Source organism: Pezoporus occidentalis, unplaced genomic scaffold (genome assembly GCF_034315485.1).
Source record: "Pezoporus occidentalis ecotype Australia unplaced genomic scaffold, CSIRO_AGI_Poc_V1 ctg5, whole genome shotgun sequence".
In the NCBI taxonomy this organism is placed as follows: Eukaryota; Metazoa; Chordata; class Aves; order Psittaciformes; family Psittacidae; genus Pezoporus; species Pezoporus occidentalis.
Window position 1 is genome coordinate 9,345,104 of NW_026915835.1, and position 288,358 is coordinate 9,633,461.

General features: G+C 37.0%; 1 protein-coding gene and 1 non-coding gene across 2 annotated transcripts; both read right to left on the bottom strand.

Annotated features, from left to right (window-relative positions):
• Window positions 1–30,308: 30,308 nt before the first annotated feature.
• Window positions 30,309–235,748, bottom strand: KLHL1 (kelch like family member 1). Its single transcript, XM_062636870.1, has 11 exons — window positions 235,186–235,748; window positions 165,306–165,488; window positions 156,657–156,793; window positions 140,577–140,773; window positions 100,904–101,116; window positions 74,133–74,319; window positions 58,737–58,961; window positions 49,381–49,543; window positions 36,462–36,674; window positions 32,800–32,971; window positions 30,309–31,093 (listed from the first exon to the last, which is right to left on the bottom strand). Exons 1-11 carry the CDS (start codon window positions 235,677–235,679, stop codon window positions 31,034–31,036), a joined length of 2,244 nt encoding a protein of 747 aa, XP_062492854.1. The 5' UTR covers window positions 235,680–235,748; the 3' UTR covers window positions 30,309–31,033.
• LOC134173184 (5S ribosomal RNA) lies at window positions 219,521–219,640 on the bottom strand. The gene has a single exon (XR_009968156.1). It is a non-coding gene; the product is annotated as a 5S ribosomal RNA (ribosomal RNA).
• Window positions 235,749–288,358: the final 52,610 nt, after the last annotated feature.

Sequence of the window (288,358 nt, forward strand, 5' to 3'; positions counted from 1 at the left end):
ATGAAGGGAGAATAGAAAGAGGATTGAGAGAGGCTCTTTTCAGCGGTACCCAGCGATGACTAGAGGCAATGAGCACAAACTGAAACACAGAAAGTGCTGCCTGAACATCAGAAATCACTTTTTCACTCTGACAACGACCAAACAATGGCACGTTGCCCAGACATGTTGTGGAGTCTCCCTCCTTCAACATATTTGTAAGCTGTCTGGACTTGGTCCTTAGTAACTGGCTCTAGGTGGCCCTGCTTAAGTGGAGGGTTGGACCAGATGACCTCCGGGGGTCCCGTCCAACCTCAACTGTTCTGTGATTTTGTGGTTCCATGACATCTTTATCATATATATTCCTTATTTAATTCAAATACTATTTTTTGTTTCAAGACTAAAGTTCCAGTGAAGCTGACAACATTCAAGTTATTTTCAGAAAAGCAAAGACATTCATATATATAGATATATATATACTTTTGCATTCAGCTAAGCCGAGAGTGTGACAAGATATAATGTGAGTGTGATTTTTAATTTTTCCAGGAACAAAGTAAATGTTAACATACACTTCCAAAGAGATTCAGCATGTTACTCAGGATGTTACAAGTAATATTTTTGACTCATCCATTGGTTTTGGAGAAGTTCTTCCCCAAATTGTGGAATACAATGAAGACTGAGGTTTAACTAATAACACGGGTATGGCAAGGTGTATTACAGCTCAATGGCAGCCTCAGACAGTGAAGAGAATATCAGTCTTCACTACAAAAAGAATTATGGAACATGGTTGTGAAATTTAGTCTCCATTAAGAGGCACTAAGGAGACTTACCAAAATGCAAAAAAGAAAAAAAAGTTGTTATGCAAGAGGCATTCCCCATGTGAATTATAGATAATATAATTTGTATGCCATTTTTAGCACAGTAAATGCAAAACAAGTGACTGATGAGCAAAGAATGTATAGATTAGCATGATGACATGACATGAAAATATTGATGACATTTTCAGAAATGGGGAATTTATTCAGGTCATTGTATCATTTTAATTAACCAAGTTTCAGGTGGATAACTACAAATGTGCATCAAATTTTAGAAATCCTATGTGAATGGAGAATTCCAATTACAAATAAAAAAACTTGGGATAATGTAGGGCTTTGAGCAGGGAGGGATACTAAAATTCAGGGCGTTGTGAGGTTTTTGCATTCTTTTTTGTCATTTGCTGCTGGCTGCTTGTGGTTTTGATGGGTATACTCCTCACAGGGTGTCAAACTGTCTGAATGACCAAGTCCAGAGTGGTGAACAGTTAAATCCAGGTGGTGGCCAGTCACACTTTATGCTCCTCAGGGCTCAGTAGTGGGGCCTGTTGTTTAATATCTTTAATGATCTGGACAAGAGAATCAGGTGCATCAAGCTGGGTAGGCATGCTGATCTGCTGTAGAACCTTCTAGAGGGATCTGGACAGGCCAGATTGATGGGCTGAGACCAACTGTGTGAGTTTCAAGAAGGATCACTGCCGGGTTCTGAGTTTGGGTCACAACAACTCCATAAAATGTTACTGGCCTGGGAAAGATCATCTGGAAAAGTTGTTCCAGAGGAGGTTTATATTAGATATTAGCAAAAAATTCTTCACTGAAAGGGTTGTCAAGCAATGGAACAAACTGCCCAGGGGAGCTGTTGAGTCCGCATCCCTGGAGGTATTTAAAGATATAGTGCTTAAGGACATGCTTTACTGACGGACTTTGCAGTGCTAGGCTAATGGTTGAACTCAAAAGTATTTTCCAACCCGAATGATTCTGTGATTCTATTTTCCTTTAGTATATGCAGTTTAAAAATAATACGGATGGTTTATCTTTAAGATTAACCTTTCTGTCTGAAAATAAGATAACTGTTTCTCTCCGTGGATATAGATTGAGAGATTTGGGGTTGTTCAGCCTGGAAAAGAGAAGGATCTGGGGGGAGTTTAGAGCAACCTTCCAATAGCCAAAGGGGGCCTACAAGAAAACTAGATGGGTGCTTTTTACAAGGACATGTAGGGATAAGACAAGAAAGAATGGCTTTAAACTGGAAGAAGGTAGATTTAGATTAGATATTAGGAAGAAATTCTTTACTGTGAGAGTGGTGAGACACTGGAACAGGTTGCCCAGAAAAGCTGTGGATGCCCTACCCTTGGAAGTGTTTAAGGCCAGACTGGATGCAACAATTCTTTTGTCACTTGTGGTTGTCTTTAAAAGAGTAGATAGGAATTTCAGTCTTCTTGACAGCTCAAAGAATGGAAAGTTCAAATGCATGTGACAGAGGTTAGAAGACTGTATGTCCAGTCTTCAGATTTTTCCCCAATTGAGACTTCGTATAGCATCTTTCTATTTCTGCAGGAGAAGAGAGATAGATACAAACTTTTTCATCTCAGACTGAGCTGTTATTGGAAGCATACTTCTTAGATGTCCCTGCTTATCTTGACTGCCTACAGTCTGCCTGCTTATGATCCTTTCTTTCCATGTTGTTCATACCACGACTTCATTTAACATGTATCAAAAAAATCTTTATATGACAGGTTTTTTGACTTGGTATCTTCACAATTCCTTTTGTAGCAGCAATTTCTGATCACTGCTGTAAGAAGAAATAATGATTTTCTCATCACCTTTTGCCTTACTGACATGTATGGTTTATCAGCTTCACCATAGGTCACTTGCATCATATGAAATGAACAATTATATACTGAAACAACATGGTTCAACTGGTGAATTAAAAATAATGGTATAGATTACACAGGATAGAATGCTATATTCTGTTTTAGTTTGAAGTACTAAGAAGAAAAGAGTATCTTTGCAAGATAATACCTTATGAAAAATGATATTTAAATCAATAGAATATAAAAAATACTGTGAAATGTGCATTACATTTAATTTCAATGTCTTACAGAATGTTTGCATAGAAATAGTAAGATTAAGTGATCTAAGAAATAAAAACCTAGCCTTCTGAGACTTGGATTGCAATATATCTTGTTCAGTTTTTTACTCACTACTTTTAAAGATAAATTTTGATGAGGAGATGAAAGAGAAAAACTTGCAGTCATGACAGTGAAACCTGCTGAACTTTTATGACCTTGACTTAGTGACTATGTAATTAAAAATTCTATCAATAAGTATATGAAGATGAAAAAAGTGAGATGAAGATGAAAATTAAAAGAAAAATTATCCAGAAAGACCAAGTGAACTGAAAACATGCAAAATTCTTCACTTCAGAATAATCTTACTTTTACAAATCCCTAGGAAAAAAAAACCATAGGCAATGCTGACCTTACAGAATTTAAACCAGACTGTGGCACACTTGTTTGTCTAAAGCGTTCACAAGCCTTTGAGAAGTGGTTTATAAACCCCTGAGAGTCCACAGTCCCAAGTTTGTAAGCCTCTGCCCTCTGCACAGATGTTTGAAATGAGATACCATATCCTTTTATACCACACTTTAATATGGGCTAGTATAGCAAATCTCTTCTATCCTCAGACTTTCTTGCTGCATGGCTGCATGCATCACTAGTTTTCCCTGAAAGACTGTTGATTTCCACACAAACAAAAGTATCATAGCTTTACAGTTTGCTGAGCATTTCTAAAAATGTGATACATATGTGATTTATGTGCACCTATGTCTTTATACACATATAGATAAGATATACCTCCAATTTCTGTTTACTCTTTACATTTTAAGAACAGTAATAACAGCATCTATTATTATTATTTCAAAAAAGTAAATACTCCATTATTAAACAAAGATAAAATCCAAACCAGAAGTATGTAGGCATGGAAATTAATTCTGAGTTCTGTGAGCTTGAACACTAAGTTTCTAAATCTAGGAAAAAAACTTGGAATTATTAATATATGTTTCCCTAAGTATTTTATAAAATTCAAAATATTTGAGAAAATAAAATCTTATTATCGTCTCAGAGACATCTCACATAGTGTAACTCCTCCTGCCATGGGCAGGGACACTTTTCACTAGACCAAGTCACTATAAATGCCGTCCAATCAGGTCCTCAACACTTCCAGGAATGGGGCATCCACAGGTTCACTCAGCAACTGGTTCCAGTGCCTCACCACTCTCATAGTAAAGAGTTCCTTCTTTATGTCAAATTTAAATCTATGCTTTTTTAGTTTAAAACCATTGCCCCTTGTCCTATCACTACATGCTAAAAGTAATGTCAGATTCCCATGGGCAACAACCACCTTTATTCTGTGAAGCCAACCATCAAGAAAAAAGCAAAACAACCAAAAAAAAAACCAAAACCCTCTCCCTGTACCCAAAAACACCAGTCCAGTTCACTGATGACTCAAGAAAAGCAGTACCATATATAAAATAGAACAGAACAGAACAGAATAGAACAGAATTATTTCATTTGGAAGGGACCCACAGCAATCATCTAGTCCAACTACCTCACCAATTCAGGGCTAACCAAGTTAAAGCCTGTTGTTAATGGTATTCTGGTTTTAGCTGAGATAGAGATTTTTTTTTTTTTTTTCCCTGATTCTCCCATCCCACTGGTGGGGAGTGAGTAAAGGTCTGTGTCATGTTTAGCTGACTGCTGGGTTAAACTACAATATAAGGGCAGTGTCAGAATGCCTCCTAAACATTGACAGTATTGGGACATTGGTCACCTCTCCAGGAAGCCTGTGTTTTACCACCCTCTTGGTAAACAAATGCTTCATATGCCCAGTCTAAACCTCCCCCAACACAGGTTTGAGCCTATGCAGTATGTATCCTATCACTGGTTGCCAGGGAGAATAAATCAGCACCTCCCTCTCCACTTCCCATCTCAGGAAGCTGTAGAAAACCTCATTTTCTCCAAATTAGACAAGGCCAAAATCCTTTGCTGCTTCTCATAGGATATTCCTTTCAGCCTTTTCAGCAGATTTGCTGCCCTCTTTTGGACACATTCAAGGACCTAACTTTCCAAAATTGTAGGGCCCAGAACTGCCCACAGTATTCAAGGTGAGGCTGGACCAATGCTGAATACATTGGGATAACCACCTCTTTTGACTGTCTGGTTATGCTATGTTTGATGCACCCCAGGATGAGGCTTTCCCTCTTGGCTGCCAGGGCACACTGCTGAAGCCTGCTGAGCCTGCTGTCAGGCAGTACCCCCAGATCCCTCTCTGCACGGATGATCTCCAGCCACTCTTTTCCCAGCTTATATTTCTGCCCAGTTTTACTCTGTTCTAGATGCAAAATATGGCATTCAGCTTGTTAATTTCATCCCTTTAATCATAGCCCAATGTTCCAATCTATCTATATCCTTCAGCAAGATCATTGTCCCTCAAGAAAGTCAACAGCACCTCCCAATTTAGTATCATTAGCAGACTTGCTAATAGTGCAGTAAAATCCTGCAGCCATATTTTGTATGGAGTCATGTGAAAAACATGAAAAAAAATCCCATTTTAAGGAGTTTTTAATTAATTGGAGAAAATATTTCTATATCAATATTGATATTCACCTAAGAATGTTATGATTTTTACAGGTCTGTGCACAGAAACGTTAACATTTTCATTTGTATTTCTGAATTTGTTTGGGTTTCACTGATCCAAGATCTAGGTTCATGCTTACAATAATAAAAGCAGGAAACTGGTGAAATATCTTCTGTGGCTCAGTGAATAATCTAACCTATGCATTATATAGGTGGGAGTCTCACTAAACTTTAGCCCTCTAAACATAAATCAAGACTGAACTAATCACCCAGTACTTTTTATCAGCAAAGGAAGGAGGCAAGTACTCTCAGAGAATGATGCAGCTGCCCTCCCACAGTTTGTAGAAAAAAAAAACATGTAACACCAAGCTCTGACTCAGCAGTATATTCTCACAACAAGCTCATAGAAAACCTAATAGTCCAGGACTGGAGTCTTGTTACTTTTTAAAGTTAAGTGCAGGGCTTATGGTTATGTTATATGGCCATACTGGTTTTAGTGGCTCATTGTCCGAAAAATGAGTCAAAATTTCTGAAATTACAACATATATTTTGTTAATTTTCCTTTTAATGAAATATGAAACAATTTTTTAACTATTGAACTCACTAGTCTGTGATTAACATATCTCTAAGTCACTATAACAGTATTAAAATTAAAACTTCGGTAACAGTTTAGACAAAAATAATTTGCCTCATTCCACTGCCAGTGGAGAACCTGGTATTAAACCCAAGTAAGGTCAGACCCATATGATTTTATTATAGGTTCACAGCAGTAAATCATCCAGACCTTTCAATAGATATTGATTTGTATCCTCAGCAGCAGAATATGATGAAAAATAAAGACATCCATGAAAGGACAAGATGTATTGATGCTGCACAAGTCATCAAATACCAGTAGTGGAAATCAAACCATGGATTACAAATTTAGTCAATTTTGCCCTCATAATGAATCAAGGAAAATGGAGATCATTTAACTGACACTCCATCATCCTTTCCAACCCCCTGACAGGACAGAACTGGCTACTTTGTTTGTAATTGTGTTGAGTACTGGAAGAAACTAGGATTTTCTATCCCAATTTTATTAATCTAAGTCAGTTCTCACTATTAAAGGGAGGAAAAAATAATGTCATAAGCCATATCTGACACAAACCTGAGGCATTAATGTAAATTAGGAGTCCACAGGAGTCCCTAATAGACTAGTAAGTACCCACAATGTACCTGTTTATCAAACCTGAAATGCTCAGTACCCATTAAAGCCTTATGTTGTGAGTTAATCACAATGGGCAGCTAGCCACCAAACAGCTACTTGCTCACTTCCCCCCCTTTCCTGGTGTGACAGGGGAAAAGAAAAGTAAGAAGAAAACCAAGAAATCTTGGGGATCAAGATAAAATAAACAAACAAAAAGTTATTATGTGAAGGATAAGTAGAAGGGGAGAGAAGAAAATAAAACAAGTGATGCAAAGGCAATTACTCACCATCTCCCATGGGTTTTCCAATGCTTACTTAGTAAGTTCCTGAGAAAAAGATGGCCAACCCTCCTAAAATCCCCTTTTTTCGCTTGTATTTCTGAGCATATTGTTACATAATATGGAATATGTCTTTGCTTAGTTCAGGTCATCTGTATCACTGTATGCCCTGGCAGCCTACTGCGTACACCCCCTTTTAGTTACTGAGGGGGCAGAGTGAGAAACAGAGAAGGACTTGATGCTGTCAAAATGCATTCAGCAAAAGCTAGCAAAAACTAAAGTGCAGCAATTTATAAGCTGCAAGCTTGGCCCAGCATGCCTTGCTACCAGTGCTCAATGTATGTTGGTTCATTTTTTCTCTGTTGGCAAATGGTGGGGATAATGGGGAAAGAAGAGGGAATTATGCCATCCTCAGAGAAATACAGAAGCAAGCAAGGCTGTATCAGCTATATTGTTCACTCAGGCCAAAGCATGTCTCTTTTTTGAACTGTTCAATCCCCCAAAAAGGGTACTGAGCAAGACGATATTCTTCTTTGCAGTGAAGTGAAAGTATGTCCATCAGTATCACAGAATAAATTTCAGTTCAAAGACTAAAGACATAAAGATACACATAAAACAGTATTAAGCTTACAAAAATGAGGTAATGGTGAATTAAAAAAAGGTATCCATATGTCAGTAGTATATTTGCTCTAAAAAAGGCAATGAGGTTAAAGAGTAGCACTGAAATAATGCAAAAAATAATAGCTTTAAGATTAGATAATTAACCTGACAGTGAGTCAGTACCCTCAGATTTTTGGAAACTTCTGGCAAGCTTTACCAAGGATTTATTATTTAGAACTACAGATACAAATTCAGTATTTTTTACTAGGAAGTATTAGGTAAATGTTGATGCTTTAAGAATAACCCCAACTTATAATAGTTTGAAAACCTACTGCTAAAAGCAGAAATTATTGAAGTTGCTGTTTAAATGTAATAGAGCATATACACGTAAAGGCAAAAATTGTATAATAAGGTGATCAGTAAACATTTTAAGGTGCTTTACTGGCAAATTTCTTCTTTGTAAAAGTTCATTTCTAGCAATTTTATGAGTGTATTACATTCTGTGGATAACGGCATTTTTTTTATTCTGGCACACTATTGAAGCTACAACAGTTTATGAAATACTGCATAGCTTCTCCAATGAGACATGACTGTATGGCTGTGTCCTGGGTTCAGCAGTAGCAGTCATGTTTCTCCTTCTTGGTAGCTGGTGCAGTGCAGTGTTTTGACTGTTGGCCTGGGAACAGACCTGATAACAATGATGTTTTGGTTTGGCCAAGGACTTTGTGAGCCTCATGCTCTGCCAGGGAGGAGGGGAAGCCAGGAGGAAGCAGAGACAGGACACTTGACCCAAACTGACCAAAGAGGTATTCCATACCACAGCACGTCATGCCCAGGATGCAACTGGGAGTTAGCCGGAAGGGCTGGGGGACTGCAGGAGGGTTGGAGGAGGTATCGGTCGGTGCTTGGTCGAGCTGAGGGGGGCAAGTTATCTGTCGGCTGGTGCTGAGGTGTTGTATTCTCTTCCCTTGTTATTTCCTTTATCATTATTATCACTGGTGGTAGCAGTAGTGATTTGTGTTATACCTTAGTTACTAAACTGTTCTTACCTCAACCCGTGGGAGTTGCATTCTTTTCGATTCCCTCTCTGTCCCTCCGGGAGTAGGGGGAGGGCAAGAAGGGGGAGAAGTGAGTGAACAAGTTGCCTGACTGGGTTTAAACCATGGCAGGCTGCACAAAAAATGCATGGGATTAGAGATGAATAGATAAAATAAACCTCAAATTCAGCCCAATTAAATCTTACTGCTATTCCTTTATGCACCTTTTTAGACAGACAAGCACTCTTGCAGTATCAGGAAGAGAATTTATTTCTTTATTTGCCCAAGGAGAGCAAATGTGTTCCTTTAAGAAAACAATATATTCAGGTGGACCTCTCTCCATGAAGGGAACCTGATGTGTTTCTGTAGCCATTTTAGGTTGCTTGGGGAAAATGTGTTTCCTGGGACAGTGAAAAAAGAAATGGGGAAATTTTAGCATAGAGCAAGAAATTTGCCCATCTTATGCAGTGTGAGACACCAATAAGGAAGAAGAAAGGAGAGAACTGGGTTTTGGAGAATAGCTCACAAAGAGAAAACAGTTTCAAGGGAACTAAGTGGGACTGTGTAAAGCTTGTTTCCATTGCAGAAGCCACTTAGAGACTAATCCTAATCCCAGACTAGTCTGGAAACAGAGATTTACCTTCTCATGATACAGTGAAAAGAAAATGGTTTTCAACTTTCTGTTTTGTTTGGGTTTTTTTTGTTTGGTTGGTTGAGGGTTTTGTTTACTTGTGGTTTTTGTTTGGTTATTTTGCATTGGATATTATTATTATTGTTATTATTATTATTACTATTATTATTCAATTTAAAAGCCTTTTTGGTAATTTGAGAGTACTCCTAGAAGAAAAAAATCTAGACAGATTTATTTCAAAGTTCCAGCTAAATAAGGGTCCCATTCAAATCAATCAAGGCAGTGTTGCTACTCTGGATAATATGAGTCTGGCCACCTGGAAAGGTTCATAAGAAAGATGATTATAATGCCCAGAAATACTTTGCTTAACCATAGATGGCCCACTATCAGGATTTCTGCAATAGAGCAGGAAAAATAGATAAGTTTCAGTTACACAGTATAAAAAGTAAGAATTGATGACCTGCTGTGTAAGGTCAGCTGAGATGATGAAATTCTGCTGAGCAGTGAAAAAGCCTGGATAACCTTTCATGAATTTACAGTATATTTTCCCTGGAATAGAAATAAACATTTGTTCAGAGGCACTCCATGTGTCATTTTTCTGCTAAAGAAAAAGAACACTCAGAATAAAAGTTCATGAAGATGTATTGTCAGATATAATAGTAAAATCATCTGCAGGAATATTAATACATCCCAGAAGTCATATGTCCTTGTCAAAGTACAATTATAATGTTTAATCCTTTTTTTGTCTTCTCAGTGAATGTCACTAGTGGGGAAAAGTATGTCCACCAATGTCAAAGTCACCACAGTAGTCTATGCAGGGAACATTTATCTTTTCAGATGTTCAGTGAACTACAGAAAAATTAAATCTACATTTATATGTAAGGCTATGTCCAGGATGATCAGGAGCTTACATAGACTGTATTCGTTTTTTACTCCTTATTAAAGGAGAATGTGCTTCTCTACAGAGATGAAGGGTCTAAAGGGCAAAGGTAATAAAATGTAAAGCTAAGGATATTTATGTGCCAGCAAATGAAGGAACATGAGGACAGAGCTCCAGGGAGATGAGGACAGAGCTGTAGGGAGCTCTTCCGCTGGTTTCACTATTTTCTTGCTACAATGGTTTCATTGTTTTTTCACTTTGAAAATATAGTTCGTTTGTGAGCTATTCTGCTACGGAGTGCAGCGAGTAAGTGAGCACTTGCTAAGCACAATACAGACGGGAGAGGGAAATCCACAAAATAAAACACATTGTAACTGAATATCAAATGTTCATGTTGAGAAATATATTGCTCTATCAGTTGCCTTATTTGATTCAATGCAACTTTTGAATTACCTGGACACTGCTCACAGCCAGGGTCGCACAGAATTGCAGTATGCCTATCTGACATTGCCAAGTCTTTTACTTTTCGTGTGTGCCCTTCCTGACTTCATTAGTCTTCAGATATTATGTGATGTACTAGAAACATCTCAGGCAGTTAGAGAAGAAAACCAACAACCCCCCAGACGTTTGCAAGTTTTATTCACCTTAATTCTGAGTTCAGAGGTTCTGGAATTTGCACAGCTGCTGTCAAGTTAATAAAACTAGTACATGTTCTGAATATGTGAACCTAGAAGACTTGATGAAATGCATGTATGAAATTTGTCTAAAGAAGGGGCACAGCACATCTATCTTTAAACCTTACAACTTGCTGAGGTAGATTTTATGAGGATGCCTATTAGCAGCTATGACAAATTAATCAGGACAGTTTTATGGCTGTACTCATCATGTAGTGTACGTTAGGGCATGGTATCCCTCAAAGGTCACACAAGAAGTCATTTGAGGCTACCTTGGAACTACATCTGCAGTTATTCAAGTTTCAGTCAGCTACTTGGAATAAGTGTCATCCATATTCTTATTTATGTATGTCCATAAAGAGTAGTTGTATACAAAACAAAAACACACCTGTAAGAAATGCATTTAAATAATTTGCAATTTTATACAATGAAAGTGGGATTCTTCTCACCAAAGTTTAACTAGGAAAAAGTATGTATGAAATTTGAAATACTTGACATTGATCAAAAAGTGTAGGTGAGTATAAACATGTTTCTTTCTCATATACTCATGCATTTGAATTCTGCAAATGCAAGCAAATTACATTATGTGTTTTGGAGTGTGTATGTTGGTTGTGGTGGTTTTTTTGTTGGGTTTTTGTGTGTGTTTGAGTGTTTTTGTGGGTTTTGTTGTTGTTGGGGGGGTGTCTGATTGGTTGCATTTTTTTTGTTTACTTGTTTTTTTCTTTTAATCATTTGATTGTTAGGCTGGATTTCAAAGAATATTAACAAACCCCAAATAATTCCAGACCAGTATTTTAATTAACACCATTTCTGACCTTTTAGGCTTTTCAGAGCATGTTCTTCTGACCAATAAATGAAGGTCTTATCAAAGGCATACAAAGGAGAGGTTTCTGTATTATGTTGCACAAGATTTTCAGGGTCCTGTTTTTGTGAGGCTCCATATTACAGCAGTGGGAAGAATGCCTGAGACTTACAGGAGCAGTACAGAAGTTACAAGTCTGCTTTTCAGACAGCTTCACATAACAAGTTTATAATCTCTCAATTATGGATGAGCAGCCGTGCTTTAAATCCTCCTCTGCTGGTTGTCATCTTAATTCTACAAGTGAAAATTTAATCTGTGGTAACCATAGTATAAACTGAAACTCCAAGAGGGCCAAAGTTTTTAAACTGAAAAGTGTTAATTTCCAAATACTGTCTCCTTTCTTGAATAAAATAATATTTTTCTGATTCTTCAGAACCTATGTGTTTATCGGTAATGATTTAAACCCAGCTGGCAACTAAGTACCATGCAGCCTCCCCCTCAACCCCCTCACTTTCCCAACTCCCAAGGTGGGGTGAGAAGGAGAATTGAGAGAATGCAAAACCTGTGGGTTGAGATAAGAACAGTTTAATGATTAAAATAAAGTCAAATATAGTGATAAGAGAAATAATACCAACGATAGCAATAACAGTAATAATAATATGAAACAACAACAAAAAGAAAAAGAAATGAAAATTCAGAAAGCACAAGTAATGCACAGTAAAATTGCTCACCACCCACTGACAGTGACTCAGCCCAAACCCAACTGGATGACTGCCCAGTTTATATACTGGGCATGATGTCCTATTCTATGGAATATCCCTCTGGCTAGTTTGGGTCAGATGTTGTCTCTCCTTCCTCCTGGCTTCTTGTGCCCCTCCTCCCTAGCAGAGCATGAAACTGAAAAGTCCTTGATCAGGGTAAGCGCTACTGAGCAACAACTAAACCATGGGTGTGTTATCAGCACTCTTCTGAGACTAAAGCCAAAACAGAGCACTGCACCAGCTACTAGGAAGAAAAATAACTCTGTTACAGCTGAAACCAGGACAGTCTTACACATCTTCATCTTCTAGGTTTTTATTTGTAAGTCCTAGACATCATAATTTCCTTGTTCTTTCTTCACAATGGGATTAATTTATGTTCCTTACATGACTGTCTCAACCAATGCAGAGTTTCTCCATAAAGAAGTCTCTTTCTCTTTCAATAAGAAAAAAGGACTGGTTTTAATCCTTTCTCTAACACAAATGTGCAACACAATAACCTTATTATGGAAATGTAATAATATTAATTTCTAGTTCTTTTTTTTAATGTATATGCCTGTTATTTTAAATACTCCATTTTCATGTAATAAACTTTATTTCTATGGCAAAATTTTTTATCAATAACTTTTGCCCTCCAGGTGGAGTAGCTGAGGCATTCATTACTCGGAAGCGGAACTAACATCAGAAACAGAACAACGCTGGGTACAACTCATAGCAACATGAGTTTACAAATTATTGCACAGAAATTTCCAGTCATCATTATCTTACAGTATGAACGTTTCTAGAGACTAATTTTATGACTGTCAGCTTTCATTACTGCAAATTACTCTGAAATCTGAAGCTGCTCTGAATCAAAACATGGCTATCAAATTTAACAGATTTAATTACTAAAGATAGCCACTATATTGTTTTTGAATTTGAATCTTAGAATAAATTTGACATTTCATGCAGTATTCATCTCAAGTTTAGTTGTCTACAGCACAGTTGTGTATACCTGAGCTATTTAATTAGGCTTCGTTTATGAACAGTAAAGAAGAAGGAAGAATTCTAGCATTATTCTTCTTTCCCTTATTTTCTAAGTGAATTCACCTAATGTAACAAATCACCATCAGGCAGGCTTCAGACATGCCTCGACCATACAAAATATTCTTATTACTTCTTCCTTTTCAGCCTAAAATAGTAGTTTGCTTTGAATGATATAGTTTCCCTTCATGTCTTAACATTAATGGACTAAAATATGACAGAAAAATTAAAGAGAAAGAAACAGAAAAAAGAGGGAGAACTATTGTGGAACACAGTGTGTCAGAGGAAAATATAAGCAGGAGAAATTTAAATATATGAACTTTAGTGGTAAAGAGGGAATGAAGGAATGGAAGGCTGAATACCTAAGGGAGTGAAAGACAGAAATAATGAACATGAGTTGAAAAAGGACTGTGAAAAGGGGTGGTCTGCTGATGGTTGGGTAGGGGGTGGAAAGAAAGACAGCAATTGAATAAAATAATTTTAATTAATTTGTTTGCATGCTGATTTTCCTTTTTGTTCTTCAGTAGGACTCTCATCATAGAATTTTGAAACTGGCAAGCACACATAGTAATGCAACTTTTCATTTACATTTTAAAATATTAATTATTAATTTATTATAGTAATTTCTTTTTTTTTTGTCTATAAAAATCAGAACTCCATGGCCAACATGTCTAAAAGGTCTAAAAAAAGGAATTAAGTTGTTTAATGTATAACTACTTAAAATATCCTTATTTTCTGATAGTCCACTGCAGTTCCTATAATGCCTCCTCTACTGTCTGTACTCAAGAGAATGTTTCTGGAAGACTCAGAAACCTTAAGAAAAAAACTGTGTAGAAAAAAAAAAAAAGTTTTTCTGAATTTAAAAGCCTTCAATTATTTTTTCTTACATTATGTCAGATTTTTAATAATTTCTGCTTAAGTGAAATGCAATACTTTCTTCTTTTTGATTAATTTTATAAAAACATTGTGAACATTGTACTGTCTTGTCTCTTGAAAATAATATGAACTTGGCCTTATACTGAAAACGCATTTTTCACTTTGAAATGATGCATGCTATTGCTAGCATTAATATTTAGCAGTTGTACATATGTTAAGTTGTAAATGTTTTACACATCTTTGAAAGTAAAACAAAGGTGTAAAAGACTATATGACTAAAGTATAAAAAGTGACATAATTGAAGCTATAGAAGATTTTCAACCCACTTGAAATAAATATTACCTTCTTAGTGCTTCTGGAGAATTTCACACAATAGCATAGGGCAGGAAAAGCAAAGTCAGGGACATAAATACCCTGTTATATGACTTCACAATTTACCTCATGCCAATGAAATCTTAGGAAATTAAAATACAAATCACCTTTTTATCTAATTTCTGTTGACATTTCATAATCATCTCATAGGTCGTATGAAGGAAAATGAACTAGTCTTGGCATTCACCACCCATTTGTGGCAGGATGAAAAAAAAATTACTTTCATAAATGACTTTTCAGTGACCTAATAACATATTATTAGTGAGAAACAACTATGTAACTGTGACCACTTTGAACCCAAAGTGAACATCCTTGGAAGGAAAAAAAATACCATGCTAAAAAAAAAAAAATAAAAAAAAATTAGTAAAGCTTAATGAAAGGAAATGCAATGGAGCAACCAAAAGGATAAAATATTGGCAAGTGAAACATATTGTGAGAGACACTACACTGGCATCTCAATGGAAACGTTTGCCATCATCAAAAAATCTTAACTACTGAAAGTAAAGAGTAAAGTGTATGTGTAAAATAAAAGAAATAGTCAGCTGGTACATAATAGGATAGAACAAAGGAAACAGAAAAGGCAATTAAATTTAAAGCATTAATGAAACTGTCCAAAAGAATTTTTGAGAAAGCCCTTGCTGAAAACTATTGAACTATTGTTAGAAACAAATTCAAACTTGTCAGAATCAGGAAGAAAACAACAAAAGGGTTAAAAGTCATTTACTGGGTGCCCGGGCAATCATGGTATAAAAGAAATCATACAAGAGTGTGAAAAGAAAAACAACAAACTTGTGGAACACAGAACTATTTTAGTGGTTTACATTTGCTGTGGTTGAGTTCTGAAGATTTGAAACATTTAATTATTTCTTTACTGGGAAGGATCTGTCGTTAAAGATAAGTGTCATCAGAATAGACCACGTGCTAAGCAGTAGGATAAAATACTCAGATTTCCAGAAGCAAGTCGTATTTACCAAAGAGTGCTAAACGAAGCCAGATACAAAATAAAATTGTTGAAATAATAAGAGTGGCTCTAATTGACCTTGGTGAATGATATGTGGAAAATAAACCATGAGTTAATACGAAGATTTGGAGGCATATGAGTATCTGCACATCATTAGACTGAGTTTTACATAACTGTGACTGTTAAAAATTGTGTTAAAGAATAAAATTCTTAGATAAAAATAACCAGGAAAAAATTCAACATAGTTTTTTCTTTTTTTTTTAAAGAAATCACAGCAGACAAATCAATTATAAAACTTTGAGAGCTTTATTTAATAAAGTGTACCTAGATTTCTAAAACTTTTTAAGGTTATCTCATAAAACTTACTAAAGAAACTAAGCCATCATGAGATAAAACCTAGATCATGACAGGGATAAACAGACAGAGGGTGAATGATGATTATGTTTGAAACTAATAAAAAAATTATTCTGGGCAGTAAAACCAAATCCTAACTATTGAGAGCTCTAATAAATTGATAAAATGACAGCTAAAATTAATCATAGGATCATAGAATAGTTAGGGTTGGAAAGGACCTTAAGATCATCAAGGCCAACCCCCCTGCCGTGGGCAGGGACACCTCACTCTAAACTGTGTCACCCAAGAATGGGTCAATACATATAATGATCAATAAATATAATGCCTGTAAAAAAAATAGTCTTAATTGTACAAAACCAAAAGATGTTTCAAAATTAGCTATTGTTAGGGAAGAGTTCTTGTAGTAATATTGTGATTATGTGCAGCCATATGCAAGAGGTAAATATGTTACAACTACAACTACTAAAATAAGCAAGAAAATAGTAAATATTCTAATGCCAGTGTGAACCTCCAGGGCATACTTAAATTTTGAAACCGAATACAGTTGATGAATTATGACATCTAGCATAACATAGTGAAACAACCTTAGAAAAAGTAGTAAGAATCTGACAAAGATAACCAAAGTTACAGAATAGCTACTGTACAATGCAAAGAAAATATATCTCTTTACCTAGGAAAAAGATACCAGGGATGAAAGATAGTGAATTAAAATAATGTAAAATAGTAAAGTAGTAAAATAGTGAGTGCTGTAAAATGAAAAAACGATTGAGAAAAAAAGGAAAGACCATTCATTACAACACAGGAATTCTTTCTTCATGACAACACAAGAATTTGGGTTCCCCACTGAAGTTGTCAGGCAGTTGTAGAAGTTATATAAACTTTTTTCTGAAGCTGCTGCTGGTGGCCACCAGTGAAAGGTAAATTTTGAAGGTCAATGGATTTTTCATCAGAACTCTTGCAGGAATTTCTATATTCTTACAGGTATCTTTTACTGCTCCTTTTTGAAACATTCAAAATCACTGAAGGACTGTGGTGGCATGAGTCCAACTAATTTCCAACATGTGAAAGCTATATTTTTCTCCTGAAACAACAGGAAACCTTCTACTTCATTCTTCCTTATACCCTGGAGTTACTGTAATTTGTTGTTCCTTTATTTGCCAATAATACAGATGTTGTATCACCAGTAGCTGAAGTTTACTGTGAAATGTTTATTTAAGACAGGCCTGTGCTACTTAATAAAGGTTTAGACACCTTCCTACCTTCATCCTGAGCAATTTGGCATACTATATCAATAACTGTTTTGTCAATGTTCTACAAGTATGGGATTCTTCAAACCCTTCAAAAGCAATTTCGGGCATCCTGAACTTTGACTGCTTTTGTAACTTATCCCACAAAGTTATTTTGGTACAATGGTTCCAGACATCAGCTGAAGGCATATGTCAAGCTCTGGAGCACTCATTTGCCTGTGGCAAACATGCCTTACTCTTTGATGAAGATCCTTGACAAACAACGAAACACACATACATACGCACAATAATCAGAAGAAACCCACACCAATTTTCTGTTATTTAATGCTCTGAATTAGAAGAACTGTGCATGCTTTAAAACCAACACCAATAACACCTTCATGAGAGAGGAATATAGATAGTTAGGTTACATAGAACACAACAAAAAATAAAAAAAAAACAATTCTACAGTCATTTAGCACTTTGACTCACCTAGGGTCATGCTTAATTTTTTGATGTCATTTGCTAAGAATAGACTTATGTAATATGTATTGGGTATACATTAACTTACTCTGACCAAGTAGAGGTCTGTAGGATTGTGTTAGGATGTCTTAGAACATCTATTAATAAATCTCCTGAAAGTTAAATATTTGGGTTTAGGTTCATCAATTTTCTTTAAATAATTTGTAGATAAGGTATAGAAAGAACATACCTGTCCGGATAAGTGCAAACATAACCTCATGCACCTGCAACTGTTCAGGATCAGGAATCTAAGCTACAAATGCAGTGTACAAAGCCAATCAGCATGCAAGTGAGAACTACCTAAATTAGCTATGAGAAAATGCTGAAAATTGAAAGATCCAGGACTTCATTTCATCGATGGCTATTTTACCTAATATAATTTTAATGTTAAAGGATCATAAACTACAAAATGTAATTTATAAAACATCTTATGCAGAGCCAAAACTGAGAAACCTTGTTATGACGAATGCCCACATTAATAGATTAAAAAGTCATATTCCTTCTCATACTTGTGCTCATGCTCTCTTTCTCCAGCTCAAAGAACCTTTAATTCTTTGCTGCCTAATGACATATTTGCAGCAATGTAGAGAATAACAGGGAACTTTGTGGAAATTACTAGAAAAGCTGCAATTATATTAATTTAAGTATCTTGATTTAATTTTACAATTCGCTAAGAATGACACCAACTTTAGGTACGTCCCATCATCATCTGTTACTTTTCAAAGTTGCAAGGTGATTAGTCTTTTCAGGACAACTGGGAGCCAGGCCAAAATGTAGTGAGGAATAGCTAAGTGGTATCAGGACTAAGGAGATCTGAGACAGGACTATGAACTCTGGGGTATATGAATCAATTTTTCAGTTAGATTCTGAGCATTCTTTTTGGAACGTAGTTCCATGTCTTTAGCCTTCCTCTACTTAAACATTGCATTTTAGTTTCTGTATGCAGTTTATATTTAACTATTCTCAATATATTTTACCTGCCTAGTATCATCCTGTAAATAATTATTTCTCTTTGTTATCAATTTTTCTTAATTTTCCTTTGCAGTCAGTGGTCACAATCTATCTCACTGTACTCAACAACAACCCCTTGTAGATTATGAATCCTCCTGTCCATTCCCTTGCGTCCTGGGTTCAGCAGTAGCAGTCATGTTTCTCCTCCTTGGTAGCTGGTGTAGTGCAGTGTTTTGACTTTCGGCTCGGGAACAGAGCTGATAACAAGGATGTTTTGGTTTGGCCAAGGACTTTGTGAGCCTCATGCTCTGCCAGGGAGGAGGGGAAGCCAGGAGGAAGCAGAGACAGGACACCTGACCCAAACTGACCAAAGAGGTATTCCATACCACAGCACGTCATGCCCAGGATGTAACTGAGAGTTAGCCGGAAGGGCGGGGAGACTGCAGGGTTGGAGGAGGTATGGGTTGGTGCTTGGTCGGGCTTGGGGGGTGAGTTATCGGTTGGCTGGTGGTGAGGTGTTGTATTCTCTTCCCTTGTTATTTCCTTTATCGTTATCACTGGTGGTAGCAGTAGTGATTTGTGTTATACCTTAGTTACTAAACTGTTCTTATCTCAACCTGTGGGAGTTGCATTCTTTTCGATTCTCCTCTCCCTCCCTCCGGGAGTAGGGGGAGGGCAAGAAGGGGGGGAAGCGAGTGAACAAGCTGTCTGACTGGTTTTAAACCACAACACCTTGCAACTGATCCAGCATGAAATAATACTTCTTTGAACACGAATGATCATAGGGAAATGCACAGAGACAGTAATAACTGATTGGCTTTCACATATTGTCGTGGTTGAAACCCAGTCAGCCACACAGTTTCAACTCCTCCCACCCCCCGGGCTTTCTTTCCTTCCCTCCCCCCCTCTCCCCACTCCTGGAGGAATGGACAGGAGAATTGAAAGAATATAACTCCCACAGGTTGATATAAGAACTGTCCAGTAACTAAGGTATAACACAAAACCACTACTGCTACCACCAATAATAATAATGTTAAGAGAAATAACAAGGGAAGGGAATATGATACAACCAGCTGAAACGAGCCCGGCCTAGAAGAGAATGCCCTTCCGGGTAACTCCCAATTACGTCCCTGGGCATGACGTGTTGTGGTATGGAATACCTCTTTGGCTAGCTTTGGTCAGGTGTTCTGTCCGTGCTTCCTCCTTAGCCTCCCCTCCTCACTGGCAGAGCATGAGACTCACAAAGTCCTTGGTCAGAGTAAACATTGGTATCATCAGTTCTGTTCCCAGGCTGAAAGTCAAAACACAGCGCTGAGCCAGCTACTAAGAAGAAGAAAAATTGACTGCTACTGCTAAACCCAGGACACATATATAAAATCTTTCAGACAGGGAAATGATGCAACGTGTTGTGCAGTAGGGGTTCTTGACCTCTGGAGAGCATAAGTTTAAAAACAACCTTTATGTTAGTATATTGAGCAATTATTTTCATATTTGGGGTGTCAAGACTAATAATAATTAATCCTTATCAAGATAAATACCATTTTTTAATGCTTATAATAGAACAAAAGGAAAGACTTTTAAATGACAGATAGCTGTAGCATAGCCATGTCGGATACAACATAAGCAGGACTTCTTGACGTAGTCTGTGTACACAGACAAGAGGAAGTCGAAAGAAAGGTGCTGAGAGGAAGAAGAAAATTATGAGCTTCTGCTAAATGTGACATAAAGGACACCTTTCAACCCACCATGAAAAGGAAACAGAAAATTTGGATTCATGCAGGATAGGTAAAATTGAACAGTAGGAAGAAAATTGGAAAAAAGATTAAAATAGAAACAAGTGTAACTTATTGGCAGGAAGAAAATGACCATATGAATACAACAGAAAACTGGAAGTGAGAGTAGGATGAAACAGATACAGAAAGGGGGGAAAAAGATGCATAAAATAGCAGGTAGTTAAGAGAGTATAAATGTACTCTCTTTCCAGGTGTTAAATTTCCATGGAAGGATTCAAACCTGAATATTAAACCATGAAGTATTACGTAGTCTAACATTTCAATTTAATAAATAAACCCCTCTTACTGCAACAGTGTGATTTTTACAGAGTGATTTTTTTATTCTAAGATGCTTGGTAAATGGTCATAGTTATAACCTGCAAGAGTGATCAGGGCTCAAAACCCAGCATATTACTTTTGGAAAGTTATGTTAGCATGCCAGACAGGTTTGACCATATAGTTTATTGTCAGATTTAAAACTGCATGAATTAACAGGACATAGAATGTAATTTATGGCCACTTTTTCAGTCTCCTTTGCATTAAGTTGAATTACAAACAATTACCCATTGCTTAACTGTATATTACTTAAAATAAAGTTGAGACCCTGAGAAAAGTGGTTTCTATGGCAAGAATTCATTGTGGCAAAAGTTAAACTGAGCTGACACAAACAGAATTTCCTGCATAAAAAATTTCTAATATCTCTTATAAAAATATTTTTGAAACTTCAGTTTTCATCCAAAATATGTTAAGATAAATGTCAGAGAAGTATGTTCTCAGCAAAGTTTCTGCATTTAAACTGCCCACCTTAGAAAGTCTAACAATGGTTATTCAAAATTCATGCTTACTGATGCAGTCATGTCTAAAGTATTTGGTTCTCCAATGAGTTTGAAATCACTTAATGCAAATTCCAGTATACGTGTTCTTTATGCTTCAAGACTCTATTCAAATTTTACTTCAGCAGAACTTTTAACCTGCCTGTCCTGCATCCCTCACATATCTTCATCAACATATTTTAGCATAGCTTCTCAGAAATCCTATTTATGTTAAGTATAGGGTATTATCCATGATTCTTCGGAGGATTTTCAGAACAAGGAATATGTGATTCTCCCAGGTTATACATGAAAACTGAGGAAACAAAGGGTTTCAAATCTAGGTCAGTCTGAACTGCCTAGCCATATGAACTGTCCACCCACACAGTAGAGAGCTCAGCTGGATCTCACTGTAGGATGAAGTCAGAATAAAACTAGAATGTACAGGTGTACCCAAGAAATATGAGGTACTCCTAGACCCTACAAAACAGATTTGCTTTTTTATCCCAGGTGAACATTTCAGATGCTAAATCATTCCAAATATGTTTGATTCAAGCCAACGCAGTTTTGCCTAAACAGGTTTATTTTTTGCTACTGAAAAAAATATTTTCTTATTGATCTTCTTATTAAGCAACATCCAGACTCACTTGCAGTTCACATCTCTTACTGTAATTAAATCCTGAACCACATAGTTGTGAATGTAGATTTTTTATTTTTTCATTTTTGAGAGAGAGGAGCTCTTTTGTTATGTTCCTAATAAAAGAGGAAAAAGTTGAAAGTCTGAATTGTTGATATTATGTCATTCCATAGTCTTGCTAGTCTGACTTAAGAAAAGGATAAATGACTTAAATATTAATATTTATCAGGATCTTAAGGTTTTTGCCCTTTGAATTTGCATAAGGAAAATTAGGTATGGCAAAGTTTAAAATACACAAGCTAAAACCTTAATTGTGTTACTGTAGTCACTTAAAGAATCGCCTCTGCAACACATAAAACCAGGCATATTTAATTTTTCACAGTGACATTTTCAGGATTCAAATTCCTTAAAAACAAGTTGTGTCAAACAAAGCCAGGTTACAAGTTTAACATTGTGCTCTATGTCTTCACTTGCATTTTATACACACATGTCCAAGATCTAATGAAATCACGGCAAAAGCATTACATTCAGTAAACTGCTCTGCAAATATTGCAAAATTTAGGACAGCTTAATTGAATGTATTTAGAATCATATCTGTATTTTTTCTTAGTGCATTTATTCTCTTACATTCCAAGCCATTGTACACTTATTTTGCTCTGTGGTCCCTTATCATACTAAATATACTCATACCGCAGCATCCCAAGATACTTTATAAATACTAGTTTTGTTTTCAACTAAAATTTCAAAACTTATAACTTGACCAGTTTGATGCAAAAGTCATATAATACATCTGTAAACATTTGCACTCTCATATGACAACACTGGAAAGTTCATATTTATGACATAGTGCTAAACACACCATGTTTGCTTCAATTATGTCCCACTAGCAGGGAAGACTCAGCCCTGAGTTTTCAGTCTGTTACAGCAGCCATAATTGGATACCAGCTCTTTCGGTATACAAGCTGAGGGCAGAAGCTTTTTTGTTATAGAACAAGTCATCCACTAGCATAAATCTGCTGTCAGTGTATGCTGATTTGATCATTCTAGAAAAATTATTACTAATTTTTTGTTGTAATTTTTTTCACCATAGTTAATGAAGTTCTCTGTTCTGTGAGTAACTCTTCTGTGATATCTTAGTTACAGCTTTTCTTCTAATTTTAATTTTGTGATTAATGATTATTTATGACAATATAAGTTTGTGAACATATGTTGGAATTAACGACATAGATCTTATCTGCTTATTGTCTGGAGGGGGTTTTGGTTGGATTTTTTTTTTTTTTTTAGGAGGGAAGAAGGGAAAGACTGAAGTCAAAGAAGTGAAGTTCATTGAAAACCTTGGTTTAATTTTTGTCATAACTTTTATTAATGACTGTAAGCCACTAATCAAAAATATCTTAGCTTTCTGACATAGAAAGATTATGTGTTCTTTAATATGATTTCAGCAGTATTCTTCCATGTATTTTTCTGCGAGGTTCTACACACATAAATATTGCTACATAAACAAATAAAATACAGCCATAACTGTGAAAAAAAAAAGCATCTGATGCCTCATTTTGATCTGATCAAAATGGTCTGTGATTTTAGGAAGTGCTAAATATTCACAATTTACAATTCAATTAACAATGAATCCATTGATTGTTCAGAACTGCACAAAGATCATGAACTCACATGAGAAGAAAAGAGCTTTTTACCTACAGTAGCTGCACAATGGATGCATTATTTGAAAGATTTCCTTTAAGCACAAAAAATATATTTCTTGAATTAAGTCTATATATACAGAGCTGGTAAAGAATATGTAGTATGTTATAAACTATTTCCAAAGTAAATTATAATTTGGATAAATCTATGAGAAAGTGTAATTTATGGGAACCTGGCTGGGAGTTGATTCCCTCTCATGACTGAGAACCATAACAAAGGATGTTGTTTGCCACAGTGTATTAGGCAGACTGTATTTGTTTGTGCTCACCGTGACTGTCTGAAAGAGACAGGAGAGCATAGGTGTGCAGCTGTTTTATGACCTTCATACTTGGCCGCACTGGGGCCCTGGCCAACACTCTCAGAGTGGACAACGGTGAGATCATGAGAAACTGCACAGTCCCACGAGTAAGCTATTGGAGATCTGGCATAAAGCCAGGTGTTTTAATAAGGGTATAAAAGCAGGACCCTTTAGTGGCCATTGGAGAAGCCTTACCTATGGATGGATATCCCGCATAGGAATTTTCCCTATTACTTGAGACTCCTGGCATTGGCTGCAACAGGGCTTCCCAGCTGGAAATGTGGGCCTGAATTGTGATACAATGGTAAATGGAAATGTATTTCTTCTTAATCTCTTTTCTCTCTATACAGTAATGATCTAATGCATTGTTAACTTTCTTTGGTACTTTACTCATATACCTATATTTCTGATTTGCTTTATTGTACTTATTTACTATACAGAGAGAGATATTTACCTGATTCACATTTAGTGTTCTTGCTTTTAGTGTGCTGATTGGCTTTAGCGTGCTTCTTTAATAAACTCTGCATAGTATACAGTTAGTGTGTGGTCACTTTGCGGCATACTGTGTCTGTCAGCAAAACAGAAAGTCAAGCAGATTCGCAGTTTTAGACAGCTCATACCCTTCGTATTTTTCTACACTTCATTGTTGGGATTTTTACTAATTTACATGCCTAAATCTGGGATAGTCATATTGGCACCTTTATAAATCAGAAGGAAACCATGCATCTCAAGTGGGTGACTATTTTGCATGCCTGTATTTAGATGAAATGAAACATCCAGTGAAAGCTGTTTTTCCCCAGTTTTTCTCTTCCTGCACAAGGGCCTAGCATAACTCTTACCCATTCATTACATCAGTCTAATGTATCCAGTGTTTAAATAATACTATTTTATGTTCTGAAGGCTTCTAAAGTTTACTTATATATACATGTTTTGCAGCTTATCCTATGACATTTGTCCCTTCTCCCTGAAATCTAGCTAGATATCTAAACGTTAGGTAACCAGGACCTGCAGGTAACATTTTCTCCTTTTAGGCTAATTAAGGGATATCTTTTACTTCTTTAATGTCATTTGGAAGCTCAAAATTACCATTTTCTGAAGATCATGAGCAGTGCTTGATTTCAGAACAAGGAAATTGGTTTTGTTCAGTGTGTAGTTGAATCTTACAGTAATGCTCTAAATGGAACACCTGTCATAGTTATTTGAATTAAATATTTGTGTGGCTGGCTCCTTCTAGACTTTTATCAGATTTTAGAGATTCATCTCACCCAACTTTAATATTTATCCTACGGAATATATGTGTCCACAGTGTGATTGTCTGCATCTGAGCTAGTCATTTTAGCACCAGGCACCTTTCGCAGTCAATGGAGAGAAACACCCTTTTGAAGTGCGATTTATTCCATCTTTAGAATGACATGATTCATGTCCTAGAAATAATGATTTTGCTATTCTAGCTCTAAGAAAAAAGCCTAGGATGTATAACTCTGATGTGGATATTTACACAGTAGACATCTATATTCAAGAACAATCTACATATTCTAGAACACTTTATATTAATGATATTAAGAATTTGGTATTTGTTCATTCAGTGTGCTATTGCAGTTCTTTCTTTTTTTCCTTTCATATGGGACAAATGATTTCTTTTAATTTAGTGATGTCCTGGAAAATATGCAAGTGTAGGAAAAAAACAAACCAAACCAAAAAAAAAACAAAACAACAACCCTTGATGCACTCCATTTCCATATTATGCCTACATGTGATATTTTTCCACTATGTGACTGAAATATGTATTCCAAATCTTTACAGAATTGCGCATGGAAACATTTCAGCATTAAATGAAAAGGCAGAACCAGGAACTCTACATTAGGCAACAGCAACTACTGTAAGTAATATTTGAATAACCCTTCTGAATAAGGGTGACTTAATCATGACTTGCTTACAGAAAAAAAATCTGGCTGAAGTGGTACAAAAAAGCTAATTTTCATGCTAAAAAAAGGCTCTCTATGAGTTAGCATTTAGCATATTTAAACATTTTATGTCAGTATTACTGAGTATTAATTGACTGTGCTCTCACACCTAAAATTAATATTTTCATGGTTAAGAGACCTAGCGTTGAATATTTTTAAATTCAGCCTTTCTTACAACCCAGGTGGGACTCAAGATGCTGCCTTCAAATGTCTAATGGCACTGGGTGCATATATATGGGATATAAGAGATCATGGATTTCCTTTGCCTACATATAGGCACCTTATGTCATCTGGAAACAGAGCTTCCCATCTGAACTTCTGTTGCTACTCTAAAACTTTATCTATGTCATACCTGCCCACACAGTGTGGATGTCTTAAATCTCAGATACTAGACACTTACATGTGGGCAACTAAAGTGAAAGCTCTTTTACTTAAACACCTCACTTTTGGAGCAATATTTCTTTTCCTGGACACCTTCAAATTCAGCCCTTCTATTGAGTATTTGTGGGGACAGTCTCTACATTATAAATAGTACACTAACGATGCCTGTCTTTATACACAACCTTTAGAGGGTGGTGGGTTTGGCAGCTACATTGATCCCTTCAGGAAGCTGTGGACAGCCAGCGAATATAGGCTGCATTATTCCCTGCCACTGTGCTTCTTACCTGTGGAAGTAATTTTTTTTTTTATAGCTGAATTTCCAACAGTTGCAGTTCTGCACAGGGAAATCAAAGCTTTGCTGATTTAAGTATTTTGAGCAGTCTCTCTGCCCCTGAGTGTACCTAATCCCCATGTACTATGAAGCAGGCCTATAATGAGGAAATTTACAGTGAAATGTAAGGTTATTCCAATTTGAGCAGCTTTATACTGGATTTAGAGTAAGGCTGAAGAATAATTATCCTGCCAAATATTTTGTACATTCTCATTTAAGTTAGAACAGATAGATTGCATGGATAATCTATTTTTAAGCAGAAATATTTCTGAAATTACTTTTACATATTGAGATTCTCTTTTGAGTTGGTAGTGAGCCTGTATTACCTAATATATGTATATAGATTTTGATACAAGAGACACAAAAATGTCCAAGAACTTGATATTTTCAGAATTTAAAATATGTAACTAGTTACTGACTTCTAAGGTATATCTATGCTACTGCTTTTCAATATTGAGATTTTAAGTATTAGTTTGGGATAAATAACAATTTTTCTTCTTTTAAAGTCAAGTCCTTATTTTACATGAAGCACTGTAAGAAATGCTGCTTTCAAATAGTATTTCAATTTATGAGCCAGTAGATTGGTTGCATAGTTATTTCCCTAAAATCAAATTGCTTGTGGTGGGAATAAAGTATATTGAAAGTAACAGAATTTTTTTCCCTAATATTCTTTTTATATTTTTGAGATGTGGTTATTCTACTGTATTATCCTTTGAACAAATATTCGCTACTCTGATACTTTTATAATTTTGAGTCAAACTTCTATGAAATTTAGCAGCATGCTCTGTGAGCAGTCTGGGGTCCTGATTTTCTAATTTGTGCAAACCACATGGAAGTTTCAAATGTAAGTTGTAAATATTAAATTTGGTATTCTTTACACTCAATGGGAGATGTCCATTGGATTAGAAAAAATCTGGAGATAATGAGACAATTTCACAGACACTAACATCTGCAAGAGATCTGGATGCCAGTACTGGGATCATCAAAAATATTGCATGACTAAACACAATTTTTTAAGGTTGAAGTAATCTGTGAATAGTTGGAAGCTCTCTATTAAAAATGTTTACATTTTTAGAAAGTTTAAATTTCTTTTTTCAATGTATAGATCTTTAAAAGATTGATGACACAGCAAAAAACTTTATTATGGCAAAGAAAAATAAACCTTGGGGTTTTTATGTGATGCGTATCCACTTTGTATATAGAGTTGTAAGAAATTGGCTACCAGTATGGTGTACCATTATACCTGCTGCTTTCATCAGAAATGATTCTGTAGCAAAATGTGCTTAATGGTAAAAAGCATCTGCAATATAAACAGAAGCTGGAAAACTGGGTATAGGGAGGGGAGAAAAGTGAGAAAGCAGTAATGAACAAAGAGCCTATGTACAGTTGGATTGTGAGCATATAAAACTAAACACAGGTGTATGTGTAGGTGTTGTGGTTTAAACCCTAGCCAGACAGCTTGTTCACTCACTCCCAGTGAGTAGTGCCGGGCTGAGAGCAATAGAGGCACCCCCCACCCGGGGCTCTCCCTTTCCCCGCTCCTGGAGGGATGGGGAGGAAGATCAAAAGAGTGCAACTCCCACAGGCTGAGACAAGAACAGTCCATCAACAAATGTATAACACAAATCACCACCGCTACTACCAATGACAACAATGATAAGAGAAAATAACAAGGGAAGAGAATACAATGCCAGCGGCCAAGAAACGAGTCCAACCCAGAAGCCCGTGTCCTTCCGGGTAACTCCCAGTTACCCCCCATCCTGGGCATGACGTGCCGTGGTATGGAATACCTCTTTGGCTAGCTTGGGTCAGGTGCCCCGTCTCTGCTTCCTCACGGCTTGCCCTCCTCCCTGGCAGAGCATGAGCCTCACAAAGTCCTTGGTCAGGGTAAACATCACTTAGCAACAACCAAAAACATCGGTATCACCAGCACTGTTCCCAGGCTGGAAGTCAAAACACAACACTGCACCAGCTACCACTAAGGAGAAAAATGACTGCTACTGCTGAGCCGAGGACATTATGTGATCCTAATGGAAAAAAAAGTGCACTGTGTCCTGTTCCAGATTGTGAATTTCATACAGGAAAAGAGTTTCACACAAAATTAAAGAATTTTGCATGTAATTTATTACTGCTATTTGATAATAGTTACAAGAGATTTTTTTTGGAGCCTTTGCAGAAAAGCCTTTTCTAATTATTCTTCATGAAAAAGCTAATGCAAAGTCATAGATAACATAGAAACATTTTATGTCCAGTTCATTTGGTGCACAGTAATAAAGAAACATTTCTAGAATGTGAATTACGCTGTGAAAAAACTGTATTTTTTTCGTGATCACAGTGCACAGTGTTTCTGGAATTTGCTCATGGATATCAGTGTCTGAGCCATTAAAACCTGTATAGCTTCAAATTCTTCTGTGAGTTATTTTTACTGAAGTAATTGAAAAGTGTTTAAGTAATTGAAATATATATTCAAGGGAATTAATTGGGGTTTCTAAACATATAAACCAATCTGAATAATAGATAGAGCTTTCTAGATATATTTTAACATAAATACTTTCCAAATATTGGTCAATTTATGGTAGTTTTCTGCACAAGAGAATGATACTCAAGGAAATAATCCTTTGTCTATGCCAAAATGGTTTCCTTAAATAAATTAACAGTAGCTTAACAGAGTAACATTATGAGGCAGGCATCCTTAAATTACTTTAATAATGTAACAAGTTTCATATGATTAAAAGTCTGTTCTATATACAAAAGGATTTTTTAAAATTTACTGTTGCTTTTAAGCAATATTAGTGTTTCTATTGCAAGAACACATATACAAATATGTATTGAACAATTATAATTAAAGCCAAAGTAATAATATTCTTACCTTCCGATCATTTTATTGCCTTATTTGTGGCTTTGATTTCAGTGGCTTCGATTTCAAAAAAAAGTCAGTGAAATTGGACCACAAAATGTCAATAATAAAGACCTCTACTCAATAATTACTTTAAATGATATTTTTCTATTAAGAGTTTTGTTAATAATGATTATATTTCTAGCATTCCTCACTGCCAATAATAAAAACTGTAAATGCAAAAAATAACTAAAAGGAGAGGTTCAAAATGGCAGGGTAATCAACAAGTCCATAAACAAAAGAGGATCACAAGCTTAATCTTTCTTTTTCAAAACTGATGTTTATGCTACTCTATTAGTAGAAATAAATTAAAAAAGGCAAATGGAAATGTGCAAATGTAAATTAAGATTAGAAAATGAAATTGAGTGTAATTTGAGGCTTAATATGATGAAGGCATAGAAAGCAAATCTGCCATGAATTGCAATTAACAGACATAATCCTTTTTTGAAGGCCAGTACATAGGTAATCATACCACTATTGTGCATGGATATACTGTAATCAAAAGGAAGTTCTGGGAACAGAATTAAAAATTTTACTTCTAAACTCATTAGGTATCTGTGCATGAGAACTGAATGCTAATGTCCAATTGCAGTTATAATTCTAAAATCTTTTTTTTGGTCTCAGCATCTTATCTTTACGTGGAAAGTCATAAATTGGCAGCTGTATTCAGGCAAAGTTGTGTATGGACAAGTGTCAGAAAGAAATAAGACATAGTATTTTTATCCCTCTTGAAATGTTAGAAGAGGCTGTATATAGGCTGTTCTGACCATGGTTCATCTGTTACAAGAAGCAGTGAAGGAACAGTATCTATTTTCCAGCATTTCATGAGCTTCCAACATGCAGAAGATGTATTAAGCAATGAGATCAGAGACCACATGCTTAAATTGAATACAAGATTAAGAAAGAATTGGGAAACTTCTCTTTTGACTCCCATATTTGCAGCAAAGCCCCAGCGCAGCCGAAGGATTGCTTTGTGTTTGATTAGACTAAACACACAGGCTTCCCTTTAATAGACTCATGAGATATGTTAACACTGGCAAGAACATACAATTCAAAGTTATAACAAGAAGTAGTCTTGGAGGTTTACTTTTAGTTTTGTTTTTCTTCCTACAGTAGAGTAACACTTCAGTCACTATGAAACTTGAATATCTAGACTTTTCTACCTCCTCACTTTAGTGAGAACCAAACCACTTGTTTAAATGAGAACACCATAATCCATCTGAAGACAAGACCTAGACAGATTTCTTTTTTAAGTTAATATCTACTTTCCTCTTTAAAAAGCACAGTTTAAAAGTGATTAAATGTACTTTAATGTTTCTGCAGTTAAAACTCTTGAAGCCAGGAAAACTGTTCTCATATTCCCTCATGCTCCTTGCTTAGAGCTGTCCCTTGGTTATCCAGTTCTCCAGGACACATTCATGAGAACAGTACCCAAACTTACTACCCCATGCTCACATATTCATGCCTACAACAGCCTGGGATTTTTTTTCTTGTTCACTGACTGTGAACAGCTTTTATGATTTTATAGGGCATAAATACTTAATCTTTCTTACTTCCAAACTTTTTCAAGTTTGTGATCAACAGAGTATCCACTGTGTGAATCCTTGTTCTCATGAAGTAGTAATTCTTGTTGTCTGATAGAAAAATAATCATTTCACAGTCTGTAAAGCCCTAAGCAGTGCTGATCGAAGTCATGGTTGTTTGATGACTACAACACAGGCGCCAGCTCTTCCAATATTTAAGGAAGCCATCTGCAGGAAAAAAGACACAAATTAACCGAAAAGGAACAAGCCATGCAAGGGTTTGCCAAAGTGCTGTGTCAGCATTATTCTTTAATAGTCAAAACTAATGGGCCTATAAACCACTGAAAAAAACCCAAACATACAACCCACAATATCCTAGTATTGTAGTTTTAAAGTTACTTACATCAGAAACCTTTCACTTGAAAAATGTGAGAACAGGAAAAAGAAGTGATTTTAGCGTTATCATTAGTTTTGTGAACTGTTGATATGCAAGGGCTTTCTATAATAGGTGACTGTAGAGCCTGAGACAAGGTCAAGACTACCAATATCAAAATTGTATGGTTCTAGTATTCTTAAACATGTTCAAGTGCTGGAATAAGTTTGGCAGATTTAGACACTATTCAAGACAACACAAGGATGAATACCTTTAGAGGACTGGATCTTGATGAAAGTAACACAGCAGAGTCAGCTTATATGGAATGTAATAGTAATAGTAAAGATAATACCCTATAATTAATGATATATGTTTCCTAACTATCTGTCCAAATGTGATTATTCATGGGCTGTTTTGGTTTTTTTTTATGTGGACTGGTGGATTTAGCAAAAGAATCTTTTGAAAGTTATTTCTTATCTGCTACAGAAAGTCATAAAAATGCTCTTATAATTTAATTAATATTAGATTAAAAAGATAGGCTTCTGCATTATTTTTAGACCATATAAGTCTACATTTAAGCTTGACAACAGAAGCAACCCTTTAGAATCATAAAAAACAAACAAGCATTTTGAATATAATACATCTAGCATATTTAAAATGCCTATATGAGGATAAGACCATGCTTTCAAAGTATGTACTTTTCACCAGCTTTAAAGGGAACTTAGGGTGACTAATTCAGATGTAAACATTTACACTGGTGGAGCAAATTACTTCAGGAAGTCTTAGAACTAGTAACAGAAAGTGTTGAAACAATGCTTTGTTTCTTTTTGTCTTTGCTATGGATCCAAGCACTACTGTGATGTAATAAAATAATTATGTCCTACAACCAATTTAGTATTATACCTATTAATTCTTATGTAGTTAAAATTTAGGACAATGCATGCAATTCAACATTTCAAAACTTCAAAACATTTAAAAAATGACAGTGCTCAAGGCCAGGTTGGACAGGGCCTTGAGCAACCTGGTCTAGTGAGAGGTGTCCCTGCCCATGGCAGGGAGGCTGGAACTGGATAATTTTACCTTCCTTTCCAACCCTAACCATTCTATGATTCTATGAAAATATCTATTGCACAGAAGAAAATGGAACTGAAGAATGAAATGGAAACTTGTGTCTCTACATAATATAAAAATTTTCCTGTGAAGGATATTCAGGACATGCTCAGTACCAGTGAAAAGTCTAAATCCATTTTGCTACTTTTTATAATGCTTCTTCTGCATGAAGAAAGTTGGAAAAGATTAATTTGCTATAGAAGTTAATCAGAAAAAGAATTTTGTCTAACAATGAAAAAAGAGTATTTATAATGACTGTTTATTCTGTCTTTGACGAATTTCTTAGGACCTAAGTATCCCCTCCTAACACAATGTTTGGTAAAATACTAAGACTAGTTTTACAGCAATGCAACCTCAGATACCATACTTCTATTTCAGAAATGTTTTTGCGTACAATGATCAAAATATGTTACAGATGAAAAAAAAAAAAAAATGAAGACTTTATGATTACCCGTGTCCATTCATTAGTTTGAGGGTCATAGGCTTCCATAGTGTTCAGGTATGTTTGACCATCGTAGCCACCTACTGCATATAATTTGTCACCAAGGAGACAGACACCAACAGCATCTCGAGGCATACTCAGTGGAGCCACCATTGTCCATGTATCAGTTTTTGGATCATACCTGAGGAAAGAGAAAGGATGTCCAGATAAGTGTCAGTTCATGCTGACTTTGACCTGAATATAGTCCTTTTTCTCTGGAAAATAAAAATAATTTAGCACCCTATACAAAAATAGGCATCAGACCACTTTCGCCTGCGCCTTTAAGAAACAGCATTAGATATAAGTTCATTTTTTTGGAAAGAACCAAGTTCTTTCAACACATTTTCTTGTAGTCTAAACTTTATTAACTAGAAGTTGATAATACTACAGAAAGTTGTATATGCTGTTGTGGTTTAAGCCCAGCTAGTAACTTGGAACCATGCATCCACTCACTCACTCACTCCTCCTCTTGTTCTCCCTAGCTCCCAGCGAGATGGGGAGAACTGAAAGAACGTAAATCCCATGGGTTGAGATAAGAGCAGTCCAGTAACAGAGGTGTAATACAAAACTACTACTACTACCACCACCAATAATAATAATTATGAGGGAGAAAATATAAAACTAAAAAAGAGGGGGAAAAAATGAATAATAAACACAAGTGATGCACAATACAATTGCTCAGTACCTGCCAACTGATACCCAGCCAGACCAGACCAGCAGACTGGGTCTTCCAGCTAATTCCCCCCAGTTTACATACTGGGCATGATGTGCTGTGCTATGGAATACTCCTTTGGCTAGTTTGGGTCAGGTGCCCTGTCTCGTTTCCTCCCAGCTTCTTGTGCTTCTCCTCACTGGCAGAGCACAAAAATCCTTGATCGCAGTAAGCACTGCTTAGCAACAACTAAAACATTGGAGTATTATCAGCACTGTTCTCAGACTAAAGGTAAAAACACAGCACTGCACCAGCTATTAAGAAGGAAAGAAATAACTGTTACAGCTGAATCCAGGACATATACATATGGTTTACAGAAAAAGGAAAACTCTAGGCTTTTGATAGACTCTTTAATACACTGCTCCAGAAAGACTGTGGTGAAGATGTGCTAAAGCAGGGAAACTAAATACAATTGGCATATTTGGGCTTCATGTTTTTCTGGCAAAGAGGTATGCAAGGCTAAACAGAATTCTTATAACTCAATTCTGTCAGCAAAATTGAACTGCACAAGAACTTGGTTTTTTTTATAATTGCCAGGGAAATGTCTGAGATTTCTTACATCCTTTATTCTGCTAAAAAACTGTACATTTCATCTCTATGATAGCTAGGTATGCCCTAAGTTCAGAAGGGTTATGATATTCTTGAAAGTGGAAAGAATAAATCTAAAATCAAGATGAGAAGAAGGGGAAGAACTTCCTTAAGGTTTTAATAGTTGTTTTGAGCAACATCTGGAAAAGAAAACTGTTTTATAAAATATTCCAAAATATCTCCAAAATTTTATAATTTTGAAAAAGGAACTAGTTATTTTACCTTTAAAAAAGCTATACAACATTGTAGTTTCCCAGTTTGTGAAGAGCAGACAAGCATTTTATTTTAGAGTGCTTGAATCTATAGGAAACCCTTTACAATTGCATCAATCTTAGAAGACATTAAATTAGGTATGCTAACTACTACTGAACAAGGTTCTGGCAGTAGCATTTAATGCTCACATATCTGGTCTCCTTAGATTTACATAATCTCAAAAATAAAACATTATGTCTGGTTTGACAATCTTCAAGGAGCAAAAGAATATTTGAATAAAGAACATCTTATCAGGTTGTATTAGAATGACAAAATGAGTGAAGCAGAAATTCATTTCTGAAGAAGAAAAGCAACTTAATAAAAAAAAAAAAATGCCCTAGATATTTACATAAAGTAAAACTTTCAGAGATATGTAAAATAGTTTACTGTGATAGACCTCAGTATCACTTGCTAGTGTTTGGTTTCCTAAATTATTCAGATTATTTTATTTTTTTAAGATGATGAAGTAATTTTGAATGTCAAAATGGACAAACTAAATCACATCCTATCCACCTTATAAATTTATCAGTCACTGGGAGGGACATGAGAGGGTTTTTCATGTTTTAGTGGAGTCCAATTAATTCACACCCACTCTATGCAAGATACTAGCCTTACAAGTTTTGATTTGTTAGTCCTAGATTTTAGTCAGGGCGCTAACTGTCCGTGAAGTACATTATCTACATTTTTTGCTATCAGTGCAAAAATACCTTACAAGGAAGAATATATAATGACATTCAGATATCAGTGCACGAAATAGTTTGAGTGGTATATTTCGTTGTTACAGTCTTCCCTGAGAAACACAAATGTGATTGTGGTTTGTCTTCAACACCAGGTTTTTCTGCTCAGAGACCAAAAAAAATGAAAGAAAAGCTCCCTTACAAGTACCAATAATCAAAAGTAGCTGGAAAGATTTCATACTTATTAATATTGTACCTAGTAGTTTTAATATAAATTTATTTCATTGAAAATTCTGGTCATTGTTCCTTGTAAATAGAAGCCCATGAGAACAGGCCCTGAAGTACAGGCACCTTAGGATTTTTCTGCTGAGTTTTATATCTGTTGGAGATGAGAAGTAAAGTACTTTTCAGTATGTGATCTTTGCGTACATAAAGAAGAGATGGGAATGAGTTTAAGACTGAGCAAAATCATACACGAATTTTGGATTACATACTGGGTAAATAGTAAAAGCCAAGCCAGACATTTAAAGATTAAACCCCTCGGAAAAGAAATATACAAATCTCTCCTAGCACCCGTTTTTACTTCTACATAAAGATAAACCAACTGCTCAAACATATCTACTTTAAATTTTCCAAACAGTATATATTTGGAGACTGTATTTTCCTTTTTCTATTTTAAAGCATACAGAAATAGAAAAGAGTCACAGTACCACAGTATGCTAGAGATTGGAAGGGGCCTCGAAAGATCATCTAGTCCAATCCCCCTGCCGGAGCAGGAACACCTAGATAATGTTACACAGGAATGTGTCCAGGCTGGTTTTGAATGTATAAACACTCCAACTGTGCCCTACTACCTTAACAGATATTCTTGAATTTGCAGAGTATCCACCTGCAAAATTCAGGATACTGTAAATGCAGTGTGTTAAGGCTTATATCAACACATCAGGAAGTGGTAGCATTGCTAAAGGGAGCGATGTCAGGTACCTTAAATATAAATCACTTAAGCAGTTCTGTATTCCTTTTTCAGTTATGTTTTTAGAGTTACAAAATACAACTGGACAAAATTTTGTGTTACAAAATTAATCCAGTGCTGATTTTGTTATCTCTGCAGTTTAGTTTATGGCTCTGCATCATGCTTTAAAAATAAAATTTCTTAAATGAGGTGTGAGAAGAGTGGATTTTTGTGTCCATGATAATATCTAATGCTACTGTGAAAAAAAGGAAAAAATAAATAACCTTCGAAGAAATTGTCTTCTACAAACATCTGTGGAATCTTTCAAATATATAATAATTTGGCATTTCTTGAGTAAAAACATCTGTTTAATTTAATCATCACTTAGCTAAGAGGGTGATGTTACTGGACATTATTTTGTATTTTAAAAAATACATGTATAGTTAGGTACCTTTCTACATAGTCCAGCAGTCGGGAACAATGGTTAGAAGCAGGAGCATCATGGCCTCCAACTGCATAAAGAAAGCCTTCACATGTTGCTACTCCTACACCTCCTCTTCTCTTACACATAGGAGCACACATATTCCATTTATTTGTGTGAGGGTCATAATATTCCATTGAACTCAAACACGAACTTCCATCCCGACCTCCAACTGAATATAGCCTAAGAAAGTCCACACAAACAAAAACGTTAATGAAACAAGATCTCAGAACTGTCGAAACAAAACCAAGAAGAATCTGGGGTTTTATCTGACATCAGCAAACAGGAAAAAAAAAATCTCTCAAAAATCATATGAATTTCATACGATCAGCAAGCATAGATGATTTTTAATATTATTCACACATTCATATACTACTTAGTCCTTTGCCCACATGACTAGAAAGGAAGATATATTCTTTCTGGTACTGGATATTTTCATTCTTTGATTACAGCATATACTGCCAAGAGTCCCATAAGGGATATATGTATTCATGTCTATAGATCATGTAAGCAGGGTTGCGTCCTAACTGCTCATCATCTGTGAAGAGGAAGTGTAAATGCTAATTTATAATGGGTAATCCAGACAAACAGGAAATATGCAATCCATTTATTATTGTTTCTCCATTTTTATCATGCATCAAAATAGTGGGAATTAGTCTGACAACTCACATTCACAGGCTCCAAATTGTCCCTTCTTAAAAAAAAAAAAAAAAAAAAAAGGGAAAAATAAAGAAACACTTCTTTGTATGCAATTTAGCTTTGTATGATAAAGTAAAACCCATATGGATAACTGTACTCAGTGTTTGATCTATTCCACATAGAAAGCTATGAATGGGACACTCGTGTCCAGTATTAATACTAACTTTAACATGCCTACTCAGAAAGCAAGAAAATGATACCCACCCCCCCACCCCCCCCACCCCCCAGGTACTTCATATATTATGAGTTCTGTAAGGAAGCCAAGAAAAACTTCCAAAACTATTTTGAATTCAAAATGGCTAAACTGCGGTGTAACAAAAAAACTGTTTTGTTTAATTATCTGAGGTAATAAATTTGTTTTCTTCCCTTATAATCGTTCCCAGGAGGAAATAGTTCTAACTGTTCTTTCCCACTATTACCATGCTACATTCATTTCCTAAATGAATCCTTTTGCAGTCTGATGCCTTTTCATCAGTGCCTGGAGATTAACTAAGAAAAGCACAGGCTATTTTAAAATCCAACCACTGAGCAATTTAGGATGCAAAAGCTGTCTGTGTGAAACAATTATTCATTTGAAAGCTTTTACTGTCCTTTTCACAGCTATTTAAGTGTGCATTTGCCATTAAGTTTCACTGGCATGGATGCTGATGAATAATGAAGTACTGTACTACCACTAAATATGTCACTGAAGCTGTAGAGCATTTTGATACTACCTGACTGACATACTAGTGCTCTGACTAAAGCAGCCAAGAGAACCCATACTCCCCCATGAGAGATGCTCAAGTAAATATGCTTTTTTTTGCAGCTATTTCTGTGGATACAGCCCTAAGGTATTTACCTTTCTGTATGATTATCAGATATCCACAGGTAGGATTCAATTTGAGATTACGAAACCTACATGTAAGTGTTAATATGCAGGTGTCTGCTGTGTCTAAATTGCTGTTATGCTCGGGATAGTCAGCTGAGTCTAAAGAACAACCATATCTTCTACTTCAGCAGAGAATTAGAACTGCAGAACAGTACCAAAAAAAAGTTAAACTAGTGATGCAAAAGTATTTACTTTAACATAAACATAAATATAAGCTTTTATATGTAGTTTTTTTTGAAGGATGCTATCCTTATTTTCAAAGATGGGACTTGGTTCAGCTGCCCACAGACAGTGATTAAAAGTTATTTGTGATGTCGAGAGTACAGTGGCATTCTCTGTAGGCTGGTATATTTCACAAAGACTACACAGGAGAAACATGCGTAATTACTGGAGGCTTCCCTGATGCAATTCAAATGTCAGTAGTCTATTACTTGTAGATAAATGATCCCTAAAAATGAATATCATGGTTAACAACCCTGAGAATTCCAGATAGAATTCAAGCGCGTAAACACTTAACACAATTTTTAAAAATGCAAAAAAAACCCCACACTGCTGAAGAGTTCAGTGTGAATAATCATAATCATGATGATACTGAGCTGGGGAAGTGGACACTTTGGAAAGCCATCCTGCAGGAAGACCTGGATAGGCTGGAAGAGTGGGCTAACAAGAAACAGGATATGCAACAAGCACAAGAGTTAGGTCTTGTGCATGGGTACACACAATCCTAGAGTGCAGCACAGGCTGGGACCTACCCGGCTGGGGAGCAGCTCTGTGGAAAGCGACCTGGGGGTCCTGGTGGACAATAAGCTCAGCATGAGTGAGAGCATACAGCTGCAGCAAAAAAATCCAACAGGTTTCTGTCTTACATCAACAAGGCTGTCACCAGCAGGGATAAAGAAACCATTATCCCACTCTACTCAGCACTTGTAAGGCCACATCTGGAGTACTGTGTTCAGTTTTGGTCCCTACCATACAGAAAAGATGTGGACAGGATGAAGAGTATCCAGAGAAGGGCTGCAAAGATAATGCAAGGACTGGGAAGCCTGCCTTATGTGCAAAGGCTGAGAGAACGGGGTTGGTTCAGCCTTGAGTGAAGAAAGCTTTGTGGAGACCTTATCATCATGTTCCAGTATTTAAAGGGAAGCTACAAAGAAGATGAAGATTTCCTTTTTGGAAGGAGTCACATGGGAAAGATGAGGGGTAATGGATTCAAATTACTACTGGGAGATGCTATTTGGACGCTAGAGGTAAATTTTCACAATGTTAACAATCAGCCATTGGATTAATCTCCTAGGGAAATGGTGGATCCCCCAGTGCTGGACACAAGGTTCAGCTGAACAGGGTGCTGAGACATCTAGTCTATGTAACGCTTTTCCTGGAAAAGTTGGACCAGATGCTCTTTGAGGTCCATTTCAACCTGGTATTCTATGTTTCTATGTGTTTTCCCTAGCCTAAACACCCACTATTTTATTTTTTCCTGGCATGAAAAGTTTTCATCTATTCCAGTGTCTTTCAACTGAAATAATTCTGTAAGATATTCCCACATTTAAAATGAAGCACACTTTTTCATTCCTCTATCTCAATTGAGACAGCTTGTAAATTATAGCTAAAGGCATTTGTGAGTTGCTGACAAAGAGACAGCAATTGCTGCTTAAAAATGATAAAAGTTCCAGTCAGCAATTGGGATCACCTAGTTTTTGTTAAAACAATCCATGTTATTGAAAGCAAACCAAAATTAATTCCCAATATCACATTTTGGAACTATCATTTTAGAGTTTATTTTGTATCTTTGCAAGGAATAGATCATAAGGCAAACACTAAAATTTAATTTCACAACGGTCTAATGCTGACAAAGAAAAGTTAGAAATTGAGTAATTGCTTTAAAGCTCTGTTGTGGATAAGCCTGAGGACCTCTGACAGGAATTGCTTCCCCTTTTCATTCAAATTTCCTAATTTCCTAATCCATAGACCCAAAGGTCCAAAATGCAGAACAACTCTACAACCACTACTGAATATTCAGACTACTGTTCAGCTAATCAAAACTTTAAGAATATTTAATATTTATAATTCTTACTTCCTCCTTAGTGCTCAGGGTCTTATTTTATTAGATAACTTCAAATAAATCATTTTTTGCAGCTTAGTCTTGGTAACAGTTTATAGTAAAATTTTCTATAGGGAGAAGTATTTCTCTAAGAAAAAGCCTGAAAACCGGTCATTACTGATTACAGATAGTCCACCAATTGCAAGGGCTACACTTATGCCTCTTAACTATGTTAAGTTCTATCACTTCAGTTACCAGATGCCACCTGTGCTCTGGATGATTTGTTGAAAATACTTGTAAGTAAGCTTTCATCCTAATGTGCTTTCAGAATTCAGAGATGAAGGATAATCCACTGAGTTTGAATTAAGCAAAATCAAGTCCCTCAAATTTTTCTTTGTTAGTTTCACATTTTTAATTTATAAGGCTATTTTAGTAATTTTACATTAGTAGTACTTCATTTAGCATCAAAACCAGCTCATTTTTTTTTCTATTTCTTCCAGATTATTGGTGTCTGTAGACTTCTTGTAATGTCTCTTAATAGTTTTTGAGTACCTACAGCAGTGTAAGATTTATTTTCAGCACTGCATGATTAAAAAGAAAGCTTGAGAAATAGTCACAATCATGATCATGTAGCAGTCATATTTTATTTCTGAGTTGGGAATATTAGTTTAACTGAACTGAACCTCATTGTGTATCCCACCAAAACTGTTGGGATTTCTATTATAATCATCATTCACTATTTAGAGCGGAAGATTGACAAGAAAGCATCCAGTACTGAGTACTTTTATCTCCACTGATCACAGTGAAAATTTGGCCTGTGGAGATATAGAATTCTATTCCCCAGTGGTCTATACTTCAGCTTATTCAGCCACTGAGTGCAGATGTGAATTTAGAAGAAGCTCAGTCTCCTCTGAGCTGGAAATCTGCAGGCTTTCATCACTTCTTTTTGTATTAAGATGATAAATATTAATAAACATTTATAAATATACATACAAATATATGCATAAAATGGCTAGAAAATGCAGTAGCAGTTACAAAGTAGGGGATGTTAGGAGAAATCTGATCCAAATGACCGGATGCAAAAGAAATTTTCTCAGTTCTATCACTACAAACCTTTGATAACTAATCAGAAAATCCATTTTTAAATTCAGTTTGACAAGTCAATCTCAAAAGACCAGGTTATCTTTGATGCGAGGTAGTATTGCTTGAATCATGCCTTTGCTGCATTTCTTAACAAGGTTTTACCTTTCAAAATTCTTTCAATGTGAATATCAAAGACTATACCCAGTCTTTTGCTTAGGATCCTTTGTGCCCTTTTCTGCCTTTTCAGTATGTGTGAAAGAGTGTAAGAATTACTCTAGCACAAAGAATATCTCCCTGGTAGAAGTGAGGGGAAGGCAATTTCATTAGTGCTGAACTTCTGTACTGCTCAATCAGTCCACTCCTGATCTAGGAATCAGATTATAGGACAGGAAAGATAGCAATCCATGTTCACTGCTAAAAGTTAAAGAATAATTTTCTGAATGGAAAGCATTAATGATATCCTGTTTCTGTGTATAAATTTTGAATGGTATTTCATGCATTTGGTTCAGTAGCTGACTAAGTTAGAAATACATATATTCTGAAAAAAATAAAAAAAGTAAAGATAAAACAAATTATAGAGTAAGAGTAAGTTCCTGCAATTAAAGAAAGAGTAACTACTGACAGAAAATGCCAGGGGACGGGGCGGGGGAGAAAGAAGAGTTAGAAATTATAGTTTCCTAATACAAAGAACCTGTTTCAAATCAAAATTATCTAATCTAATCAAAATCTAATCAAAATTATACAGGCTACATTACCTCTGCAAGACCAGTGACTGGATGCAGACTTCACCACTTAAAAATGTTCATGACTTTATCAGATTATAATTTCGTTAAGGCAAAATAGCCTTTGTAAGTTAATCGTTTACTACAGCATGAGTTTAAGGCCCTTTGTTTGCTTTCTGATTTATCAAAAAAGATACATTGACTGTCAGTAAATGAGAATTTATTGAATTCATAGAATCATAGAATAGTTAGGGTTGGAAAGGACCTTAAGGTCATCTAGTTCCACCCCCCCTGCCATGGGCAGGGACACCTCACACTAAGCCATGTCACCCAACAAAAGCACAAAATTACTTTGTGCTACACTGAGCAAATGTATTTACATATTCATCTTTTTTAAGCTTCATAATTTTAGACCATACAGATGTTCCATTTTGTTCTGTCTCAGTATCCATTTATTAAGGAACTGTGTCTAAAATGTTAAAAAAAGTGACACCTTTTCGAGTTTCTAAAGTTAAGGAAGAATATTCTCAACATTTGCCTCTTTTTTCCTATAGCAGGAGGCAGAATAATTGCCTCTGTAAGAAAAGAGCTTGATCAAAAGCAGCAATTAATAAACAGCACATGTATAAAACATCAGTGGTGTCAAAACTGTCCTAAAAGAACCTGAAATAGCTTCTACAGGATTTAAATTAAGCTGTAAGTTTATTTATAGGACAAATTACATATGGAGTAATATATAGTAAGAACAGAGACAAGATTTAAAGATTTTCTACAAAAACATTCTAAGGCTAATAACTTGTGAGCTAGTCTTTGAAATAAGTTTGTCATTCTTCCCACTGCCAAAGGGTTTTATAAAATTAGTTACAGTTATAAAACACATAATAAGTAATTAATATAATAATAAGTCAAATTTCATTTTACCCTCTAATTGGGTAGATAATGAAATATCTGTTATGGAAACAGTCATGTGAATTTTTATTACAAGGAAAAACACTGCTGTATTTCAGTATCAGACAAAATACCTGTATCATTCAGAAAATCATAGAACGGTTAGGGTTGGAAAGGATGATAAGATGGCCTAGTTCCAACCCCCCTGCCATGAGTCAAGCACGCCTCACACTAGACCATGCCACCCAAGGCTCTGTCCAACCTGGCCTTGAACACTGGCAGGGATGGAGCAGTTACTTCTCTGAGCAACCTGTACCAGTGCTTCACCACCCTCACAGTAAAGAATTTCTTCCTTATATCTAACCTAAATCTCCTGTTTAAGTTTGAACCCTTGTCCTATCACTACAGTCCCTGAGGAAGAGTCCCTCTCCCTTTCAGATACTGGAAGGCTGCTATGAGGTCTCCAAGCACCCTTCTCTTCTCCAGGTTTAACAGCCCCAATTTCCTCAGCCTGTCCTCCTATAGGAGTTGCTTTAGCCCCCTTATCAGACCAACACCAATTTATAAGTATTTGTTTGTAGTCAGTGAGAGGATTGTGGGCAGAAAACAAGAGGTATGAAAGATACTCTCTCTCTTTACAAGACTATGATTATGTATGCCAAGTATCATATTTTTCTTAGTTCAAACGGATTGGTAAAAGAATAATTGAATCATCAATAAGTCACAAAAACAAAGAAACCCTCAAGCGAAAAATGTCATAAAAAACTCCTGCTCTGATGGGAGATATTATTGTTTCAGGCATACTTTCTTATCTAGTTAGCCTGGCATGAAATTTTGTAGTGTTACTTCAGCTTTAAAAATCACAATTACAGCATATAAATACGTCATTTACCTAATAATACTGAGCCAGTTCCCTAGCTTTTACTCAAGTATGAAAATTATCAGTGCATTACAATTATATGGATGACTTGAAAAGAAGTCTTTGACCAGATCATTTAGTCTGTGACCTTCACAATGAACAAATCCTTCTCAATTCAATGATTTCAACCAGTAATGAAATATTCAGCTGAAGTTGGTCCACTGAGTCAAAAGACATTTCCTTTTACCTCAATATTAGTTATTAAGAAGGTAATCAAGTTTCAAATTAGGAAAATAGAAATATCAGTTAACAGTGAAAATGGCTTCCTTCAGGTCCCAGCATATAAATACTAAATACTCTTTGAGACATGCTGGGATTCTTATTTTTCATCTCACACTAAATATAGTAATTAAAACCCAGGCTTTCAGAATAATTCAGAATGTGGGGTGCTAATATCTTTTGCTGTTTTGACTGCAAAACATGAGAGATAAGACAGTGATACATGAATGCTTTTTAAAAGTCTCTGGTTAATTCAGGGAGCTGCATTATTTAAAAATTGGCTGAGAATCTTTCTAGCTGTTATCCACACTGCCTCCCACTGTCTAGATTGGTATATATGTTACATTTAAAAATTTAGGTTAGATGGAGTGACCCGATTGTCTTTGGCTGTCAGGTATTAGGACAGAGTAAGGTAATGAACTGTTTGCTTGGTCAGAAGTACCCTTACATGCCCACATTAATGCATACCATACCATGTTATGTTCATCACCTACATGGAATTTGTGGTTCATTACAAAAAATAGAAAAAAAAGAAATATGTAGTAGGGAGAAAATGTTTCTTATTATAAAAAGTGAATGGCAGACCTTACAGTAAATGCTATATATATATCAGTCAACAGTCAGCTAGTCCAACAGCCTTTTTGTGTGGGTGATGAATGAAGAAAAGAGCATGGCAGAGCTAACACACTAAAAGATGTAGATGTGCTGTAAACATGTGAAACAGAAATGTGGCCTAAGCATCTGGAAGTCTGACCATGGTGCATCAAGATAAAACAGGCTCAAGTTCTCACCCTGCAATGTAGCTATGTGTTTAGCATCTCCACATTTACTTTCACTTTGGTTCTAAAGAGCAATACATCCTAGCTGAATATGCTTTTGCCTTGGACTGTAGGAAAAATACTGCATTTACTGTAAAGTTTCATGATTTTTCATTGTTCTCTTAGAAAAGTCACATACGTTTACCTAACCTATACCTGTTCTAGCCATTTTTAAGTCTAGCCTAGACACATAAAATGAGCTAAAACTGTACAGAGACTCCTGTTTTACAGGCTGGATCTAAAATATCAAGTCTTGCTTGAAAGAAGGAATATTATATATATTGAATTGAACTGCACATTCACTCAGCTTCATGGGATCCCCAAATAGTAAATATGAATTTGTGTGCAAAAGCACAAAAGATCAGACAGGGCACTGAATTAGTAATAAGCTTTAATGATTCTGCTGAAAGAAAATGCCAGAGATAGTTTATTATATGATGTATGAAAGGCAAAGAAGCAGAACTCCTGGAGGAGGTTGTAATCAGCCACTCAATTGAGTTTTGTAAGTGGTTATATGAATGTAATACATTGCTAATTCTCTTGTGCCAAGCATTGAACTGCTTTAAGGACTTTGTGGAATTATTAATGTATGCCTCTCTGAGGTAGTACACAGCAAATATATTCCTGAGTGACTAACTACAAGATGATTCTGAGACCCTTTTGTGTGCATGCACAAATTTGGTTTGAATTTGCTGTTTTTCTGAAACAACCTAAACTTTCTGATGTTCACTTTTCAATAATCCATGACACTTGCAAGGGACATATTAAACTAAAGCAACCGCTATTTAACGCAGGCATATTGATCTAAATAACACAAGTTTAATTCCAGCTTAATCTCATTAAATGACCTGAAAACAAAACATTCCCCTGCACATATGTCAGCATCTTTATTGACCAGGTCTCTGTGTTTCCCATTCAAAAAGAAAAAGAAAATAGCTGCAAAATTACTGCTAAGACAGTAATCCAGTTTATGGAAATCTATTTCTAAATGAATGCAGCTATTGCAAAACTGATGGAACTGAATGAATATAACTGAACATAAACACATAAAAATACATTTTTTAATATAGATGTTATTAAAGTGTCTCCACCTAACAAATTAAATTCAAAATGAAACAAATGAGTTTGCATGGGTGTGAAGGGACAAAATACTAAATACCTATATACATATGTATCCAAAAAACAATCATTGGTACACTCTGTTTCTACGAATTCTTAAGCAGAATTGGTAGAATGTAGAAGCCATTCTAAATTCTATCTAGTCAAGTGACAGACAAAATCTGATACCAACTGACAATACATAATTTGTGTTGCTTTTCTTTGGTATGACAGGCATTTTTGACAGCCGTGTGACCCCTTATTCGAACTCTGAACTTCCAGTTAAACTTTCTTCAATATGCATGACCAGCATTAAACAGTGTTCATAAATATTTCCCCAATGAATAAAACTTTATTTATTCTTCAGTTGCATTTCCTTTTTTCACAGATTTCTTCTAGTGTTTTTGTCTGTATTAACAAGATACACATCCTTTTTTCCTCTCTTCTGCCACTTACTACCATGCATTTTCTTCTAAGAAAAGGAATATGAGTGAGCTTTAAAAACATGAGTAAGCATAGAAAGAAACAATACGTTAAGAACTAATGAGAAGTTACTTGCAAATTAATAAACTCAGAGCCAAAAGAGATCAGAATCTAAGTTTTTTTATTTCCACCATAAGGTTATAGAAAAAATACAATTTTCATCCAAATTTCTGCGAAAAGGTATCATTAGTTTTTTCTGCTTAAAATGGCTTTAACTGGAAAATCAAAGAAGAAGACTATAGAGGTATGGAAGATCACAAATGGAATAGTTTTTAGTGTTAAAAAAATAAAAGAAAGACTATATTATTTCAAGTATTAAAGAAGCTCACATTTGAGATATTTAGCATACAGCACCTGTTTTATGCGAAGTGCCCAAAGCATGTGGGAGATACACACAGATAATATTTTCTAACTCTCTCACTTCACATATAGTTCAACCCTGATGCAATTTATTTATTTAATTATTTAATTCAGTGGAGAAGAAAAGAAACATATGGAATAACCAGGAAAAAACTCCTCAGATCTTCCATACTAAAGTAGTTTCTCCATTACTTGTTTCTCTTTGAGACATCCATTTCTAATACCCTTAACATTTATTAAAAAAAAATCCATAATTTCTTGCCTATTTCAAAGCAAAAAGCTCAGATGAGAAATGCAGCACGTGTCTGCTCTGTGGAACAGCAGTGCAGTAAGTATAGCACCAGAGTTGAAAGTTTCACTCCTTACATATGTTTTCAAGTTTCAGTCCTTGGTATATGGGACATTTTAAAAATTTGGTTATTTGGATTAAAAAGAGTAAAAAACGGTAATATCTTTGCCATTTGCTTCATTGAAACCACTACTTTTCAGGTTTTAGCGGTGTTAGTTCTGCCTTTCTGAGAGCGTTAACATCTCCTTTCATTTAAAAGTGTTCATGTAAGTCATTCAAAATTCAATTGAACATCTATCAACCAAGAAGCATTGATAAATACATGATCAGCTGAGTAAAAGAAACATACCTGGAATGTATATACATAATCATATGCAGCTCCTCATAATTTTAGATCTATATTTGCAGGGTTATTTCTCTACATCTCGTCTCTGCTAGTTTGCTGCATGGCTCATGCACTATTGAAACAAGATTCTTTTAGAGTAACAGCATTATTAAAGCATCTTAGTCCATTTCATCTACTCTGGAACATTTCAATGGCACTGTGATTTAGTAAGAAAAAGCAGTGGCAATTAAGCTTCAGTGGTTTGCAGATGATTTCACAACATAAAATTAACTTCTAATGTCACAGATGAGAAGTAGATCATCTGAGTATATGATACCATGAATTAAACAATGCAATATTAATAATGAATGCATCCTATAAAGGTTATTTTAATCCCAAGCTACTCTGCAAATAAGACACAAGTATAATATGACAAAGTCGTAAAATTAGTTAGCACTTTTAAAGCCTGTAGTTTTAATTAATTTCAGATTCAATTTAAAAAAAAAAAGATATCAGTGTATTGTAACAATAGGATTATGGGCACTTTGTCAGGCCTCTTGCTGCTGCTACAGACAGATACACAATCTCCTACTACCTAGGTCTAGTAACAGCTGTTTGTGGACTACATTAAGCTCCTTGCTTGACTTTTATATTCAGTGATTCTTACAGTCAGTGGAAAGAATTTGACAATCCCAGAAATCAATTCTGCCTATTTATCTCAAGCCTGTATCTTAGGAGTGATAAGCACCATCTAATAGAGAGGATTTTTTCTTTTTTTTTTTTTTAACCAACTGTGTAATGAAAACTTGATGATCTGAAACTGGAAGAGATAGGGTGGGTAAAATTTAGTAGGTTGTTGAATTGCATAACATATTCTACCAGGAAACCCTATAGCCTTATTGAATCCTTTTTCCCCCCTATATATTTTTTTATCTTAAGTTTTATCAAATATTTTTTTTAATGTCTTCAACATTTAGTCTATCATTCCATCCCACATCTGCGGCTTTTTCTGATCCATTCCTTCTTGCTGTTCTACAGCAATACAGTATGAGGAAAATGTTATTCCAGAAATTTGCTAAGGGATTCTTCACTGACTGCCCTTTATTTATGTTCAGTTGTCCACAGTGGGATTCATATTCCCCTCTTAAACATCAAAACCACAGAAGCCAGAATCTGGGATAGAGTCCTTAGTTTTCCTATATAGTTAGGAGAGAAAAATGGGCACTTAGCACAATTCATGCTGTCCTAACATATATGTCTAAAATAATTAAGACAAATGCTTTCCAAAAGTAGATATTTCTTCCATTGACCATAAGGTGAGTTTAGGATGATTGGCTCAGCTATAGATGTCTATACAAAAATATTTGAAGTTAGATGTGATGAATTTCTCTCTATCTCTAAATTATTACAGTTCACAGTATATTTGTTTTAGCTACATTGCTAAAAGCAAGTACTTTAAAAGTGATAAGACACACATAATATCATGTTACTATGAATTTTAGTAAATGTCACAAAGTTTTTAAAAGTGAAAGTTATAAAATGGAAACTTAGAATCTGAACACAATTAGAATTACAGAATTGAGGCAGTTTTACTGTTTTGACATGAGTAAAATTTCTGTTTACTTGTTGTGTGAATGCAGTCGCCTTAAACAAAGAAGTTTTCATGGATCAGTGTTTGGCCGAACCAAGGTGCAAAATGCCTATAGAACTGGGTACATGACTATATTAGATGGACAAACTCAGCTGGTTAACTAGAACTAACATATAAAACATATAAAAGTCAGAGTAGTCAACTAACAATTTTTCCTGAACTGATTTATAGCATACACACTGAAATTTCAGGTCTACATCCTTAAGAATTTGATACTAATTTTTAAAAAAATAATACATAAAATATATATTACTTTTTTCAAGTAAATGTAAGAGCCAAGGTATAGGAGGGTATGCACAACTGCGCTACATTTATTTTAAACGACACTTTTTGTTGCAATACGCTAAAAGCTATTTACTACTACGTGTAACAGGTTTTCATCCCTCTATGAAATGTGTTTCAACCATGTAAGAACACCCTACTCACTTGCCATTTAATGCTGCTACTCCAACAGTGCTTCTGGCAATTGACATACTTGCCACAAATGTCCACTGCTGACTTTGAGGATCCCACCTCTCAACCGTATTCAAATAACTCCAACCATCATGTCCTCCTACTGCATATATAGGCCCTTCAAGCACTGTAACTCCTAAAATGGAGGAGAGAGAGGATAAAAGTATGCTTTCTTTATTAATAGTAAAAAAACAGTTTTCCAAAACACAGATAACAAAAGAACTTGCATATTCAAAGTGAAAATGGATGCACAAATTTGAGATTGATTAATTAAGGATTAACAAACATGAATAAAATTAATGCCACTCCACATGACTTTATGAAAAATAGGCCTTCTCAAAGAAATCTAATTCGATTCCTTAAAATGGTCGTTAGATTCATAGAATAACCTGCCAATGATGTGATAGTCTTAGATTTCTATATAGTGTTTAACTTACTACATCATGAATTATCTCTTTAGAATATCACTAAAGCACAAAATAAATAAATAATGGACTGGGTACCAAAATGATCTCAAATTTTTGCAATCTAATGGAATTGCTTCTACGAGAGTTCCATAGGGAAGAGAAAAAAGAGGAACCAAAACAATATATTCAAAGGCTTCAGCAAGTCACTTACAGTGAGAAACTTTATCTGCCTCATCAATTTACCTTTTCAAAAAAGGAAATAAAAAGAGACTGGGTACCTTCACAGGAAAGGAATGTTGGATATATAAGAATTCTTTTATCTAGTGAAGGAAATTATAAAAAAATGTAAAGTATGAAATTTGAAGTAGGAATAATTTAAATAAGAAATAAACTTTTAACTATGAGGGTTTTTGAGCACCCATTCAAAGGAACTGATGAATCCTCTATCACACAGTACCTTCAGTTAAGCTTAGAAGGCTCTGGAAAATTAAGTAATTGTTAAGCACAATTTGTTACAATACAGTGAGCTCAGTAATTCCATTCTATGAATCCATGATTCCAAATAAGTATTGTTCTGAAAAAAATCTCAGGCTAAATTGAATCTTATTCCTAAGTCAGTGTCAGTGTGTTGCTTTGATTTTTTTTACACTCCCTTTCACGATTTAAACTCATCAAAATCAAAAACCAGTCAAACGTTAAAGTTTCAGAGAATGGGTTTATTTATTTTTTTACAGAAAACTATCTTTGATGTAGAGCAATGTAAAGTTACCGCTAGAACTGTGTCTTGTTCCATTTCAGAAAAGGAATTCATTCAAGGCATAATTTGACTTTAAAACCATAATAATTGAGGACTTTGACCAGCTCTCATCTCGATGCTCACAGAAAGTATTCCTGAACTTCGTGTGTTGGTTTTGGTGGGTTTGTTTGTTTGTTTGTTTTTATTTATTTGGGAGGGTGTGGTAGTTTTTGGTTTTGTTGTTTTGTTTTGTTTTTTTTTTTAGGGGGCGGGTTATGCTAAAGAAAGAATTTAAAAATCCTGCTAATCTTTACTGAAAGTTTTCTTCCTATAAATTATGAGCTTTATCTTTCTCTATAGAACCTTCTGTGAATTCATTCTCCAATTGCTTCTGGTATGAAGTGTCTTGCTTGTAGTTGCTTTTTATTCAATCACATTTCAGCTATAATTTTTCCAGAATATTAAGGTGAGTATTAAATTGAACTCATAATCAATATCTTACCTCAGAATGCAATCAGTAGCAAACATGTGGGAAGACATGCTAGTATTCACATAAGGAATCAGGAGGTAATATGTTGTCATTATGTGGGTTTTTATTTTTGTCGTTTTATTTTTTTATTATGTTTTGCAGGAAGCATTTTTTGGTTGGTTGGTTTGGGTTTTTTTTTTTACTCTAATATCTAATAGGTATAAATGTTCTTAAATCCTGAACAAACAGTTTTACGTTGTCAAAAAAAAGTGTTTGCTATAGTTTGCTATAAAAACACCATGCTCTTTATCTTTTTATGTATGTAAAAGTTTCCCTTTAACTTAGTGCAAAGTTAAAGGGAAAATCAGATTCTTGCTGGGATAAAAGAAATAATCAAAGGAAAGTTTAGGTGTGTGAATATTTCTGTACACACAAATCTTTGTGTCCAGATAAACACACAAACCCTCTCTCACCACACATAAGCAGAGTTGTATTATTATGAATTTCACAGTGAAACACACCTCACTAGTTTTGAAATTCTGACCTTTTACTTCCTTGAATAGCTTATTTGCGCCTTCATTAGGAAATAAAACATTGTCCTCAATTTATGTTTTTTTAATTTCATTCACCATTTCATACTTTTTGTCATTTCATTTCATACTTGAGGTTCTTTGTCATTTTTTTTCCTGCTGTAGGTTATCACAGAATGATAGAATAGTTAGGGTTGGAAAGTACCTTCAGTTCATCTAGTTACAGCCCCCCTGCCATGGGTAGGGACGCCTCCCACTAAACCATGCCACCCAAGGCTCTATCCAACCTGGCCTTGAACACCTCCAGGGATGGACAACCTGCCAGGTTAAGACATCCCAATTATTTCAGTCACTTTTTGTAGAAAATCTGCTTTCCCCATTCTTCCCTCATTTTCATGGATTTTTAGTTTTGCCTTTTTTTTTTTAAATGACTAAAAAATAGTCAGGTCATTGCATTAATGCAATGGATTTTCTCTCTGCATTGCCTGTTTTACTCTTTGACTGGGCTTTATACAAAAAATAGTCTTCACTGACTTCTCTAAAATAAGCATTTGTTATTTATTATCATACAGAACTCACTACCTATTAAACTTTATTTACTGCAATAAAGATGCTTTTGGGCAATATGTATAGTCTTGATTAAAAAGTGTCCCAGCTACAGCTAAATGGTGTCAACACATTGCTGCTCATCAGTACAATCTGAAAATAAAACAATTTGTTGAAAACACTAAAAAAAATTTTCAGTCAAATTGAACAAACAGAGGAAAAAAAAGAAGAGGTAAAAAACACAGGATAGGAGGATAATAAGTTGCACTACCGTGATGTTACTGTATACTGGGAAGAACAATTTTTCCTACCTGAAAAATAATTCTTCTAAGCATTTAGGCTTAGGGATTTATGAAACCAAACTGTGTTATTTTTTAGATAAATGATCTAAAAGTGAATGTTGTCCAGTGTGCAATATCAAGCATTTTCCCTTTGATTGCCTTCCCAAAGCTATGTAGCAAAAACCCTATTATGTCTAATTAGGTGTTGAGATCTGTACAGTTTAAATTATTTATACTTGGAGATTGGAATGGGATTTTAAATTGCTTTTCTGTGATGTCACAAAGTAATGGAACACTGCCTATCATATTTCGAACTCTACCTTTTATCTGGGTGATAGACTTTCACACAGTAAAATTTTAAAAAGTGCCAGTTTTTACAAAATAACAGGAAATATAATTTCATACTGACACCTTTGGATATGAAATGGTAAAGTAAAAATGGACTAGCTTTACTGTAGTGTCTGCATTTTGGTATTTGCAGAGACAGAATTTTAACTGGGAAGGATAAACTTGTACGCAAAGACTAATTTTTTTAATAAGGAAATATTTTTTAAGAGAGCAGACATATGTTGTAGAATGACACTAAAGGTGAGGAGACAATATATCAGTGACTTTTTATCAAAGTATTAAACTTGATTAAGTAACAACCAGTCACCACTATTTTAAGCTTTGAACTTATTTAGTTTCCAGGTAGCTGTAAGTCTCTAACAATCTCCTTTCTCACCAACATCTACAGAAGGATGCCTAGATAATTCTGTATTAATTGCAACTAACATTGCTACTTTTCCTTTCTCTGTTCTTGCCTCTTTATGCTTTAAACCATTTTTTTTCCATATTACTGCTGTCAACATAAAGAAATGTAACGATAAAGCCCAATTTGTTTTGAACTATACATCAGTTAATTAAACCTGGTATTGAATTTCCACAACCATAATCTTAACTGGGTGTGAAATACAAGTATTGCCATAGGCCAAGCTGAGAATTTAGTGTATGAAAACTGAGAATTAGACCTTACCTACCTTCATTAGTGAATATTCAGAGATAAACTGTTGAAAATACCTCTTCCTATGTTTATTCACAGGCAGGTATCAAGGCTGATTAAAACAATTACAAAGTACCCCTGCCCTCTTGGGCAAGAAGATACTATATAGAAATGTTAATATAATGCAAACTTATAGAAGTAAGGATTGGCCTGCTGCCTTTTTATTTACATTTGGTTTTCTAGATGCAACACCAGATTCTCAAGTCTGCCACACTATTATCCTGAGAACATGACTCAAAAATTATTATAAGTGTTGCCATTATGATTTGCAGCTCTTTAGTGAATTGGGTCATGATCTACTACTTACAAAGGGTGCAAAGTACAATGATAAGGTACTTAATGATTCAGAAAAAAAATATTGCTGTAATATTCCCAATGAATAGGAGAAAAGTCCAAAGCAAAAATGTAACACATGCCAATCAATATTGGAGAGAAAATACTTTAAATACTTTAAAAGACTTAGGTCTTCTGTCAACAAACAGCAAAAGCAGTTAGAACGACATATTTCCCCTGAGAGTTCAACATTAAAAAATAACAGTAATTTAACTACATAGAATTACATGGTACTAGTCAAAACAGCACAAAAGAGTCTCTAATATACAAACTGTTGCTTCTGAAGGGGTAAACAATACATCTATGTAAGAGCATACTGTGCTCTGGTAAGCTGAAGAACTATTCACTATACTTAATGCTTAGATGATTATAGGTTTGGGGGTTAGTTTTTCATTTGTTTTTTTTTGTTGCTGTTTTTCGGGGTGGGGGGGAGGTTTTTTGGGGGAGGACTTGGGGGCATGCACAGAAATCACCACATAAAGAGGGGGAACACAGATATCCAGCACAGCACTGCTTTGTGAGATGCTGATATACCTGCAAAACTTACCATTCTAGAAAAGAAAGATATTTCCTACAGGATTTTGACACAAAGAATCTTTCTGGGACACAAAGAATCTTCCTGTTTTCCATTCCAGACATACTGTTAAATTAATGCTAGTGAATAATCTTTTGTACAAGAATGTAGAAGGAGAGGGAAAAGATTAATGGTGGGCATTGGCTTTGGTTGGGATAATTAATTTTCGTCATAGTAGCTGGTATGAGGCTATGTTCAGGATTTGTGAAGGCAACACTGCTGATAACACACAGTTGTTTTAGTTACTGCAAAGCAGTGCTTACAGAGAGTCAGAGCCTTTTCTGCTCCTCACCCCACCCCTCCAGAGAGTGGCTGGGGATGAATAAGTATTCGGAAGGGGACACAGCAGTGACAGCTGACACCAACTGACCAAAGGGAAATCCCATACCATATGACATCATGCTCAGTATATAAAGCTGTGGGGAAAAAGAAGGAAAAGGGGGACATTTGGAGTGATGGTGTTTATCTTTCCAAGTAACTGTTTAGGTGTAATGGAGGCCTGCTTTCCTGGAGATGGCAGAATGCCTGCCTGATGATGGGAAGAGTGAATTAATTTCCTCATTTGCTTTGCATGTGTGTGCGGCTTTTGCATTACCTATTAAACTGTCTTTACCTCAACCCACAACTATTCTTACTGTTAACCTTCTGAGCCTCTTCCCCTTTCCACCTGGGGCTGAACTGCTGGCTGGGGTTAAACTACAACAAGGTGGAAACTGTTTCTTCTTGTTACACAAATAACAAAGTAGTGGACATTTTTGTTTGTGCTCATGGAAGCACATAAGCAATATAGGACTATGTCTGTTATGACTGAAAGCATTGTTTATGATTGCCAATATGTCAAGGTCCAAAAGCATCTCAGATTTCCTGTATAAGCAGAATATACTGCAGATGTGACATGCACAGAATGAAGCAAATTCACAGCTCTGTTGTTTCAAGTTTGATTTGATAAATGTCACGGTCATTTGCTCGTAGTGTCTAAATATTCACCAGTTTAGCTGTCTACAAATGGAAATATGAAATGTCATGGCCTAATGCAGTAAAATTTGGTATTATACATGTGTGGTTGTATGAAGGGCTGTATTATTTTCAGTTGTCAGTATGCTCTAACAAAGTAGGATCTGGAAAATTTTCCTTTATCCAGTGTTCTAGCTTATGTCACTGTAGCAAATATTCTGCAAAAAAAAATATATCTTTCAAGAATTCTTTTTAAATAGTTACTGTGCTTACAGCTCTTTTTTGAAACAGTAATTAATCATAAATAATAACAGTTTTAACATACCAATAGCGTATAAGCTGCTATAAGATTGGTCTGTTGGTTTCAAAGCTAATACAATTGTCCTCATTTTACTGACAGTTCTTTCTTCTTGCCTTTCATCTCAAGCCTCCTGTCCATAAGGACACTGAAGGTTTCTATCTGCCTTGATGTCTGAAACAGAATCTCAGATTCTCACACGTCTGTTTATTCACTTCTGTTTTTTTTTTTCTCCACATAGTGGTTTATTTTACATACAAGTACATATATAAACTTTGGGAATATTTTGCTGTAAAACTTTAAAAAGAAAACCAAGCCACCAAGACAAAACAAATCCCCTATTTGTCTCTTAATAGAAGATGTGAATTTGTCATTTTTGCCTCCTCTGTAACCCATTAATGGTGATACAGAAAAAGAAAATGTTATCCTGTAAGTGAGCAGATAAAGAAGAAAAAGAATCCCCTTTATTATTCACATTGTTTATTGTTTCTTTTACGGTTACCATGGATGTAACTGTTATGGTTGTATTAAGCTTTTATTTATATTCCTAGTCTACATAATGTTTTCTACTATGCCTTAAATATTTTCTTGATAGATTGTAACTCTATAGACAAACATGTATTTATTGGGACTCAAACTCAATCTAAAATAACATCATTGTTTAACTGCCATGGCAACAGTTTTCAAAATAAAAGATGAAAATTAAACTCTCACTGACTTGAAAATTAACTTTCAATCTAGGTCTAAAGAGTGGCATCATTCATAAAAAAAAAAAGAGATTCAGGAAGCAGATTTCCAGTTTGCACTCAATAATCTTAGTTGTACCTTGAGAGGCAGGAACTGCTCCAAGCCACATATTATTTAATACTAAACTTTTTTTTTTTTTTTTAATGGAAATGGGACTGTCACCTCATCTGTTCTATTCCATTGTATATATGCCTACTTAGGGGGGGGGAATCCTACCCTAATCGTTAGGTCTCTAAAACTGTAGTCTGTAAATATGTCTTAAGCTATCACACATGCTAAAAAATATTTGTTAAACAATATTTTTTTTAAATATTAAAATTCTTTGGAAAGCATCTCATTAAAGACAAAATATTGAGACTATTTTTTATTACAAACTGAATTTACTGAAATAATAATTTTATGGGATTCCTGGGGGAAAAAAAAAAAACAAAACTAAAACAAAAACATCAATTAAATTCTATTAGGGAAATTTCTTCTCAGGAAATAACATATCACGACTTCTGCACATACAAATAAAGAACAAAAGCACATCTCTACTGCTTCCCAAACAATTGCATTTAACCATTTTCATATTCACCAATAAAATCCCAGTTCATAATTCTTTCCTTGTTTCACATTTTGCTTACAAAAAGCCCCAATTTCTGGAATATAAAACTCAGAAGTGTGTCCACACAAATAAAAAAAAACGCTCAAGTGGTCAAATGACTTATGTTCCATTTTTAGTCCTGTAGAAAGCATACAAGTTTTTCTTCAGTCCTAACTTTGTCATTCCTGAACAGCTTTTCTTGAACTATTAAGGTATTTTTTTAAGTTTACTAAAAAAAGTGTCTATAGAATTATTGATCTAAAATGATACATATTTTTGAACTGATCACAAAGGGGTTTTGATCATGGCTCTACAGAAACTAGGAAAAGTTTGGGGCTTTTTTTCTTTATCAAGCATTCCTTAATGATTTATTAATACTTTCCTGTGTTATAGCTGAAGTTGTTGCATTTTCACCACCACTAGGAACAGCAGGAACAGCATTGAAACTAAAAACAGATTCTGTAAAATTCTGGAACACTGGTAAAAGAGACATTATATGTATTTCTGCAGCATTGTTATTAAATTTAATCTTAGGAAACAAAACTGAGCTATTTAGTTCCACGATTCTAACGACATATATTCTCATCACTACTTTTTATTGTGAGAAAGACAAGTTTAATAGCAAAAATGCATTGTGCCAGCCACTGTACAAATGCATATTATAAGTTTAAAATGGTGGGGAAGGGGAAGAATCTTCATTTTGTGAGATATTGACACAATAGTACATTAAAGGACTTGCTGTTGTTTGTCATTCAGGGGAATGGACATCATAACCTAGCATGTTTTTTCCATTTCTATTTTTCATGATGTAATGATTCTGTCACACCCAAGTGACTTCAGCAGAACAGCTAGTGAGCACATTTCTACTGATTTCTGTACCTTATAGAAGTTATATTCTGGTGGGTATGTCCTATATATTCTAAAGTCCTTTCTTTAAGGAAAAAAAAAGAAGAAAAACTCATAATTTTATGTTTAAGAATAAAACAGAATATTTTGAAACATCACATAATTATTTATGTAGTCAAATTAACTGAAGCTTTTTTCTACCAGATATATATATATATGATATATGCAATAGAAAACCATATAAATGTTTTCTGCTTAATTTAAAAAATAATTTTAAAAACAACACTAAATGTATATTTGTTTGAGAACAAATATACAAACGTATATTTGTTTGAGGAGTACAGTGTGGCTTGATCAATGCTGACAGTGCTAGATAATATTGCTAAAAAACAAACCAACCGAAGACAACCCAAAAAATCCAAAACCAAAATAAAACAAAGAAAAACTCCAATTTATCTGAAAACAGGCTATGGGAAAATATGCCATCGGTCATGATAAAACTATTGTTACAAATACTTTGTAAAGTAAATAAATCCATCATTGGTACAGTGTTTATAGCCTTTATTTCCTAGCATACTACATTAATGAAAACATACGATTTGAATAAAAATAAATAATACCTTGATTGCTTGATAAATATGTCCATTTTTGAAATCAGTGCATATAAACTTGAATTTTCTTACCAGCCTAAACTACCTAAAATTTCACTGTTTTGTCAGTGGGTTGTTTTTTTTTTCCTTGTTCGTCTGCCTTTCATTTGTTGTGGCTTTTTTTTTTTCATTTTTCCCAATATTATTTTGGTAAATAATACAAACGTACTTTAACCTTATATATATTCTTAGCAATCAACAAGAAAAATTAACAATGCAATCACTTATTGCTACTGTTCAGAGTGCTGTAATAGCTTGAAAGTGCTGTTTTCCATTACAAATTACATAGCTGAAAAATCTGGCATCTTTTTTATATTTTTTTGTCCTTACCTAAGCCATGCCTATGTGTTGACATTGGTGGTAACACAGTCCAAGCCTTGGTCTTTGGATTGTAACATTCAACAGTGTTTAATGTCTTTAAACCATCACGGCCTCCAATGACAAACAGCTTGTCATCAATGACGGCAACACCAAACTGAAGCCTCCTGCCATTCATCACTCCAGCCTGAATCCAGATGTTTGTTCTGAGATCATACTTTTCAATAGTTGTAGCACCTGATGAGACATGATAGAATAATAGTATAATGTATACCAAATGCATACAAAATTGTCATTAGCTTATTTTTTTTCTTAAAAGTGTCAAAATTTTAATATTAATTTCTGAGTACTTCCAACGTCTTGAAAAATATTTGTTTCTTTATATAAAGTAGTCCCTGGAATGTGTGTGTATATATATGTGTGTGTGTGTGTGTGTGTGCATATATATATATAACTTTTTTTACAGTTCAGTGGCATACCTAAGATAACTAATCTTGTTACTTGATTCCAATCTTACATAAAGTGTAAAAAAAAATCCTGTAAGATTACATGATATTTTCATCAAGAATTAGAAGTTGTATTAGAAGTTGTCCGTAATTTATTTCTTATTTTAAGTACTCATATGTAGGTTTTTTTCAGACATGTTTCTGCTGGAAGTACAGAACGTATTTACAATCTCAAGCAAAATATATAAAGAATGTTTCCATACACAGTCAAAAACTTTTCCTTCTGAACTTAGTTATTTGAATTACTCCCACAGATGAACTCAAAAGCTATAAAGAGCATTACATATAAAGTAACTTACCAGTTAATCATGAAAAAGTCATTAAGAAGCCTCTGCTGTTAAAAAAAAACTTGTATGAAATATACAAAGATGAGATATAAAATGAAGAGTTTATTAACAAAAACAAGGGACAAAGGAAGCATAACTAACGTAACTAGATTTCAGAAAGTGAAAATGTAATGCATGCCATTAATTGTAATATGAGTGTAGGAAAATTTAAAGCAAAAGCACAAATATTTAAATGCAGATGAGTTTAAGTTAATCCTTAAAAGCAACACTTGATAGCTCATCTGAAATGTAACCAACATTTTATTTCTAGATAAACGTAAGAGTGCTTCATTTTCAAAGTTTAAATATCCCTAAAGAAAGAATCAACAAAATTATTAAACTTTAACAGCTAACTATTTGGATTATAATATAAGGTTAGAATTCCATGGGAAATAATTCTTTTAGGATTCATAGAAAATAGAAAAGCAATGAACCAAGTGCAAACAAACATCATGAAAGCAATATTTTTGTTAACTGTTAAAAAGAGCTTTAATTTAAATTCAATTTGTATATAAGCACAGCAGAGCAGCAATAATGTACAATTCCACTGGGTGCCTTAAATCCCCTGCTAGTTTCATGAAGCCATAAGATATATGAAGCAATTTTTGCATTCAATTAGGAGACATATTTATTTTTCTTTTTGCCCCTAATTTAAAATTGAGAACCATGTGAATGTATTAATCTTTTGGTTTGAAAGAACAAAATTACAGATTATCTGATACATTTGTTTGGTGGTGCTGCAGGACATATTATAATGATGTACATTAATAAAATTATGCTATCATGCTTGAATTTTTTTATATGTGGAATCTATTAATGTTAAAAAGTAGAACTTCAGCATATGAGTTCTGTAATGCTGTCTATTTCCATGGTAAAAAGTACAGTTCAAAAGCTTGGTCGTCATCAACACCCACCTCTACCTTTCAGGTAGTTGTAGAGAGCAATAAGGTCTCCCCTGAACCTCCTTTTCTCCAGACTAAACAACACCAGTTTTCTCAGCCACTCCTCATAAGACTTACTTTCTAGACACTTGTTATGGATAACCCCAACCAGCAACAAAGTACCATGCAGCTGTTTGCTCACTCCCTGCCCCTAACGGGATGGGGAGAAGAATCAGAGAAGAATAATAAAAAATACATGGGTTGAGATAAGAATAGTATAAGAATTGAAATAAAGTAAAATAATAATGATAATGGTGATGGTGATGGTGATGGTGATAATAACAATAATAATAATAATCATCATCATCATCTGGAGAGAGGAATAAGCCCCCCAAAAACCCAAGTGATGCACAATAAAATTGCTCACCATCAGCTGACTGATGCCCAGACCATACTCGAGCAGTGATCAGCGCCTTCTGGCAAATTCCCCCCAGCTTATATACTAAGCATGACACACTATAGTGTGGAATCCTTTTGGCTAGTTCAGATTACCTGTCCCAGCTGTGTTCCCTCCCAGATTCTTGTGCTCCTACTCACTGGCAGAGCATAAGATAACTGAAAAGTCCTTGAATTAGGGTAAGCACTACTTAGCAGCAACTAAAACATCAAGTGTGTTATCAAGATTATTCTCAGACTAAAGCCAAAACACAGCACTGCACCAGCTCCTGGGAAGAAAATTAACTCTCTTCCAGCTAAAAAAATAGAAAAACCCTTCACCAGGTTTGCTGCTCTTCTTTGGACACACTCCAGGAACTCCGTTTCTTCCCTGTAGCGAGGGGCCTGGAAGTGAATACAAGTATTCCAGGTGCAGCCTCACCAGTGCCAGGTACAGGTGAGGCTTCCCTATACTTCCCTAGTTCTGCTAATACAAGCTACCTGAGCACAAAGCTGGCTCATATTCAACAGCCTCTTGACCTTCAGACTGGGGATGAAAACTGGCCAAAATTTGTGCAAAAGTCTATTAATTCCATATCCTTCGTTGTGGTTGGCTGTTCCTTGACTGTAGCATACAGAGGATTAAGATTCCCATAACAGACAAACCTCTCCAAAGTTTATTTTTCTTTGGAGAGTGTGATTTTAGAAACAAAGCTTTCAGAAGACAAAGAGGCTGATGAGGTGTCAAAAATTACAGGGAATAGGAATTTTACAAGAAAACAGTCCTTTACTAGAGAAACCCAGATGAACTGAGTGGAAGTGAAAAAGTAAGTTAGCAAGCACTTTTTCACTTCACAATACACAGCACTCTTGCAGCCTTTTTGATCCTGATCTACATATCTTCTGTGCTTCAGTCTCAGCAATTTGGAACTGACACCACATGGTCCCCTGGAGGGTGCAAAATAAGGGGCATGATTTGTGGAGAGATGATTGGAGATTTATGCAGAGATCATTGTCCTCTCTTCAAAGTATACAGAGAAACATTCACAGCATTTTGATTCCTGTTACAGGCATGCTTGACTGCAGAGGATACCTTAAGACGCAAAAAAAATCTCCAGGAGCTCACATTCACCTCCTTAGCAGGTTACATATTAGGCTGCTTTGGTGAGAAAAAATTGTGTGCGTTCCTGTAATGCACAGTGACAGGCAGAGCTTTTCCAGAGGCTTGATCTTCAGAGACATCTTGAAAATCCTATTACAGGGGTTTTTGCCTTAGAGCGGCAGAAGGCCACATTTGGTTTTAGTATAGGATGTTTCTCATCTTAATCTTGTCCTCATACTAGCTGGACTCTTTCTTAACATTAACTTTGGGCAACTGCCAGACTTCAGCATTCATTTTCTGAATAAGCCTTGTAAATCTTCTTCCTGACACTGATCAACCAAACTGTTTCTTTAGTAATATCCATATCAATATTAGAGAAGAGATTCAGAGCAGCCCTGTGGAGAAAGACTTGGGGGTGTTGGTCAATGTGAAAATAAACATAAGCCAGCTTCAGTGTGCGCTCGCAGCCCAGAAAGCCAACTGTATCCTGGGCTGCATCAAAAGGAGTGTGACCAGCAGGTCGAAGGAGGTGATCCAGCCCCTCTACTCTGCTGTTGTGAGACCTCACCTGGAGTATTGTGTGCAGTTCTGGTGTCCTCAATATAAAAAGGTCATGGAACTGTTGGAACAAGTCCAGAGAAGGGCCACAAGGATGATCAGGGGACTGGAGCACCTCCCATATGGAGATAGGCTGAGAAAGTTGGGGCTGTTCAGCCTGGAGAGGAGAAGGCTGCGGGGAGACCTCATAGCAGCCTTCCAGTATCTGAAGGGGGTCTATAGGAATGCTGGGGAGGGACTCTTCACTAGGGACTGTAGTGATAGGACAAGAGGTAATGGATTAAAAATTAAATAGGGGAAGTTTAGATTGGATATAAGGAGGAAAATCTTTCCTGTTAGGGTGGTGAGGCACTGGAATGGGTTGCCCAGGGAAGTTGTGAATGCTCCATCCCTGGCAGTGTTCAAGGCCAGGCTGGACAAAACCTTGGGTGGCATGGTTTAGTGATGTGTCCCTGCCCATGGCAGGGGGGTTGGAACTAGATGATCTTAAGGTCCTTTCCAACCCTAACTATTCTATGATTCTATGATTCTACGATATATCTCTCATCTCTCTTCATGGTCCAGTCCCCTCCTTGGACTAGAATTGGATAAGCACCAGGGTTCTTCCTTATCCACAACCTTTTCCAGAAACCCTTCTTTCTAAAAGCGAGAAATTTAGGTTACAAACTGGAATAACATCATAAGATTGTCCAACTAAACCTCTAATACCAGCTCCCTCGGACTGTGGCCACAGCATGCACCAGCTGCTGTAAAGACAGTAAGCTTGTGCCCTGCAATAGTCCTGTCATACTGTCAGGAAACAATTTCAAAGAAATGAGAGCCACTTTGTGAACTGCAATGTGCACTCCACTGTAGTAGGACATCAGACATTTGTCAGGGTAGAGCCTGAAAGTAAGGAAGTGATGCTAAGGTGAAATGCAACATCAAAATAGAGGTATACCATATAAATCTGTCAGATAGCATCACTGGCTAGCATCACTACATTTTTTTATCAGGTGAGAACTTCAATGTAACCATGACTTTAGATTAATATTATATATATATATATATATACACACACATTTTTATATATATATAAAATGAATACATTTTATACAGAGGTACATGCATATATTTTTTAACATACATATCAATTTTTATCTGTAAACAGGGAAAGCAGAACAGATTATTTGTCTATTTTTAAGTCTCTATTCTAGAGATGATAATAACAGGGATTATAAGAGTTGCAATTTTTTTCTTCTAACATTGATAGTGGGTGTTGGTGTCTAGTCCCTGATATACTGGAGTGACTAGAGCAATCGAAACAAGATGAACAGTCAGAAAATGAGTGACTCATCAATCCAACTGACTTGTCAAAGTGCATCAGAAAATTGCAACAAAATCTCACTGCACAAAATTCTAGGAAAGTATACTAGTTATAAATACATCCTTAAACATGCAATAACATGCCAAGTTACAGCCTTTGCCATCATGAATGCAAGTGAAACTTGCTTTCCTAAAATCTTTGGATAATAACAAACTAATAATGGATGTTTATAAAAGAAGTTTTTCACTTAAAAGGGTAGTGGGGCGGTAACCACAGATCACGACTGTACTTATGTGAGTAAAACAATATAAGAATTTCAGATATATATGAAATATGGCAGGTATTTTCTGTAAGGGGCATTTTTTGATATATATACCTTCAATAGCGAACACCCACAGAATTTAGGTGGTCAGTGGTATTATAAGTATGCGATTATGTGGGTCAAAGTGATTATGATGGATATCTGCCTTCACAGAAAGTAATCAGCAAGCAATTAACAGTAAATTATGAGTCACGTTAAACTTAACCTTTGTATGTACTTCATTTTTTTACTGATGTTTCATCTTTCTACTTGTCAGTAGAAAGCTGATGCAATTTTAGTCCCTCATTCACCTTTAAATATGTTCTTTGCTTGGTTTTGGTTTTAGCAGAAATCATGTCCTTTTCTCAGTTGTCATATCAACTACCACACTTGATCTCTGCAAACTGATAGATATTTAAGTGATTGGAAAAAGAAGAAATGCAAGTCCCTTATTAAACTAGCATGGTATCAGAAAGAAAGCAGGAAACAGGAAACAACGGATAGAGAGAGGCCATACATGGTCCAACTTGTCTACAGGTCATGAAGGGTCTATAATTTCATAGGAGTCTTTTCATGGTACAGCTGCATAGCATGGGCACACATAACAGTGATAGCTCTATAGGAGGCCCCAATGTCTTAGATTAAGTCTCTGTTCCACAGATACAGGAAGTTATGATTTTCTCAGGTGCCACTGAAAACTGCCAGAAGTATAGGAAAAAAAATCTACCTTATGTTTACTGCGTTAGTATGCATAGAACTGCTCACAAATAGGTCCCATTTAGTTAGACAATGAAAAAAAAAAAGTAAAAATCAACTAAATATACTACAGACTGAAAACCAGACTTAGGCTGAAGAAGGCATACAAAAATAAACAATTTGATAACAGCAAATATTGGTTAGTTCTGTGGCCATGTGTTTATTTGCTGGATTTAACTAGAGAGAGGTAAACAGGGGGGAATAGGGAGGGTGAGGTGGGTGGGAGGACGAAAGAAAGGAAAATGATAAAGCAGATAGTAAAATGAAGGTGAGATGATCAGAAGAAGATGAAAGTCCTGAATGCTTATATTTCATACATATTTGTTCTTTACTGGATTCTAGTGGGAGCAGTAAAACAAAAATGGAAGAAACACCTGGTTGCAGCGATCACTTCAGGGTCCACTCCTCACTGCCATGTTGGGGGCCATCCTTCAGTTTCTTGTATCCCACAGTTACTTTGGAAAGGATTTTAGCAGGCTTTCTAAGCTCAAGCACCTCTGTACAATTCTAAGCATCTAAACTGTGATATGAAAACACTGTCTATGACATAGGCCTCATTATGTCATTAATTCTGAACAAGTTTGATTGTTCCGGCAAACTAGTTATCTAATTATCTAATATAATTAGATTGCAGGAACACAAGTCACTCTTTGCCACCAGGTCTGGAGGGACTCTAGAATATTCCTTGGACATATGCATCTAGCAGAAACAGGGAAGAAACCCTCTTACTGATTTTCACAAACTAGAGTCAAACGACTTATTTTAAACCACCACGGTGTGGCGCTGTGGAAAAACAGACAGCGAGATGCTGGTTGCAGTAACAAGCAAAAGGTGACAGCATCACATGCCAGCTGGGCTCAGGAAGCTTTCTTCTCTCTGCCATCACTTGTAGATGGCAGCCAGCAGAGCCAACTCCAAACTGAAGCAACTTCCAAACTGTACAAACTCGAAGAAATGACCAATGTTGGTTAATGCTTCCTACCCCAGCCTATACAGGCTGTGATAGGATGACTTACCAGTGTTAGAAATCTGTAGACAACTATTTTTTCTAGTCTCCATGGGCAAACTAAAGTAATTCTAATTAAATATTTCAGAAAAATGGAAAAAATCTAATTTCCCAAGAATAGGGGGATGGAAGGAACAGAAAAGATACCATGGTATATTTTCTTAGGGAAACAGGAGATACAGGTTTAATACAAAAATACAAATAAAAAAATAGCAAAAATACATTATTCATTTTTTGGGTGCATTGTATGTGTTAGTTGTGCAGAGATAGACATATTTACCTATAAAACAAAACAGACGGGATACCACAGTATAAGTAAAACACACTAAGCCCGAATTAAAATACTGCTAACTTAATTAAAAGATTACATTAAATTACATTAAAATGTATTGTATTATAATTTATTTCAGTCATGTATCACTCCAGTGTTTTTTAGTCATTTAATGATGAAAAAGAAGATCATGATTTATTAGATGCTTTTTAACATTTTGGATATGAATTTGAAAGATTAAACAAAAGCAAATACATAGAATATTGAGGATCTTATAATAAACATACTATGCACTCACCATTTCTCCTATTTACACATACATGCACAAGCCCCTATCTTTCAGATGGACAGATCTCTAGAAATGTCTGAGTTATTTCAATGAGTAGTACTGAAGACAGAGTGTATGGAAGAAAACATTGAGAGGTGAAACAGGATTCATTTAATAGCTATTTGCATGGTAAATTTAAAACCTATACTATGACTGTGGTAGTACAAATTATCTCCAATTAGAAGTGAAGGATTTTTCTTGATATTCTGGATACTTTTTTTTTTTCCCTAACTGAAATTCTACTTATTATTCAGTGGGGTACTGGATTAGATTAGTTCTGCATATTGTGTGCTCTATCATGGGCATTATAAGCCCTGATTAATCAAGGTTTATGTGATAATGAGAGACCTACAAAGAAAACTTTAGAATGATCAGGGTAGTTTTGCATGACAGTTTAAGTGCTGCTGACAACTCCAGTATGTATGGAACAGGGTGTCCATGTTTCTACCATCCAATATTTCTGATGAAACAGTAAAGTACTAGATCTACTAAGTTTACCTTCACCTACAAATCTGTACACCATTGCAAAATACAAATATCTATTTTTTGGTTTAGTTTTAACTTGAAAGCCTGTGAAATTGTGAAATTGTTTTGGTGAGACCTTTTCAAGTGATCTTTTAGTTATCTTTCTATTATACCTACTCTTTTTTTCTGAAGTTAAGCATATTACATTTCCTTGCTAATGATTTTTAAATCAATAATTTAGTATAAAACAGATTATCATTCACATTATTTTTCATAGTTGATTTAAGACTAAATATATGTATAGCAAGGTCATTATATATATATATATGTAATGAAAAAGAGTAAATGTATTAAAATACTGCTTGCAACTCAGTGTTTTAAGTCAAATGCAGAAATATGTAGAACCTGTCTTCCAAAGATGTTATCAAGTAGATGTAGGCCACATGAAGTCAGATAAACTTCACGAAGAATGTCTGAGACTATAAGAGCACTGTATTAATTTCAGTTAAGTATAACTGCAGGAACTCTGATATAAACGAAGTGAAAATTGCTTCAGAAACAGACACAAATGCCTTAACATCTCCCCTTGACCCAGAAACAACCTTTGTGTACACCTTTCAGTGTAGACATTTCAGCCATAAAGGAACTTTTTTTTAATGATTTTATGATTCAATACTTAAACCCATGAAGAAGGGGGGTAGTAAGTTCCACATTTATCATGACAAATTTTCTCCTTTTTTTTTTCCCTGTAAGACTTTCTGCTGATTTTGCTATACTAAAGTTGTTGCTGACTTGTACTCTGACCATTTTGTTTAAGATTTAGAGATGCTGCTGTGAGTAGGTGCAAAATGATGACCTTGATCTAGTGATCTGCAACATTACATTTTGAACTGAAAAGATGGCTACTCAAGTGGAACAAATGTGACCTAAACAGGTTACTGATGGATCTACTGAGGATAATCTCTTGGTAAAGAAAGAGCTATACAGAAAACAAGGGAACAGTTCACTATTCTTCACTTAGAATGTAAGAAATTCCTTTAAGCACTCCAAAAATTGTACATAAAAAAAAAAAAATTAGTAAAAAAAAACCAGCAACCAAAAACATTAGGATCTGCTATAAAGTGATATGAACAAATATCAGAAAATCTTTTGGAATTTAGTTATTAAGTGGGATCAGAATTCAGAATTCTCTAAAACTGCTGCAAGTTTTTCTAATAATATTTATGTTTTAAAGAGTATCAGAACTGCCAGATTTTTGACAGTGATTTTAGGTAATGATGTTAGTGTTAGGTGGTTTGTTTTACAATATAGTTTTATGTTTTACAACATAAAACATTCATGTTTTATTGAATGTTTTTATCTAGTCTAAAATTGACAGAAGTCCCTTTTATTAGTAGTATGTCATGCAGTATGCGAGTCTACCTTTGCTCATCAACAACACACATGCCTCTTCTTTAGAAGCAGTTCTGTACCCACTGGAAATTGTGTAAATAAGGTGTTAACAATAAAAAGCAGTTCTATGTGTGGACAACAGCAAATACTGGGGCAATTGCATCTACTGCAGGATGGGTGTACACCCAAGTGGAGTTCCATCACTGGAGGGGTGATGATGGTGACCTGCATGATCCTTGAAGGAATGGGTGCATGTATCTGGGTTGCGTGTGCATGTGTGTGACTAGAACTGTTTGGGAATTTGCTCAAGAAAGTTGTTCAGAAATTTGAAAAAGCTAATTCATATTAGCGTCCAGTATTGCGGTTTATCTATTGCATAACTGATATTATCCTAAACAGTTTGTCTGATTGTCAGCTAATTAGGTATCATAAGTAAATGAATAAGCTGCTTTCATCATGATTTGGTTTAAAAATGGGAACTGAGCAGTTTGGCTCTGCAACAGCACCAATTTCCCATTATTTATAAGCCTTTTATTGTTTATCATTATAGCTATACAGATGCTTATCCACACTGCTTACCTGTTGGCTCAGTTCCTGGGAGATTCTGTTTTGCTGCAATTACTGTCCTCTAACGTAAACCTGTTCTAAAGGGTGTTAACCAAAACTTCAATGGATAAGAGCCAGCTAATGCCTGGTATCCGCCGAGTTCCCTATATGGTGCCTTCTGTAGTCCAAAGTGATATGTGTGTTTGGTTTTTCAATTCAGACTGTTAAAATAAGGCAAGAGCTGAACTGAAGCTTACTTGGATCTTATGACTGAAACTACAGCCTTCTGGAGCATTTCCTAGAATTTGGCATGAAGATTTATTAGGTGGCTGAAAGTGCAAGACGGAGCTGGAGGACTGCACAGGGCAGGAGGTGCAAACATTTGAAGTCCTATCCACACTGACTATTGAGGGTGCTTCCAGCAGTAAACTGTCCCCAGAACATGCAGGATTTGTGCTGGAATAAACTATTTAGTTTACTTCAAAGCCAATCCCAGTAGTAACAATTATCAATAAAATTTGGACGATCAGAGAACATAAATTAGTGTACGGAAAAAGCTAAGACAATGTAGAGGTTCCATGCATGTGTCTTCTCTAGATCGTATACAAGGCTTCCTTTTTTTGTGCATGTATGTACTTTCATCAGTGATAAAATACCTTCACTGGAAATATCAGAAAATAGAATGAGCAGCAGGGAAGTAATGAGGAGGGACACACGGATGTTCTTGGGGGAATAATCCTCCCAATATTTCCATGAAGGCAGCAACCTCTTTCATTTCTGTTTGACTCCATAGGCTGTACCAAGAGCTGTGAATACAAGGACAATAGATCAGCAATGTGGGTAGTCTGTGGGATAATGAAATTTATCCTCTGTGTGATATCTTTGGCTTTTCCATTACATTAAGGCTGTGGAGGCTTCAAAATAGATCACTTCAGGATCTTCTCTTTATTTCAAACCATAAAGTGAATCAGCAATTTCACAAGTTAACTGCACTGAAAAAATGCCAGAGATAAAGTGAAGTAAAATAAGTACTGAAAAATTACCAGATGGCTTTACAATCTGGATTATTTTTTTTTTTTTTGTCTATTCAGAAATGCCCAGGTAAATTGAGGTACTGTAACTGCAAACTGGTCTATGAGGCTGTGTTCTGGAACATATTGAAATTCACAGGAACAAAAAGAAACAAATAATAATGTTAATAGCTACAAGGATTGGATAAGAGATTTTTGGTGCGATTTCTACATCTAATTATCTCATTAGTCATTAGCCAGTTTATTTCGTATTCCTCTGGTGAAGTAGCTAACCAAGCTCCACCTATGGTTATGCTATATGTTACAGACTCACAGAACAGCTGAGGTTGGAAAGGACTTCCTGATGTTATCTGGTCCAACCCCATGCTCAAACAGGGACATCTGAATGTTTAGTTGTCCAGAATCTTGTCTGACAGTTTTTTTTAATATCTCCAAAGTCAGAGTCTCCACAACCTCTCTGTGCAGGGTCACAGGCTCATCCACCCTCACAGTAAAAAATGTTTCCTGATGTTCGAAGGGAAAACGTTATCTTGCAGTTCGTTCTCCTTATCTCTCTTAGAACTGCACACATCACTCCAGGTGTAGCCTCATCAGTGCTGAGTAGAAAGGAAGGATCTGACAGTGAAGAGGGGTCCGGAGGGAACAGACACAGGACACCTGACCTGAACTAACCAAAGGGATATTCCATACCACAGAGTGTCATAATGTAAACTGGGAGATGTTTGGATTGATGGTGTTTGCCTTCCCAGGTAATTGTGATGGAGTTCTGCTTTCCTGGAGATTGCTAACATTTCCCTGCCAATGGGAAGTAGTGAATGAATTGCTTGTTTCACTTTGCTTGTGTGCGTGCAGCTTTAGCTTTATCAATTAAACTGGTTTATCTCAACTCATGAGTTTTCTCACTTCTGTTCTACCAATTCTCACCCCATTCCTATGGGGAGAGAGAACTGGAATATCTTTCCACCAAAATATCTAAATAGCAATGACAGAACTTTCAGTATTGCTTGATATAGACCAGTGAAGCACCTTGCCAATTTGCTATCAGAACAATTTTTGCGATAGGTTCTATGTCTAGTTACAAGGTTAATGAAAAACACACATTTAATATCAGTGTTTCTGTAAATCAACAGTTCCCCCTCTTTGTAATGATCTGTCACAATTTTATGGAAGAGATTCTTGCTCATGTAATTTTTCAATACTTTTTTAACTTGTATTTACTTGAAAACTGTGATTCAGTAAATGAACTAATCTTGGACATTGATGAACTAATCTAGGGCTATTCTAAAAGTAATATATACCAGTGGTTTTGGATCATGGTTACTCTGACACATTCATTTTCTTTTGCTTTCTTTTTCTGCAGATTCTCCTTGTCCCTTATTAGGTTATCTGCTAAGTAGTGAGGTCAGAACACTTCATGAGAGACCAGTCAGTATTCTGCCATCAATATAGCATTACTTAACTATTTATACCAATCATTTCTTTCTGTGAAAGTACATTTTACTCATAATTTTCCATATCACTATCTAACATAGACCATATACACCATATTCTATCACATGGCTTTTATTCTGCATTTGAGATTCCAAGATGGCCACAAGAAATCAGTGTTTTACCATTCTTAGAAACTGCTTATATTCATTACTTACATTTACTCACTTATTTCAGTCTAGGATCCTCCTCTGTATGTGCACTTAGTTAGCTTTTGCACAGTACCAGAGGATTAAATCCTGCTAATCCAAATTACAGAAGTCAGAGTGATGTTATGAATGGGTAAGGCGCATGGAACATTGTTAGAAGCATATACTTCTAATCTCACACATCTCATTCTATTAGTGTAAATATACAGAAAAAAAATGTTTCTTATGTATGCCTTTCAAATTAAATGAATAAATAAACAAAGGTGTGTGGAAACAGAGACTTAAAAGTGGGTTTGTACATTTAGGAAATTAAAATTACAAAATAATCTAACTTTATTCCTTTTAATTCTATCCAGTTAGTACTGTGCTGCATTAACTTTTCACATCAGGCATAATTCCAGTCACTGGCTGGTGGAGTTTAATTATTACTTATTTTTTTTATGGGAAAGGAGTTAACTATAGAACAGATTTCAAAATAAGCTTGATTTAGCATGCTAGGATACTTTTTACATGATGGGCCACATAACCTTAAAATACTTTCATAATACTAGCATTTACCCCCTGTTTTGTATGCTAGCTAATAAAGTGCTAACTTGCTTAGCTCATATAGTTCTATATGCAAATGCTTCATATTTGGTAGCAAACACCAGGAGGTAATCATTGTGAATCACAATCAAAATACATCATTGTGAATTGCAATCATTCAGGTCAGCATTTCAGTGGAAAAAGTTGTGAGGAAAAAAAAAATAAATTATTGAGGAGAGATAATACAGTGTCAGCATCATCTCACAGATCAAATATTGAGGAGTGCTTTATGAACTCAGCATGTCTTCAAAACATGTGACTAGCACTCAGGTCTCCTGCATTGACATGTGGAAGCAAGACTCACTGAACACAGATGATAGTCAAGGACGCAGCAGCATCACAAGAGGTATGAGATGAGCAGATGCAAGTTGAGTCTGCATGATCCTCAGCTGAGGCAGATCCTCAGTTATTAGAAATACACATTACATTGGCTGTAATATAAGCTCCTACTGTGTACATACTGCTGTGCCATGCCAGGCCCTATCTCAAAACAGTTTTTATCTGCTGTAAATGTTTATAAGCCGTGATTCTTTTCTTTTCAGTCTCATCCACAGAGAGCTGAACCTCTGTCACATGCTGTTCTCTCCTGCAGCTACAGAAAAGCTGCTTCTCCCTGACCTGAATCTGCAAAACAGACTGCGTGGTGTTGCTGCAACAGTGCTACACTCTGCACTGTCTTCCTACATATTTCTATTTTTATTTTCCTGTATGAACAAGGAACAGATCTGTATAGTAAACTAGAACAAATGCAGCTGCACCTAAATTGGGTTAATGGTCATGTCCACTGCCTGAATACTTAGTGTTTGTTGTCATTTTTCCTAAGTAAGAGGAAATTTGTACTTCTAGTATCTTATGATCTAAAAACTATCCTTTGCAAATTCATACCTAACATTTAGCTACACAAACATTTAGAAATGCTTAAAGGACAAATATAATCCGCATCTACAATAAGATATGCATATTGGTTCTTTCTCCAGCATTTTCCTATTCTTTCAACATTTCATTTTCAAGCAGCACAGATGTCATACATGTTTGTCATTGCTGTACCTTTATTTGAAAAACATGCAATGTCTTTTTTCAGATGATGCTGCCTGCCACCGCTGTTTAGTGAAAGAACTGCAATAACTACACCTAGAAACAGAATTCTCAAATACTGATCTAATTTTATTTTGTTTTAAAGTATAGTTTAGTTTATATTTTAATTGATGGTTCTAAAGGCATATTCTTCAGTATAAATATGAACATCAAAATGTAAGGTACTGTGGAACTTCTAGTGAATGTTAAGAAAAAGAAAAAAGTAAAGCCTCTCTGAGTATACAGGCTTATAACACAGCTAGCTTTTAATTCAAGTATTTTACTTCATTCCACCCAAGGAATCAGTGGATTAGACTTCTTACATCAATAAAAGCACATCATCATAATACCACAAGTAACCACAAAATACTTTTATAACATTTCCACTTCTTCCTACTTTTCTTCACAGTAAGATAGGGATAATTTTACTTTCCTTTACCTGCTGACTAAGTAGCAACCTAGTTTAAGCTAGTTCTCTAGGTTTTTTCTCTAAAAGATTAACAAATTTATGCATTAAAAACTATACTATTTCAGACAGATACTTAAGGATGTAATACACTGCATACCAAACTTTTTAATTGATTAGAAAAGGTGCGTACATATTTGGTTAAGTTATAAATGAAACATAATTTCTAGAAAGCTAAAAATATTTTAAACAAAAGTAACTAGATATTTTGTTAAAATTATTTCTTGAGACTATAATAATTTTGAACAAAGAATGAACAATATTATACTTTTCCTTAAATATTAGTAGCTCTTCATTGGACCAAAAGTCCTGGCAGCATTTCTTGACTGATTTAGATACCCCCACCCCAGCCTTGAAATAGAAAGTTATTTTACTATTTTCTACTGAAGAAAATGCAAAATATAACTTTTATAAAGTAACAGATATCCTCTAATACCTTTGTTGTTATCCATTCCTCCAACAGCATAAAGTGTCCCAACTGTAGATTTTCTAGGTTTAGTTCTTGGACTTTGCATGAGAGTTCTTCTCTCTGGTAAAAGGTGGTATTTCATGGCTTCCAGAATAAGCTTCTGGCATTCTAGGTCATCCTTAAAAAGCGCATGGTTTTCTAGGTCAGCCAATATCTGTAAATGACACGATCATGAATCAAAAATGCTAGAAATTCCTAGAAAAGTAATACCATGCAATGAGAGAAGATCACAAAATGGATATCATATCACTTGACTGTAGAATACAGAGGTTTGCATTGCTCTTGGAAGATCAGGAAAGTAAGTATTTAGTTGATTTTTAAAAGACTTAAGGCAACTTTTAGATCACTGTTTCACCATCCCTTAAGACTGCAATCTTACTTTCTTTTACTGAAGACACTGAAAAAAATTAAGTATTCTCTTGTAGGCTACAGCTTGACTTACTTCAGTGTTTTCCATTGCAACTCTGAGACGATCCAGAAGGCATCTCTTTGCAAGCATCTTGAATGTGCGGTCATGTAATGTAACAACAGTCCACAGTATTTTATGTAATACTTCCAGGTATACCCCTTATTTCTAAACTCAAACTAAACTAAACAACCACCACCAGCAAAACAAACCCAGAAGCCCTAATAACAGGAAAAGCCCAAAATAAATGATGACGATGACAATCATGATGATAATAATAATAATAATAATAATAATCATGGCACAAAAAACCCACAACAACAACAACAAAAAAACAAACAAAACAAAATGTCGGTGACGGATAGAAATAGTTAATGAAATGGTGTCAAATGACTGCTACTGCTGAACCCAGGACAAATGGATCCAGGCATTATTGCCCTGGCCCAGCTTGAGCCTTGGGAACAGTAAAGAAAATACCAGGTGCTGTTGCCCTGGATGGGCTCAAGCCTTGGGAACCATGAAGAAAACACCAGGTGTTAATGCCCTGCTCAGGCCTAAGCCTTGGGAACTATAAAGAGAAATATAAAGGGTAAAGATGGGTTAGCAAAACAAAGCAGGCGGTCTGCAAGATAAAGCAGGATGTGCATCTCAAAGACAGACCAAACAGTGTGAATATTTGTAACCCTTAGTAGTGTTGCTAAATCGGGATAAGGGAGTAAAAGAGTGGAAAGTTACTGCTTAGCACTTAGTACGCTATAAAAGGGATGTGAGGTGACCAATCAAAGAATGCTTGATCACGTGTAAAGGAAGTAGAATTATATAAATATGGGCTTGTCACACAATAAAGCGTCTTATGCTGGGTTCACAATGGATCGGGCATAGTCCATTTCTTCCCTCAACAAAACAAAAAGCAAACAAAAAAACAACCAACCAACCAAACAAAAAAAAAACTGAAAGAACTTGCTTGTGCAAGTTTTGGATCTGTTTTCTGCATTGCTGGCAAATTTAAAGATTAATAATCTAGATAATGACAATTGGCATAAAACCTTATAACCAATAATTATCAGAACGGATGCTCAGTGCATACAGCAGAAAGAATATTCTATAATGTTTCCAAGGAAGAAGGCTTTAAGTTTAAATTTTGAGTATTTGATTCATTTGTCTGTAGACATTTCTACTGGCTATTGAGATGCTGTATAAGATCTCACTGGACTAAGCAACTTGGTCTAACCTCATAGCTGACCCAACTGTCAGTAGGACGTTGGACTACAGACCTGTGGTATACTCCCACCTAAATGATTCTGTGACCTCAGTGATATCAGATCACAAGAGTGCAATGCTTATGGAGATTTTGTGCCATATCTGCCAGACCCATATGGATATCTTGGATACCCTAAGGAATCAGAACTTTGTCAGACTCTCAATGTTTATGTTTAGGCAATTGAGTATTACCTCTAGATGCTTGATCCCTATATTCTGCTTACTATGAAATTAGAGTGGGTTTTAATTGGATATGGCAGCATATATGTACAGTCTGGTAGATTTGTAGATCTCATAGGAAATCTATCGGGGAGACAAAATCATTTTCAGAGAAGCAGATGAAAGCCAGGAAGCAGGAAAATTTAGTTTCCAGAGTCTATGGGGTGGTATCTTCCTGAGAGACACATATATACAAATGTATGAAAATTGCTTTGCAGTTACCTAAACACAGGCAGCCAGATTCTTTTAAAGGACTGTCAGCTATTTCATCTGAACTTCAGCGGCTGTGGAAGAATGAATAACAGTCCTTTGTCAATCTGTCAGCCTTTGCAGGTAACATGCTCTGTGACATCTAAAATATTATTAGATGTAGACAGTAGACTCCTGCTTCTGATTTTAAGTGTCAGTCACAGAATTAATCTATTCAGGTCCAAAGAAAGGCATTACACACTGCAATACCTTGACTGGTGATCCAGAACTCTTATTTTACATGGCTGATGACCTAACAGACAATAGACCTGCTTATTAAAAGAAATGAGTAGGGAGGTTCATGTAGCCTACAGAAAATGTGTCTCTAGCTGTGGCCGTAAGTCAATGTGTAGGGAGCAAACCATAGGACTATTGTAAAGTATACAGTAATTTCCCTTAATATTCCCCTAATATCTAACTTTCAGATCAGGCACATTCTGAGTTGGATGTCTTTTCCGTGCGTTTTGTAATTTTCAGGGGCCTTATCTTCCATGAAATAGTTCAACCTTTGTCTGAATTTATGTAAATTTGTTGCCTCCATGGTGTTTTCACAAGTTCAACCTATCACTCACTGCATATGAAGGTTTCAAACTCGGCTCCTGTTGCATCATTTGCTTTCAATCTGTTTCATACATTTCTCCTACCAGTGCCTCTTTGATTCTTCCATTGAAAGAGAAAACAAATGACAACCCTACCATATTGGGTTCTTTATAATATTCTAGGCTTTAGTCACCTTCTATATTAGTGTCCTGGGTTTAGCAGTAGCAGCCAATTTTTCTCCTTCGTGGTAGCTGGTGCAGCGTTGTGTTTTGACTTTCAGCCTGGGAACAGTGCTGATAATACTGATGTTTTCAGTTGCTGCTAAGTAATGTTTACCCAGACTAAGGACTTTGTGAGGCTCATGCTCTGCCAGGGAGGAGGGGAAGCCAGGAGGAAGCAGAGACAGGACACCTGACCCAAGCTAGCCAAAGAGGTATTCCATACCACAACACGTCATGCCCGGGGAGGTAACTAGGAGTTAACCAGAAAGACACGGGGTCTTCTGGGTCGGACTCATTTTTCGGTGGGTGGTATCGTATTCTCTTCCCTTGTTATTTTCTCTTATCATTGTTGTCATTGGTGGTAGCAGTGGTGATTTGTGTTGTACATTGGTTGCTGAACTGTTCTTGTCTCAACCCATGGCAGTTGCATTCTTTCAATTCTCCTCCCCATCCCTCCAGGAGCAGGGAAGGGGAGAGCCCCTGGGGGAGAGGGTGGACGACACGGGCCTCGATTGCTTCCAGCCCGGCACCACTTGCTGGGAATGAGTGAACAAGCTGTCTGGCTAGATTTAAAACATGACAATTAGTTGACTGAGGAACCTCAGCTTAGTTGATCATTGCCTACATGAAAGAAGATTCATGTCTTTTTTTACCCTTGTTGGTTTTTCTGAACTTTTCAGTTTTGTTAGATTTTTTTTGTGAACAGAGCAGAACTGCACACACTATTAAAGATATTGTCAAAACATAAATTTTTGTGGTTGCATAATGATGTGCTCTGCTTTATTTTTCTTTTCTAATAATTTGTAACTTTTGAATTTCTTTTTGACTGTTACAGATCTAGAAGTTGACTTCTCCAGAAATTTGTATTTTGGAACCCAAAATTTCACTCCTGAATGGAAGTGGCTAAGCCAAAACCTATGATTTTAAATTTTTAATTAAGGATTGTTTGTTTTTTTAATTATGATGATTTTCTTCTTTATTTATTATTATTCTTTGTTGATCAGGCACATTATATTTCATTTATCTGCACTAAAATTGTAGAAATGAAGTTGTTAAGGATTCTGAGTGGGTTAAATGCTACTCACATCTTGCAAATTAGAATATCACTTTTAATATCACCTTCACTATGAGGGTGCTGAGACACTGGAGCAGGTTTCCTAGAGTAATGGTCAATGCCCTGTGACTGTCAGTGTTAAAGAGGCATTTGAACAATACCGTTAATAATATGCTTAAACTTTCTGTCTGCCCTGAAGTGGTCAGGTGGTTGGACTAGTTGATCACTATAGGCCCCTCCCAGCGGAAATTAATCTATTCTATTCTGTTCTGTTATCTTCTCTTCTTGATCTTGCAGGGGGAACAGGTAACACAAAGAAAAGCATGGGATTTATTAGTTTGCCCAATGACTGCATAAATAATACATTTACAGTATCTTAAATGAAGTAATCTTCATATCCATATGTCCTCCTTAGGATGTAAAAGTGTCTTGGGGTCAGCTGTATCAGTTATTTTTCTCCTTACTAGTAGCTTTACTTACAGTGCTTTGTTTCAGCTTTAGTTTGAGAATAATGCTGGTTGCACACCAATGTTTTAGTTGTTGCTAAGTAATGCTTATCCTGATCAAGAACTTTTCAGCCTCTCCTGCTCTGCCAATGAGGAGTGGCACAAGGAGCTGAGAAGGAGCAAAGACAGGACACCTGACCCAAAACAGCCAAAGGGGTATTTCATAGCACACCATGTTATGCCCCATATATAAACTGGGGGGAGTCACCCAGAAGGCCCAGATTGCAGCTCAGGTTGGGCTGGGTATCAGTCTGCGGGTGATGAGCAGTTGTACTGTGCATCACTTGTCTTTATTGTTCTTTTTTTTTTCTTCCCTTTTTGAGTTTTATATTCTCTCCCCTCGTTATTTCCCTTATCATTATTAGTATTGGTGGTAGTAGTAGTAGTTTTGTATTATACTTTAGTTATTGAACTGTTCTTATCTCAGCCTGTGGGGTTTACATTCTTTTGATTCTTCTCCCCATCCTGCTGGAAGGAGGGCAGGGTGGGGGCAAGAAAAGAGGAGGAGAGAGCAACCTGCTGCATGGTTCTGACTTACCAGCTGGGCTTAAATCATGACAGAAAGTAAATGCTATAATGAATATATGCTATATCACAAATGTATGACTAAGAAGGCTAAACCAAATAACAGTGTTTTTCTTTTTTATCACTAAACCTATGGACTGAACACAAAGGTGTTATCACTTAAAATACAAGAAAGTTAAAAGAATGAAAATGTGAAAGCAAAAAGATGGCTAAATTCTTTGATGATAATGTTTTCAGAGAATGTCACTAAACATGGTCCAGATAAATAGTTTTATGTAAATGTTTTCATATACATTATGCATCAATAACAAATGACCCCACAATCATGAAAGCAAAAATAAATAAATGAAAGGAAAAGTCAGACAGGATACAAATAAACTGAGAATGTATGTATCAATATATTTTGAGGACTACAAGTATCTTTCAGGATCTCTGAATAAATTGCTGTCATTGTGACAAACCTGGATTAATAACAAATGAAGGGATGAGGCCTTAAGTTTCCCCTCCTCAGCCCCCCAGTCAATAATGAATACGCTTTCTTTCATTTAGGAAGATCAGGTTTTTGAAAATTGTCATATGAACTCTATTTCTGGTGGGACAAGCACTTTTCTCATCTTACATGGAAAATGAAGTATAGAAGTCCCTCCATATATTTGTTTTCCAAAAGTGTATTTGATATTATTTTCTAATCAAACAACAGTACCTAGCATAGCAGTTCTTGTAAATGTGCATGATTATTGCATTAAGAAACCACTAAAACATCTTAGAAACAGCAACAGCAGAATAATCATAGAATGAGTTGAGTTGGAAGGAATCTTCAAAGGTCACCTAGTCCAACCCCTCTGCAATTAGTAGGGACATCTTCAACTAGACCAGATTGCATAATAAATAAGTGATTGGAAAACCAAGAAAAATATTGAGATTGGATAATATGAATTAAGCCTAAGAGAAATGTTACAGAAAAGATTAAAAATTAAATCTGCCACTCTTTTAAATTGGTCACAGACTCCCATTGTGGAATCTCCCTAGCATGTAAGTATGTTTCAAACTAATTAGTTTCTGCTGATCTATGAGGCCATATTCCTTTGGCCACACAAATTCAGTAGAAGAAAGCTAATATCGTATACATAATTATCTTATATTGAAGGATTACTCCTCAGAAATACACTTGCCTGTGTCTAGATTTCAGATAATTTTAACAAGAAAAAGCCTATTTTGGAAAAATACATTCAGTAGACAGCCATTAAGACTATGGCCAGATTACAATTTGTACTTACATTTGTAAGAGCTTTCTTGGCTAAAGCCTCAAGATGCTGGGTTGTCACAAGTCTTATTAAAATGATATGGTGCACAGGCAGAACTGACACGTGCAAAAAACAGCAGTGTTCTTTGATAGCAGTATTTTTAAAGGGGTCACTATACATGGTTGAGGTTAATAGCTCAATATAAATGTAAATAAATTTCATGTGAAAAAAATTAGACTTGAAAATATCCTTAAAATTTGATATTGACTTTTTTTTTTAACATTAAAATGGACAGCTCTCAAAGTCTGCTGTTTTCAATCAAAATGGAAGCCCCTTAAAATTTTATCAGGAAGTGCATTAAAATGCATATCACTCTAACACATTTGTCAAACCATATTATGACCTAACATATGCTACCTTCATGTCTTATGTCATGAACTTAAATATCAATATTCCACTCTTTTACCTCATAGCTGGTGAATGCTTTCACAAAGACTGTAAAGGTATTACCTAAGATACATTTCTGCTTGTTTTTACATTTAATATTAATGAGATCAGTTCAGTAAAAGAATAGTCGAACAATCACTGCGTTTTTTACTGTATTTCTTAAACTAAGTTGAGCACCAAGAAAACTGAGTCTGTGGTTAAAGTCCAATTTATTTTCAAATTTATTTACCTTCCCTAGTGTGCGGAGAAAATACAATTCTCAGGAAAGGATATTAGCTATTATTTTTAATAACTTTCCAAAGGGTTTATCCTTATAATCTTGACACCCACAATATCAGTGGAAAGGCTCAGAAACTACAGAGTACCAAGAAATTAAAAGCAAGCATTTTATAAGGTAGATGTGATAAGGATTAAATATTAAAGTGTGCTAATAAGCAGCAGTATTAAGTATACATCATAATGCCATGCTAATTTATATTTCATCATATCAAGATTTTTTTAATATATTGCTTTGTGATTTTTTTCTTCCCAATTGAAGTGCTCAACACACTACTCAGTAGATCAAAAATCAAAGATCTGAAGACAAATCACGTTCAGATTTTAAGCAGGATAATCTCTTCTCTTGTAAAATGATTTAATATACATCTGGGACTACTAACCCAGTGTACTCTGATAAGAATTAATTTAACAGAATACAGGCACAAGAAAACTGATAAATTAAATTATCAGTTTCCCCTTCACAAATTTGAGGCAATATATTATGTATGTTTTCTAATGCTTAATGGAATTAGTGGAATTGATGACAATTTTTTTTTGCAGCAAGATTATTATATCAGTAAGAATTCACGTCTAATGATCATGTTTGGTGACTTCCTACCAGACAGCTACTTCTTTATTCTGATGTTCCAATATCTACCTAGGATCTTAAGGCAAATATTTATAAGACCTTCTGACTGAGTTGCCAGGTGTTTCAAATAAAGACATAACAATCAGTGAACACTGTTCTGTCCCAAAATTCTCAGATTTCTCAGATTTCATGCACCAAAAGGGCGAAGTCTTTCCAATTATAAATACGTTTTAGGAATGAAAACAAAACAAAACAAGCCCAAAACCAAAAAAACAAATCCCCAGACTTTAAAAACAGACAGAAACCTGCATTCATTTCCTTAAAAAAAAAAAGAAAAAAGAAAAAAACTAAATATGTTTTTTTTTGTGCAAACAAACAAAACCTATAAACTATAAAAATCTATAACTAACTATATAAACTGTATAAAAAATTATATACTAACTGTAAAAGTAACAGACATATGGAGTAAAACATACTATTCCATATCAAGGCCATTTCCTAAATGTGAAGATATGGAAAAAGGAATTTTGAGAAAAATATTCATTCCTTACTTCCACCCACTTACGTTACCCATGTGAGCTGACTTGTGATAAATGATGTATTTCTGAATCTCCTAATGTCTAAATCCTACGATTTTATGATTCTATTAGTAAGAGAAAAAAAAAGTTGAAATTAAAGCTATAGTTTTTAAATCAAAAGTCCTATAAAGCTGTTTCCTGTTGTCTAAATTTCAATAATTTGCTTTCATGTCTTTCTACTCTATAGTTATCTTTCCTTATTACATCAAAATAATCAATATAATTTTATTAAATCAGGATGCACTTAATCAGGAAATTCAGTAAACAAGGATTTTTCCTTGGAAACCGTATTATGCTCAGCTTGCTCTTTCATGGCTATGACATATAACATTAAAGACAGAATTGCATATAACACTGAAGGAATATTTCTGGGTTTTGTAACACTTGGAAACTCACAGGGCTGTCACTTTTCAGAACCCTTATTGCAGTGCCACTTCAGCATAGCTACTTCTAGCATTGATAGAAGCTCTCAGACTAGGGATATCCTGAGATTTTTTAGTAACGTTGTGTCATCATGCTTCTCATTTTTTCCTAGTTAAAACACCCACCAATTCCTTTCTCAACAGTACTTCTAAATTACTTTCCACTTGATGATCTTAAATGTCTTTTCCAAACTAGTTGTTTCTATGCTTCTGTACATTCAGTACAATTCTGCAGAGAGCAGGCATTCTTCAACTCAATGAAGTACACTCACTTTGATTTCTGGAGTGAAAGGTATTTAAGTACTGACAAAAGAAAAGTCAAGCTTAACAAGCACAAAAGGAGGAGGTTGGTTCTTGCACAGTGACACAGCAATACCAGACTGTGCCCTTTTTGCCGCCTGCCTTGCCGTCACCCTTGGTTCTCACCTTCCTTCCTTGGTGAGCATCTCCCCTGCTGCTCCCTGACAGATCTTCTCCAGCACCTCTTTTAGCCTTTTGATTTTGCAAGTGCAAGCCAGGTGAGAGTACTAGTAATTTGATTAATCGATTGGAATGATATTAACGTAAATCTAACATTTTCTACATAAATGATCATCTGATAGATGGGGTAAATTCCACTTACCCCTTTGAAAATGTGGCACCTAGGATGAAATTCAGCCACTATTAGGCAAAAAGATGATGCCAGCTGTCCTGGGAAGGAAGCAGTTACCCTCTCTTCTCCTGCAACCCACTCTTGGAAGAGACTACAAGAAAATACAAGTGCCAGAGAACTGCTTTGTCAAAACTTTTATAGTATCCTCATCCTTTTGAAGAGGCACAAAACATGCCCTCATTATTTAAGTAAAGCTTCCTCTACCTTGTGAAAAGGATGAAATGTGACAACATTTGCTTAGTCAGGGAGAACTCAAATTTCACCACCTTGATATGTTCTTCAGACACAATAATTACCCAGAAAGGGAGATGAGGAAATACCACAGGATACCTACCATTAAAAAGAAAAAAAAAAAAAATTGATATTTTGTCCAGAACAGGAGTTGGGTCTATAACACTGAACAAAGTAGAAGCTGTTCCCTGGATGCCAAAGTAAGATATTAAGCACATACAAAATTTTTTATCTTCTTTTTTCCACATGATAGCTGCTGCTAAAAGGGGCACAGTATTATTCATATGCTTTATGTGGTCTCTATCTGCTCATGTCTATTTATTTTGGTCAGAATTTTGAACAGTCCTTAACAACACATAATTAGAATCATAGAATCATAGAATAGTTAGGGATGGAAAGAACCTTAAGATCATCCAGTTCCAACCTGCCTGACATGGACAGGGACACCTCGCACTAAACCATCTCACCCAAGGCTTCGTCCAACATGGACTTGAACACTGTCAGGGATGCAGCAGTCACAGCTTCCCTGGGCAACCCATTCCAGTGCTCACCACCCTCACAGGAAAGAATTTCTTCCTTATATCCAATCTAAACTTCTCCTGTTGAAGTTTTAACCCGTTACCACTTGTCCTCTCACTACAGTCGTTAATGAAGAGTCCCTCTCCAGCATCCCTACAGTCCCCGCTTCAGATACTGGAAGGCTGCTATGAGCTCTCCACACAGCCTTCTCTTCTCCAGGATGAACATCCCAAACTTCCTCAGCTTATCTTATATGGGAGGTGCTCCTGTCCCCCGATCATCCTCGTGGATATTCCATGTCCTATTTTTTTGTTGAGGACACCAGAACTGCACACAATACTCCATGAGAGGTCTCACGGGAGCAGAGTAGAGGGGCAGGATCACCTCCTTCGACCTGCTGGTCATGCTCCTTTTGATGTAGCCCAGGATACGGTTGGCTTTCTGGGCTGAGAGCACACACTGAAGCTGGCTTATGTTAATTTTCTCATCAACCAACACCCCCAAGTCCTTCTCCATAGGGCTGCTCTGAATCTCTTCTCTGCCCAACCTGTAGCTGTGCCTGGGATTGCTTCGACCCAGGTGTAGGACCTTGCACTTGGCATGGTTAAACTTCATACAGTTCACATCAGCCTACCTCACAAGCGTGCCAAGGTCCCTCTGGGTGGCATTCCTTCCCTCCAGCATATCAACCGAACCACACAGCTTGGTGTCATCGGCAAACTTTCTGAGGGTGTACTCCATTCCACTGTCCATGTTGCCAAGAAAGATGTTGAACAGGATTGGTCCCAACACCAACCCCTGAGGGACACCACTTGTTACTTGTCTCCAGCTGAGCATTGAGTCATTGACCATAACTGTGTGAGGCCATCCAGCAAGTTCTTTATCCACCGAATAGTCCATCTGTCAAATCTTTACTTCTATACTCTGAACAGTATTAAAATTTATACCCAATGTTATGTTAATGGTTTTATAGATAGAAAGTAACTTCCAGTTCTCTAAATATTATCTCAGTGTTTAGATGCATTCTCCCTATAAAAGAACCCTGAAGTGCCTTCAGAAACTTATATGTCAATGATATATGGAACACAGGATTAGCCTTATTTTGCTGGTATTAACCATAACAGACAAACAAAAAAACTTTAAGTTAACTGAATAAATGAAATGCAGATTTTCATGGCACATTTTTTTTTTAACAAAGCCCTTGAGTATCCTTGATCCAAAATATACCTGATGTCACTTGACAGCCTTGAGTCAGAGAAACACATTACCATATGAAACAAAAAAATCTGAAGAAGAAATGACCTAATGTTTGAACATTGAATAGTTTTCAAGAGAGATGTTTGACTAATCATCATTTTCTTTTTATGAGTCTTCTTCCATGCACAAATTTGTTGTGGCTGGTGCTTGTTGATTATCATAGCAATGCAGCTACCAGGAAAGAGTAGAGGCTTTTGAAATGTAAGGTCATGATTATTCTTTGTACAGATTAAAATGAAAAGTAAAAAAAAAAGATTTTGTCTGAATTCCTTGAAAGTATAAATATACTGTTTTAAAACATTCTTTAAGAGAAGTTCTCAGTCCACTTTCGAATTCTTACCATGCTTACATTGCTCTAGCCTTTAGGAAACACTGTTGTCCTCGGTTCAGCAGCAGCAGTCATGTTTCTCCTTCATGGTAGCTGGTGCAGTGCTGTGTTTTGACTTCCAGCCTGGGAACAGTGCTGGTGATACCTATATTTTCAGTTGATTCTAAGTGATGTTTACCCTGACCAAGGACTTTGTGAGGCTCATGCTCTGCCAGGGAGGAGGGGAAGCCGTGAGGAAGCAGAGATGGGACGCCTGACCCAGGCTAGCCAAAGAGGTATTCCATACCACAGCACGTCATGCCCGGGGTGGGGGGTAACTGGGAGTTACACGGAAGGACACGGGCTTCCGGGTGGGACTCGTTTCTTGGCCGGTGGTATTGTATTCTCTTTCCTTGTTATTTTCTCTTATCATTGCTGTCATTGGTAGTAGCAGTGGTGATTTGTGTTGTACATTGGTTGCTGGACTGTTCTTGTCTCAACCTGTGGGAGTTGCACTCTTTCAATCCTCCTCCCTGTTCCTCCGGGAGCGGGGAAGGGGAGAGCCCCGGGTGGGAGGTGCCACTATTGCTGTCAGCCCGGCACCACTCGCTGGGAGTGAGTGAGTAAGCTGTCTGGCTAGGGTTTAAACCACGACAACTATTCATCTTTGGGCAAAATTCCAATTAGAAGAATTTTTTATCTGCATAAAGCTGGTAGAAGAAGTCCTTGTTCCTACATAATTTTATTGGTATATAAATGGAAGTATTTCAGTTGCCTAATGTGGTGGAAGGAATAAATTGACACTTTGCATTTTCTATCTATAAGATAACCACAAGAATGCCTGTAAGTACTATTGTAACTGCAGGTTTCAACTGATTCATTGTTACTTAGATTAAAACTGTATTTACCTACAAGGATGCTGGAGAGGGACTCTTCACTAGGGACTGTAGTGATAGGACAAGGGTTAATGGGTTAAAACTTAAACAGGGGAAGTTTAGATTGGATATAAGGAAGTTCTTTACTGTGAGGGTGGTGAGGCACTAGAATGGGTTGCTTAGTGAGGTTGTGAATGCTCCATCTCTTGCCATGTTCAAGGCCAGGCTGTACAGAGCCTTGGGTGATATGGTTTAGTGTGAGGTGTCCCTGCCCATGGCAGGGAGGTTGGAGCTAGATGATCTTAAAGTCGTTTCCAACCCTAACTATTCTATGATTCTACACACCTAATTATACTGATGCAGCGATCTACACTTACACTTATTGTGATAGGCTTGCTCTCCAGTAAATGAAGAAAAAAAAATCTTGCTTTTAAGACAAATACCTGTTTAAGTAAATATCTCATACATTTCATATTTACTTTCTAGATTTCTAAAGTTAGGTGAGATTAATCTCTGAGTACATTGTATTTTTTCTTCTCTAATCCTTCAGGAAAAAAATAAGATAATTCTGAGACCCATGCATATGTTACAATTGTGTTAAAGTAGTACATGTGAAATAATAAAACTTCTAGATGTCAAATTGCATTCATAAGGAGGACAAATTTTTAAAAAAAAATCACATTAAAAAAGAAATATAATAAAAAATTACCCCAATTCTAGAAGCAACAATATGGTTGGGCTGTGATAAAATGCTCTTATCACCTGGTCTCACTTGGTTTAAAGACAGATTGTGTTATTTGAAGCTCTTCTGAATCAAATTCTTACTTTTTCTTGTGTAAGTGATAAGTTTAATAGAAGATTAGGTAAAAACATGACAGATGCCAATGAACAGAACACAAATGTTATTCAGTCAATAGCAAGTCATAGCCTACATTTGAATATCACTGGGTTATTTTTCCCTTTTTTTAACTGTAGTCATCTGTTGACTGTGGTTAACTATATAATATTTATATCATTTTCATAAAATCCCTATAGGAGAATAAGTACATAGAAATGGAATATCAAAGAAGCATCTTTTCCCTAAATAATGTTCTTCTGTTTCACATAGAATCCTCAAGTCTTAGAAAGAGGCAAAAAGGGTGGATAAGAAAACCTCACATAGAAGGGAAATGTCAATATAAACACCTTTTTGATATAGTATACTTCAAGGATAAATGTTACAAATGTCTAATAAAAAAAATTATTCTAGTACATACATAATCTCTAAAATGTTGATGACATCAAGAGTAAGATAGGTTTCTATTTGTAAAACTACTTGTTACAACTGTTGAGAGTAGTGATTTGTTGCAGAATGGCTCTAAGAGCAAGGCCATGGATCCTTAGAGGCCTTGTGCGAGCAAAGCAAGGTGTAGGCCTCACAGGTAACCGGATACCGGATGTGGGAGGAGAATGTGAAGGAAGCTGTGTAGAACTAACCAATACTGTTCTGACGAGTAGGCGTGGCTAAACACCACGTGGATATAAGCGAAGTGCGCCGCAAATAAAGTAGAAGTTTGCTTATCACCCATATTGGGTTGGCGTGTCTTGCTTCTCCTCGCTGCTTACAAATGGCGCCCGAACAGGGACCATGGACTACAGGGCCCCGGCCACCAGGGAGCCGGATTACAGGGCCCTGGTTAACGGGGACCCGGAACACAGGGTCCCGATTAGCGGGGACCCGGAATACAGGGCCCCGGTTAGCGGGGACCCGGAATACAGGGCCCCGGTTAGCGGGGACCCGGATTACAGGGCCCCGGTTAACGGGGACCCGGAACACAGGGTCCCGATTAGCGGGGACCCGGAATACAGGGCCCCGGTTAGCGGGGACCCGGAATACAGGGCCCCGGTTAGCGGGGACCTGGATTACAGGGCCCCGGTTAACGGTGACCTGGAACACAGCGTCCCGATTAGCAGGGCCCGGAATACAGGGCCCCGGTTAGCGGGGACCCGGAATACAGTGTCCTGATTAGCGGGGACCCGGAATACAGGGCCCCGGTTAGCGGGGACCTGGAATACAGGGCCCCGGTTAGCGGGGACCCGGAATACAGGGCCCCGGTTGATGGGGACCCGGAATACAGGGCCCCGGTTATGGGGACCCGGAATACAGGGCCCCGGTTGATGGGGACCTGGACTACAGGGCCCCGGTTGACGGGGACCCGGAATACAGGGCCCCGGTTAACGGGGACCCGGAATACAGGGCCCTGAGTATGAGGGACCCGGAACGGCGAATGAGCGGTGTTGGCGGCAGCGGCTGGGAAGCGAGGGCAATGCTGCTGCGGTGGCGTGATGGACCTGGGTGCCTGTACTGACCAAAAGGAGTCCGCCGCTGGGGCGAACCAGACACTGCTGCGTCGGGAGGCCGATCCGGAGACTGAGGTTACAGGATGATCCAGAAGAAGACGATCTGGAAAAGGCTGGCCATGAAAATGGACTGAGAGGTAGCCCTGGACTTATTACAGTGCTTTTTATAAAAGCGGAAAATTGAGCCCTGAACTTATTACAGTGCTTTTTATAAAAGTGGGGAATTGAGCCCTGAACTTATTACAGTGCTTTTTATAAAAGTGGGGAATTGAGCCCTGGACTTATTACAGTGCTTTTTATAAAAGCGGGGAATTGAGCCTGAGACTCTAAAGCAGCTAGCAGGTCTAGTGGCTGTAGGGAAGGCTAAGGGATTTTTTGTAGATCCTAATACAGTTTTTGAGGAGAGTGAGTGGCGAAAGTTTGGTGATGAACTATTTGACTCAATGCTTAATGATGATAAAACGGCAAAGAAACTGGGTAAACCATGGAGAGAAGTAATAAACTGTATAAAAAGATACAAGGCGGAAAAGAAAACTGCCGTGGTAGCAATGGAGAAACTAGGAACAGACATCCCCGGTCGGTTGAAGCCGGGGGAAGATTACAACTCGTTTCCCCCAACTCGCAGGAGCACAGGGTTCCCCCCCCCCCTCCTTTTCTCCCCCTCCTTCATCAGAAGGTGCCGCGGAGGAGGTGTAACCCCCTGCTCCCCCACCACCCCAGTTCCGAAAGTAGGGACTTTGAAAAGGACAGAGAAAGTATATTAGAAGGGATACGCATGATGAATGTCGAGGAAGCTGAAAGGAAGAGGGTGGTGCCTCGGTGCCGGATTGACTGGGGCACCATTTTGAAGCACGCAGTAGAAAATAGAGATCATGCGCTAGTGGGAGATTTAAAGGAACTGCGAGCCTTTCCAACCCATTATGCCCTAGAGTGGAAATTTTTAACTCAGTTACGGAGGAGCCAGGTCTGCAGATGGCTACATATCGAACGAGAGACATCTGACAAGACATAGCTGTGAGCAATGGAGACCCTGAGTTCGGCGCAGGATCAGCCCCCGAATCCCCTGAATCCGAGCCAGATTTATATCCTCTGCTTCCAGACTCTGACTGTTCATCTCCCAGGTCGGTCTGCTCAGACTCACTGGCCCTGGAGACGCTCAGCTGTAACAATGGTTAACCAAAGATGTGATCATTACTGGTGAATTTTCTGCAATGGGCATCTCTGCATATCCTGTGTTTACTACACAGCAGGGGGCTAAAGAGTGGGAAGCTCTTGATCTCAAAATAGTTAAGGAGGCCTGACAAGCAGTGACCACGTATGGGTTAAAATCCTCTCATACTCAAGCTGTATATGTTACGATTTTTTCTTGCAATTGACGGGGGAGCCCATACAGTTTCTCTGTGATACTCATGTACTAGAAGTTGGTAAATATAAGTATGTCCAGGTTTCTATCAACCCTTGGAGACCTTTGTAGATACTGCTGGCCACTTCTTCCAGCACAGGCTGGCCACCTGTGTCGGAATGAGTGTGCATTTTGGTCAGTATAAAAGCCCAAGCCTCATACGATGTGGGGGAGGCAGAGCCTCTGCGGGGTCGCCCACTAAGGTTGAGCCTGCCACCTCGCACTGCAATGATGCTTCTCGGAGCTGGTTTCCCGTTAGTCTCCACAGGGTCCTTGTGCCACGTTCTGTACATGGAACTGTAGTGGGAGTAATGATTGTCTGGATTTTGTGCTTCAAATATTGTAATTGTGTGGCGTGTGCTTGTGGGATCCCATATGTGTGCGTGTGTGTGTGCTGAGGGCAGACGGTGTTCTGTGTATTTTTCTTGTTGTTGGGTTCATGTAAAAGCTTTCAACGGGTAGCTGTTTAATATTTCGGGCATGAAAGGGTTAATGTAAAGGTGAGGTTGCTGGCGGGTATTTATGGTTGCTGCTGAAGCAGGCAGGCTGCTCTAGCTGCTGCCCAGCAGGCTGGCTTTTGCAGGGATTAAAAAAAAAAAATGGGGGGGGGGGAGAAAGAGAGTAATGATGCTGCATTTAACCTGTCTAACCTGTCTAGTTCTCAAGAACTGATAACCTGGGGGAGGGGGTATATTTGTGTCCTCCTGCCTACAGGTGCATGGTGACTGCCTGCAAAGTTTGTCAAGCCTTGCCATGAGCTGGACAGACGAATGGAAAAACCTGATGCCTCAGCTGCAGGAGCTGACCGTGAATACCCCAACCAGAATGAGATAGAGGAAGAGAAAGAACAAATAACAGCAAAACATCCCTTGGGGGCAACTGAAAAGTAATAACCTGAATATGTGTGCTTGCAAAGTAGCTATTATTAGAGCCTGTGATTTTGTGGATAAAACCACCTGTATTTACTAGCTAGTTGCTAGTAAGAAACTATACCTTGTATTGTATAGATTTGTCACTTGTAAAAGAGATGTTAAAGTATGGAAATTTGCAGTAGCTGCTAGAAAAAATGCTAAGGCAAAAGCTAAAAAGATTTTAATACAATGGTAGTGTTATAAAGCAGGTGATGGAACAAATTAAGAAGGGGGGAGAATTCCACTGGTAAGAAATTTCTTTGGCTAGTCCTTCACTGCCATCAGCATCTTCAACATGCTGCTGCACCCTGTAATAGTTACTCTGCTAATGTAAATGTGTGTGTGCCTTGCTGTAGTAGCGACTTGTTACTGGATAAAACAAAAGGGGGGAGATGTGGAGACAGTGTTCTCACAGGAGAATGCATAATTGGTACATAAACTTTGAATAGTCCTGAAAGATACAGCAAGGCCATGAGAGGCCTGAAGAAGCTTAAGCAAGCAAGATAAGAGGCTGGAATTCACCAAGTCAATGAGAACTGTGGACTGTTGGCAAGCTTTCGAGGTCGAGTTCTTACACCTGTGTTTAACCAAGTATATGTTAGTCACTAAGGGTCTTCAAGACATGTATCCAATCATAATATGCCAAATCACTGTAAGTTCTTCAGCCAGGGCCTTGGCTCAACTAAGTAGACTGAGTTGCTGGTCGCTAAGCAGACAAATACTACATTGAAGGCAATTTCTGATTTGTTCTTTAATGTTGACTCTGTAGGACATGCAATACTGCAGAACCTTTTGTTGTCGGAACAGGGACATGAATGTGAAGAGTTTGATTGAATGTATTGTATGAATCTTTCTGATCATTCTAATTCGATACATGCACAGCAGAAAACCCTGGCTCAGCTTACCCAGCAATTGCAAGTGAGCAATGACCTAGGGATAACTAAATGGTTGTCCTCATGGGGCATTACAGGTTGGCTTAAAACACTGCTATTTGAAGGACTGCGCTTATGTATCATTGCTATTTTAATCACTGTAGTTGTTAGACTTGCTTATAGTTTCGTGATGAAAACAAGTGAACAGAACGACCCACAATGTTCTGCTCGCACAAAAGAAAAAGGGGGGAATTGTTGCAGAATGGCTTTAAGAGCAGGGCCATGGATCCTTAGAGGCCTTGTGCGAGCAAAGCAAGGTGTAGGCCTCACAGGTAACCGGATACCGGATGTGGGAGGAGAATGTGAAGGAAGCTGTGTAGAACTAACCAATACTGTTCTGATAAGTAGGTGTGGCTAAACACCACGTGGATATAAGCGAAATGCGACACAAATAAAGTAGAAGCTTGCTTATCACCCATATTGGGTTGGCGTGTCTTGCTTCTCCTCGCCGCTTACTGTGATTGGTCTTTCCCTTCACAGCTTTCAATGAGTTATGTTTACATGATCTCTGGAAGCATGATTTATGGAGCACTAACAACTAGCAGCAAAACTTGCCATAAAGAAGGATAATTTAATCTTTGCTAGGGTCAACTCTTACCCTGTTATGATCCTGATGAGCTAATTATGCTAAAACTAGCTTAGATACCTCCACACTAAATTCCAAAAATCAGTATGGATCTGGATAACAGGGCGGAATGTACCCTCAGCAACTTTGCTGGTGACACCAAACTGGAAGGAGTGGATGACAGTGCCTGGGAAGGGTCGTGATGCCACCCAGAGGAACCTCAACAGGCTGCAGAAATAGGCTGACAGGAACCTTGTGAAGTTCAATGAAGACACGTGCACCTCCATCTAGGGTGGAGCTATTTTGAAGATCAAGGAAAGGTATCTTCTTGTTTCTATGACCAGAGCTTATAATTGATTTAGATAATATAATCTAATGCATCAATAAATACATGTTTTCATATGGTCACACTCTCTGCATTTAATGGGGACCTTTAAGAGAATAAATATTTGCCATAGGATAAACAACAGAAGTAGAATATTTTTATCAAAACATTGTTCCGAACCACTGGCAATACAGAATTAGTACAAAGAGAGGCAAGTTTTGTATTTTCTATTCATCATTGTCATCCCCCAATAATTTTATGACCACTTGTAAAAGGGATTTGCTTAGTGAAGATCCACTCTTCCACTAAATAAATTTACCCCGACATATTTAGTAGCAAATGATATTCTCAGAATATCATGAGACACTGACTAAAAAGTCAAGTAAATTGTCTGTATGCAGGATAAAGAAACAGCATTATGCTGCCACAGCTTTTTATTTGAGCAGCATCTCATTACAGCTACAAAGCATTTACTGATACTTTACTACACTTTACTGATAGAAAACTATATTTGGAAATGTATGTTATATATACCTGCATTTAATGGTTATCATTTTCACTATTTACAAATTTTCAGTCACTTAACCTACACAAGAAATGCCAGCCATTGACAGAACTTTTGAACAACTTTGAACTATTATGTCTTTCCTCAGATAAAATACCAGCCCACAAGATACCTCCATAGCCATAGAAGTTGTTATAAAAAAGTTAGCTTTACTGCATGACCTACATAAGAAAAGTAGAGAAATACAATATTTTGTCTGTACTGACTATAATAAATTAATTGCCATTTCACAGGGAAATGAAATTTCAGACCCAAATTTCTCACACATTGATAAACTAATAGAAGAATATAGAGATCATTCTAGAAGCTCCTTTTCTTTATGGGCTGAGAATATATTAATTCTTAACATCATGTATTTGGTTTTATTTACTTGAAGTTAACATAAATATTATTTTAAATACTGTCAAACTTCCTCACATTCCTCAGTTTTATATTATCCTGATACAGACTGATGTTCAAATCAAGTGATTACATAATTCACTTACATAAATTATAAGCATTTAGCACCATTTCAAATGCTGCATGGTGCCTAAGAACCCACATAAGGCCAGTAAATATGGCACTGGATTTATGCTTCTAGAATATCTTTTGGGAGCCAGGCAGCATGATAATCCATGGAACCTCTCAAAGCAGTACATCGGTTTGTTCTTGTGCTGGGAACTGCAATAGATCTTCATCGTCTACATTGTGAGGCCAGGAACCTAGCTGATGTGGAGAAGCCTACACACATAGGTCTGTAGAAACTTGATCATGCCTTCAATCCTTTCAGATGCAAGTTATAATCTCCTGGCAGCCATTAAATTTAGAAATGATTGAAAGAAATGACAAAATTTTATCGAGGATGTCTCAGCATACTCGAGACCAGCAGGTGGGAACCACTCTAAAATCCCTAGAACTCCAGTCAGGTTTGAATTTATATAAGCTGCACATCTTTAGTGATCCTAGAGAACTTTAACACCATTTTAGGATCACTTTAACATCACTTTAGTGATGCTAGAGAATGGAAAAAGGTTATCACTTCATACTACCAATCATTGCTTTGAAGAAAAAAGAGACTGACCAACATAGAGTCTCTATTTTTGCTATGCAAAGGATCATTCAGTTGTTTTATCTAGCCCAATATATATTGAAAAGGTTGATGAACGTTGATTGAACTGCCTGGTTAATTGGTATTTTAGCAGTATGGAGAAATAACTCTTTGCTAAATGCCAGCTGAGCTGTGACAGGAAGTTAAAAGTATGCCTCACAAAACCAGTTATCCAAGCTAGGATTTAAAGGGTTTCTACTCTATTTTTATATGCAAATTCACATACACTATTAAAATCATGTACAGCCAGATGTAATGTGGGCATTCTGAGGGGATTTAGAGGCTTAGCATTTCCTACAGGTTCCCTACAATATCTCTGTATAAATAAGAACAGAACCCAGGTGGATCAGTTCATTTTTTCTCCTGTGCCTTACAGGGTATTTAAGTACTTTACTTTCTGAGGGCTGGATTGTTTCTGCCCCTAGGCAAGAAACCTAATTTAGATGCCTATATTAATTTCCCTGGATCAGAACCACATTGTATTTAATAATCAAAGACTATGCGCTATCCTACTGATGTGATTTGCAAGCCTTTGAAAGTGGTATTATTAAGTGTTGCAGAGAGAAAGCCAGCAATATCTATTATTTATCCTATGCTATTTTTTCTTGCTTTCATAGTTGGCCAATGAGCTACCATTACAAGCAGCTGCAAAAAGCATTTTTTATAAACACAGTACACCGGCGGAGTATAGTTATCTTTAATTTAACCATCTCTGCAAGTAAATATTTTTGCTCTTTTTATCATGGACATCTTTGCTAAGAAACATTAAAGCATAAGTACAATATCCTCATTCTTTACTAGTTATGCTACTGTAGGCACTCAGTATTGGGTTAACTCCTAACTTTTGCTTGTGAATTCCTTCAGCAGCCCAGCTGTCATTAGTAACTTCTCACACCATAAAAGTCCAGTATGTTACACATTCTTGGCTTATGCTGCAGCCTCAGCATTAACAATTACATTACGCTGTGTACAGAGAATCAGCAAAATCAAGCTTTACATATTAGTAAATGCAATTACATCACTAGTAAACTAAATAAGGCTAGTCAGGGGTTCAGACGTGCTGATGAATCATACTGGATGTTTCCAGGTAAACTCTGAGTCAGGAAACAGGAAATAAAAGCACAGAAGAAACCATTGTGTTTTGAGAAAGGAGGAGAAAAGATAAGGAGAATTTGATAATGCAGGTATAAACTCATCTATAATGTTTGCCTTCAGGGACTGAAGTTAATGTTCTAGCTTCAACCACAGATGACATGTATATCTGCCTACACAGAACTAGTAAGGATTCAGAAGAACCATTTTGCTCCCTGCTGTGGGGGTGATAATCACTATACCATGTGTCATGGGGAAGGCAATCATAAGATGATGCGTCATCAGGGAACAAGGTGAGAACATCTTTAGCTATCCTAGCCAGACCTTAATGGATGTATCTTTCCACAGTTATAGCTTTCCACCTTTAACTAAAAGGCTCACAAGAACATTCTAGTATAAAAGAATTAAATAAATATGCACGTGTACTTGCATGCATACATATATCCATGCACCAACAGATGCTGTGGGCCACCCAGCTGGAATGCAGCTTGGCAGAACAGGAGCCAGATGTGTGCCCTTGCTGCAAAGAAGGCTAAAAATGTTCTGGGCTGCATTAGACAAAGCATTGTCAGCAGGTCAAGGAAGATGATCCTTCCCCGCTACTCAGCTCTGGTGAGGCATAAACCTGGAATGCGGTGTTCAGTTCTAGATTCCTCAGTGCAAGAGATACACAGACATACTGCAGAAAATTCAGTGAAAGATCACAAAGATGATAAAGGGATTGGAGGATCTCTCCTATGAATAAAGGACAAGAGAACTGGATTAGTTCAGCCTGGAGAAGAAAAGGTTCAGGGGTCTCACCAGTGTATAGAAATACCTGAAGGGATGGTGCATAGATGTCTGAGCCAGGCTCTCTTCAGGGGAGCCCAGTGGGAAGTCCAGAGGCAAGGGGCACAAACTCAAACACAGGAGGTTTTGTCTGAACATTACGAAACACACTGTGAGGGTGACTCGACCCTGGCACAGTCCTTGGAGTTAAAGGCATTTGGGCATAGTTCAGGGCAACTGGCTTTTGGTGCCCCTGCTTAAAAAGAGGTGCTTGATAAGATGACCCCCAGAGGTCCCTTCCAACCTCAACTGTTCTGTGATTTTGTGATTATGTATATGTTTATCATACCACGTTAAAAAAGACATATCCACAAACTGTCTTTAGTGTTTTTTCTTCATTCTACATGTACTAATTATGTTTGATTTCTTTTTTTTTTTAAATTCCATTCAAAAATACTGCTGAAAATTGAGGGCAACTGTGATGACTTTTAGAGACTAAAATAGCTTCTTACTTGTTGAAGAACTGAAAACTTAAACGCTTAAAAATATTTCTTGATTGCTTCTTACCTGGTTTGTCATCTTAGTGAAGAATGTTATCAAAAATCACAGGAAAAAATATTTATTATATGCTTGGAAGTTAACATTTCAAGTAAATAATCTAAAATACTTCTTCATTAATAAGGTTTAAGGCTCCCACCAATTTTTACTCTCTCTGAATCCTTTAAGAGTAAAAAAGAATGTAAATTAAATTTTTTGGGGAAAGGAGGAAGCTCTTCTGTACAGAGCAATACAAAACATTTGGAAGACCTACTGAAAGACAGTATGTATATATTACTTATTATAACATGAAACATTTTGTTTTATATTGATCAAGCCGCTAATCTTTCTAGTTTGACTTGAGTGAATAAATATGAAATATTTTAGTTTAGCAGATGGTTTCAGGCAAATCAAGGGAGAAAAACCTGCAACTTTGCAGGTTCTGTTATTTCATTTTCAGCTTCATGATTGGCTTCCCTAAGTTCTTCTACTGAATTTTGAATTACATTGTTTGATATCCTATTACTCAAGGCTGACTTCATTGCCAATATAATTACTGCACCTTGAAAGTGAAATGAGGTGCCATCAAAACTCAGGCTATAAATTTAAGCCCTCATTTTAGGAGGACCTCAGTACAATGTTCGCAATCTGTTAATCTTTGCAGTCTATGACTTCATCTTTTGTAGTGAATTTAAAAGTAAGGAGCAATTCTTTTTTTCTCGAAGATCTAATGATTAGCTTTTAATTTTGACTTCAGAGCTCTTCAGTTAATTTTCAGTGCAATGGAAATGATAGTGTTCTACTAGATTTATACTTAAGTATACCCTATAGTAGGGAAAATTTCACCTTTTGCTAATAAAAGTAAATTTTCACTCAATAATTTTCTGTTGAAACTGTTATATCTTAATTTTAACTTGTAAACAATTTTAAATACATTTTAGCATTACAACAAACATTTATATGATGCAGTGGTCAAGCACCAGTGCATAAGAGTTAACTTTCAGATTAAATTCAACAGACAATACAGAGAACTGACAGAAGTATATAACTCTAAAATAATTCTTTTATAAATGCCTTACAAACAGTTCTGAAATTGTTATTATATTTTTTTTTTATTATATCCTACCCTCTGGTCACTTCCCTCCTGGCTGTTCAGAAAGAAACATGTTCTCTCTAAAAGTTGGACTTGAATCTGAAGAAAGTTTTATGAGAAAATTTTTTTTTAAGATACACAGTGTTACTAAGCTTGAGGTAAACACAACTGTTTTATAGTTTACAGGTAGGTGTCAGTGATGTGAAAGAATAATACGCTTACATTTGTTATACTTATTTATGATAGGCAGTGGAAATCTAGTATTTAATTTAGGTGTTAAACATGGGAGATAGTGATACTTAAGATAACTTAAGGTGTCTAGGATGTTCTCTTGAGAATGAGAATATATATAACAAAGTGGACCAAATTCAGTTACATAAAGGAGGGACTTCAGTACTGTTGGCAGTGTCCCAGGGTGTCCTTATGTGTTATGGACACAGAGACACCAGAGGAAACACAGAGAGGTAGAGTCCCTATTGACTGAAGGAATGTAGTAAAAATTATGAGCCATACATTTAGAATTTGTAGTGGGATTTGAAGCTTCTGAACATAAAAGTAGTTTGAAATCTCACCTCTAAATTATTTCAGCTGATACTTTATATATCATAGAATTATAGAACAAACCAGGTAGGAGGCAACTTTGAAAGATCTTCTGGTCCAGCCTTTCATGGGGAAGGGAATATAGATGAGAATAAGACCATTACATACCTTACACACATACATACATATGCATAACCTGCTATTTTCCACTTTTCACCATTTTCAGCAAATAAAATAGTTGCATTCATTTTGTCCGGTTTATGTAGATAGCCTCATTTAACTCTGTAGTGGTAGATCTTGCAGATATTAATTATAATGAAAATTATTACTAAGAACTAGGGCAGGGACCATTAATCAACAAAGCCTGCATGATCTCATTTTTACACAATAAGAGGTAGAGGTGAGGCTGGTGTGTGAACAGTTTTAAGTTACCTTTTGTAAGTGCTTGGCAGATTAAAACCAACACTTTAAAGATCGCAATAAGGCACAGTATTGTGTTCTAGATTCTCGGTGTAGATGTTGAAAAATAAAGAGCTCATATTTCTGACAAACAAACCTTTAGCTTTGTCATTTTTGACAGTTTCCTTTGTAGCATATTTTATATTGGAAAGTAAATTAGAAAACCCACACAACTCCCTGAGATCTCAGTGTGACACAAAGTGATTGTAAATCTTAGTATCATGCTTCATGATAGTTCTTGTTTTAGTCATCTCCTTCCTAGCATTCTTTTCTTGATCCCTTTCAGAGTGGGTATTTTTTTTGTACATCATAGACATTATAATTTCATTATTTGGTCATATAGTGAGCTCCAGTCTTAGCCTATCTTGATCTTTCAGTGACTCCGTTGCTTGTTCATTGAACTGTCAGCTCAGGATTTGATCTCTAAGGAACAGTAATTGTGCTCAAATGAACATGAAGAACACTGTCATGATGTCATACAGTATGGAATATCCTGTTAGCTATTTGGGATCTCAGCTGTGTCTCTTCCCAGCTTCCCGCCCACTGATGACATACTGGCTTTTGGAGGGGTAATGGAGTAGGGAAGAAAGGAAGCTCTGGTACTGTGTAAGCACTGTTCAGCAATTGCCAAAACATTGGTGTGTTACCCGGCACTGTTTTAGCCACAACTGCAAAGCACAGCACCATACAGACTGCCATGAAGAAAGCAAACCCAGTACACTAGCTGAAAGGTGAATGATGATCTGGAGTACCAGACAGAAGAAAATTGCTATTTACTTCTGTGAAAGGAAAGAAAAAAAAATAAAAGGAAACCAATGCCTGAATAACAGACTCATATAAGCATTCATAGAAAGGGGGCTCCAAAGGACTTTCAGCAATAAACTAGTTAAAGCTCTCACTTAAACGAGGGCTAACAGAAAAACCGGATTTGGTGATCATCTGGTCTAGCTAATTTAGGAAAATCTTCAATGAAGAAGATTGGTTAGCCTCTGAAAAACTTTGCTGTAATAGTTCACTTCTTTCCAAGCAATTCTCTGTCCCACCCAATTTCCAACCTGAACGGTCCACACTACAATTTGGGGAGTTAGCCTCTTCTTCTATTTTGTGGTGCTCCTAAGAAGAATTTGATTCCACAACCATCTCTTCAAGAAGTCTTAAGTTGCTACTACATCACCACTTAGCCTCCCCTTCACCAGGTTAAACAAGCCCACTTCCTCAGCCTTTCCTTTCATAGCTGACATGGAATATTGGTAGCCCATCAGTGGACCTTCTCCAGCTTCTACATATGCCTTTCAAACTGTGGATTGAAAAATTGGAAACAGTATTCCAGCTGCAGCATTTGTATCACCAGGTATTATGGGAATAAATTCATATAGCCTGCTGAGAAAATTTTTCCTGATGTAGACCAACATGCAGTTTTCCTCATTCATACTGTTGGCTCATATTCAGCTCAATACATGTCATAACCTCCAGGACCTTTTTTTCTGAGAATATTTACTATTCTACCTGTCTTTCGTAGCATGCTATCATATCTGTGGTTATTCCTCTTCAGTGATACAAGTCTGCACTTCTTGGCTATCTATTGGCCCAGTCTTTAAATTCATTGAGGTCACTCTGGATGAAGGGCTGCCATTCATTTTTGTAATTCTAAACAGTTTTGCTTTTAAACAGAGTATTCAGCAATTGCAGATTATAAATTGATGATAATTTTCTAAGTAACGGTGATATTATTATTAGTTATAAAATAATAATTTAAAAAATACCTGAGGTGGAAGCAGTGGTAATCTGATATAACCAAGTAGCATACTTAGGTCATTGCATCGCCTCTGCATATCATATTTCACCCACATCATTAAGGCATGGAAAATGGTCTCTTCATCAGGAACGTTCACATCATCACTAGCAAGAAGTTTATGGAGTTCTTCAGCTGGTAAAAGCAAAAATTCTTGATTTCTTGTAACTTCCATTATATTCTCCTGAGAAAAAGAAAGTATATCAGATTAAATAATACTGGAAGAAAATAAAAAAAGACACCAAAGCTAATAAACCCATAAGATTAATCAATCCCTACCACACCCAGCCCTCTTACAGCTCATGAGGAATAAAACCTCATTATGATCAGAATTAAAAAGCTGTAGTTGTAATTCATATACAAATATATTCAGAAAATAATATAAAGATTTTATTGTAATACTTAATTAAAAATTGCTAGAATTACTAAAGGCTAGGGCAGATCTGCACACTGTTTGGAATTTTTCTAAACTCATATGTAATTGACCTCATGCAATATATTGTCAATCTTGACATGCTCATACAATATTTTCCTGTATTTTTTCACTATCTGATCTTTTTCTTAAGTAACTGTCAGTCATATACAGTTATATTATCAATATCCAGACGATGGCTATATATACATATGACAAGGCTAAGAGGAAGATCAACACCATGAAATTAGCATTATTTCTTAACCTTATTTGGATATGATTATTTACATCCTGCTAGCATGCAAACTGTGTACAGCAGTTAAAATCTCACAGCATGGACATTTATAACATGTATATGAATAACTATAAAAATGTTAAAAATATATAAACTATATAAAACATATTGATATCAGCTAAAGAGAATTGCTTCATTTAATTGACTGAATCCTAAGGACTTAATTAAGCGCCCTCTGAACTACCTAATCTACATTAACTTGACAAACCAGAACCACAGTTCTGCAGGGTATCTTTCTCCAAGAGTGCTTGATCTCTGTGGAGGAACTGCACATGTGTTGTTATATTCTCGATTCATAGATAACTGTAAGAAGAAAGTGAAGTAGGTATATACTGGAGTCATAAACCTGGAAAAAAAAAAGTTTATAAACCAAATATGTAAAAAATGTTGGAGGAAGAAATTACAATATCTGATATTTAAAAGATAATTGTGACTTTCATAATTTTTTGAAAATCAACACAGAATCATAGACCAGCTTGGACAGGGCCTCAAAGGTCATCTAGTCCAACCTCTCTTGGCAAAACCCTAGTCTAACCCTAGTCTAAACAAGATGGCCCATTACACTGGCCAGCTGAGTCTTAAAAATATCCAGCACCGGGGAATCCACCATTTCCCTAGGGAAATTATTCCAACGCTGATTGTCTCATTATGAAAAACTTTCCTCAAGTGTCCAACCAGAATCTTCCCAGGAGTAACCCGCACCCATTACCCCTTGTCTTTTCCATGTGACTTGTAAAAAGTGACTTGTAAAAAGGAAGGTTCTGTCTTCTTTGTAGCCACCCTTTAAATACTGGAACACAGTGACAAGGTTCTTTTCTCAAGCTTGAACAAATACAGTTATCGCAGTCTTTCCTCATATGGCAAGCTTTCCAGGCTATTTTGGATAGAATAAGATGAGAAGCAGGGATGGAATGACAAAACATCAGTTAATGACTTAGCTGCAAAGACATCAAAATTGAGGGAAGTGGATAATTACACTTCTACACTCAGTTCAGTTCTTAGCATATCAAAATTCAAATTAATGCTTCTTATAATCGTTTCCTTGGGTCTGGGCCTGGGGAAAGACTGACTGGTCATTAGGAACTGAAGTAGAAGTAACATAGTATTACTGACATGTAATAAAGAAAAAAAAGAAAAAAAAGAAATGGTGAAAGACTTGACTTAAAACATCTGAATTAAACTCTGACCCTCATAAGTCACATGCTGCCCTCTGTCAACTCCATGCAATATAAAGAAACTATTATTTTAATTCTTCAACATCCTAGTTCTTGAAAGTTACTGCTTAAAAGAATCTATTAAAAATTAACTTCGCATTATTTCTTGTGAGGTAGCAGAGACAATGTGTGATGAACCCCCTGCAATCCCTGCAGGCTACTAAATACCACACAACCGCTCGCTCGCTCCTAGCACCCCTGGGTAGGATGTGAAGAGAATCTGAAGAATGTAAACTCCACGGGTTGAGATAAAAACAGTTTAATAATTTAAATGAAGTAAAATATAATAATTATATAAATAATGACAATGACAGTAATAGTAATAATAGCATTAGTAATAATGATAATAATCAGGTAACAAGAGAGAAGGATGCTGCTCCCTCCCAGCATCTTGTGCCTCAGCTCTTTGGAATAGCAGGAAAGACGGAAAAGTCCGGGATAAGGGTAAGTGCTACTCAGGAACAACTGAAACATCAGTGTGTTATCAGCATGATTCTCAGACTAAAGCCAAAACACTGCACTGTAGCAGCTACTAGGAGGAAAATTAACTCTATTGCAGCAAAACCCAAGACATTTACATAACTGATAATGAAATTAAAAAATGACTCAGGTTTGGTTGTTTGTTTTTTTTTTTAATTGCTTGATTTAATGTCAACGGGTACCTCAAAACCTAGATTTTTATGCTCTAAGGTTTTAATCTGTTGACTCCTACTAAAGTTTAAACTGTGCGACTACAGCTTTGTAGTGGAACTAGCTTTCAGGCACTTAACCGCAAGTTGGCTTAATTAATTTTAATTAAAAAGCCATAAAACTCAGAAAATTTCATTGTGCTTCTCAAAAAAATAATTTATAAGCCAAAGTTTAATTAAGACTGGTTAAACTGACATTAAATCCCATTATGACAAAAAGATAACCCTACTTCTTAATAGAAGTCAACATCAAACTTTGCAATAGCATATTAATCCAAAGACCTAATATTATTGAAAAGTATTGTGATGGTAGAATACATTTTACGAACTCACAAAACTGAATTAATTTTTAATAACATTCAAAGATGGGAGTCTAAATTAATAATTTTAGGTTTGATTAAGATTTTGTATCATTTTAATTTTCATTTGGATATATGTTTAAAGACAACTTATTTCAGCCTTTTTATTGATTTACCATTGACTGAAAATAGAACACAACAAAGTTTTCAGACAAAATATATGAGCTCAAATCTGTGCTTCTAAACATCTGGATTTACCCTAGTTTCATGTTACCCAGGGCTGAGTATTGCAGAAAATGCTATTTAATAAAAATTCTTTATATAGGCTTGTAATTTACATATAAACACACATATATATAGCATATATATATATACCAGGAATAAAATCCAGGTTCTTGAGCTTCAGAGATAAAACCCTCTCCTTCATTATTCAGCATTTCATAGACTATTTAAGGTTTAGAACTTCCTAGGTCACATTTTGTTTTTCTTGAGACTAGTTTCATTTGGAGCAGCAAAGCATATTTCATTGGCTTGCTGTTTTATTGTAACAGAAATAATTTATTAAATGATTATTATGGAAAAATACCTACCTTTCTTTTAAAATATTATTGGTCTTTGTTTTGCACCTCAGAGAACAGGATACAAAAGATGTGTGTCATCTACTGGTTAAATTGTTTACGATAAATGAAGCTAATTTTAAATTATTCTGAAATTAAGGTACAAGATAAGAATCAAGCTACTCAGTCCTGTTCTAGTGAAGTTCTTTCAGAGATGCTTAAGTCTTCAAGGGCTGACTAACTTAATTTTCAGAATAAAGGTACTCAGCATTTAAGCATATTCAGGATTATGTTACAGAGGTCTATGAGTTTTAACGAGCTGTAACTTTTGATTCTGATGCTTAAGAAGCTTTGTAGATCTGGTCTTCATTGTCTCATAAGTCTCATAAGATCAACTGGACTGTACCTAATGCTTCTCCTGCATGGGTCATTCACTTAGCCCTTCCCTTCAGCAAGAATTGTAATGTTCTAATTAAGTGGATTAGTGAGTTTTGCTTTGAAATCAGAAAAGGTAACTTAGAATAGAAAGTCTCTGAGCCCTCTTGAACAAAGTTATGTCTCATTTGGTTGCCCTTTCAATTTCTCAAAATGATCATGCAATAACCATTGCTGTGGGGTCAAGCATTTCCATGACGGAGCTGTTTCACATTTAAACCTTTTCAGCAGCACAGAGTTAGAATTAAGTATAGTTCATGCAAACAAAATATATCTGTATTTAAAGGTAGATAAGCAAGGAACTAAGTATCTGAGTAAAACAGATTGTGCATTATAAGAAAATAGATGCTTTAATGAAACTAAACTATTGCCAAATAGAACTTGATAAAAAGAAATCCTAGTACATATATCTTTACAATGATGCTATCAATACCAATTAATTTAATTTAAAAAAAAAAAAAACAAACAAGGCTGTAATGATAATTATTTCACAGGGAATCAAATTATCTTGCAAAAAGTATGGATGTTTATGTCACTGATTTCACTAATCAGTATGTATCCTCTATATGGAAGAAACTGAGAGTAATTTCTTTGGTATTATTAAAAATATGAAATATTTTTTGACTTCAAAAACTAATGTCATGTTCCAAGACTGCTGTTTAGAATCTGTTACAACAGAGTTGCCATGGCAGCAAAATGTTTAGAAGGATTTTTTGTTTGTTTATTTGGATGTAGGGATCTTATTTAAGAAGTTTAACATTTTAATAATTTTGATGTTGTGACCTTTCTGATGCAAAAATGAGAAATACATAAAATAATGCTGAAAAAATAGCATCTGTACATTAGCCTTTCACATAAATAGTATATGACTAATTTTGTATTTTAAGTCTATGCTGCTTTTTAGTTTAGAACCTAAGTTTTCATGAGAACATTTAAATAAATTAATAAATATTGCATCTGATTTCTATATTAAATCATACAGTATACTTTCTGAAATGCAAAAGACCTGAAAACCAATTTTGATCAAGCCCTGAACTATTCTGGTCTGGAAATATTCCCGCTGAGCTACACTGAATTCAACCCCTCTTGTTTCATAGACCAAGTTTTCCCTGTCAGCTGGGTATAAGACTACATCCCATTTTTAAAAATTGTCCTATCATGTATCTTCTTTCCTAAGGACAATGGGCTTTTCAACTTCCTGAACTCCCATTAGACAAAGGGCCAATACTTATTAATATGCTTATGCTCTGGTTCTTCAGCCAAACCTTAGATTTTATTTGAGAGTGAGTTCCACTCGTCTTATGCAATATAAAGAGCTACATGTTGCTTTCAGTACCAGATGCCAACCTGATGTCATTCTTATGGAAGGGATATAAAGGCTGGGACGTTCAGTGGAGAGGCAGTGAGTGGAAAGAGATCGTGTCAGTGTAAGGTACTCTGAACTTTGTCAGTGGGAGATCAGCAGCTGCTGCTTTCTGGGGAGAACAGTCAGCAAGTTGAAGATAGAAGAGGCTGTGACTATGGATACCATCTCACACAGCACACTGAAATAGTAAGAGACCTCTAGATTTCAAAGTTAGACTGCCACAGTCTAAACATTTTTCTTTTTTATTTACAATGGTTTTTTTCCCAAAAAAAATTTGGGGGTTCTAAATGACTGCAGAATTAGCCAGATTATAGCCTAATCAATATCATGCAACATTCTGGGATTTGACAATTTAAATGTAGTTCACAACCAGCCAGTCATACATGCATGCTGATATACCAGTTCATCACAATAAACTGGTTAAAACTTTCAAGCTGGAGGGCTTCACCTTGCATGTTTCATTAACTGTGTCAGAATGGTTAATGTTTGTTTCCTGTATTGCTGAAGGATCTTGTCTCACACATCCTGCATAGAATCATAGAATAGTTAGGGTGGAAAGGACCTTAAGATCATCCAGTTCCTACCCCCTGCCATGGGCAGGGACACCTCACACTAAACCATGTCACCCAAGGCTCTGTCCAACTTGGACTTGAACACCAACAGGGATGGAGCAATCACAACGTCCCTGGGCAACCCATTCTAGGGCCTCACCACCCTAACAAGAAAGAATTTCTTCCTTATATCCATTCTAAACTTCCCCTATTTAAGTTTTAACCCGTTACCACTTGTCCTATCACTACAGTCCCTAATGAATGGCCCATCCCCAGCATCCCTATAGTCCCCTTCAGATACCGGAAGGCTGCTATGAGGTCTCCATGCAGTCTTCTCTTTTCCAGGCTGAACAGCCCAAACTTTCTCAGCCTATCTTCATATGGGAGGTGCTCCAGTCCCCTGATCATCCTCGTGGCCCTCCTCTGGACTTGTTCCAACAGCTCCATGTCCTTTTTATGTTGAGGACACCAGAACTCCAGGTGAGGTCTCACAAGAGCAGAGTTGAGGGACAGGATCACCTCCTTCGACCTGCTGGTCATGCTTTTTTTGATGTAGCGCAGGATACAGTTGGCTTTCTGGGCTGCGAGCACAATGCATTCTTCTTCACGTCTAGGAACATCCAAAAAGCTAAAACCTGTATACAAAACCGACACAATTTGCTAAAGGGATGAGTATATCTACACATCTTGCTTCCCCCAACTGAAACGGCCTTTAAACACTGTTCTGGAAGGTTCTATATCCCATAAACCTTGGAAATTCTGGGTGCTAAGCCCTAGTGCATGCATAACATGATCTTCCTAGCATGGTATCCAGGAAAAACAGAACTCTAGTAGCCTGTAAATGAGTCCTCTTGCTATTACTCCACTTTCCTTTTTTTTTTTTTTAATTTTGTTTTTCCCTCCCTTTTTTTAGGTCTCTCTTAATGTTAGTTTACCCTTCCGTAATAAAGTAAATAGGCCTCAGGAGAACAACTTGGGGACCTAAAATCTGGAATGTTTGTGCTCCACAACCTGAATTTACCCAGATTGATGAATTTGGCATTGGAAGTATTCTCAGCAGAGTTTCAAGAATACAGCAAGAGATGAGCTCTGTTAATCCTCTAGAGGTGGTGTTTTGGACTGAAAAGGCTGTAAGTGACAAAAATAGACTCAAAGTGCAAACTGTCACAATGGTGCAGTACTGTAAAGTGCAGATACACACTTGTACTGACTGGTGACTGCCTTGTTTTGCTTTTAGTTGCATAAGATATACCCGTAGCACTTCCCAAAACCAGCAAATATGAGCTGTGCTAGCTTTTTTAATTGTGCTGTTTGCACAGCAAGAATACAACACTTCTCACATAGGTAACAGAATGACAATTTTATGGATTTACATTAAAGCTCTCCAGGGAAGTAGTCATTATGGCAGTCATGTGCTTACTCCCTTAGCACAACTTTTCTTTCTTTCCTACCCTGTTCTTGTAATAATACTTTGGCACAAGTTTGCTACCCCAGTCCAGCACTATCATCCAATTTATGGTCTAGCCACAGTGGCTTCCCCAACCTGTAGCTCACAGAATCATTTAGATTAGAGAGGAGCACTTTAGATCACCTAGTCCAGTGCCCTTGTTCAAGCAGGATCAGATACAACAGGTTGTCCAAGACTGTCTAGTTGGGTTTTGAGTATCTCCACAGAAGGTCACTCCACAATCTCTCTTCACAGTGAATTCCAGTGTTTGACAGCGCTCACAACAAAGAAGTGTTTTCTCATGTTCTGATTCAATTTTATGATTTTTAATGTGTCCATTCCCTTTTATCCCGTCACTGGGTGCTACTGAGAAGAGTCTGCCTCTCATCCTCAGTCCCTTTAATCAGGAATTTGTACAAATTGAAAAGATTTGCACTGAGCTTTCTCTTCTCCAGGGAAAGTCACAAACGTCTCAACCTCTCCCAATATGAAAAATGCTCAAGCAGCCTTGGAGCAACCACTGGAGATAAACCACTCCTTAACTTCCCCATGGAGTTCTGTTCCATGAAGAACAGAACCATTCTGTAGGATAGGACATAAGGACCATCATTTACAATGTCACATAGTGCAGGGTGAAATCATGACCAAAGGAAAGAGGATAATTTCTGCTGAGAGCGCCATCAACATTCCCCATAGCTTGTGGCCATTGCTGGAATACTCTATCCATTATAGATTAAAATTCCCTGAGGATGGGATCATGCACCCACATATTCTGTAGCAAGTTGTGCTGGTTTTGGCTGGGATACAGTTAATTGTCTTCACAGTAGCTGGTGTGGGACTTTATTTGGGACTTTTGCAGGAAACAATGTTGATAACACAGATGTTTTCCTTAGTGCTGAGCAGTGCTTACATAGAGTCAAGGCCTTTTCTGCTACCAGCAAGTAGGCTGAGGGTGCACAATAAGATGGGAGGGGACACAGCAGTGACAGCTGATCCCAACTAACCAAAAGGATATCCCATACCATATGACATCATATTCAGCATATAAAGCTGTGGGAAGAAAAAGGAAGGGGAGGACGCTCAGAGTGATGGCATTTGTCTTCCCAAGGAATCATTACTCATGATGGAGCCCTGCTTTCCTGAAGATGGCTGAACACCTGCCTGCTGATGTGAAGTGGTGAATGAATTCTTTGGTTTGCTTTGATTGCATGTGAAGCTTTTGCTTTACCTATTAGACTGTTTTTATCTCAACTCACAACTTTTCTCAGTGCTACCCTTCCAATTTTCTCTCCCACTCCACCAGGCGGGATGAATGGTGTTTCGTTGCTGGATGGGGTTAAACCATAACACAGGTATAGGAAGTCTTAATCAAATCAGCCCTGGTAGCACACCATATCGGATAATTCGTGACTGCGGCCAAGAGTTAGAATTGTGGTTTATGGCACATTAAGCAGGATGAGAAAAGACAAAATTAGTTTTAAATAAAGTCTCAGAAGCAGCACTGTTAGGCATCCAGTTATTCAGCAAAGGTTACAAGTGTGTCTCAAGATTTAATGTAGCTTACTGTGCCACATTTTACTTCACTCATAATGTAGAATCCATAATTAGGGAGGATGTTGATAGTCTGTTACAGAGGCACGTGGCAATCTGTGTAAGCTGGCCTTTGAACCATATCACAAACTGAGTTTGGATGCAGAAAAGCACAATGCAACCTTTCAAAATTTATGTCAAGGTAAGTACATATTTTTATGTCCTAATGGAGGTCCTGTCTTGTTTATTATGATTACAGGCTTAGAAAATTAATACAAGGAAAATGGAGGGTAAAAACCTAACAGGAACCTAACCCAAATCAAATATGATTAAAAGAAAGCTGGAAACAAGAAAAAAAAGTATTTCTTGCTGTTAAAGCATCAAGCTCTAGAACATATTGCCAGTGAATGAGCAGGGAAAAGGTCTGTTAGGAGCAGTGTAATAATTTAGGATGCAGTTTACAAAAGGGATTACATGAGGTGGTTTTCCCTGACAGCAGTGAACTGTTTTGGAATTCATTTCAGTTTTTCTTTAACCCAGTTACCCTTCTATTAAACCTAATAACATTGGATCCACTGAAGACTGCTTTCTATAAAGGCATCATCTTAAAGACATCTGGAGATGGATAATTTGTCACTTTGCAGTAGCTTTCAGAAGTAATCATCCTCAACATTAAAATGTGTGCCTAATTTCCCATTCAAACTCATCTATCTTCCACTCATACATACTGGATACTGCTTCTTATTATGAATTTCTCACCCTGATTAAAGAGCCCATTAGCACCAAAACTTAAAAACCTCTAAATAATCTCTTGGGTCTTCAATAACTCAAAGGAGTTGAGTGGTTATGACCTTTCTTTTACAAATCATTCACAGTACTATGTCCTGTAACACCATGTTCTAATATTCAGGAGTGAAAACAAGATACTTACTCATTAACACTTTTTCTTGTGGTAGAACCTTCAGATTCACTGATATTCTCATAATCACTCATTGGTCTAACCTGACCCTACTTAGCCTGTGAAATGTGATGGAATACAGCACAAAGCAAAGGCTAAAGGCATATGTGAGTTCATGTCAAAGCTTCTGCTTTCATAAATGATTAATAAATGCTGTGATTAAGATAATATTAAAAAAAAAGCAGTTGAAACCTCAGTGAGTGCATCAGTGTTAAATCTTTTCCAATATTTCTGTACTCCAAACTTTATTTAAAAATAAGTAGCCATTAAAATGAAAATGCATCTAACTATCCATGGGAAATTGAATGATCATGGAGGAAAAATGCCTTGCTCTATTACTCTCCATTCCACACACTAAATATTTGCTACTATATCATTTCTTCTGTCTTTATTAGCTATCTCAAAGCATATGTGTTCTGCATCACATGATATAAGCTGTTGATGAAGAAAATTTTAGTTACAGTTTTGTTTGAGGAGTGAAACGTTTTAAAATGGTAGTTTATGTTAATATTTCAGAGTTAGTAGTCGTTTTAACTGAAACCAAACTTTTAAAAGGTCACAGCAGAGACATATGAAGACTTCAGCATATAGTAATCAGTATATTGAAGAAGTATATGCCTTCCAAAAGCATTTAAAAAAAAAAAATAGCGCCTCATACAGAAAATACAAAGTTCAGGAAATGCCCAAATCATGTGACTAAATCATTCTCTCACACACTGTTATTGTCAGACTCTGATCTACCCTTCAACTAACATCTATCATACTTTGAAGCATTCCTGAGTCTTAGTTAATATGAAAGAGGAGAATACATTACCAATTAGAAAAACATTGGAACACAAAGAGGATTCTGAGAAAGAACCACCTCTGTATCTGAAATGGACTTCCAAGGGCTTCTACTCTGTAAGCAGGTTTGAAGAAAGTCATACGGTAATTACTTTCTAACACCACTTATAGCCTTCAAGCACATTATTAAATTCAGATTAATACATAAGACACAGCATTTTGGTACAAAATTCATTAAAATAACCACACATACCTCTCCGCTAGATATGGGGAAATACCCAAGGGGATATCATATCCTGAGCTGCAACAAAAGGAATGTGACCAGCAGGTCGAGGGAAGTGATTCTCCCCTCTTCTGCTCTTTTGAGACCCCACCTGCAGTACTATGCTCAGCTGTGGGTCCCCCAGCAGAAGAGGGAAATGGACCTGCTTGAGCAAGTCCAAAAGAGAGCCACAAAGATGATCAGAGGGCTGGAGCACCCCTCCTACGGAGACAGGCAGAGAAAGTTGGGTTTGCTCACCCTGAAGAAGAGAAAGATCCAGGGAGACCTTAGAGCAGCATTCCAATAGCTAAAGGGGGCCTACAAGAAAGCTGGAGAGGGACTTTTTGCAAGGACATACAGTGATAGGACAAGTGGGAATGTTTTCAAACTGAAAGAAGGCAGATTTAGATTAAACGTTAGGAAGTAATTCTTTATTATGAGGGTGGTGAGACACTGGAATGGATTGCATTGACGAATTGTGAATACCCCATCCCTGGAAGTGTTCAAAGCCAGGTTGGATGGGACTTTGAGCAACCTTGTCTGGTGGAAGATGGGAATATATTAACCTACTGTGTGAATCCCAAAAGGGAAATTTCAGATTGAAGTGAAATTGTACAACATTTGTCACCCTGCACATAATATTGATGAAACTGACAGTTACTCTTGTTTTATTGGTGCTTGGGAAATTACAAATTTGGAAGGAATAGACATTATGTTTCACTCTCCCTAAGACTGCATGTTACCATCTGTCCTGGGTTCAGCAGTAGCAGTCGTGTTTCTCCTTTGTGGTAGCTGGTGCAGTGCTGTGTTTTGACTTCTAGCCTGGGAACAATATTGGTGATACTGATGTTTTCGGTTGTTGCTAAGTGATGTTTACCCTGACCAAGGACTTTGTGGGGCTCATGCTCTGCCGGGGAGGAGGGGAAGCTGTGAGGAAGCAGAGACGGGGCGCCTGACCCAGGCTAGCCAGGAAGGTATTCCATACCACAGCACGTCATGCCCAGGGTGGGGGGTAACTGGGAGTTAGTTACCCGGAAGGACACAGGCTTCTGGGTGGGACTCGTTTCTTGGCCGGTGGTATCGTATTCTCTTCCCTTGTTATTTTCCCTTATCGTTGTAGTTGGTAGTAGCGGTGGTGATTTGTGTTGTACATTGGTTGCTGGACTGTTCTTGTCTCAACCTGTGGGAGTTGCACTCTTTCGATCCTCCTCCCCGTTCCTCCGGGAGCGGGGAAGGGGAGAGCCCCGGTGGGGGTGGGGGGGAGGGAATCCCTCGATTGTTGTTGTTGTTGTTGTTGTTTAAACCACAACACCATCAAATAATCTCATGCTGCCAACTAACTATAATATGCAATAATTTCTTGGTGTCAGTTTTTTATTAGGAAGGGGGAGGAGGTGAAAAGCACTTTATAGCTGTGTCTTGCTGTTGGTTGGTTGGCTGAGGTTTTTTTCATTAGCTTGTGCTCAAGTCATCACATAATTGTCATTCTAAGCTTTTTGAAGCACAGTGCTTCAAAAATAATCTGTACTTTAAAAAAAAAATCATCTGGGTAAATTTCACCCAAATTCAACTTCTTCAGCAATTTACTACAAAGCCAGGGTTTCCTTACATAATCAAACCTTTCCTAAAAAACACAAAAAACAGATTTTGAGATGCTTTATCACATGTGCAAAATAATCTAACTTCTTTCTTGTCACAACATATATCAACACAAACATATAACTTCTTCTGAAAAATAAACAGAACACTACTAGATGAAATTGTACCTGAAATTATGCTGCCTGACACATCTGACTTTAAAGCAGAATGGGTTTTTTTTAAGATAAAAAATTTAAAACAACCTGGGGATTTGCTAGATTTTTAGAAGTACCTCTCCAGATACAAAAAGGTATTTATTGGGATAAGTTTCTTGACAGCTGACACAGTCTTTGCACAGAATTCAGGTACCTAGATGTTAATTGCTATTTAAGTGCTCATAGAACATAAGAAGAGCTGTATGTGTTTAGAGTACAATAGAATGCTTTATGTACAATAAAGAGGATGCTATTTTGAACCTGCCAAAATGAAACAATGCATCTAATGACATTTTTTTTAAATTCCATCTTCTTTCTGCAGTGAAGATACACAGATTATTGAGTACAAATCCTCTCTGGAAGGCAAGCCACAAGATCTTTACAAAATACGTGGTACCAGTAATACGATGTCTGTGTTTCAAGCAGTTCAACAATTCAAGAATCTATCCAAGAAACTTTAGGGAACAAGTCAACCCTCACTCTGAATGAATCCATTTCATCAGCTCTCAAGATAATATCTTTAGTATTCATGAACAAGACATCATTCAGTGCCCTCCCACAAAAGCTGATTTTGAACATGGTTCTGTGCATCAGCATTTTTGTTATAGATCTTTTACTGACTATTCAATCAAGACAATTAATGGGATATTAAAATTTCCTAATTTTAAATTGTTCATTTTCATTGGATTTAGAACCCTATCTAATGCTAGTTCTTTGGGATACAATTTCTTAGGGGGAGTAGATAATACTAAAAAACTGATCCTCAGAATGCTATTATTTTGTGAATATTATATTTTTCCTTGATTAGAAAATGAAATGTAGTAAATTTAGACTTAATGCATCAAATTTTCTAATGAAACAGAATCATAAAATAATTCAGGTATAACAAAACCTCTGGAGGTCATGTAGTCCAACCCTTGTTCAAATCAAGGCTAATTTCAAACATAGGTCAGATTGTTCACAGCCTTTTTAAGTCTAGCTTGGAATATTTCAAAGCACAGAGATTCCACAGCCTCTCTGGGAAAACTGCTAAAATGACTACTACTATCATTGTAAAGAAATATTTTCACTTTGAATTTTCAACTGGGGACTGTTACCCCATGTCCTCTCATTGGTCACCTTCAGGAAGAGAATGATCTTATCTTTTCTATAAGCCCTGATCACTGAAAATATTGAGTCCCCCTTAGCTTTCTTTTCTCCATGAATATCCCCTTAGGTTCTTTTCATATATTATGTGCTTCCTGCTTCATCCTCATAGCTGGTTTAACTTACTCTTGAATTGAAATGTCATCAACTGGAAAATGCAGTCTTGGGTACAAGGGAATAATTTCTGTCAACGGGCTGGCTAATTCAGCTGAGTACACAGCTAGTCTTAATAGCGATGCAACACAGAATTTCATCAGAAGAAAAAATCTGAATACTTTCAATTCATTTATTTAATCCATATTTGTTACAGTAAAATTATACTAATATAATTAGTATAATTATAATTACTAAATTACCTTTTGGCATTTTGTTGTGGTTTAAACCCAGTCAGGCAACTCGTTCACTGCTGCTGAACCCAAGACACATTTCTACTATTGTCATAAAAAAAAAAATAATCTTTAAAACAAAACATAAAATGGTAAATTCCAGATAAAGGAGCAAAAAACTGTAAGAAAAAAAATCTTGCGTCTTTTTCCCACATATTTGATTTTTTTTTTTTTTTTTTTTTTAGTAACATCTTCACTCTTCACACATTCATGTAAGGAAACAAATACCAAAAACTTTAAAACAATAACCTGAACACTTTTTTGTGTGTGTGTGTCAATAAAATTTTCAATAGAAATCTCTGAAGGTAAAACCACCAAAACTATTACTACTGCAAAACAGTATGACAAAATAATTGACCTGCATGGTTGCAAAATGGATATGAGCCAAATGAGTTCATTATGGCAAGCATCATATAGAAAGAACTTCTCTACTGATGTTTTTATTCCAAGTGGAGCAGTTCATGTCTAAAATCACAGAAACATAGAAGGTTAGATATAACGAGGAAGTTCTTTCCTGTGAGGGTGGTAAGGCACTGGAATGGGTTGCCCAGGAAAGTTATGAATGCTCCATCCCTGGCAGTGTTCAAAGCCAGGGTGGACAAAGCTTTGGGTGGCACGGTGTAGGGGAGGTGTACCTGCCCATGGTAGGGGGGCTGGAACTGGATGATCTTACGGTCCATTCCAGCCCTAACTATTCTATGATTCTATGAATCATAGGATTGTTGCAAAGGAACTTTAAATAGAACTTGTCAGTCTTTTCTTTCCTCTAACCTTCTCTTAAAATGAGTTAAAGAAACTGTGCCTGGAAGGTCTCAGATGCCAGATTAACATCAGGCCATTAGACTAATCTCAGATCTCATTCATAGTGCTGCTTAAATGATAGTCTTGCCATTGATAACACCCATGTAATTTTCTTTCATTTTCTTTTCCAATATTTTCTTATTCCTTTTAAGGAAGTTCTAATGTGTTCAGTGAAGGCAACTTATCCTGATAAGTTAACATATTTTCCAACCACTTTCTACTATTTCTACTATTTCAGTGGACTTAGAATACTTTCAGAAAATTATGTTTGTAGAAAGATCCATATCAGCAACTAATACACAGCTCTTTTGTGAACGTTATATACAACATGGGGAGCAGTCCCCAACCTTTCATGTACAGAAACTAATCTAGTTTAAATATGTATCTGTATTACCTGGATCCTAGATTACTGCTATTTTAAAAAAGAAAGAAATACGGTTATGCAAACAATAGAATGTGGCCTACTGCAATGGATTATGCTGTTTTGAACTTTTAACTGAAAATCTTAAAAACTTAATTCTTGGTAGGATGCAGAAGAAGGGGGTTGGACTATACTACCTGTAAGGTATTCTTTAATTGAAGTGCAACTGAAACTATTAATTCTCTTTAACCTTTGTATTTTGGGGAAATTTCCTTACCCAAAATGGTTGTGATAGCAGAATCATAATGCTTTGCTCTACTTTGTTTAATCCTACTGAAAACAGCAGCTACACTGACTAGACATAACTCCACTGAAAAAGGTTGAAGGGTGGGATTTTTTATTTTTTATTTTATGCTAGCAGTGCACAACACCACACTTTCTGAACAATTATATTGCTGTCAAGCACAAACCACTGTTCTTACAACAATAAAAATACCTAACAGGTATAGACCTACTGAAGACTTTACACTAGGCTACAGTAATCCATCGGAGCCACTGATACAATTCCTTTTTGCAAAAGTGCAAAATTAAACATTCATTCTGTTAATTTACATCACTTCAATTTATTTTTCTTTATATATTTTTGAAGTTAACTAACGTAAAGAGAAATCACACCTAAACTCTGTAATTGCAATAGGAAGTGATATATAAAAAGGGCCAGATGTACCTTAGTTTCACACTTTATACCTCAGATGTAAGAAAATAAAATACAAGAAACATTGATTGAAACATACTACTCAGAGAAAGTACAGAAAGGTTATTTGAGTTTGATACAAGTTTTCATTATTAACTTTGAACTGAAACAAAAAAAATTAAATTGAGACCTCAAAAAAAGTACTTGTCAAAAATAATAATTTAATGAAGATATATTCACAGAATAAGGTGGTAGAGTCCTTTTTCCCTATTTACCCTAATGATAATGAAAATATTCTAGTGGACACAAAAGCTTGCACCAGTGCTCCAGACTGGATCCACAGTAAGTGCAATTAATTAAATGAAAAAATGTAAACAGAATTCTGCTATTTAAAAAATAAAATCCTTAATCTTGGTCAGAAACAAATCTGCTTAAATTAAAATTCTGTTTGGTTTTAGTTCAGAAATGATAATTAAATAAACACTGGACAATGTAAAAGTAAAATATTTTGATAGTGCAATCGCATTGAAGCAGCACCACCTTGCACAGATCACAGTCTAAAAGATAAGAAAGAAAGTCATCACAATGACCAACTAGAAAATAAGATCTTGTTTATCTATTAACACTACATTAACATGAACAAATGCAGAATGTTTGCAATCTTGCATTCATTATTTAAATAAACCCATAAGCCTCCTTCCTAAAGCTTTCTCATTCTAGGCATCTCTGATCTTAGGATGCTAGAAACCTATTAGACAAAATTTGCATAATTATAAAGCATACAGTACTGAAAAACTAAGATTGTTATTAAGAAGAAACAAAATTGTTTTATGCTTTCCAGGTTTACTGTATTCTAGGTATTGGCTAACATTTGTGTTTGTTTAGAGTATGTAGTATAGAGATATATAATGTAATTGAAAAGGCTATTTTTTGTTCTAAGCTGAATCCAGGTACAGCGTTTACACACAGCCCTTGACAAGTGAAAATGTAGGTATAATATATATATAATATATATAAATGCATTTATATCTCACTTTTCTTAAATCAATCCACAACAGATTTTCTATTATAAAAGAAATGAATAAGTGGAATTATAACCTGCTTCTTTAAATGCACTGAATAAATACTAAATCACAAAAGCAAATAAGAAATCGCTGCTAACTCAACTAATCAAAGGTGGAGAAACTATGTTTGTTTATGTAGAACTATATGCACCACTAGAATTTAATGTCCTTGTTTCAAAGACGACCTTTTCCACTGAAATCTGAAACCACTGAAAAGAATTTAAATACTTTGGCAGCTTCTTAAATATCTGGGCCCTGGACCATAATCCAGAAGGCTGTGTTTGGTGCTTAGGATTTCTATGTATACAAAGTAATCTAAACAGGGAAACCCAAACAGTTATAGTGATGGGGTTACATTGGCTAGCGACTGATCACCAGTGATGTTCCTCAGGGCTCAAACCTAGGACCAGTTCTGTTCAATAATTTTACCAATAATCTGAGTGCAGGTGTTGAATGAACTGTTTACCAAGAGTATCACTCTTTGAAAGGAACAACAAGTGTTTACTCTCCATTGTCCTGGGTTCAGCAGTAGCAGTCATTTTTCTCCTTCTTAGTAGCTGGTGCAATTCTGTGGTTTTGGTTTTCAGCCTGAAAACAACACTGATAATACTGATGTTCTTAGTTGTTGCTAAGTAATGTTTACTCTGACCAAGGGCTTTCTGAGTCTCATGCTCTGCCAGAGAGGAGGGGAAGCTGGGAGGAAGCAGAGACAGGACACCTGACCCAAACTAGCCAAAGAGGTATTCCATACAACAGCACATTATGCCCACTATATAGACTTGGAGCAGTTACCTGGAAGGGCTAGATCACTGCTTGGGTCGGGCTGGGTATCGGTCAGCGGGTGGTGAGCGGTTGTATTCTCTTCCCTTGTTATTTCCCTTATCATCATTATTATTGGTGGGAGCAGTAGTGGGTTTGTGTTACATTGGACTGTTCTTATCTCAACCTGTGGGAATTATTCTTTCAATTCTCATCCCCATTCCTCGGGGAGGGGGGTAGGAAGGGAGGGCAGTGAGCAAGCGGCTGCATGGTTCTGGCTTGCCAGCTGAGCTTAAACCACAACATCCATAGATGTGGATATGGATGGCACTTTTTGATATAATCATTAGCTTATTTATTGATGATCTCAGAGACTCGTTTTAATTGTGCTTTTCACATCTACCAAATTTTAGGATTACACCCAAGCCAGCTCAAGAAAACTAGAAAAACTCCAAATATAGTTGATGAGGTTTGGCATTTGAAGATTTTGCCTAAACGGTTAAATTATGCAAAATAAATTACAAAATATTACATTTTGCTTAAGTACTTAAAAGAATTGGATTACTCAGTTTTTTTACACTTGATGTGTATGCTCATTTTCTGGTATTATGGCTATGTATTGCTATTACATTCCATAAAAATGGAGCTGGTTTGCCGATGAAGGGGAAGAGCATTTTGGTAGGAGGCTTGCCAGACTGGTCAAGGAGGCTTTAAACTAGATGTGTTGGGGGAGAGGGGCATCATTCTATCCCAATACACCCAGTCAGTTGCCAGCACCTATAATAAATGCTTGGAGCTATGTAGAGATATCCCAGCTGCTCCAGCCAATGAGCCGGCTTCATTTGGAGCCCAGCTAAGATGCCTCTGTACAAAAGCCCATAGCATGGGGAACAAACAAGAGGAATTAGAGATGTGTGTACGTCTACGGGGGTATGATATAATAGGCATTACAGAAACATGGTGGGATGGCTCCTATGGCTGGAGTGTTGGAATGGAAGGTTACAGGCTCTTTAGAAAAGACAGGCCTGGCAGGGGGGGAGGGGGAGTTGCCCTTTATGTTAGGGATAGGCTGGAGAGTATGGAACTCTGTCTGGGGACAGGTGAGCAGTCCACAGAGAGTTAGTGGGTCAGGGTTAAAGGGAGAACAGCAGTGGGAGACATTATTGTGGGGATCTGTTACAGACTGCCTGATCAAGAGGAATCTGTGGATGAAGGAAGACAGGAACAGCCTCCAGCTCACAGGCCCTTGTTCTCATGGGTGACCTCAACTATCCTGATATCTGTTGGAGGGACGATACGGCCCAGCACCAGCAATCCAGGAGGTTCCTCAATTGTGTGGAAGACAACTTCCTTCTGCAAGTAATAGAGGAGCCGACAAGGAGAGGTGCCATGCTTGACCTCGTGCTCACCAGCATGTCTGGTCTTGTTCAACATCTTTGTCGGTGACATGCACAGTGGGATTGGGTGCGCCCTCAGCATGTTTGCCTATGACACCAAGCTGTGTGGTTCGGCTGACACACTGGAGGGAAGGAATGTCATCCAGGGGGACCTTGACCCACTTGTGAGGTGTGCTGATGCCAACCTTATGAAGTTTATCTATGCCAAGTGCAAGGTCCTACACCGGGGTCTGAGCAATCCGAGGCACAGCTACAGGCTGGGCAAAGAAGAGATTCAGAGCAGCCCTGTGGAGAAGGACTTGGGGGTGTTGGTTGATGAGAAAATGAACATGAGTACAGTTCTGGTGTCCTCAACAAAAAAAAATAGGACATGGAACTGTTGGAACAAGTCCAGAGGAGGGCCACGAGGATGATAAGGGGTTCAACCACCTCCCGTATGAAGACAGGCTGAGAAAGTTGGGGCTATTCAGCCTGGAGAAGAGAAGGCTTCATGAAGACCTCATAGCAGCCTTCCAGTATCTGAAGGGGGCCTACAAAGATGCTGGAGAGGGACTCTTCATTAGGAACTGTAGTGGTAGGAAAAGGGGAAATGGATTTAAACTTAATCAGGGGAAGTTTAGGTTAGATATAAAAAAGAAGCTCTTTACTGTGAGGGTGATGAGGCACTGGAATGGTTTGCCAAGGAAGTGGCACATTCTCCATCCCTGTCAGTGTTCAAGTCCAGCTTGGAAAGAGCCTTGGGTGACATGGTCTAGTGTAAGGCGTTCCTGCCCGTGGGGCAGGGGTTGGAACTGGATGATCTTAAGGTCCTTTCCAACCCTAACTATGCTATGATGCTATGATCCTGCTCCTCTACTCTGCTCTCGTGAGACCTCACCTGGAGTATCTTGGGCAGTTCTGGTGTCCTCAATACAAAAAGGATGTGGAACTGTTGGAACAAGTCCAGAGGAGGGCCACGAGGATGATCAGGGGAGTGGAGCACCTCCCATATGAAGACAGGCTGAGAAAGTTTGGGCTGTTCAGCCTGGAGAAGAGAAAAATGCATGGAGACCTCATAGCAGCCTTCCAGTATCTGAAGGGGGCTATAGGGATGCTGGGGATGGGCCATTCATTAGGGACTGTAGTGATAGGACAAGTGGTAACGGGTTAAAACTTAAATAGGGGAAGTTTAGAATGGATATAAGGAAGAAATTCTTTACTGTTAGGGTGGTGAGGCACTAGAATGGGCTGCCCAGGAACGTTGTGACTGCTCCTTCCCTGTTGGTGTTCAAGTCCAAGTTGGACAGAGCCTTGGGTGACATGGCTTAGTGTGAGGTATCCCTGCCCATGGCAGGGGGGGTTGGAACTGGATGATCTTAAGGTCCTTTCCAACCCTAACTACTCTGTGATTCTATGATTCTATATTAAATTATTCTTTAAACTAAGTAAGATATTTCGCTTATTTAATGCTATGTAAAGTATGTGTGGGTCATACCGTCAGTGTACTGAAAGCTGGACAATCAGGGCTTCAAAAGAATGGTCAGATGCTAAGAAAGGCTACAGAATCAACAGAGCACTGAGTTAAATTCCTTGCATCTTTCCTTTAACACCAAAACAAATTATCCTCCCATTGACTGAAGTGCAACATACTCCTGTGCTACAACAAATTCAATGTTTTTTAAGAATAAAGTCCATCCATTGCTTCTAAGTTTCAGGTGACTGTTTCCTAATCGGCTAAGGATTTTTTTCCTCTCTGATACTGTGGATTCCTTGTTTAGCTAAATCTCTCCACTGACATCCTGAACTCCCAAAATATTCCCACTTCTGAGCTTCCTGTTAAGGAGAATTTATCCTTCTTTTCACACAGTTCCACTTTACTCAGTTTCCAGTATTTGTGACTAACAAAAAAGCAGCCTGGTTTTGCGGCTCTTTTTAACAGGACATAAGCTATACCAAGTACTAACAAGGAAAAAATATTATCATATCACAAATATTTAGAATTAAAGCCAAGACTGGTTATTTCATTAATATAATTTATTGTCTAGTAAATATGTTCTCCACATACATTTCACCAGTTACCCTGGGACTAAGAATGATTTCTGCTTTGCATGGATTTTATTCAAATGCATTCAATCTTGAGAGGACAAAATCGAGAGGTGAAAAATTCAGCTCTTTTCTCTGCAGCTACGCCAGTTTATTCCCGTTTTTAAGCATTCTTCCTGATGGAAAAGTACCTTATTTCCAGTCTGTCTAAACTGACTTGGCCTTTGTTAAGATTTCTCAACTAGATTAAAGAGCTCTTTATTTCACAGTAGTTTCTCCCCGTGGAGATACACTATAATCAAGTGCATTGTATTCTCTTCTTTTTAATAAGCTGAAATAGCCGGATCATTCTCAGATATATATTGCAAGACATTTTATCTTGTCCTGTAATCTTGTCTCTTTTCTTCACACCCTCCAAATATCAAGCACTATTTAAAAATGGTGACATGAGAACTACACAAACTATTCCAAAATCCACTGTTGCAAATATATTAGCTCCATTCTTTTTCCTTTTTCTGAGAAATTTCAATCCTCTTATTAAAGAAGTAAGTTGGATAAGTCTGACATGATCTCACTTTAGTAAATCCCATGTGTTTGTGCTTGTAATTTGTATATGCATGTAGATATATTTTACACAGGTATAAACACATACACACACATCAATAACTGTATATGGTATGTGTGTGTATATATATTTACAAAGACATATACATACATATTGTCGTGGTTTAAACCCAGTCAGGTAACTCGTTCACTCACTTCCCCCCCTTTCTTGCCCTCCCCCTGCTCTCGGAGGGACGGAGAGGAGAATCGAAAAGAATGCAACTCCCACGGGTTGAGATAAGAACAGTTTAGTAACTAAGGTATAACACAAATCACTACTGCTACCACCAATGATAATAATGATAAAGGAAATAACAAGGGAAGGGAATACAACACCTCACCACCAGCCGACCGATAACTTGCCCCCCCAGCCCGACCAAGCACCGACCGATACCTCCTCCAACCCTGCAGTCTCCCAGCCCTTCCAGCTAACTCCCAGTTACACCCTGGGCATGACGTGCTGTGGTATGGAATACCTCTTTGGTCAGTTTGGGTCAGGTGTCCTGTCTCTGCTTCCTCCTGGCTTCCCCTCCTCCCTGGCAGAGCATGAGGCTCACAAAGTCCTTGGCCAAACCAAAACATCGCTATCAGTTCTGTTCCCAGGCCGAAAGTCAAAACACTGCACTGCACCAGCTACCAAGAAGGAGAAACATGCCTGCTACTGCTGAACCCAGGACACATATGTATAACTAACATATTTTGAACTCTGAATTTTACCTTCATTTTCATTGTGATAACTTTCCTTATGATAAGTTTCCTTTCAAGAACTTCAGCTTTCATAGAAGCACATCACATCTTTGACCATATGTTCAAAATCAGGGTAATTATTAGAAGCAAGTTCAAGCTTTTGTTAGGTTTCATGGTATTTATTAAAAGTATTGCTGAACTCCCTCAATATCCCACTTCAAATAACATTGATATTTTCTTAATTTAGCAAGTAGAATATTTTTTTTTTTCCTATGAATTAAAGAGAAATAATTTAAATCTGCTTTTGGTGCTTCCCAGATTATGTCTCTATTTAGTGATTTTTACTTTTTCTGCACTGATTTTTAATCATATTACTTGTATTTTCTCAACTTATTTCTAAGTTGGTTTTGTGAGTTTGTTTTTGAGGCAATTATTTATTTGGTTAGAACCCTCTCTACAAGCTATTCTTCCTCATTCTGGGAATAAAATATCCATGTAGTTTTACATTTAAGTTTATTTTATATCTTTGGTTTAAATATTTAACTCTCATGATCTTAGTCCATAATTTGCTGGGTCTGGTTGACTAGTTTATTATTCATTTATTATAATAACTTTTTGTAAAAAAAACTGTTGCAGTCAAGAATGTTAAGTGCCACCCATCCTTTCATTGTCCATCATTTTAAGTAAAGTTTGCCCATCATCACATGAACCAACAGTCTGTGTTTAAACGTTACTCTTGCATCACAAGTTTATGAATTTACTTTGGCTTGGTAACTATTTGGTAAAGAAACCTTGCAGATACTACATCAAAAAAATTACTGGCCCCTACTTTTATTAGCAAGATTTATTTCCTACATTTTGACATTACTGAAGTATAAATTTTCCATGATGATAATCCCTAGTAATATCTCTTACTTTTATAACTTAACAGACAATGGCATCCATTGCAAATCTAGTTCTGCTAATCTCTAATAGAAACGTTTTTCTATTTTGATATTCTTCCCTTTTCAGCTTATCAGAACATGCTTTTTATGTGTTGTCCTTTATTATTTCCACACCTGTCACTCTATCACTTTTATGTCTCACTTCCTTTCTTTGATGAAAAAGCCAAATCTTCTCATGTGTGTAATATGCACACAATAATCAAGTTGTCAGTACCTGTGTAAGATCTAGTTTCACACATGAACTAAGAAAACTTTTCCTAATTAGGTGTTCTGTCTTAACATTAGTACATAAATAATTACATGGCACTACAATTTGAGTTTCTTGTAAATTACAATTCCCTGTGTTCCAGCTGCCTTGTCTTGGTCTGCCTCACCTACTGTTTCATTTCACATTTAGACCCTTCATCCTTCATCTTTCTGCTCTAAGGTAAATAACTAAATCACTTGTAAGCATATTAAAGAATAACAAGTTAATGTTAAGTGATCAGTCCATGCAGTTCTCCATGGTTGCTGTTTCTCACAATAATTTATTGCCTGCCAATCTTGTACCATCCATTAACTTTAGACTATTAAATTTATTAGAACTGTCTTGTTTGCTTTTGGTGTTTGTTTTGTTGTTTTTTTTTTTTAATAACCTCTCCTTTGCATGGTAAAAGATATCAATATTATGCATATGCAAGAAAGAGAAAACTCTGAGAATTACTCTCAAGATAAATAATATATATATAAAATGCTAACTGAAAACTTCTTAGTACTTAAAGTCATATAATTAGTCTCTAGCATCATATTCTTAGGATATTTTTTTTGCTGTTGTTAAAAAATGACCCAAGTATGCTCATGTTTTAAATAATCCACCAGAGGGAGTTCTATGAATAAAATAGAAATATTGACAACAAACATAAACCCTTGGAAAAACAGTTTAAATACACAACTGCCATAACTTTTTCTTTGTATTAGGCACTAAAACTTCTTATCAAGCGTATGTCAAGAAAATGAGACTTTAGTAACTATGGTCTCATCTTGAAATTGAAATTTCCAGTGTTCCAAAACACTCATATAGGCAAGAATGCAATGCAGCTATTTGATAGTGACTCTAATCTTTGGTGGCATAAGTATTTTTTAATAATTACAGAAGTAAACTAAATTTAAACAAGAGTCAGTTGCCAGTCCTTTATCATGGGCACTTCAGTGGTACAGAATGCCCTCACAAGTTTTAGTGCCATAAGTGTTAAATGACAGATTTCCCAAACATTTTCATCCCACAGAAAAACCCCAAGAAATAGCCACATAATTGTCTACATCTTGCTCTTTGTGATATTTTCCTTATGAAAGACACTCAGATTATACCAATATATTCAACATTGTAAAACACTAGCTAAATAAGCTAACACTTAATATGATGTTAGGGCACAATGTTGAATGACTTATTAGAATACTTACAGAATCATAGAATAGTTAGGGTTTGAAAGGACCTTAAGATCATCTAGTTCCAACCCCCCTGCCATGGGCAAGGACACCTCACAATAAACCGTATCACCCAAGGCTTTGTCCAATCTGGACCTGAACACTGCCAGGGATGGAGCATTCACAACCTCCTTAGGCAACCCATTCCAGAGTCTCATCACCCTCACAGGAAAGAACTTCCTCCTTATAACCAATCAAAACTTCCCCTGTTTAACACATTACCCCTTGTCCTGTCACTACAGTCCCTAATGAAGAGTCCCTCTCCAGCATCCCTATAGGCCCCCTTCAGACAATGGAAGGCTGCTATGAGGTTTCCACGCAGCCTTCTCTTTTCCAGGCTGAACAGTGGAACTCTGAACTTCCTCAGCCTGTCTTCATACAGGAGGTGCTCTAGTCCCCTGATCATTCTCGTGGCCCTCCTCTGGACTTGTTCCAACAGTTCCATGTTCTTTTTATGTTGAGTACACCAGAACTGTACACAACACTCCAGGTGAGGTCTCACAAGAGCAGAGTAGAGAGGCAGGATCACCTCCTTCGACCTGCTGGTCATGTTCCTTTTGATGCAGCCCAGGATACGGTTGGCTTTCTGGGCTGCAAGCCCACACTGCCAGCTCATGCTCAACTTTTATTCTAAAGGTTACAAATTAGGATATAAAATATTAAGAGTTATGAAGGAATACACAGATAAGATGATAAAGTCTTAACAGAGTGATTCTAGAAGCATATGTGTTTGCCAGCTGGCATAAACCAGCATACCTCTAATGACTTTAATGAATTTATGTCAGTTTAAATTAGATTATACTTTGCTTCTTTAGTTACTTTTTTAGTAGTCAATGTCATAATAATCTCAAAATAAAGTAAGGATGTTTCCTTCAAAGAAGCAACTGATTCTTTTTTCTGAAGCTTGTTTTAATTTCTGAAGTAATTTAGAAGCAGTCATCTTCAAACAGACTTTTGGAAATGCAGTTCTGAAAGATTAGAAATTATTTCAAGGTATGAAATAAAAAGATTTTTTTCCTTCTTTCCATTTTTTTTTTTTTTTTGACTTACTCTTCTTACGCTATAGAATGGTTGCTCTCTGATGCCCAGCTGCAAGTCCACTGAGTGTTACAGAAGTTACAGAAGTGGGGTCACATACCATACCAGGTTTGAGTGACAAAGGTTTTGGTAGTAGGGGGTGACTACAAGGGTGGATTCAGTGACAAGCTTTCTCTGTATCTGATAAAGTCAATGCCAGACAGATCCAAAACTGCGCCACTGCTGGCTAAGTCTGAGCCCACAAATGGTGGTGCTACTGCCTCTTGGATAACATATTTAAGAAAGAGGAAAAACTGCAGTGCAACAGTAGCAAGAGAACGGAGTGTGAATATGTGAGAAAAATAACTCTGCGGACACCAGTGTCAGTGAAAAAGAAGGGGAGAAGGATCTTCAGAGAGATTCCACTGCAACCCATGGTGCAGCCCATGGTGAGGCAGGCTGTCCTCCTCCTACCCTCTGGAGGAACCCCACACAGGAGCATGGGGATGTCCAAAGGAGGCTGTGACCCCTCTTGCTGGAGCAGGCTCCTGGCAGGACCTGTGGCCCCATGGAGAGAGGAGCCCACACTGAAGCAGGTTTGCTACAGGAGTTATGACCCCATAGGGGTCCTACACTGCAGCAGTCTATTCCTGAAGGACTGCACTCCATGGAAGGGACCCATACTGAAGAAGTTTGTGGAGGATGGTGTCCCATGGGAGAGATCCTACGATGGAGGAGGGGAAGAGTCTGAGAAGCCCTTTCCTGAGGAGAAAGGGATGGCAGAGACAGCATGTGATGAGCAGACAGCAATCCCCACTCCCCATCCCTCTGTGCTGCTGATCTGGGGAGGAGGTAGAGAAATCGAGAGTAAAGTTGAGCCTTGGGAAGAAGGGAGGGGTGGGGGGGAGGTGTTCTTAAATTTGGTCACATTTTCAGAAAATGTGAAAAACATTTTTAAGTGCATTTTAAGCAAAGAGGTTAATCAGTTTCTGACATATATTTAGAAACTAACACACTTTTTGGTTGTCCTGGTTGTGGTGGGGATAGAGTTAATTTTCTTCATAGTACCTAGTGTGGGGCTGTTTTGGATTTGTGCTGAAAACACCGCTGATAACACAGGGATGTTTTAATTACTGCTGAGCAGCGCTTACATGGTCAAGGCCTTTTCTGCTCCCCACCCCACCACACCAGCGAATAGGCTGGGGGTATGGTGTAAGGAGCAGAAGAAGTTGGGAGGGGACAGCAGAGACAGCTCATCCAAGGGATATCCTATGCCATATGAAATCGTGCTCAGCATATAAAGCTTGGGGAAGGAGAAGGAAGGGAAGAACATTTGGAGGGATGGTGCTTGTTTTCCCAGGTAACCACTAGCGTGATGGAGCCCTGCTTTCCCGGACATGGCTGAACACCAGCCCGCTAATGGGAAGTGGTGAATGAATCCCTGGCTTTGCTTTGCTTGTGTGCACCGCTTTTGCTTTATCGATTAAACTGTCTTTATCTCAACCCATGAGTTTTCTCACTGTTACCCTTCCAATTCTCTCCCCTATCCCCCTGGTGAAGGGTAAACAAGTGGCTTTGTGGGGCTGAGCTGCCTACCTGAGCTAAATGACAATAGGTGAATATAATCACAGTAGAATTAGAGGATTTTCATAAAAAACAAACATGTATCTGTTAAAATGTGTGGGACCTCAATAAAAAGATTTTAATTTCATACTATCTGATCAGATTAGGTCAAGTAATTTTAATTACTTATACCTTGGTTTTATATTCACTAAGTTGGAGATAAAATATCCATTTGTATTTAGATGAACTCATTGGGATTTTCACTAAGTACTCTTAAGGGTAAGGTAATAGAGTTCAGTTATGCAGGGAGATGCAGTATTTTAACACCTGCTCATAATACAATTTATATTTAAGTATACAAATTGCAAACCATGATGAAGATCAATAGTTGCCCAGAAAAATCTCCAAATAATCCATCACTGCTTTGAGCAATACTTGAAAAATCCCACTCCTGAAGTCCCCATGCAATTGATGGTGGCAATAAAAATAATACCTTGGAAAGCAAAAAAAAAGAAAAGGAGGGAAAAAATTAACACCATATCCAAACAGTGAAGCTAACATATGTTGTCATTTCCAGTAATCCTGATTGATTCTTCTGTATTTTATGTTTTACAGCTATTTTTTTAAGGTTTCAGCTACATATTCTCATTGTAACACACAGTTACTACACACAACTATTAAAGTGTGTAACTACTTTAGATGAGCAAGAGGTTAAACATCCATATAGGATATACATAAAGCCAGTAAAAAAGGGGAAATAAAAATGCAGACGAGGGAGAGTGAGACAGGCAGAAAAAAAGAAAAAAAGATCTGGCAAGGAAGACTTCCAGTCAGCATTAAACGACATGGTATTTCTTAGTGCCAAGACAAAAAGCATGATGAACAGTTGTCAAGGAAGAGAGGACAGGGAGAAAGAGCACCAGACAGTGCGATGCTGCAAAGTTCAATTTAATAGCAGAACCAAAGCAGCAGACAAGCTGTGTCAGGAAAAAAATTCACACTCCACAAGTTCAACCCACACACAGTTCTAGTCACTGAAGCTGCCCCTAAATTGTGAGTTGGCACAGTGGAGCCTGAGGAAACACAACACCTTCTCTAACTCAGTGTTGTATGCCTGCACAACAATATTCCCCTTTCCCTGCCCTTCTGGTATACCAATCTCTGTTGCTGGGGAGGTATCACACAGACCACCCACAAAACCACTTTGTGAGTGTATTATGTATCTTCCTGGCACTTCCATGTTTTATTCTCTTCTGCTTGCTGGCCCACATCCTGTACCAAGGCTTCTCACGCTTTGTTTGCATTGTATTGTCAACCCTGGTTCATTATATTCAGTCACCCAATTCCTTATTAATGCAAGGTTATGATGTATCCAGGGCAAAAAACTTTCTAGAAGCTTTCAGTACTACAAGAAATGTTCTAAATGTGAATAATGTATTTCATGAACTAGCATTCACCACAATTTTAAGGCTCAGGATGGAGTAACAAGCCAATGAGATGGAAAGACCCAAGTCTTGTCTATTAATAATAATTGTTAGGGAGGTTTTTAATATAGATGAACTAAGTGAAAACGTGTACCTTTCTGTTTCCCTGGCTCCCATTAGGAAAAAATATTTGCAGATGATGTTTGTGTTTTGTTTTTTTTTTTTCCAGTATCTCTGTATTATTACTGTCTAACAACTGTCATTATTGCATTGAAGGGCACCTGTACATTGACAGGACATTGTAAAGCCTCACTTTCTGATATTGCTTCAGGGAAGAGCAGGGCTAACCTTTATTCCAAACCACTCTCTTTTCTTTTTTTTTTTTCCCAATACTGAAAGCATGAAGAGATCTCACTCTTTGAGATTTTGTCTTTATTTTTGCATGACCACAAATTGTTCCTGACTTAGTCAACAGAGAAATAAGCTGCCTGCCCTGCATTACACTGACAATATTATTGTTGGACAATAATTTCAAATCTTTGCTATTATCACCAAATATTAAGCATCTGGTATGTCTTAACCCTTAAAAAGAAGGAGCATCATCTCTGAATCAGTAACTCAATATGTGTTCTTGCTTTTGAAAGAAATCCGTCTCTTCTTGACTGCAGCTAATAATCCTTAGAATACCACCCGGTGCTCTCATAAATGGTTGTATGTGTCGTGTATCAAAGCTTAACGAAAAAAAATCAAAACTAAGTTTTAAGCTCTAAGGATGCACCATTTTAAGAACGTGAGCCACTGATAACTGCAGAAAGAAAAGCAATGACTAGAGGCAAGAATCTTGGTAATGGAGTTTCTACAGAGTAATATGTGTACTGGTCATATACTCTTCTGTTTACTTTCTCAATCATAGCCTGATGCCTAAGATTCACTTTTATATCTTGTCCCATTCCTGTATCTTCCCTTTCTCTCTTTTTCCTTCCAGAGCTCCCCATGTTATATTTCAGTTCAATCATTCTGTCCAGTGTTAATTCTTTGTCCCCACCACCACCACCTATGAATTCCAATTAGGCTATTTCTTCTCTATTTTCCAAGAAGCCCACAGAAAGTACTAGTGGGTCTTCTTCCTACCCTGAAGGATCTCTTTTTCCTACCCTAAAGGATCTCTTCTCAATCCTAAAGTGGAGGGAATTGAAGACATAAAATGCCATAAAACATGACAGGTTGTGTCATGTTTTATTGATACCCCTGAATTGGCACTTCAAGACATACTACATTTCATAGAATTTAGCCCCCAACTTCTATTTTTCCAGTACACACACAATCTAAGTATTCCTGAGGGCTTTTGTATTTAGCCATCCTTGAATACCCTTTTGTGAAAACAAAGAATGTTTATCCCAGTACTGGGACATATACTTCAATCTTGCCAAAGACGTACAAATATCAAGTATTCGGTTTCACACTAGTTTGCAAATTCAAAGGCTTTGTATTTACAGCTATAAAGTCAGCTGTTGATTCTCATCTTCACTGTTTTGCATAAATGCCAAGAAAATCCTATAAAATTCACTGTCTTTGGAGTGCTTTTTTTAGTGTGATATTTGCAGTTCTGTATGTGCTGACACAGATTCATGCTAACTGATTTTGGGCATCCACCAATGCTTTTTAGGTTAAGAGTCTGCTTTCCCTGAACTATGTCTATGGACAGTAGTTTATCTATGCCTACAGTTCAGTGTCATGAAGCAGGATTTAGAAATTGATATATTTTTCACTCGATATTGAGATGTAGATCTGCTGACCTGACAAACCATCACCAGACCCACTGAAGAAAGAAGAGACACATCAGGGTACCCTTAATATGAAATTGTATTTCTGCTACCACTTTGATGCATAGAAAGTATTAGTTCAATGGGATGCTAACCATACTGCTGAATATTCAGTTTTCTGGAAATAAAATAAAATTCAAAAACAAATTAAAAACATAGGAACTGTTAAGTAGTACAAATAATGCAAAAAAAAAAATAGTTCAGATGAGAGTGCTACTTTTCATACCAGCACTCTCTAGGAATAATACAGCATTTTGCCACACTAACCTTTTTCAGTGTAGCATTTAGGCAATAAAACTTAAGTTCCTGATGATAAAGAAGCCATCAACTTGTGATTAGTGCACTATGGACTATTTGCTTAACTATTTTCCTGTAGATTTCACAGCATTTTACTACCAGCAGTTGTCTTTTCTGTTCCTATTAATTATCTTGTTGTCCATATGCTAGTTCTTGAAATACTCTTACTTTCCTCTTCTCCTACTGTGTCTTGATGGAGTGGTACTGTAATGCGCCATGTCACAGCTGTAATAAGGAGAACACTGTCAAGTGCTGATTATTACTTTCAAACAAGCACCTTAAGAAAACATGAAAGTGTGAAAGGTTATCTAAGAAGTAGATAACTTTTTTCTTCTTAAAGAAGAGAAAAAAGAAAAAGAAATTGGAAGCAAGAGTCATAATAATAGTCATAATAATACTTTGAGGTCACAATTAAAAACAAAACAATGCTACTGTAATATTTTTGGAAAGTCATACTATCAGGAGAAATAAACTAGTCTAAGATTAGTTCTGTATGTAAAAAACAAAGTTTGTGTTTTGGTTGCAAGTCACAAGCATTTTGAGATGTGTATTTGCACTGTTTCTTTTTCACTTTTGCATATTGCTAGTGTGGCTTTAAAGTTTTAAAACTGAGAAAATTCTAAATCTCAAAAGGTATACTTCCAGGTTAGGCATAAGTAATAGAGTGAGCTCCAAACTGTTGTTTTTCATCTCTGCATCTCTAATTTTATTATTTATTTCAATTCACCTGGTTTCTTTGGAATTTTTTCATCTTAATTTACTAGTCTAAAGGATGCTAAAGAGAGAAAGGATCTTTGAAACAAAACCCAAACAGTTGGAATGTCAAAATAACAACTTTAACAATTGAATTCAACTAGATAAGTGAAGGGATATGATATCTTTAATTATCATTCTGTGTAGACCTAAGAAGCATTTTAGGTAGAGACATAATTAATTTTTTTACTCCCAAGCTAATGTATTTAAAAATTAACTCATCTGAACAGACAACATATTAACAATTTCAACGTAACAAGCCATACTTTTCCATGTCCATATGTACCAAAATGTATAAGATGCATAATATTTTTTTCCAGTGACAAGCTGCCATGTGTAAGAAAAGAATTACTGACTTGGAAAGAGTCGCATGGACTCAATGATCAGTGATATTTCAGCAAGGCTTCGACACAGCATCTTCTGACTTCTGTTGTTAGTATTGCAGAAATAAATAGTAAATTCTATATGTGTACAACTATGCGAGGTTTAAATAGTAAGTATAAACTTTCACAGTGCATGATTTTCTTTACAATGAGTATTCCAAATTTATTATTAGAATCTACAAGGTAAAAAGTATAAACCAAAGCAGTTACAATTTTCTATAGTCTGGTTCCAATCCTCTCTCCCTTTGAAAAATGTATTTCATAGATTCATATGTCCGTTTTAGTCATAGGTATATAGAGTTAGTTTATGTTCCAGTTAAATAACACTGATTTTATTTTTCCCCATCATGTTCCAAGAAAATTTCTCGCAGAGTTCTTACCACACAAATTCATTTTAAAATGGGTATACTATGTACACTGAGCCCAATGTTCTCATTGCACTGCAGTAGCTGCAAAATTTGTTGCATAAACCATAAGTTGTTCAATGTTAAAAACAAATACATGTTACTATGAGATGGAAATATCCTATTTCAAAAGGTTTTTTCTTAAAATATTTCCTTCAAAACTATTCTTTTTTCCAAGTGTTAAGAACATAATATATTCCAATTTTTTTGACAAATAAATATTCACCAATTTGAGTAACAATGTCACCTTCCAGTGTGTGACACAGTCTCTTTCCATAGTTGCTATAGTACTGTAATTTATCGTAACATCATCTATGAACACTGTCCTAAGAAAACAAATGTTTTAGATTATCCATTAAGTGTAGGATGTCATAAAGTCTGAACACAGCTTGCACAACCTACATCGGTCTTCTTGTAGATTTATATTTGCTATACAGTGCAAGTAGGACATGTACAATAAAATATTTTGGAAATGTATACATCAGAGCACAAGAAACAGAAAATCGCAAAATGCCTGTTTTTACAATATATCAATAGCTTGATGCTAATAAAAGTCAATTAAATGTTATCTCTGGTAATCCCATCTGTTGCACATTTCCTAAAAAAATAAAAGAAAATTAAAAAAAAAAAAAAATCTGACTTTTTTTTCTCCAGGTTGTCCCTGAATACACAGCTTATATCTAAAACCATTGAAAATGTACAGGAGATACATTTGACAACCTCATAGAATACTTTTGGTTCAAAGTGACCTTTGGAGTTCATCTAGTCAAATTCCCTCAGTGCACATTTAATGAGGTTAGGTTATTCAGCAACATTTTCAGTGAAGCCTTTAGTACCTTCAAGAACAGTTAAAAAAAATATTCTCTGGTTATTGTTTTCCCAGTATTTGACTATCCCCGTGGTTTAAAAATAAAGACATAAATAACTTAATATTTTAATCAGGATTTCCTATGTTCCAATTTACGTCTCTTGGCTGTCACCCTGCATTTCCAACACCCTGGCACAATCTTCTCACGTTCATCCTATCAGGTAGATGCAGACAGCAGTAAGGTTTCACTTAGCCCTCTCTTACTCGGGTTCAACAGACCCAGTTCCCCCAGACTTTACTCATATGAAGTATCCTGCAGCAACCAAACCGCTTGGGCTCACTTAAGTGTATATATATGTATATATCTTGCACTTAGGAACACCAAAGTAGACACATCATTTTCATGCTTTCATGGGTGCTAAACAGCTAAACAGGGAAGCACCACTTTCTTCAAGTTGCTCACTGTCACTAATACATCCCAAGATGTTGGCCTTCTGGCTGTGAGGGTAATTTGCTGGCTAACATTCAGCTTGGTATCCTTCATGACCAGGTCCTTTCCTGCAGAGCTGCTTCCTAGACAGTTTCTCTCCAGCCTGTACTGAGACATGGGGTTATTCGTTCCCAGACTGCAGGAGCTTGCACTTCCCTTTGCTGAACTTTGTGGTGTTCTTGTCAGCCAATTGGTTCAGCCTGCCCTCTAAACAGCAGCCTTGTCCTGATATCTCCCCTTGCTAGTTTGATGGCATCTGAATATTTGCTGAGGGAGATGTCCATCCTATCATCTAGATCATGAATAACATTGTTAAACAGTACTGAACCGAGAAGTGATCCATGAGGGACATCTCTATTTACTGATCACCTTTTTACTACAGATCAAAATTCTCTGAGCCTGTCTGTCCAGTCAGCTTTCCACCCATCTCATTGTCTATTTATCCATGTGTCACCAATGTGGTGAGTATTGTTACAATATCTCAATATGCTTCAGGATGAGCTGGATGAATTGTATAGGAAAGGTTTAACATATTCATTAATTCCCCACTCCACCAAGTCTTAAATGGAAAAGACTGTGGCTTACATAATAAACATAACCAATTACATGATCACTGAAGCTCTTCAACATAAAAGATCATTAAAAAATTTGCATAAGGTACTTCACATAAATGAAATGGTTGCTCCATCTGCAGTCTAATCGGAATTCTCAGTAAGTTAAAAGGTCTATATAGCGTAAGTAAATGTCACTGAGATTACTTATGTGCTTATAATTAGTTTTGAATAATGTTTTGCTGTGGTGGGACTAATGACCCTTGCAGTATGAAGCAAAGAACTACATCTACAAGAAACCTTCTACCACTCCATTCAAAGGCACTTGAAAACATGCTGCATTTTCCAGGCTTGGAACTGTAACATATGTTAGGGTCCTTTATATTGCTAACATTCTGGGTTACAAGCACATCAACCACTTTATTTATACACATTCTTCTGGTTTTGGAAATTTTACTTATGGCCATCCTCCTACTCAGATCCTCAAGGTAATTTGAAGATATTTTCCAAGTTTATGTTTAGCTATTCATCTTGATGAAACAAAATGTGGAACAAGCTCTAATATCTCAATAGTCAAACCACAGTTTCTAGATTCAAAATAATCACTGAAGTTTAAGTGCAATTTCTTGAAAGGTAAGCACTGAAGGATTAAATATTTTTGAGGTATTTCAATTTTCAATTTGAAACAATTGGGTTTCCATCAAATTGCATGACATTTAGATGAAGAAACTGACAACATAACTTCAAGTGCCACACTAAATTTCTAAACGTTATCTATATGACAAGCAGAACCATGTTGTTCACCGAGAAAGAAAAAAAAACTGCGGTTGTGTTCAAAATTTTATCAAATATGAATAAATTTTAAAAGAATTTCCCATGGTCTAAAACCAAACTGCAATTACCTTAATGAAAAATATTACATACTTTTTCTCTATATATATTTACTAATGTAGAAAAGTATCTATTATGAGAAGGGCTAAAGGTACATCAAGGCCACAGAGTTCATTAAACTATCATGGTCTATTATGGAAAAACCTTCTCTGGTTATTATAAATATAGAATGGTTCAAAAATAAAGTATATTGTAAAAAAGTCATATATTGCAAAATGAGTTGCATTCCAACAAAGTTGCCACCACAATTCTGAATTAGACTACTCTGTTTCATAAAGAGACAGATAAGACCAAACACTGTGACTCTGATTTCTAAATATGACAAGCTGATGAATTGGTGACTTAAAAAGTTATTTTCCCCACTGTCCTGGGTTCAGCAGTAGCAGCCATTTTTCTCCTCCTTGGTAGCTGGTGTAGTGCAGTGTTTTGACTTTCAGCTCAGGAACAGAGCTGATAACAAGGATGTTTTGGTTTGGCCAAGGACTTTGTGAGCCTCATGCTCTGCCAGGGAGGAGGGGAAGCCAGGAGGAAGCAGAGACAGGACACCTGACCCAAACTGACCAAAGAGGTATTCCATACCACAGCACGTCATGCCCAGGATGCAACTGGGAGTTAGCCGGAAGGGCTGGGAGACTGCGGGGTTGGAGGAGGTATCGGTCAGAGCTTGGTCGGGCTGGGGGGGCGAGTTATCGGTCAGCTGGTGGTGAGATGATGTATTCTCTTCCCTTGTTATTTCCTTTATCATTATTATCATTGGTGGTAGCAGTAGTGATTTGTGTTATACCTTAGTTACTAAACTGTTCTTATCTCAACCTGTGAGAGTTGCATTCTTTTCGATTCTCCTCTCCGTCCCTCCGAGAGCAGGGGGAGGGCAAGAAAGGGGGGGAAGTGAGCAAACGAATTACCTGACTGGGTTTAAACCACGACACCCACATATGAAACCCTTGGCAACTAGAAGAATAAAGAACCGTCATTAAAAATGCTTGTTAGAAGAATGCATTTGCTTTAGCTTATTGGTATGTTCCATTTTTCTGCTTTCATTTTGTAAAAAAATATCACATATGCAGTTTACTTTCATATAACTGACAATAAATTAAGAATTTAAAGTTATTACACATACAGCTTATCAGATTGAAAATTTTCAGAAATTGGCAGTCTAGTAAAACCCCAGATTGCAATTAAGAAGTACAGCAGTCTTAAGAGAGATGTAAATACTTGCGCTGCCATTTAAATTAGCAGATTCATTCAAAAACAAAAAACAAAAAAACAAAAAAAAACCAACAAACAAACAAACAAAACAAACAAAAACCCCACACTCCCCCCACCCCTAAACAATCAAAAAACAACAAAAATCACACCATAAAACACTGGCAGGAAAATTTCACACCTCAGAAATAAAACAACCCACATTGATTCTGATGTGCCGAAGAAAAAGAAACCAATGAAACTTTTAATTTTTTGCTCTTATTTTTAACTTTCTGATTCTAATGCTGTCAAATGTTACTATCCAGGTTCCATTTATAAAAAATACAGGGAATGCAAACATAGACATCTCTAGTGTTCATTGTTCACTAACTTTTATGAAGTCTACCTTCCTCTCTTGCTTCACCAACCCCATAACTCGCTATTTGGCAAATGTGTTTCCAAAAGATTTTTCAAATGTTTTTTGGCTTTCCTTCACTTCTTTTCTTATATTCCTCACTGCCTCCCCTTCTCCATGTACACATCTTACTTTCCTCATTTAGATTTTGCATTTCAAAAGAGCAATATGGTAGTTGACACTGAAGACAAAATATCTCTCTAAATACTGAGGATATTATATACTTCTGCTCAGGGAAAGGGATATATAACTGTACAGTTAATGAATTTTACTTCCATTAGAAGCTTTTTCCACGCTCATCAATGCTTCTGCATTTTGAAATAAGTTTGTCACACTTGAATTAAGTCTGTTCATACCTGTGTCAACTATGCAAATGAAAATTTGTATTCATGGCTTCACAGATTTCATGGTTGTAGGAAATTGAAGTTATTTAATGTGACAGAAAATGCATTGGAAATGAACTATCTCCTGAAGTCAACAGGATGCTAAAGGGTCTGCCCTTTATCAGCTATTTCTTCTTCAATATAACTAAATTGCCAAGCTCAAATGTCTTCCCCTCATAACAGGTTATGTGAGTTCACAAAGCAAACTGATTTTGTATATGTATTTTTATGTATAATATTTATTTATTTTTAATGAACTTTACAACTTGTAAAATATCAAGTCTGACACTAGGCAAGGAAAATGCTTTTAGAAAATTAAGATTAAAACATTCATGCAGGTCCAGTGAAGCAAACCGTTTTCATAAAAATATATTGACTGTCATTAAAATGCTGTTGGGAAGACATAAAAATAATTGGTGGAGGGAAGCTGTAAGACATTTCCTAGGTAGAATCAGAGACTTATCCTATGGTTGCTGTACCTCAGCTGAAAATTAGCCTTTCTTTTTAGGAATCAATTAATATTTAATTTCATCTATGTAATTAACTAAGAAGCAAAATTATTCCAAGATGACACTTAACTTGAGCCACATCTCAGAATTATTGCACACTCTGTAGCATTTAACATATCTATAAATTTATTTTTGCAAAATTATTTGAAAAACTGTCTTGCTCCCCATTCCCACTAGTGCAGAATTACTGTTGCTTTGAGACGTTTTATATCAAAAAATTTTTATGGTACAGCACCATTATTTCTGGTCAAGCCTTGCTGTATTTCTCTATAGCATTATGGTTATAACAATAATAACAACAATAATAAAAAATATAATATTATCATAATCATTATTACTATTGTTTTTGACAATACTTGCCTACAGTATTTAAGAGACATAAAATGGGGCCAAAAAGTATTTCTTGTGTTTAATGCAGAGTAGATACTTTTGAAGATGCAAAGAACAAGATGAAAGGTATATAATTTCAGTCACTACCCTCAGTTTTTCTTTTCTATGGGGACATGTGTATCTATTCCATTTAGCCTGCTTATTTATATTCCAGTAAAAAAATGTATTATGATGATTAGCATCCTAGAACTCACTATTCAGATAGTCAGCCATAATTCCCTCTTCACTGAACTATATTGAAATATTCTGCCAATGTAGTACTAAATATCCAGAAATAAGTGTTTCTCAAGATTTGAAAAAGTGTAGAAAGAAATCATAATACTGTTTTACCCTTCAAAAGCCATTAGTTTTCTCAAATGCTGTCAAAAATTCCCTCCACTCCCAAATTTTCTCCCAGTAAATGCCACATAATATGTCAGACTTAAGGGAGCAACATAATTACCTTATCACAACAAACAACCTTTTGCAGTGATACCTTGGAAGAGGATTCACACAGCCAAAATTCGAGATATGTCACTTGCAACTCTTAAAGAAAGCACCCTGAAAAGCTTTAAAGCAAGGGCCTTGAAGTGCTCTTGAAAGCACGAGAACTTTTAAAAGCAAGGATTTCCCCATTCTTTTTTTAAACAGGACTTACCTTCAAATCCTTTGCATAAGACAGGTGGAGTTTGTTAACAAATTCCCCCTTGCCTTGCTTTACATTTGCTGTTGTCACAGTGCATACAATTTCCCTGAATGAAAAAAACATTCTGCTCATCTCAGAGACTATGCATCTGTTCTTTGCTCTGCTCAATACTTCCCTACCCTTTCTTCATATTACAAGGTCTCTGCTTGTGAGTCTTCTGACACTTCAGAATATCTTCCTTGCACTGCAGAAGCTTTTATTGGTTATTCATGCATGTAGAAGAAATCATCACTTTTCTCTTACGTAGATTCCTTCTGATTGAGAGTGTTGCAGTCAAGAAGGGCAATGAGGCATCCCTCCCCCACTCACAACTGGTCATCCACACCCTTTAACACAAACAGTAAATCAAATAGATGTGAAGTGCTTCACACCTAAATGCAATGCCTATGCCTAAATATCACCCACTACAAAGCTTTAATTTTTGGGATTATGTTGTCACTGGGTTGGAAGTTTAACCGTGTACAAAAAAGAATACTGTAATGGCATAACTGAATAGATGTGACTGTTTTTATTACTAGCAAGGAGAAAGCATGAATATTGTGCCTGCCTGCAAATGTAACTGTAGTTACATCAGTGCTTATTAATTACAACTCTTCATAATTTCACTGACATTAAAAGGAATCCTCACTACTATGGTTTCAAAAGTGCCACTTCTGAAATAAAGTTCCATACAATACAGAATGATTTCAAGCCAAAAACTAACAATGTATTTTTACTTACAGAAGACACAGCGGATTCACGATCACTGCCTTACCATGGTGTAGTTGTGAGCCACCTTCATAAGCTCTGTACATCCTTGCGCATCAGCAAATGCTCGTATTCCCAAACAGTTGGATGGGTGCAAAAGCTTCATTAGAAAATGGCAGCAAACCTCTACTACTTGTGGGAGCTGGAGGAGGCAGGCAGCTGCTAGAAGATTTTCAATGGTATCTTCTTTCAGTTCCAGGCAGCCTGAAAAAAAATAGGATACAAACTTATTTACTTGGTATTTACAAAATGAAAAGATCTTTTATAAATAATCTGAGTTATATTTAAAAAACTCTACAGAAAAAGTGAAAAGAAGGAGGATTAGTCTCTCTGACTGGACACTTCAGGAACCTGAACATTACAGTATTAGAAACATTTCTTTTTAAACTACTATTAATTCAACTGTATAAGGATACAAAAATAGACTGTAAAGTGTGGAAAGGAAAAGAAGACTTAGGAATACTGTATTTTCTAACTCAGACTAACATCTAAGTAAGTATCAATCAGGCTGTGATTTCCCCTCCACACACACACTGAAACTGGTGATAAAACTGGCATTCTCTTCGGCGGTAGAGCAAAATCCACAACCATCTCTCTGCAAAGAACTAAATAACTGCCTATCTTAGTATGACTAAAACCATAAAAATATCTTCAAAATAGGGCTTACAAATCTTCAAATTTTGTGTTTGTTATTTGTAACTTGATTTTGGGATTAATTTTATCTGAGCAACATATGGTAGGCTTCTCACAGTATATAGGTCTTCTAAAAGACTTTATATTAGATAAAAGAATATATATGGATGCATAATATTTATCTTACTTTAATACTTATATTTAACTTAATTTTACAATTTCACAAGACATGCTTTTTATCTTTCAGACTGATATACATTTCAATGAATAAAAGATAAAATAGATCAAATTAAAAAATATTTCTTTTAGTGAGAAATAAGTGTCATTTTGCCATCATGCTCCCCCCCTCAATGATTATTTTTAAGTGTGGGGTTTTACATTAGTATCTCTTATAACTTTCTTATGTTAATAATTTAAGGAACTAAATTAGAGATCACAAAGTCATCTTGGAGAACTGGAAAAAAATAGGAAATTAAAATGTGGAAACATAATATAAACTGTAAGAAACTAACATGATTTTATTTTGCTGCACTTGGAAAAAAATCATTTCCATCTACAGGAGGATTAGGTGTATATTGATCTTTCTGTTCAAAGTAATATAGTTCAACAGTTAGATAAAGTCACTCTTTTCCCCACTCGTTGGTTTTTTTTTATTTCTTGTCACATAAAGAGAAATCTACAAATCTTAATAGCTCTATTACATGGCACTGAGGAGTTCTGAAATCCTCAACATTACAATAGAATGACATTGAAAGGAAAAGTTGCTTAATACTGCAATACCAGCCCAAAATACAATAACCATAACACTTAAGATCTGACCTTTTCTCCTTCTTTCACTGTATCTGGGGCTTTTAATATAACATAGAAACTGGGAATTTATACTTTACTGGATTTAGTTATAAAACATCTGTTTGCAAAGGTGAGATTATCAATCTGATCAAGTACACAGCATAATTTCAGTGGCTGTCCTCTGCTTATTTTTATGTTTGTATTAATGTCACGTTTCTTTTCACATTATCTGACTTTTTCTCTTAATTTCTATCCATCACATGTTTATGTAATATGGTCAGAAGGCACACTCAGCAGCTGATTCTTGGCTGACCCATATATTTATTAATGATGTTCCCACGTGTGCTACATGCTTGCAGGTAACAACTTCTCATTATCTAGAATACAGATCCACTGTGTCATGTGGAAGCTACCAAAAGATATTTTCAGGCTAAAACTGATCATCCCAGTACCAGAAGGAAGAAAACTGAAAAATGTGCAGAACAGCTATGAAAAGTAGATGGACTGAGAAATGTGTTGATAAAGAAATTAGATGAAGTTTAAAATCTCCTTTTCTTATATGCTTATATTCTTATTACCTTTGCATTCTCATTTTTCAACAAGGTGAAAGAAGCCTCTGGACCTACAACCTGATACAGATAACATTTGCATAATGACATGAACACTGAAAGAATCACCACCCTTTATGAGGAAAGGTAACAGTGTCACAGTTTGGCTTTTTATTGCTAAATGTAGCCTTTCAGGAAAAACCCAAAGGAAACAGTTGAAGCCACATCAATCTATTTATTTTCAATTTGAAGATATTTCCTGTTAACTTTAAGGAAAACTACTACTAGAAGGGTACTAGTTGGGAACTAGGAGGATTAAAATAACGTTAAATCAATAAAAATTATTACCTGTTTTATAAATTATGTATTTCTTTACGTAACCAACATGACCATTTTGAAGGAGATCCTTCACATTTTTAGGGAAGAGTGTGAACAAGTTTGCACCTTACATATTAATTGAGTAAACATACAATGGTTTCTGGGATATCTGGGGTATAAATACATTGTAACTTGACATTTTTAACTAAATTCAGAAGCACTAATTTACTACTTATTATATCTAATATAAGAGCTAGAAAATTACACTTAGCTTGAGTTAAAGTGTACTGTGCTTCTTTCTTTTAGTACTGTCTTATCTTACTTTTTTTGTTGTGTTGCTTCATGTTTCTTTGGTTGGTTGGTGGGTTGTTTTTTTTTCTCCCTTTTTTTTTTGTATAAGCATAAGAAGATATCACTTTCAAGGATCCTGTTTTTGCAAAGCATTAGCTTCAATGATAGGTAAGTATCTAATCCATCCAAATGGTTTGCAGGTCTTACTTATCTTCATTTTTAAACGTCAAGACACCTTAATAAATTTCTTCACAAGGTCTGTATTTGTTTTTTCAATAGAGTGGTATGACATTTTAATGTAAATTCCTCAGGGATACCCAGTGTTTATCAGGGTAAAAGTTAAAAATAAATAAATAAATATGTTAAGAGGCTCAGTATTTACAGTGTCAATTCTTCAGACAGTTTCATATTGACAATTAGAATGTCCAAGCATCTACTTAAAAATGTTGAATAGAATATCCAAGGAGACATTGATACTACTGCTTTTTCAATTAACCTCCCCCTCACATTTTTATGCAATAAGAAACTTACACAAGTACTTCAGTCTGAGCAAAACAAATTAACCAAAGCTTAAAATCTCATTTTTTATTACATTAATTGAGATGAAAAAAAAACAAACAAAAAAACACAACCACAATGAAAAGAACTTTAATGGATTCTAATTATTATTCTAAATTATAGTTCTATTTGTGACAAATTTTATGTGCATTGCTTATGCAGAAACTAAAATGCCTGTCTTTAGGATACATCCTTATAAAGAAAAAATAAATTTTATTGCCACATTACAAAATCTGAAACAGATACATTATATAAAAATTCTCTGATATCTTTACTTTTCTGGTAAATATTTTTCCAAGTCAAGGGACAATTTGGGCATTATTTTTATTTATTTATTTTTAAACTTAATTTTATTCTTTCTTATACTCCTTAGGCTACACTGTTACAACTAATTTTGTCTGCAGGGAGTCACTGCATCTCTGGCCACCTTTGCATGATGTTATTAAGATCAGTGTGCATCACAGCAATCAGCCTTCCACAGCTATTGACCAATAGGTATCATTACAAATATGGTGGGACCACTCACTTGCTCTGTGCATAAGCAACAATTTTTAACGCAGATCCATAAGATATGGTAATATCATTTTACCTTATGTGAACAGTATTTTTTTTCTGTCTTGTAAATACACATTTACTAACTTATAGCAAGATTCTTTAACATTCTTAAGACAGTTGTGAGTAAGGGTGCATCAGTGACATCTTCAGAATTGTCAAGGAATTATAATCAAAAGTCAGAATTCATTTTGATCAGATATTTATGTTTTTAACCTTTCTATTTCATGTGTCTCAATCATGACACATGATCTTGTGTTGCAGTTCTGAAGAGTTTCTGAATGGAGTTATTTCCATAGGGTAACTGGTTGTAAGAACACAGCTTCTCAATTAGTTTTTTTTTCTTTTTTTTTTTTTTTTAATAAAAGCAGTAAGTAGTATCAGGATAATATTTATTCAAATTTGCACAGTGGATTAGTTGCTTGCAATTAAGTTTACAAGAATAAACTGCAACAAATTCCAGTGAAGACTAGAAAAAGCTTATAAAAAAGGTGCTATGCTTCACATTGCTGTAATAGACCTTCTTCACATTGCTTATTAGCATCTTGTCAGGTAGTATCTGCCAGGTAGCCATCTGAGCTAATGATCTGATTTACAGTTAATGGAGAACAATATGAGGTGTTGGAGCAGTTTATATCTGCCTTGTATCTATTTTAGAATGAGATCACTCACTCCTTAAGAGCTATTTCTTGCTTTTAACCATAAATGGAGCACCTTCATTTGACCGACTGAGACACTGTCAATATTTATATTTTTGATAAGAATTCAGTCCATCTGCTCCCAAACACACAGAACTGGAATTATCGGAATCACCAGGTGTCAGGTAAGGAAATCACTGGAAAAGCTTCACATCCTTAAAATACTCTTTGGGTCCAATTCTGATGATAATTCTCTCTGATACTGTCAACTCCAGATAATGCCAGGATATTCAAATAAACAAAAAAAATACTACCCCTAAAAAGGAGTATTCTCTTACACAAACAGATAATGCAACTTAAATTCAGGGAGAAACTTAAGATCAGCCCATTCCCTATTACCAGACTACTCTTACATACTACATCTTACATACTACATCTTACATACTAGCAGCCAAAACCTAAACCAGGTTCTAACACCAAAACAAACTAACCCCAAAAGTATGTATGACCGAGAGACGTGTTTACTTGAGGGTGTTGATGAATCACTTGATTTTTTGGCAGCCATTTTGGTATCAGCCACCAGAAATAAAAGACAAGTTAAACCATATGACATAACTAGGAAAGCTTTTTACCCCAGTGGAATGTTTTTTCCCCAGCTTCAATCCCCCTCAACTCTAAACCATGTCATCTGGTTGGAACAGACTGATTTTCTGTTCATTCAGCATCTTTTTTTTAATCCCCTTTTTAATCAATTAAAAACGGACAACTTATTTTAACTCCTTTTCACACAGGGGACTTAAAATGAACCGTCTCAAGGACAAAGGAGCTCAGCTTTCAGGTCTGAAGAAGAAGTATTTTATTCTTGTTGTGGTTTAAACCCAGTCAGGTAATTCGTTCGCTCACTTCCCCCCCTTTTCTTGCCCTCCCCCTGCTCCCGGAGGGACAGAGAGGAGAATCGAAAAGAATGCAACTCCCACAGGTTGAGATAAGAACAGTTTAGTAACTAAGGTATAACACAAATCACTACTGCTACCACCAATGATAATAATGATAAAGGAAATAACAAGGGAAGAGAATACATCATCTCACCACCAGCCGACCGATAACTTGCCCCCCCCAGCCCGACCAAGCACCGACCGATACCTCCTCCAACCCTGCAGTCTCCCAGCCCTTCCGGCTAACTCCCAGTTACATCCTGGGCATGACGTGCTGTGGTATGGAATACCTCTTTGGTCAGTTTGGGTCAGGTGTCCTGTCTCTACTTCCTCCTGGCTTCCCCTCCTCCCTGGCAGAGCATGAGGCTCACAAAGTCCTTGGCCAAACCTAAACATCCTTGTTATCAGCTCTGTTCCCAAGCTGAAAGTCAAAACACTGCACTGCACCAGCTACCAAGGAGGAGAAAAATGACTGCTACTGCTGAACCCAGGACATTATCCACCCCTTATTCCATACCATTCACGTCATGCTCAGATCCCACATTTTCAATATACCATCACTCTTATCTCGGTGCACTCTTATCTTAGTGCATGGACCAGTCCCTATAAAGCTGCTGAGTCCATCTGGTCCATGATGTCAGGCTCCATCTCTTGTAACAGTCTTCCAGAGCAGGAGAGACTGTGTGCAGTGTTCACACTCGTGAATAACCTAGGCAATAGTGTCCATTGCTAAGTCCACCCCTCGATCATGAGGCCATCTCTGTGTTGCATCTCTGCTCTGATGGCCTGAAGTGCCATGGGCCCACCAGGCTCAAAATAATTCACTGTCCCCTTAAGCAGTTTCTGCAGCTTGTTGCTGGGGACTCCATACAGCTGCCTTCCATCTCCGATGCTTCCAAAGCACTGGAGGGGCCCAGTGGACTAGATACTTGCCCATAGTGTCCCACACACCCTGCCACTCATCACTGTCCAGCCTTGGGGAAAATCTCTTGGTCCCCCATATTGTCGTCTAACCCCAGACAAGACCCAAACCTGACTCTGCTTAACTTTTGAGATCAGACAAAATGGTGGTGGGTAGAACACAGCCTGTGTGTGTGCCAACATGCTGATCCCCATCACAATCAGCAGGCAGGTCCCAAGGACGCCCAAAGGCCATTCAAAACCTTCAGAACTCTCAGTTGATGCTGCTGTACTTGTCACTGGGGCTGGTGTAGCCGCTGTGCTTGCCGGCTCTCCCACCGCCAGCTTCTCTTTTCCTGAGTCCAGCTCTTCCTCCTCTGCCTTGCTGGGAAATGCTGCGTGGTCTCCTGCATCCTCCTGGGGCTCGGCGGGCGGCTTCCGGGGAATGCTCTCGGCCGTCGCGGGGCTGGGCTCGGCCGCGGGGCTCGGCTCGGCCGCGGGGCTCGGCTCCTCCGCCGCCTTCTCCCGCTGCTCGGCAGCCGCTTCCTTCCTCTCCTCGACCGCTCCGGCCTCCCCCACCGGCCGCTGTCCCCTCGCGGCCTCCGGCCCCGCTCCCGCCGCCGCTTGGTCGCCGGGGCCGCTCTCCCGGGCCGGTTCGGCTGCCGCCGGCTCCCGGGGCTGCTCCCCCTCGGCTCCCCGCAGCCTCACGAAGATGGAGAGTAGGGTGAGGGCCAGGACGGTGAAGAGCAGCCGGACGGCCAGGTACAAGTCCACGGCCACGTCCGTCCCCCCCTGCTGCTGGAGCCCACCCGTATTACAAGCCATTGCCATAAAGCACAGTGAGACAAGAACCTTAGCCCAGGCCCCATACTTGATAAACACTATCACAGCAAATACCGGCTCTACGTAAGTTACAACATTCTGAAGCTGTGAGATCAAGCAAAACAACTCTGAGACCCAATAAATCAGCATTGTGATGAGTGACTATTAATCCAGTCAAATCTGTCGTTATCTCAACCCTTCGTGCCCCACGTTGGGCGCCAAAAAAAAGAACTGTCGTGGTTTAAACCCAGTCAGGTAATTCGTTCGCTCACTTCCCCCCCTTTTCTTGCCCTCCCCCTGCTCCCGGAGGGACAGAGAGGAGAATCGAAAAGAATGCAACTCCCACGGGTTGAGATAAGAACAGTTTAGTAACTAAGGTATAACACAAATCACTACTGCTACCACCAATGATAATAATGATAAAGGAAATAACAAGGGAAGAGAATACATCATCTCACCACCAGCCGACCGATAACTTGCCCCCCCCAGCCCGACCAAGCACCGACCGATACCTCCTCCAACCCTGCAGTCTCCCAGCCCTTCCGGCTAACTCCCAGTTACATCCTGGGCATGACGTGCTGTGGTATGGAATACCTCTTTGGTCAGTTTGGGTCAGGTGTCCTGTCTCTACTTCCTCCTGGCTTCCCCTCCTCCCTGGCAGAGCATGAGGCTCACAAAGTCCTTGGCCAAACCTAAACATCCTTGTTATCAGCTCTGTTCCCAAGCTGAAAGTCAAAACACTGCACTGCACCAGCTACCAAGGAGGAGAAAAATGACTGCTACTGCTGAACCCAGGACAATTCTCCACATCTGAAGCTAGCTTAGAAGCAGGAATACTCACCTCTGACAGAACAAGCTTCTCAGTTTCTCAGGTAATAATTTGGCAGCTTGTACTAGGGTATCACTGAGAAGTTCTTGTTCACGCTTAAAGAACAAAAGGTTGCAAAGAGATGTTGATCGCTCACGAACGATTTTTGCTTATGATTCCACCTTACAGCCTAATGAAATCTGCTTTCCTTTGGGCTGGATTGCACTCCTGCTGGAAGTGAATACTACAGTCACATCCTGTTCAGTGGGTACATTTCATTTCAGTCGCCGTGCCATGGTCACAGAACAGAAAGGGAAGGAAGGTATATTTTACAATGCAAGAACAAGAGCAGAGCAATGTGTGAAAGGTGAGGACTCCTTTCACAAACTGCCATGGTGATTCTCCTGAATTTTTTGCTTTCTTTTGGAATTGTGGATACACAGCTAATCAGCTGCCTGCTCAGCAGAGTGGATATGGGTACATGTCTCCACTGAAGGAACTCCAGAAAAAAAAGCACATTAAAGAGGGAGATGCTAGCTATGTTCCAATAACAGTCTAGATCATTCTGAATACTCAGAATCTATGGATATCCAGTTCAGACCTCTTTTCCAAGCAATTCCCATATAGTGCACCAAAAGAATGAGAACACAGCTGGATCCTAATACATAATTGCAAATTCTGTCTCTTAATAGAGTATCCTGGGTAGAAGTAGGAGCAGTAACAGTTTGTTTTCTTGCATAACTCGAGAAACGAACAAGGACTCATAATTTCAGTAACAGGAATGGAAAACACCTACTCCAGCTAGACCCAAGCTCCTTGGAGCAGGGACTGCTCAAAAAAAGAGAGACAGGCAGTCTTTGCAGTTTGTTAAGCTAAATGAGTCTATAAAGATGTTTCACACAGACCTGAATTACATAAAATCCCATAGCTTGTTGTAGGATCAGAAAGACATTTGGTGTAGGAAGGTATCTGATTCCAAGCAGGCTGATATCCACAGATGGAGGATGACAGTCTAGTCCTACAGTTAAAGTGAGGAAATTTGGAAGATTCTTACATTGTACACATGGACAGTATATCTGATAATTTAATCCAGGAATAATCCTTGGTGTTGCACTAAGGCTTAGCTGGTACATAAATAAAAACTTGATGAGGAATACAATATGAATCTTGTCAATTGCTCCAGCACTAGTAACAAATGTAACCTGAGCGAAGGTACATATGACCTTGGAAGTGTAGTCAATGCAGAACATCTGTGGACAGGTCATGAGATCACTACCACCTTCCCACTTGCTAAACTGGAGCAAACCTGATTAAAAATAAAAGCTCCTCTGGATATCTGCAACTGTATTGACTCCTAAAGGGGAGTTTATGACAAGTATCTGCTTCTGGTTGAGAACTTCACAGAGGATCTTCCATATCTGGAAGTTAAGTTATTCAAAGTCTACATTGATATGGTATGACTTATGACCATTTTTCTGTATTCTCCGTTACACAATGGTTAACAAAGTCTTCCAGGTCAATTAAATTACCTTAATTTGTCCTTTTATCAGTCATCTCAAAGTTCCTGGAACAACTGTTCTCCCATTTGAAGTGAATGGCAGTTCACAAGCACTTATTCTGTGAAATTGCAAAGTCAGCCATCAAGTACATGGGACAGCAGCAGGCAATAGTCTCCTGCAAAAAATGCTAGACAGAGATGTTCACAGGGGTTTCTAACATGATACCACAGAACAAACAACTCCTGAACTTACTCAACTTATCACGAGGTGGAGGTAAAGACCTTCACAATATGCAGAGTGTCAGGGCTCACTCCAGTTCTCAATGTGATCAGTATCTCCTAGAGGGGAGGGAGTAGCCTGAAACACTCTAAATTGGCTACAATCACCTAAGAGCCTGGGACTGACTCTTTGAGCTGATGCCTTCAATAATGTGCCTAAAGACTTTTATCTATAAAGTTAAGCTTGCCTGGGACTTCCCTCTAACATGGAGACTAACTGCACTGAAATTTCCTGATAGACACTAAACTCTGTCATCCTCCAAACCACAGTAGTCACATTCAAACTGCACACTGAAGAATGATCCTGTGGCTGCGATAAACCCTGGACTGTATGAACACTATGGATTTCCACAGGCTAAAACTATGCTTAGAATCATTCTCACTGTTTATTCATATAGGCAACCAAGTTTCCACAATGAAAAAAGAAACAAACCAAAAAAAACCCAAAACTTAAAAACAAACCTCCCTGGGATCGTTCATTAATAAAGTTTCTGTTCTGAAGGACCCTAAATGTCCTTGTGCTTAAAGGCATTTCCTTCCTTGCTACATGCCTGCTGTCTGCCCTGTGTGTGGTATCAGATATAACACTGACAGAGAAGGTACTTGACAGTACTGTAATTAAAGAATCTCCCAAATAAAATCTAATTAAAAGCTATACAGAGGGCTTGAAAATCTTCCATGTATGATCCACATTTTTTTTCCTGTTTTTTATCCCAGATGTGCATAAATAAATCAAGGACTCTGTTTTCTATTAGCTAACTGACTTTTGCTTTTTCAGTTTCATTAACAGCGTGAAAGCACAAGGCTATTCTTCTGATCACTGTTGGGAATGCATACTAATTAGATAGCCTAATGCAGTATGAGAAAAACTGTAGTAACTTCACAGCTCTTTTGTAACTTCAAAGGAATGCTCCCAGAGTCACCAATGGCAGGAAAGGCCAGAAACATAATCTCTAGTTCCAGTTCTATCTAAAACATTAAAGCATAATTGAAAATCACGAAAACCCAAGTTTTAGGATCAAGAAAGAAGCATTACCTAAGAAAATTAGGTTATCTTGAACTCTGCAAAGATCAAAGAATAAATATCCATGTATCCCAGGGCACTGGAATCTCAATCCTACATTTTCTGCTATCACTCATCTTGCTGCTTGAAAAATGAAACATACTTTGTGCATAGACTTTGTATGTAAGTTTTGGCTTCAGAGTTCCTCAGCTGGTTCACATGAAACATTTAAGAGAAATACAAAAGAGGAAGCTTTGTTTCCTCTTAAATTATAGTTCAACCAAAGATGAAACATACATTGTTTATTTGAATAAACCAATCAAATGAAGCAAAGTGTGAACAGATTAAAGCTGTACCTTGTATTGAAGTGGCACATTTTTTATCAAATATATCCTTCACAAAAACCTTTGGGCTTACCCTGTGAATGTATGCAAAGTATAAAACAGCACATAATTTTGATGTAGCATTTTAGCAATAAACTTACAGCACACTTATATATATATAGCTATAATTTGAATTATACAACTTGTAATTACTTTACAGTTTAGTTTATTTAATTAGAAAACTTTAGCTTATTTCAGATAAAACAAGATGCAGCCACTACCTTTTCAATTTTATTTACAAAATTAAGTTCTTCAGTCATAATCCTTACACATATAGTTAAATTTAAAAAAAAAAATCCCAAGGCCCATCTAACATAGAGTTTATAGTGCATATTTTAACACATCTCATTTTTTTCAGCTTTAAACAAATTGTGTTTTAAAAGTACATCCATCACATTAACTTTACAATTAGTCACATTGAACCTTCCCAGAAACTTTAACACCTTTTGCTACCTTTAAATCAGTGGGATTTGTCAGTCTAATTTTCTGTCTTCCTGTTACTACTCTTAAATGGACAGCTGCCTTCACTTAGGGGCAGCTCTTACCAAGTCTGCACAGGGCTTGACGTTCTGACAGACAAATCATGACCATTCGTATCATTCTATCAAATATTTACTATCATATATTACTGGCAAGTCTCTGAGTGAATGCATTTATGATCTGGTCTGATATAAGAGGCTCACCTACTCACAGTCCCAGAATGTGTTTAGAAAAGGGCAAGAGGAAGAACATTTACTAACGATCTTAAAAAGTAGGCAATGTAATTTTGTTGTTTTGAACAAACCAGACTTATATATTTCAGTGATTTAGAGGTAATGGCTCTAAACAGCACCTTCAGAAATTCTGTCCAGAAAAATCATGTCCTTTCAGAAGTGCATGGATGTTTCCAGAAGAAGAAGTAAGGACTATTTTAATTAACAGGAGTTAAAAGAAAAAATTGAAGATACACAAAGCAGTGTGCAACTAATTACAAAACTTATATTATTCCCTATTTTTGTACTGATGGATATAGCAGAAGTTAACAACTCTCCTTTCAGATAAAAGATACTTATCTTTCTTCAGGTCTTTGTGATATACAAAACATCACCTTTGCTGAACTTTCATTCTGATTATTTTGCAGCAATATTTTATTTTATTGCTGGAACTGAAAGGTCTGGTATTGGTGCAGGATGCTTTCATCTCTAGTAAGACGTTTCATAGATATTTTGCACTTCTTTAACTGCTATTTCATTTTTTTCTTTGGCTCATACACATGAAATAATTTCACTAGATTAAATATATATATATATATATATATATATAAACCTGACTGAATTACAGTTATTATAATGAGAAAATAGTTCCCTTTTTTATATCACACCTAAGAAGTTTTCCCCAGGGAAAAACTCCTAACAGCAGCAACTATACGTGAAATTAACTTACTTTTTTCTATCTCCTTGAGTTAAGAAGGTAGTGACAAAAAAAAAAATAAAATTAAATAGAAGAAGAGTGAATAACTTTCTGTCTGTCAAAATGGTTTGCTATTCCGGGGATAAAAGAACAAAGAGCTAAACTGGTCACACACACGAGTTGCTGAAACCTTTTCACATACTGTGCAGTCAGTAATTGTAAAGCAGCAGCTGAATTCTCCAGATATTCTGTCCAGACTATGTAGGCTCCAGACTACAGATTAAAAGGCTGAATGGGAATTTCTGTTAGCTGCTACACTGCAGGGTATCAGAACAGTGGATATTTCCTTCACTTTTCAGTGTTCCCCTTGCCCACATCAATATATCACAAAGAAGAAAGTGAACTGACTCGAAAGAAAAGGGGACATTAACTAGTCTGGTGGTAAATAAGGAATCAGAGGGCAAGAAAAGAGATAAGAAACTATGAAGACAGATAAATCATGAGGGGTGGTGGAAAGAGAATGAAAAAAATGTTTCAGGGGATAGGTTTTGATCCAGCAAAGAACATGGGAAAACAATTATTAACTCATGAACAACAACTTTTAATTTCAATAAACTGAAGAAGTTTGGGACCATGTTCTAGGAATTCCCTTATCACCTGTGAGTTATCACTGAATTGTTTGCAGCACTTCTGAATGCTCTTGCCTTCTGTACAAGGATGGCTACATTCATGATGAGCCCGTGCATCCAGGCTATACCCAAGGTTTGTTAGAGAGATTGTTAGTCAGATTTGGCTAAAACTCCCAGGATTAATACAGATAATTGTGTTCCAATGCCTGCAAATATTCCCTAGCCCTGTTTAATTTACTAGCATAACCGTAGCTAGGAAATTTAGGAGTCTGATAAAAAAATAGAGGAATAGAGAAAGAAATAGTCTAACAGAAAAAGAAATAATCTAACATTAATTTCCAAAGATAAGGACACAAGCTGAGAATAAATCAGGATAAATCGGAATAAGTCTGGACAAAGAACCAGATGGAGCAGAATTGCAGGACAGAGTATAAACACCAGAATGACCCATGGCACCCAATACATGTTGTCTTTTAGCATGCAAAATGGACTCATGCTTCCTGAATTATCACTCTTCTCTTGTTAGCAAGTATTTGTGAAATTTCAAGCGCAAACTTAAGAAACTTTTTGAATCTTATTTGGTCTCCAAAGTGGGTCAGAAATAAAAGGATAACAGTGTATTGACACTCCAAGTGACAGAAATTAGAAGACCTTTGTTAGCATTTTAGGTTCTAATTCTTCAGGATGCCACTATGATAGCACATAAATGTGGCCATTTTTAAGGTTTGGACTTTATGTGACAGATTAATTGAAGGAACATGTGCAAATGCACAAGGTAAATTCGAAACACTGGAATTATATGATCTGTGTGGTTTCTTTTACCCCAGTCATGAAGGCTGGATCTTATTTAGCTAACACCAAGAAGGAGCCTCCAAGAATTCCTCCTCATATAATAAACAGAGTACATTACAGGATATAGTCAAATATTAAGGAGCATAAAGCACCTGAAAATCTTAATCTTTTGCAGAAAAGGAGGAAGTTTGCTTTTTCTAGATTTTCATTACCTCATCCAGTCTCCAAAGTTCTCAAATAACCAGTAAAATTCTGAGACAGCTTCATTCATTTTGAAAATAGTTAAGTATTTTTTGTTTCCTTCTGTGTCTCCTTCATTTCTTAATCTACACTTACATGCTAGCTTTTGTTGTCAATATTAACTGTGCTATGTGTTTGCATGTGATCTTTTAGAGAAAACTGAAGCAAAAGAACCAGACAGTACTTATGTATTTCCACAGATCTGTCCCAACACTGCCCCTCATCTTCCTCATGCCTCCTCTACCTTTTGCCTTCCTCTTACAGAATGATTTAACGTTAGCAGTAAGGTCTTCTGCTATTCTGTGCCAAGGTATTTGTGATTTCTGCCCTGGTATTCCTGTGCTATTGTCCTGGGTTTTCCTTTGTGTTAACTGGTGCAGTGCAGTGTTTTGACTTTCAGCTCGGGAACAGAGCTGATAACAAGGATATTTTGGTTTGGCCAAGGACTTTGTGAGGCTCATGCTCTGCCAGGGAGGAGGGGAGGCTGTGAGGAAGCAGAGACGGGGCGCCTGACCCGGGCTAGCCGGGGAGGTATTCCATACCACAGCACGTCATGCCCGGGGTGAGGGGTAACTGGGAGTTACCCGGAAGGACACGGGCTTCCGGGTGGAACTCGTTTTCTTGGCCGGTGGTATCGTATTCTCTTCCCTTGTTATTTTCCCTTATCATTGATTTAGCTGATAGTAGCGGTGGTGATTTGTTGCTGGACTGTTTTTGTCTCAACCCGTAGGAGTTGCACTCTCTCGATCCTCCTCCCCGTTCCTCCGGGAGCGGGGAAGGGGAGAGGCCCGGTGCGGGGAGGCGGGGGGGGGAGACGGACACGGACCTCGATTGTTGTCAGCTCGTCACCACTCACTGGGAGTGAGTGAACAAGCTACCTGACTGGGTTTAAATCACGACAGCTATTCATTTTATACTCGCACCTGGCAAAGATATTGTATCTTTCTCATGCTAGATTAAAAAAAAATAACATGTTCTTCAAATCATGGATACCTAATTTGAAACCCTCTGGATGATGTACATTCTCAAATAGCAAAACCACAGCTGAAGGGAGTAGACACTACCCTTTGACATGTAGGAAACTATATAAATGAAGATGGTCTGACACTTCTGGAAACTGAATTTCTCAGACATGATTCTCAAAATGAGCTTTTTTTAACTTAAACTATGTTTATTTGCAGTTTAAAATGGTAAAGTTATCAATGTCATAAAATAAACAGCACATAGCCCAATTAAATATTTCTAAGCAGACTCAATTTATGATTAAATTAGTTTATGTGTATTTAGAGAGGATTAAAACTTCAGGATATGGGGAAGCAATTTAAAATTGAAGCTGAAATCAAATATTCAATAAATGTATAATTTTTTGTTAATTTACATAATTTGTGGATGTATTTTAGGAAAAAATAAGAAACAGCATATATTTTATACTTATGTGATTTATAAGCCTACAAATCTTATCGCTGATGTATTCTCTTCTTTAATGACTTTATTTTGTAATTTTAATATCCTTTCATTTTAATGCACTTCAGACACATAGTATACAACAGATTGTTTAAGAAGGATAAAAACAAAATCTATTTTTCATTAAAATGTAATAACTGTTCAGAAGGAAGTTATGAGTTATTAACTCTGAGTTATGAGTTATTCATAAGTTTACATTACACAACAGAGTATCAGACTGCAACAGGAAATTAAAGTGACAACATCCAACTCATAATAAAACATTTTTAAATGTCTCATTATTTTAAAATATTTATGTAATTATTTAAACTGAAAAAAAGTACTGAAATAGTAATATAGGGGTATTCTTCAAAAAATACCACTGTACTCTGTTCTAAGTATTTGAAAACAAAGAAAAATTGATCATTCTCTAGACTGTCTTCTTATACTTACCAAACCTGACATATTTAACAGTTTGCAGGTGAAAGATAAAAAATTTAAATTCTACCCTAGAAATGGTAAGTGTTCTGATTAATCGAGATTTAAAATAAAAAAATATTTAGAACATAAATATAATTCAGTATATAATTCAAATAAACAACTTTCTCTATAGGAAGTATAATATATGCAGCGCAATACCTGTATATGCAAACTGGACAAGATCCCACAGTGCATTGGGATCTATGCCTTCCATTTTGATCTCTTCCTGCTTGGCTTCACAAACATCACTTGTAAACATGGCAGCAAAGTAGTCAGAGACAGAACTAAGGACAAGTCTGCAAAAATGTTAGAAACCGGTTGTCATTTACATCGACATGTGTATTAAAAATCTCATATATTAAAAAAAGCCCTTAACTTCAAAAAAACCCCACATATTTTCATAGTAATTACAAATTTCCAAGAGCAATATATTGTTAATGCATGTAGGCAGCAAAATACAGCATGACATTTAATTCTAATTTGTTTTTGCTTCCTGTGATATGAACCAAGTAGCATATTAGCATATGATTATAAAACAGACACAGAAATTAGTGTTCAGTCTTTCTGATAATTTTCCAATCATGCAAATGTGCCAATTGTTAACAAGATAATCTCTCAGTTACAGAGACCTATTGCTGAAAAACATTTTGTACTCAGCACTGTTCTTAAAGGCTGTTTATAAAAAAAGTTAGCAGTACATGACTTTGCTCAAGTCTTTAGCCTTCATTAAAACTGTTTCGTAATTTAACGTTACCCATTAAAACATAAAAACAGACAAAATCCTCAGCATTGTGTAATGCAACGTTTTTGTTAAGAAACTTTTCCAAAGAAAAATAATATCACAATACTTAAAAATGTGATGACTCGTTCGGGGATCTGATTTAAATAAATCAAAACCACAGCAAGTACCAAGTAGGATTGTCACTACTGGGACCTTAAGCTAAGAATTCTTCTAAATACCATCTATAGTAATGTTATGGTTTTGTTAGGAGTGAATATTCACAGATGATCTTCAGCTAGATATGTGGTACAAGTTACCACCTATCAGCCAGCGTGGTGATTGTTTTTGCTGTCTTAGCTCATCCAATAGCGAAGTAAATATGACAGTTAGAATTGGCTGCACAATTTTACAGTGCTTTAAGCTACTATATTTTACCTGCAAGCAGAGCAGCTTGAAAGTGTATGTATGATCTTTACTCTGGCGCAAATGATGGATGATGGCAAATTAGCCACTTCATCAACAGAATATAGCCAAAAAGTTAACTCATTTCAAGTCAAACTTTTCCCTTAGGAAGTGCTTCATAGGCTGAATTGAAGGGAAAGAAACTTGCTAATTACACTTAATTCTGAAAGGTGACACCTTTTGTAAATCTTAATTGTGTTCCAGTGTTAAGATAGGAAGTGAAAAGTGAGAAATCAAAGCAATCATTTAATTTGCAATGATCTTCTTTTTTCGTAGCTAAGAAGGCTCAGAAAACCTCTAAATCTTGGTTTAAAGGCATGTTGACCTATTCATCAAGAAAGGTCAGGTGTTTCAGGATGTCACCTTTCTTAACTGCTGAGAATACATAATAAACTCTTTCAACCTTGAGAATCATAGCATGTAACTCCTGGCTTAAAATGAGTTTGTGGTCTCAGAAAGATTTTTCTCCAGTTTAAGGGACTTCTTAATCTTTAATAAAGCTAAATTCAGCCTGATGCTTTTCTGATTTCTTTTATAATACAGAATATAAGTGATTCCTGTTGTGATTTTTTTTATCCTATGATACCTTTATGTTTTGTTTTGTTTTGTTACAGTACATCTCCTTGCATTTTTCACAACTTTTTTCTCTGTCTCTCCCCGCTCCCAGAGGGATGGGGAGGAAGGTGGGGGGGAGTGAGAGAGCAGCTGGGTGGTTCTGGCTTGCCGGCTGGGCTTAAACCACAACATTCTCATGCACCTTTGATACAGAACTCTCTTAACATTGTTGGTGTATTTATTAATTAAAGGAAGCAAACGAAAGAAGCAAATCTTGATCACTTCTTCAAGCAAGCTCTTAACAACCTTTTACCACCTAGTAGAATCTCGCGATACTTGGATTGAAAACTCATAGGCATAACGCAACTTTATTCCAAAGATATTATGCCAGCTCATATAGAAGCTGAACATTCATTATTTTTAAATGCAATTTGTTGTTCTGTAGAGGACACCAGCTGACACTGGGCCACTAATAGTGGTGCTCTACAGATCTTCTCACAGGAGGCAAGCATTTACTGTATATAGAAGTCATGACATCCTATTAGCAAAACATATACTAAGGTATAGCTATGCATGGACTTGAAAAAAGAAATAAGAAAAAAAGGAAGTAGACACTGGTTGCCACTTCCAGAACAATTTTGGCAGTACAAACAAAACTGGCACCTTTCCTGAGTAAAATACATCAAAGAAGCAAGCTGTAAAACAGAACAACTGTGATTATACCACATAGTGATTACCTTTCCTGATGACTGTGGTACTCATCCCTCACCAGTTTATTCAATGCAGAAAAATCTATAACAGCCTTGCAAAAATATATGGTGAATTTAATCCAGTACATAGACTATTACATGCTCAGTATCAAAGACCCTTAGAAAAAAAATTTTTCTAGACGCCAATAAATTTTTTTGAAACAAACTATTGCCCACAAACTTTAAATTGTCATATCTCCTATCTCAGAATTTTGATCGGTATCTTATTGAGATCACTTACTTTTATGCTGTCCATAATTTGGAATCAGATGTCTTTTTTTTATTTAATTCAGTCTTTCTTACACACACTATTACAATTAGCTTTAATACACACAAAGTAGAAAATGGTATAATTTTAGCACAAATGGCACCACAATGTCATTTGTACTAAACGACAGCACAAACCCAAATCTTCCTGTTCCGTACTTACTAACAGACTGTGTAAAACTAAGTAAAGTGTGTTGCTGTAAAGTTATTGGTACCTTGGGAAATTTTGCTTGTTGAGATCTCCACTCAGTTTTTTATCCATGGCAATGTATTTGTTTTGCAACATTTTTGTTTTATTTTTCATAATCTGTTAATTCTGTTCTTTAGGGTCATTTCAGTTTAATTAGGATCGAGCTGAATGTGTAACATCCATTCCCTACTGAAGAATTTGCCACTATAGGTACATTCTACTTCCACCTGTCATCTAGTCAGCATTTCAAATATAGAATTCTTTGCCATCTACCTTTCTTCTTTTGCAGTCACGACACTGAAAAGTTAATTTGGGCTTGTTACTGTTATAACTGCCTTCATCTTCTGAATTTATAAGTATGTAAAGAAAGCCATGAAATATATCATGAATTATTCTTGTCCATTCTTGTCAGTGAGTATATAACAGTTGATGAGAATTGTCTTATACTTTCCATCTGTAACTCTCAATATTGATGGTCTGTCCTGTGTGCATATCTCATCTTGGCTGGAGAAAAACTGAACAGAATTACACAATAAAGTTTTGTTTTTTTTTTCTCTGACCATCTGAGCAGTTCTCTATTTGTAAAGGAAAGCTGGTTTAAAGCAACCACATAATAACAACAGCAACATCAACAATAAAGAATCACCAAATGAGAAACCAACAACCCTCCCCCCCAAGACCATGGACAAGCAGATGGAATTTTCAAGAGCTGATTAAGCCTGAAACAAGCAAGTTTCCTTAGTGTCTTAACTTAAACATAATTTTCTTCCATTTTAATCTATTATATAATGCATAGCTGAGAGTATGTGATACTATCAATCTTCACTAAGTGATGTTCCCTCTTTGCCCTGAAGACCATGCCTTTTGTGTTTACATTCTCTTCCTCCATTTTTTTTCTTTTTTTTTTATCTTCTTTTAATTCTTAAACTGTCTCCCAGACATTTAAGAGTAGATAGAGTAAGTGGCTCTTTATCGTTTCAACAGTACAAAATGAAACGCAAACGTACATGTCATTACATTGAGCTATGAGGAGAAATGTCAGAAACACAGGGATTAGATTTGATGAAAGTAGAGATCTGTGAAGTCATTAGAATAAGTGACTGCTTAAGTATGTAGATCTTTTCATACAAAATGATACAATAAAGCAGAATTCTTAGTTTATCTTCACAACTTACTCCTCCATAGAGCTCAGTTTGGTGAAATCCTTGTGTGTTATCTTTAACCCCTTTTTTTTAATGGCAGCCGAACAGGTCTTCATGATCCAAGTTATTCTTGGATGACCTCCTTTGTTATTCCGTCATCTACCTGGTTTTGTTTGGTTTATGTTTATATTCTATATCACTTGTCTCCTTCTCCCTTCTTAAAAGAAAAAAAAAAAATCACCATCTTAGTCACCCTCCTCTGCACACGCTCCAATAGTTAGATGTCCTCATATTAAGGCACCCAAAACTGCACACAGTACTCAAAGTGAGGTTGCACCAGTGCAGTATAGGGTGGAAAAATCACTTCCCTCGACTGTCTAAGCTATGCTATGACCAGGGGAAGAGTGTGAGGAGGAAGAAGTGGCAGAGACAACATGTGATGAAATTACCATAACCCCTATTCCCCACCCCTCTGCACTGCTAATGAAGAGGAGGTAGATGAGTTGGAATGGAAGATAAGCCTGAGAAGAAGGGAGGGATGTTTATAATTTCTGACTATCCTACTTTGCTGTTAACTGTCATTACATTAAATTAATTTCCCCCACGTCTGCTTTGCACTTGACAGTAACTGGCAAGCCATCTCCCTGTCCTTATCTCAACCAATGAGCTTTTCCATCTTATTACCATCCCCTTCTGCTGAGGTGGCTGAGTGATGGAGTGGCTTGAAAAACACCTGGCAACTAGCCAAGGTCAACACATCACAGTCAGATGTAGGTGTTCAGGTAACTTAAGCTGTAGATCTCAACTGATTACAATGAGGTCAGACACATGGCCATATCAAAACCAAAACTTACTTGGATAACCAACTTTAAAATCTCAGAAATTATCAAAACTCAAGGCCCATTTCTGCATGAGCAAAATCTTGAACTGGTACATACTGAATGATGTAACTTAAGATCTGTTATGTCTGAAAAAGGTACAAATAAAGCCAGAAGAGTTCCTTGTGGAGACCACAGAAATTCCTCTGAAAATATTAGTGGCATTTTCAGTATCAGGAAATATTCTTTATCAACTACTCTTTCTTCTTAAAAAAAAGGTAAAAACAGAAGTTATCAATCAAGGTTAATATTAAAAGCTTATCTAAATTGCATCTCTGCTTTCCCTCTGATAGCAGGAATTTCTGTTGTTCTTGCCATTCTGTCCCAACCATATTACTTGAACAATTTTGTTTTAAACTCATGGATGGTAGGTTGTGGTAAAGATCACAGTTTAGATGCAATGTTTGAAACGGGAAATTCCTCAAACCTTAATTACAGATATCTGGGAGTGATACATAGGGGAGCTGTATTGCTTCTACTGTGTGCTTTCCATGTGAATCCGTTACTGATTAATGCAAGAAAACAAGCTTAGGACTACACACTGTACATTTTACCTCTTTTACCCAGTGCCTTTAAACTGTCTTTCCTTCTCTACCTGGTTCTTAATCCTTTCATCTCTCCTTTCAACTTAACTTCCTACATTCATTTTTTCCACTTTATTAATACTGGGTTTCTTTCTTAAACATCTTCTCTCTATAGTAGTGCTCAAAATACAGTGAAAAAAGATGGCCCTTCCCCCTACAGAACTAAAAAGGAGACCATAAATTAGTTTGTGGAAAGAGTTTTATTAAATTTATCTGAATTATATTAAATAAAAGCTGTACTATTTTAGAGCTGAGCATCCAAAAAAGGCATCAGCTGAATTTGTGATGAAAAATTTAAATTTCATGTTGAAAGACAGTTTTTCACTTTTCATACAAACATTTGTAGAAAGATTAGCCATTCTAACACATTTCTTTGTTATGTATGTAAATGATAATTTTCTTATCAATCTGTGCTACTTTTTCCATCACACTAAGAATCCCCTCTGATCCCTAGGTATCAGAAAGAACACAAATGTCTATGTACCTTTGACAGTAAGATAAATCAGAAAATGAAGGAACTCTCATTTCTCATTATAAACTCAACTATACTTGACGATATTGAAACACCAACAACAGTAGGTTTCTTGGCTACTTTTCATTCACAATCTTGAGTTCTCACTAAGTGCAATGAAAATCAGAATCACAAGCTGAGGATGCAACTCTTCACTTATATTTTTTGCATTTTGTGTTTTTATTGAATTTTCTGTTTTATTGAAATTCCATCTCTGTTATATGGGAGTGTTTTGCTTTGTTTTAATTGAATAGGGATAAGTAAATTCTATGCTTATATCGCTGCTTTTTTTTTTTTTTTTTTTTTTCTCCTACATCACTGAGTTCCTGTATTGCTTTATGCACCATTCCTAGCCAAAGACTTAAGGCTTAAACCTTAGTCTGAGTTTAGCGTTGCCTATAATATTCACTTCTTGGCTGAAAGTTTTAATGAACTCTCTAGTGTAAATCAAAAAAAGTCTATCACTTGTATTGACTTTGGCTGGTTTTGGCATTTTTGATGTTTATTCAGCAGCTGTAGAATATAGTATTTCAAATGCAGTATTTAAAAAACAATGTAATACAAGCTAGTTTCCTTCAAGCAAAATAATCAAATTATTTGTGGCAAATATGTATTTTTAATTTCATGTTGACCTATGGATTATTGCTTGATTAAGATTTTTTTTTTTTTTACCTTGAAAATAAGTACTGCCCTGATCATGTCACTATAGTTCTGAATAACATTTACTTCCCAGTGGTTTTCTATTTCAGATGACATGTACTAGCTGCAGTCTAGTTAGATTTCTAGGTACAACTGCATTTGGGTGATTGTATCTTGCATAAAAGAAGGAAGTGTCAATTACAGTGGGTGGGCTCTACTAATTTGCTTGTTTTGTAACAGCAATGCCTGAGTTCCTTCTATTCCAGGTACTTAAAGTTGCAATGTCTGAAAGAGGTTATAGTCTAAATGAGAGGTACAGAAAATGAGAAAAATATATATAGCATGCATCTCAAAAGTGAGTGGAGAAACTACAAATGCCATGTTCATAATATTTTAAAATTAGATTTATGGCACAGCAGTAACTTCTCCTCTAGAGAATAAGTTATTTAAACAGATCACCAAAGGACATAATCAAGATATGTGATTAGAGAAGAGGGAAATAAAGGAGCTAATGCTACCAGCAATGAAATTTTATATTTTTTTGTTTTTAATTTTTTTAAATTTTTTTAGCATGGTTTGCCTTCAGGTCTTTTAGGTCCCTGTGCCCAGCGGCAGGACCTATGGGGTGTCACTCATAATAGAAGATGTACTTAGGCTGCAGCTAAGTGAACTGGACATACACAGGTCCTTGGGACCAGAGAGGATACGTTGAAGGAGCAATGGCTTAGGGAGCTCAGCAATGCTATTGAAAGACCACTCTCTCTTTAACAGATCATGATAATTACAGAAGATTTCTGAAGACTGGAAAGATCAATTTCTGTGTCATTCTCAAGAAGGAATATATGCGTAACTACAGACTGGTTGTATATTATAATTTTTTTACAGAAAGAATGAGAATATTGTTGTTGCTTCTTGACATTTACTTGGCCTATTTTTGCTTCTCACATTTTTCAACACAGTTAAAAAAAAGAATAAAATTTCAATGTCTGAGTCTACGTTCTTAAACTACATTCAGAAAAAAAATACTTCTTAGATACACAGAAATATTCCACAATTGATATAATTTTCCCTTTTAATGTGAATGATATAAACTGGCAGTAATATACTGGCATGTAAAATTAGACACCAATTACAAAACCTTAGGTTATTATCTCTCCAGTTTTCTTTTTGATGGGAGGCGCTTTAAGGCATATCTTGCAGCTCTGGAACACTGAAAATGCAGATGGACAGAAGGACTGTAGCTTAATATTATTCCCTCTGTACTTGTTACACACATAAAGAAAAGATGTTGATTTAGATAAAAACAGCATCAGACCACAATTATCAGGGGTGCATAAAGTGCCAGATGTATGATACATTTAACAGCAGAAAAAGTCTTGAACACAGGAATTCTGTCAGTTGCCAAGTCAGTGGGAAGAAGCTATAGGGACTTAGCTGGCATCTAAGTATAATTATCATCTGAGTATGTGAATGCAAGGAAGAAACAGGAATGGCAGCTCTTAGAAAACAAGGGAATAGAAACAAAGTCTTAAAAATAAAAAATGCTGAAAGAAGAGGACAAGGACTTCTACATTTATTACAGCTATTAATCTGAAACCACGCTGTTTGATGTGTGGTGAAAACTACCTAGATCAATCCATTATTGCTTGTAAAGTGGGATTATTTTATCATTTATTATAATCACTGGGGCAATTTAAATATTTTAATTAAGGTTTCTGTCTGGTTTTACTTTATAGTATTTGAACAACAGCTTTGGATTTGCAGTCTTGCATATTGCATCTTTTTAATTATTATTATGGGAGTTGGAATATAAAATAGTCAACTTTTCTGTAAAACAGAAAAAGAACAGTCACTGCAGGGAAAATGCTTGGCACACTCATGGTAAGTTTGATAGTTGAGGGCTTCTTGAATTTTTGAAATCCGTACAAAAAAAAAGAACCAACTTTAGAGGCCCAACCTTCAAATACTACTTTGTGCAGCCACTTAAAATTGTGGTGTTTAAAGCAAGAAGAAAGCAGGCATAAGAGGCCACAGAAAACACCATTCTAGGACATAAGCAAACCCAAAACATTTACTTTCATAGTTGCAATATCTTATGCATATGCCCTACCTATGTGCAGGTATTTTGCGATTCCCAGCAATGAGGATAACGTCACAGAGTTGCTGCTGCTTCAGATAGCTCTCCATCTTTCTGAAGGTTTGCTCTGCATGGTGAACAGCTTGGTAGAATTCCTCAGAGCTACATGAATCCATGTCACAATGGGGTGGCAAGGGGTGGCTGGATCCTGACAGTCTGTAAACCACAAGAGAAACTACACGTTAATAAGACGTGACCAGACTTCATCACAGGCTTCCAGAATCTGATATATGTAAACAATGCATCCTTCCCACTTTTCACCACTAGAAGTACAAAATAGAAAAATCTTACTGCATTAGGAGGGACAACTGAAGTTGTAAGTCTGTTAACGGAAATGTTGGTGCTTTTTTAGCATAGACATGGAAGTAATCAATTTATTTATTCTTTGATAAAGTTATTCAAAAAATCAATATGAGCAACCTAATCTAGTGGAAGGTGTCCCTGTCTATGGCTTAGTGGTTGGAACTAGACAGTCTTTAAGGTTGCTTCCAACCTGTGATAAACACATAAATATATTGGCTTTCACGAATCATAGGTGTGGTTATGTGGATATAACTGTACGAATTTACAATAACAGAAACAAAGCTTGTTAAAGACACAAGATTAGACAAGAAGTCAAAAAGGGCCAGAACTCTTGAGCAAAATGGAGTCACATAGCAAAAGAATTTGTAAAGGTAAAAGAAAGGGGGGGGGGTGTGGGGGCTTGATATAAGAAAAGCTAGTGCCTGAAAAACATGAGTTAAAGTACTTTTTAGCTTAACTAGGTTGTAGAAAGAGAACAATGTTTATGTTGTAAGTCTGTGGAATTTAGTGGCCCCATTAAACACGAGTTAATTGTTTCACACTAGTCTTCTAAAGTATCTTTAGTTTTAAAGAACAATGCTTATGTTGTGTGTGGTAAGGTAACAGGATTTAGTGGCCCCACTAAACATGAAGGAGTTATTTCACCCCATCCTTCTACTTATCAGTTAGTTTAGAGATAGAGCCTCCCAAACATCTGCTAGCTTGGGATACTCCTTGTCTGCCCATCCTGCAATAAATTTTGCAGGAAGATCACACTGTTTTAAATCATTGCTAGTTATCAGAAGAATTACAGATATGGCTGGTTTCAGCTAGTTGTGTGATTACTGGGGCATCCAACTGTGCCAGAGGTGAAAAGTACACTGTGAAGAAGACTGCTTACTTCATCCTGAAGACCCCTGCCCACAACCACTGGACAGCAGTGAGCAGACGCCAAGAGGAGGGGACTTATGAGAATAAGTTCCAGGAGTTAGTTATAATATTCCCCGCCTATATGCGGGAATTATGAATATGTGTGTAACTAATGTAATAGTGAAAGAACATAAACCTGTAACAAATGCTAATCACTCGCGCCTCTGTCTACGGTCATGCGCCCAGCACTGTTGCCTTTGCTTTATTGACTTTGTCCCTCAATAAAACACAGTCATCTCATTTAGAGGAGTGAGTCCGTATTTCACAAACCTGTTGTGGTTTACCCAGCCAGCAACCCAGAACCATGCATCCGCTCACTCCCTCCCTCCTCCCTTCATGACCCCGCTCCCAAAAGGACGGGGAGGAGAACTGAAAGAATGTAACTCCCATGGGTTGAGATAAGAACAGTCCAGTAACTAAGGTATAACACAAAACCACTACTGCTACCACCAATAATAATGATGATAAGGGATATAACAAGGGAAGAGAACACAACCGCTCACCACCTGCCGACCGATACCCAGCCCGACCCAACCAGTGATCTAGCCCTTCCAGGTAACTGCCCCCAGTTTATATCCTGGGAATGACATGCTGTGGTATGGAATACCTCTTTGGTTAGTTTGGGTCAGGTGTCCTGTCTCTGCTTCCTCCCGGCTTCCCCTCCTCCCTGGCAGAGAATGAGACTCTGAAACTCCTTGGTCAGAGTAAACATTATTGAGCAACAACTAAAAACATCGGTGTTATCAGTGCTGTTCCCAGGCTGAAAGTCAAAACCACAGCATTGCAGCAGCTACTAAGAGGGAGAAAAATGACTGCTACTGCTGAAACCAGGACACAACCAAAACTATTCCATGATTCCATGGTTTTATGAAATAGAGAAAGCAATTGTATCTTCCCACTGATTCTAAGAGTGCCTAGTGTAGTTCACTTCTTCAAATTCACATTCATTTTACAACACCCAAGAAAGAAAAATAAAACTCTAACTGACTTAATTTGCAATCAATTGGGAATATATTCTTAATGATAAATTACATACTTTTAACCAAAAGATGCGTTAGTACAAAGTGAATTTAGCCTACAAACAGAATGTCTTCAATTAAAAAAAAAAGGAAAAAATAGAAACACAAGAAAAAAATAATTATTTCCTCATCATATATGTTCTTAGTTAAAATTTACTTAATTCAGTGTTTCAAGTTCAGACTTTTACTGAAAATAAGAAAACGTGTCAGCAAGTACTAGCCCTTGAGGAAACTAATGCTACTATTTCCAAATAATTCACAACACAGATAATAGCCTCTTCTTTACAAATATGTCATGAGATTATTTCAAATGAAAGCCATAAGGTTTTATCTATCTTGTAGTGCTAAAAAATTAAGAATTTCATATATGAAACTGATTTTTTTTTAGCTTCAACTAGATATATATGAAACAGCTTACATAATGAAAGAGCAAAGGAGTCCAGCATATGAAACAATATTATCAATTAATTCAAACCAGTGTGATTGTTTTATATATTCTATCAAAATAGAAGGAGCACATAAGGAATGTTCATACTTTATGGCAATAATATAACAGTTTCATTGCATGAGGTTAATTACATTCAGTAGATACTATATTATAAGAATGATATCAGTAGACCTATAGTAGATCCAATCTGCACTCCTGGTGGTAGAAAAACTATAAAGTGCATTAATATAATAAATGATTAAAATAATTAATTAGATAATAATAATTTTGAATATTAGTTATTAAAAATAAAAAATTGCATTGTATTGACTCTTGGTAGATTATAGTACAGTTCAGAAAACAGTATTTCTTTCTGATATATGCTAGGGGTTTACTTTTGAATTAGTTTTTGTCCAGAAAGTATTCCACATGGTCTCCTAAGTCATTGTACAAAGGTCTACAGGTTTAAGAAGGAAAGGCTGGCCCATCTTTCTGTCACAGTAATTACTAGGCTTCACAGAATTCCTTTAAAGTAGCTGTAAGCCTGCATAATGAAATATGGCCTGCAGATAATTTTACAGGGAACAAACAGAGTTACCTTTGTATCTCACCCCATCATCTATTCTGTGCCACATGCTGGCACTAATTATTTAAGAGAATGAGTTACCTATTAGAATTATTACCCACAGTAAATTCACTTGCATAACATTAAATTGGATTCTGAGATATCATCAGCTGGCTTATATTGATCAGTATTGCCATTTGTATGATGGTAATATAATACTGTGAAACTCTCTGTAGGAAATTAAACTGGCAAAACTTTATTAACCATGATTCCTCAACACAAACCGTTATGTATTACTGATTTAGAAAAGGACATTTCTCTAATCCTGTTATACTCGATCTTGTTACATAATTATGTTATGCTAGGTGTCTCTTGCAAACTTCTCCTAAAGGATAAAACAAACATAATCTGCTTATGTGTTCCTATCCAGTCTGGAGTACGAACCATGTTGATCAGAAATCCAATTTTATTTCCATATCTTTGGATGATCAACAAATGCTTTCACAAAAAAAAAACTGTAATGATGGAGCTAAGCTCATTAGTATGGGTAGTGGATAGATATTTCAGGCTTTTTCTTTCATTTTTTTTCCTCACTTTGATGAAAGCCCTATGCAGACTTTTTTAGTTTTATTGCTGAAGAATTAGAATGACAAGTAATTTACAAGAAATAAATCAGTGCCTAATAAATGAGGTTTCTAGGGTCAAACAGACTCATTTCTTCCCTTCCTCCAGGGAGTTTAGAAGTGACAACAGCAGCAATTCTGAAAACCAAAAATAACAGGAATGAGCAGATCTGAATGAATTGTTTGTTAATTCAGAATTTAGGCCTAAGTCAGTTTACATTTGAACAGATAGGGTACTAATCCTGCCTCTTCTTGGCTATTCAAAACATGCTGCCCTTTTCAGGTCAGAAAAAAAGAGAAGTACCCTGACTGAATTTCTGTCAGTTCCATTATGTTAGATTGGGTTGCAATGAGCTTAGTCTATTTTGCTCTTGAGTCATTAGGCAGTTGTTTGCCACAAATTTTGCCCTCTTTCCTGTTCGCCATTTATAAACAACACTTTCCACCCTCAAACTCAGAAGTATATCTGTAACTTACCAAGTCATTAAATAACTACTCAAAAGCAAGCCCCAAAGGCCCAGCACATTTAAATTATTACCCTGAAAACTAACAAGCAATAAGCTTAGTAGAAGACAATAAGTTAATCTTTTATTTCTTTTCTAAGAAAGCACAGATAGAAAGCCTGCTACTTATCCTGTTCAGGAGGTACCTTTTTTTCACTATAAATGCTGTCTGCATAATCAATGCTTTAAATTCAGTCAGCAGCACGTTAAAGTAGGAATTAGTTAAAGAGAATCAGCCAGCAAATGCCACTTACTTTCTAACAGTTCATGAAACCCATGTATAGGTACTTATGGCCAATTAGTGATATAAAAATAAACCTTTCTCTTTGCATATATTGTTGATTGTATTCTGCAGGAACTCCAGCACAAATTCACCTGAAGATTCCCTGATTCTTTCAAAACCCTTTTTAGAACTCGTGTACCTCAAAATCCTGTAATCATTGTACAGGACAGATTCAAGATGTTTTTTTTCCATAATCTTTCTCAGTTGGTATGTGCAAAAAAACTGATTAGTGTGGGAATTTGAAACATTTAGGAGCTGTTCAGAGTAGGCTATTTTTTACCTTTAAATGACTCAATCAATATACAGAAATAAGGAAACACAGGATTACAATAATGACATTGAAGGGTGATACTACAAAATAAGAAAACTAAAAGGCTCACAGAAATTATCAGCATTGAAAATAACCAATATTCTCAAGTGTTTCTTTATTAAATGGCAAACCTGGCTGCATAGCGCATTAAAAAAAAAAAAAAAGGTAAAGAGGAAAGAAATTCCCTTCAGCAACATTGTGCAGAGTAACATCGTGCAGACCAATTTTCAGTATTAAGAACTCAAAAGAGAAATACAAGAGTCCAAAGGCATTGATGAGAAAATTCAGACTTTGAGCCTTTATGGATCATAAACCAGTGTAAACAGAAATAAAAGCTTAGCTCTTAGGATCTACAGCATCTGATTCCATGGTGCTTCTCCTTTCCTAGAAAAAGCACCTTGATTTGAACAAGGGTGCTGTTCTCTAATCACCCTTTACTTGCTCCAAACTTCTTTGAAAAAAAGAAAAGGTAAAACAGCAGTAAAATCCCAGTAAAGTGTTCTGATTCTTCCCATAATTTAACAACCCTTTAAGTACTTATATTAGGTCACTGTAAGTAATGGCAGCTGTACGCAGAAAATTGAAAAGGCAATTCAACCAATGGTCTCCTAGGGACACCTTAAAGACCTTCAAACTTTTCGTCCAAGATAAGATTTGTTTAGGTATGAATGGGGTTTTTGTGGCAAGACAAACACAGATTAATCCTCAGAATGTATTCTGGACAGACTAGTTAGTGCCCTACAATTATGTAGGTACCTGTTTTGCCATGCCCTGTACCTCATACAGTTGGTCATAAAGACCATACTACTCAGACTTGATTTTTGCTCATTGACTTTAGACACTAATAAGCTTTAACATAAAGTGCAAAGAAATGAAATGCCTTAGTTTACAGTAATGCTGTTGGACAGTTAAAGAGAAAATGCCAGGAAAAAAGGGACCTCGCATACAGGTTTAGCCACCTGTATATCTTTTCTTAGGAAATGAGAAAGTAATTAGTAAAACTGCCATTCTTGAGCTGCAAAGGTTCAAAAACAGCAATAGCAAATAACAGTACATAAAACTATATCTTAAATAAGTTTCAAAAGGAAACAAAACTTACTTTGAAATAGAGTTAAGAGAATGTATATGACTTGAAACTATACTGCATTTCTCTGAGTAAACAGAGGCTTAGCTTTAGAAATTTATCCATTCTGGAAAAGGTATTCATAGAGATGCAGAAAATAGCAGAATTGTATCACTGTAGAAAGCAGAGTACTTTATAAACTACTTAAGTATTTTACATACTCAATTGAAACACTTTTCTCCTACATTCCACTGAAGCCCCAGCCCCAAATAAATAACACTTTAATCAGAAAATGTCATATCATGTCACTGTTACTCAAATAGTAAATCCTGTTGTGTTCAACTTTTTTCACTTTTCACTTATCCAAGATTAATTATGCAAAATAATCCAAAACCCATTCAATGTAATTTAGTGCATATTACTGGCTATATATCTACAGCATATAGTCAAGAAACAAAACATGACCACTTTGTCAGTGAAAAAAACTAGTGTTTTGCTATTTATAACTCATAAAAGCATATAAAAAATATTCCATATGTAAAAATGGAAAAAGTCTTCACACAATTGTTTATTGAATGCTTAGAAATCAATAACCTGTGAAATTGCACTTACCAAATTAAGATGGACTGGGAAAAGTGATGGCTTTCATTAGCAGCCACATGCAAAAATGCAAGAAAGAGAGTTTTATAAAGACTTTAAATTTTTCTTATAGTGAGAGTAGGCATGAAGTTCTGTTTGTGATCAAAAGGTGTGCTTTTCGCTCTGCTACCAGCAATTATATCTGCAACTAAAGGCTCTGCCCAAAGTTTCAGCAGGTTTTCATAAATTTCTTTTTATGTAGAAGTGCCAGATACAAAAATAATCACAATATTAAACAATATTTTTAGTGACACCAGTTCATCTCAGAGACGCATTATTTCTGTCACAGAGATTCCTCTTCTATGTACAAGAAAAAAATAAAAACCAAAAAAATTACACTGAGTCCAGTGCACATTATAAACCCATTGTTCTTGTTCTATAGATAAATTTGCATAATGTATAATTTACAATGGTGTTCCATCTTAAATATGATTTGTTTATCAAACTATTTGTAACATAAGTCATTCTTTGGACACCATGAGGCAAAACTCAGTCACTAGAACACCTGTGTGCCTAGCAAAAATAGGCATTATTCCTCTGCTGTTCCATGTATCTGTGCATATTAGGAGTATTAGCAGCCTCAAGAAAGAAAATATTAGCTACTAGTTAATCGCATGATCTCAGGCATATTGTTTGATCAAGCCTTCAGAAAAACACAAAGGACAGTAAGAAGTACTTCTGTAGACAAGAAATATTTTTCTTGTTCAGTAGATGGCAGAAAAAAAAAAGAGACAGTTTGCTCGAATTATGTTTTTTGTCAGTTACCAATAAAATATACAAAGTAAGGCTTTTGTTTGGCTCAGTTCAAAATACTCTCAGTTGGAATTTTTATCTTGAACCCTTCATCTGATAATTATCTAACCTAAGTTACAAGCATAGACCTCTATACTGCCAGTAGTAAGAAACCAACATACATAAAGATTCCACAGCCTCCTGAAATACTTTTTGGGTTTTAGACCGTTATAATTTATTTATTTTTTTTTAAATAAAAGTTTAAATAAAACTAATTCAATTAATGAGCAATTACTGAAAAATCTCATAATTTTGCAAGAAACTTACTGAATTCAATTAAATTAATAAGTGCTTTATCTTCCCTTTAGTCTTCTATGATTTTTTCCAGAATTCATTATTGTTATTAATGACATGAGTTTCACCTATGTCCTATGCCCTAAGAACCACTTAAACTCTTGGGAAGTTTTGGTTGCTTTTTTTTTGTATAATTATTATTATTTTTATTAAGTATTGTGTTCAATTGTTCCTTTAACTTTTTTCACTTTTTCACCTTTTATCCTCTACAATCTTCTAAACAATTACTTCAGACTTTTCCTATTTCTTCACCTTTTTCTCCACAGTGCAATGTCCAGTCTTAAAAAATTACCTAAGTTTTTGTTTATCCCTCACTAGTATTTCCAGTAGTTGCCTACCAATATTGCGTCTCACCTTCTGTCAATTTTGGGGAAGGGGGCTTCCCCTATAAAGACAAAAATGCATCATTGTAATGCTGTTGTTTGACATACCTAAAATCAGTCTCATCATGATTCTCAAAGCCAATTTCAAAATAAATATATTCCTCTTGCAAACTGTATTTCCAATTCCCATCATTTCTTTAAATCTAGAAAAAACTTTTGAAAGAGATCTGATTTTTCAAGTTTCATCATCCTAGTCACACCAGGCTCCTGACAGCTTTACTATTAATTGTACCACTACAACTCACTGTCACAAGTTAAGTCTTCATACTTACTTAACAAATTACACTTCTTTTCTCTGTCTTTGTCCTACTCTGCCTCTAAACAGTTTTGTTATGCAACAGAGAAAAGATGCTGGCTGGACTGCCCTCTCCCACCCATAGTTAATAGTGCATCCACCACTTTTTCAGCTTTGCATGTCCACATAGAAGGAACAGTTTGTTCCAGTTGTTCTCGGAAAAGCAAATTATTAACTTACAAGAAAATATAGTTTCTCTAGCTATGTGTAGACATATTTTAATGACTTGGAAACTGATATATTTTCCACAGTCATGTTGCTAACAGAACTTTTTGTCACACTGAATCTTGCTCTCCGTATGTTTTTGTATCTTGGAGGATATAGGAAACAGACAGCTTATAAGTACAAAGCCCTTCAAGCAGATACTAGGTGCATGTATACCTACACTATGAAACAGCCTCCTGGAAGGAGGCAAGACATTCTTCTTTAAAACAGATAGTGGGAAAGATGTCACAGGAGGTCTCAATTTTTAAATACATATGCCACTGGAGAACAACCAAGAAACACAACCACTTTTCCTTCAGTTACTGTCAGTAGTTCTTTCCTATTTCTATCTCTAGACTCAAGGGAACCTCCTTCATTAAAGTATAAGTGAGCTGTATTGCTTTCCTTCCCTCTTCCTGTTACTATCAGAGAAGTAGACAAAATTCCTACCACAAGGAATCAGCTTAACCTCAGACCAGGTGTAATGTTATATCTTCTTCTGATAGGCATTCTTTCCTCTCCCTTCCCAACCTGACCAAAATCATGGCCCTCACTCCCCATGCATTTTCAGTTAAAGATTTTGACTGCATGTAGGAATAATAAATAACTAAAACTGTGCCACTGCGCAAATTAAATCTCTTATATTTGGGAGGTTGCTTCCTTCCCAATGTAAAAAAAAAAAAAAAAAAAGTTGTTTTACAGTCTCCGAAACCTTTATGGCAGATGTATACATAAAAGGAAGACGGCCTGCATTCTTCACAGGAATCAAGCATTTGTAATGCATTCACAGTGCATTCATACTTTAATTACCTGTGGCAATGCAATGGGGAAACACCCTCTCCATTACGAAGACAGATTGTTATCATAAAACTGTGTTAATACTCTGGCTAAATATTTTCTAGCATATAATGAGTTCACATTTCTACCAACCAAAAATTGAAAAAAGATTATTATGACTCAGAAATTAAAAACTGCAGTTTTAATGTAACCTCTGCTTCCCCACAAAAGTTGAAGTCCTCCCATTTCTAAAATGTAACAGCAAAACTATGTCCATTTTTTTGTGATACGCACACAATTTTCTGTAGGTTTTGTTTTTTTTTTTTTGTTTCATAATTATTTACATGAATTCCTCTAAAATAGATTCACCACTTTCTTTGGTCCTACCCTTTAATGAATGTAGGCAAATAACAAATGTTCATGAGGTAGCTGTTCATGGCAGACAAAGCCACTAGTGAGGTTTAAGTTGAGATGAGAAAGAACTTTGTGTCTGTTGTGTCATTTGCAGTGGGAGTTATTAGCTGGCAAGTCTGAGACAAAGGGTAGAGACCATTGTAAAGGAGGCTAATGTTACTGGCCTGAGGAATTAAATGTGACAGGTTGGAGATGTATTTTCCTATCTTTTTGCAGATGTGAAGTGCTCATGACGACTACTCATTCCTCTGGATAAGAAGTAGTAATAAGCAGACAGGTATAGGAAGATAACCAAAAGCAAGTACCATAGTGAAAATGAGAGAGAGGTGATTCCTTTTCCTTTCTTAATAGCTCAAGATATACATGACAATGTATTGTGTACCACTGTGCACTAACAGCTAAGCAGCACCACCAAAGACACAGAATCCACACTCCCACAAAGCACAGGGTTTCACTGTTTCCTTAATGTCCAGTTGTTAAAATGCCTTATTCTAGATGATGATCTGCACTGAGCCCTTTTGAATTACTTAAGTGGTCAAACATAAGATATCAGAATAGTTCTCCTACATAATTCCCTTACCCCTGGTGCTGCCTTTTACCAGGTGGCAAATGACAAGTGTGTGGGCACATTATAACTCAGCTAAAAAAAACGGACTGAGTTTGAGCATGCAGATTAAGTGTGAACAGATATTTTTAAGCACAGTCTGTCTTGGTACCCTTTGTAGAGGCGGGGGGGAAATGTGAACAGCTGGAAAGACTATCCTTAGTATCTTCTAATAAGAGCCTCACATCATACGCCTGGTACCAGATGTGCTTCTCACAAATAGAAACAAACTTATGGTGAGGCTATTAACAACTGAAAGTATGTGGTTTTAGAAACTGATATTTTGATGGATGATAAAAACTATTTCTCAGAGAAAAACTAGCAGTATTACAATTAATGGGGATAGGCTAACTTTGGCTCATTTAATAAATGAGAAATTCTGCTGAGCATTTTAGAATAATTCTAATAACCTTTATTCACTGATTTTATTCTTTTATTTTTCAAATATTATTCAAAATTATTGCCTATAGGTAAGATTTAGAGTTTCACTAAGTGACTAAGTAAGTGAATAGAGAAAATACAAAGTGAAATACAGTGAAAGACTAAAAATTAAAATACACTGGGTTTTGATAATAGGGCCTTAATAATATTTACTGGACATACAAAATAACATTTACTGACAGTTTTAGTATTATAATATTTTCACAATTTGAAATAAATTAAACCATATTGTATTCACATAATTTTCTGATTTCTATCATTAAAATAGCAAATATTAAACAGACTACTACCCTATACTATACAGATATACAATAAAAACACAGAACAGCACAATTCTGAGCTCACTTTATCTTAGGCAAAGCAATTAAAGAGGATGGTTTCAGACTTAAGTATAACAAGGCCCTGACATCAGATAGTACTTGAATTCAGAAACAATACACATAAAATAACTTGTGGTTTTATCACCTTTCAACCTTTATGCATATACTGCAACACAAAATGAGATTTTTACAAATATCAGCACTGAAGACTGTGCAGAAGCAAACACTGTGCAGGAGGCCCCTTTAATATACTATGGAGGGAAAGCTCTCATATCTTTATGGTGGCTCTGCCTGTAAATCTGTTTTCAGCTACTGTCAGTATTGTGTAATTCTCCAACAACTGGTGTTGTTGCACTCTACCCAGAGGTAGAGTGCAAGCTGGATCGTTTATTGAAAAGATTACACGATATTTATATGCTTCCAAGCAATTAGCAAAGCACATCTGTGTTTGCCTTGTGGTTACATGAGGTGAAAGGTCTATCTGATTTTCTGATTGACATCCTCTTTCCAGTTCCGACGTCCTTGTTCCTTGCCAGTTCCAACATCTTTCAAGTACCAGTCAGGGACAGGTCACTCTTAATTGCCTACTATAGTTCCTCCTTCCCATGGTCACTCTTAATTGCCAGCTTTGATACATTCCAACCCCCATAAACTTCGTAAGACCAGTGCCACTGTCACTGACATAGCAGCCCTCTTCCATGTTAGTCCCATAACTATGCTGAGAATAATGCAAGTTCAGGTTACAAAAGACAGTGCTGAAAAGGAAAAAAAAAAAAAAAAGAGAGAAAGGAGGTGCAGAAGGTGCAGGGCATGTTCCTATTTTGGGACAGGAGAAAGACTTTTCCACTCCAGCCCCAGCTGATCCCTTTACTGCTGCTTTCACTTCCTTCCTTACAATGGTGCTGTATTTTCTGAATAGATGACTTGCATTATGCCTAAGAGAGATGCTAGTGTCATGTGTTAACTATATTGTCATGACAAATGGCCATACCTATACAGATAAACTAAGTAAATTAGCTGTCACGGTTACTCGTTTATAGTGTGTGCACAAATATATACAAGGGTGCAGATCTCTCCTTTATTAAAAGACATTTTCTTCCAGATTTAATTTATGATCTAGGCACTTTATGAAAACAGAAATCATATATGTGACTGATGGTAATGGCATACAAAAAAGGGCAAGCATTTTATTACCACTGCATTTAGCGTATATGTCAATAAAGTTTCAGTGTTACTATGCTGTGCACTGATATTCCAACTAGCATGTCAGAGCTTAACCTATGACTGACTGCAGTAGAAATAATGTCATATACTATGGGAAGTTGAATATTTAAAGATCCCAACTTAAAATTTTGGTTCAGCTACTTACTGTACTTGGTGAGGTGGGAGATTCAGCATGCATGCATGCACACCCATCCCACCACGTGCCCATTCAGTAGACTGTCTGAATAATGCTTTTATCCATGTCCTGTTGCAAAATAAGCTTTGTGGGAGTTTACACAGCATTCAGTACAAAACAGCACACACTCTCTTCCTGCTATTTGTTACAGACTTATTGAGCATCACATATGTTTCAGCAATACTTACAGATTTCATTGCCCTGACATGCCTGCCTGCACCTGCAAACTGTAGGAAAGACACTTCTGAAATAAAGGAATAAATCATAGGTGATTTTGCCACACTGTTTTGAAACATCAGTACATTGCTAATCTCAAAACCAGCAATTAAAACTGACAATTTGTGAATCCTGTTTAAGGTGAATTTACCAGATTCATTTTCGACACTACAACCCTGGGATCGCTACAACCCTGGAAACTTAACTTGCAAGCAATTAAAGTCTGTATATTCCATAACAGCTACCACTCATTAACCCTGCACATACCCAAGCTATGTTCTTCATAGCAAGTCCAATATGAAAAAAGTCTACTGAATTTTTTATACACATGCATGGTAGTGCAAAAATCTAGCCATTGTTTTGGTCTAACACACTATTTGTAAAATTATTATCTATAGAAGCTGAAATCAGGCAATAATAATGATATGAATTAAAAAGGTAGGTACACACACATCCAAATTAAATACTCCCCTTAATTTGCAAATTTGTAAGAATGGGATCTCCAGCCAAAGCCACAATATTATGTACAGAGAGCTGCAGGGTAGCCTATGGCATAATTAGTGTTTACTTTACAGAACATTAAAAAAAAAAAAAAAAAAAAAGAATTTCTCAGTGTTACTGCTTGTGATTTAAAGATTTTTTTACATATTTTATCCAAAGTGTGATACAAACTTAAAAGCAAAACTCAGAATTCTTTTTTTTTTTTTCTATTAAAGGAGTTAATTTTTTGCACTCCTCTGCCTATGCCTTTTTCTTTCTTTAAACATGAAGTAGCTTATACACTTTCACTCTCTTTCTAGTCCACAGATTGTTCTGTAGACCGCAAAGCCGGTAAGACCTTCCCCTCCACAGGCAGAGAAAGAATCAAGTTCAGAGCATGAGTGCTCTGACCACAGAGCTAACTGCGAAAAGCATGGAGAAGCCAGGCCTTTGTATTGAGGCATTTTGCACAGGGCATATGGAAAAGTAATACAACAGACATGAAAGTTTAACTTCTTCAAAGGACACAGGGATGAGACACTCTTGCCTGTGACTCCCACACAGATGAAGGTACTTGCAGGAATATATATGAAGAAAAGCAAAATTTTAACTTGCCCAACATTGTCTAGTTTATAAGGACTCTCACTCTGTATGATGGCTTTTAGGGATCTTCATTTTGTGGTACTTAGCCTTTTGCATTAAACAATTAAGGAAACTTGGTATGTTTTTTAACTTCTTTAGTTGTACAAGTTATTGAAAGAAAAAGATATGAAAATGTACAGTAATCTCATACAATTTTTAGTCATTAATGTTCTTATCACAATACTAGATATTAATACATATTACATTAATTATCTTATATTCTAATAATGGCATAAAAGATAACAACGCATTCAAATATTTTACCTTGGTCATTCTTGATCAATCTAACATTCATTGGAAAGGTGAAGACTAATGTAAAAATAGAGAATAAAAATGTACTACCAAATTACAAAAAAATTTTTATCAATTTCTTTGCCTTTTTTTTTGTATAAAATGCAGATACAACTGCAAACACCTGAGTCCATTTAAAAAAAAAAAAGGTAAATGCGATTTAACTTATCTTATAAACTAAAAAATAATGTAAACATCTGAGTTAAAAGGAAAATGACATTTTAAAGCCTTGTTAGTTGGAAATAATCTTACATGAAGTTCTGTAACTATATATTATTTGTACTTCACATAATTAGAAAGTACGGAAAACCTTGCCTACTGCAAAAAACATGTCTTCTACACCTCAGGCTTTCTTGAAGAAGCTACTCACAACTTCCTTTTGCGCTGAAATAGCCAAAAAATCATGAAGAATACAAACAAGTAGATACTACTGTGTTTTCTAATAAAACTTCTAAGCTATCGAAGTGGTGATGAAGTCCAGTTCTATACATACAAGATACAAAGAACTACACAAAAAAATTGCTTTTTCAACAAATGAAACCTGGTAATCTGAGGCTCAACTAAGATTCTTCTTCGATCAATTTAAACCTAGTCAAGCCACAGACATAATAGTACTATAAAACTGCATTAACTGCAATGTGTGAACAACAAAACCAGTCATAATTTCATGCCTGGCCTCACCACGTTTTATAAAGAGTGTGTTAGCATAGCGTATGTCTGAGAAATCTTTTAATCTGTACGGTCATTGGGACTGTTTACTTCTGGACTTCAATTTGAATGGCTCTAGTGCAATCTGGTCTCAGCAAACCTGAAATTGTGTGTTTAGCTGCTCAGGGTTTATTGCTGTATGGCACAGTTTTTACCACCAGAGTATTCCTCCACAGCAGAAGTTTGGGTTGGAAGGTGGGGTGGATAAAGAAGAAAGTTCTGCACTAGTTAAAAATTAAAAAAAATAAATGGGGGAGGGGGGGTTGGAATGAAAGAAAAAAACACAGCCCAAACTATACGTAACTGCTCCATTCTGAACTAGTTTAAATAGCTCTACCAGTGGGATAGATGGCTTTCTAGACCTGTGCTTTGCTTTGGTAGGTTTATTGTTTATTCAATTCAACAGCTAATATTCATTATCCATGGTAAGCATTATCTGCTGTCATGTATTTATTTGGTTGAGATTATTCTGCTGAAAAGCCATTTCCGGTCATGACTTAATTTTTCCATATTTTTTGCATCTATCAGACAAAGAGAAGGCATAAATGCCATAATTACTAGCCTATCTCTAAGAATGCTATAGATGTGAGAGTTTTTCACTAGTGAAATTGATGCCTGAGATGAGTAGTTTACACACTGTGTAGTTACAGAGACCATAATTGTGGAATTAATTTAATTTAGTTGCCACTTAAAAATCCAACTTGTATAAAAAGGTTTTATAACAGGAATATATCAAACTATCCTACACATGCTTCAGGGCAGAATGTGAAAATTAGCCAATGTTATAGCGTAGTCTCTTGGCCAAAGATACCTGTAGGCTAAAAGAGTTTTATTGTCAGCATTTTTCCTACACCTGAGCAACTTACATAGACAAGATTAGCAGATAAATAGATACGTATGAGCATGCTTTGGGTTTCAGTAGGACTGCTGTAAAACAAACAAGAGTTTCCTCCAATCGTATTCCAAAAATAAATTGTTTACCACTTCACACCATGAAGTATTTTTTCCAACAAGAAGCCATGTTAACAATTACTTGAGAATACTTTTTTCATGACCTCTGACAATTCCATGAAGAATCAAGAACCTTTACCCCACATCATTAAATTCCAAACTAGACCCTTTTTTTCTTCATTGATGTAGACCATTAACTCCTTGCTAATGAAAGATTGAGGCAGCACACCTGTACTTTTTTGATTTATGTCAAAGTGGAGTACTATGCCTCTATTTCCACATTCTTGTGACAATCCTAATATTAATTAACACTACATTTTAGCAGCCAGAAACTAAATCAAAAGCTACTAGTAAACAGGGCAATGAACCTGAATATCTTCTCTGTAGACTCTGTGTGACCATAATAAAGCCTCTAGTAGCAAATAATTCTTGGATAATCACAATTGTTACATATCATGAAATTACGTTCAGTTATGTACGAGACTGACTCATATTAATGAACTACACCTGTTAACAATTTTCATTTCTGCCAAGCCTTTGCTGTGATGGAGTAATCAATTAAAAATGTTAGCATGTGCATGCACACAAATTACTCGGTTTCTCTGCTGTTGTATTTGGACATCTGTCAAGTATGCATTATGCTATTGACTGGCCATAGATTTCCAAGAAATCATATTTCATTGAATCTTTTCCATGCTTGACATAATAATTTTTCTCACTGTCAAAAAGAAGAATTAATTTATCATATATTTATATGAAATCTCTGAATCATAACATGCAGTTGTAAAAGATTGCAAAATACTATGCATACTCTTTGGACACGCCTTTCCTATTTGGACCACCACCATTGACAAGACATCAACAAAGATTATCTCAAAGGTACATGTAATGCTGGGAAAAAAAAAACAAACAAAAAACAAACAACAACCAAATGAAAAACCTAGTCCAGTCTGTGACTCTGAGCTCCTTGCAAAATTGTGCTTATTCAAGCTTATTCTACTTGTGCTTGTCTGGAAAAATCTCACCCCTAAAAAGACCATCAGAGCACGTAAACTCTAAAAAAAAAGTCCAACTTACAATAGTTATGTTTACCATTATATACAGTCACTGTGTCAGATTTAATTTTCTTAAAATGACTTTCCATTAGCACTTTTCTTTACTTTTAAAATAATTTGGTGACCTTGTGTCACTGCTGAACCCAGGACACCTTGTTTAAGTGATTAGTGTTTTCTTTACCATTATGCGTTTCAATGAATGCAAATGTATTATTATGTTATACATGTGTGTGGATATGCACAAGTACATAACCAAAATAACTGCATGTGCAACATTATTCACAGTAAAAAGGACTAAAAGGTGACTTTTGGGGTACTTGCTCATTTCATCTCTGAGAATACCTTTCTGATGATTTAGAAAACTGCTGCAACAGAAAATTGGGAAAATCAATTTAGTGAACAATTTCACAAGCATTTCAGCCTTTAAAAATATTCAGGAAATCATTTAATCCACATATTTAGCATGAACTCACCTTCATATATGAGAGAATTCTTAATTCTGTGGTAAGCCTACTGCATTGCTGCTGAAAAGCAGAGCAGTTTAAACTAAACAATGAACTCAAAAGTGTAACTAGTCCATGTTCTTATATTACAAATCACACATTGCAAATTTACTTGATCCTTAAATGCTTTCAATGAACTGCTTGTCAATTATGCTGTGTTGTTACATTTAGGATACAACTGCAGTATCTGAACTTACTTTGGTTCTAATACTAAAACATGTTTTAAATTCTACACTGGAATTAAAAAAAAAAAAAAAAATCCTACTACACAGAATACAAAAACAGAAAGCAAGAGGGCATATGTTTATTTGAAGGATGGGGAAAACATATTTAGTTAACCATACTATTCATGTGGGATATTACACAGGAGACTAGAGAGTTATTTCATTACTTTAACTGTGAAACTTGAGAAATTACCAAGTTGTAAACAAACAAACATCCTTGGGAAAAAAAACAATGTTTAGAAAGATTTGAATGAAAAAAAAATAGCTTTCAAAGCAACAAAAACTTGACAGCAATTAAAATCAGCAAAATGTTATTTTTCCACAAAAGGCAGCTAATTAATAATAAGGGTAATGCCATTCAAAACTCTTTGGAAGAACAGACTGCTGCTCAGAAATTTCAAAAATTGTTTTGATTAAATCATTTTTATTAAGTTGTAATGCAGTCTTGGTAGAGCAGGATTTGTCTGAACTGTCATGTTGCGTATTCTTGAAAGCCCATGTGTTCAGGCATACTGGCAGATTATGCTGAGTTACAGACAAACTAGCTTCAAAGCCTACAAGCAAACTTTTAACAGCTTAAGTACCTTAAGCCAAGGAGCTAATTTAAAAGACAATAATACAAACAATGTATGAAAAATAAAAATTAAAAAGCCAGAGCATTTAAATTACATTGAAAGACTTATGTTCATTTATTTACTTTGTCCTAGGTAAAAACAGCCTGATAGACTGTTCATGCTACTTTACAGGCTGATGGTTATTCTTCACCAAGGGATCCTCTCCCAAGAAGAAAAGGGACAAAGTGAGAGGCTACAGTTTTTAGCAAGGGGAAAGAAACGGCTCACATCTTCTCAGAGCAAGGTTTTCCTTTACAATCCAATATGCACTTTTTACAGACAGCCCATCCTCATTAGCACAGGTATAATTTACATGTAGATTCCTGAAATAATTTTAAAAAGGCAGATTCAGAATAGATTTTTGCATAACTATTACCAATGCACAAACAGAATTGCAATGTGTCAGCATTGCAAATCCAGCAAGATAATTTGTGGGGTATGTAGACTTTTGTACTGTGAAGTACATTCTACATTTAAAGGTACTTCACTTTGTATCTTTGGAAAAGGACTTGACTTAATTTTAAAAGGATTTTAGATGTATTTAATCTATTTAAATGGTCTGGCATGAAAAAAATTATGCACATAACATTTCTACTCTCAGAACAGGAGTGCATTCAAATGCTGATGGCTTTCATAATTAAAAAAAAAAGAAAATAATGCTTGGAAATATTAGCTATTGTTTTTAGGAAAAAACAAAACAAAACAAAAACAACCAACCAAACAAAAAGCACACACACACAAAAGAAAGAAAAAAAAAAGGAACAGGAAAAAAAAAAAAATAAACAAAACCCTTGACCAAAAGGAAATCCTTGTCTTTTCCAAGTAAAGAAACCAACCCAAAACTGCCTACTATAAAAAGGTGTTTATGCCCTAACAATGTTTTTAATACATACAAACATTAATCATGACATAGTACTTATGTTTACACGCTAAGCCATCAGCTACTGTGCTGCTGTAACCAAATGCAACAGAAGAGCACATTTAGGTTACATTTTAAGATTAACTTTGCACCTTAACTCAATTCCAGCTCACACTGATAAATTCCTAACCCCACATTATACCGCTCTCTAGGTTTGAGCTTTAAACCCCTTAAACCCTAGAAACACAGAAAGAAAACCAATATAGCTTTCTCGTCAACCTCTATTATGCTATCCAAATAGACAGTAATTCACAGATGACATCTGTTCTGGGTTCAGAAGTAGCAGTCATTTTTCTCCTTCTTAGTAGCTGGTGCAGTGCTGCGGTTTTGACTTTCAGCCTGGGAACAGAGCTGGTAACAGCAATGGTTTTAGTTGCTGCTCAGTAATATTTACTCTGACCAAGGACTTCCAGAGTCTCATGCTCTGCCAGGGAGTGCGGGAAGCCGGGAGGAAGCAGAGACAGGACACATGACCCAAACTAGCCAAAGAGGTATTCCATACAACAGCATGTCATGCCCACTATATAAACTGGGGGCAGTTACCTGGAAGGGCTAGATCACTGCTCGGGTCGGGCTGGGTATCGGTCGGCAGGTGGTGAGCGGTTGTATTCTTTTCCCTTGTTATTTCCCTTACCATTATTATTATTGCTGGCAGCAGTAGTGATTTGTGTTATACCTTAGTTACTGGACTGTTCTTATCACAACTTGTGGGAGTTACATTCTTTCAATTCTCCTCCCCATCCCTCCGGGGGGGAGGGGAGGAAAGGGGGGGAGCAGTTTCTGGGTTGCTGGCTGGGCTTAAACCACAACAACGTGGTACATGAAATGACCCCTAATGATCTTAACATCTGTTTGTTGCCATGCCTTGGTAACTGCCAAAAGAAACATAAATTTACCCTTTTTGACCCCTGGAAATATTGTCACAGGAGTGACTTACCTCTTATTTAAATTTTGCAAATACACGCAACAAGGCCAGCTGGGAAGAAAATAATGCCAGGTAAAATCTGCCTGAGGGTGAACAAAATCCAAGGGATATAAGCCTAAGTTAGAGTTCATTATAGTCATAGGTATTATGAGATGCCTAACAGGATGCCTATTAATTCCAGATATTATATAAATAGTGCTTGTAATTTTCCTCTACAGGTTGGACCAGATGATCATTGAGGTCCCTTCCAACCTCGTATTCTATAATTCTATGGAGCGGTAAAAGGCAAAATAACTTGTTTGATTCAGAACAGCTAAGGTACCAGAAGCTGGGACACCTAATCAAGCCAGCAGGGAATGCCAGCGAAAGGACTGAGACTGGATTTCTTTATGACTGGAAAAGCTTCCCTCACAACTGCAGACTAGCACAGATACAAAACAGAGATGAAGACATCCATTCTGGAGTTATTAATCTACCTGCCTTTGGGAAGATCAGCAGTCCTTAATGGCTCAGGGTAAGACAAATCTGTTCAAAGTGTGGAAGATCTGGGTCCCATACCCAGAACCCTGGGTTCTGTACCACTCTGGCCCAGGAAAGCTTTTAATTCATTTGATTATATACTACTATGATCTGGAAGCCCTCTCTAAACATCATTAACTGCCCTATCATGTAATCTAAATGTACCATTTATGGATTTAGAGAGGATCAGGTAGGAGAAAAGAATTTCAGTTAGTGGTTTGGTACTTTCTTAAGCTTGAAATTTAGCGTTATGCACAAGTGTTTTATCTATCTGAATAAAACCACAATAGCATCTGTTCATGGAATGATCTTATACTGCTGTCCATTCATAATTCTCCTCTTTATAAATGGACAAAAAGCATAAAGCCTATTTCAGTGTACTTCACACATTTCCTCACTATACATTTCCAAACTGTCTTAAGTCAACATAAATTCTCCTTCCTAAACATATTGTTGAAGTTTTCTAAATGAAACTATTAGTACAGTGCATTTTCACCAACTCTGCCTTTACGTTTAGTCTTTATATTTTAATGTACATAATGCCAAGCTTACTAGTGGCAGAGAAAAAAAAAAAAACACACAAAAAAGAAGAAAGTAACATCAATAACATGTTTTTAGGGATGTTTCATTTCAAGACCTGAAACAGTGTGCCCTCCCCTCCCACACTACTTTTATGCTTTGTAGAAATAAAGACTCAGCCATCAGATGACTGCGTTAATTTTCCCCAAGCTTTTTATGTTTTTAACAGATGTTTGTTTTGCACAGTCATTTTATATATAGTGATGAGCTGTATAGTCTAAAGGATTCAAGCTTGTATTCACAATCTCTGAAACCTCTTCAAAGCTGTTCCATACCATCCTGTCAACAGCAAACATATCTTTGGCAGAAACAATTAATGCAATTTCTTTAATGAATACTGGAAAGAGACATTTATTGTTTAATACACTGCACATATTTAAATGTATTTTAATCCCTTTAACCATAGACATGTTTTCCCCATTTTTTTCTTCAAAGCTATTTGTCCTTCAGCAGATATTGCTTTAGAATTTACTTTTTAGCACAGGTGAAACACCTTTCTTTTTTCTTTTTTTTTTTTTTTTTAAAGGATGTCTCCTTCACAGGTTGAGCACCTGAGAAGGAGAAAATAGATGTGTAATTGCTAAGCACTTCTATTATATACCTCCCAAAGTATAAAGGTGGTGACCACACTGGGAACATAAGCCAGATCAGTTTCATGATCAATGATTCTATTGTATTACAAGTCATTACCATAAAGTACAATGAGACAAAAACCTTAGCCCAAGCCCCACACTTGAAAAACACTAATACAGCAAATACCGGATGGAACTAAGGTACGATATACTGAAACTGTGAGATCGAGAGGAACAACCTTGAGAGCCATTAAAGAATCAGCATTGTGACGAGTGACTATTAATCCGGACAGATCTGTCGTTATCTCAACCCCTTGTGCCCCACGTTGGGTGCCAAAAAGAATTGTCATGGTTTAAACCCAGTCAGGCAACTTGTTCACTCACTCCAAGTGAGTGGTGCCGGGCTGACAACAATCGAGGGCCGCCCCCCCCCACCGGGGCTCTCTGCTTCCCCGCTCCCAGAGGAACGGGGAGGAGGATCGAAAGAGTGCAACTCTTACGGGTTGAGACAAGAACAGTCCAGCAACCAATGTACAACACAAATCACCACCGCTACTATCAACTACAACAATGATAAGGGAAAATAACAAGGGAAGAGAATACGATACCACCGGCCAAGAAACGAGTCCCACCTGGAAGCCCCTGTCCTTCCGCGTAACTCCCAGTTACCCCCCACCCTGGGCATGACGTGCTCTGGCATGGGATACCTCTTTGGCTAGCCTGGGTCAGGCGCCCCGTCTCTGCTTCCTCCCAGCTTCCCCTCCTCCCTGGCAGAGCATGAGCTTCACAAAGTCCTTGGTCAGGGTAAACATCACTTAGCAACAACCGAAAACATCGGTTTCACCAACAATGTTCCCAGACTGGAAGTCAAAACACAGCACTGCACCAGCTACCATGAAAGAGATACATGACTGCTACTGCTGAACCCAGGACACTACCTCAAATTATTTGCTTACTACTGTAGAATTAACTATTTTGAAATCCTAAATTTCCTTGACAGAACACAAATAATTAAAAGTTCTGGTTTAATACATGAGGGGAGAAAAAAACTAGAAAAAAATAGACAATTATGTTTTGGCTTTAATGTTGATTGACATGGTTTAGCATAAAAGCTGTATCACTCTTCTTCATGATCTCTTTGGATACACCCCTCAGGGTGTCTGACTTCTTACCTTTATGAAGGGCTGTTCTCCAGATTGATTTAGACACTGCTCTTTGGAGGAGGTGAGGTTTCAGTAAGCATCTCTCTCAATACAAGCAGATTATTCCTCAGTAATTCCTCCCTGCCCCCTTCCCCAGCATCATTCCAGTATCTTTTGGTGAGTCTTGAATTGATTTGTCTTATATGTCCAATGTGAGAAAGGCAGCAGTTTATGTTGCACCAGTTTTACCATTTTCTTGTTTGTTTTATTTTGGGACAAACATTAATCTGACAAATTCTTACAATGCACAGCCAAAAAGCAGGTCACTGTGCAGTACTTAAAAACTACAGCAGAGTATCTTTCAGTTATGCACTGACTTCAGTTTCACTGGTACCAGACATATCTTTCTCATATTTGATAATTACTATATTTTGCTTTATTTGTTTATATGTTATATATAAAAGACAAATTCAAATATATAAAAAACAAACAAATGCAATTTAAACTGATAACTTTAAGGTGAAAAATTGGTTTTGCCTGCATAATTATCTTTCTCATTGTTTAGTCTTTTATCAGAATAATTAACACTTTCACCAGTACTTCACAATCATGGTGACACCATCCAAAGGACTCAAGGTCTTCCTCTTACATTACAGATCACATGGAAGCTTTGAGGTTAAGTGACTTGTCCACAAAATGACACTGAGTTAAAGCCAAAAACTGAACTTAAATCTCCTGTGTATTAATCCAGTGTTTCAGTGACAGAACCATCCTTTCTTCACCTAGATCTTCTATTTTAGAAAGCTAACTATAACTAAGAATAAATAAACAGCTAAATATTTTTCTAGAGTTACTGAAGCAAAACCCTTTCAAGTACAGTGGCCTGAGACCCATGTTTTTCATTAGAATTATAGTCTCCCAGTAAATGAATAGCAAGAATCAGAGATAAGTATAAATTGTCCTCTCTATTTTTTCTTTCCTCCCTTTCAATATTTCTTTGTTTGTCTGGAGACAAGGCGGAATCAGACACTATTAATACACATCACAGCTCATGCCATTACCAGTCCTGGATGTTGGGGATGTCATCAGTACCAGTTACCAGCCCTGGGGTTTGCCTGCTGTGCTCAGATACTCTAGGGCTGTACCACCTCTTTGGGGGCACTTTCCATGCTGTGTTCACCCTTGGCTTCCTGTTCATCTTCCCATGGGGAGCAGTCTCTGATCTCCCTTCTCCCAAAAATATGAGATACACCTTCAAAGTAAGATCCTTTGTGAAAACCCATTCTTGAAGTTACATAAGGTGAGAATTTTAACATAACCCACTGGTCATTTTCTGTTTGAGTTTAAGACTGCTCTATAAAAATGTTCTGTAAAGGTTATTTTCATTTCCTTTACCCTGTTCTCTGTTGCTATTTCAGTGGAAACTTCATACACTTACATTAAGTTTTGACCATGAGAAATTACTCTGGATGCAATGGCAACTCAGAGCTGGAGCTTGTTCTCTGGAGTTTGTTCTCCAGAGCTTGTTCTGATTATGGCCTGTGAGCTTATTCTCATTACTTCTTCTACAGGAAAATATCACCAGTGGTGGTTTGGAAGGGAACAGATATGAGGAGGTCCTTTTGTGATAATTTGGCATTTTTCTGGTTAGGGCGAGGGATGAAAGGCTTTCCAGGTAATGAGTTTGATGAGGACAAGCAGTAGCATAAGTTACTTATGTCTATCTACATTTTTTAATATGATCTAGTTATAAAATGATAACCTATTTTAAAACAAAACTGCATTTATGCTGCATGAAACTGCATTTCTGGTTGAGATCTGCTTTCTTAAATGCGACCAACATTCAGCATATATCTAACAACAGCAGCAACAGCAAAAATACAGGGGCTGCTCAACTGCAATTGGTGCTTCCAAAAAAAGATTTTAAGCTTCTGTAAAATTCATTTCTGGCTACATATATACATATGGACTTTTTCTTTTTGATAGATTTGGCCACAGTTAAGCATTAGTTGCAATGGCCTACTTACCAGTGGCCAAAATAACAATACATAGAACGACTTTGAAGTAATGGTTCATTAACTACAGTTCTGTCAGGAATCATGATGATTCCTGAGAAAATATGCTGAGCCAAGAAAACAGCCCATCCACAGGCTGACTGTTTACTTAGCTATCTAACTGTATCTTATAAAGGAGAACTATCTATGCATATTAAAGGTTGCTTCTTGCAAAGATTTGAAATGTGAATTAATACCAAACCAAAACAAAACAAATATAACATTGATGTTAATACAGCTGAAAAAAATCAATAAATAAGAAAAGTGAACCTCAAAAAAACAGGTTACTCTTGATTAATGGGTTCTATCATCACTCATTTTATATAATGAAAGAATAGAGGAGCAGAGGAATTAATTTACCCTCAAAATTGCAGCAGAAGTTTTTAACTTTATGGTAAATAGGTTATATAGTCAGAGTTCTCTGAATTTCTGTAATAAAATAAAAAAAAATCTAATTTCAGGTGTTTTTCTCCTTCTTTAGAAATAATCCATAACGAACAGATTTCATCCAGATGTAGATAGCAATTTTTGCCAAGATGGTCTGCACTGCACTTGCACTGAGATGTCATCTCTGTACAGAACTGCACATAAAATTGGAAGAGATGGTAGTATATTAAGGATGATCTTAGGACTGTACAAGTTTTGAAGGAAAATGTGATTTTCTTTCATGAGCTTCTAGAAGTATCTTATTTGACAATAACAATACGACATATTTTTCTATCACTTCTTTCTATCCCATATGGTTCCAATGCCTGCTCAGTAAAATGAGCTCTTCCTCCTTTTCATGCAGTCAATGGCAAGTACACATAGATACACAATGTTACTGAAGAGGACAGCTGAGCATCAGCCTGCTATTCTGTAAGGCAGGAAGCAAGGTGAGCCTGCAGGACAGACGCTTATTTGTCAGAAGGCAAGGTGGATAACAGAAATAATGACAGCTGTGAGTCTGACATCTGTGGATAAGTTGTGAAATGTTCACAGTACCAACTGAACTGTCATGCAATGCAAGTTGGGAGGTGGAGATAAGACATGGAGTAGAGAGAGGCTGCTACTGTGGTTTCAAAACAAGCTACAGTAAGATACTAATTTCTTCTGCCACTCCTCTTTCCTTATTTGCTCAAACATGGTAATTCTGCAGCCCATTTCTCTGTTTAATGATACTGTTAGTAAACAGAACAATTTTAAATTGACCTAAGATTACAAAGGAGACACATATGCACATTAGATATGCACCAGGAGGTACTATTTTACTACCACTCACAATGCCCTTGGCCAGCAGGTCGTGAAGGCTACTGGAAGGCAAGGGTAGAGGAAACACATCATAGCAGGTTTCTCAGGTGATCTCACATCTTCTTGCAGGAGGGAGCTGAAGACTTGATATCTTTCAAATAACATTGATATCAAGACAATATTTGTACACAGATGTCATTTGTGAACATGGCAGACTAGTTTAACTGCACACTAAATAGTCTGGCAAATTCAGAACAGAGGTGAAAAGGGTGACACTCCTGTTCTGGTGTTCCTGGTGCATTCTGTGACTGTGAACTACATGAGAGCGAGAGACAGCATTCCTCAGGGATGGTTCAGGGGGGCTCTGGTGAACAGTGCTAGTGCTCATCATCAGATGCATTTGGCCAAGCAAGGGGCATGAGATATGACAAACACTGATAAGTTGTTTCTATAATGTGAATTTAGCTGGTTTGTTTCAGAAGGAGCTAGCCATCAACAGCACTGGCAAGCCTATGCTGATGATACACCTGAAGGGATGGTGCAAAGAGGGTGGAGTTATGCCCAGTGTCAGGAACAGAAGGCAGGAGGTAGAAACTGAAATGCAGGAGCACTAAGACACACTGTTTCACTGTGAGAGTGATTGAGCCATGGCACAGATTGCCCAGGTATGCTGTGCAGTCTCCATCCCCGAAGATATTCAAAAGCTATCTGGATGTGGCCCTAGGTAGTGCACTCAAAGTGTCCCTGGGACCTCCAGAGGTCCCTTCCAACCTCAACCATTCTGTGAAGCCTGTATACAGTTGTTCCAGAAACAAAGATTGTTCAGTGGGAAAAAGCACATGAGAACCTGTATAGCTACAGCTGTAGGTGATCTGCTTGAAGACACAAAGGAAAATCTCTGAATACTAAGGGAGACACTCCAGCTCTCTAGGTCTTTTTGTGCTTCCTTTTCCTCTGGAACGTCACAAGGGAAATTCAAGAGAACTGGAAGAACAGCTAACCAGAGAATGATGTAAATATTAAAATGGAACAAATCTTGGAAAATTATTTAACCATCTGCCTAGTTGGAATTAAATGTGCCTAAAGATCACTGGAAAATGTCTGCTTAATTCTCAGAACTTAAAATATTTCAGGAAGTGAGATTCACAGATGTTTATGGTAATCTTTTTCAGTGTTTTAACTATGTCTACAGCTAAACATGTTCCCAAAAGGCAGTACACATCAGGTGGTCAAAGTAACTATTTAGCCACAGACACAACAAATCTGAAATAACTTATATTTTGTTGTAAGAGGAATAAGTTAATTCAAATTATCTTCATTTGCTGTGGGATATATATATCTGTGATTATTAAAGCAGTACCCATGGGTAATTTACTTGTGAGTCTGAGCCTTGTGTTTCAACATCTAGTTTTTTTTTCTTTTTTTTTTTTCCTTTTTTCTCCCAAATGAGAAATCAACATGAGCTCAGGCTGTTTTGGAAGAATCTTGCCTTTCACCTGCAGATTGGATACCTATGTTTTTATTATGTTATTCAAGCAATTAAACTATTGAATGAAACTGACTTCAGGACATAACTGTATTAAATGTGCTTCCAGCTTAACAAGCAGCCTTTAATAACTATTCTATGAATGATATTTTTAAGCAATTGAGCATTCACCAGAGGCTGATTATGTCCCTATCATATGCCATTATTTTATTTAGAAGTGTGCTTTAGTACCAAAATCTTTCCTAGGTTTAATTCACTGGGACAGTCAACCTAAGAAAGAGATTGATTAGACATGATTCATTCTTCACCTAGTGATGACAGGTTTTATCTCTTGATCCCAGTATTATAAGGTTGGTGTTTATTTATTGAGCATAGGAGTACCTCCTTGAAATTATGTGTATGTGCTCTATGTGACTTAAGTCAATGTAATGGTCCCTTCTGGACTTGTCATAAATCCATCATTTCTTCACTGCTTTCAAACTCCCAGTGTAGGAGACAGCACTCCTTTCAAGCAGCAGATACAATAAACGTCACATTATAAAAGCCTTCATAGTTCAGTGTCTCTTAAAAGTGAAAGGATCATACCAAAACTGTTTTTCTTACAGTTGGAATCTCAAGGCATCTTAAGTGAATATATAGCGCATCTTAAGTGAATATATAGCGTGAATTATGGGCAATACAATTTCCCTCACATAATTGAAAGCAATTTCTTTCATTTTTGTTAGAATGATCAATTTAAGATTAAGAACTTAGAACATTTAAAGAAACAAGTATCAAATATAATTAAGGTCTTCGCTCTCTGGTCACAGAACTTAAAAAAAAAAAATCTAGAATACAGGCAAGAACATAAGAAAGAGAAATAGGCATGATATTTGAATCGGAAATATTTTCAGGATTTTTTTTTTTCTTTTTTTCTCTCCATCACCAACAATCTTTCTCTTTGAAACATTGTACCAAATTTTGGTAGTTAGGATGGATTTTCATGCTATAGTTGTGCTATGTGGCCATAAATCAGAATATAATGTGGTCTGTAACATGGTTGTTTTGGTTTTTTTTTCCAAAAAGAAATTACAATAGTCAAAACCAAATTACAGTACACTCCATCTTCTCTTTGATATGCCTCTTTTTTTTTTTGTGATTAGAAACAGAGGCTGCTGTATGTGTATATTAACTAAGGAATGACAATTTTGTATCAAAGGCAATTACGTTACCCTATTATGATGCTATTTTAAAACAGAGACATTAGTAAAACAAGTATGTTACACTGATGATTATGAAATCATCTTTTCTACAGTACACTTGTTCACTAAGTAAACACAAGATACATCTGTACATTTAAAATTATCCTCACTGATGACAGTCTTTATGCCTTGAACATAAATATGTCACTTCATGGCATTCTTTATGCCATAAGATAGCAGTTCAGCATGGTCATCTTGAAGCAATTTAATATGCTCTTATGTATCTTTGAATTGCTGAGGTGAGTAGCTCGAGAGAGGACACCTTCAACACCGGAGCGGGGGGGAGATCAGCGTCCAGGAGCCTCAACTCAGAGCGACAAGAGCCGCCGAGGGAGCCTCAAGTCCTCGACAGGACCTGCCCAGACGAGAGCGAGCAGCTGACTCACACGGGGCGGAGCCTGAAGCAGCGGCACCAGCCCTGACTGGTTAAAAACCTTCCCCAAGGAACGCGAGCGGACAGGAGCGCGGGGGACTGAGCAGGTTGAGGCAGTTCGCACAGGCAGGCGAGGGGGATGGTGAGCACTCGTCGTATGATCAGGGCCCGGTCTGGGAGCTCTGCTCTGGCTGCCCCGGCAGTGGCCAGCGTAGGCACCCAGACAGACCCGATGAGAGGGGAGGCTGCAGCGCAGAGCTCGGGGTGTAGAGAGTGCCTGCACGGGTCTCGTGAGGGGAGGGTGCACAATGGGCAGGGCTGCACTCGGTGCTCCCTGGTGGAGGTCCTCCTGCAGCAGGGGCTGAGCTGCGGGATGCTGTTAATAGACTGCGAGGTCCCAGGGAAGCTGAGAGGAAGCAGGAATGCTTGCTCCTGGCCCAAACTGTGCAGGGGCCTTGAGCTTCACCTGTATCTCATGAAGGAAAGAAGGAGGCCGTAAACCTGGGAAGCTGGGAATTAGTGACAAAAAAAACAGCAAAAAAAAAAAGAAGGAAAAGGACAACCAAAAGCAAAGGGCTTCCCCCTAAATCCCATGTCCCCACGCAGAACCGCTTTGCTGTCCTGCAGGGGACAAATGAGGAAACGCATTCGAGCCAGAAACAGCCGGCTGATGCACTGCTAAAGAAGATCTCTACTGGTGCTGCTAGGAAAATTGGCGGGTCGTAGTAGTAGGGGACTCTACACTGAAAGGGACAGAAGCACTCGTCTGCTGTCCAGACCCCGTCTCAAGGGAGCTGTGTTGCCTACCGGGGCCACGGATAAGGGATGTGGCAGAGAGGCTGCCTGCTCTAGTAAGTCCCACGAACTATTACCCACTCCTGGTGATACATGTGGGTGCAAGGGATATAGATAGTAGTAGCCTGGGGAACATAAAGAAGGACTACAGAGCCCTGGGGGAGGTGATTAGGGGCTCTGGAGCTCAGGTGGTCTTTTCATCGATTCTCCAGGATACAGGGGAGGACCTAAAAATAGCTAAGAGGATTAGCCAGGTTAATAAATGATTAAAAGTGTGGTGTCATAGTCAGGTGTTTGGGAGTCTTGAACACGGGACCCAAGTTTCTAGGCCAGGTCTCCCAAAGTCCTTGGTCAGGGTAATCACTTAGCAACAACCAAAAACATCGGTTTCACCAGCACTGTTCCCAGGCTGGAAGTCAAAACACAACACTGCACCAGCTACCACGAAGGAGAAACATGACTGCTACTGCTGAACCCAGGACGTTATCCACCCCTTATTCCATACCATTCACGTCATGTGGAGACAGGGTTCTCACAGGAGAATGGATAATTGGTACATAAACTCTGAATAATCCTGAAAGATACAGCAAGGCCATGAGAGGCCTGAAGGAAGCTTAAGCAAGTAAGATAAGAAGAAGCTGGAATTTACTGAGGTAATGAGAACTGTGGACTGTTGGCAAGCTTTCGAGGTCAAGTTCTCACACCTGTGCTTAACCAATTATATGTTAGTCACTAAGGGTCTTCAAGACATGTATCCAATCATAATATGCCAAATCACTGTAACTGCATGTAAGAAATACTATATAAGGAATTAAGGCTTTGTAATAAATCTGGCAATCGCTTGATCACATTGATCGTCTCTGCGTTGTCCGTGACTCCCGCATCAACAACGTCATGCTCAGATCCCACATTTTCAATACACCATCGCTCTCCCACATATATACATTCATATACACACAGACCAAGAGAAAAAAATCATTTTCTTAGTGCATGGACCAATCCCTATAATGCTGCTGAGTCCATTCGGTCCATGATGTCAGGTTCCATCTCTTGTAACAATCTTTCAGGGCAGGAAAGGCTGTGTGCAGTATTGGATCGTTGCCTGCTGACGCTGGTCATTCCTTTACTACGGAACACATCTGGTTCATCAAAGTTCATTCTCTGTTGGGATGATGGCTGGAGGGAAGTCAGGGCTAGTTGCTGATGACCTGGAGATATCTAGTTGATGGGCTATAAAGGTATAACACAGCAGGCAACAGCATACACTTAAGTTCATTGGCTGTTTTCCCCTAAAATCAAATCCCCTTGAGGTATACATCAGACTTCCCCATCTTCCCACATTACCCACCAAGTATATCCAGGTCCCTGAGTAAAATCAATCCCACGAGTGGGTTTGCCTTTACCTGAAACAGGAATAACCTAGTCTGTCTTCCCCAGCAAATTCTTCATATGCACCACGGGAACTTTGTCCCCCTCTACAATATGTAAAAGTTCTGACTGAGCTGGGCCGGCCCTGTTGGCAGATCCTCTGGTGTTGACCAACCAGGTGGCCTTTGGTGTGTATCCCAATGCTTGAAAGTCCCACCACCCATTGCTCTCAGTGTAGTTTTTAACAGCCCATTGTACCGTTCGATTTTCCCAGAGGCTGGTGCATGGTAGGGGATGTGATATACCAACTCAGTGCCATGCTCTTTGGCCCAAATATCTATAAGGTTATTCCAGAAATGAGTCTCATTGTCTGACTCAATTGTCTCTGGGGTGCCGTGTCTCCACAAAATCTGTTTCTCAAGGCCCAGGGTAGGGTTCTGGGCAGTGGCATGGGGCACAGCGTATGTTTCCAGCCACCCGGTGGTTGCTTCCACCATGGTAAGCACATGGTGCTTGCCTTGGCAGGTTGTCGGCAGCGTGATATAGTCAGTCTGCCAGGCCTCCCCATATTTATACTTCAACCATTGTCCTCCATACCAAAGAGGCTTTAACAGTTTGGCTTGTTTAATTGCAGCCCATGTTTCACACTCATGAATAACCTGGGCAATAGTGTCCATTGTTAAGTCCACCCCTCAATCACGGGCCCATCTGTATGTTGCATCTCTGCCCTGATGGCCTGAAGTGTCGTGGGCCCACCAGGCCAAAAATAATTCACTTTTATGTTGCCAGTCTAAGTCCATCTGAGCCACTTCAATCTTAGCCGCTTTATCCACTTGTTGGTTGTTCTGGTGTTCCTCAGTGGCCCGACACCTGCCAGCCAGGAAGGGTGGTGGGGTTGCTCTTTATGTGCGGGAGCAACTACAATGCACCGAGTTCTGTCCAGGGACAGATGACAAGCGAGTTGAGAGTCTGTGGGTGAGAATTAAGGGGCAGGCTGGCAGGGGGGATACTGTTGTAGGTGTCTGTTACAGACCACCAGATCAGGGTGAGGAAGTTGACGAGGCCTTCTGCAGGCAGCTGAGAGCGGCCTCACAGTCACAGGCTGTGGTCGTTGTGAGGGATTTTAACTTCCCTGATGTTTGCTGGAAGGACCACTTGGCAACCCAGCCGCAGTCCAGGAGGTTCCTCCAGTGTATGGATGATAACTTCCTCCTGCAAATGGTGGATGAGCCGACCAGGAGAGGAGCGCTGCTGGATCTCATCCTCACTAACAAGGAGAATCTGGTTGAAGCAGTAAGGGTTGAGGGCTGCCTTGGTTGCAGCGACCACAAGATGGTGGAGTTCAGGATCTTGTGTGGTAGGACTAGTAGAATACCAAGTAGAATTGCAACCCTGGACTTTAGCAGGGCAAACTTTGGCCTTTTCAAGCAATTGCTAGGGGAAATCCCATGGGCAAGGCTGCTTGAAGGTAAAGGGGCCCAAGATAGTTGGTTGACATTCAAGGATTGCTTTTTCCGTGCTCAAGATCGGAGCATCCCGACACGTAGGAAGTGAAGGAAGAGGGCCAAGAGATCTGCGTGGCTAAATAGGGAATTGCTGGGTATGCTCAAGTGGAAGAGGAGAGTTTACAGGTCATGGAAGGAGGGGCTGGCCACTTGGGAGGAATATAAGGCTGCTGCTAGAGGATGTAGGAAGACAGCTAGGAGGACTAAGGCATCCTTAGAATTAAACCTGTCAAGAAGGGTCAAGGACAGCAAAAAGAGCTTTTTCAAATACATGGCAGACAAAAGTAACACCAGAGGCAATGTAGGCCCACTGATGAATGGGATGGGTGCCCTGGTGACAGAAGATACAGAGATGGCAGAGTTACTGAATGCCTTCTTTGTCTCTGTCTACTCTGCTGCAGGCAGTCCTGAAGAGCCCTGTACCCCTGAGACCTTAGATGAAGTCAGGTCAACGGAGCGACTTGCCTTAGTTGATGAGGTATGGGTTAGAGATCAGTTGAGCAATCTGGACATCCATAAATCCACGGGTCCAGATGGGATGCACCGGCGGGTGCTGAGGGAACTGGCGGAAGTCATTGCTAGACACTCTCCATCATCTTTACCAAATCTTGGGAAATGGGAGAGGTGCCTGAGGACTGGAGAAAAGCAAATGTCACTCCAGTCTTCAAAAAGGGCAAGAAGGAGGAACCGGGTAACTATAGACAAGTCAGCCTCACCTCCATCCCTGGGAAAGTGATGGAACACCTTATCCTTGGTGCCATCTTAAGGAATATCAAGGATAAGAGGGTTATGAGGGGCAGTCAACATGGCTTCACCAAGGGGAAATCATGTTTGACCAATCTCTTAGCCTTTTATGAGGAAATAACACGGTGGATGGATGATGGCAGAGCGGTGGATGTGGTCTACCTTGACTTCAGCAAAGCATTTGACACAGTCTCCCACAGCATCCTCACAGCTAAATTGAGGAAGTGTGGACTGGATGATCAGGTAGTGAGGTGGACTGCGAACTGGCTGAAGGAGAGAAGCCAGAGAGTTGTAGTCTATGGGGCGGAGTCTAGTTGGAGGCCTGTAACTAGTGGAGTGCCTCAAGGGTCAGTACTGGGACCGGTATTATTTAATATATTCATCAACGATTTAGATGAGGGAATTGAGTGTACTATGAGCAAGTTTGCTGATGACACTGAGCTGGGAGGAGTGGCTGACACGCCAGAAGGCTGTGCTGCCATCCAGCAAGACCTGGACAGGCTGGAGAGTTGGGCAGGGAATAACTGGATGAAATATAACAAGGGAAAGTGTAGAGTCCTGCATCTGGGCAGGAACAACCCCAGGTTCCAGTATAGGTTGGGAAACGACCTGTTAGAGAGCAGTGTAGGGGAGAGGGACCTGGGGGTCCTAGTGGACGACAGGATGACCATGAGCCAACACTGTGACCTTGTGGCCAAGAAGGCCAATGGCATCCTGGGGTGTATTAGAAGGGCGGTGGTTAGTAGGTTGAGAGAGGTCCTCCTTCCCCTCTACTCTGCCCTGGTGAGACCCCATCTGGAATATTCTGTCCAGTTCTGGGCCCCTCAGTTCAAGAAGGACAGGGAGCTGCTGGAGAGAGTCCAGCGCAGGGCAACCAAGATGATTAAGGGAGTGGAGCATCTCCCTTATGAGGAAAGACTGAGGGAGCTGGGTCTCTATAGTTTGGAGAAGAGGAGACTGAGGGGTGACCTTATAAGTGTCTATAAATATATAAAGGGGGAGTGTCACGAGGATGGAGACAGGCTCTACTCAGTGGCAAACAATGATAGGACAAGGGGTAATGGGTACAAACTGGAACACAAGAAGTTCCACTTAAACTTGAGAAGAAACTTCTTCTCAGTGAGGGTGACGGAACACTGGAACAGGCTGCCCAGGGAGGTTGTGGAGTCTCCTTCCCTGGAGACATTCAAAACCTGCCTGGCCACATTCCTGTGTAACATTATCTAGGTGTTCCTGCTCCAGCAGGGGGATTGGGCTAGATGATCTTTCGAGGTCCCTTCCAATCTCTAGCATACTGTGATACTGTGATACTGTGTGACTCTTGGGTACATGGCCATCTACATGACGTACCTTCACCACCAGGTTCTGCACCCTGGCAGCAATTGCTGCGTTTGCAGCAGCCCAGATGGGTTTACCTCTGCATTGCCAGTTGCTCTGTTTCCATTCCTTCAACCACCCCCACCGGGCATTTGCCACCATCCATGAGTCAGTACAGAGGTAAAGTACTGGCCACTTTTCTCGTTCAGCAATGTCCAGGGCCAGCTGGATGGCTTTCACCTCGGCAAACTGACTCGATTCACCCTCTCCTTCAGCAGTTTCTGCAACTTGTCATCCAGGACTCCATACAGCTGCCTTCCATCTCCAATGCTTTCCCACAATACGGCAGGACCCATCAGTAAACATGGCATACTGCTTTTCACTTTCTGACAGTTTATTATACGGTGGGGCCTCTTCAGCACGCATCACCTCCTCCTCTGGTGAAATTCCGAAATCTTTTCCCTCTGGCCAGTCCATGATGACTTCTAGAATGCCTGGACAACTGAGATTTCCTATTCAAGTTCGTTGTGTGATTAGTGCAGCCCATTTACTCTATGTAGCATCAGTTGCATGATGTGGAGAGGAGACTCTCCCTTTGAACATCCAGCCCAGCATGGGCAACCGGGGTGCCAGGAGGAGCTGTGCTTCAGTGCCAATCACTTCTGAAGCAGCTCGAACCCCTTCATAGGCTGCCAGAATCTCTTTCTCAGTTGGGGTACAGCTGGCCTCAGATCCTTTGTATCCCCAACTCCAAAAGCCGAGGGGTCGACCTCGAGTCTCCCCTGGAGCTTTCTGCCAGAGGCTCCAGGTAGGACCGTTCTCCCCAGCTGCAGTGTACAGTACATTTTTTACACCTGGCCTGGTCCGGACTGGTCCAAGGGCTACTGCATGAACTATCTCGCGTTTAATTTGCTCAAAGGCTTGTTGTTGCTCAGGGCCCCATTTAAAATCATTCTTCTTCCGGGTCACATGATAGAGAGGGCTTACAATTGAACTGTAATTTGGGATGTGCATTCTCCAGAACCCCACAGCACCCAAGAAAGCTTGTCTTTCTTTCTTATTAGTGGGTGGAGACATTGCTGTTATCTTGTTGATCACATCTGTGGGGATCTGGTGACGTCCACCTTGCCATTTTATTCCCAAAAATTGAATCTCCTGTGCAGGTCCCTTGACCTTACTCTGTTTTATGGCAAAACCGGCTTTCAGCAGGATTTGGATTATTTTCCTCCCTTTCTCAAAGACTTCTTCCTCTGTATTGCCCCACACAATAATGTCATCAATGTATTGCAGGTGTTCTGGAGCTTGCCCCTGTTCCAGTGCAGTCTGGATCAGTCTGTGGCAAATGGTAGGGCTGTGTTTCCACCCCTGGGGCAGTCGGTTCCAAGTGAACTGGACACCCCTCCAAGTAAAAGCAAACTGTGGCCTGCACTCTGCTGCCAAAGGGATTGAGAAAAATGCATTGGCAATATCAGTCGTGGCATACCACTTGGCTGCCTTTGAGTCTAGTTCATACTGAAGTGCTAGCATGTCTGGTACGGCAGCACTCAATAGTGGTGTGACTTCATTCAGGCCATGATAGTCTACTGTTAGTCTCCATTCTCCATTAGACTTTCACACCGGCCATATGGGGCTATTAAAGGGCGAGCGGGTCCTCCTGATCGCTCCCTGACTCTCCAGTCTACGGATCAGCTGATGGATGGGAATCAGGGAGTCTCGGTTGGTGCGATATTGCCGCCGGTGCACTGTTGTGGTCACAGTTGGCACTTGTTCTTCTTCGACTTTCAGCAACCCCACAGGAGAGGGATCCTCTGAGAGACCAGGCAAGGTGGACAGCTGCTCAATTTCCTCAGTCTCCAAAGCAGCAATACCAAAAGCCCATCGGTACCCTTTTGGGTCTTTGAAGTACCCCCTCTTGAAGTAGTCTATGCCGAGGATGCATGGAGCCTCTGGACCAGTCACAATAGGGTACTTTTGCCATTCCCTCCCAGTCAGGCTGATTTCAGCCTCCAGCACAGTCAACTCTTGGGATCCTCCTGTCACTCCAGAAATATAGATGGCTTCCACCCCTTGACAGCTTGATGGCATCAGGGTACACTGTGCACCGGTATCTACTAGAGCCTTTTACTTCTGTGGGACTGATGTGCCAGGCCATCTGATCCACACAGTCCAGTAAATCCGACCTCTAATGGTCGTCAGGGGTTGGACACTTAAGTCATGGTGAAAGGGATTATTCTTCGTTATCATAGGAGCTGGAGTAAAATCAGCTCTTCCATTCCATCTGGGAAACTGCTCACCAGAGACTGAAGCCGTAGCTCTCATGGGACGATCAGTCTTTGCCCTTGCTCCCCTCTTCAGTTCACTCACCCGTTCCTCCAAAGCTGAAGTAGGTTTTCCATCCCACTTTGTCATGTCTTCTCTGTGATCCAGCAGGTAAAACCATAGGGTACCCCGTGGCGTATACCTCCTGTATCTCCTCTCTTGAACAATAGGACGCCTTTTGTTAATAGCTGAGACGTGTGTCGGTACATGTGAGGAGCTGGATAAATCAGATAGATCGTCCCTCAATTGTTCGAGGTCCTGGGACAGTTTTTCCACAGCTGAGATGATGGAAGGGGTGAGATTGTGTTCGAACTCTCGGAGTTTATGAACCATTTCATCCACTGTTAGTGGTACTATGTCATTCCAGGTTACTGTTGCCAATGAATGGGCATATGAAGACAGTGCATTCCATGTAAGTTTTCGCCACATGGGTCGTGTACATTCAACTTCATCTGGATCTATAGGTGTATCCCCGTTATTCGGCTTGATGTGATAGATCATCTCTACGATGGCTGATACCCTCAGAGGCTGGATGCCTTTGTCTATAGTAGTCCACTTGGCCGAACGACTCGTAACATCGTCCTTGTACGGAAACCTTTCTTTCACAGCTGCCAAGAGCCGCCTCCAAAGGCTGAGGGACTTTTTCGCTCTTGCAATTGCTTTGTTAATTCCCCCTTCTCTAGCAAGTGATCCCAGCTGCTTGGCTTCTGTACCTTCTAGTTCGTGACCATCGGCCCCATTGTCCCAGCATCGGAGTAACCAGGTGATGATGTGCTCCCCTGGTTGACGGGTAAAATCTTTTCGCATATTCCGCAGCTCGGTTGAGGTCCGAGGTCAAGAAGTTACCTCTTCTTCTTCTTCTTCGTCATGTGATGATGACTCCTGATCAGATTCTGGAACGGGTGGTGAATTCATTGGTTCTTCATCTCGCTTCACCCTTTTTGCCTCCTTTTTGCTTGCTCTCTTGCGTACAGGGGCAACTGATATTGGTACAAAGTGGTCCTCTGGTTTGGCTGCAGTGATTATCACTGTGGTTTGAGTAGCAACTGTACTTGTTGCTGCGGGTGGTATAGCTGCTTTGCTTGGAGCTGGGGTAGCCGCGCTGTCTGTTGCAGTCGAAGTTTGAGCAGCTGCTGTACTTGCCACTGGGGTGGCTGCGCTGTTCATTGAGGCCAAAGTTTGAGTAGCGACTGTACTTGTCGCTGGGGGTGGTGAAGCTGCTGTGCTTGGAGCTGGGGTAACCGCGCTGTCTGTTGCGGTTGAAGTTTGAGCAGCTGCTGTACTTGCTGCTGGGGTAGCTGTGCTGTTCATTGCATCCAAAGTTTGAGTAGCGACTGTTGCTTTGCCCTCAGATCCGCCGACATTCTTTTCCTGTTGAAGGTGCTGGATAGTGTTGAACAAGGCCCTGTAAGCATAGGCCAAGCCCCAGCACGTTGCCATGATTTGTCCGTCTCTGGTATGGCCAGAATGGCCACACACCTCATTTAAGTGTTTTACTATTTCTTCTGGATTTTGCAGTTGTTCGGTGGTGAAATTCCAAAGTACTGGAGGGGCCCACTGACCTAGATACTTGCCCATACTATCCCACACACCCTGCCACTCATGGCTGTCCAGCCTCAGGGAAAATCTCTTGGTCCTTACATTGTTGTTTGACCCCAGACAATACCCAAACCTGACTCTGCTTAACCCTTGAAATCAGTAGTGGGCAAAACACACTCTGTATGCGTGTTAGCATGGTGATTCCCATCACCATCAGCAAACAAGTCTCAACAGCATTAAAAGGCCATTCAAAAAATTCAAAACTCTCAAATGTAAATGGTGTGGGGGGACGACTGGGAGGGTAAAAGGATGTCTCCTTCACAGGTTGAGCACCTGAGAAGGAGAAAAAAGATGTGTAATTGCTAAGCACCTCCATCATATACCTCCCAAAGTATAAAGGCGGTGACCACACTGGGAACATAAGCCAGATCAGTTTCATGATCAATGATTCTATTGTATTACAAGTCATTACCATAAAGTACAAAGGGACAAAAACCTTAGCCCAAGCCCCACACTTGAAAAACACTAATACAGCAAATACCGGATGGATGTAAGATACTATATACTGAAACTGTGAGATCAAGAGGAACAACCTTGAGAGCCAATAAATCAGCATTGCGACGAGTGACTATCAATCCAGTCAGATCTGTTCTTATCTCAACCCCTCGTGCCCCACGTTGGGCGCCAAAAAGAACTGTTGTGGTTTAAACCCAGTCAGGTAACTTGTTCACTCACTCCCAGTGAGTGGTGCCGAGCTGACAACAATTGAGGTCCGTGTCTGCCCCCCACCGGGGCTCTCCGCTTCCCCGCTCCCAGAGGAACGGGGAGGAGGATCGAAAGAGTACAACTCCTACAGGTTGAGACAAGAACAGTCCAGCAACCAATGTACACAAATCACCACTGCTACTATCAACTACAACAATGACAAGGGAAAATAACAAGGGAAAAGAATACGATACCACCAGCCAAGAAACGAGTCCCACCCGGAAGCCCGTGTCCTTCCGGGTAACTCCCAGTTACCCCCCCACCCCAGGCATGACGTGCTGTGGTATGGAATACCTCCCTGGCTAGCCCGGGTCAGGCGCCCCATCTCTGCTTCCTCACAGCTTCCCCTCCTCCCTGGCAGAGCATGAGCCTCACAAAGTCCTTGGTCAGGGTAAACATCACTTAGCAACAACTGAAAATATCGACTTCACCAACACTGTTCTCAGGCTGGAAGTCAAAACACAGCACTGCACCAGCTAACACAAAGGAAAAACATGACTGCTACTGCTGAACCCAGGACAATAAACCTGTTCTCTGGTTTAAAAACACTTTTTTTTTTCTTCCAGGCCGTGTTTATACAAGAAATAGCCATTGCAACATTTCAGTATGTCTCCAAAGAGTGCCTTTTTGGAGTTTCACTCTGTGGAACGCTTTACGTATACTCATGTGTGAGGACATCAGTTTGTTTTTATATACAGTTTCTTTTGATGTCAGGCACACTCACTCAGTTTATTCTATTATCATGCTAAGAATAAACATCATAAGGGATGACAGCTTTGCAGCACTGAACACATATTCATGCAGAACACTCAGTTAAATGTGGCTGACACACCAGATTTATTCAGTTGAATTAGTAAAAAGTACATGATAATTTCTGAATTTGTAAAATTTCACACATTTTTCAAAAAAGGTACTTGAAATCCTAAGACTAGCAGTCTCACTGAAGGTAAGCAGATTTGTGCTTCTAAATTAGAAGGAAAAAAATCTATACTTATTTCGTTTTTTTTGTCCATAATAAAAATAAAGCTGTTCCCAAATGCTATTTAATCTGCCTGATGCTGAATTTTTCTTGCACTTTCCTTTAATGTTCATGTTTCTTCATCTTCCTTTATTGTTCATGGAGGTAGGACAGAGGGGAGTGAAGCCTACAAAAAACTTATTACCACAGCAGACCAAATTTTCTGGAATAATCTTGAACTCACAAAAGTACACAAGTGTACTTCCTTCAAGTAGTATTCCACATGGTGCCCCATGTCATCACTTAATAGTGACCTGAGAGAAATGGCTTAGACATGAATAGACTTGGAAGTGTCTGCTGGGAGTGATTTCTCAGTCTTCCCAAATCTCCATGAATGGAGGCTGACTGTGTACCTTTAACATGTGTACTACTACATGTTCCCCTATTTTTCTCTTGACTCCTTTTGAAGAAGTCAGAATGCTGGTGGTGCTCATGGGGAAAGGCTCAATTCATCACACTGAATTAGCTGTGTGTAATGGACCTAAAATAAGCTAGATTACTTGGAAATACTTTCCTCTTCCTACTCCCATTAAGGGAAGTTCTCATGTTCCTCATCTTTAGACCTGAGGTAGATGCCTAAAGCTAGGAGTGCTTAGTCAAGGCTAAGAGCCACATATAGACTCCTTTGCAGACATAGTGAGGAGGCACGTAGGCAGGAAACATCATTTGCCCACACTTCCTTATTTAGCAGAAGGAGGAATGCCAACACTAATTTGGCCCCCAAACTCATACACACGTTTTATCTTACTTATTGACAACACATAAAACTACCGGTAACTTTTAACAGCTCCTAGACTTCAAGCTGTATATTTACTAGCAATCTCTCTGGTAAAGCCTTATTTTGTTTTTTTTTTCTACAGAGCATTCTGAACATTAATATATATTTAAAAAGTTAAGCTATTTATTATTTGTTCACTCTTTTAACACTACAGCTTCAGGAGCTTTCTTGAAGCAAGAGAACTGGCTTTTTCAATTCTGTTTGATACAGTGATCAGAAGTTGCAATAAAATTTTACTTGTCACTTGCAGCAAAAATAAAAACATTACTGCTGTTTTGTAAAGATCTTGCTTAGGAAGAGTAACAGATAGATAGGTGATTTTTTTCCTGTGTATTGGTGAAGAGCAACTGAAACTAAGATTATTAACGTAAACTCTTATTAAAGAAAGCAAATAGATTCTTATGTAAATTGGTGGGACTCAAACATTAAGTTTTCAGGATCGTATTATTTCCTGAATGAAGCCTCAGACTTCAGAAAGAGGGCAAACAGCACTTTTCTGTTTTCTGATTTATTTTCAGTGATGAATTTGAAAGGTACGTATGGTCATTAGGTCAATATTAATACAAAGCAAATATTCTTTGGGAGAGAAAAGAAAAGTGGGCTTTACATACTGGAATTCACAGCTTCTGAGTCTGTCCAAAACACAAGAGCAGCTATAGACTATAGACAACTATAAAAATTACTTCCCTTTTTTTAAAAACAATTTGCAGTTAAGAAACAAAATCAGGTTATATTCACTTCAGCAATACAAAGTATACTTGTTTATCCAGTGAACAACTTCTTTTTTTTTTTTTCCGAATTGTTTTTAATCTGGGCTGTTATATTTATGAAGACCTTTACAACCCTCTAGTCAGCACTAATAATATATAAACAAAAAAACAAAACAAAACAAAAAAAAACAACAAACTATAAAGAACAAATGTAAACTTTCCCAAATAACTCTGAGACAACCTCAAACTTTCCTAAAATAAGAAGTTAAATTCAAATGTAAGGGCTTGCTTCTGTTATTTAAGATTTTCTTTTAAGTTCCATTTGGCTAAAATTAATACAGAAAAAAATTAGTCACAGAATTCATTAGCAGCTTAATTCACCATCACATTACAAATTCTTGTAATTCTGCAATTGCTTATTGGTTACTGCATTATACAAACATGACATCAAAATATTAATAACCAAAGAAACTGAATTGATCTGTTCAAAAGGGAGAATCTCCCATACTATTTCCCTCATTTGTAAGAAAAATTAGAAGCTTCCAGAAGACTCCAGAGCCAATACTGAGAAACAGTTGTATCTATCAGAATTCTGGCATTAAAGATTTTTTTTCTGTTAAGTAATTTAGAAGTTAAATAAATATAACAAACAAAAATTCCCCAAAAAAAGAGAGTTCAGACACCCAACCTAGTCAGTAACAGACTATCTGATTGCATATCTTCTGATGGCATCAATCTTAGGAGACAGTATACTGCAATAGATCTTTCATGTGGAGAATAACTAAATGCCGAGAACATCTCAATGGTATCTAAATTACTCCTGTCTTCCTCCCTTCTTTTCTTCCTTTCCAAAAGATGCTTTGTTATGTGTATGAGAAATGCAAAATCATGAAGAAGCTAATCTTTTCCGTTTGTGAATAAACCACTTTTGTAAAACTTAATTAGTTCAAATGAGCTTCACTGAGCATCAAATGATCTATGTGAGAGATGTCACATCTCCTTGTACTAACAAAGGCCGAAGGCTGTGAGCTTTTAACAATCACTATTAAACATCTGATAACAGAAATTAAATAAAATTAATTTCATAAATTTGCATTTCTGATAAAGAAAAAAAATTTTGTATTTACTTACTAAAAGTCAAGTCTGCTTTTTAGCATATCTCTTTGCTTTGAATACTATGAAAGAAAAAGACTAAAAAAAAAAAATCAACTATTTTCCATTTTACGATGCGTTTTTTGATGCATTTAAAAAAGCTTGATAGAATGAAGGCAAGAAGGGAACAACTTTTTAGTTTTCTGTGCCTGAATGTCTGTTACTTTTTCTTTTTTTGAGATTTATTTGAAATAAACACAATACCTATAGGAAAGAACAAGAAATTGATAGCAAAAATATTATAATACCGCACACTGAAAGAATGAATCACATCTGAATAGAAGCTGTGTAAAAAATCAAGAGTTTAAACTGCATTTATCAAGGTTTAAAAAAAACATATAAAACCCCATGCTTCACTCAGTTTTGGGGTTTTCGATTTTTTTTTTTCATGTATCCTATCTCATTTTCTATTTACAGAAGAGTTCAGAGGAACACATGTAAGTTCTATGACCAGATGTCTTCTTTTTACTGGAAACAAAACCCGACAAGTAGTCACAAAATGAAATCGCTGAAAGAAAGGGTCTGGTATAAATTTATGAAATTCAAAATAATAAATTGGATAACTTTTTATTCATCGACTAGTTTTCTGTGAAATACCTATCAAACTGCTAAAGTCTTAGTTCTGTAGTATAAGCTATTACTTAAATCAGCTTTGTGTGACACCAACTTTAAAAAGAGATCTAGCCATTGTCTGAATTTTACTACAAGGAACATCATTCTTTACACACTTGAATTTATGTTATATTCTGAAGTCTCAAACTGTCTTTCATGGAAAAAATCCTGCCCTGACAAGTTTTAGTTGAGTCATGTGAAGGAATCCACAAGTATGTGAGTAAGATATAAGTAGTATGTATTCTGTTTTTCCAATAAAACTTTTCTTAAGTTCTCCCATCTAAATCTCTGAAATAACCTATCATGTTTTAAAGAAAGAGGAAGACCTTTAATGATTTAATAACTAGCTAAAAGACAGAAAAAGGATTGGAATGAATGGCCATTTTGCATAATTAAGAGACCACTATAAAGGCATCCTTGAACAATCTTTGTTGCTGGGTTTGTTGTTAATTATTTACCCAAGAAAAATGAATATGTAAAATCTTTTATTTAAATTATTAATTATAATCAAATCTAACCTAATCACAATGGTATAAGAAAGACCTCACATTTCTGAATGACTAAGCAATATATGTGAATGTTAACAAAATTGGATTAAATTTGGTGTTGAAAACTGCAGACTCAAGGAGACTGGAAAATTATTCTGACACAAGAAACAACAGACTAAATCAGCTATTACCACTTAGAACAAAACTCTGGATTCATAGTGGATAATATTTTTTTTCTTAAGAAGTCCAGTAAAGTATTTGATATTCTTTTCTTATGTATGTCAGCAGCTACTTCCTAAATCAGATGCTGGGATCTTTCATCTGGCAGCAGGTTTTTGTCTTTAACTTCTCAGAAAAGGCAATGTGATAGTGATTTAATTTTAATCCTATTTATTTTTGCGTTCACATTTTACTTTCTTAATAAAGATCATTCTTTTCTTAAAAACTTAAACTACAGGCAGTTTTTTTTTTCTGAGAGTTTTTCAGTATCCTTACTTTGAGAGAATGAAAACATAATCTCTTTGTGCATGTGTCTATGTGTGTTTTATATGCACAACATACCACCACACAGATTATATTTGAAAAAAAGTATTTCTTACAATCATCTTCTGAATCACATGCCTTTGATTTAAGATGATCCTGAGCAGATGCCTTTGCAAGCATCCTATCCCTCATTCTGTCTTTCCTGCACTTTGCATTCCTTTAGTAAGCCAGTTACTAGTGATATCTTTCAACTCCTCTCCTTCTAGACATAAAACGAAAAGCAAATTTGATTTTTAATTGAATCAAACCTTCCTGAAGTCCCCATGAAAATTTGTATTGAGAGAAATTAGAGCCAGACCATTTCTAATAATAAGAGAAAAACTGGTACACAGGAGCTGTGCAGGGTTCCAGCACTCTGGGCAACTTTTGCCTCCACAGAAAACTCGTCATAGAGACTTTATGAATACTCTTAAAGAGGAAAGCAATTCATGGCTGTTTGATTTACTTGTAGGAAAAATTGGTAGTATAGTACCTGCAGAAGCTATGCTCTTTTGTTTTTTCAGTACAGCACAGTATGTACTACAGCCATTACATGGACATAATAGGGAACACTGACTTAATTCATTTGTCATGATGAGCAATTTTATTACATTTGCAGTTTATAAAGCAGTATTTTCTTGAAGCAATGACAACAATACAGCTCAATGCTGTGGCATGAGAAAAAAAAATCGAAAGGAAGAAAGAAGGAAAGATAATTTGGGAAGCTGTTTCCTTTATTCTGCATACAACCCTCCTTAACATTAATGCATGCCGAAACTTGTGTATCACAGTATGCTAGAGATTGGAAGGAACCTCGAAGGATCATCTAGTCCAATCCCCCTGCTGGAGCAGGAACACCTAGATAATGTTACACAGGAATGTGGCCAGGCAGGTTTTGAATGTCTCCAGGGAAGGAGACTCCACAACCTCCCTGGGCAGCCTGTTCCAGTGTTCCGTCACCCTCATTGAGAAGAAGTTTCTTCTCAAGTTTAAGTGGAACTTCTTGTGTTCCAGTTTGTACCCATCACCCCTTGTCCTATCAGTGTTTGCCACTGAGTAGAGCCTGGCTCCATCCTCGTGACACTCCCCCTTTATATATTTATAGACACTTATAAGGTCACCCCTCAGTCTCCTCTTCTCCAAACTATAGAGACCCAGCTCCCTCAGTCTTTCCTCATAAGGGAGATGCTCCACTCCCTTAATCATCTTAGTTGCCCTGCGCTGGACTCTCTCCAGCAGCTCCCTGTCCTTCTTGAACTGAGGGGCCCAGAACTGGACAGAATATTCCAGATGGGGTCTCACCAGGGCAGAGTAGAGGGGAAGGAGGACCTCTCTCGACCTACTAACCACCGCCCTTCTAATACACCCCAGGATGCCATTGGCCTTCTTAGCCACAAGGGCACAGTGTTGGCTCATGGTCATCCTGTCGTCCACTAGGACCCCCAGGTCCCTCTCCCCTACACTGCTCTCTAACAGGTCGTTTCCCAACCTATACTGGAACCTGGGGTTGTTCCTGCCCAGATGCAGGACTCTACACTTTCCCTTGTTATATTTCATCCAGTTATTCCCTGCCCAACTCTCCAGCCTGTCCAGGTCTCGCTGGATGGCAGCACAGCCTTCTGGCGTGTCAGCCACTCCTCCCAGCTCAGTGTCATCAGCAAACTTGCTGATAGCACACTCGATTCCCTCATCTAAATCGTTGATGAATATATTAAATAATACCGGTCCCAGTACTGACCCTTGAGGCACTCCACTAGTTACAGGCCTCCAACTAGACTCCGCCCCATAGACTACAACTCTCTGGCTTCTCTCCTTCAGCCAGTTCGCAGTCCACCTCACTACCTGGTCATCCAGTCCACACTTCCTCAATTTAGCTGTGAGGATGCTGTGGGAGACTGTGTCAAATGCTTTGCTGAAGTCAAGGTAGACCACATCCACCACTCTGCCATCATCCATCCACCGTGTTATTTCCTCATAAAAGGCTAAGAGATTGGTCAAACATGATTTCCCCTTGGTGAAGCCATGTTGACTGCCCCTCATAACCCTCTTATCCTTGATATGCCTTAAGATGGCACCAAGGACAAGGTGTTCCATCACTTTCCCAGGGATGGAGGTGAGGCTGACCGGTCTATAGTTACCCGGGTCCTCCTTCTTGCCCTTTTTGAAGACTGGAGTGACATTTGCCTTCCTCCAGTCCTCAGGCACCTCTCCCGTCTCCCAAGACTTGGTAAAGATGATGGAGAGTGGTCTAGCAATGACTTCCGCCAGTTCCCTCAGCACCCGCCGGTGCATCCCATCTGGACCCATGGATTTATGGATGTCCAGATTGTTCAACTGATCTCTAACCCATTCCTCATCGACTAAGGCAAACCGCTCCGTCGACCTGACTTCATCTAAGGTCTCAGGGGTACAGGGCTCTTCAGGACTGCCTCTGGCAGAGTAGACAGAGACAAAGAAGGCATTCAGTAACTGTGCCATCTCTGTATCTTCTGTCACCAGGGCACCCATCCCATTCATCAGTGGGCCTACATTGCCTCTGGTGTTACTTTTGTCTGCCATGTATTTGAAAAAGCTCTTTTTGCTGTCCTTGACCCTTCTTGACAGGTTTAATTCTAAGGATGCCTTAGTCCTCTTAGCTGTCTTCCTACATCCTCTAGCAGCAGCCTTATATTCCTCCCAAGTGGCCAGCCCCTCCTTCCATGACCTGTAAACTCTAAGTAGTCAGTGGAAAAGTGATCTGTATTTCATACTGCTGTAAACTACAGAGCAACTGGGGCATGGAGAAGAAGCAAAGATAAAACAGATTGAAGCAAGATGTCCCTCATTTCTATTTGTAAGTTGAGGATTCAACACAAAACCATTGGATAGCCAGCAATCATACTACTTTGGCAAGATTTTATCAATATACGACCACCAAACATAGATTGAAGTGGCCTATTTGCAATAACCTGATCCAGCTGTGACCAAACACCCTTGGTTTCAGGGATGATTCTTTCTTTTCTTTGAAGTTTTTTGTTGTTCTTGTCATTTATTATTTTTGGTTTTAATTTTAGTAGGACCAGTGCAGTGAAGCAAAACAGTATAGTCTTTTGGAAGGAACTGAAAACTAGTTCAGATATCTAACCCAGAATAAAATGGGGTTTTACAAAGACTTCAGTCTGAAATACATATCAGTAATTTCCCTATTATTTGTTTTCCTTTGAAATACTTTCTGGAGGCTAAAGCTTTTACCAATACCTATTTCAAAATTCACTTATCCCTGAATGATGATTTTTTTAATTGACATCAGAAACATGCATACTAAAAACCCAAAGGCTTGCAAACATTTCATATACTTCTATGCCTGTTATTGTTAACGTAACCTTTTCTAAAGGTTATAACTAACCTTTTAATGGTATTTTTGTCAAAAAAGAAGGAAGGCTCTTGTAACATGAAATATTCACAAATTACTTCACTGCTTCCTTCTTTGTGCTAAAGAGCCCCTTTCAAAACATTCTTATTCAGCAACTATCTTCTGCTGATGTATTAAACTTTTATATCAGAGTTAAAGTTTTATAAGGTTTAAGGTTATGAAATATTAAGACAAGAATTGAGTTTGTGATAAGTTCTGTTTAAAAGAGAGCAAGTATATCTATGAAAAAGGAAAGAAAAGGAATGCACATTTTATTACAGTGCTGCTTTACAGAGATGATTTTCTGATTTTTTTTTTCCCCTTCATGTCAAATTTATTTTTGGTAAACACATAACAGGGAAAAAAGGCTTGGGCTGCCTTCCTAGTAATGAAAGCATATGAGAAGGCTAGATTTCAGATTCTGCCTTGCCCCAATTTACTCCACATTATTCTATATATAAAGAACCCCTATGGAATCACGGGATGGGCACTATGGAAATCTAAGCACTTCTGAAGCATGATCCATGCCATATTACTGTAGACATTTGACACATGTCAGCTGAACCATGGCTTAAAGTACATACTTCTCTCCATTGGCTATAGAGTGTAGATAAACACCAAAATAAGTTAAATAAATGCAAATGGCTGAAGTGAATTGAGATCATCATGATCATCTCAGTAAAGTATTGTGATTCTGCTTCCCTTGTAATACAAGAACCTAAAAATGCCTCTTCTTTTCACATTACTTCTAAGCAATGAAATAATGAACCTTTGTAGACTATCCTGGTTTCATCCTAGGCTCCACTAATGAGGAGCCCTTCACAAAAAGTTTTGGAGCAAAGTGAATCATTTATCCCTTCCAACCCCATCTCCTTTCACATAACTTTTTAGGTGTGCAGATACTAACCTAGACATAAATCAAGAATGTTGGATAATGTAAGACAACTAACATTTTCCATTTTTCTATTTTATTCAATAAAGAAAAACTCATTTAAAATTTTCAGTCTTAGGATATGGGAAGATGGTAGCAAATACACAAGCTGACCTCTCTTAAGATATTTCTGTTCTCAGCTGACATACAGTAACTGTCCATGAAAATGCTTCTAAACTGATGCAGTTGTAAAGTAAAATGGATTAAACTGCCATGATGACGGTATCAGTTTACATTCTCCTTACAACTGTTTTTTTCAGTTGTTTTTGTTTTATACTTCCTAAAATCTATTTTTTTCAGTTTAGAAATCATTACAGTGATTTACAAACAATTACAAATTAGAAGTCCTAACAATAACCAGAGGGAGGTTACTTTTTAACCAAGACTTCACTGTCAACATTCTAATTTCAAGTTAAAACTCTTCCATATAGAGAAAAATCACACTGTAATAAAAGCAAACAATCCTGTGCGCACCAGGACTAGTGAGTCTTGATTTCTAATGCATTTTTGTATTTTGGGTTAAATTACAAGATTTTCTGTTACCTCTTCAAAGACATATTCTGCTTTTTCATAAAGTAGTTTGGTGGTGGTATTTAGGCTAGTGAACGCTATGATGTTCAAATGATAGCGTTTTACAAAACTGTAGGAACACAATTATTTTGGGTGCTTACTGTAATTCGTATTTTTTTCCTGACATGATAAACAGAAAAGGTTGTTATGCAAGAAGTAAAACACAAAATCATAGTGAGATGGTATAAAATCTGATCTGGAAGGAAATCATACTTAAAATATGCACAAATATTCAGTGGCTGAAGTATTACGCTTGCTCACACACTCTTAGTTCATAAACATATTTTGCCACCTTCAATTCTATGGTGCACAACAAGTTAACACTAGCACTGTTTGATTACTAGCATCCAAGGTTCATCCAAATAGTTGAATGCCAGACACTTTGGCACCTGTATAACCGTGTGAAGCTGTCTTTGGACTGTATAATGAATTTCTGCTTTCACTTGTTTAATTAATGCATGTTCTTTTATAACACAGACAGAGGACTCATCTTGTGCAGCATATGTCACATCTTTTTTGTTCAAATAACTATATTCAACTGTTGAGTCCATTAGGTTGGCAAGATGTCTTTCTTTTAGATGAGTAAAATTAAATCGGAGAAACTCCTATTAGTAAACTAATTGTCACAGAAAAAGCAAGGCTAAAATAGCTTCATCAGTGCTGACTGCCTGCAGTTTTAGCAAAGAAAATTTAGCAAAGCTGTTAAATTGTTTGGGACCTGATAAGCCAACACACAAAAATAATACTAAGACAAGTTATGGTAGTCTAAACAGGGTTATAAGAAATTTGGTACTCTTCCTTGCATGCCACTTCTCAAAAATTTTCTAATTATATTACCTAAGAATTGTTCTTTTATTCTCAGAAATCAATTTCTAATGCAACGTAGAGATCAAAAAGAAACGTCATTTTAAAAAGGTCATACAGAAGTGACGATACACAACATGTGACAAAAGGCTTAGCAGAAGAATGACACTGCTTTTTTGCCCCTATTGAGTTTTTAAGAAAATCAGTTATTTCTGATAAAAGTGGTACAGCTCACTCCCCTTTGATACTGAATCTTACTGAGTACTTATCAGCAGTAATAGGAAACAAAATGTTGAGGTATTATATTTATAGTAAACTATAAACAACAATATAAGACCGAGTGAGTATATTTGTTAAAAAGGTTACAAATACTGCAAAGTTTATCCAGCTAGAACTGATGATTTCTATTTTAATTCTGGCCTGTTTTCAATAATATACCAAGCCTGTATAAATGTAGAAGACTAAATAATAAAAAATTAATGAAGTAAGATAACTACACCCGGAAGAACTTACATCAACAAAAACGTACACATTTTAAAAATATTCACATGATGGAAAAATTCTTTAAAAGAGGATCTCAGAATTAATGACAAAATAGAGATTCCTTTTTCCACTGGGCTTGTAATCATCTCATCAATCATTTCATGGGATTTAACTGGCTGAAGAAGAGAAGCCAGGGAGTTGTAGTCTATGGGGCAGAGTCTAGTTGGAGGCCTGTAACTAGTGGAGTGCCTCAAGGGTCAGTACTGGGACCGGTATTATTTAATATATTCATCAACAATTTAGATGAGGGAATTGAGTGTACTATCAGCAAGTTTGCTGATGACACTAAGCTGGGAGGAGTGGCTGACACGCCAGAAGGCTGTGCTGCCACCCAGCGAGACCTGGACAGGCTGGAGAGTTGGGCAGGGAATAACTGGATGAAATATAACAAGGGAAAGTGTAGAGTCCTGCATCTGGGCAGGAACAACCCCAGGTTCCAGTATAGGTTGGGAAACGACCTGTTAGAGAGCAGTGTAGGGGAGAGGGACCTGGGGATCCTAGTGGACGACAGGATGACCATGAGCCAACACTGTGCCCTTGTGGCTAAGAAGGCAAATGGCATCCTGGGGTGTATTAGAAGGGCGGTGGTTAGTAGGTCGAGAGAGGTCCTCCTTCCCCTCTACTCTGCCCTGGTGAGACCCCATCTGGAATATTCTGTCCAGTTCTGGGCCCCTCAGTTCAAGAAGGACAGGGACCTGCTGGAGAGAGTCCAGCACAGGGCAACTAAGATGATTAAGGGAGTGGAGCATCTCCCTTATGAGGAAAAACTGAAGGAGTTGGGTCTCTATAGTTTAGAGGAGACCGATGGGTGACCATATTAGTGTCTATAAATATATAAAGGGGGAGTGTCACGAGGATGGAGCCAGGCTCTACTCAGTGGCAAACAGTGATAGGACAAGGGGTAATGGGTACAAACTGGAACACAAAAAGTTCCACTTAAACTTGAGAAGAAACTTCTTCTCAGTGAGGGTGACGGAACACTGGAACAGGCTGCCCAGGGAGGTTGTGGAGTCTCCTTCCCTGAAGACATTCAAAACTCGCCTGGACACATTCCTGTTTAACCTTATCTAGGTGTTCCTGCTCTGGCAGGGGGATTGGACTAGATGATCTTTCGAGGTCCCTTCCAATCTCTAGCATACTGTGATACTGTGATACTGTGATTTTGAGATTAACAGTTTTCTAAGGCTCTGACAATGTATACAAAGCCTTGATGATTTCATAAACCAGAATTCATAAATTAGTAAATAAGAACTCTCAGCCACCTAAATTCAACACATTCATCTGAACCATTTACTATTAGTTTTTGTTAACACTCTTTTCAGAATGACCCTTCCACATTGAACCGAATTAGAATAGAATGATCGCATTTAACACATATTAGTTTCCACTAATTTTCAAACAAGCCTAAAGTAACTGTCTATAAGAAGGACTCATTTAAAAGGTGCTTAAAGGTAAGACATCATTATACAAATCAGCATGAAAAGCAATTTGAAAGATAAAGCAAATCAGGGACTTAAAATTAGAGAATTTTATAAGTTTTCTATGTTCTATTATCACTTCTTACAACATGAATCATAGGTTTTAAATTTTGACTTATTTTTTATATTTGCTGATTTTTTTAAAACTTAATAAGATATAGTTGGCCCCAATAAAACAAATCCAAATAAAATAAATAATCAGGAATACAGTTATTGGAAGGTGTTAAAGATTTATTTCTGAAGCTCTTGCTTCACATTCCTATCATGTTGCATTTTGGCTTTCCAAATATATCCATGTATCCATTTCTTAATAATGTTCTGAAAATTCCACACTGCCATCTGAAAATTTTCCAGACTCCAACCCTGTCCATAAGTTTAAAAAAGATGACTATTATTATAGAGGAACAAAACTTACAGGAGAACTCACAAAAATGCACCTAACTTTAAAGGATTTTTTAAAAATGTGCACAGTAAACACAAGGCACGCAACATAATTTACAGAAACAGTCATCAGTAATAGCTGTGTTTGAGGCCCAGTCGTCTTTACATTTGTCCTGGGTTCAGCAGTAGCAGTCATTTTTCTCCTTCTTGGTAGCTGGTGCAGTGTTGTGTTTTGACTTCCAGTCTGGGAACAGTGCTGGTGATACCGATGTTTTCGGTTGTTGCTAAGTGATGTTTACCCTGACCAAGGACTTTGTGAGGCTCATTTTCTGCCAGGGAGGAGGGGAAGCCTTGAGGAAACAAAGATGGGAGCCTGACCCAGGCTAGCCAAAGAAGTATTCCATACCACAGCACGTCATGCCCGGGGTGGGGGGTAACTGGGAGTTGCACGGAAGGACAGGGGCTTCTGGGTGGGACTCGTTTGTTGGCGGGTGGTATTGTATTCTCTTCCCTTGTTATTTTCTCTTATCATTGTTGTCGGTGGTGGTAGCAGTGGTCATTTGTGTTGTACATTGGTTACTGGACTGTTCTTGTCTCAAACTGTGGGAGTTGCACTCGTTCGATCCTCCTCCCCATCCCTCTGGGAGCGGGGAAGGGGAGAGCCCCGGGGGGGGGACCTCGATTGTTCTCAGCCCAGCACCACGCACTGGGAGTGAGTGAACAAGCTGTCTGGCTAAGGTTTAAACCATGACAGTGGGACTCATTTCCAGAATAACCTTACAGATATTTGGGCCAAAGAGCATGGCATTGAGTGGGTGTATCACATCCCCTACCACGCACCAGCCTCTGGGAAAATCGAACAGTACAATGGGAAGTTAAAAACTACACTGAGAGCAATGGGTGGGGGAACTTTCAAGCATTGGGATACACACTTACCAAAGGCCACCTGGTTGGTCAACACCAGAGGAGCTGCCAACAGGGCTGGCCCAGCCCAGTCAGAACTTTTACACACTGTAGAAGGGGACAAAGTTCCCGTGGTGCATAAGAAGAATTTGCTGGGGAAGACAGTCTGGGTTATTCCTGCTTCAGGTAAAGGCAAACCCACTCGTGGGATTGCTTTTACTCAGGGACCTGGATATACTTGGTGGGTAATGTGGGAAGATGGGAAGCCTACAGCACCCAGGATTCCCAGGCGGTCTCCCATCCAAGTACTAACCGAGCCCAACCCTGCTTAGCTTCTGAGATCAAGACGAGATCGAGCGTTTTCAGGGTGGTGTGGCCATAGGCTGGAAGTCAAAACACAGCACTGCACCAGCTACCAAGAAGGAGAAAAATGACTGCTACTGCTGAACCCAGGACAACATTAGATTAGCTTTAGACTGAGTTTTGATATTCTGAGATCTGTCTGCTGTATATGACATGAGGTTTCTGTTTGGTTAATTTTTTAATTAAGTTTTTAACAGTGTTCTGTTCCTGAAGAGAAAAACAGCTATGAAAGTGGAAAAGAAGTAATTACAGTTTCTGCTTACTCTAAAATGATGCTGGAATTCAGTCTCTGGCAGAAAGACTGCCTGTTATCGTAATGGTAAGGAATCTTATCTAAGTTTCTCCTGCATGCAAAGGGGAAATGTATTTTTCTGAGCTGCACCAGGGTCTCCTCCAATTTAGTATTATTATAAAAAGACAAAAAGGCAATACCATTATTTGTATTTTTTTCCAGAAAAAAGAAAATGAAGCAATGAAAAAATATATTAAAAAAAAAAGAAATACAAATCAGAAAAGAAGCTGGGACCCATCTACTTGGCATTTCAATAGGCTGAAATGTGCAGAAATGTAAGTTTTATTACAGTGTTGTGGCCCCAACCACAGAGTTCAGGACATATGAACAAAACATGATATTTGAATAAAAAGGCAGTAGTACTCTGGAATAGTGTTCCTGATTTCCTGGCTTGCCTATCTATATTTATATACACAGAAACATATAACTGTGCATATGTTGAAATACACAGATTCTTCATATTTTAATACATACAAAAAAAGACATATTGGTATTTTTCTGCTTAATTTAGGCCATAATCAGACTTTCTTCAAAACTTTTAGCAGACAATATTACCTACATAATATTAGTCAGAGCACCTATCATCTGCTTGTAATAGAATGCACAAATGATCTGTTGGGTGGGGTTTTTCCAACTGCTGTTTTCCTATCCTAATATAAAAAGCAAACCAAAATAACAATTCTGAGGTATATTTGAGCTTTTCCTACAGTACAGTAATCATTCTATTAGCTCTGTTTAGACTATGAAAACAGGCGAGAGAGAAAAACACACCCCTGAAGAGTGAAATTATTGACTTCACTTGCAAAATAACATATGCCTATGTATGCTTCTGTTGCAATACATCAATGAGTCTGCAGGAAAAAAAAAAAAAAAGAAAAAAAAATCTTTGTAAAATTAATTCTTGAGATTAATTAATCTTAGGGTTTTTTTTTAGTTTTCTGTATCTTGAAACTTTTTACTCATCTTTTCAAAATGTTCTTGTGTCCTGCCCGAGGAAATGAATATATAATATAGTAGACATATCATTGACAAAATATTTAAGAAACACCTGTATTAGTTCTTAATCACTGAATCATAGAATCATGTAATGGTTAGGGTTGGAAATGACCCTCAGATCCAGTTCCAATCCCCTGCCATGGGCAGGGACACCTCACACTAAACCGTCTCACCCATGACTCTGTCCAACCTGGCCCTGAACACTGCCAGGCGTGGAGCATTCATAACTTCCTTGGGCAACCCATTCCAGTGTCTCACCACCCTCACAGTAAAGAACTTTTTCCTTATATCTTCCTGAACTTCCCTGTTTGAGTCTGAACCCGTTACCCCTTGTCCCATCACTACAGTCCCCAATGAAGAGTCCCTCCCCAGCATCCCTATAGCCCCCTTCAGATACTAGAAGACTTCTATGAGGTCTCCACGCAGCCTTCTCTTCTCCAGGCTGAACAGTCCCAACTTTCTCAGCCTGTCTTCATACGGAAGGTGCTCCAGCCCCCTGATCATCCTCATGGCCCTCCTCTGGACTTGCTCCAACAGCTCCATGTCCTTTTTATGTTGAGGACACCAGAACTGAACACAATACTACAAGTGAGGTCTCACAAGAGCAGAGGGGCAGGATCACCTCTTTCAATCTGCTGGTCACGCTCCTTTTGATGCAGCCCAGGATACGGTTGGCTTTCTGGGCTGTGAGAAGTCAGCTGATGTTAATTTTCTCATCAACCAACACCTCCAAGTCCTTCTCTGCAGGGCTGCTCTGAATCTCTTCCCTGCCTAGCCTGTGGCTGTGCCTCGGATTGCTCTGACCCAGGTGTAGGACCTTGCACTTGGCATGGTTAAACTTCATGAGGTTGGCATCAGCCCACCTCACAAGTGTGTCAAGGTCCCTCTGGATGGCATTTCTTCCTTCCAGCGTATCACACAGCTTGGTGTCATCGGCAAACTTGCTGAGGGCACACTCAATTCCACTGTCCATATGGCCAACAGAGATGTTGAACAGGATTGGCCCCAACACCAAGTTCTGAGGGACACCACTCATTACCTGTCTCCAGTTGGACATTGGGCTGTTGACTGCACCTGTGTGCAGCCATCCAGCCAATTCTTTATCCACCAAGTGGTCCATCCATCAAATTTATGTCTTCTCCAGTTCATAGACAAGGATGTCATGTGGGACAGTGTAAGTATTTGGAAAGAATCTTTTCAACTAATTTCTCCTTCAGAAGGAAGCCTCTTAGATGAGGGTTCATAAAACAAGGCAAATGTCTTCCTTTCTTAATTACTCTCTGTCTTGTTTTTGATACATAATTCCCAAACACCACCAGAAAGGTAACAGGACGCTTTCGACAGCAATCTCCTTGACTATATATCCATGTTTGATTCTGTGAATTACACTCTTAATTCTTTGTACTCTCTTATAACAAGAGGATTAAGAGCCTAGGACATAAAAAGGTATTATTACAACTCCTTTAGTAATGCCAGAAGCCTGTCATGAAAACAGTGTCATGTGAAGAGAAATCAACATACCAACTTAGATGGGCTTGAGACAAGTGGCACTAGAGAATACTTAGTGCTATTAGGAAACTATTCAAAACTACTTTTAAGTCTATTTTGTATCTAATTCACTGTTTGTTTCCAGAAGCAAAGACTCAGTGATATTCTTTACACTCTTTTTATATTATATAATGAGAAATATGAGATTGAATTGTCTTATTTGGGGCATATCAATGAAGATGGTGTGTAGAAAAGAACATAAATTTTCACATAATTAAAATTATAGAGTTTGAGGAACTAAACACACAAGTTTTGATTATGCACTTTAACTTCATTTTTATGAATACTGTGGGTGAATTTATTTTACAACATCTATTTGTAAAAGATAAAGGGTCTTGTCTTTAGGGACTCAGACTCAAACCAGCTTCTTTAGTTTTTAAAGTTTCCATATATGTTTCAGTTATTTTTGTTTCAGTGTTATGTTTAAAAAAAAAACAAAAACCAAAAATCAACAGATAATACTGGCATTTACTTCCAATTAGTACTATTTCTTTAAACTCTAAGCTTTTTAAGATATGTGTATGTGAAATGCCTAACATGGTGGGAACTGATTTTGGTTATGCATAGTCATGAGATTTGACACACCACAGTACTGTAGTGGAAGAGCAAATTAAACAAGGACGCCATAAAATGTAAGAGATGCATGTACTTAAATTATAAGAGTTATATACAAAGAATGCTGTAAAAATGGGATGATAACAAAAGACTTTTAATCCCCATATGAAAAGTTAGACCTTTTTTTTAACTCTTTGTCAGTATCTGTAGCCAATCTTTTCATGGAATGATACTGACTGATAGAGACTGTGAGAGATTATTTAATGCACTTACTTCTTCGAGTCAGGAGGGCTTAAATGACACATGCTTAAATGTGTCATAATTGAAAAACTCTGGTCTAACATATTCTTCTAAGTTCACACATCAAATAGTCCACACCATACCCAGGAAATCTGTTCATGTGCATCAATATCTGTAGAATCAGTTTCTTACTGATCATCTCCTGGGTAATTTAAATCATTTAAGTCAAGTCTTTCCCTACATTCCTTTCATAGGAAGAGCAGAAGAATGTTATCGCAAAAATCTCTTCAAAAAAATTATATATGTTGATATAGATATAGATACAGAATCATAGAATCATAGAATAGTTAGGGTTGGAAAGGACCTTAAGATCATCTAGTTCCAACCCCCTGCCATGGGCAGGGACACCTCACACTAAACCATCTCACCCAAGGCTCTGTCCAACCTGCCCTTGAACACTGCCAGGGATGGAGCACTCACAACTTCCCTGGGCAACCCATTGCAGTGCCTCACCACCCTTACATTAAATAACTTCTTCTTTATATCCAATCTAAACTTCCCCTGTTTAAGTTTTAACACATTACCCCTTGTCCTGTCCCTAAAGTGCCTAATGAATAGTCCAACCCCAACATCCCTATAGGCCCCCTATATATAGATATAGATATATATCCCTATAGGCCCACTATATAGATAAATATAGATGCTATAGATATATAGATATAGATGATAGACGATACAGATAGATATAGATATAGATGTAGATATATAGATGATATAGATATAGATGATATAGATGATATGGATATAGATGATATGGATAGATATACTATGGCAATTTTTTTTTGGTACATGTTTTCTAAAATTCTAGTTTTTGTTTTTTTGTTTGTTTTTTTCCTGGAATTTCTTAATTTCTTCAGACAACCCGTACTTGTCTTGACTGTCCTGAACAATATAGTACATCTAAGGCTCTACCAAAGCTGATCAGAGGAATTATTTGTTTTTCAGGCTATATATCTGTTCATATAATGCCAGGATTACATTTTAGCAGCAGCATGGCATTGTTGCCTCATATTTTACTTGTTCTTCACTAACAGCAAAACTTCTGCTGAACTGATATCTAGGCATTTGATCCCACTGGTTATCTCTGCTGATTATTCTGTTTTTTCAAGATTATTTTCTTTCTGTTTCTCTTCTGTAACATATTGGTGAAACCTCTAAGCCTGTTTCCATCTTTATTTTTAAGAAGCCCATGCTTTATTTTATTATTTACTCATTAGTGACTACAGTGAAAATACTGGGCCCAGAAGAAATATATGAAGAAGTCCAACTGATAGAACTATTTTCATTACCTTTTGCATGTGAACAAGGCTTTCCTCTTACATACCTTTTATAGCAGTTTTCATAAATTCCACTTCCACTGCAGATGAACAGTGCACAGAAGCATTCACTTTCATCTAAATTTCAATACTCTCAAAGACTATTACCTTTTCAAAATAAAGTCATTACTCTTCTAAATTAAAATGACAAGATATGCAAAAGTCAATTCAGGAGAATTAATTATAATCAAATATGGTGAAGGTATTGTTGATTAACAAACAACTATTGAAGCTTTTTCTATCAAAAAGATGTTCTGAAATGTAGCAGCGATTTGAAGTCCTTGTGTCTGCCAATGGAAGACTAATTTGAAATATTAGGAATTGTTTATTCTATATTATTTACTGCTCTCTCCTTTCCTTTCTCCTCCCACCTTCCTTGTTTTGAATCTCATACTTTGAAGTTTTGCTTACTATAGACACTTCAGGGGGGTAAGTGGGGACACATTTATTTGGGGGTAGCTTTAATCTGAATTTCAGATAATTAACATAAAGAGTAAGTTATGATTGTGGATAGATTAATAATAAAAATTAAGGCAGAACAACAGACAAAATAAAAATCAACTTGCATAAATAAAGCCACTAGACATTGCAAACAGAAGGTACACATTTAGCATGATGGTTAGTACTATAAAATTATGTAATAATTTTGTAAAATTATGTAATAATTTTATAGAAATAATCTTCCTGATACACACAAATGTTCATAATTCAATTGCATGCATAAAAATGTTTGAGTGCATGTGGAGATTAAAAATGAATGGATGTATGCTAATATTATTCTTGAGTCCAATTTATAAGCAGAGAAATAACATGGAATTTGAGAAAAAGTAGTGACCCAGGCCTGAGGGCCTGAATTAGTGATGCACCTAACTTGTCTAAAGCATAAAAAAATCTATCTCCACAGCCAGCCAGAAGTCTAAGAACAGAAAGCTGATATCTGAAGCACCACACACTGTTGCAAATATAGCGGGGCTGTTCTTTCTGTATGTTTTCTCCATACTTAGAACGTTTGCCCAAGAAACGTGAGACAATTTCTATGTTCTGAAATAACTTCTTCATTGATAAACTATAAGATATTCCAGTAGCAAATAGTTTCAACAAAACCACACAACACAACAATTCATTAGATATGCATTCTGTGTTTTCCTTCTTTGCATATTGTTGCATATTGAACCCTATTTATAAGTATGAACCACCTACGTACTTACATAGCTTAAGAATCACTAGAAACAATTAGGAGCCAAAACAGGATTCAATTCCAGGGCTACATTCAGCAAAGAAGATATAAATGTGTGATTATACCCGTTCATATAGAAAGATCTTTTGTGCTCTTTGATTTGATTTGGTCTGGGGTTTCTCTCTGAGCTTTGCACAAAGCAACACTACAATAGCAGCAAAAAGATATCATAAGGTCAAAACGATGCTGCTTTTTCCATATGGTTAGAGTGAGAGCAAGGGTAAAAACAGGTGTAAAATGCAAATCCAAATGTTATAAAAGGCTGAACATTTTAATGTAAAATCATAATACTTTAATATGTTGGATCTGTGGGTTAAATTCTTGGTAAGTTATGACTTTTTGAAATAAAAATCTAAAAATTTAGGCACTACTGAGATTATATTTTTGTTAAAGTTTAGGATTGGGGGCTTAGTTTGGGGTTTATTCAGTATTACTAAGGATGACTACACACTTAGCTTGCTGTGGGAGCTGCAGCAGTTCTCAACTTTTTACAGGACAGATTTCCTTTTTGAAGCTTTTAATGGGACACATCTAACTATTTCCCTAGTGCAAATAGATTATTTTAGGTCCCCAATCCCATATTTTAAAAAAATTGTTCAAACACCAGCAGGAAATAACTCCAAAGTTCTGCCAAAACATCATAGTATAATATTTAAGAAGCAGATTTCACCTAAAAAAATGCAAGTTTGAGATATAAAAGAGAAATCCCTTAATCCACTTGCAACAGAATATAAAAAGAAAATGTGTCACAAGGGTAAGAAACAGCTATTAAAGGCAATGTTCATGTGTTAAGAACATGTTAACCTATACGTAGCAGCATAATTCTGAATCGAGCAGAGATTCAAGCAATATGCTCTAACTTTTCTTCATCTATACCATTTAAGTGAACTTTATTGATCACAAAAATTGCAAAGGAAAATCAACTACAATTTATTTATTAATAACTGTGTAGGAATCTAAAGATTAAAGCTATGTGTATATGCATAAACACACAAAAAATGTATACATACATCCCATTTTTATATATATATATGCATTATGATGTTTATATAAAAACACTGATGATACAGATTAGATGTCTGTGTGCACATACAGACCTATCTATATTGATATTACCATTATTAGAAAACTGTTTTCTAACAGAAAAAAAAAAAACAAACACCCCCACACACACACACACACACACACAAAAAAAATAACAAAAACAAAACAAAGACAAAAAAAAAATTCAAGCCAACATTATTTCTGGAGGCTTACCTACAGATTCAACATCAATTAGATTTTCCAGCTGTTCTTCTCTGTATGTGCTTTTGCTTTTACTACAGAAAGGCTGAACAGCATTTCCCTTTTCTAATGCTGTTTGATGTTACCTGTATGACAACCATAGTTTCAGAAGTATTTTACTGATTTATCCACTCTCTGTGCAGCTGATATTTTCACTGCCAAACGTTTTCTTCATGTTGAATCTTTTGGAAACATTCCAGCAAAACAGTGCAAGCATTTCTGAAAATTAGTCTGGAAAAAAAAATGCTTTAGCTAATATTTGAAGTACAGGGATAACAACAACAAAATTAACTGTCAGATCTTGCTTTCTAGTGATTTTAGTGGGTCAATGTTTCAAAGCAGCACCCCTACATTTATTAGGATGAGAGATACACTCTTTATTAATGCTATGACAATGTGTTTAATTAATTCAATTCTATAATTTTAAAGCAGTTAAATTTGCAATGTAGACTCCAAATGATGTTCATTTTCCCAAACTTAACTGAACACTAAACAGTTAAATTGAACATTTAAATTTGAACTAGCCACTTTAGACTACTCTTACACTCAGTGAAGAGAAACAGGCATGTCCAGAAGACAATTCACCTTATTCAAAAATATTCATCTAAGAAAGAGATAAGATAAATCTTCATCATTGACAGAATGAAATACTCAAACTTACGTGTCTTACTGACCCATTATACATAGCAAATGGTATCATCAATTTGGCAATGGCTGAGGAAACAGGTCAGAGAAACACAGTAAAACTAGGAGCTGGAGAGAAAATATAGGAATGGTAATTCTATTCAAATTCTATTAAAACCAACAAATGAGTCAGAGGAAGGTGTAAATGATACTGAAATTCAAGAATTAGTGACAGAGAAACAGCAGAATGAGGGATCAGACAAGCTGTTAAAGAACTATAGGACAATTGCACTTGATTTGTGAAAGTATCTAGCACACGATACAGCAAAGAATAGACAGTTCTGCATTACAGTACGTAACCTGTTGAGTAAACCAAGGAGACAGATCTTAAGAGAAGCCAGTAAAATAAGTAACACTATCTGAGTATAATGGTGCATCCCCCTCCCTTCCTCTTTCCTGGACACCTCTGCTTGCACAGGCAGCTACTGTTAGGCCACACTTTGCCCAAATGCAAGGAGCTAGACAGCTGGACACCCCTGACCATTAACTGTAACTGCCTAACAAAGGTGGGAACGGCCACACAGATATTAGGAAGGTCACATATTCCCTGATCATATCAGGAGTTCTTTTGAGATGGTAACTCATTCCCTGGAAAAGATTTGAGACCAAGATGAAAATTTACTGACTAAAGCAAATCATCTTAAGACCCTATAAATAGTAGTCCCAAGAGACAGTGAGCTCTCTGGGACCCAAGCGGGCTGGGACCAGTCACCTCCCTCCAAGTGGCACACCTCTCAGAGTCAGTAAATTCTCAGTTTACGAAACAGGGGGTTATCTGCCTGGGCTGTTATTGCTGCTCACTGACACTCAACCTTTTGTCCGTTGAGGAGTATTGAGAAAGGTGATGTGAGTATATTACTTTTCACTGCACCTGAGTGAAATTTTTAGCATATGTACATGTATATATGTATATACATCTATATATTCATGTATCTCCATGTTGGTATGTTGTTTTAGTTTAGATACTTAATTTTAAATATATATATATTAGCTTCAATATCCAAGTGCTGTTAGAAATCTCGTTATTCATTTTAACAACACAAACTGCTCCTAAATTACACTTGTAATCCTCTAGACATACACCATTGTCCAAGTCTGATACTAGACTTTATCCAGCTGCACCTAGACTCCTCTCCAAAGCCAGGGGGTCTAGTCTGAACCTTGACTGCTGAGCCTGACTTAACAGGAGGATGTCCTTATTCCCTTTCTTTCATTAGACACAAACCATTGACCAGTCTGAGACTAAAATTGGGTCCAGCTGCACTCAGGCTCTTTCCAAGAGGAAGTTCAGGAAGCAAGGGGTTCCAATCTGAAACTTGTGACTCAATGGGAGCGTTTCCCTTACACTTTTCACTTTCAAAACCCCTACCTCAGTTTCCTTTTAAATTCCTTTAAACTTAAAGTGTTGTCAAAGTCTAAGACTAGGACTAGATCCAGCTGCACCTAGGCTCTGTTTATAAAGAAGGGTCTAGTCTAAACCTCATGACTCAACGAAGGTCTCCCTTATTCCTTTGTATTTTTGGTTTCCATACACATTATTTCAATTCAGTAAAAATCACTTTAACCCAATCCCATATAAATCATTGCCAATTCTGACACAAACTCTTTCTGAATGTAACAAAGTGAACCTTGCCATCAAATTCAGTTGAACCACACATTCATAAATTTCTATTAAAATTACTTTTGATAATACGTGTGACAGTGATTCTTTTAGTGACCTGGAACATTAAGTTTCACAACACTGAGCAAGGAACCTATGATTTGAACAGTGCAGTCAGAAAGAGTTTGAGACTGTGGAAAGGAGAAAAAAGAATAAGAACCAGAAAGCGAGCATATAATTAAGACGACAAGAGCTTAAAGAGGATGGAACAAAAGGAAGTAAGTTTGGGAGCACCAAGAAGAAAAGTGTATGAGTCTGTCCTTACTACTAGGTTCGCAAATGCAGCAGAAGACTCTGAAGGCTTGCTATCCCTTCAGCTATCATCTACTCCAATCTTTCTGCATAGGAAGTATACAATCACTGTTGCAATTATCCACACAAAAATCAACAACTTCCTTTTGCCATTAGCTATTCTGTCAGTTGAAGTGGCAGTGGGATATATACAGTGAATTCTCAAGTTTCAGCCCTGCATCCAAGTGGTGGATGCAAAAAGTAACAGCACATGAAATGATGTGTGTTGCTCTTCTTCCTTTGTTAAAACCAAAAAAACCCTAAACAACCCACATTAGAAATGATGTTCTACAGATAGCAAAGCTGAAGATGACACAGGAAATTCCAGAACTAGATTTTCCTTGTGACTTTAATTCCATCTATGTGTACCTACAGTCTCACTATGATCATGCACTATTTTTTTATCACAAGATTCTTTTGTATCCCAGGCACAGAACATGCATCCTCTGAGAATTAACCAGTACATCGGAAGGAAAAGGTCTGTGTTCTGTGTTATGCATGAACCCTGCTTCTTTTTTTTTTTTTTTTTATGAAAGTCAAAAGCGTAAGTATAAAAGCATAGAAGCTAAGTAACCATTTTTTAAAGTTTTATAACTGAGGAAAAGCCAGCTCATGGTAAAGAAAAATTAATTATTCTCTTCTGGTTCCATAACCTAGAAATGCAGAATCGTGTGATCTATATTCCACCTCTAGCATTAAATTACATTCTTAACAGAGCACAGTTAACAGAACACAGCTAACAGAGCCGTTAGTTAGCCAAGTCAATGGGAAATGTAAACAGCTACAAATTTGGCATCTACAGTACCTAATTTTAGGATCTGGCTATCACAGTAGTACCCACAGTTCATATTTTGATATTTAAATAATGCAAAGAGGATAGCACCTCAGAAAGGCATTGAGTTGAACAATTTCTATGTTCAGTTGAGAAAATACTTAAAGATATGAGAGTTTACAGGACAGACGGGAAGATTGTCTTGATCCCCCTTTTTTGTAAGCTCGGGTACCAAGGTCACAGCTGCAAATAGAAAACTTCATTTACTTAGAAAACAGAGCCCAGGATCCTCTCTTGAGACAAGGTACACATAGAACAGTATACCAAGTTCTAAATTTTGATGGCAATGTTATTGACATTTTCTAAAATTATCAGAATGTTTTCTTAATAAATTAGAAAACTGCACTGAAATTCTTGCTTATCCCGACAAGTTTCAAACTTGTAACCTTCTATATCATTGTCCTAACCACAAGGTGGTAGGCTGCTAAGAGAAAAGGAGGAAGACCTGAAAGTGGGAGAGATTAATGATCAAAAGCATAAAATAAAATATTTGTAGAATCAAAACAGAAAAATACAAAAGAAATGCTTACCCAACAGTTTCGATTTTATTGATTGATCATTATTGTTTCTTATCAAATAATTATTTAATTTAAATAAATAGTTCTGAGTGTAGAGACTTCTCAACTAAATTGCTCAGTTAATGTTTGAATTACAAAATTATGCACTCACTTTTTAACCTTTTGGATTCCCATTAATACTGAATTTTTTGCTTCCCACTGACAGTTTGACAGGAATGGTAGAAAAAGTTCCTTCCTCATGACTTTTTCTGGCAAAGCAAGATTTGAGTGTGAAACTGCTGTGTAGGAAGGGCACGGTACTCAGTCATTTCACTTCTTGCTTTACAGTATACTGTTAAACAGTATCTAATGGTGGGAGGACTTGCCATCTTTCAGAAGCTGATTTTTCAAACGCTTGTATGTTTTATGAAAGACCTCCTCACTGTCAGTGCTTGTTTTGTATGGACTAGGCATATCTACTTCGAGTTACCTCTCAAACAAAACATTTATTGAATCCTGTGCTCCTTACTCCTCTTGCATGCATCCAGAGGAGTCCGGAACTGGTTTGCAGAAGGGCTCATTACTTATGGGTGCAACTGAGAACACAGAAAGTAGAACGACAAAAAAGCTATATGCTTTGAAATGAGCAATTAAATTCTTTATTTGCTTTTATATCTCTCTCTGACTTAGCCCGCCATTGTAAAACAGGGCAGTTGTAAAGATAAACCCATGAAGTCTATGACGCACGTACTGGGTGCAGTGGTGAACGGTGCTGAGAGCTCATGAGTAATGATATTTTCATAGGATTCAGACAGTGTAAACCAAGCAAAGCATACTATCATTCCCTGAGGAACGAGGAAAGAAAATACCAACTTTTTGCTTATTAAGTGAATACTTCTCGTGTTGAGGGATGATTAATGTCATGTGATATAAGCTATTATGATAAACTCCATTAAAAACTCATAGCGAATGGCTATACAGAAAATCTTAGCCACTGATATTTTCCAAGCATTTTTGTGATTGATTTATAAATATGAATTGTAAATTCAGCGTACAGATTTTGGTTTCTAACAGCTTTTTCTTACAAAATTAAGATAAAAATAGAATCTATGTTTAACTATCTAATGTAGTTGTTGTCAGATTTGTCATACAGGGTCTAAAACAATTTGATATGCAAATTTTCAAGCAATTTCATGCAATCAAATAGTGATTTAATATTAACTGTTAACTTTAAAACATTTTTTTGCTTTTACAAATGCAAAATGGAATGTAGAACCATTATGTCAGTACTTTATGTCGTGCATGAAGTCCAGCCTTTCATTCTTCTTAATGCCAATGGGCAGCCCTGTGGAGAAGGACTTGGAGGTGTTGGTCAATGAGAAACTGAACATGTGTCAGCAATGTCTGCCTGCAGCCCAGAAAGCCAACCATATCCTGGGCTACATCAAAAGGAGAGTGACCAGCAGGATGAAGGAGGTGATCCTGCCCCTCTACCCTGCTCTTGTGAGACCTCACTTGGAGTTATCGGGTACAGTTCTGGTGTCCTCAACATAAGAAGGACATGGAGCTGTTGGAATAAGTCCAGAGGAGGGCCATGAGGATGGTCAGGGGGCTGGAGCACCTTCCGTATGAAGACAGGCTGAGAAAGTTGGGACTGTTCAGCCTGGAGAAAAGAAGGCTGCGTGGAGACCTCATAGCAGCCTTCCAGTATCTGAAGGGGGCCTACAAGAATGCCAGAAAGCAGCTCTTCATCAGGGACTGTAGTGATAGGACAAGAGGCAATGGGTTCAAACTTCAATGGGGGAAGTTCAGGTTAGATACAAGGAAGAAGTTCTTTATTGTGAGGGTGGTGAGACACTGGAATGGGCTGCCAAAGGAAGTTGTGAATGCTCCTCTGGCAGTGTTCAAGGCCAGGTTGGACAGCCTTGAGTGACAGGGTCTAGTGTGAGGCGTCCCTGCCTTGGCAGGGGGTTGGAACTGGATGGAATTTTTTAAGACCAGGTTGAACAGGGTTTTGAGCAAGCTGGTCTAGTGGAAAGTGTCCTTTCCCATGGCATTTGGGATTTATAAAAGGACTAATTTCTACAGAAGTAGTGAGACATAACTTGCAAGGGCATTAGAAGTTTGCTGGATCACGGAGCTTTCAAGCACAGCACTGACATTTCTGCATCACTTGACCACCTCTTGCCACAGCATTCAAAATTCATATAGGTAAATGAAAGAATCTTGGATGGAAAAAGAAAAAGTCTCAGACCCTAAAACTATCTCATTTAAATATCTCAAAAGGTGGCATTTTCATTAATAATAAAATGGTATCTCCCTGTCTTAGTCATTCTAAATCTGAACAATTTTAGCATATTTCTTCAACAAGATGAGTAGCTACTGATGACTAGGTGTGTAGCTTCAGTAGCAGCGAATGAAGAACATGGAACAAATGGATTATAAAAAAAAAAAAACAGCAGTAAGAATAAATTAGATATATATCAGCACAGAATATATATTTGATGAGGAATTTCATCCTAGCAAGACAATTCTTCTGGACAAATTAAGTGGTGCCATTAAAATTCAGTAAGCTTCTGTCAGCATTGCAGATATCTGAAGATTCTCAGATCTGTGACATACCTAATGTAAAATCTATAGAATGAGATTATATTTGTGCCAGTTTTTAACCTCTTCTATTCAGTTCAGAAAACTTGAAGAGGTAATTTTGTTTTACCTGTCATGTATTATATTTCAGTAACAATTTGTATAGAATCCTATAATAAGCATCGTGTTGTTCAGAATAACTTCCAATGCTCATGAAAACTTCAGTATTGCTTTTCCTTTAAAAACGTTACCTAATTCATTCATCAGCTATCCTGTGTTTCTTTAAGGCATGTAGTTTCTATTAAATTAACTATGATAACTGACAAAACAATTTATGAGTTTCAAGTACAGAATATATTCTATATATTCTTTTAGGTCTGTCTGAAAGGCTTAACGCACATGTATATTAATCTACAGCTATATTAAAAACAAACACGTGAACAGTGATGTCTCCTTATCAAATAAAATATAATATTTAATACCATATGCTTTACTACCAATATAAAGAACACAATTCTTTTCTGCTTAGAAACAGAACTATACTTTTTTTTCTTTTTTCTATAGAAAAAGTAGTAAATTACAAGGGAAATGAAAATGCAATTATTTTAACGATGGGGAGGTGGGGGCAAGCAGAGTTAAAGCAATGAAGCATTTCATCCTCAGGATTATTTGTGTCACAGTATTCCTGACAGCTCTGTGTTCGCTACATTTCCTTCTAATGATTTTAATTTCTGTTTGGGCTGGGGGAAGAAGAGGGGACAAGGACTGAGAAAGAAAAGCAATCCAACATTAACTGAACTTTCATATGAGACACAAGCACCTGGATGTGTCTTGCTTGTTTTCACATCTTCTCAGGAGTCACTCAGTTGATGACTAGTAAAACTAATAATTTTCTCTGAGGTAGGCTGTGACACGATTTAGTCGCTGAGCTCCGCAAAAGCGAACGTTTTTACTTTTGAGCTTTTCACCTGCAGTCCCAATACTCAGAACACCACTTCCCGCTAGCATTTTAATGAACTTCTGAGAAAGTTGAGTGGTAACGATCCCCAGCGCGGAGCACCGGCTTTGAGATACGCGTCTGCCCAGGCCAGCCCCGAGGGCAGGAGCTGAGGCAGAGAAAGCGCAGGATAGGGGCAGAGGAAGGGCAGGACAGCAGTAGGACGGGGCAACGGCAGCATCCCCTGCCCACGGCACCCCGACGCCGCGAATGCCCGATGTCTCCTGAGACCCTCGGGCAGCCTCTCGCCCGCCCTTCCCGCGCGGCGGGGAGCCCTTCAGCCCCCCAAACCCTGTCATTACAAATGGAAGCGCCCTTTCAACCTCAGCCCCACCACCCTCCCGCAAAAATGTCCGCATACCAGCCCATCTGTGCCCCACCCCCGTAGCTGACCCCGCGGTTGATAGCCCACCACCGCGGACACGGGGCAGGGACCCCCCGATGCACCCCGACGCGCGCAGATTGCGCCGGAGCAGCCGCGGTTCCCTTACCTGTGTCCGCCTCCATCACCTGTTGCCCGGCTGCCTCCATCCGCGCATTCCTCCGGCGCCTCCTCCCGCTCCGGCGGCGCCAGGGGCTTCTCGGGCTCCCGAGCCACCTCCATCCCGCCGGGCACACCCTCCTTCTCCAGGGACTCCACGTAGAAGACAGTGCGGGGCGCCGGCGGCCCCGGCCCGTGCCCGTGCCCTAGCCCGTGCCCCCCGCCGGGGCTAGAGGCGGACAGCAGTGTCCCGTTGGGCGGGCTGGCGGTGGTAGCAGTGGAGGAGGAGGCGGAGGAGGTGGATTTCTTCCAGAAGATGCTGTTGCCTCTCTCCTGGCTCTTCAGCAGGCGGCTTTGGCTGGGCCCCCAGTGCTCGAAGCTGCTGTCGGGTGGCAGGCAGCCGCCCCCCGCCGGGCCGCCCACCGGCGAGGGGTGGCTGAACAGTTTCCAGCGGAGGCGCAGGATGTGCTTCACGTCGAAGTCTTTCCTGCCGGAGCCGGACATGGTGCTGCGGCGGTCAGGGTACGGGCGCCGGCTGAGGCGGGACTCACGGCGGCCAGGCAGGGCCGGGCGGCGACGACGGTCTCAGAAGCAGCTCGGTGCGGCTCCGCTCACGGCAGCTGCGGTGGTTCCTCCGGGCAGCGCTGCGCTGTAGAGCGAGGGGTGGCAGCCAGCGGGAGGAGAGAGATGAGAGCACACAACAGTGAAGAGAGAGAGGATGGATGAATGGAGCGATGCACGGGGCCGAGAGGAGGTAGACACCCAGAAGGAAAGGGGGATAGACAAAGATGCCCAGAGCTGACGAGAATTACATGGTGATCAGTGGAAAGGGGAGGAGAAAAAGGCAGGAATGAGAGACATCTCTCAGGGGAAACAGACACTTGCTAGGGAAGAGCGGGTGAGAGAGGCTGAGAAGACGCGCTAATCTGATTAGCGGGGAAACGAGCTACACAGCCCGGCGAGGACCTGCAGCGGCAGCAGCCACAGCGGGAGGCAGGTGGCTCTTCCTCCCTTAGAGATCTGTGACCTAGTGCAGCCAGAGGGAAAAAGTCGTAGGAAGCCTGTCTCCACCTCCCGCCTTCCCATCCTGTTTCTCAGGGGAGTCCCATGCCTGCAGTTATCTGGGGTGGCAAAGGCCGAGAGCTGGCACACAGAAAGAGGAGCTCCTTTATATACGCTGTACGTAGGAGAGAAAGGGAAAGAAAAAATCACGGCCGTGAGGCTGTCAAGGTTGTCAGTGTACAATTTCCTATCCATCTCAGCGCCTCTCACCAGGCCGCCCCCTCCCATGTGTGTGACGCAGATGTGCTCTGGGGCTGTCAGTGGGAAGCGGCAGAGGGAAAAAGAGCTGCTTCTGTTTTCTTCGTACAAGTTGTCAGGTCACTAACCGTCCCTCACAGCATCCTCCTCCCCTCCCTCCAGTGCAGGCCTCCTCACCTTGGTATTTTGGTTCTGAGAGCACAGTGTAAATCTGGGAGCAAAATAAAGTGAAACAAGAAATGCAGCAGCAAAGTAAACACAAGAGTGTGAATCACAGGGGTACAGGCTTAATAGACTGCATGCAGACTGGGTGAGGTTACAGGTTAACGATTTATTCTGTTGGCTTAGTGTTGATGTACCCATAGAAAACGCTGGATAGAAGGACAGTGTGTCAGAAATAGCACTGCACATCTGCTTCTTACCTTTTATATCTGCTCTTAATGCACTTTGACAGTGTTAAACCCAAGGGAGGTTCCTTCCCAACAGAGAGATCTGCTTAGAAACATCTGCCTACTGGGGAAGGGTGTCAAGAAGTACACTGTGCATCTGGGACATAATTAAAGAGTTAAAAGCTTCATGGCGAAAAGTAGGGATACAAAAGCAAAACTCTATGTCATCTGTTAGCTCATAAATCCCCAGGCATAAAAAGTTGGCAGCAATAAGATGATATTCTGAACGCCTGCGTTCCACCTGTATCTTAGAAAATAGAATTTTAGAAGAAGATTTATCTCTAAGAAAAATATGAAAAAGGTTGCATTTTCCTTCAGGTACTCCTCTTTGCATTGGCCAGCTTTATCCATGCACTTGTGAGCTATCACTAAAGTTTTTTATACTAACTCTTTGTGAAATCAAGAAATAAAGTTGAAGTAATTCTTTCCCTGAAGCTGGAATGCATTAGCTCCTTATTGATAAAACACTAGAGCTTGGAAATTACTCCAGAGAAAAACAGAAGTCAAACATTAATTAACAATTTTATTACTGTTTTGTTTACTTTATCACTGAAGTATATTACTGTTTTATTTACTACTGAAGTAGTGCTTCTGGCTACAAACTGATATTAGGGTTTCTGTTTAACATTGATAAAGTTCTGGTTTTAAAGGAACAAGAAATTCAGGACCTAAAGTCCTGCTTTCAAAGGAAGAAAAATAGCCACCGTGTCTTTTAAATATTGATTTATGCCACAACAGCTGGACAGCAAATTCTCTAGTGCTTAAATTTTGCTCTCAGTATTCAGTGATTAAATAAATAAATAAATAATGATTAAAAAAAAAAAAAGCACATAAAAAAAGCATTCTAAAGCAAACAGAAAAGACAGTTCTTTCTTATTCAGGAAGTAATCTGAGAGAATGCATGCTGCTTGGGAGAGGAGTAGGAAGAAAAGCCTAAAACTGTTCACCTAGAATTGGACAGAGGGAACATCATTCAGACACTTAAGAAATGCATCTCTTAGGACAATATGTGTGAATTCTGGTTACTTAATGTCTAGTTACAAGCTCTAAGAGATGTGGGTGTGTACATATAAAGTAGATTTAATCAAGGAATACATAGACAGACAGTAGCATGCTATCTGTTCTGGTTTTAGTACCTCTTAACTGATTAGGAAAATTCAGAAATGTGCTAAGAATTATGTAATTTCCTTGCCATATTATAAACCCTAGACGTTTTAAAATCTGCATTAATATTTTAGTTGATCATTTGATGTGAGTGGTTGACAAGTTAGATTTTCTAGGTTTATTTCTGTTGCATAGATAAATATAAATGACAGTATATTAAAATAATGTTTTTGTAAATATACATTGGATTGCATCCAATAAATATATTACAGTATCACCCTAGAAAGTGATTCATTTTTTTTATCACTTTTCCAGTATACACTTGCAAGCAATTATAACAGAAAAAAAAAACAGGTTGCTATTTATACTTCTTTATATCAGTTATGTCAGTAACTGAAATAAATACTCTTGGATTTATTTTTAATAATTATAAATCTCAGCTCTTCAGTATATTGTGTATTGGCTTCCATATGCTTTTTATTTTTACTTTATTCTTTCACTTTTTAGTTCATATCCATTTTTTTTTAAAGTAAGAGATGCATTCATTTTGTATGTATACCTGATTTTTCATGTATGAAGACATACGAGCACTTCTCTATCATAAAATGAACTCTGGAAAGGTCTCTTGATTTTCTTCATTCATATGACAGTCACAATTATTTTTTCAATTTACCATAAACAGGAGCTACCCAAAAAAAAAAGCTACACTGAAGAAGTAGCCAATATCACTACATATAGTTAATTAATAGATTGGTTTCCTGAGCATAAACTAAAAGAATGAGTTTGGTTTACTTAGATTTCCATTGTTTCTTGCCTTTGTGTTTCCATGTGAACACATTTGACATATGCCAATGAAGCAAAGAATATAGTCTAGGCTGTGACACAAAAAGATGAACAGAAATGTCTTTTGAGTTTCAGCTGAAGCTTCTAAGCTTCTGATATATAGAAAGAGTAACTTAACTCTATAGGTAGCCTAGACTTGCTTATCCATGAGGAGGAAAAAAAAAAAAAAAAAAAAGGAGATTCTCTACTGGAGTTCTAGGGACCTTGCTCATGCAAATTACAACAAAATAATTACTATTCAAATATGTCTTAGTCTACTCATATGGGGTTGATACAGACATGAACACATGTAGCTAAGTTGTTGAAGGAAAACATTTTGATGCCTAACTGCCTTCCATCCGTATCTCAGACATTCCATGAAGTGTTAGCTAATCTCTCCTGTGTCTGTTGGTTGCACATTGGAACATAGTGAGTCACACTGTATATTTGTTTATTAAACAACAAGTTTCTGAACTTCTTCACCTGTTGTAGTTTCCCCGTTTTATACATACCCACTGAAATCTTGAATACTTTTACATACATTGCTTGAAAGTACTTATGGCTGTTTTTTCTTTATCTGTTAGTTAGGAAAACAGATGAAACTGATTAATCTTTATGTCCCTGTTATGGGTCAGATTCCTGACACTTTCTCTTTGTGTTTCTGTCTTTCTGATGCTCTTCAAATGAATTAAATTCACATAGTCATGTCTCAAGGTAGTATCATGCTATTTTTTTTTCAGGAAAAATAGTTCAGGGATATATATCTTCTTTTAATAAGTCCTCCAAGCAGTAAAAATCACTTCCAAATAGAAGAACCTTGAAGTGGGTATCCAAACTGGTCAGATTTTATTAACCCTTTTTTTCCCTTCTTTCCATTTCAAAATTTTGCAGTATTGTTTATTTTTAGGTTTCAGCTGTATCACATTAAGCTATTTACATACTGTACCCTGTATCCCAGGGAGAACTGGTGGATCAGGAATAAAGTCATAGTTGCAGTTAGTGATTGCTAAAACAAGCAACAAAGGAACCATCATGCAAAATAATTTCCTAACAGTACCCTTAGAGTTATGTATAGTCCTAGTCTACAGTTAGCGTGAGTCTTCACATTACATTAAGTCAAAAGATACACAGCGTGTCTGAAGGTGATGAGCATATGTGTTACTATGGAATGATAGTTATTAATAAGCGAAGATATATACTTATCAGCAAATTAAAAGAATAAGGGGTAATTCTGTTGCTTAATTTTAATCTGTGTGGCCTTTTATTCCAGAAGACACTAAATTTTTATGAAAAGAGCAGAAAAAAACACAAGATACATCACTGTGCTTTGGATAAGGACAATACTAGAATGAAAACACAGATAAACTAGAAAAAAAACACAAGATACATCGCTGTGCTTTGGATAAGGACAATACTAGAATGAGCGGTTTTAAACCAAGAATGTGGGAATTCTCACATGAATGAATGAATGAATGAATGAATGAATGAATGAATGAATGAATGAAAATGAATGAACATGCACTTCAACTGTAAAGATGCTGTTTTTGTGGGTGGTTAATTATACATTTAGAAGCAAGAATCTGAGGGTGTTATAAAGGTGCTGTGAAGAAGATCTATAGAATACTCAAGCTAAAGAGAGTAGGGAAAGAAAATGATAGGACTAGACATCCATTGAGAGATCAAAACTTACTGAAAAGAAAGTGGCAGTGTGTTAAGTGATAAATAAATAATGTATTAGACTTGTTCTTTAAAATTCTATTGTGTACTAAGCATTTGAACAAGCTCTATGAAATGCACATATATTCTGAGTTGGTTTAGATAAGTAAACTGGGAAACACTGGGAAAAGATGGTAGTAGTGGGAAACTAAACTGTTAGGTTGTTTGTAATGTATACATATAATGCTGTGAGTCAGGAAGTGGAGTTTCAAGTAATTGAGCTGATTTTCCTTCCATAGTAGTATATATAAACATACTTAAAATGCTATAAATATGTCTACATTTATTAACGATTGTTTTCTAATGGCAAGAAAGGAATAACAAAACCAGACAAACAGTAAACCAAACCCAATTCACTTGTCAGATCTTGTGTGCGTTTTTGTAACGAGCTTTCAACTGAGATTGAAATTCTGAGAATTAGTATGCCTTTGATAAGTTAAAAGGTTAAATGTTATTTCTCAAATTTAACAGTGAGCTAGCACAGCACAAGATAGATTTCTCTAAGTGTGATGACATAACCCAGCCACACTTATTTCAGAGAGTAACAAAAGTTGTTTCTCCATAGTTGCTGGTTACTGCCTCCATAGTAATGCTGGATAAAATAATGATACATGAATTGCTCTCACTGGTGATTTGATCAGATGCATTTTATTCTGCATTGCAGGAGCCTAGAAGACCACAGTCAGTTATCTCATATTAGCTTGAGGGACAGTCACTTCTTAAACAATTTCATATAAACACACCCTAAAGCAGTTTTTAAATGGTCGTAAACTTTCACTTAGGAAGAGTAAATGCTACAGGATTTGTCATGGATAAAGATTCATAAGTAAATAAAGGCTAGAGAACATAAAATTATGAAACCAGAAAAGTAATTATTAAATTTAGAAAAGTAGGCAAAATAAAGACTATTAAGGTTCTTCAACTCTAAAATCAGTTTCTCTCTTTGCAATGGTTGTCAGTTCTCTTGAGAAATATAATTTTTACTTGCAGTACCAAAGCTGGTGACAGATTACACTTTACTGAAAAAAGTGCCTTTCTTTCAAAGTTATGGTCGAAAGAAGCACCTAAACTCTATCTAGTGCACACTAGAAAGAGCACACAAACCTTTGTGCTCCTATGCCACGTTCCGCGTAATATTCCTAGACCTTAACATTTGAAAGCCACTCGTGTCTCCCACTTGCTGATTCACACAGAAGCTGTTACTATCTATTTTAGGTTATCGAATTTCTCATTCAAATCACCAATAAGAAAAGTGTTAGACAAAGCAAAACAATCACTTTTAGCAGTGCTTCTATGAATTGTATCATATCAGTCTCTCAGTGGAAATTCTGGTGATGAAAATAGGAATTTTTTTTCTTAGTTAGATTCAATAATAGTTGCTGTCTTTTTTTCTGTGACTCAGAGCCTTCTTAGAATTGGTTTGCTTTCCTATTCTGTTTAAAAAAAAATCCAGTTTCCTGCTGATTTTTTATTTAACGTTTATTTTCAGTATGAAGCAAAAAATTCTTCCAAATATTATATATTAGCAAATCACAACAATGGAGACACACATAGTTTTCAAAACAGACTATATAAAAATGAAGTATCTAGGATTTTACCACTACATATATACCAGTGAATTAAATTAAACAGAGCCAATGTAACTGGCATAAGATGGTCAATACTGACAAGGCATTATCACAATCATTAAAATGGTTTTGGGTTGTATAAACTATCATCTCTCAAACTAGTTCAGGAATTAGCATAAGCCAGGAAACACTCTCAATAGGCACTTTAGATATAGCTAAAGTTTTAGAGGATCTTTGAGAAGTCATGGCAGTCTGATGAAGTTTCCACTGACTAGAAAATAGGAATTATAACACTGACTTTTAAAATGGAAAAAAAAAGGAAGACCTGGGGAACTTCAGGCCAGTGAACTGCAGTGCATTGCCTAGCAAGGTCATGGAGCATATCCTCCTGGAAAGTATGCTAAGGCACATGGACAATAAGGATGTGATTAGTGACAGCCAACATCACTTCATTAAGCAATGCCTGGCGAACTTGATGGCCTATGACAGGGTGATAGCTTTGGTGGACAAGTTAAGAGGGACTGATGTCATCTACCTGGGCTTGCGCAAAGCATTTGACACTGTTTCACATGACATCTTTCTCCGGTGAGACATGGATTTGATGGATGGACCTCTTGGTGAATAAGGAATTAGCTGGATGGTTGTGCTCAAAGAGTTGTGGTCAGTGGCTCAATATCCAAATGGGGACCAGAGAGGAGCACCGTTCCTCAGGGGCCAATATTGGGTCTAGCACTATTTAAAATCTTTGTTAGTGACATGGACAGCAGGATTGAGTGCACCCTCCGCAAGGTTGCTGACACCACCAATTTGGGTGGTGCAGTCAATGCACTGGAGGGAAGAAATGCCATCCAGAGATGGGCCAATACCAACCTCATGAAGTTCAACAAGGCTAAGTGCAAAGCCCTGCACCTGGGTTGGGACAATCCCAAATACAGCTATAGGCTGGGTGAAGACTGTATTGAGAGCAGCTCTGTGGAAAAGGAATCTGAGGTATTGATTGATGAGAAACCCAGCATGACCCACCAACGTGAGCTTGCAGCCCAGAAAGCCAGCCTTTCTGATACTGGGCTGCATCAAAAGAGTCATGACCAGCAGGTCAAGGGAGGTGATTCTCACCCTCTACTCCACTGTTTTGAAACCCCATCTGAAGTACCGCGCTCAACTCTGGGGCCTTCAATGTGGACCTGCTCTATTGAGTCCAGGCCACAAAGATGATTGGGGGCTGGAGCACCTCTCTGTGAAGACAGGCCCAGAGACCTGGGGTCATTTAGCCTGGAGAAGACTCCAGGGAGACCTTGTTGCAGCCTTTCAGTCCTTAAAGGGGTCTACAAGATGGAGAGGGACTTCTTGCAGGGGCATGTAGTGATAGAACACGGGGAATGGGTTTAAATGGAAGAAGATATGTTTAGATTAGTTATCATGACGAAATTGTTTACTGTGAGTGTGGTGAAACACTGGACCAGGTTGCCTAGGGAAGTTTGATGATCTATAGCTGAAAGTATTGAAGGCCAAGGTTGGATGGGGCTCTGAGCAACCTGGTCTTGTGGAAGGTGTCCCTGCTCAGGGCAGTGGGGTTGGAACTAGATGATCTTTAGGGTCCTTTCCAACCCAAACCATTCTATGATTCTATTATTCTATGATTTTATGATAAGAGCATTTAATCATATTGAGATAAATTGTGCTGTGCCATTTGGCCTGAGTACCAGAGCCTGAACAGAGAAGAGAATAGGCACTGGGAGATTTTGTTTATTGTTCTAGACATGACCTTATGATGCATATATTTCAACTTATAGGTACTTTTAAAGTAAAAATATATATATATGTATACACATATATATATATATATATTTCAGGGGTGTTTCATCCTTAAAGCCTTTTAGCATTTAACAGAGAACAAAAGACTTCTGGACTTCTCTTAGGAACAAAGATCAGACGGAATAATAGCAGATTTGTAATGTCACATTACTGTAGATGTTATCTTTTGAATAACTTTCTTTCCAAGCCTGTATGACTTTATCTAGAATCTGAATAAGCAGCAATCTTAACCAATGCCATAAGACATTGTGTTATTAATTGAATATAGGAAAGAAGTCGTCTGGTTGAGATGAAAAAATAATCATGGTTTTGGTATTCACCTCCAAGTGATATGTGGTAATTTTAAATGTCCGTTTGTAGATAGGTTGTTTTAAAAGTAATGCTGCTTTTTTTTTTTTTTTAGAGATATGATTTACAATTGCTTTATTTTATAGGAAAAGTGACTATTGCTATAGAATTTAGTTTTAAAAAACAAAACGTTTTCTCTAACTAAAAGGATATTGGATTATTTTAAGGAATCCTTTCTGATAAAATTATTCAGTGTCTCAATTGCAATCTGTGTAATCAGAGTAGAAAGTAGAAAATACCAACTGTACTGTATTATATATGTACAATTTTATTTTGAGATATGCATAGATGAATAGCATGTTATTGCTCAGAATAATGTTTAGTAACAAGTGTAATAATCTTAAAATTTATATTAAATTTTTGCTATTTCAGAAATAAGTGTTGTATGCATTTCTAAATAAATATTTTCCTCCTGCAGTGTACAATTGAATATTTTTATGTATAGACCAGCAATTAACTTCTGTTAGTGTTAAATATGAACTTGCATTTTTTATTTTGCCACTGAAAAGTATAAGCAAAAGTTCCATAATTAAACTGAGTCAAGATAAAATAAAATAATGTAGGAATTCCTCTACATCTCATTTGCATGCAATTACTTAAGACGTAAACCTTGCTGATCTTTCAATGCCTGTTAGTGACACTGAGTATTGAAACAAGTAACATATGATGATCTTGATGTCTTCTAACCTTTTCTCCAGCTCAGTCTCAATTGCCCTTTGGGTATAGCTTCCAGTCCATACTGCTGTAATTTTTTATGAATACATGTGTTTACAGTAGAAGCATTTCCCTGTTTTCAGGTGTTTCTCAAGGTATATAAGACCCCTGTCCTAAAAGATGTGTATTCTGTCACGTAAGTTATTATTTAGTGTTTCTGCTGCCTTATGCTTCCCATATTTTCTGGTCTCAATGAACAGATTCCAAGACTGAAAAAAAAAAAATGTATACTTCCAGGTTTTGTTTTGTTTTTTTTTTTTCATTTCCCATGAAAATTAAACTTTCAATTTGCAGTCGAGATACTTGTTGCAGGTACCAATTGCCTTAATATCACATTACTACGTTTAGTTGAAAATTTTGCACTGCAGAGACATGGACGTTTTGTCTGTTGTCTCAGGAAATGGTGGATGTTTGGGCAGCTTCTGAATTCAAAGTTATATAGAGGAATCTTCCTTTCTGGGAAACCTAATATGAAAATACACACATAGTAATCTCTGAAGACTTTTACATTTAAAGTAACCTTTAATGACACTGAAATCTTTTATCATGCATATTATTGTTTCATGTCTTACATCACACTCAACTCTTTCAAAACTTCAGCAAGAACTTACAGTATTTCTTGCAGAGATGTATTATTTCTGTAAAAGAATTCTTCAGCACTTAGAATAAGGCAACAAAATGTAATTTATTCAAAAAGTAAAAGTGGAGCTTTGTTTATGATTATGTGTACAACTGCGCTTTCATTTGTTTATATGCAGTGTCTGGCCAAATTAAAAAACCAAATATCTGATAATGCTTTATTTAATCTACTTACTCACTCTTTCCATTGAACTGAGTGTCCCAAAGAGTGTACAAGGTGGGTTTTTTCTTTTCCCTTGAAAATATTTTATAATTCAGATGATATTATTGTAATTGCTTGAACAATTTGAGAGGATATTTTTTGCATAGAAATGCCATGACACCTACAGTAGTAGATGTTAACATCACAATATATTGCTTGATCACAGATTGCTTGAAATTTTCTCTTTTTAACTATATAGTACAAAAGCAGAAAGATTTGACCCTATGAACAACTTTTTTTTCATGTTTTATAGTATTATGTAGTTATGTAGTTGACATTTAACATACTGATAGTTGTTATTTTATGCAGAATTGTTTTCCTACAGTGTTTTCTCTGATTTTAACTAATGAACTACGGTACATATTTAGTCCCTTGGGCACAGTTTTTTGTACTGGTCATAGATTTCAGTGTCATGAAACTATCACTGCTGACATGGCAAATATGTTCTAATTTAATGTTTTGACATAGTTGCTTTGTCAAGAAAAGCCTAGACATAAATTACATTGTAGAATTAGAGACCGAACCTAAAAAAATAGCAATTAATTTAAAGAAGGAGATTAATCTAAACCTTTCTCCTCAAAGCTGAGTGAACTCTGACAGATATTTTAGGGTTTTTAAAAAATGCTGATGATAGAAAGTTTATCTTTTTCCCCAATTTATTCCATACTTTTTAGCAGCTATATAAGGCTGCATATAATTTAAATGTATATGCAAAATTCAGGTGTGATATGTTGTTTCTAGCTGCAAGCATATGAAATAAGAACTGAAATAATTTTATTTTGGTATAACTTGAGTTAGGCATTTGGATTGCTACAGCATATAATTAATAAGGAGACATAATTAACAAAGGTCAGTAGCTAGGCTTCTGTGATGGCCAGAACACGTGGAGTTATATGAGCAGGAGTTATATGAGCAGTTCTGAAGCAGTATCTTTAGATATGCTTGAGTTTTAGTAGGAAGGAACCTACAAAAAAATAAAACTTATTTTTGATGCTCTAAAGGAAGACACTGAAGAAAATCCTAATTTATAGAATCACCCTGGTAACCTTTTGGGAAAGTTTTTTATTTGCCCCAGACATTCACATGTACTGTTTGACAATCAGGCTGTAGTTTTTAAGTGAAGATAACAATCTTTTGTACTCTTTTAAGATAAAATTACATTACTGTCACCAAACATTCTGTTGGGGATATTTTTTTTTTTTAAGATAAACTACTTCAGTTTCTCTATATTACTTGAATTTTAATGTGGTCTCGAAAACCTAATCCAGCCTGAAGTGATCTGCAAATTGAATACTGTACTCTATTTTCTATTATAAAATGATAAATATATTGAACAGTACTGAAGTAAAGAAAAATGCATATGTAAACACACTCAACTTTTTTTTTGTTCTACTGTGAGCAATGAATAACAGCTAAGTACAGTTTTACAACCATTCCACTCACCTTGCAGCAGATTTTTCTTCACTGTTATTTTCTAGTTCATCTAGTTCATTAGTACTAGACACGATCTGAAACGTAGTATTTCTAACATACTAAAGATATTAAGTATCCTGTTGAACGAAATTTCTTAGTTATGACATGATTTATTGGCTGGTAATAAACACCTTTCGATTTTCCATATTTTTGTACTAATATTTTTCATCAACTGGAGCCTGATAACTGTGGTCCATTTTCTCCTTTTTTAAAAACAATATATTTTTGTTATTTTTTTCTAATCTTCTGATTATATCATTTATACTCTGCAAAAAAATTGATCAACCTGATGAAATTTCAGCTGACTTATCTAAGAATTTTTTTTTCTTAGTCTGCCTCGGTGTGATGTACATTCATGCATAACCTCCTTAATGTAAACTGAAGCAGGAAAAGTGTTAAGACTTCATACTTCCCAGCTCACTGAATAGTGTTTGGTGCCCTTTAAGTAATAATTCAGCTCTTTCTTGCCTATCCTTTTGCTTCCAATAAACTGATAGTATGTGTTCCCTTTCTAGTTAGATTTTTTCCTGTGCCTTGGCTACCTTGGCTACTGTTTACTAAAGGCAAGGGAATGAATACTAGACCAGTGGTCAAGTGAAAAAAAAGATTGTTTAAACTTATCCATTTTAATGACAGATTAGTCTTGAAGATAACTAATGACAGATGTGCAAGAAAAAGAGCCAATAGTAAATTAGTAGCTAAGCATTGTAAGCTATTAGGAGTAAGAATCTTTCCCTTGTTTGCTTTCATCCACAAGTGTAAATGAGCCCTCTGACTTTTCCTTTCCTGTACTATTGTTCAGCTATGCAACCCAGGTTACAATGTTTTCTGATCAGGTCTGAACTGGTCACCATGAGTTTTCCTCATAATCAGTAGGAAGAAGGTGGCATTTCCAAAAGGTTGTTCAGCGTAGCTATCAAATATCTTTCTGGGGTGCTACGAACCAACCTCTGGAAGTTATCACTGTTGAATGTAAAAGTAGACAAAGGTTAGGAGCTATTATTTAAACATTTACAATGCAGATGTCAAAGAAAATTAATTGTATCCAAATCTACTTTTTTTTTTTTAAATTTCATGTAATTGAAAACGAATGTTTTTACTCAGCTTTACACAGAGTTAATTAGGGAGAAGAAATAGCATGCAATGCAAATCCATTTAACTTAATCTTAAAAGTCTGAAAATGGACAAATAAATGTCATTACTTAACCAGTACTGCTGACTTCTGGTTGGTTTGTTTGCTTGCTTGTTTGTTTGTTTGTTTTGCAATCATTTCAGATAAATACAATAATTTTCAAGTGAACAATGTCAGTGTTTTCTTAGAAATGCAATTCTTAATCCTGGTCAAGGCTTTTCTGGAAAATGAAAATTTAAAATTTAAGTTCCTTTAGTGTTTTGCTAAATATGACAGCAACTGAATTGTTTTATTTGTATGGTTTTCTTTTAAGTTTACAGCTAAAAATGAGTCTCTGATAATGTCCAACAGAAGTATTATGTTGGGTAACATTTGAGTTTAAGGTTTACAGTGTAAAAAATCTGAATAAGGTTATCAATTTGGAGAAAAGGCATTTGAAGTTAGATTGTGGTAGTGTTGTGGCGTAGCTCGACTTATTTATTTATCCTGGAAGTTTGGTGCTCTTTCCATCTTTTTTCTCAATGTTATTTTTATCACTGCTTTGTCCTCAAAGAAAGATATGTCTTTCGGTCACAATTTTACAAATGATAGACAAAAATGGGTAAATTTGGCTAGCAAAGACATTCTTTTTTGTCTATTTGGAGAGAAGAATAAAAGACACTTTTATTTTAAACCAGGTGGAAAGTACTAAGGGTGTTGCTGTTCAGACTTTGTCTATGCTGTCAGTACATACTTTTGCAAATAGATGAATATCAATGCATAATGCTGGCATAAATGACTGTAAAAAGGGAAAGAGAAAGAAAACTAATCACATTCAGATATCCCTATTTTAATAGTATCATGGTTGACATCAAATATACTATAAACATTTGGAGCAACTTGAAGAATAAAAAGAAACCAATATTTTTGACCTTCACAAGCATAAAAGTTGCAGCAAGATACATGGTATTCTTTCAAAAATGTTCTTGAATAGTATTCAATCAGATTTCTTTTGTCTTTTCTTCATGAGGTAGTAGCAAATACATTTCTGAAATATAGTTCAATGAGGTATAAACTCAAAGTTTAAACAAAATCAGTTATACTACTATTATTTAATTTTCCTATTATTTAGGATACATCTGAACAAACTGCAGACCTAAAACAAAATATAAGCATACTCAAAACTTTTCCAAATGAAAACCTGTTAACATGACACTAACCTACTTTCAAGAACTTAAAACTCTTTTCAATTCTAAATCATATTCTGGTAATGAAATGTTTTCTGTAATTGAAATGGTCTTAAATGGCAACTATTGAAATGTTTGTTAGGTTAATAAATTTTATTCAGCAGAAAATCTTGACCAGTTTTCATCCTTCTTTGCATGTTTCTTTCAGTTTTCCTTAGCATAATGATTGTGAAGGATAGGTTTGCCTTACTGTACCAAGGATAACCCTCTTATTCTGGGTCACTTCTTTTGCGCTTCTTTTATCATAAAGGAAGAGACTGTCGGTAAGAAATGAACACCTTCGGAGTAAAAAGCAATGTTTTGGTTTTTTTTTTGCTAATACCATGCAAAGTATTAATATGCTTGCCATCCCTAATACTGATCTGTGATGAGCCTTAGTTTACTGGGTAGTTAGTAGTCAGATGGGGAAGCGCCTTATTGTTCTTTGAACAGACTGATTCTGGATGTTGCTGAATTTTTCTCAGGATTTAATTAATTTTCACTTCAACATTTTTCTTATTGAATCTCTGACTTGCTGATTATCACTGTCTAAACACCTACACTTCTTTCTCCTCTCACCTTTTTTTTTTTTAATTTTCTATTACTTTAGACCACTTATATTTTCATACTTATAATAATTCTCTCAGCAAAACTGTGTCAAAGTCACAAAGCTGTGTTGCAGAAAACTAAGCCTTGGATCACAAGCAGCTGAACCTGTTGCTCAAGGGTACATTCATACTGTAATTTGTTGTGTGCACATTTGCATAGGAAGTATTAGTTTTCATGTATTAAATTTAAATAATTATCAATTAAAGTAAATCAAACATTTATAAATAAAAACATAGAAAGTCTAGTAAAACATCTGGATTTCAGTTTCAGTATTTATCTTAAATTTGTCTTCACAAATTTCTGAAAGCTTGATTTTCCACCATTGGTATGATTTCTAATTTTCAGAGAGCAATAACTCATTTTCAAAAAAAACAAAACAAAACAAAATTTCTTCAATTTTTTTTATTATTATTTGCAAATATTTATTTTAGTACCTTTAAAGATAGTTGCCTGCTGACATTACCACAAGGGAATTTAGGAACTACAAGTACTATGACTCACAAAGCACCTAAGATTAATAATAATTTAGGTCCCTATTAAGTAGGCAGTATTGAATAAACTGGCTGGTATACTTTTAAATAATTATTGAGTAAAATGTGTTTCATTTTTGATAATGTCCTGGGTTCAACAGTAGCAGTCATGTTTTTCCTTTGTGGTCAAAAAATTTGATCAAAAAATCAAATTATCAAAAATCAAATTTGAATTTTAGAAATACTTTACAATTTGCTGAAAGCCACTTATCTCTTGGCATAGAAAAATGTGTTCCTATTAATTGGAATCTGTGAGAAATACTATCCTGTTTAAATGTAAATTAGTATTCATTAACATTTGGCAGTAAACATTTCTTGGAAAAAAAAACCACTATAACATTCATTTTTATTCACATAAATAGCATGGAAAGTAATACTATGTTGTATTTGCCTCATGTTTTTCATTTTGAAACAATTGATAAGCAAGGCAGTGAAGACCCAGAAAAGATTTTACAAGCCCTAGTATTGTACCTATGATAAGTGCTCAGGTTCAGTATTACATTTATAGCATATATAACTATATATACTAAACTATATTACATATTACATGGTTGAAAATAAGGACTTCTACCCTCATGAAGGTGGAATTCTTCATTCACCCTCATGAAGAATTCTCATGGTCAGAAACCCTAAACACAATAGAAATATAAAATAACAACTAAGAAGGAAAGGATTTAACTGAAAGAGTTGTCTACAGGAGTTGAGGTAGATCCAGACATGAGTTAGGAATCTTCATGAAAGAGTTTCAGAGCTGAAAGTCTGAATTTCACTTGTTTTTTTTGTAAATGGTTATAAAGTGTCTAAGAAATTTCTGTGATACACATGTGCATTTTTTCACATGAATGTGCAGGTCTTTTTTGATTGATTTCTGGGTTTTCCCACATAAGAATTTTTTTTTTCCTTTGTTTTCTTTTTTCTTCCTTTTTTTTTTTTCTTTGAAGAAATGTGTTGAACAAGACACATTAATATGTAAAGTGTTGTCTATTTAGGAGTTCCAAAGTCACTGCCACCATTCATGCACTAATCCATTTTTCCAGCAGTGTACTGCAGAGTGCTATTGAGCCTGTAGCTTTCGTGGCATCTTGAAAAGAGAAGGGACCATTTCAAAGATATCTTTGAAAATGATCTCTCCGTGTCAGAGTTGCTGAAATATGACAATTTTAGTGAATGTGGCTCATGTCCTCTCAGAAAAACAAACCAGCAATGGATAGCTAAGTGAGTGCTTTGCATATACATTTAATATTGTTATTCATGATACTAAAACTATGTCAGATTATACAAATTAATTTGTTTCTTGAGGGCGGGAATTTATAGGTGTTAAACATTTTTTTTAAGTCTGCCTCTGTATTATCACTCTTTCTTCATATTTTAATTAAATATTATCCAGTACTTTAATCTCTTGTACTGTGTAAAATTTTAAATATTCCATGTTCCATGTTTTAATAAATTTACTTTTTTATTGAATATACTGAAGTGCTGCAGGACCAAATTCTTCATTGAACTTCATAATATTACAAATGGGAAATAAATCTGTAGAAGCTGAGGTAGGAAATTTATTCTTCTTCAATAAGTATTTGATTGTTTATATTCAGGAAATTATCAGTAATTGGGTAGATTTCTTGCTTCTTTGTATTCAGCATACGTTGCTCCCTAAATTTTAATGTCTTCTGGGGAGCTAGATGTAGAATTCTAAGATAAATAAGGTGAAAATATTTTAGATTAATAAAAAATTATGACACAAGAATTTTGTACAGAAAATATATGATTTAGTGAGGGAGGGAGAGAAGATATTCAGAATACTTTTTAGGCTGTGTTGAAGTTTAGTTGATGATAACTATGAAGGTAATAAATATTTAGTCTTCTTGAAGCAAAAGATACTACCTGTGTAGCCCTTTATTTGCAGCTCAATAAATTGCTTTTTTTTTCTGCAGTATAGTCTGTATTTTTTTCAAAGCTGATATTGAATATTGAAAGTTCTCCACGTAGGTCATAAAGACTCCATTTAAAAAAAGAACAGAATAATGAATTTAATGAAAACTTTTGAACAGAAATTCCTGTTTTCTTACCGCAGTATATTTTACGTATCTAAGTTTTATAGCCTTGTTGCTGATACCATTTAAGAGACATTCAGTCCAGCAACATATATGTATATACATGCAATACCAAATATTAATGTGACTAAGTGCCACTAAAGCACATAAGTAAGTTCAAATGATAAAATGGCAGTGACAAAAGGTTGATTATAGAATAAATAGCAGCAAATATCCACCACTTTTGTGCCCATGTTTGTAACATTCTTATAGTCAGGTAACTTTTTTAGCAACACCACTAACAGTATTTGACATTACAAGATTTAAAATAACTATTACAGCGTTCTGGTTTTGATTCCTTTGCTCAGGTGCTCTAGGCTTTAATAAAATATTTACTTCTCAAACATACTCAAAAGTCTCCCTTCGTAGGAAAAAATAAAAAATCTATTTTCAAATTTTTTGGAATTTTACGTTTCATTTAAATGATCCTTACAAAGTTTAATTGAGTAAAAAAAAAGTTAGTTATGAAGCTATGTCTGATAATTTTGCAGTACACTGTATTTATGTGTGATTTGCCATCAAGCAGAAAGATTTTAGCTATATAAAAAAAAAAAGTCTATGAACACTACAAGCAGAAGATTTCATTTTGTTAAATTGTTATTAAGAGCTAACTGTTATTAATTAAAAAGTGCACTCAAAGTCAATTCCAGTTTCAGAAGTATTGATTTTTCCTCCTGTGCTCTCCTTTTTAACTATACAGAAAATTACCACAAATTGCTGGAGTTTTATTTTGAGAACTTAAAATTAAACTATCTATTTTAGCTATATATAGCATTTACTATTTGTTTCTGAAAGAAAGCACAGCTGAAACAAACCTGATCATTATTGTAGATTTGTACATTAAAGTTCAAAATATATTTGCATGTTTTAAAATGTGGATGTAGCACATCAACGGATCTGGTTTTCTGTGCATATATTGCCTGAACTTGATCCTCCCATGAATCTGACTCACAGTTAATGTCTTTGGGCTTGCTGCTCACGTAAGAAACAAATGCACAGATTATGGTCTTTCATTCCTGTGTACTGTCTTCAGGTCCCTTTACAAATGTAGGCTAGGCATTAAGACAGATTCTTTAAGGACAGGTCTGTGGCTAAAAGAATGGATTTTATAAGAACTAAGGATAAAGTAAACGTAGGATAGCACAAAGTTGGAATTAGCTCCAGACAGAACACATTAAAATTTGTGTGAACTTAGATGTTACATGTGGCTTTGAAAGTGAAATACTGTGGTTTATATTATATTCAATAGCAAGATTTGGCACCATACAGTTGCCTTGATATTCAGAGATATAACAGATATGGCAGCTATAACATAGTCCCTGTGCCCTTCTCAAGTGACAGCTGCATAAGATACCTAAAGGCGCAAAATCTCCACTGATGACTATTTTTTGATATTCGACATATTTTGTTAGCTATTGCATATAATTATGATTTTTTAATTTTTTTTTTAATGTACTGTTTTAGGTTATTCTGTCTATAGTGTATCAAAGTTCTGCAGAAGTCTCTGATTTGCCTGTGCAATCTGTGTGTTTACACAACATAAATTCTAAAATTCTGTGGTAGCTCTTATAACTGACCCTGTCTGTCTATATAAGTGTATTATATGGCCAAATAAAAATATGTCTCAGTCCCTTATGCACTTGAAAGTTGAATGGCACTGCAGACACTAAGTCCCCTTGCCAGTACTTATTTACCTGTAATTTACCAACCTATATGTTTAGCTTTATATAGATCACAGCAGCCTTCCAGTATCTGAAGGGGGCCTATAAGGATGCTAGGGAGGGACCATTCATTAGGGACTGTAGTGATAGGACAAAGAGTAACAGGTTAAAACTTAAACAGGAGAAGGTTAGATTGGATATAAGGATGAAGTTCTTCACTGTAACGGTTGTGAGGCACTGGATTGGGTTGCCCAGGGAAGTTGTGAATGCTCCATCCCCGGCAGTGTTCAAGGAGAGGCTGGACAGAGCCTTGGGTGAGATGGTTTAGTGTGAGGTGCCTCTGCCCATGGCAGGGGGGGGACCAGCAGGTCAAAGGAGGTGATCCTGCCCCTCTAGTCTTGTGAGACTTCACCTGGAGGATTGTGTGCAGTTCTGGTGTCCTCAACATAAAAAGGACATGGAACTGTTGCAACAAGTCCAGAGGAGGGCCACGAGGATGATCAGCGGACTGGAGCACCTCCCGTATGAAGACAGGCTGGGAAGGTTGGAGCTGTTCAGCCTGGAGAAGAGAAGGCTGCGTGGAGACCTGATAACAACCTTCCAGTATCTAAGGGGGCCTATAAGGATGCTGGGAAGGGACTCTTCGTTAGGGACTGTAGTGACAGGACAAGGGGTAATGGGTTAAAACTTAAACAGGGGAAGTTTAGATTGGATATAAGGAGGAAATTCTTTCCTGTTAGGCTGGTGAGACACTGGAATGTGTTGCCCAGTGAAGTTGTGAATGCTCCATCCCTGGCAGTGTTGAAGACCAGGTTGGACGAGGCCTTGGGTGATATGGTTTAGTGTGAGGTGTCCCTGCCCACGGCAGGGGGCTTGGAACTAGATGATCTTAAGGTCCTTTCCAACCCTAATAATTCTATGATTCTATTCTATGATTCTGTGGTTTAGTGTGAGGTGTCCCTGCCCATGGCAGGGGGGTTGGAACTGAATGGTTTTAAGGTCCTTTCCAACCCTAACTATTCTATGATTCTATCTTAAGGTACCTTCCAACCCTAACTATTTTATGATTCTATGATTCTATGATGCTAGAAAGAATACCTAGTGAAACAAGTCAGATAACCTTACTTCAAAATTCAATGAAGTTAATGTCCAACAAAAAATACTGGTGCAGAGCCTAACATCATTAGCTTGCCATGTCCTACCATTCCTCCCCAATACAACTATAGCTGGGTGGATAGAAATCCACCAGCTAGATGGTTTCTATCAGGAAAAAGGTGATGTGGCCAGCAGAGCATCATGTATGGACTAGTTTCTTCCAAGTGAAATTGAGAAATAAAAGCCCAATAAGTCTGAAAGCCTATGAAGCTTCAGAAATGGTAATCTAAATTATAAGATGGAGGACGATTAAGAAGTTGAAAAAAAAAAAAGCCAGAACAGAAACAAAGCAACCAACCAAATTAAATGAACAAACAAACAAAAAAAAAATCTCCAAAAACCAATGCAAAAACAAAAGCAAAAAAAATCCAAAAAAAAACATAAAACAAACAAAACAAAACTACATTTGGTTTGGCATTTGGCAGTTTGTTTCTTCTGTTGTTCTAAAGGTTCTTTTTGATCTTCATGCACTTTTAGGAGTGGTACTCTTGAAACGTCATGGAAGAAAGTGGAAGAAAAAAAGGTGTCAAAAGACACGAGAGAGAGAGAGAAGAAACCTTTTTGTGAAGTATATGTGTTCTGTTAGAGTTAGGCATGAGTTCACTGATAAACATTTATAGAACACTGTTTCTTCCTCCTGTTTTAATTTAACTTAAAGAGCATGGTTTAGCCTACAAAAAAAAAATCTAGCCATAAGGTTTCAGCAGTATTTTTCAGGGTTTCTTTTTCATTAAAACCAGAGGATAATAGTTTGCAATATGTTATCCTGGCAGTTAATAAGATGACCCAGAATCACAAAACTGCAGCCAATTCTATTTCTTTATTTAATTCTTGTTTGAGGTGGCTGAAGATTCACTGTGCCTGTATACAAATTTAAATTAATAAAATAACAGATAATATATTTACTTTTCTGTCATACAAACATATTTCATTATGACTATCAAAGATAATTTATCCAGAGTCGCATAGTCCTAAGAACTCAGGAGTTCCCAAAGAGCTCAAATCTCTTTTTGTGCTCTCATCCAGATAAGTCATATCTGTTAGGTCTCTCTTCTCTCTTTTAACAGACTACTTGGGTAGAATATAAATTATTTTTGCCTGACTCTTTATTTGGAGTTTTTTTGCTTGTTCGCTTGGTTTTAAAGAAGCCAATTTCATGACATATATTAGTTCAATTATGTTAAAAGCAAAATCTCTTCTGCTGTAGACTTTGTTTATTAATAACTCATTTTGAACCAGTAAAAAATACGATTCACACAATATTGCTATAATAAACATATTTCCAGTATGATTGACTCCACTAACAGATAGGAACAGTTTAAGTGTTGTCTTAAATTAATAGAAGATTAGATCTAGAAAGGAATTTAGGCACTGCAGCATATTATTGCAGTACCTCATTTTCAAGTCTTATTTTCATGTGTTCATTGTAGACTGAAATCCCAGACATTTTTATTAGGCTATTCGCTTCCTAAACAAAATTATATATTTGAGGCTGACTAGAAGGCTAGAGTGCTGTATGATGAGCCAATAGCTAGCCAATAACGACAAGTGTCTGTTCAGTGCCATTAGTCTTCAGGCAATACTGATCTCCAGGGAGGCTGTTTTCTCCATTCATGATTAAAAGTCCTTCTTCTCAAGATACAGAGCACAGCAAGAAAAGATTTGTTTCCCTTTCACACAGCAGTTTATTAGGATAGGATATAGCACATGTAAAGTCATAGTCCTTCCTCTCCTTGCGGATTTAAGCCTACTTTTTTTCTGGAGTATTTTGCATATGTCATATCTTCCAGGCTATAGATTACTATGGAGTAAAATTGCAATTTTAAAAGCAAGATTTAAAATGTTTGTCTTGATAGAAAGAGAAAAGCATAAACAAGCTACTGAATGATCTTTTTTTATCCACATATATATTAATTCTGTCCTTTGTAGTGTCTTAATTTGTTTGGTATAAATTTTAAAACTTTAAAAGTTAGCCATTCTTCTGCAATACCAACATCAATGCTGTTTTAGATAAACAATCACATGATTTTGATATAAATTCATTTGATTCATTTGTGTGAGGTGATTTGTTCTTGTTTACCTATGTCTTGTTTATCTTACAATCCCTTCAATTTCAGACAAAGACTCTGCAGACCCCTTTCCAGGAAGTATTGTACTGTGAGAACTGATATTTTATATCAGGTTAATAGATTTAAGTGTATAATATCAAGTAATTTGAAAATAACATTTAATAAGCAGATTGGAGATTGTAACTCGCAATGGAAAGTTTTATAAAATACAATTTTGGCCTGTATCAGTATATTAACAGAGAGCAAGAATAACATATAGGATGATTATGTAAGCTTAAAATTCTGCTTGGCTTCTGAGTGGATGTTCAGTGTTTCACCTACTGTTACTCTCTTTTGTTTGTCTTCAGCTTTTCCCACAAATTGCTAGAAACTTGCAACTGTTACAAGTTTTCTATTTAAACCAATCATCACATTTTAGGTAATTTTTTATTTTTTTTTCTTACTGAGTGAAGTAATTGGAGTTCCTACTTGGCCTATTGCTGACTTTTTAAATCAGAACAGGCTGATAATTTATTTAGCTGTCTAAATAATAGTCTAAATAATAGTAACAAAGGCATTCCAAGGCAAAATGTCTTTTATCTAGTACAACTTGATGCAAGATGAGCTCTGTCAAACTATGTACATGACCATAACAGATTGAAAGTTCTTAAATTTTATTATTGCCACAAAGAAATAAGTAATATAGGAATGAGATATTATTTTAATCATTATTTATGCGACATGAAGTTAATTTAAGATGTAGCCCTGGTTGTTGAATTGTACCTGCATGCTTTATTTATATAATGAAAATAATTAGAGCTGTCTTTTCAAATGTGTATTTTTTTAGCTCTTTGTTCAGAGGTATTTTAATTCTTATAAACTTGCTTGTTTCTCAGTTAGTAAAAAGAACTTTTTTTTTTTTTTTTGATGCTACGGATATCTCTTACTAAGATAATTTTTATGTTCATTCCAACTTCTCAAACAGAATAATATTGATTGCCTATGTAAGACTGAACTTATTAACTTGTGAAATTATTAGCCTTTGACATGAACAAAAGGTAAATTTGAATGCTTTATTTTTAAGGGCACTGTAAGTTCACTTGTTTAACTTAATAGCTCATTAATGAAGGAATATTGGACTAGGTATTCTTGCCAAGAACTATATATGAATAGATACAATATGAAACGTGACAAAATTAATACTGAAATAATTTTAATACTGAAAATTTATATTGAAATAATACTGGAGAACAACTCAACCCACTAACCCTACAATAATTCACATTCAGTGAAACAATGCAACATCCGTAGATATTAGGACTTCTAAGTTAAAAGAGATTCAAGGAGAGGAGGAGCTCAAATAATGATGCTGGCTGACTGTCATGCTTGTATAATTACAATTCAGTGATAGTTTATCTTAAGATTAATAAAATATGACAGCTACTATGTTTTTTTTGGTGGCACTGCTGGTTCTGCAAATGTCACATGTTCATTGGATTGTATACTGTGTTGTGCTTAACAGTGTACTTGTAACTATAAATAGCATTATTTATTAAAAATTGATCCTTGATAAACGAATATAAAAATCAGGTTATAGTTAGATCATTTTAATTAAGTAGATATATTTTCTCTGCATTACAATGGCAGAAGTAAAACTCTATGTTCTCATACATTCACATTTGTGATACTGAACACAATTGAATTATGTATCAAAATCGACTGTGGGAATTAGCTACAGTGAGCATTCTCAGATGGCTTGCTGGCATACAGATTTGACTATTCCAAGCTGATACATAGATCCATATATCCAGGCTGGAAAGTACTGATGCTTTGCAGAGGCTTTTTCAAAATAAGAATAACTGCACAAATAACAGATAGACCCAACCTGAAGAAAATACTACCTCTGAAATATGGTTAGAAAACTTGAAATCTTAATTTGGGTTTGGGAAATCCAGCTTTGACCTAACCCAAAATTTGGATTTAGTATGAAATGCTAGAAAACCATATAAAGGCCATCCCTGCACTAGTATCAGTCTGCTTTGATTATGCGCATGCTTGCAGGGAGTCTCATTCTGATCTGTTTGCATAACCAAGGTCTTGAACCTTGGTGCTGCAGACTAAACCCAGTGATTCTGCCAACATCATCTGTATAGAAATCCCAAACCACAGTGAACAGAGTTTATTATCACATTTGTCCCTCATAAATTGCAATAATACTCACTCCAAAAAAATTTATCAGTAGCATATTAGTTAAGTAATTCACAATTGCAGTGAAGTAGTTGAAATTCTGAAACAAATTAAAAAGTTAGGATTCATTTATCTATCCTATTTCAAAGGCGCCAATTTCATAGAAGCTTTCAGAAGATATAGGAGTTATCGTCATACTTGTGGTATCTCTTCTGACACATTATTGTATTTCAAATTGCATGACTGCACTATTTCAAAGGGAGGAACCAAGAGAATTTTTCTGCTCCAACCCAACATCTGTTAGTGTAATGTCTAAGGTTTTTTTCTTTTTCTTCTGGGAATTCCATCATGCTTATTTTACTCTGTTGGTGCAAGTTGTTGATTAAATTAAGAACTTTGACAGCCTAGACCAACAAGTTCTCTGGCTGTAAGGAAATAATGTCAAAACACAAAAAGTGTTTGAAACAGCTTCTGCTAAGACATTTCTTTGATTATATCTTTGTAAGTTCCTACTGTTTAGATTTATTTATTTTTCCTTTCATAGCTGAATGTCTGTTTCCATTAGGATAATACTTTCATTTGTATTCTGTTCTAGGAAAATAAGATACAAGTTGAGACATCATAACCTAAAATAAAGAAAAGAAAAAATTGAAATATAGAGAGTGAAAAAAGAAAATCCTGACTTCTAATCATCACCCATCTCTACATAAAACCATATTGACTGGCGTATAAATAGGGCAGATTTTTGGCTCTCAGTACTGGAATAGATATTATCGGGTGGCTTATATAACAGATACCAGTTCTTTAAAGCTATTCCAAGATATTATTCATAGAACCTTATTGGCAAAGTAGTTGCCAAAATGGTTTCTTTGAGGCCTGTGTCTGACAGAACCATAAAGAAGAACCTGACAGAAGCAGCAAAAGGGACTATGTTGTCAGAGAAACATTCAGAAAATACACATTTACTCTTGTCCATCCAAATATCGCACAGCTTTGGGCCCTGCTTACAAATCAAAATTGTCTGACAATTTGATAAAAAAACTGGTTTTATACTCATTTTTCCAACAGTTGAAATAAATAATAGAAAGGAAGTTCCAGAAGTTAAAATTCAGATTCCAATTATTTTGGTTTTGAGTATACATACATATTTACATTCTTAGAAATATCAAAATGATAATGATTTATATCCATACTCTGCAGCTGCATATGACTGCATGATCAAGAGCACTATAGAATTGGATCCTGTTCTGTTTGACTAACATATTTCGCCAGGCTCCATTTATTTAGGCTCATTTGTAGGCATTTTTCAAGTACTCTGCTTTTGTTTAACATAGGTTTTGCAACTCTTAATGAATTCTTATACCCTTCTTGACAGCTCTTAGAAGCAGATTTCCATTTTTAGGTATAATGTTTTATAGAATAACAAGTGTTGATTTCTATCACTGAGAACATATGCAGGTATTACTGAAAATAATTATAACAATTTGTCTTAATAGAATAGCCCCAAGTGTTTTGCTTTATTAATATTAATGTTGTTAATAATATATTAATAATAGAAGGCCAAAATCTATTGCAATGAAAAGTGGCAGTGTTCTCTAAATTTGGTGGACTATATTCAGAAAAGCTGTGTAATAAGTGATGAAGTTTCTTAGTCTGGGTTTTTTTAAGTGTAATCTTAATATTTATTTTAAGGAAAAATGCATGGTTCATTTTGTTATCTTTCCATTTCATTATCAATTTCGTAACCTTGTTGCTTTTATATGTGACTTTTTGAAATCGTTACTGACTAAGAAAGAAATATATTTCTGAGGCTGTCAAAACTTTATGAGCCTCTCCTTGGTGAAAGTATCTAGTTCTCTATCCTTCTGAGGACTGCAGAGTTTCACGAAGATTTGATCTATTCCTTGTTGGGTTTTTTTTATGATAGTAAATGTAATATATTTTGAGTTTTTTTCTCTGATGTTATTTACATCTTCAGACTGGTTTAGATTACATTTAAAAATAGCCTTCTGCATTGCTACAATAGATTTGCATACCACTTCTCGGATTTTAAAAGATGCATTCACCATTGGATTCATGAAATCAAGACCTGCTTTTTGCTATTTTTTTTGCAGGAATTTATGTTTGAAAATGTATGTCACTGGTTTAAGCCCAGACAGTAACTCAGAACCAAGCAGCCGCTTGCTCACTCTTCCCTTTCTTCCCTCCCCCCACCCCGCTCCCAGAGGGATGGGGAGGAGAATCAAAAGAATGTTAACTCCCACAGGTTGAGATAAGAACTGTCCAGAAACTAAGGTATAACACAAAACTACTACTGCTACCACAAATAATAATAATGATAAGGGAAATAACAAGGGATGAGAATATAAAAACTAAAACAGGAAAAGGAAAAGAAAGCAATAAACACAAGTGACGCACAATACAGTTGCTCACCACCCACCTACCAACACCCAACCCAACCTGAGCTGCAATCTGTGCCTTCTGGGTGACTCCCCACTTAATATACTGGGAATGATGTGCTTTGGTATGGAATACCCCTTTGGCTAGTTTGCATCAAGTATCCTCTCTCTTTCTCCCAGCTGCTTGTGCCACTCCTCACTTGCAGAGCATGAGACTGAAGAAGTCCTTGATCAGGGTAAGCACTACTTAGCAGCAACTAAAACACTAATGTGTTATCAGCATTGTTCTCAGACTGAAGCACTGCACCAGCTACTAAGAAGGAGAAAAATAACTGTTGCAGCTGAACCCAGGACAATGTAAGAATGTGCAATTATTTTAATATGTCACGTCATTTTTTCCTTTGGAGTAAAAGATGGGAGGGAATTGGGAAAGTTAAACTTTTATTTTATGCCTGAATGTATTTTTTGCTATTCTAACAGGTATTCTTGCTAATACTTATTGGAATCAATGGTCTCAAAGGTTGCCAACTTAAATAATTCTATGATTCTATATGATACCAACCTGGGTGGGACTGTTATTCTGCTTGAGGGTAGGAAGCCTCTACAGAGGGATCTGGACACACTGGATTGATGGGCTGAGGCCAGCTGAATGGAGCTGTGTATGAAGGTGGTGAGGCCCTGGAATGGGTTGCCCAAGGAAATTGTGAATGCTCCATCCCCCCTCCATTCAAGGCCAGGCTGGGCAGAGCCTTGGGTGACACAGCTTAGTGTGAGGTGTTCTTGCCCATGGCAGGGGGGTTGGAACTGAATGATCTTAAGGTCCTTTCCAATCTTAACTATTCTATGATTCCAAGTTTAACTATGGCACTTTTCCTATGACCAAGAAATGTGCCAGGTCATAGCTGCTGGAATGTGTCCAAGGAAAGGCAAAAAAAGCTGGTGTAGGGTCTAGAGCATAAGTCTTATGGGGAATGGCTCAGGGAATTGGAGTTGTTTAGCCTTGAGAAAGTGTGAAATACAAGCAATAAGATAAGAGAAATCAGCCTCAAGTTGCACCAGGGGAGGTTTAGATTGGATATTAGGAAAATTTCTTCACCAAAAGTTTGTCAAACTTTGGAGCAGGCTTCCCAGGGAATTGGTAGATTCCCCTCCCTGGAGGTATTTAGAAGACATGCAGATGTGGCATTTAGGGACATGGTGGAATGGTGGAATAATGGACTTGGCAGTGCTTAGTTAACAGTTGGACTCAATGATCTTAAGGGTCTTTTCCAGCTTTAACAATTATATGATTCTATGATTGTGTATGAATCATATGCATATGTCTGTATATGTATAAACACACATAAAAACTGATGTTATTACTAATGCTTTTTTACACTAACTGGTTTTCACTTTGATATTTAACTGAAAATGCTTAATTCTTTTTAAAAGAGCCTTTTGTATTAGCAGTAAAATTTATGAAAAGGGAACTGAGAAGCAAAGGTACTCAAATCTCTGCTTATTCCTAGTTTTCAAGTAGTAAAAGTATGTGCCATAAGAACAACAGTTCTACAGGACTAGTCAAGACTGGGGCCCTTATTCAAGAAATTTTTGAGGAATAAGCTTTAAGTACATGACAGCTGTCTGTATGGCTCCAGGGTGCAGTCATTCACAATTTAGACAGGCATTGTAAATTTTACACTAAATGAGCTTCTGTACTGATATAACAGAAGGAGCCTTTATTTGTAATCAATTTGAATGTCACAAATTTGCCACAGAAATATGGTTGAATTTTAGTACTTAAATGGCACTTGAAAAATAAACCACACAATCTCAGAATATTTTTCTAAATTGTTTCAGTAAAATGTTATACTATGTCTAAGTTAGCAAAAAAAAATTATAAAATAAAAATCAAGGATGAAAAAAAGAAATGCAGCCTTTTGTTTTTCTCTGATACACCCTGCAAGTTCTTCATCTTGTTTGTCAGAAAACACTATAAAATATTCTGTAATAAATATAAATTATTGATTATAATCAGTAAAATAAGGGAAGATGACAGAAACTGCAAAAAAGAGCTTTAAATGTGTAATTTACATTGCCAGTTATCAAGAAAGGAATAAAAACAATAATTTAAATTTAATGATTTCCCCAAATTTCAGAGCTGCTGTCATTTAAAAATCAATAATAAAGTTTCCAGGTTAACAATGTATTCATTTAATATACTGAGGCCCTAGGGGTAGGAGACGTTTGCATGGCAGATCTTAAGTGATTTCACTTGCTAATTCTGCCAGTAAAATCAGATGATCTCCCAAATGGGGAGAACTAATTAAAAATTAGATGCCTTTCTGACTTTTTCACTTAGAGTAAAACCTCAGAACTAGAATGTCACAGTCATTCTGTAGGGAGGATTTGTCAAACCTCTTTTCTTTGGGGTTGATGGGCTTCTGGATATGTAAGAAAATCTTCAATCTACAGCTTAAATCCTCATGATATAAATGAGAGTTTTACACAAAGATGAAGGAAAGTTCATGTACTCGTGTGTCTTAACCCTCTCCAAGAAACTTGGGTGAGTCAGAATGACAGGAAACAGAGAGACAAGCATTGCAAAACTACATCACATAGAGTAAGTCAGATTTTTTTAATAGATCAACTCAGACATTATACAATGCATGAGATACTGCGTCTAAAAGCAAAGTTTCTTAAATTTTATGTCAGGTATAGAACAATTGTTGACCATTTGATCTCTGTAGAAAAAGTCCTCCAATGATAAGAAAACAATTTATGTTTCATGGGTTTATTCCCCATAATGGCGTTGAGCTAACTGATAAAGTCCCAAAAACACAACTTAGATGCAGGATGAACCTGTCATCCATTTACAGCTTGTATAAGCTGAGCATCAAAAATAAAAGAAAAACAGATTCCATGATAGAAACAGAAGACAACCATCAGGAACAGGAAAGGACACTTTTGAGATGTGTACATACTATCCTGCTTTCTTTGCTTTCGTTTTCTTTGACTTTGTTGTTTATAAACTTATAAGCCAGAAATGCATAAATTTGGTAATTATTTACATTACAATAGACAAGTTACACCAAAAATCTGTCCAGTAATTGTATCATGCTCCAGTCAAATCCTAGCAAGACTTTTCCCTTTTTTTCTTTTTTTTTTAATACATCTTACAGAGAAACTATATGCATATATATATAAGAACTGCCTGATATGCCTAATAAATTAAAAAAATGTTATATAGCACTGCATATGTCCAGGTCAATCTTAACCCTGAAAAAATGCCAAGAGGTCCCACTCCAATATCTGTAAAATAGTTAATGATACACGAAACCTTAACAATGCACAACCTCCTGTTCTGGATTTAGCTCTGGTTGCTGATACTTCACCCTAAAGTACTTATTTAGATTGACCCAGGAAGTGAAAATTTGGAGCTTTAAGGCAAGTTCTGTGTTTGGAAAGAAAAGAAAACCCAAATGAGAAAACTCAAATCTTTCCCTTTCAGATCAGGAAGCAACTAGTTTACAGGTCAATAAAACCAAGTAAACCTGCCTGCTGGAAGGAAAAAATATATATATTATATATGGTAGAAACAGTGAAAAAGGTTGACCATTAAGTCTTGAATCTTAGCATCAAAGTATTGTGAGCTCTGGAAAAGTGGGGTTGGAAGGAAAAAGTGTCTGATTCTAAATGTCTATGTGTCAGACCTTAGTGGCACATGGTTTGGTTGCTGGGAGCTGCAGAGTGTCTTCACTGGAAGAGGCCCTGGAATCCAGTTGGCTGTGACACTGCCAGACACATCCCATTGGACCCCAAATTGCAGCCAGTCAGGGGAACCGCAGGTGCTCTGGATCACACGTATTTAGGAAAGAGGGGCAGCTGTGAGGTACAGGAGACACATTAGGGAGAGACACTTTGGGAAACATGGGAGAAGAGGTACATGGGGAAACATGGCAGGGGGGCTGGAAACAGATAATCTTAAGGTCCTTTCCAACCCTATTTTATGATTCTACGATTCTGCATTGAGGAGAGGTACCTTGGGGTAGGCTCTTGGGAAGACATGAAGAGGGCACTTGGGGAGACCCATGTAGATTCTGTGAAGGGTTGGAGACAAACAGAAAGACAGATATTGGTGATAGAAGAGAGACCCCAGGACTGTGCAGGACAGGACCCAAGACAGGACTGATGGGACTGCAGAATATAGCACCAACATGATACCCAGCCCAGCCACCACAATTGTGCACCACACAGCTGTGACAACTATGCTGACGCATTTGCCCTTCCTTCTGGACTGTACTGTCTACCCAATGAGGCAACAAGGTCACATGTACCTTTCATTGCAATGTTCCAGAGCTTTCATTCCATGCCTCTATTGGTATTGTGACTCTTTATTGACATATAGTATGTAGTTATCAATATCTTACTGTTTCACAGGCATTATCACAGAGAATAGTATTAAACCCCCAAGCTACAGAAAAATAAAACCCAAACATAATAAAAAAAACATATAGGGATACAAAGTCAATATTTCTGTCACTATTTAAGAAAGTATTTTCTGGAGCAAACCTATTTTCAGTATGCAATTCTGTCCCTTTAGCTTTAGAAATCAAAGAACCTTTCCTGCTTAAAAGTGGTCAGGTAAAATAGTCTGATAAACCTTAGCAAGAAGTTATAAATTTCTTTCACTCTATGATGCCTACTGAACAAAACACATATTGAAAATGCAAAATTGCTCTTAAAATAGCAAAATACAAAATAATTAACATATCCCATCCAACCATGGTATTTTAATATGAGGCATTACAGGGGAATTGATTTCTATTTCTTTTGACATTAGTCTGTAGCTAAAGGCATGCCAGTGTAACCCATGAAAAAAATAAAAATTTAAATGTCTTCTTTAATTTATTGTTGTAAAAATTATATATATATATATATCTTAAATGCTTGATTTTTACGGGCTCTTTTCCATTACATAATCTTTTACAGAACCTTCATTTAACTCAGTGGTAACAGATTAGGACCCAAAGACAGTGTACCTTACCTATTTTTTTTTCTTACAAAATAATTAATTCTGAAAATTTTTTAAAACCATAATCATATATTAAAACATGATATATACATTCTTTCTGAATAATAACAAAGTAAGTTAATCATCTATTACAGAAGAACAACTCCTTTGGTTCTATGCTATAAAAATTGAAACAATATAAATCCCTTTGCCAGTTTTGTTCAAATACATTAGGAAGCACTTACTAACTTGGATTTCACTAAAAATGTTTTGTTAAAGAGAATTCATATTCATTTGAGCTCGAATAAATACTAGTGAAAGGTTTAAAACTTTATACATCTCATTTTGTTTCTGTGAAAAGTTCTATTCTAGAGCATTCATAACATCATAAAATGCTTTTGAAAATTAGAAAAAAATATTATGAGCAGTAACAAATGGATTCCCACTCAGATGTTTTTCAAACTTGATTTTTCCTAAATACTTTTTTAACAGAGGTCCTAGGACTGGATAACAGTGCATAAGGTTGCTTCTTGATTGTTAGTTGTGTGCTTGCAAAACAGAATTCATTTGCCAGCTCTTGGCTATTCCATATCCCAGATTCTATCATGAACTTCTGCTTTACCCATAAGGAAAGGAAATGGGGTGGATGTCAAAGCAACAGTCAAGATTTTGTGTACTTTAAGCACATTGTATTCTGTTTATCCTAGCAAGGTTTTTCCTTTAAGGGACTCTCTGCTTGAGCTAGTATTTATCAAAGCCATGAGGAAGGTTTACACAGCATCTATCCTATGGAGTCTCATGAGTCTGCACTTGTAAGAAGAGAGATTATTTCGAGCATGAGTTTTCAAGTCATTCTTTGCAGCTAATAATTTTAAAAGTAACTGAGGAAGAGGTTAAGGATCATTATTTTGTATCCTCAGGCACTGAAATGAATGAATGGAAGCCATATGCTTCTTAGAGATGCTGTATAACATGTAACACTGGAAGAAAGAGAGAATGTGTGTGTAAAAAATAAGGATAAATTAAGGAAAGATACTCTTCCTAATAACATTGTAATTTTATATTTACTAAACATTATTATTTCTCTATTGTTTATCATGATTAACATAGAAATATGCCAGTCAATGCTTCTGTATTTTCTGAACTCCCTCTACTCTATTTTTACAGTTCTTCTGTTGTAAAGTAGTATTAAATTCCAGATCCTTTGCCTGTGTGTCTTTTATTCAGTGTATTTCCCAGGCTACTTGTTTTAGCAAACTAACATATGTAGGACATATATTTTCATATGAGCTCCTTCTTTTTTCCATTTTTGTCAAAGTTGCATAGGTATCTATGGACAAGACAGAGAAACAGATACCAGAAAATAGCTGGTTAATGGGAGAAGTACATGCTGAAGGGTAGCATGTAGAAGTCTACTAAGACTAACAGGCCTGTGGAATCTGCAAACACTGAAAAGCTCAGGACACCATGAATCTGGCATGTCTATCCAAGGTCATCAGCACATTCTGGTAACAACAGACTGGACAACTCAGATCACATCCCAGAGGGCAGTAGCTCATCTATGTTACAAAGGCAACAGAATTACGTTTATATACCGATAATGAAACAAGGAAACCCTTGAGGGTCTTTCTGAACACCTACATTGCAGTCATTGGAGCATTAGTATGACTGTCCAATCCTAAACTGGGGTTGGCCTCCCAGCTACATAACTATGAGAGAAAGAGAGAGAGATACCTTTGTGAGGGAATGATTGAATACATTGTGCAAGTAGTTATCTCAGTAAGCAAGGCACACAGCAGCAGCAATGGTAAGTTCTGTGTCTGAGCACTAGATTGAGGTGGTCAGTGGTGTTACTGGGGCCAGGGAAACCTGCATAATAGCTGAGAGCACAGCCAACAGCTGGCAGCCCACGCATGTGAGGATGATGCAGCTTGGGGTTCGCAAGGAGCAACCACAGGAGGAAGGTTTGGAAGTGGCTTTAAGATCATCCAGTTCCAATCCCCCTGACATGGGCAAGGACACCTTCCACTTGACCAGGTTGCTCAAAGCCCCATGCAACCTGGCCTTCAACACTTCCAAGGATGGAGCATTCACAACTTACTTGAGCAGCCTGTTCCAGGGCCTTGCCACTCTATATTGACCAGGAGCATGGTGAACAGGACAGGCAAACAGGGTGCAGCCAGTCAGGAGGGTGTGCAGGGAGGGCATCTTTCCATCAGAGTAGGAAGCCCATTTGAAAGAGTGGAAGACTTGTAGTGGACATAACCCAACAAGTAGCCACCATTTCTGTAACCACAGAGCTAACAGAGGCTGTGGACAGGCACAGTAGTTAGGACTTGCCCTCCCCCTGCTCCCGGAGGGACAGAGAGGAGAATCGAAAAGAATGCAACTCCCACGGGTTGAGATAAGAACAGTTTAGTAACTAAGGTATAACACAAATCACTACTACTACCACCAATGATAATAATGATAAAGGAAATAACAAGGGAAGAGAATGCATCCCCTCACCACCAGCCAACCGCTAACTCGCCCCCCCAGCCCGACCAAGCTCTGACCGATACCTCCTCCAACCCCGCAATCTCCCAGCCCTTCCGGCTAACTCCCAGTTACAGCCTGGGCATGACGTGCTGTGGTATGGAATACCTCTTTGGTCAGTTTGGATCAGGTGTCCTGTCTCTGCTTCCTCCTGGCTTCCCCTCCTCCCTGGCAGAGCATGAGGCTCACAAAGTCCTTGGCCAAACCAAAACATCACTATCAGCTCTGTTCCCAGGCCGAAAGTCAAAACACAGCACTGCACCAGCTACCAAGAAGGAGAAAAATGACTGCTACTGCTGAACCCAGGACAGTACCCTAAAGTGTTTGCTTCAGCTGGTCAACAGGATGACCCCTTCATTAAGAGCCCAAATCTACATGAGTTCACTTTGTTTTACATTAAAAGGCATCAGAATTTATAGTAAAACAAGACATAAGTTTTCTGATAAAGATAGGTAAAAGAGACACAGACACAAGGCTTAGAAAAAAAAATTGGCACTGAAGTAAATCCTAATTTAGATCCTAATAGTATCTATTCATATATTTTTTTAGTATCTATTAGTAGCTGAATCTATACCTCTCTGACAAGTGGAATACCGAAGGAATAAATAGAAAAGTGGGTTTATGAGACTTAATATTTCTGTACCTTTTCTGCATCCCCCCACAATTCTTTCCATATTGTTAGTCTAAATTTTTGGAATGTGATAGCTGAAGAGTGCACTTTCTTGCTGTCATCACTGTTTTCCTTGTGAAATTCAATCTTGTATAATATAAAAAGGGGGAGGAAAATTAAAATTAAATTTCCTCACACTGTTAGTGAGCACACTGAATGGATATCTAAGATGAAGATTCACAAGAGTAAGGTACTGAGAAGGAAGTGTTTGAAGCTGGATGGACGCTCTCTGTGCCTTAATATTCATCATTCAGGTGATCCATTCCCATGCTTGTGCAAACTGTACTTAATAACATTGAGGATGTAGGCGAATGCATAAAGGAACTACACATGTTCTTTATCAAAAGGCAGTCAAAGAGAAGTATGAATTTTGGCTTTTGTTTAGACGCAGCTCATAATCATATGCTACCTTGCATATGGTACTTCTGTTGGGGCTGTTGCTGGAATCCAGATGTATGTAGACATGACCATAAAGAGATAATTTTGTCAATATTCTCAGACACAATGAAGGATCTATATCCAGATATATATGCTTGCAGAAGAATATGCAAGATTTTCCATTAAGCTCAGTCTTCGATATAGCTATTCAAATTAAAACAAGTTAAATAAATCTTAAATTTCATGGTATGTACCCAATTCTATACCGTAAAGCAGTTCCAGTGTTGCTCCCAGAATTCTGCAATTTTTCATTTATGGAAATTGTACTAATGTGAAAAAGCTGGACAGCATTACAAATGGGCCTACCTATTATTTCAGAAATTTTCTTTCTGAAAAACATACATTAATTGCTGCAGAGCATTTCAGGAAGTTTAAAGGAAAAGTGGATGGATTTTTGCATTTAAAAACCTTCAGTTCACAGCTATCATGACATAACTTATGCTTTTGGGTTTTTTCCAGATCCATTCATTCCTGACATTACCTTAAGGTGCACAGACCACAATGACCATAGTGGCATCTTTATTCTTTTACAAAAGTATCAGTGTACAAATGAACATGCATGCACAAATTCATGAAAACAAGTTTAATAAAATGGATCCTTTTCTACCTCTTTCTATATTTCTTTCAGATAGCTCACTCTTTTCCTGATTATCTCTGTTTTCCTTTTGTAGATCCTTTTGCCAATCTGTATGCTGGCATTGATATCAGAGGAAGGTTGCTAGGCAACATGAAATGGAAATCATGTAGTGGACTATTTCTAATGTAAGCTTTTTGAACCATACCTTAGCCTTCACACCTCACAAATAAATCTGGGATTATGGACTGTTGAACAGATAGGCAGATGTCTCCAATTAGTACACCCTAATGTGCAGAGAAATAGCATGACAGAATAAAAGTTATGAATGGATTAAAGATACATATTTAATATTCAAGGGCACAGGACTCAGAAATGACCAGTTAGAGAGGTATATTGAAAGCTCAATGTTATACTATGTAACATCAGTTATCTAGCTGCATGTAATCTGAAGTAAGAGTTTTAAAAAAAAAAAAAGGAATAATAAACAACATTGCTGGTGCAGCCTTTGGTTACATCTATATTAGTAAATAAATCAGTTTATGGAAATGCTCCTGGACATATTTTGTGGACAGACATTACGTATTCTGTCAGACTGCTAGCAGGGTCCACAAAAATACTTCAGTTTGTGACATTAACAGTCTCCCAAAGCATTTCTTGGGACAGTCTGGGAGTTAACACTGACTAGGGATGACCCCCCAAAAGGCACTGAGAATGTATCCATGGTGTTCTGGAGAATAAGGGTGTTTAATGGTTTAATAGATGCAGGTTGTTCCACAGAGTTGCCCTCAGCAATAGACAAAAGTTGTAGTTAATTAACTAACCTAGCCTTAGCCTGTGATGATTCAGCTGTGTGTTTTGAGTCGTGATGATTTCTCGATCCCTAGATCCTGGTACTCTATCCAAATATTATGATTTGCATTTTTATACTCTCTTTCATGACATTCAGAAACTTTTGATCACAACTAGAATCTTGCAGTTCTCTACAAATAGTTTTTCTGAATACAAGTGATACATACATGCAGTTTACCAGATTGCCTGTATCTGCTGCTTTATAATATAAAAATGTTGATTTTTATATTATAAATTTTAATTATTTAGAAGGTCTTATTACTCATTTCTGCTATTCTGTATATTTCCTTCTATTTGCCATGTTGCTTTGACAATTATAAGCATGCACAATGGCTATTGTATTCCTGTGGTGAGACATCGAATGTGCAAGCTCTTATAATTTTGTCACAGATTAAATAATACACAATTCCAGCAGGAAACTCCCAGTATGTCTCACATTGTCATTGCTTCTGTTAAGTTTCCTTACTCTTTATTTCTCTCTGTCTTTCTACTCACACTCTATCTCCTTTCTATCTTTCTGTGCTGAGTTCTCTACCTCCTCATGATCTTTCTCTGATTTGAACTATTTTTATTTCATCCATACAAAATTAAATCATTTTAAGGGGAAAGAGTAAGAAATTCCAAAATGTAATATATTTTGGGGTTTTATTAATTGAAAAGATGAAAGCTGTGTCTTCAAATCTTCCTATGTTAAGAATACTTTGTGAATATCTTGAAGAATATCTAGGTGCAGATATCTTGCAATCTCACTAAATGCTATTTCACATAAAATGCTGCATTGAGTTTTAAAGTTTATAGGGAGAGTTTTCTAGATGCTGAGAATGGACTTCATCTCATCTAACTTCAGCCATCTGAAAGTCACCTAGGTTTCCTAAATAGTCAATAGAAATACAAACATCTGCAAAGAACAGGAGGTGGGATTCATCTTACAGTGTGTCTTTAATGTAGGTATCTACACGTTAAGTGGATTATAGTCAGTTCTGTTAAGTACAGTCAATGAAGCTCAGACAGTTGATAATTTTATTCTATACTATATATCCACAGATGCTGAAGAATTCTCCATGCTCCAGTGCCTACTAGTTATCTTGACATAATTATTCCAATATTTGATTTGAATCCTATCAGAAAAAAAAGTTTTGTCAAGGTGAACTCTACACAAAGATCAATGATAGGTGGAAAAAATCAATTACTTTTCTGTCAGTTTAATATAAGGGGACCCTAAATATTAAATACATTAACCTAGGTGGAAGGAATCATACTTTTTGTGGACAACATGAAGTGTGCAGTATTGACTACAGGAAGAAGTAAAAAAGCATGCAAATAAATGTACAGAGCACTCAGCAGAACTTAAAGAGCATCATTGAAAGAGTATTTGCTTTACATGAGGAATCTGTGAGAGATATATATATATGTACAGAGTACTCAGTTATATAATCATAGAATCATTCATGTTTAAAATGTCAACATGCATGAGAAATATAAAAAAATTAATGGCATTTAGCATTAGACAATTTCTTTAGAGGCAGGTGGTCCTGTAGATGCATGTCCCGCCACCTAGTAAAACTTCCCACTGTCAATTTTTTGCATTTCAAATTGCTTCTAAAACCTGTAACTGAAAGCTTTTTGGATTTATTTATTTTTTTTATATTTGCATAAAATAAGTGCATCAGTTCATCTACTGTCTACTGGTGCATTCATTCATAACGTTGTGTTACTGGTTGTTACAGATTTTGGTCTTCAGAAAACCCAAAGTAAAATTTACAAAAACTTGCCATATTTCCAAAAGCAATGTAAAGAATTCTATTGTAATTTTTAGTCCCAAGTATCTAGAAATAAAGGAATCCAACCACCACTTGATGACATCTAAAAAAGGTGTGAAATTTAATTACAGTGATTTTTTTCTCTACGGATCTAGATGATAGCACTCTACTAAAAGTAAAGATTCTGAAACATTATTCTCTTAAATAGGATTCTCTCCAAATAAAAAACATTCTTTGAGCTGTGGAAACAAAAATGCCCAACAAAGTGATTTGTACTTGTATTTCTAGGTTAAGACATGTCTTTCTGTGAAATATTTAAAAAAAAACAAAATCATAAAAATGTATTTTCAGATAGTTATTTCATGTTGCATGGTAACCAGTAGCTTCTATGACAACTGTTGTAAGCCTTATATACTTTTCCAAAAAAATCCAAAATATCTTCTGCTAGGGTTATTTGATATTCTAAATAATAAATCTATGATCTGTTAAAAACAAACAAACCAACAAACCCAAAAATAAACACAAGAAACAATTTATGCAGTTGCAATTTTTTCACTTATCTTTGACAGTGTAACTTTTATCAGTTTAAGGAGGAGAAAGTATTAAAAGCTGTTTGAAACAATACTGTTTCTAAAAGTATTTTGGTCTGCCATTGTTACTGATATGATTTTCTGTAAAAGGCAAGTGGTAAAGCTTGCTTCTATAAGTTGCAATTGAAACTATGACTTATTAGTAATACTTCTGTGGTTAACACCAAATTAAATTGTGCAACATGGTTTGATTACAGGAGTAAAATGTATATATGCATGGATGTATGTATATGTGTATGTCTGTGTATGCACTGTTGTAAACATTAGAACGAATTTGGAACTGAGAATCTAAGATATGTGAATTTAAGTATTTGTAGATTCTTATAACCAAATTTCAAAATAGCATAGCCTTAAATACCTCAGATAGATTGTTAACTTTACATTTCTGCAGTTAGGCCAAATAAATATGCACGTGATTCTGTAACTTTAAGATAAAATTCTTATCAAACATTTTCAGTAATGTAGATTTAATGTACTTTCCAAATACATAGGAAACTCACAGTCCTAAATCAGATTCATTACTATTTGTCCTTTTTTTTCTACCAGCACTAGATAGCTCCAAGAAAGGAAGAGCAAACTCAAGGTTTTTGCTTAGAAAGGAAGAGCAAACTCAAGGTTTTTACTTAGAAAGTACGTCCTGGGTTCAGCTGTAAAAGGTATTTTTCTCCTTCTTACTAGCTGGTGCAGTGATGTATTTTCAGCTTTAGTCTGAGAACAATGCTGATAATATGTCAATGTTTTAGTTGTTGCTAAGTAGCGTTTACCCTGATCAAGGACTTTTCGGTCTTTCATGCTCTGTCAGTGAGGAGGGACACAAGAAGCTGGGAGGAAGCAGAGACAGGATGCCTAACTCAAACTAGCCAAAAGGGTATTCCATACCACAGCACATCATGTCCAGTATAGAAACTGGGGGAGTTACCTGGAAGGCCCAGATTGCTGCCATGTGTATTGGTCAGCGGGTGGTGAGAAACTGTATTGTGCATCACTTGTGTTTATTGTTTTTTTAATCTTTGCTTTTTAGTTTTATATTCTCTCCCCTTGTTATTTCCCTTATCATTATTATTATTGGTGGTAGCAGTAGTGATTTGTGTTATACCTTAGTTACTAAACTGTTCTTACCTCAACCCGTGGGAGTTACATTCTTTCAATTTTCATCCCTATCCTGACAGGAGCAGGGATCCCCTGCCGGGGTGGGGAGAGGGGGAGTGAGAGAGCAGGTGCATGGTTATGAGTTACCGTCTGGGCTTAAACCACGACAATGTAACATTTGTATCTGACAGTGAATGGCCTATTGTTTAAATTATAGGTGCACACTTTTTTAAAAGTATGTATCCTCTTGTGATATGTAATGCTCTAAGCCACTGCTTGGAACTAAGATCATGGTCAAAGGTTGATCTCCATCCTTAAGACTTCTTCTGTCAGATGAAGACAAAGGAACTGTAGTGATATGCTGCAGCCCACCATCCGGTCTGTCCTCCAGTTATCAGGCTTTTCATTTTTAATAATCCTAAATTATAATTGGATTTATGGTGCATGTTCTGCATAGATGTTCCATATGATGTAATTTGCATAGTTATAATACTGTCTGTTTTCTTATTTTGCAGAGTAGAAAATATTGGCTGAATAACATACACACTCAACATATTTTTCATGCCAAATTACTTTAAAGTATACTGTGCTTCATACATTTTAGTAATTTATAAGTAGTAATCCAGAAGGCCTGGTATGAATCTTGATATACTGCTAGTAATTTAAATGCTTCCTATGCAAACTGCTGTAGTTAAACTAGGTGAAAGGTATTTATTTTCAGCTTTTGTGATGGTGATTCTACTTGGCTGAAGTACTGCAATATGATCTTTAGAAATTATATGTAACATATTTGCACTCTCACTTTATAATTAAAACAAGCTTGCAATTCCATTTATTACTTACATTATTTCTATTACAATTGATGTACTGATTATCAGAAGGGGGGATTTATGATTTGTCCATTCATAGGTATATGTCTGTAATTTAATTAAGTTTGCATTTATTACATACCCTTATAAACAAAGCCTCTATTGAACATTTTTATGGGGCTGAGGAATCATTATAGATGTATCTCACAAGATTCTTCTATAGGAAATGAACTTGGGTAAATTTGTCTAATAGATTTCTTATTTATTAACAGTCAAATTAAATGGAATCAGCTTTAGAAATGCAAGCATTGAACAGTATCATTATTCAATTACTTTAAATTGATATTTTCAATAAGAAGTTTATATAAGGATTATATTTGTTACAAATGTAAACTCTGATAAAATTTTATTTTCACAGTTTTATCTCCAGGTTACCTAAATTAATAGCTCTTACGTTAACAGAAACCCTGTACATTTATGACAGTACATATTTTAGAAAGAGAGGTTCTGGTTTTAATGAGAGTTTTTCCACTTATTTTAGTGAATCCGGAGTTTTATTATAGGAAAAATTAAATATAGAGAGATTATTGAAAAAAATCACTGCACTAAAAAATGCATGCCATTGGTGTGTACTGAACTCACCGCAGACACGCAAAGGATGACCTGACACTGACATAAATATTCTTTAATTGCTATTTTATATTCAGAAAAGAATTGTATGTAAGCAGCCCAACTTAAAATAAATGGATCACATGAAAGTGTAATTTGGATTGTTTTTACAAAATATTTTATTAATTTTATTGACAGATCCAGGAAGAATACAACTTGTCTTTGAGAACCAAAACAGACTGAACAGAAAAAAAGAAAGTCCCTACTTTGACACTCAGAATCACAGAACTGTTTGCAGGAGAGGGGTGGTAGAGAAGTGTGCTCACCCACAGAGCAGTCTTAATGTTAGTAACTGACATAGTAAGTGTTGAAGTGTATGATTCACTACTTTTCATTAATAATTAATTTTTCAAAGATAAGCTATCTTTTAAGGATTTTCCAGTCAATTGAAAAACTGAGAGACTAGAATTCTTCATGCAGCTTAATTTAAATGTTGATAATAATTTGTACTGGAATTCACTATTTAGAATATTTTATCTTCAGCTGCATAAATTAATTTCAAAAAAAATTTGGAAATATTTTTGTTATCTGAACTAATAAGTGCCAATATCTACTTTCAGAATATGTGTTCTGTAAAAATTGAGGCCATAATATGTATCAGAGAAATAAAAAAAAAACAACTTAAAATACTCTGTTTCATAGTTTTAACAACCCTTAAGAAGTTAAGAAAATTCCCACCACATCTGGTATTTACATATCAGGACCATAACTAGAAGAATGCTAACTTAAACATGAAAACAGCTAAATTCCTTGGACAGTGATTTCTCAGATCCAGTGCTTTGACTGCACTGAGTGCAGACCTGGGAAACACCAAAGATTTGGGAAATTCATTGACTTCTTTCCCCCTTGAAGGACTCCGAGTCAGTAGTTTGGGACCATACTGTCCTAAAGAATGTATTTAGAAATAGAACATTGTTTTCTTTTAAATATGACTAGGAATAAGAAAAAAAAAATTGTCTTCTTTTGCACTAAATCAATATATTTACTTCTTTTTTTTTTTTTCTTTTTCATTCATTAGTCTTAACCAACACAGAGATTTGGGTGGAACAGGTGGGGGAGTATTTTGGTTTTATGTTTTTATAGAATATGAATGCAGCTCTAGTAGGACTATTTTAATTATAGACAGATATCATTGAACAAACAAACAAAAAAACCATAAACCCATATCAAGTGCTGTTGCTAATTCATCAAAAAACAATGGGAGATGTTCATACCTATTAGCCCTATCTGAACATCTTAGATAACTCAGGACATCTCTATCAGTGCCAATATGTTAAAAAGTAGTAACTGAATGGCATCACTAAATTTAGATGCCTTCACTGAAAGCTGAAGATCATTCTTAAAATTAACAAATTAAGTCTGGAACTGATTTTCATTTATATTGTTTCAAAATCCTGGGAACAGAAAAGTTTAGTTATAGACCAATGAATGGTTTAAGCATAATGCCCTGCAACAGACCAGACTGGACATTTTTTAAAAACACAGACAAATCAAAAGCATCCAATCACAAATAAATATTTCTATATTATCACAAATTTAGACTTAAATAAGAGGAGTTCTACTGCAAATACTTCCACTTTCAATTCTAATGCATCACGTTTGACCTTGAATAAAGCAGTTATTAACATATCTTCTATGACATATGGTCTGCCTAGTAGTATCACATCTATTTCCCTATTTTAGGAAAGATTTTTCCTGCTAAATCATAAAGCAATACACATTGATTCATTATGTTAGTATAATAATTCATAATAGTTCCTTTTTCTCAGTACAGATGAGTGTAAAAGAAGTTCTCTTCTGGTTAGCTTTCCAACAGCTACAGCACGTAGCGCAGACCTAGACAAGATGTCTTTAAGCTACCTTTAAGTCACTCAAATTTCAGACTAGGAAAGGTCATGAAATGCTTTAATTGAGTTGTATTTTTCTGTATCTATACATAGACTCAGAAGAATTCTGGATTATCGATAGCACTATGATAAATACAAATCCCACTCCCTGTTTTCCTTGTGCAGGAGCCTGTGCCATTATCTCTATCCTAAAAGTGCTTACTGCTACTGCACAGTACAAATACACTCCTGAAGAACTGTGACTTTATTACAGCCTTGATGTGCTACACTAGGGACTCAGACCATTATTTCTATTAGAATTGTTGCATACTTTTCTATGATTCCATGATGACCAATCACAGAATACTGTTTATTTTTCTTCATTGTGGTACAGGTAATAACTGTAGGATCATAGAATGGTTTGGGTTGGAAGAGACCATAAAGACCATCTAGCTCCAATGCCCCTACCACAGTCAGGGACACATTCCACATTCCACTAGGCAAGATTGCTCAAATCTCCATTCAACCTGGCCTTCAACACTTATAACCGTGGAGCACCACAGCTTCTCCGGGCAACCTGTTCCAGTGTCTCACCACCCTCACAGTAAAGAACTTCATAACATCTAATTAAAATCTACCCTGTTCTAGTTTAAAGCCATTACCCCTTGTCCTATCCATACATCCTTATTAAAAGTCCCTCTCTATCTTTCTTGTAGACCTGTTTAGGAACTAGAAGGCTGCCACAAGGTCTCCCTGGAACCTTCTCTTCTCTAAGCTAAACAATCCTAACTCTCTCAGCATGTCCCAATCAATATTTGATTGCTTTACTAAAAGCACGCTTGAAATACCAAAAACTAAATGACAAAGAAAAATTAAGAAAGAATCATAAACTTTTGACTAGTTACCCACTGTGTACATTTACTGAAAACTGCATTTCTTGCAGATGTTATGACCCATGCACCAAAGCCAAGTGATTTAAACTATGTAGGACAGAAATTATGTTATAATTAATTACTGGAATATGTTGTTGTGGTTATATAATAATATTCTGAACTTTAAGAAAAATAGCTTTATGTTATCGTGAAGTAATGAAGTGCCTTGGTCTAAAGTAGAATCCATTTTGAAACAAATGGGTTTGGGGGATAACACAGCAAGATCTCAAAAATTCAGCGTTAGCTTTGTTCTCTAGCTCACTAACAAATGAAACAATTCAGGTATCCCCCTGTGAAAATAGTTTACAGATTCTTCTGCACAACAGTTAACAACCACCATCAGAAGTGTGAGCAAATAAAATACCGCTACTGTAATTTTGCCATCCATGAGTGGTAGTTTATCATAAGATTCATAGAAGTGGTGGTGCTGCTGTTATGCTTGTTAGAATAGGCAGAAAAAAAGAAAAATATTCTTTTTTCCAAGTAATTTATTTCAGTGCTGGTGTAAAGACTCTTTTCCTGCCCTTGGGAGACTGAAAACTGTCAACAACTGGAGTGCTTCAGAATTGCAGATTATCTGAGTCCTAAATATTGCTTTTCAAATAAAACCTAAAATGTAAGTCATAACTGTAAGGCTGATAGGGCTATTTAAAGCTGAATGCTAAGATGCTTTCAGAGACAACCATTGTGTTCTAGGTATGTTTAAAAGTTTAGTTACAAACTAAAGAGCTTGCAACAAGTGATGTATTTAAATGGTATTCTCATTTCAGATTAATTATACTCTACATTCTCACCACTTCTACCTTATGGAAAAAGATTCCCATAAGTCCTTAGAAAATAGTAATTTTCTTTTTTTTTTTGTGTGTGTCCTACGGGAAGAAAAAAAATTAAAGCAACAAGAATGATTTGAACCCTCTATTTGCTACAGAACCTAAACCTCAAGCCTTAAGAACTTTATACTGAATTTAATTTCATATGTAACTAAACCTTTGGGGAATGAAGAGTGAGGGACCCTCAACCTAACTTCCACCAAATATTTCAATTTTAAATTCTGTACTGTCTTCTTACTTATCTATGATACTAACTGGAAAAAAAGATTACAGTTAGTAGCTCTTAGATATTTACACATAGGTGGTAAAGGTCAAGGACAGCTTTCTGGTTCTCTTCACAAACTGCTGCTTCCTTCAGGGCACATCCACCTGCTGCAGCATAGGGTTCTCCACAGGCTGCAGTTTATCAATCTACTCCACCACAGTTCCTCAAGGGCTGAAGGGTGGCAACCTCCTTCACCATCATCTCCTCTAGGGACTGCAAGGGAATCTCTGCTCCAGCACCTGGAGCATCTTTTACCCCTTCCTTCTTCCCTAACCTTAGTGTCACAGGGCTGATTCTTACACTTTTCTCCCTCACTGCTTGTTCAAGTGTTTTGCCCTTTCTTATTTTCTCACAGAGGCACCATCACTTGTCTGATGGCCTCAGTTGTAAAATATGTTTTGATAGAAAATAATGTTATACAAAAATTTATTTTTTTATAAAAGGGTGGTGCCAGTAAAAACATACTGCTAAAGAACTGAAATACCCACAAATACTTCATTACAATATATGCCTTCACATGTCCCTTTCTCCTGAACATCTGGCAGGAATAGTTCGGATAAGACAGTGCTGTTTCAAGAAAAAAAATATTTCTTTTTAGGGATGATAGTGGGTATGGCCAACTTTCTGCCAACCAATGGCACTTGTTTTTGTTGAATATCCTTTTGTGAAACATCATTGCACACTGTATGATGCTGCAAGATATCACTTATGGCAAATTCTGAAACCATCAATATTAGAGGAAAATCTGGACACAAAATAATATATTTGCACTGGTCAAGATATTGGCTAGTCACTGAAATTAACACTCCATACACACTCTTCATCTTGTTTTAGCCCTATGCAAAGATCTTTGATTAAGTTCATAATTTTTATCCCAACAGCAGCTGACTTGACATTTACACATACAGCAATGGGATACTTTTCCTGCTGTTACTAGCCTTAGCAGTTTTACAATCTGCAAATCAGTGGCATTTGCAACTAAATACAGACCTTCAGCACTTCTCATAAAAATAATAAAATGTCCTCTGAATAACAATATTTTGCTGTTTACTCTCTAAGCCTACAGAATATATGATAATGGTGTTAGCATCACAATAATTTAAGCACAGACCATATACTTTAATAGGGAAAAATTAAAATAGGAGATGTTACACAGCAGCACATCTGAGAAACAAAAAAGACTAGGATCTTTCAAACTATACCCCATAGTATGAATGTATCTGTAGGAAGATAGAACAGATGTATGTGGTTTTGAAGAGCTGTACCCTTGATAGCCCAAACTGGAGAGAGTTTCCTGTATATTTAAGGAAAAGGAGATAAAAGTGGAGATAGGGAAACATGTTCAGATAATGAAATAACCAAGTGTTTTAAACATAATTAAGGATACTGGTGGACTGGGCAGAGAGGTTAAATCTGACACGCTCATTGAATCTGGAGGACTGAACTGTGAAGTCCTCCAAAATTCACTTAATTACGAAGCAGATATTAAGTCATATCTGCTGCTGTATAAAAGAGATCCATTGATATTTCTTTGCATGGTTAAAATGTGAACGCTCGTACTCTTCATTTTGTAACTTTTAGTAGGGTATGAAACAGCCTCAGTTGCAAAATGAAACATTATAGCATCTTGGAATGGGAAAGCAGGTTCAGAAGTTTTTTCCTTTTTTGTTCCCCCCCCCCCCCCCCCCATCATAATTTCAACAATTCCGGTTTTGGGTTTTCTTTTTCAATAGATGATACCCAGCATGCTGCTTTTATTACAGGCTTTTGCTCCTTACAGGCTTCATTGCATTTTTGCAATATGTTTTTTGTAATATATTGAGGTTTTGTAAGATACTGTTTTTTCTCAAGACATTGCAGGTTTTTTTCATCTCTTTTCCAAGAGATACCTTTTAAAGGACCATGTAACCCCTATAAATAATACTTTCTTGTGCTTTCTCAAGGATTTTTCAGAGTATTCTTTAAAATACAGCATTCTCAAAGGCATCAGAATGACTAAAAGCAGAAGTGAAAAATAAATCTTATCTCAAGAATAATAAAGCGAATGAACTGCCAATCTTGTCATTTGTAAATTCCTAAATCCTTTTAATTTTAAGGTTGCCTTCCTGAATGCTCAGTTTAATTATAAAACATTAGGTTTATATAACAGGCCTAGTTCAACTGCATCTGCAAATTCACTTTTATTTTATATAATTGAACTTAAAGACACCTTGTTCACCTTGTTTAGTTCAAACTTCAAAAGTATAGATTTGATATCACATGTGACCCTTTAATCTCTTTGAACTTTATTTCGATGTATGAGTTTCTCAGTTGCTTCAAATAAGAACAGATTCCTTTCAATTCACACACCACGTTATCTGATCTTCTGTCTGCTTCCTTAACTTTCTTTAATGGGAAGTTAAGGGAAATGCATTCTGAATGCTACCTTTTATAGTCTACTTCGACCTACCAGAGCTTATATCTACCAGAACCAATTTCAGCTTGAAAGACCATATTAACAAAGAAAATATATTTATTAAAATGGACAAAAGAATACATAAGAATTAAAATCTAAAAAAAAAAATAAAAATATATTAGAGCAATATAATTCTAGAATATGCCATATAGTTAGAAAAAATAGGAAAAAAGGCATATTGTCAAGAAACATCAATATTATCATTTTGCATCTGTTTTTTCTTTGAAAGCTCTGGCACTTGTCCAGCTCCCTGGTGAGCTAATTCAGCTCACTAAACATGTGGAAAAGCAATTAAAAAATGAATAGGAAAACCTATGGGGAATAGGATACGGCTTCACCCACATGCAGTAAAGTGTTAGGTCAGCTTCTGTATTGTGGAAGTATGCCTGTCATATACAAAAGTCAACCAACAGCACTACCATATTTTGAGCTTTCTCATTGCTATTGAATGCCTGAATGGCTAAGATGATTTAAAAACCAACACCCAGCCTTCCATAATACTTCCTAAACTGTTGCTAAGGAGTAACTTTATCAGGTGAAGAGCTAGCTATGCAGAATCTGAACATGGCATTAGGGCTGCTTTATCATGGATTATAATTGTTTGGAATTGTCTTTGCCCTTACTTTGTCAAGTAGGTATGGAAAATAATAGGGGGGAACAAGGATTTTACAGCTATTATTTTATTTTGAGCTACTGTGTTTTGGGATAGTAAGGATTTAGGGTAATAAGCAAAACAGTGATGAGTTCTAGTATTGATTTAATTACCTGTTAATTTTGGATTAGGTGCTTCACATTTCAGATTACTCATCAGTAAAATGAGAATAATAGCATGTTCCCTCCCTGCCAAATGATATTTAATTAGTGTCTGTGGTGTCATGGACTTTAAAAGGAAAAGTATGATCATTTATCAGGATTGAAAGAGAGTATTGGGATGCCACAAAGTAACTCTAGTGATCCATGTTCTCTCTCCTGCTTCATTGTGGTTGTAGAATTTTAATTAGCAGTTCCAAAAAGTTTTCTTCACATAGTCCGATGATAGCTCTCTATAGAGTAGGTTGTGACATTTATAGAATCATTTAGGTTGGAAAAGACATATAAGATCTTTGAGTCCAACCATAATCATTGAGTCCAACTACAAATATATGATCAGCTGTTTGAAGAGAGCACATGATTTATCTGATAAGCTTTGCAAGTGTTTGTGTCATCAGAAACATACATGTCCAGTGCATTAGATAGGAATAGAAGAAGATACTTGCATAAATAAACAGAATGACATTTAGGATAGGATATTTGCATGATTAATCCTCTTTTCATGATTTCTTCAAATGAACTAATGTTTTAAGTTAATGATTACAATTGTTATTGTTTTGACAGTTCTTATTTTCTTATTCACTTTCTTTTTTTTCTCATGTGAATGACAGTCGGGGTATCTCAGTTTATACTAATAAGATTACATTACTATGCTTCACATGATGCTTACATACAATCGCAGTGTGCAGCTATAGATGCAGTAATTACATGTAGTTGGACATTCCCACTGCTGACTGGGGCTCGAAAGAGGAGTAGCTTTTTGAGTTTTTCATAAGGTTTCTTGGCTCCTTACATTCTCAGATACTCTGTTATTACCCTGTCTATACTATTAGTGTGCTCTGTTGTAGTCTACATTTCCCAAGTCTGACAATGCAGTCTTTCTAGAACTACAGACATATAGTGGAAAGGTCTCTGAGGGAAGGGACCTTAAGAAGACAGCAGAAATACCATCTCTATATGTTTGTGCAAATAACTTAAATGCCATTGACTGAAAAAGATCTTCAAATTTATCTACCTTTCTCTGCAGACTATATGCATTAGAAGTCCTATTCCACAGAGCAGCTAAAATATAGGTGAGTTTCAATGGACTGAATCAGCTTCAGCAACAGTCAAATGCAGGGTTTCAGAAATATGTAACATCCAAGTCCCAAAGAAATTGATGTGCTTTTATGTGCAGATGCTTTTATAAACAATGCATGAGTACTTAGTCAGCTAACATTTTAACCTGGAATAGAAGGAAAGTTTCAACCAGTGAGGGCAAAGTGTTTGAGTAGTTAGTTGTGAAAGAAACCTCACATACTTCATAGCTTGAAGCTTTTTTCTTTTTTTCCTTTTTTTTTCCTCTTTTTTCCAGTTCACTTATGCAATTTATTTTATTGAGTAATAAAAATTCAGGATGTTGACAAATATTTAATGCTATACTTTCAACAATACTATTTTTTTCTGAGATTGTTCCAAAGAATACAAACCTGGATCCTCACTTCCCCATAGTCATTTTTTTACTAAAAGATTTTAGATATTATATTTTTATTTTAAATTGAGTGGATGTATTCAGATATTCAAGCCTCTATTGTTAGATGAATTATTTACATGGTTTCCCTGCTGCTCTAACTTCGCTCTTTTCAGCTACATATTTTTGCATTAAGGTGTCACAGGGTTCTGTGAGAAGTTTTTATGTGAAGAAATAATAATGTGCAAAATGCACACATTACATAGGCCACATATTATAGAATAGTTAGGATTGGAAAGGACCTCATGTTAAGTTTCTCATCAACCAATGCCCCCAAGCTCTTTTCTGCAGGGCTGCTCTGAATCACTTCTCCATCCGACCTGTAGCGGTGCCTAGGACTTTCCTGACTCAGGTGCAGGATTGCGCACTTGGCTTGGTTGAACTTCATGAGGTTGGCACTGGCATCCCTTCCCTCCAGCGCATCAATCAAACCACATAGCTTAGTGCCATATATCACATCAGAAATTTACAGTACGCTTAGATGAGCTGAAATAAACTTAACACAGCAATTCTAAATCTCAAGACCCATTAACCAAACTTCACCTATCTTTCTGTGAGTGACTCAGTGACTGTGTAGATATGCAAATATGAAGTCCAAGGAAAGAGCAGAAGATGTATAAAGCAGTAGTGCAGAAGATTGCTGTGGGGAGTGATTGCATCCTGTAACACATGCCAGCTGCCTCTGCTAGTGCAAAGGTAGAAAATTTGCGCTGCCAGCCTGGTTTTCTGGAGGTATTTTAAGCCTAAGCAATCTTGAAGGCCTGCAGGCCTGACTGAATTTGTCTTTGGATGGTTTAGGGTTTTTTTATGTGTATGAGCTGATCCGGTATTGTGTACTGTATTGTATACTTTAAAAAACTGATGTGTTTCAACTGTTTGAACAGAGCATTGGAAACGTAGATTGTAATAATGTTAAACAATTAACATATTTAAATCATATTTCTTGACAAAATAATTTATTTTATTGCTTTAAGTATATCAATAGAAAAATTCAATCCAGTTCTATGATACAGATTTATTTTGAATTTTAAGGGTAATTTGCCTTATTTGCAGTATTGTGTTTGCAATAAATGTGACTTGCTCAGTTTCTAATGATGTTTATAGTCCTCTGTGTATTATTACAATGAGAACTGAATCTACCATCATTATTTGCCTATTATTATTGTGCTGCATAGAAAAAATAAATTTGCATTAACCAATAAATAAAATGCATGCTTTTATTTAACATAATTCTTGAAAGTAGTCCTCACCTCTGAAAATACGGCTTAGAAGCTGTATCAAGCAGGAAAGCTAGACAGATGGCAGAATACAGAGCCTGCCATTCAAGACAGAGAACAAAATAAAACTCAAGAAATTCTCCATGGATGCTGCATAAGTACAAAAGCACCATTAATTAAACTTGAAAAATAGTGCAATATGAAATTCTTAGATAAATAAAAATCTACACTAACCAAAAGACAAGTGTCAAGTGTTCTACAAGGCATTATTGTAATTAACATAATTTCCAGTATGAAAAAAATATATTTTTATTATAAATTGTTTCAGAGGGCACAACAGTTTGGAAAAATATTTTTGTTTTTCAACCTATAACTATCATTGAAGAGATATTGTAAACCTTGACATTTTTGAAAACAATGGTATTTTAAAGGTTAATTATATTCATAAATACTTCACATGAACTAATTTATTATGCTGTTAATCCTGAAGACTCTTAAAGGAAATTGTCCCTGTTGCACTTCTTTACAGGTATAGTCTTACCTGCATTCTAATGCTTTCTTATGTCCCTGATGCATGACTCAAGTATCCTTAGCTCCATTACCAGGATGATTTCTATAAAAAGGGATGAGAATTTCTGCTCATGACCAGTGAAACTAATCAGCACAATTATCTGAAGTCAAATTGAAGTACTTTCAAAAGGAATCCCTTCCTAATGAAAACCATCATCTGTAGTGAACCTACTCAGTTCTTCAGTTTCCTCAAATGTTTTCGTGAAAAGAAAAATAAAAATGCTACTTTCTTCTTGTTATTATATCAAATCAGACTTACTTTATTCTAACTAGTTTCTAAACTTCTGATTTTGTATTCCTCACCGAGGAAGCCTCAAGTTCTCAACAGGACTTGCTCAGGAGCCAGCAGCTCAGCAGACACAAGCAGCTGACTCACAGGGGGCGGAGCCAGGAGGAGCGGCACCAGCCCTGAGTGGCTAAAAACTTGCCCCAGGGGGCGCGGCAAACAAGATGGGTCGATGCAGTTTGTGTGGGCAGGAGAGCGCGGTGGTGAATACTCGCCGTATGACCAGGGTCCAGTCTGGGAGTTCTGCCCTGACGGTGGCCAGAGTAGGCACCCAGACAGAGCCGATGAGAGTGGAGGCTGCAGTGCAGAGCTCGGAACGTAGAGGGTGCCTGCACTGCTCTTGTGAGGGAATGGTGCACAATGGGCAGGGCTGCACT

Bases quoted from the DNA above. Each gene is read 5' to 3' on its own strand.
- KLHL1 (XM_062636870.1), bottom strand. From the start codon at position 235,679: ATGTCCGGCTCCGGCAGGAAAGACTTCGACGTGAAGCACATCCTGCGC. The intron at 58,962-74,132 runs GTATTAGAGGAT...ATGTCTCATCAG, and splicing joins AGGAATGGATAACAACAAAG to GTGCTACAACTATTGAAAAG. The intron at 32,972-36,461 runs GTACCTAACTAT...CTCTTTCCTCAG, and splicing joins CTGCTGGACTATGTAGAAAG to GTATGATCCAAAAACTGATA.